We start from the raw sequence: 220,075 nt of genomic DNA on the forward strand, positions 1-220,075 counted from the left end.
AATCGCCTTTCATGTAGTTACACCTTGCAACTGCTCAATGCCAGTTTAACTGTGTGAAATTTGAATTGAATATTGTGTAAATAATTATTTTTTAATGTAGGTTTGTTTGATATTGCAGCCAAGATAGTCCTATGTTGTGTAAATATGTGGCTACTAGCTGGATAAGATGAGAATACAAAGTATGCCTCCTGAGGCTGTTGATGCGAATGTTTGCAGTCGTTCATAACATAAATTACCGCAGTTGTCTGTTTGAAATTCTCATTGACAATATTTCAAATTACCTGCCCAGTGTCAGATTTGAATTAGTTTTGGCTAGCTTAGGCTTACATATTGATAAGTAGCAACATTTCTAATAAATCTTGAAATTAGAGCAAGCAAAACTTGTTGTATATTATATCTTTTTTCAAACAGGCATTCCACCCGCTACTTTATACGTTTATCATTTTGTTTAGTTTCTAAATCAACTCAATCTCGCAGCTTAAACTTGGTGAAAACCTTCTTGACACGATATTGATCCTCATTTCACTTTCTTCCATTCAAGTAATGAAATCATTGAATATTTAAGCACACTAAGTTAATAGAACAAATAAATATAATTAAAGCAGTGTGGCTTTGGTTGTTCTAGCGGTTGAAACCGCTGCCTCTGCTACATGTGAACTGCTGCAGCATGGGTTCAAATGTGGCCCACAGCTCTTTCAGCAAAAACTCTTCCCACACTTGTCAAGTAAAAGACAGGAATATGGTGAAAGAGTGTATTAGCTAAAATAACAGATTCAAAGTCTGGCTGACAACTGGAGCACCACAAGTCATTTTCAGTCATTAATAAATACAACATAAAACACTGGAAACTTATAATAAGTAATATGAAAGTAAATGGTTTATTTTATGACTTAAAATCTTACAGGTAAATATTTACGTTGTAGGTTCTGAGATTTCTTTTGTAAAGGTTTTATTTAATTATTCTATGTGTAGTTTAGTAAGCAAACCAACAGTTCTATAACTTAGGTTATAAAAGTTTTATTTAAAACCAGAGGTCTGGGAGTATAACTAATTTCTATTTTCTTAAATTAAGACAAATGGCAAATACAAGTGTATGCATTTTCATACAATATACTTTGTAAAATTGGGAATAGTGATTTCTAACAAAGCATGTATTAACTCAAAATTATATGGACATAGACAAACCAGATGGGGAGAAGAACAGTATAAGAGTTTCAGAACATTTTATTTTTCTCCAAATAATCCATTGGCCTAGTGAAACCAGCCTGATTGTTTACCATTTGGTTTCGGTTAACGTGCAGAGGAATAGCATAGAGAAAATGTAGCAAATGTGCCCGATTCCACCAGGCTACCAATCCACTGCATCAATGTAGAATCTGTTCTGGGCAAATTCCCAAGGACTTGTAAATCTCTTTCAGAAGTAAAAGGGCAGTGTCCTCTGACTCCCTGGAAGGAAAAAAAACAAAAACATCAAGAAATATCAAATGGCTGGAGACTGAATTATTTGTCAAACTGAATACCTCAACTTAAAATAGACATGCTCAGTAGAAGTGTCTGATGTATTTTAAGCCACTGAGTAGGTCTTAACTTCAGGTTGAAATATTATATTAATCCAGCAACAGACTCAAAATCAATAATAGGTCTCAATTGTCCTGAAATGATATGGCTTAAACGTCCATCATACTGCATTTATAAACAACCACACAGTCATAGGCGGAAATCACGGAGGGGTCACGACCCACCATCCTGGGGCAAACTATGATTTTTCACCCCCAGTATATCACTGTAAACACATGTCATTTCAGTTATATTGATAAGACGCAATTAACTCACTTGATTATATACACCTAATAGCGCGTATTTAAGTTAAAATAAATAACGATCAACCCCGCACTTTGCCTCACAATGGTTTGATCCACTGCCCCCCCCCCCCCCCATCACTCAGCAGTGGCACACCGTGCAGGAACAGTGCATGTGTGGGAATCTGATAGTCGTTGGTGGCTGACTTTCAGTAAGCAGTTCAAACAAAGGATGTTAGACATTTCTTTTCTTGTACCACTCAATACAATAAAACAATTCTATCCGTCACCAGCCTTCATTTTTGTTGCACTGAATTACAGTTCACACTTTGTTAGCTAGCTGTTAACTGAAGTTTGCTAGCAAGCTACAGTATCATCAACCAGCGTTTTCAGAGGTTTGAATTCAAGTCAATGAGACAAGCTTATAATGCAATGTATGTACTGTACTGTTCCTTAGCTGGCAAGGTGACAGTGTTCGTGTCTACCGTCTGAAAAGCCCTCAATGGACGTAGCTAACGTGAGGTTAAACCAGTAAATGTAATTTGTGTTGGTAGGGTTCACATACAACAGCTGAATTAGCAGAGCTATAGCAGCGGGCAAACCGATGGCGCAAACTGAAACAGCAGTGTATTACAGCACTACTTTTGGTGTCCCCCTCAAGAATTGCTCTTGAGAAAATGTCATGTACAGTAATTGTCCCTTCCAAAGTTGTCAGCTTTCCCCCCCTACACACAGTATGACCTCATGATGAGCAGAATCAAATGAGTGGCAAATCAGGCCATGAAATGTATTCAACTGTGCACATTAATCAGTAGTGGCACCAAGTTTTGATTAACCAGCAGAACAGACATATCGTACCAGTAGCACAGGTGACTTTGCAGGGCGAATAGGTACTCGTTGAAGCTCTCGATGGGCTTCTCCTGTAGAACATAATCGATTCGGTTCCCCCCGTTCAGCATTCCTATCTTCACCTGAGGTTCATCTTCGCGAGGCAGCTCAGGGTTTTCTGCTATCCTGTGTTCTGTGACTAACCAAAAGTTATACGTTTAAATAAAGACATTTCCATTGAAAGGCCTTATCCAAATGGAAGCCGGGATATTTTGTACGTTATCTAAATCCCTGTGCTCTCAGACTCACCTCCGCTGTGTTCCTGTTTCTCCTCCTCCTCCTTGATTTGATTGGCCACCATGGCAAGCTGGGCAGCCAGCTGCGCGTTAGAGGTGTGGGCACGGGCAAAGTCATTGAGGGTCTGCCAAGCGCTCTTCAGGGAGCTGATGAAGCCATGCTTTAGGTCCGAACCCATGCGGGACAGACTCTCCTTCAGCTCTGCCACACACACACACACACACACAAAGACACCACAGATCCACCATGATGTAAAACCGATACCATATATAATTTCTATAATAAAGTACACTTAAGAACCCTCATCTTCCAGGAGTGCTTGGTGAAATTTGATTAGGTTAAAAATCTGGCGTCAAGTTCTGAGTTACTGATTTTCGTTTCAGAGAACATGGTCTGGTTGCAGTCATTTTCACAGATCAAAACTCAGGATAAAATAGCCGGTGTTTAATACTGGTCCATACCGAGATGAAGCCTCTTTCTTCCCTTGTGATGTGGAATCAGAACCGGTTTTATGTCCAAATCTGTCAATATCATAGGCTCAATCCTGTATGCAACGGGGTCAAGCTAAAACAAAACAGAACAATTAAACATTAAAATTTTAAACAATTGTAAAACAATTTCAACACACCCTTGCCAGTGAATGAATGAATTTCCTTGACCATGTCCTTGACATTTTAACAAACTGTTGTCTCAAAGATATAGATTATTCTACCTCTTTCAAAGGGGATGTCTTGACTCATTTATTATTTTAATGTTATTAATCTAATCTCCCCTATGAAAACTTTGCTCCCACCTTGTGAAAGTGAGCTGAATTATAGCCACATCGGTTCACATTCAAACTAACTCTCCCTTGTAGCACACTGGCTACACACATTTTCACTTTTGGTTGACCAACTTACAAGAGCTTTAAAAATAAATGTATTGGATGTAAAATTGGGGGCATTGATGGATTTATTTTGGAACACCTGAGGTAATATTTATACTTCCTGCGACATATCTGAAAAAGACTGGCTAACCGGGTGGTAAATGTTGAAGAATCCCTTGCAGGTGGGCAGCTGGTAGTTTTCGTCAATCTTCTCCAGCCCTCGCACTGTGAGGAACATCCCTATGGGAGACCCCAGGGCAAAGAAATTCACGGGTTCAAAGTCCAGAGCGTGATACACCACCGACACCTACGGGTCAGAAGACAAACATCAGAACTTTTGTATAATTTCATTATCTTTTGGTGTTTACATATGTTATGGAAAGACGTTGTTCTGGTGACAATGTATGCCGGAAGCTAACATTATTACTCCAAAAAGATTGAATGTAAACAAAAACGATCACCCGTGTTAGACGAAAACCCAGTTCTCAACACAGTTAAACTAAAGATTTGCGTAATTAATGGGAGATACATCACAGCCTGTCATTTCCAATGAGGGGAAAGGAAGAATTAACAAGCAAAGTGGTGGGCAGAGCCAAGCACAAGTTTGAGATCCTATTGGCATGTATTTACATATTTTTCTTAGTGAACGCATGCTCTGTGAATGGCACATGTGCAATAACTAAATTTGTGCAATAACTTTAAAACAACTACTACAAAATGTACTCCAAGTTTTAGGAACTGAAAACTCAGAGGTAATTGCGTCACACATGATAAAATATCCAGAAAGACTGGCCAGTTCCGTCCCGCTCTAGTCTGAATTACCTGTCCAGTACCGACTTCAAAATAGTTGTAATCCACATGGATTGAGGAGTAGGTTCCACCCACAGGAAGCTGTGTGGTGCTGGGCACAGGGAGGGGCTCACTTGATCGGGCTGGAACGACCTCCTGATTGGCTGCCTTCACTTCAGCCGCCTTCCGTTCCTGTGCTGCCTGTTGGAGGATTAAATAATCACAGTTAAATGCATCGCTTGGTTATCACAAAGGGGACACGATAGCTAAATAGTTTTTCAATAGAAACTCTTATAGTTGGAAAATTCAGGTCATGCCACACACAAAAAAATTGACAAATTAAACATGACATTTGTGTCTGAGAAACCAAGACGACTAAAGAAAGGCTCACCTGCTTGATTGATCTTTCTTTGACAAACTTGGCTATTTTCTTCCTTGGCCCCAATGGAATGCCCATTTCTTTCAGGTCCTCAACTGTGCACATAAGCTGACAGAATATAGTATAAATAAGAACTGAATCGATTGGTCGTTATTTCACTGTGGTTACAGAAATGAACCATTATTACCGCTAACTCTATTAGATGGGCTAAGGAGGCATAGTACTACAATCCCATTTCCATAAAAGTTTTGACGCTGCGTAAAATGTAAAGAAAAACAGAATGCAATGATGTGAAAATCATATAAACTCTACCATCAATAGAAAATAGTAAAATTACAACATATCCAATGTTGAAACTGAGAAATGTTACGGTTTCTTGAAAAATACACCAACCAGCCATAACATTATGACTACCTGCCTAATATTGTGTATGTCCCCCTTTTGCCGCCAAAACAGCCCTGACCGGTCAAGGCATGGAATCAACTAGACCTCTGAACGTGTGCTTTGGTATCTGGGACCAAGACGTTAGCAGCAGATGCTTTAAGTCCTGTAAGTTGCAAGGTTGGGCCTCCATGGATCGGACTTGTTTGTCCAGCATATCCCACAAATGCTCAATTGGATTGAGATCTGAGGGATTTGGAGTTTAAGTCAACGCCTGTATTCCTCAATTCATTCCTGAACCATTTTTGCTTTGTGGCAGGGTGCATTATCCTGCTGAAAGAGGCCAATGCCATCAGAGAAATACCGTTGCCATGAAAGGGCGCATGTGGTCTGCAACAATGCTTAGGTAAGTGGTAAGTGTCAAAGTAACATCCACATGAATGGCAGGACCCAAGGTTTCCCAGCAGAACTTTACCAAAAGCATCAAACTGACCCGGCATGCCTCCTTCCCATAGCGTATCCTGGTGCCATGTGTTCTCCAGGTATGCGACACATACGCACCAGGCCATCCACATGATGTAAAAGGAAACGTGAATCATCAGTCCAGGCCACCTTCTTCCATTGCTTCTTGGTCCAGTTCTGATGCTCATGTGCCCATTGTAGGCGCTTTCGGATGTGATATTGTGGTCAACATGGGCACCCTGAGAGGTCTGCAGCCACGCAGCCCCGATAAACTGTGATGCACTGTGTGATCTGACACCTTTCTATCAGTACCAGCATTAACCTTTTCAGTAATTTGAGCTCCAGTAGCTCGTCTGTTGGATCGGACCACACGGCCTGCCTTCACTCCCCACGTGCATCACTGAACCCTGTCGCCAGTTCACAGCTTTTCCTTCCTTGGACCACTTTTGATAGGTCCTGACCACTGCTGATCGGGAACACCCCACAAGGGCTGCAGCTTTGGAGATGCTCCGACCCAGTCGTCTACAATCACAATTTGTCCCTTGTCAAAGTCACTCAGATCCTTACACTTGCCCATTTTTCCTGCTTCTAATACATCAACTTTGAGGACAGAATGTTCACATGTTGCCAAATATATCCCACCCACTGACAGGTGCCATGTTAACAAGTTTATCAGTGTTATTCACATGTCAGTGGTCATAATGTTATGGCTGATTGGTGTATATGCCCACTTTGAATTTGAAGCCAGCAACACGTAAAAAAAGGTGGGACAGGGGCAACAAAAGACTGGAAAAGTTGTAATGCTAAAAAAGAAACTGGTGGAACATCTCACAACTAATTAGGTGAATTGGGTGAATTGTCAGTAACATGATTGGATATAAAAAGAGCATCCCAGAGAGGATGAGTTTTAGAAGTAAAGATGGGGAGGGGTTCACCACTCTGTGAAAGACTGCGCAGGCAAATAGCACAACAATTCAAGAATAGCATTTCTCAACGTAAAACTGTGAGTGGGGGGGTGGGGGGGGGGGGGGGGTCTCATCATCTATGTTACATAATATCATTAAAAGTTTTAATAGAATCTAGAGAAATCGCTGTAGGCAAGGAACAAAACCAAAAACCAATATTGGATGGACATGATCTTCGGGCCCTCAGGCAGCACTGCTTTAAAAACAGACACGATTCTATAGGGGAAATAATTGCATGGGCTCAGAAACACCAAAAACCAATGTCTGTGAACACAGTAGATCCCTGTATCCACAAATGCAAGTTAAAACTCTACCATGCAAAGAAGAAACCATATATAAACAAGATCCAGAAATGCCACCGCCTCATTAAAGAGCTCATTAAAGATGGACTGTGTTTTTCAGTTTCAAAATTTGATATGTTGTCTTTGTACTATTTTCCATTTCATATAGGGATAAATGATTTGCACATCATTGCATTCTGTTTTTATTTGCATTTTATGCAGTGTCCCAACTTTTTTGGAAACGGGGTTGTACAATAGTATCATTTACTTTTGGGTTTTATTATTGTACTCAAAACTCAAAGTTGTTTTCAGACCTCCCATGTGGTATTTTGTAGTTGTCTGCTGCAGGGTTTCTTTTCTGGGATAATCTAAACAGCTATGGCCACATATATAAAAAATAAATAAAATGCTATTTTTTATTTATTTTTAGTGTGAATTCTGACTCCTTCAGCTTGAAGCCGGATTTATACAACGGATGGCATTACCTTGACAACTGAGATCTGAAAACAACATTTTTATTTGAGCGTTATGTCCCTTTAATAGTGTCCTTTTCTTATGGGAATAATAAGTACTGATATAGAAAGTAACAATCCATAATTGTAGAAATTATTGACATGCAAGAAGGGTTCTCACAAAAGATTCAAGGTCAATCTTCTCCTGTTCTAAGGTGCTCAGGTACTCAGACAGGCCCAGATGTTCCAGTGCTGCAGAAAGATTACCAAACTCCTCCCCCTGCTCCATAGGCACCTCCTCTACTGCGGTGGGCAGGGTGGTGGCAGCAGTAGGGAGTGCCTCCTGTTTTAGGGAGACCAAGGAAACTTCAGGTTATTTCTTTGTACAACTTGCTGGTGTCACCAAATCAATGTAAAACAGTTTTTCGACCACATTACCTGTTTAATTTCGGAGGGGAGGCTCCGATTTGCAGCTGACATGGTTTGCAAAGGTGAGCTATTCTTCTGGTTTGACAGCAAGTCAAAAAGTATGAGGGACCCTGCAAACACACATAGACAGGTTAGGCTAAATCTTTAAACAAGAGTTGATTAAAAAGAACACCTGGGGCAAAATTCCTGGACATGGAAAGAGCTAAGTCCAGGATTAAAAAGCATTTTCAAATGAACAAAAGTGTTGAACCCATATAAGCAATAACTAGGCTTCTTTTGGGTTGGCCAATAGTGGTCTTTGGGTGTCTACAGTGAAATTTGGGTGTTTGTACCTAAACTATGTCCGGACACTGAGACGCTTCCTTTGAAGTCCGGGTTCCGCTTCATGAACAAGGCATAAATTCTGTTGATCTCCAGGGCAACGGTGTCCATGATGGTCTGGCAGTAGGTGGGGCTGTTGTAAAACAACACATCTAGGAGGGTCTCATTAGTAAAGTGCCGCAGACGGCCCGTGCTGGGCAGGGTGATCTTCTTGATCCTCCTAAAACAACAGAAAGAAATTGAGCGAATCAGAATGTCAGAAAACATCACCAGCTTTAAAATCCTTGCTTCAGAAGGTCCAGCAAGCTCCCGTTCCACCACATCCCAAAGATGCTCTATTGGGTTGAGATCTGGTGACTGTGGGGGACATATTAGTACAGGGAACTCATTGTCATGTTCAAGAAACCAATTTGAAATGATTCGAGCTTTGTGACATGGTGCATTATCCTGCTGAAAGTAGCCATCAGAGGATGGGTACATGGTGGTCATAAAGAGATGGACATGGTCAGAAACAATGCTCAGGTAGGCCGTGGCATTTAAACGATGCCCAATTGGCACTAGAGGGCCTTAAGTGTGCCAAGAAAACATCCCCCACACCATTACACCACCACCACCAGTCTGCACAGTGGTAACAAGGCATGATGGATCCATGTTCACGCCAAATTCTGACTCTACCATCTGAATGTCTCAACAGAAATCGAGACTGTTCAGACCAGGCAACATTCTTCCAGTCTTCAACTGTCCAATTTTGGTGAGCTCGTGCAAATTGTAGCCTCTTTTTCCTATTTGAGGTTGTGCGTGTTGTGGCTTCACAAATGCTTTGCTGCATACCTCGGTTGTAACGAGTGGTTATTTCAGTCAAAGTTGCTCTTCTATCAGCTTGAATCAGTCGGCCCATTCTCCTCTGACCTCCAGCATCAACAAGGCATTTTCGTCCACAGGACTGCCGCATACTGGATGTTTTTCCCTTTTCACACCATTCTTTGTAAACCCTAGAAATGGTTGCGCGTGAAAATCCCAGTAACTGAGCAGATTGTGAAATACTCAGACCGGCCCGTCTGGCACCAACAACCATGCCACACTCAAAATTGCTTAAATCACCTTTCTTTCCCATTCTGACATTCAGTTTGGAGTTCAGGAGATTGTCTTGACCAGGACCACACCCCTAAATGCATTGAAGCAACTGCCATGTGATTGGTTGATTAGATAATTGCATTAATGAGAAATCGAACAGGTGTTCCTAATAATCCTTTAGGTGAGTGTATGACGATATACCATCACTTTCTTAAAAAGTACACGTTTTTAAGTAGTTTTCATAACATTCGCTACTTCACACGTGTCTTTTGTTTACAATCGTCAATTAAAACGGTAGTAGTGTGGTGGTGTTCAGTCAGTCAGAATGACGCAAAAGTGGATGAAAGTCAACTAATTCAAGGGAAGATATTCATTTAATTAATGTTACCTCCGGAAAAAATATCTTGCCACAAAATGACACGTAAAGTTCGGTTGAGAAGGCGGTTGAGATTAGAGCTGAAGATCTTTGCCCGAACCTGACAGGACCCGACGGGTCGGGTTTGGTCTTTTTTTCTATCATTTTCCTCTGGCCAAAATTTTACCAGCTGAGAATGTTGTCACACTCAGACAGGAATGCCGTACATGCTCATGCCCGCACTCTTCTGCAAGCCATGGCTGCAGGTGCACCAGATGTGGAGATTCGAGACCTAGAGCTCTCCGGAGTCTAAGCCACTCCTCCGGCAAAAAGGGCGGAAAATGTAAGGCAAGCTGACGGGGAAGATGACTAGGTCACTCGCTACATTGAAACGGCTGTCATGGAAAATGAAATGGATGTTCTTGGCTGGTGGAAGACCAACAAACAATCTTACCCAAAACTTGCAAAACTAGCCAGATCAGTACATTGCACTTTGTCACCAGTAGTTTCAGTATCTCTCGTCTGATATTTTCTCCTGTTTTTACCTCTTCCAAAGGGAACATTGTAGTTGTCAGGGTTTTATTCACCAGTTCCATATCCTCACCTATGAAATGGCATGTGATTGTCAAATAACTAATTTCCCGGGCAGTAGCAGCAGCAGTGAAAGGGTGTTCAGTGAGCGCAGGACCGTACTGAAGCCATCTACAGTGGATTCAATACTTTTTCTCCACAAAAACATGTAGCCTAATCTTGGTGAGTAAAGGTTTTTGAAATTATAACTAAATATTAATTGACTCTTAAATGCATAATGTAGGCTAATGTTGGCATTCTTTTTTATAAAATCTCAGCTGCTGTTCACCGTCGCGTTGAGGCCGGATTTTGTGGAGAGAAGTGGCGAAGCAAATCATGCAGAGCTTTTATCTTAATTTCTTTATAAATACCCATCTTAATTTAGAATTTATGTTGATTTGTTAAGAAAGACTCCTTTTTATAGGCCCATAGGCTTATTTATAGGCTAAGTGAGTAAGTGTGTATGCTTAGGCTTATTTAGAGTGCTGAGATGTTACAATGTTGAAGGACATATTTTATTTCTTTGTTCCAACTTCCAAGTGGCCTATAGCCTACGTTAGTCATGAATAAATTATGTTAAAAATTTATTAATGACTCATTCTTGGCAAAAGAGCACATTTGAATAATGTCGGGCTGTAAACGGGTTTGGGCTTTTAAAAAGCTGTCAATCAAAATGTAGTTGTCGGGCTCGGGCTGAATTCTGTCGGGCTCGGGCCTTGTCGGGCCTAACTTTTAGGGCCGATTACAACTTTAGTTGATATTGCAGAAAACGGTGAGTTAAGCAAATAGCATATAGCTGGATAGCTTAGCTAACTAGATTCTCTAGACTCCTCCATCCAATAAAGTCAATGTCATGTGTTGATAAATATTGTCTTCTAGTTCTGTAGCAGAGTTTTGCGTGTCAAGAGTAAAGATAATATTTGGTGATTTACCACCCCTTGTAATGCTGGAGTCTTGAACTAATTCCTGTGTCTCTTTAACTTATAGCTGTCTCTAGATGTCAGTGATGTGACATAACTCAGGCAAAACCAATTTCAGACAATGCTCATTTAAATAACATTAACATAATATGTAAAAAACGTAAATAATTTGTTCTATTCAGATTAGCGACAATATACTCTGCATTGTAAGTTGCATAACACGAGAGAGCAGCGCTTCATCCAGACCTGGAAGCATACAGTGGGGAGAACAAGTATTTGATACACTGCCGATTTTGCAGGTTTTCTACTTACAAAGCATGTAGAGGTCTGTAATATCTATCATGTACACGTCAACTGTGAGAAACTGAATCTAAAACAGAAATCCAGAAAATCACATTGTATGATTTTAAAATAATTACTTTGCATTTTATTGCATGACATAAGTATTTGATCACATACCAATCAGTAAGAATTCCACCTCTCACAGACCTGTTAGTTTTTCTTTAAGAAGCCCTCCTGTTCTCCACTCATTACCTGTATTAACTGCATCTGTTTGAACTCATTACCTGTATAAAAGCACCTGTCCACACAATCAAACAGATTCCAACCTCTCCACAATGGCCAAGACCAGAGAGCTGTGTAAGGACATCAGGGATAAAATTGTAGACCTGCACAAGGCTGGGATGGGCTACAGGACAATAGGCAAGCAGCTTGGTGAGAAAGCAACAACTGTTGGAAAGCAACAACTTCTTCCATTTTCAATTATTAGAAAATGGAAGAAGTTCAAGATGACAGTCAATCTCCCTCGGTCTAGGGCTCCATGCAAGATCTCACCTCGTGGGGCATCAATGACCATGAGGAAGGTGAGGGATCAGCCCAGAACTACATGGCAGGACCTGGTCAATGACGTGAAGAAAGCTGGGACCACAGTCTCAAAGAAAACCATTAGTAACACACTACGCCATCATGGATTAAAATCCTGCAGCGCACACAAGGTCCCCCTGCTCAAGCCAGCGCATGTCCAGGCCCGTCTGAAGTTTTCCAATGACCATCTGGATGAGCCACAGGAGGAATGGGAGAAGGTCATGTGGTCTGATGAGACAAAAATAGAGCTTTTGGTCTAAACTCCACTCGCCGTGTTGGAGGAAGAAGAAGGATGAGTACAACCCCAAGAACACCATCCCAACCGTGAAGCATTGAGGTGGAAACATCATTCTTTGGGGAAGCTTTTCTGCAAAGGGGACAGGACGACTGCACCGTATTGAGGGGAGGATGGATGGGGCCATGTATCGCGAGATCTTGGCCAACAACCACCTTCCTGCAGTAAGAGCATTGAAGATGGGTCGTGGCTGGGTCTTCCAGCATGACAACGACCCGAAACACACAGTCAGGGCAACTAAGGAGTATCTCAAGGTCCTGGAGTGGCCTAGCCAGTCTCCAGACCTGAACCCAAAAGAAAATCTTTGGAGGGAGCTGAAAGTCCGTATTGCCCAGCGACAGCCCCGAAACCTGAAGGATCTGGAGAAGGTCTGTATAGAGGTGCAGTGTGTGCAAACCTGGTCAAGAACTACAGGAAACGTATGATCTCTGTAATTGCAAACAAAGGTTTCTGTACCAAATATTAAGTTCTGCTTTTCTGATGTATCAAATACTTATGTCATGCAATAAAATACAAAATTTATTATAGAAAAATCATACAACGTGATTTTCTGGATTTTTGTTTTAGATTCCATCACTCACAGTTGAAGTGTACCTAGGTTAAAAATTACAGACTTCTACATGCTTTGTAAGTGTGAAAACCTGCAAAATTGGCAGTGTATCAAATACTTGTTCTCCCCACCGTATAAACTAACAGAAATTTTGTTTACCAGGTAACTAAAATGGAGCTGTGGGTCAAACAAGTGCTGTTGTTGGGGATAGTAGAACTGTTTCAATGACAGTCTGAGATTAAAATGTTTGCTGATTAAATGCAGCTCACATCCCGGCTCATTCCACTCCAACACACACACTGCCACACACACACACTGCCACACACACACACACACTGCCACACACACACACACACTGCCACACACACACACACACACACTGCCACACACACACACACACACACTGCCACACACACACTGCCACACACACACTGCCACACACACACACTGCCACACACACACACTGCCACACACACACACACACACACACACACTGAGTGAGACATCGGCTTTAACTCTCAGCAGCACCAAGGAGGGTATCCATCGGAAAATCTCTGAAACAAATCTGGCAACAAGCCTCGTTGATCAAAATAAAACTATCGTAGTGTAAAAACACTCTTCGCTGTTCGCTCAAAAACCATAGTGTATTCAGATACCGTTGACCATTATAAATGCTACAAGCCTTCAGTGTTATACATTCGAAAGCATACCATTTCCAAGTGGACCTCTCTAGGCATCTACAGATGAAAATGTACAATAAATGTCTGTATTGTACATTTTGTATTCTAATATTTCGAGATACTGGATTTTTTATTTCCATGAGCTGTAAACCATAATCATGAAGACAAACAAAAAAGGCATGAAATGTTTCACTTTGTGTAAATAATCTAGAATATACAAAAGGTGTCACTTTTTTATTTAAATTACAGGAAAAAAATAAATATTCCACAACATACACATTTTTGGAGATGCACCTGTATAAGTTGTCCACTCACCTGTCCACCCCTGTGGCGTCTCCATGCAGGGCCGTGTGCCACTGAACAGGAAGGAACTCCACCCGGCTGATGACACGCTCATCCTGCGCCTTCTTAAAGTGACTCTGAAGAAGCTTGAGTGATACACTCCTGAAGTCATCCACTGTGAACACGACACAAACATTTACAATGAAATGTACCCCTTCCTAAGGGCCAATTATTGCATAGATGAAGACAGATAAATGAGAACATGACAAAACAAGGAAAATAACATACTTTTCATAACAGACCCATAGATCAATAATATATGGCCGTTACCTCATCTCCAGAACAGACAAAAAGGGATATACAGAAATTGCCGTAGGGTACAACTAACAAACACAGGATCTCAAAACTTTAGACGCTATTTTGAATCAATTTCAGTACTTCTAATTTATAATCATTAAATGTTCAGAGTATACTCTATGAAGGACTTTTAATCCTTGTAATATATATTAAAAAATATATCAAAATTAAATTACCATATATGGAGTTAAATATTTGTATTCAGTGATTATGAATGTAGAATTGACCAATATGGAGATGCATTGAGCTATATGAAGATATCACACATACCACACTCCACCATGCTCCGAAACCTCAGGTCACAGACTGGTCCGATGCCATGCACCATAAATACCAGGTGGTCCACCTGAGGGAGCTCCCCATCTGGAATTTCATCATGGTCATCATCGATGCCCCTCTTGACCACTCTGGGTCTGGTCTGTCCATCCTGGGTCGTACCCCACTCGTCCGGCATAGCAGAGGGCTGGAACTGCACGATCACCTGTAAAAAAAAAAATAGAAATATAAGAAATTTGTCCAGTTCTGCCGACAACAAAGTCCACACAAAATTATGTTTTTTTTTCTTCTTAGTGTTCAGTATTCATAACTGGTTAACTATCTGGTACTTAATGGATTCTAGTGGTAAATGCTTTAATGTATTCCAAAGAAAATATGTATTCACAAGTTATGACTTTCAAATGAACATGTTACCATGCAATGCTAAGTAAATTCCTGCTGATTCTGCACAGTAAATTGACATCCTACCAACATACCTTTGGATTGTGCATTACAATAGTTTCCCCAGATGGGAACTCCAGTCGACGATGCCATTGATTAGTCGACACAGCTTTCTTATATTCGGCCTACATGGAATATATAAAAAAATACAGCCAATCAAAGAACGCTTAGGCAAATATTCACCTCAGTTCATGCTCAGGGCTGAATCCCAAAACTGTTCATCTTTATTCTTATCTGGGTAAAAGTAAGACATAAAAATCTGGTTCATGATTAATTTGAGCCCCAGTCAGTGGGAGATCCATTACTTTTTTTTAAATTATAGATGGGACAAACCTCTAGTTTCTCGCTGAACTCCTCTGAGTAGGGGATGAAGCGGCTGTCTGTGTCCCCCTTATAGAACCAGGTGCAGCGCCGCACCTCTGTTGGTTCCTCCTCCCAGAACACAGCAGTGCGGACGCGGTCATAGAGCTGAACGTCGTAGCGGCCCCCATCGGTGCAGACCACCACGCTCTCAGGGTCCGGTTGCACTGGAGGAGAATCATAAAAATAAAACATGTGAAAACAAGCTTTCATGAGACAATTGTTTCATTTGGGCATGCGACAACTTTTCTAAAGATTTTAAAGAAAATGTGACTATAAATCTCATTAATCATCTCACCTGAATTATAAATCTCTTCCAGCTTGAGGGAGTCAAGGATACTGAAGGGAAGCCAGACACTCTTGGACTCTACCTGTTTGCAGAAGAACCAGTGTGGCTGGACAGCCTCGTAAACATTGTAGTTGTATTGCATCATTTGATTTGCAGAAACCACTGCTCCAGCAGTGCTGGACTGATGAGCCATAGAAGGCGGCCCCTGAATCTGTGTCGGAGGGGGCTGGAGATTACATTTATATTAGTCTGACTTTTGTTCTAAATCATTAACCAACCAAACATGGAATAGTGAGAGAAACCAGTGAACGCTAACACCTCATTAGAGGGGAAATCTGTGATTACCTTTGTGAACGTAGAGGGTGGGGATTGGAATGTTGGAGCCGGAGAGTTCATAGTGCACGCATTTTGCTGCAGCTGTGGTTGGGGCAGAGACTGAACCTCTGGAGCTGGCATATAGGGTTTGGCTCGGCTGCTGATGGGTGTGTGGCGGTAGGGATTGTAACTCTGATCGGGGGCTTGTGGAGGTGGAGGGGTCCCCGTGCTAGGGGGCGGAGTGCATCTTCCCATTGGGCCCTGGTACATGCCGCTACCAAACGGTTGTGGAACAGCAGAGTTGATTAGAGGGACAGGGGGTGTCGGGGACGTGCCAGCAACACCAGGGGCAGTTGTTGGTACCGATGTTGCTGGCGCTACCGATAGTGACGCTGGGGGAGGACATGCCGGCAGGTGGCCGATGGAGGCAAAGGGGTCACTGCTGTTTACAGGACTGGAGAAGTAGCTGAACGTGGAAGGGGTTGGGGCATTTCCAGAGGCCTGGCCAAGAAAGCGGTCTTCTTCTCCAACATCTACAGAATCATCTTGGAAACATGACAGCAATATTCAATATTAAGTTCAACCTTTAATCAGTACATTTTCTCTAGCTGCTAGTGTTAATACACCCTTTTTGAGAACATCAAATTTAAATCTACAGAACTGTGGCTAGATAGGTCAACAATGTTGACAAATCAGAACACACCGTCTGTTGATGTGACAGCTCTGTTACCATGACATGATACTGCTGTAGAATTGTACTGAAATGTATTTATCAGGCAACTTGAGTAATTGCCAGAAGAAATGACAAAAGTCTCAGTGATAAATCAGTGTATACATTGTATAAGCTTGATGAGAGTTAAGCAGCTACCAACAGATACCCAGCTATTTCAAATTAATAACATGGATACAGCGATCAAGTTTACAATGACAGTTACAGTAACCAGCTGACATCAGCCCGTACTTAGCAAGCTAGCTAACGTTAACTAGTTGCTGTTAACTGTCATGTTGATTATTTAATTATAGGGGCCCTGTTTTGACCCTAGCCTTTATCTTACCTCCTGATAACACCGCCGGACCACTGGCCTGACTAACAGGTATAAATGGTAGATTAAAGTTAAACTCTGGTGCCGCAGAAAATAGTAAATTTGCGCTGGAAGTGGGCACATTATTGTTTCTTCTATCAGCCATTTTCAACCCAAATTACACGTAGCCAGGCTTACAGCTTACTGCCGGAGCAGCAAAACAACCCGGATTTCCGACCAGGTCCTCAATGGTGGCGTTTGCGCTACTTCACTGATTTGTAATAAACGTGATTAGCTCAAGCATTCTTTGTTGAGTAGGTGCCGGTAGGTTCTGATTGTAAGCAGATCGCCGATGCTTCGCAAGTTCTTTACTGTCTTTATAGACCGGATGGGGGAATAAATATGAGTAAGATTCTGTGCTGCCATCTTTTGCTGTGGCTGAGTTACTGCAATTAAATAGAGTTTACAAACATTTCGATTGACTTACATTTGGTTAGTATGTATATGTACACTAATGAATAAAAAGCAATACATATATATTATTTAAAAATACTTAAGTAAAACGTTTCTTTAATTATCTCCATACCATCACGAGAGAGCATGACGTTTTCATTTCCAGTGACGCAAGTTTCCCGCCACTGTGAACTCAGGCTGAGCTGCTGTGCTCTTGGTATTGATTAAGTAGTTGAATAATCATTATTAATATTATCCGTACTTTTTGTTTTTAAATAGACCCTCCAAAGGGTTTTACCCGTAAACAATGCCTTCATCAAACGATTGGATAAACAACCCACTGGGCGTTGTTGAAGAGATGTTTGGTAAGAAAACACATGCCGTGAATGTGTTGAGAACGAAACCATGCAGAATCGGGAAGTTGGCTAGCTGCTACTATAGTACTAGCTATCAAAAACAATACAATAGTTAGCTAGCAACTTAGCTAACGTTAACTAGCTAAAAGTTGTTAACCAATTAGTTAACTTAATTACCAGACAATTACGTGTTTTGAAAGTGTAAAAAACGAATTAAAGATAATATTATCGGAATAAGTTACTTGCTAAAACTCAGTTAGGACGTTTACAGTACAGAAGTAGCCAGTTTATAAATGCATCTACACGTATATAAAGACGTACGTGTAGTTAATTGCGGATCTGCTCAGTCTTAGTACTGTAAAATGTGTCTTTCTTTAACATTAACATTACTTTCTCCTGATCTACATCCTTCATGTGCATTAATATTAATGTTTTTTTTCTTCTGTTGTCTTGCAGTCCAGAGCAACTCAAACCCAGAATGGGAAGCCAAAGTGTTGGAATATTTCAAAGGGAAGTTGAAAGAAAAGCAGGCTTATAGCTGGGTATGGACAGTTGAAATGTTACTGAAGACTGGTAGTTAGTTACATGTTTATTTTTTTGACCTATTAGTAACACACTAAATGTGTAAATAAATGTTGATCACACTGTTTCTAAAGCTTTTTCTGTGTTTTTATTACAGATTCCATCATTAAATGATGTGCCTTTGCATTATTTGAAGCCCAACAGCCTTGTGAAATTTCGTTGTTTGGTCCAAGACATGTTTGATCCGGAGTTCTACATGGGAGTCTATGAGACCATCGACCCCTCAACAAAAGCCAAAGTAAGACTTTTTCTATTCCTCTGGTACAGAAGCTGCAAAATGCACTTTACTACACTGACACCACTGCCACCAGCTGTCAGTATTGTCCAACCAAACAGTAACTTGCATTAAAATCTGTTGATGAGACTCTGCATTACAGTTGTAGGGAAGACATTACAGTTGTAGTGAAGTATGTCGAAACCTGTGAACATTAAAATGAAATGTAGTTTAAAAAAAAAATCAGAAGCTGGTTGAACAACTTTTTTTAGCTGTAGGAATCCATAGAGATTATCCTAGGGCTGTAACTTATTACTGATTTTATTGTAAAAACACTGTGCTGGTGTAAATACAGATGCATGCACATTAAAGGAAAAACCTGAATATATGAGTGGAGGTTTATTACAAATGCAGACACTTCTATACAGGTGTACTGCATGATGCAATTAAGCAATGAACATCCTATCATGTCTGTGTCATTCCTAAAAATGCTGAGAAGGCCCAGTTGATTTACATTTGTAGAAATTGTGGTCAAAAGCATACGTACTATGATTGTGAGGCTTGTGCATTATTGCATTACGTAAGGAAAAATAGAAGATCAGTCTGTCAGCAAGAACAATTCATTGGGAACTTCACAGAGGGGGATATTTTAGTAATATTGCTGTGCATAAACCCCTTATTACAAAGACAAATGCACATTTGAGTGTTCAGTGGTGCAAAAACCATAGACACTGGTCTACAAAAAAGTGATACTGTAAGATGAGTGATCCTTCACCATATTCTCGACAAGTGGGCGAGTGCATATGTGGCGTGCACCAAGAGAATGGTACAGGCCTGAAATCTTGACCCCTACATTGAGGCAGTCCAGTGGTCTTGTGTGGTGCATTTCCACTTGGTTATGAACATGCAATAGGCTGCACCGAGTGGTATTTTGGTGCAACTCAGGTGTGCCTGTTATGATGTGGAGGGCATTTTCTTGGGATGGTTTGTGTTCACTTGTTGCTTTATAGGGAAGGGTCGCTGCGAAGCCTTACAAAGTTATTCTGCATGATCACCTTTATTCTGTGGTGAAACATTTCTATTTTGATGGGATGGGTCTCTCCCAGGATGATATACAGGGCAGGAGGGGTCAGTGTAGGGTTTAATGAATATGAAAATTATGTATATCATATACTATGGCCTTCGCAGTCACCACAATGTCTTTTGGAAGAGTGGGATTCCATCCCTCCAGCTGAGTTCCACAGACATGTAGAAACTATGCCAAACACCTTACTGAGGCACTATGTTGTTTTTTCTTTTAACTTGTCACCCTTCTGTACTGTATTTACCAATATCAAATGGGCCAAAGCCAGAGTGTGGATTTTGGCATTGATGTGAAGTGCTATGTTGTTGCAAAAATGTTGTCTAGAGAGGACTATAATTTGGCTAATGAAAACATACATTGGTGTTTACTTTTCGGATAAACATAACGTCAACAAATACACAACAAACAAAGCTGACAAACTATTTTTTGGTAAATGTTTTTATTTTTAATTTGAATAATAACATTGTGAATTGCATTGTTCTTTGCGGTAGAAGCTACTTGATTTAATGTTGGAATACCTACTATTAAATTATTTTGAGGTTTTATCTGAAGACCTTTTATCTTTTAATTGTATTGTTCTGAAGTTAATTTGTGACATTTGACTTAATACACAGCATACTAAATGAACTATAAACTGGAAACCAGATATTTTACTCCTAGAAATAAGTAGTTACCATCCTAGGATATTGCACTGCTTTCTAAACATGGGTTTTATTGCAGTTTAAAGTATTGCAATTAAAGGAACTGGACTCCCAGAATGGTGTATGCATGTCTGGTGACTTCGTAATTTATGATTGCATTGATGTGTCCATGTTTGATGTTTTACAATGATTGATAAACACCTTGGACAAGTGTTAGAACAGGTGTGATATGTTTGATGTTTAACAAATGGGTCTTAGCGTTCCAGAATGTTAAAATCCCAGGGATTAAATAAGTGCTATATCAGCAGCAAGATGTTTGGTGTTTAACAAAAGGGCGCCAGGGTTCAGCAATGCTGTAACTCTAACAAGTGCTACAACAAATGCCCTACCACCAGTGGGTGTTAACCTTTTATGTTTTATGGGATGATTGGCGTGGTCTGTGTATTTAAACCACACAGACCCGAGTGATGGTTATTCAGTCTTGCCTGAGTAAACTTACCTAGAAATTACAAACCATGGAGGATTGTGCAGCGATCAACGTTTTGGGTGAAACACCATTGAAAGCTAACAGCTTAACCGCTGCTCAGCAAGTTGGCAAGAGATTACAAATGGACAACAGAGATGCTATCAGCATGCCAGCCCCGAAGAAATCGATTCAGAGTTTAACCCGAATCCATCAACTACACCGGGATATGTTGGCACAGAAGTGGAAGTTGGATCACGAGTGGATCAGTGGACACATTTCCCGCCTTAACACGCGTCATACAGGAACTCCATACGCCACACCGGAAGTCCCACCCAGCAATTTGGAAGTCCTGCTCACCAGGGTCATAAATCACCAAAGTGACAGAATATACTCTACATAAACTATTTGTGTCCCAAATAGAACTAATCAATAATTACACTTATTGCAATCTTGAGAAAAAACTTTTTAAAAGCTTTTCCAATGTTCTATACTCTCCCAGTAATCTTTTCTTTCTAAAAAATTGGCAGGTTTTGAGGTTTGGGAAGTACAAAGACGTCACAGAATGTGGGGTGAGTTCTTCTCTGGTGTTTTACCCTAAAGTCCAGACTTTTTCTGTTTCCGCTGACACGGGCCAGGGCCAGTCGGCCACCATGGCCGAGTGGCCCGGCTCTCACTTGGTGCCAAGCCCCGGACTTTAGGACTTAGGTCGGGGATGGTGGATTGACGTGTGACATGGTGTGAAAACGCTGCATGTTCTAATTGAATGGCTCGTTTACTTTAGGCTACTTGTAATGGTTTTCATCCGATCTAACAAACAGATGTGTTGGAACAACAGAAGGTGGTACGATGCCATTGACTCAATAGAAAACACCCCGTGTTGTGCTATTTGAATAGTGATGTATATAATTTGCTAAGTCTTTAGGCTTCTCGTAATGGTTTTAATCTGATCTAACAAACAGATCCCTGACAAAATAAAGAAAATGTAGCAACAGTACAGGGAAGCCAAGACTCAAACGGCGTATTGTAAAATCACTGAGCATGGCATTATTGTTTATTTTAATTTATCACCTGAAAAATATTGCCTTTTTCGTAACCAGAAAACTAAATCACGTTAGGTTTACTCCTCCCTCCTCCACCTGAACCCATCCTTAAGTCCTTGGTACCAAATGTATAGTGGAAACAAACATCTGGAGCTAACATTGGCATAAATTACCAGTGTAAAGCAAAAGTGGAAACACGGTACAACATCCTCCAAACTTTGCAGTCGTAATGGCATTAATGATGTGTAGATACTATAATATTCAAGGTCAGGGCACCATTTTGACACATTAAACAGAAGTTGTATACATGGAGATTTCCTTTGGAACCCGGCATGTTTGGGTTTTAAGGTTCCAATTCCCATGACTGCTGCCAGTAAGATGTGTTCCTCATCTTCAGGTGGATTTAAACTCTCGAAACACAGTGACTGCTGAGAGACAGACCTTCTACTGTGTCCCTATTCCAGGAGAGACCCTTTGGGCCAAAGAGATATCCTTTTTATCTGCGGTGGATACATTCAACAAGGCATTTTTGGCCAAAAACTTAGAGGCACACCAGCGGAAGGACATGTTGCATTTAAGTCATTTAGCAACTGCATTTATCCAGATACATTTTCTTGTTTTTTGTCAGGCATTGTTATGCTTTATTTGATAGGAAAGTAGGGAAAAGTAGTGGAGAGTTTCTTTTCCCCCTGAGAGCTAGACTGATTCCAACCCACGCTGAAGCAGTACCTGTGAGGCAGCGGCCGCAACCGCTGGACTGCCTTCCAATGCATTTTCATACTTCAAAAAAGTTTTGTACTCGTGCATTTTTAGTTGTTCCCTTAGTTTCCACCTCCAAAGTATGATGCATTCTACAAATATATTTTCACAAATTAGTAGTGGAAATGTTAGTGATTTCATTGTCGAGCTGAGAAACTGTAATAAGGCACTGACTTTTCAATGACCTGTGACCATCACTAACTAAAACGACTGGTTTTAGTTAGTACACCCCTAAGTGAAAATTTCCAAATAGGGCCCAATGTGTCAATATTTTGTGTGGCCACCATTATTTTCTAGCACTACCTTAACCCTCCTGGGCATGGAGTTCACCAGAGCTTCGCAGGTTGCCACTGGAGTCTTCTTCCTCTCCTCCATGATGACATCACAGAGCTGGTGGATGTTAGAGACCTTGCGCTAACCCTAACACTTTCTGTTTGGGGATGCCCCACAGATGCTCAATAGGGTTTAGGTCTGGAAACATGCTTGGCCAATCCATCACCTTTACCCTCAGCTTCTTTAGCAAGGCAGTGGTCATCTTGGTGTGTTTGGGGTCGTTATCATGTTGGAATACTGCCCTGCGGCCCAGTCTCCGAAAGGAGATCAATGTACATGTTGGCATTCATGGTTCCCTCAATGAAATGTAGCTCCCCAGTGCCGGCAGCACTCATGTGCAGCCCCAGACCATGACACTCCCACCACCATGCTTGACTGTAGGCTAGACACACTTGTCTTTGTACTCCTCACCTGGTTGCCGCCACATGCTTGACACCATCTGAACCAAATTAACTTATCTTGGTCTCATCAGACCACAGGACATGGTTCCAGTAATCCATGTCCTTAGTGTGCTTGTCTTCAGCAAACTGTTTGCGGGCTTTCTTGTGCATCATCTTTAGAAGAGGCTTCCTTCTGGGATGACAACCATGCAGACCAATTTGATACAGTGTGCTGCGTATGGTCTGAGCATTGACAGGCTGACCCCCCACCCCTTCAACCTCTGCAGCAATGCTGGCAGCACTCATACATCTATTCCCCAAAGACAACCTCTGGATATGACGCTGAGCACGTGCACTCAACTTCTTTGGTCGACCATGGCGAGGCCTGTTCTGAGTGGAACCTGTCCTGTTAAAACGCTGTATGGTCTTAGCTACCGTGCTGCAGCTCAGTTTCAGGGTCTTGGCAATCTTCTTATTGCCTAGGCCATCTTTATGTATAATTATTTTTTTCAGATCCTCAGAGTGTTCTTTGCCATGAGGTGGCATGTTGAACTTCCAGTGACCAGTATGAGGGAGTGTGAGAGTGATAACACCAAATTGAATACACCTGCTCCCCATTCACACCTGAGACCTTGTAACACTAACAAGTCACATGACACCGGGGAGGGAAAATGGATAATTGGGCCCAATTTGGACATTTTCACTTAGGGGTGTACTCACTTTTGTTGCCAGTGGTTTAGACATTAATGGCTTGTGTTATACAAACTGTACACTCACTACTTTACATTGTAGCAAAGTTTCTTCAGTGTTGTCACATGAAAAGATAATGTGCAAAAATGTGAGGGGTGTACTCACTTTTGTGAGATACTGTATATAAGAAGATGACTGAGCATTGGTATTCCATGTTCTTTGTTTTATAAAGTCAGCATTTTAATGTTTTGTAGAGTTGTAACCTAGATAGACCGAACAACTCGAGGAGGCTTTCTTAAATCATTCACACACCTACGCACGTTCTAGTCAAGCCAGAGTCGTCCCGTCCACCTCCTACATCCCGAGCAGGCAGAAACGCAGCTACGAAGAGGACGACGAAATGGACACGCAACCCCAGAAGCAGAGGGAACCCCACACAGGTGGGTCTCCACGCAGTCCTCAAACAAAGATTAAACTGATTCACAATAAAGGGCTGAGCACAGCAGGCCTGGACACACGTCCACCATATATGCTTTCACCGTTCTCCTAGTCACACAGTTTAGATTAGATTCAACTTTGTCATTGAACAAGTATAGTACAACGAAATGCAGTTAGCATTTAACCAGAAGTGCAAATTGAAGAGTACAGAGAAATATACAATATATTGAAACAATTAACAATATATAAGTGGGACACATACATTTGCAAATGAAGGCAAATGCAAGTACAAATGGCAATACCAAACTTTCAGCTTTTTCTCTTTCTCCAGAGCTCCACGCCAACGGGGACTCCAAGCGGCAGGAGACGGAAGCCCCTTCCGGCCAGACGACCTCACCATCCAACGCTTCCTCCCCCCTTGACCTTAACTTTCCCCTGCCAGGGGAGCGTGGACCAGCCTGTCTGGTGAAGGTGAGTCAAATGAAATCCTCCTTAGTGATGTTTAGCATCTCTGGGTGGTTGCTTCCTTCTGAGAGATTCTGTTTTTTCACTTTTACGTGCAGGTTCTGTCAAAGCACTAGCCTGTTTGTTAGAATATTGGAGTGAACACGCCGTAACTCCCAGGTTCTCTGTTGACAGGTGTATGAGGACCTTGACAGCTTCAAGCTAAACGATATGCTGGAGGTCTATGGGATTCTGTCCGTCAACCCGCTCCTGAGTGTCCTGTGTGAAGAAAAGTAAGGCACTTGTGTTATTATTTTACAGACCAAATTAAGACCTGAAGTCCTCATAAGGACAATAAAACCTGGTTCCCAGTTCGAAAAGGTACATTTCTGTCTGTCAGGTTAGTTTAAGTAAATTCTAGCAATTCAGTGTTGTTAGGGTTAGTGATAAGGGACAGAGGTTAGGTTTGGTCATGAAGGTTAAGTTATTCAGGTTACGGATAAGATAAGCGTAAGAGTAAGGATATAGGTCAAGGTTAGGGAACCTGGATTGATTTGTTTTCTGGTCGTCAACAAAAACAGAAATACAACCTTCTGTGTGTCCATATTGGTAACCGTGTTCTTCACAGAGACCCCTCAGCGTCTCTACTGGACCCCACAGAGAGCATGGAGACCCCGGAGGAGCAGCGAGCCCACGATCCTCCTGCTTCACTGGTGCCCCGCCTCCACATGCTCCACGCCCGCCCACTCCAACACAACAACCCTTTACTGCCTTCTGATAGGGCGGAGGACCAACACGCCTGTAAGACGACATGAAGTTGTATGTTTATTTATGGCAGTGCGAATGGGAGCACTGACATGATCAATATTTTACACAAATGTTTGGTTTGGGCACACTTATGTCAACTCTGAATTTGGATCCGATTATGTTCTTTTCAAATATAATTTTGTCAAAATGTATATGTTAGAGGTGTAGGGAAACTTTACAGAAATATGGAAACAAGAGGGAGTCAGCTCAACTGTTATGTGGGGGGTTTTAACTTCTCTACATCATCTTTTCAGTCGTCTCATCTTTCATGGTTGAAATGGCGTCCGTGAGGGCCGAGTTTCTTGCTTACCTTACTCACATTCTTCTGGGAGACGGACTGGCTGCCGAGTACCTCCTACTGCATCTCATCTCCAGTGTGTATGTATGCACTGCATACACAGGAACGGCTCCAACCCTAGATCGTTCCCCTGCTTTAAACATTCCATGGGCATAATGAATTTATATGGGGCGATGGGTAGCCTAGTAATGTCTCACCCCTGGCTCTTACCTTAAGGAGTTAAGATATGCAAAAAACAACCAACAAACAGGATGAATATAAGCACCCTTATTTACCCTTTTATGTTTTTTTTATAAGGGATAATACTGCCACAGCAGTATTATGTATTCATACGTTTTTATGTTCATACTATGTATCACTATGTAGTGTGTAGTCACGCCCGCTTCAACCTGGTGATTGTGTGGGACTCTGACATCACATCACATGACATTGCAGGTATGCCAGACGGGACGTCTTGCCTCTTGGTAAATTCACCCTCAACCTGAGCGGATGCCCGCCCAACTCCTCATTCACAGAGAGCCTCCATCAGGTCATCCAGGAGCTGGTGCCTTGCGTGAGTTTAATATCATTCTCCACGTCAAATCCACTGGTTTGTTTATTCAATGCCTGAATTGAGGTGTAGCTTACGATACAGCAAGACAGTTTCCTAACGAACGTTGCCCTCCACTTAAGGTCAGTGTAAGAGAAGCGTCCAGTAAAACTGAACGAATGCATGTTTTTAAATATCTAGGATCAGAGAAGGTATATTAAAATCTGAGCAGAGTGACTTAGGAGTTTTTAAGCCTTTGAATGAATATGTATGTCATAGGAAAACTTGGTTGAAGGTTATGCAAGGCTGCATAACCATATAGAAATATACAGTCCCATGCATCAAATACACACCTTTTTTATGTTCAAGCATTTGTTGAAAACATTTTTTGTTTTTTTTAACTGGCAGACTTACCGTCTCAGCATGACCCTCCACAACATGAACAGCCTGCGCCTGGTGCCCAGGAAGGACTACGTGGCCAACCGGCTGGTGAGTGGAGCCCTGCAGCTGGCCAGGAACACCTCCCTGGTCCTGGATGAGACACGGCTGGAGCAGGGTCAACTGGATGCCTCAGGCGAGTTAAGAGTAGGGCTCTGGTCGGTTGCGTTTGTACTGATTGCGACTGTCTTTTGTTGTTGTGAAGTATTAACAAATGACCACGTGTGTTCTAATGTAGGTGTGCAGAACATCACGGCCCTGGGGAACTTGATCTCCTGGCAGAAGGTTGATTATGACTTTAACTACCATCAGATGGAGTTCCCCTGCAATATTAACGTATTCGTCACGTCAGAGGGCCGATCGCTGCTACCGGTAAGAAGGGACACCAGAGGGTGTAAGAAATGGAGGGTCTCTCTGTCTGTTTTTGTCTGTCTGTCATTGTCTGTGTCCCTGCGGGGCTTAGGTTTCAGTCAGACTCATGAGGAAACTGACACGTGTCAAACGCCAGAGGGTTGTATCCAACCGGCGACATCTGTTCGACTACTGGTCGGCCCCAGGCAGAGATACGGTGTGGCTTAAGAACTTGGCCTGGCTATGTGAACAGCCTGAGGAATGCACCCGGTTCTATTCCTGTGTGTTGGTCTAACGGTGTTACCATGGTGGCAGCTGTGCCACCGGGACAGCCCCATCCAGAGGGGTCAGGGATTGGGCTGTCTCATCAGGCCATGCCAGGGAGGAAGGCAGGGCCAACATGTCATAAACAACTGTGAGCACCGAGGGTCACAAGTTCATATTCTTGTCAACACCGAATACGTGTTGTTAAAATTTGCGAATTGAGTGCCCTGTGTAGCTCAGTTGATAGAGCATGGTGCTTTCAGCGCCAGAGGTTGTGGGTTCAATTGAGTGCCCTGTGTAGCTCAGTGGATAGAGCGTGGTGCTTTCAGCGCCAGAGGTTGTGGGTTCAATTCCAACGGGGGACCACATCAGAATTGTATGCACTCACTACTGTGTAAGTCACTCTGGATAAGGGCGTCAGCTAAACGACTAAAATATCAAATGTGAGTGCACGGTTACAGTGCATGGTTACCATTTGAGGAGGCTATCTAGGTTACAACTCTGCAAAACTCAAAATGCTGACTTTATAAAACAAAGAACAAGGAATACCAATGCTCAGTCCATCTTCTTATATACAGTATCTCATGAAAGTGAGGACATCCCTCACACATTTGCAAATATTTGATTATCTTTTCATGTGACAATACTGAAGAAATGACGAGTGTACAACATGAAATACTAGATGCAAATACCTTGTCAAGATGTTTGCCACCCTTAAATTTCCTGGATATTCAGGATCGCATTCCTCAACGTTACAGGTAATAATTGAATGTCGAATCTACCCCCCCCATGCTCCTCATGGAATACCTCCTGTCTTTCTCCTGCAGTCGGACTGCCAAGTGCCACTCCAGCCCCAGGTGACCCCACCAAACCTGGAGGAGTATCTCTCTACTGTCCACAAGGCACAGCTGACATCGCAGATAAACAAATTCCGTGTCTACCTGAGCGTGGCCCAAACCCTTGACTACAGCATCTCAGACGAGGTCACCAAGGTAAAGACCCCCTTGGATCTGATTTCTCAAACCTGGGCCTGAAAGCAATAGTGAATAGTTATTTTTTGCATATGGTTTCAAAACCCAGATGTTAAAATTTTTCACAGCCTCTATTTTTTCCAGACACCACACCTACCTCATTGAGTTAATATGTAATGTTCAGTTGCCTTAATACCATGTTCTGCAGGCAGTGGAAGATGATTTTGTCGACATGCGCAAAGACGACCCCCAAAGTGTCAGCGCAGAGGACTTGCATAGGATGCTTGTCGTAGCGAGGTATGTGCGTGTTATTCATACATTTTGGTCCTGATGTTTGATCTCGACATACCGTCATACCCGTATAACGTTCCTTCCCAAGGTTGCTGTCGTTAAGTCTGGGACAGACAAGCCTTTCCCGGGAAGGATGGATGCGTGCCAAACACATAGACATGCTCCGCAGGACTAGGAGCCAACCACAAACGACCGTTAATGGCAATGAGCCATAATCGCCAACGCACACCCAGTGGGGAAACAATGTTATGTGGAACAAATAGTTCTTTGATTTTGTTACCAGCAGAGCACATTCTTTGAAAGTTCAATTTAATAAAACATTTTCATGTATAAAATGGGTGTCTTAATGACACTAGCATTGGTTTTCCTTTGTAAAGATTAACATTTTATCAATATTCCTTTTTGCAGTTTCTAAGAATATATTAATGTTGGCAACATTTTAACTGCCGGTTGAATTGTATTGAGATGTTCAGTGCTTTGTTTGATACTGCCTTAAACTTTGAGGATTCTGTCCTAGAAACTAATGCTAAATATTAGTAAAGCCAAATACTTTACACCAATGTACATCAACATTTGGATCTGGTATTTACATTTTATTCAACTGTATATTAAATATTATCATGATTTGACATGATCATGAATTTGTGATGTCAACATAAATTCCTGCATATTGGATTAGTTTGTGAATATCTGAAGGTTGCACAGTTATTACAGATTTATACTTTGGTTAACAATGAACCAAAGCCAAAAATCATTTTTGGACCAGTCAAAAAGTTCTGTAGCTTTTTTCAAACAGGAAGTCTTACATTTTTATGTAAGACTTAGCATTTGGCCAGAACACAGAGTTTAAATTGCCATGTAATATATTCAGTAACATTAAAAGTATCAAAGTGCTCATCTGTCACCTACATGTAACAATTCCTCAGGTTGTTGCAGTAAAAGACTGTTCTCAGTCTACCCACCTGTTAAAATAAGGTTACAATATATGAAACCTACTGCAACCTGTTCTGTATAACAGGTAAATATCTTCTGAAAGAAATATTTGCAACAGTAGATTTAAGAATAAATAGGATATTTTAATATTCAATAAAATATAAGTACAACATGACAGAAGTTAGTTATGTAAGAGGTGATGTACAACCACAGATGTTCAGACATGGGATTATTCAGGAAAACTTGCTTAAATTCTGTGCAGTCCGAGGCGTTGCTAGGATCACAATACATTAGGGGCTCAGCCAGCGCCCTGCCTGGGACAGAAAGTACAGGAGGACAATTTCGATGTACACGTTAGCGTCCTACATTGTCATAATGCCCGATTGGAATTATAGATGAATAGATCAGGGGGTATTTTTTTTAATTATTATTTTGGTCAATTTGAGTTCCGCCGCTATTCATAAAAGACCCAGGGCAATAACCCCGGACGCCCAAGCCCAACGACGCCACTGTGTGCAGTCATGTGTTCAGTCTTTTCTATGGGCAGGTTCCTTACTGGGACAGGTAAATTAAGTCAAACATTGATGATAAATAAAAAGGTGATTTCAAAAGCACTTGGTGTAAAAAAAAAAAAAAAAAAAAAAAAAAAAAAAAAGGAAACAAAAAAAAGCCATCCCTCCCCTGATAAATGTAAGGGCTATGCTTATTACATATGAACAAAATACACAATACCAACATTAAAACCCTTAACTCAAAGGAATGTTTACAGTTGAAATATTTTCCTTTTATTTCTCTGTACAGTAGGTACCTATTTCAGGTAAATGGTTTCTGCTCCAATTGAGAACTGCTCCAGTCCAGTGCATGCAATCCTAAGTTCAACCCTTAGCCTTGCTTAAAGCCTCCTATTGCATTGCAGCTATAATATTAATGCAATGGCAGTGCCAGACGATATCAGCAGGCCTGGTAAATGAGGAGACTGCTATTAGGGAGTCAGCCACAATTCCCAGGACAGACAACAGTCAAAATATACAGCAACTTTTAAAACCATTCCCAACTAGGAAATAGCTGATGAGCAAGCTACACCACAAAAATGCTGCATTAAAGAGAGTAAATTATATTAGTACAAAAACTAAAATTATGTTGAACCTGTTTATTTTGGGATATTCCTACCTGAGATCAAATTGAAGAGATGTTCTTTATTCCTTGAAAGAAATTCTATGTAGAAGCAATGCCACCCAAACCATATCTATAAAGAAAGTAGTTTGAGGCCTTGCTAAGTCATTATTCATTTTGTGGTCTAATTCGTTTTTAGAATCATTAACAATGGATCATGCTTATATACTTAATGTAATCATTACTGAAATTAGTGTGCTTGGTCCCAACATGATTTTTATGACGTGGGACAAGGCATGGGTCAAGCCTTAAACCATGACTATTAATCTAGGTCAGAGAAACCAACATATTTGTTTTCCATTACATATATGTAATTTACATCACAAGTCTAAAGAGAATGCAGTGAAATACCAGCACCAGATGACTGGGATGATTTTTGTTACTATTGGGATTAGTGTAGATTGTGTAACTTTTATCCTAAACCTAGACCCTAAACTGAAAAAAAATAAATTCTACCTGTGCAATGGCAAAATCTCCCTAAAAGGTCAAATCTTCCTTGCTTACTTTCCTTGCAGATCCACCAGGACAGTCACTAGGACAACCTAAACTTAATTAAAATATACATACCAAAGGGTGGCATATCCCAAGATAAAGCTGACATAAACCTGAATATGATATCATATACAGTACCTAGATCAAACAAATGTATTGTAACATCAAGACAGAATAAACCAAACTCTAAAGGTAGATATGCAATAAATACCTGAAATACACTATGTCCCACATTTATGACCTCTTTAAGGCTTACGTTTTAGATTCAGGAGTGCATAAAGCATTGAACACTGTTCTTATACATTTGGACGGGCAACATTGCATATACTACTGTACATCATTTTTCAAACGTCACTGACTTCCAACCCCGTCCCCAGATCAATGCGCACAGCGCACATAAACCTTGGGAAATCCAGCGATTCAAAATTGGCCTTGTGGATCTGGAAATGGCCATAGAATCCTATGGGAGTGACCTAACTGAGTAAAGTAATTGTCATAATTACATTTTAGCAAATCACATGACTGAGGTGTAACTCCAAATGGAAGCAATACACTCGGAAGAAATAGCGTTAATGGGAAGGTGCTGTGGAAGACAACTAGTAGACTAAGCTGATAAAGACAATGCCTATGCATCAGGAGTTTCTCCTGGTCTTCCTATTTGGTAATAAAGGGCAAATTTGTGGCTTTGGTCCACCAGACTGTTTGCGTAATATATTCGGGACATTCCAGGAAACAGATTTCCTTAGACTAAAAACACCCATCAACACAAGCTACAAAGATTCATATGAAAATGCCATTAAAATCCCCTCAATGCTTGCTGAATCAAACCAAAATTATTTCAGTAAGCTGTCAGTTGAATGTGAATTTTGGGTATTTTTATCAAAGAAAAATGCCCATTCCCCTTCAGAATCATTTAGCAGCGGTTCATCTAACTCTAGCATCAACATGATCAAAGCCAACGTGTACGGAAATATAGTTCTGTCTAATATGTTGGTCAACGGAAAGGTACTCTGGGAAACAGATATACATACAGTACAATACTTACATATCAGACAGTATACGCTTACCAGTTTTTGTATGTTGATTAGGTCCTACATCAGTACAGATCCTCTATTGATACATATCCATTATCGTTAGGGAAGTCAACAGCACTGATACCCACTCTACTAGGAGCTTGTTTTCATACGAGAGTACTATCTAACATTGAGCTGTGCTTTCTGAAAATCAAGGGAAGGATTTGGTCAGACTACACTACCAATGTTTTGGAAAAAGCTGTGATCTAGGCCTATATGCCAAATGAAAATAGGAGCACTGCATGTGTGGGACCAGAAAAAAAAAGTGATAAATTCAGAGTTTGTCTTTCACCATGCACTGGGTATTACCCTACTCATCTTACCGGGTCATTACCAATAACCTGACATGCAAATATTGCTGGAAAGTCAATTGAATGGAATTGCGATTAGACTAAGGACACTATATACTACACAACACTGGCTGTAAACATGGTCTGATAAACTACCGGAGTAACTGAAATGCTGGGTTTGCCGAGTCAGAGTGGGCCCTTTACAAGCTTATGCTACTGCTAGCTACTGTACTGGAAGTCACATCAATACGGTACGACTAAATGTACAAAAACCTGCTTGAAGGCTACTACTAGGAGAGTCCTAAATCTGGATGATCCTTGTCTGGCACTGTGTAAACATTGCCTTCAGCTCGTTCTCTTGGGTCTCGTTGAGAGTGACCATTTCCGGCTCTGGGCTCTTCTGCACTTTTGCCACGGCAAAGTTGATGCCTTGGGTGAGTCCGGCCTGGGTGAGACTGGCCACCTGGACCATGGAGCTCTTGATCTTTGCAAAAGGGGAAACAACGCGACTCCCATTGCCCTCGGCAGGCGAAGGGCCAAGGCTGCCCTCCAATTGAGAGCCCAGGCTCCTCTGGGAGCCTCCTGAAGCCGCTGAGCTGGGCTTGTGCACGGTCAAGAGATTGGGGCTGGAAGCAACATCTAGCTGGGACGGCCTTGGTGGGAGTTTGAGGTCCTCCTCCAGCACCTGCTGATCCAAATGTTTGTCAGGGGCCAGGGAGCCTTTGGAGTGTGAAGGGATCTGTGGGTTCCGTGTAGCGATGCCACCAGACACCTGCTCCCCGAATACCTCCACAGGTTTGGTCTGCGCATCTTGGATGAACTGGTGGCAATAGGCATCAATGGGCGTTCCAAAGTCTATCAGAATGGCTTCCTCTGCCTCTGAGGTAGCCTCGGAGGACCGGTCATTGGGACTGGCTAAAACTGGAGTCTCCTGCTGCTTACTTTTACTGTCGCAACCAGTGACCCGGATGTTGAGCTCCACACTTCCTCGCCTGCCCAGCCTCGGAGCAGTCGCCACAATCCCGCAGCTAGGCAGCACGTAGTCCACGTTCTCCACGGAGCTAGAGCGTGGGTGTTCATCCGAGTTGTAGGAGTCAGAGTCGGACGACATCTCGGAGTGGTTGTCACAGAGGTCCTTCAGGCCCGGGCCATTGCTGGCCCCATCCGACGTCTCCAAGCTACTGTCAGACTTCCAGAGGGTGACCCCGACGGTGGGCTTCAAGAAGTTCACCTTCACATCTGGCTTGGCCGAGAAAGTGTTGCCAAGCCTCCCCTTGAAGGTTCCCATGTTTACGTTGGACTTCTTCACCCTCTGGTTGAGGGAGGAGAACTTGTTCATGAGAAAGCTCTTGCCCTGAGCCAGACCGGAACTACCCAGGACTTGGTCAGGGTGTCTGCCCTGAATGCCCATGATGTCATCGTGGGGTTTACTGTGCTTCCTGAAACAAACAGATAATTTTTTATTTCCTACAACAGACATAAAGTGCAGTCCATAAGTACTTGGACAGTGACACGTTTAGTTTTTTGGCTCTACTCCAGCACATTAGATTTGAAATAAAACTATGACTAAGATGTTAGTTATTATGACTGTGTGCATTCATTTCAGGGAATTTACACCCATTAACCATGTAGTAATTACATTTATTTTATTCAAAATTTAGGGGACCAAAAGTAATTGGACAAATCAACATATTTCTAAATATATATTTCATACTTGACTAACACACATGCTCAATTGGATTGGGGTCTGACTGACTTAAGTCTAGAACATTCCACTTTTAGGCCCTGAAAAACGAATTGGCTGGTTAAGAAGTATATTTTGGGTCCTGCTGCAAAGTAATTGTGTTGAAAGTGTTGTACAATAGGTTTTGAAATGTTTGGCTGTAGCTGAGCAGGAATTATATTTCTGGAAACCTCAGAATTCATCCATTTGCTGCCAACAGTAGTTAGATTATCAATGAAGATATGAGTCAGCCATAAATGCCCAAAACATACACCTTATTTCACAAATTAGTTGGTATAGCAGTTAATTGTCTTTCCACACTTTCCTCTTGCCAACACTCTGGTGCATCTTCATTTGTCCACGATACCTTTTCCCACAAATACGCAGGCTCTTTTTGGGCTATCCTGTTTTTTAGGCTAAACAAGTGTTTTTGCATCGAGCAGTCCCGCCTCTATACTTCAGCTGATTAAGTCTTTTAAGAATGGTAATGGTGGACATATTCATGCCTACCTCTCTGAGTGTTCCTGATCTGTCAGACGTTTCTTTGTCAGGGTTTTCTTTCTTTATAATGAGCATATTTTGGTCATCCACTGTATCTGTTCCTTGGCCTAGAAAGTTGCCATTGCAGTGCTAACCAGTGCTTGTTCTCAACAATTTATTTGTGGACACCATACAGTTGGGCGATTTCTGAATTACCTGCATCATAATGGCCAGATTAACTTGCAATGAAACTCCTTTCAAATCAAAACCAGACATTGACAGTTCTCTTGTGCATGCACTTAAGATGCAAATAAGAGCCTAATAAGAGACATTTTCCAATTACATGCCGTTATTTATATATGGTTCATTGAATCGGGTGAAAATGACCACATACTGAAGCTGACAGTACTTTTATAACTCTATCGTCATTATATTGTTTCAAATCCAAAGTACAGAGCCAAAACAAATGATCACTGTCCAAATATTTATGGACTCCACTGCATACAGAAAGGGTGTCTATACCCCTTTCAACTTTTGCACATTTTGTCCTCCCTGTCTCTGTTTCATTAATTTAAATAAGATTTCCCATGATATTTCTTCACACAATGTCATAATTTGATATGTCTTCTCCTTCATGCATTAATACTTAGAGTAAGCAGTAATTGGCAGTAATTACAGCTGTGAGTCAGTATAGGTTTCTACCAACTTGCACATCTATATCAGGTCTTATTTGATTCTTCTTTACAAAACAGTTAAAGTTCTGTTAAGTTCCTTGGGAAGCAGCAATGGACAGCAATCGTCAAATGAATAAAGGTCAGAGATCTGACTGGGCCACTTAAATACACTGTCGTTCAAAGGTTTGGGGTCACTTAAAAATGTCCTTGTTTCAAAAGGAGAGCAAATATTGATCAGAAATAGTGTAGTGCCAATTGAAGAAACAATAAAACTGTCCTCCTTTAGACTAGTTGAGTATCTAGTGCCGTGTTTCCCAATCCTGGTCCTCAGGACCCAAAGGGGTGCACGTTTTAGTTTTTGCCCAAGCACTCACACTTGTTTCAAATGTTGCCCTACCACTTACACACTTGATTGACATAATCAACCTATCATCAAATCTTAAATTTGATTCAGGCATATGAGTGCTAGGGCAAAAACAAAAATGTGCACCCCTTTGGGTCCCGAGGACCAGGATTGGGAAACACTGAATTCTAGTGCATCAGCAATTGTGGGTTCGATTACACAGTGGTTCTCAACAATTTCTGGGCCAGCGGCCCCCTATCCATTACCCAGGTCCCTTACCACCCCCTCATCCCTTACCGCCACCCCTCAAATAAAAATAAGATGTAGGCTAATTGTCCTGAATATTAATGATTATTATTACTGTTGTTACTATTGTTATCATCAAAAATCATCAGAAAAGCACATCATTGAATGACAACAGATTTATCCGTTTCCCAGGGAAATAAACAGCAGCCAATCAGAAACAGCTAGCATTTTAATATTGAAATCTTAATTAACCAACAGCTTATGAATTGTTCCAATAGAAACCAAACTGGCACTTAAATGGGGTAAAAGCAGAAGGATTAACTTTCAAAGGAAATAAGTTAAAAACCTTTGAAAGTTAGTGAGAGCCTTGCGCCTGGTTGTATTGCAGTCATGTCAGCAAAGCCCCTTGTATTGACGTGTTTAAATGTGCACTAGATGCTCGACACTAGGTTGCTTTCAGGGGGAGTCCGACAGCGAAATATCCCTCTTGTAAATGTGTAACCACTGCGATAACAAGGTGTTCACGGTGTACCCTCAGAGAAAATTCTTAAGAGAAAAAAAATATTCCACAGTTAATACCAAGAAAGAGAGCATCCATTTTCCACAGATTACACAGTACGCCATGTGGGTCAAATTTTATAGATGATACTCTGACGTCCCGTTCCTGTGAAGGCAGCACGGAGCTGCACCACAAGAAGCTGACAGAAACACTGAAGAGAAGAGTTACAATACACAGTCTCATCCAGTCGCAGTGGCGTAAACTGGCAGGTTTTAATGTTGCAGACCACAGTTTTTTGCAAGCGTTTGAAACTTTAAACTTCGGTGTAATCCCGCCTTGTAAAAATCACCCCCCAAGTGTATCTGAACACCCACCTTTCCAAAAGGAAATGGGGGTGATACTGCTATCTGCCCCCCCGTTGTCCTCTGAATGCCCCCTAGGGGGTGGTACTGCCCCCATTAAGAAACACTAGATTATAGGATCAAAATGGCAAGAAACAAATAACTTTCTTCTGAAACTCGTCAGTCAATTCTTGTTCTGAGAAATTAAGACTATTCCATGCAAGAAATTGCCATGAACACCCAAAATTGCCAAACACAGCTCCAAACTATGCAGTCAGCTGGTATTCTGTCTACACAGTCACCAGATCTCAATTCTCTTGCGCTGTTGTGGGAGCAGCTTGACCGTATGGTACATAAGAGGTGCACATCATGCCAGTCCAACTTGTGGGAGGTGCTTCAGGAACCATGGGGGGAAATCTCTTCAGATTACCTCACCAAACTGACAACTAAAATGTCAAAGATCTGCAAAGCTGTAATTGCTGAAAATGGAGGATTCTTTGACAAATGCACAATTTGAAGGACACAGTTATTTCAATTCAAATTCATTGTTTCTAACCTTGTCAATTATTACATTTCCTATACATTTTGCTATATTTCCTATTCAAACTAATTTCATGTATGTTTTCATGGAAAACAAGGACATCAGTGATGCCAAACTTTTGAACACTAGTATACATTTAACTTTTATTTCCCTAGCCACTCCACCATACTGTAGCTCTTGCTGTTTGCTTTGGATCATTTTCACGCTGAAGCACAGCCGTTTCACTTTTTTGCAAAGGGCATCAGGTTTTAATCAATGGCTCCTGTACATTGCTCCTTTTATTTTACCTACAAAGTATACTATTCCCTAATTATGAGAAACATCCCCATAACATGAGACTGCCACCACCATGCTTCCCAGTATACATTTTGTTCTCTGGGGGATGTGCATTTTTGGGTTTGGATTTTGAATTTATCCTGAAATCAGGTCATATCAATTTAATTTTACAAAGGTCGAGGTCAATGAACTTGGTGTGACTTCAAAGGTGGTTGCAACTAAGCTAATTTAAAATTGCTTTAACAAAAGTGATGGTGACTTTTCAAATTATGATACTTAAAGTGATAGTTTGTCTAAAAATCATATTTATCTAATAATTCCGTTACAAAAACGTAGTCCAGAATGGATATAGAGTCATTTTTTTCCAACCATCCATTATTCACCTCTGTCCCCAGTTGTAATTAGCATTCTTAACATTGTTCAAGGGTCCTTTGCTAAGGGCTGTCAGGTCCCTGTACAACCGAAGCAGGAGCTTGGTCCGCATTGCCGGCAGTAAGTCAGACTTGTTCCCAGTGCATGTTGGACTCCGGCAGGGCTGCCCTTTGTCACCGGTTCTGTTCGTAATTTTTATGGACAGAATTTCTAGGCGCAGCCAGGGGCCGGAGGGTGTCAGGTTTGGGGACCACACAATTTCGTCTCTGCTCTATGCAGATGATGTTGTCGTGTTGGCCCCTTCTAACCAGGACCTTCAGCATGCACTGGGACGGTTTGCAGCCGAGTGTGAAGCGGTGGGGATGAAAATCAGTACCTCCAAATCTGAGGCCATGGTCCTCAGTCGGAAAAGGGTGGCTTGCCCACTTCAGGTTGGTGGAGAGTGCCTGCCTCAAGTGGAGGAGTTTAAGTATCTAGGGGTCTTGTTCACGAGTGAGGGAAGGATGGAACGGGAGATTGACAGACGGATCGGTGCAGCTTCTGCAGTAATGCAGTCGATGTATCGGTCTGTCGTGGTGAAGAAAGAGCTGAGCCGCAAGGCGAAGCTCTCGATTTACCAGTCAATCTACGTTCCTACTCTCACCTATGGTCATGAGCTTTGGGTCATGACCGAAAGGACAAGATCCCGGATACAGGCGGCCGAAATGAGCTTTCTCCGCAGGGTGGCCGGGCGATCCCTTAGAGATAGGGTGAGAAGCTCGGTCACCCGGGAGGAGCTCAGAGTAGAGCCGCTGCTCCTCCACATCGAGAGGGGTCAGCTGAGGTGGCTTGGGCATCTTTTTCGGATGCCTCCGGAACGCCTTCCTGGGAAGGTGTTCCGGTCCCGTCCCACCGGGAAGAGACCCCGGGGAAGACCTAGGACACGCTGGAGGGACTATGTCTCCCGGCTGGCCTGGGAACGCCTCGGTGTCCCCCCGGAAGAGCTAGAGGAAGTGTCTGGGGAGAGGGAAGTCTGGGCATCCCTGCTTAGACTGCTGCCCCCGCGACCCGGCCCCGGATAAGCGGGAGAAGATGGATGGAACATTGTTCAAATTCATGAATGGAAACTAATTGTCCCACTACAGCAAAGTTGCATTGCAAGCAAAAAACTATTCCAAACTAAGATTAGTGGTGTTTTTTAACTCAAAGAACATGACAATGCTATATTCCTCGAAAAAAGTTGTAAATTTCACAATATATTTGTCATTTCAAATAAACGGGTTCTTCCTGTGTTTACCGGTCAGTTTTGAACCTTACTTGTTGGAACCAGAATACACAGAAGATGAATTGACCGAGCTAGAGGGTAGAACAGCAGCTGACAATGGGGGAGATGGTGAACCAGTTAATACCCAACCCTTGCCCAGAATGTCCAGAGGATGATGGTGTAGCTGTGGATCGTGCAATCTAATGCCAATTGAAACTGAATGTTTCTGTTGCAAAGAATGGGAACTATTGATTCCAAAGCTGGAGACCATGAATGACTCAGTCCCTGAAGCTGAACTCGTTCCAAGATGCGTGGTTGATCATCCGGATTTCGCCCCGCTCATAACTCCTGGGGTGTTGGAGACTTTTTTTACATTCCAAAAATTCTCAAAATAGTAAGTAGCTACCTAACATTAGCAAACAAGTGACCATTTATCTGATGAACGTATTTTTGCCAACTATGTTTCTAAGTTTCATAACCTGATTGTTCATCCAAAATGCTATGTTGTACAAAAGATGATGCTTTTGCATCATCTATACTATGATGAGCAATATGCAAAAAGAGTCTCATTTCTATTAATTCAATCATGTGTATCTGAATTAAGCTAATCTGCTAAACCCCTTGAATGTAAACTTACTGTCTGGACCATTGTTTTTGGTGCACAAACGTTGACTCTGAGGCTTTAGCTCAAAGCTAAACTTTTCTATTCAGACACCAAATGTACGATTTAATTTATTTAACCTCTTAAGTAACTTTTACAAGAGTCAATATATCTGTATATCTAATAAAATCCTACGTCAATGGTAGAATTAAGTGATACATGTCTGGATGAAGATATGGCAACAACTGAAACACCAAGTCTCCTCTTCTTGTATCCTTTGTTTGCAAATAAAACAAGTCCACCGACGATATTTACGTTAATGGGCCAGCTAGAGGCTCTCACCTTGCGTAGCTTCTGGAGGCTGAAGTTCACTCCCACCACTCACACAAGCTGTGTGAGTGGCTGTAGGAAATAGTTTGCTAGTGCTGGTTTGGATTGATCAAATTCCGCCGGTTGTTTGGTCAGTGTACAGTCCAAAAAGAAATATCTATGTTACCGCAACAGATTACTAAATGTAGTTTGAAGTGTTTGAGTAGTTTTCCACTTGCAATACAGCTTTGCTGTAGTGGGACGATTAGTTTCAATTTGTGAATTTGGACGATGCTAAGAATGCTAATTACAGCCGGGGACAGAGCTGAATGCATGGTTGGAAAAAACTTTTGGTTAGTAAAATATCAGATAAATATGATTTTGAGACAAACTATCCCTTGAAGTTTTTTTTTTATATATACTGTGCCAAATATTTTCTCCACAGTGTTGTGTTATAGATTTAATTTATAATTGATTATATTTCTTTTCATACCATAAATCTACATAGAAATTTCCATAATGGACAGCTTTAGGAAGAGTCTTCGTGGTTCCAAACTTCTCTCATTTACCCATGATGAAGCCCACTGTAATCCTGGAAAATGTCAATGCTTTAGCAACTATTTTATAACCTTCCCCTTATCTATACCGACATATTTGTATCATTGGAGGTCTACGGAGAGTTCCCTGGACTCAATTGTGTGAAACCTTTTATAGACAGGTGTGCCTTTCTAAATCATATACAATCAACCATTGTCACAGATGGACTGAACTTCAAGACATCTCAAAGATGATCAAAGGACACAGGATGCATCTGAGCTCAATTTGGAGTGTCATGGCAAACGGCCTGAAAACTTAAGTATATGAGATTTTTCAGTTTGAAACTCTGAAGCAATAACATGATAAAATGTGAATCGGTTCAAAGGGGTGACAATATAGGCAGTGTATGTTATTTTACAATTCACACTTATTTGCTGTCCACTTTACGATTATGTTACACAGTAATTACAAGAGCTGAATATTCTGTAGGTCTACAAGAGGTTAATACACTCCAACTCACCTCTCCAGTCGCTTTTCAATCACCTGCAGGTCAAGTCCAATAGCTTGCTTAGTTATGCGAAGCATCTCAGCTATGCACTGCAACGTGTCTGAAATGGAATGAATCATGACAAGACAGGACAAGGATTTCAGGTTCCCATTTTGTGTCAACTCCAGATCTACTTCAGTCTTTTTTATGGATGAAAAGTATTATGCCTACATTTATATCAAATAAATACTCTACCCTTACCTTTACCATCATCCTCAGGATTCCTAGTAACAGCTCTCAGAGTATGGAAGTAACCACTTGTCTCCTCATTCTTGTAGTGCAGACGCATACAGCAGAATTTGGGCTTTCCAAATAAAGTGGGTTCTGGGCCTAGAAAAATACACACAGGATTGTGCTGTGAGCTGTGTAGATGAGATATGATTTTGGTGGTCGATGAAAAAAATGCATTTTTTAGAAAAGTAAAATGAGTACAGTTTAACAACTTGTGAAGGTTGGAATTAAACTTCTGTCTAGATTTTGAAATCTTTACTTGGTTGACAGTATATTCATCTGCAGAAAACACACTTCTCACCTATTTCAATCTTTTCCAAACCCTCCAAGTTCAGGCGCTGGTACTGATTGACCTTGTCAGCTTCCTCATCATAGCTGCAAAATACAATTGTGTAAAAAACTACGATACATGTAATTGTCTCTTTATTACAGTTCTCAAATAAATCCAGACACTTACTAGGCAACGTAATATGCACTGTTGGACAGCAACAGGAGAACATCAACGTCTTTGCTGGTTGCATCCATGAGGCTAATGAGAAGAGAAAGAGCTTTCCATATAAACAATTTGTTGAGGAATAAACTGTTTTTATGGAGCTGATTTTTACATCTCTTTTGCACTGGAAGGGATAAATAAAGTTGTCTGGAATTGATGCTAGCTTACACAAGTGTTTGGAGCGAAAAACAATTAGAGACAACTCTTGGAAGGGATTCAATATATATTTAGGTTAGCATTCTGACTTGGCGGACGGACCCCACACTAACCTCATGTCACAGTCGATGAGGGCCCAGCCCCCGTGGAACTTCTCATCGTCTGGTAATAGCAGCTGCATGTAGGTCTGCAGGAGGAGGCTCACCTGCTCCTGGGTTACCCTCTGGCTCTCCTGCTCCTTCTCCTCATGCTCCTTCTCTTTACTAAAGATGGAGTATAGGTCCTCTGTCACAGGATTGCCCATCATCAGGTCTGGTTAGAGGGGGGGAGGGGATTAGTGGTTTTGAGATCAAACAGGTGAGGGTGGAATCCAGTAGTGATAAGACTTGACAAAGCCTGAGGTTAAAAAGCTCTTTACATTTGCTGCAACTGGGTGCTAGGTGAATTGAAGCAACATATGTTTGCACTGACAACAACTCTCCTTGGTTCCCTGCTTCTAACCTGCACCTGAGCGTTTTATATTCCCTTCCCTCTATCAGCTTTGAAAAGCTGTTAAAACTATTCATTTGTCACTGTTACTCAACCACATATTAATTGAAAATAGAAAAAATTATGTTTAAAAAAAACCAAACAGCTCCTCCATGAACTGCCACCTTAACGTGGTGGAGGGGTTTGAGTACCCGAGTGACCCTAGGAGCTATGTTGTCTGGGGCTATATGCCCCTGGTAGGGTCTCCCAAGGCAAACAGGTCCTAGGCGACGGGTCAGACTAAGAGCGGTTCAAAACACCCCTTAATGATGAATAATTATTTGAGTTCCGTGACGTCGCCCGGTATGGCGCAGCCGGGGCCCCACCCTGGAGCCAGGCCCGGGGTTGGGGCTCGCACGCGAGCGCCTGGTGGCCGGGCCTTTCCCCATGGGGTCCGGCCGGGCATAGCCCGAAGGAGCGACGTGGGGCCGCCTTCCCGTGGGCTCACCACCCACAGGAGGGACCATAAGGGGTCGGTGCGTAGAGGATCGGGCGGCAGTCGAAGGCAGGGGCCTAGGCAACCCGATCCCTGGACACGGAAACTAGCTCTAGGGACGTGGAACGTCACCTCGCTGGCGGGGAAGGAGCCTGAGATAGTGCGTGAGGTTGAGAGGTTCCGACTGGAGGTAGTCGGAATCACCTCTACGCACGGCTTGGGCTCTGGAACCACACTCCTTGAGAGAGGATGGACTCTTCACCACTCTGGAGTTGCCCATGGTGAGAGGCGGCGGGCTGGTGTGGGTTTGCTTATAGCTCCCCAGCTCTGCCGCCATGTGTTGGAGTTTACCCCGGTGAACGAGAGGGTCGTTTCCCTGCGCCTTCGGGTCGGGGATAGGTCTCTCACTGTTGTTTGTGCCTATGGGCCGAACGGCAGTGCAGAGTACCCGACCTTCTTGGAGTCTCTGGGAGGGGTGCTGGAAAGTGCTCCAACTGGGGACTCTATCGTTCTACTGGGGGACTTCAACGCCCACGTGGGCAACGACAGTGACACCTGGAGGGGTGTGATTGGGAGGAACGGCCCCCCTGATCTGAACCCGAGTGGTGTTCAGTTATTGGACTTCTGTGCTAGTCACAGTTTGTCCATAACGAACACCATGTTCAAGCATAAGGGTGTCCATCAGTGCACATGGCACCAGGACACCCTAGGCCGCAGGTCGATGATCGACTTTGTTGTCGTTTCATCTGACCTGCGGCCGTATGTCTTGGACACTCGGGTGAAGAGAGGGGCGGAGCTGTCAACTGATCACCACCTGGTGGTGAGCTGGATCCGATGGCGGGGGAGGAAGCTGGACAGACTCGGCAGGCCCAAGCGCACTGTAAGGGTCTGCTGGGAACGTCTGGCCGAGTCTCCTGTCAGAGAGATCTTTAACTCCCACCTCCGACAGAGCTTCGACTGGATCCCGAGGGAGGCTGGAGATATTGAGTCCGAGTGGACCATGTTCTCCACCGCCATTGTCGAAGCGGCCGTTCGGAGCTGTGGACGTAAGGTCTCCGGTGCCTATCGAGGCGGCAATCCCCGAACCCGGTGGTGGACACCGGAAGTAAGGGATGCCGTCAAGCTGAAGAAGGAGTCCTATCAGGCCTGGTTGGCTTGTGGGACTCCTGAGGCAGCTGACGGGTACCGACAGGCCAAGCGGACTGCAGCCCGGGTGGTTGTGGAGGCAAAAACTCGGGCCTGGGAGGAGTTCGGTGAGGCCATGGAGAAGGACTATCGGCTGGCCTCGAAGAGATTCTGGCAAACCGTCCGGCGCCTCAGGAGAGGGAAACAGTGCCCTACTAACGCTGTTTACAGTAGAGGTGGCCAGCTGTTGACCTCAACTGGGGATGTCGTCGGGCGGTGGAAGGAGTACTTCGAGGATCTCCTCAATCCCGCCGTCACATCTTCCATTGAGGAAGCAGAGGATGAGGGCTCAGAGGTGGACTCGTCCATCACCCGGGCTGAAGTCACTGAGGTGGTCAAGAAACTCCTCGGTGGCAAGGCACCGGGGGTGGATGAGATCCGCCCTGAGTACCTCAAGTCTCTGGATGTTGTGGGGCTGTCTTGGTTGACACGCCTGTGCAACATCGCGTGGCGGTCGGGGACAGTGCCTTTGGGATGGCAGACCGGGGTGGTGGTCCCTCTTTTTAAGAAGGGGGACCGGAGGGTGTGTTCCAACTACAGGGGGATCACACTTCTCAGCCTCCCCGGGAAAGTCTATGCCAGGGTTCTGGAGAGGAGAATACGGCCGATAGTAGAACCTCGGATTCAGGAGGAACAGTGTGGTTTTCGTCCGGGCCGTGGAACACTGGACCAGCTCTATACCCTCTACGGGGTGTTGGAGGGTTCATGGGAGTTTGCCCAACCAATCCACATGTGTTTTGTGGATTTGGAGAAGGCATTCGACTGTGTCCCTCGCGGCATCCTGTGGAGAGTGCTTCGGGAATATGGGGTCCTGGGTCCTTTGCTAAGGGCTGTCAGGTCCCTGTACGACCGAAGCAGGAGCTTGGTCCGCATTGCCGGCAGTAAGTCAGACTTGTTCCCAGTGCATGTTGGACTCCGGCAGGGCTGCCCTTTGTCACCGGTTCTGTTCGTAATTTTTATGGACAGAATTTCTAGGCGCAGCCAGGGGCCGGAGGGTGTCAGGTTTGGGGACCACACGATTTCGTCTCTGCTCTTTGCGGATGATGTTGTCGTGTTGGCCTCTTCAAACCAGGACCTTCAGCATGCGCTGGGACGGTTTGCAGCCGAGTGTGAAGCGGTGGGGATGAGAATCAGTACCTCCAAATCTGAGGCCATGGTCCTCAGTCGGAAAAGGGTGGCTTGCTCACTTCAGGTTGGTGGAGAGTGCCTGCCTCAAGTGGAGGAGTTTAAGTATCTAGGGGTCTTGTTCACGAGTGAGGGAAGGATGGAACGGGAGATTGACAGACGGATCGGTGCAGCTTCTGCAGTAATGCGGTCGATGTATCGGTCTGTCGTGGTGAAGAAAGAGCTGAGCCGCAAGGCGAAGCTCTCGATTTACCGGTCAATCTACGTTCCTACTCTCACCTATGGTCATGAGCTTTGGGTCATGACCGAAAGGACAAGATCCCGGATACAGGCGGCCGAAATGAGCTTTCTCCGCAGGGTGGCTGGGCGTTCCCTTAGAGATAGGGTGAGAAGCTCGGTCACCCGGGAGGAGCTCGGAGTAGAGCCGCTGCTCCTCCACATCGAGAGGGGTCAGCTGAGGTGGCTTGGGCATCTGTTTCGGATGCCTCCGGAACGCCTTCCAGGGAAGGTGTTCCGGTCCTGTCCCACCGGGAGGAGACCCCGGGGAAGACCTAGGACACGCTGGAGGGACTATGTCTCCCGGCTGGCCTGGGAACGCCTCGGTGTCCCCCTGGAAGAGCTGGAGGAAGTGTCTGGGGAGAGGGAAGTCTGGGCATCCCTGCTTAGACTGCTGCCCCCGCGACCCGGCCCCGGATGAAGCGGAAGAAGATGATGATGATGATGAAAACCAAACAGAAATAAACCCTATACAAAGGGAAATAATTGTCAAAGGAGGAAGTTTTTAGGGCAAGCCTGTACAATAGGTGGCAATTGTCAAGGATTGGCAGTATGGTAAGATTTAAAAGGATATACTTGGGTGAAGGATGCCTTATTGCTGAAGACAATTCTGTCTTTTAACATTTCACCTATGGTGGGTGATTTTGGTACTTGATTATAAGTGAGCAGTCAAGCCAAGATATTTCAAAGTGTTTTAGATTGTACAACTCCCTACAGTACGCACGGCTTGTTTTCTCACCTTCATAGAAATGGAGTCAACTCTGTAGGATTTTTGCTACCAGCTGATGACAGTGGTTGGCTGCATGCCCCAGTCTGTCATTGTGGTTTTGCAGATGAAGCCTCTTAGTTATGCTGACAGAACGCCGGCAGCTTTATTACAATAACAATTTGGTCTGAACTGTTTATCAATAGGAAAGCAAAACATCTAATAATCTATATGGGCCCAATTTTTCATATATTTTTATATTGTGAAGTACTTTCACTATTAATGCAAAGAATTGTGAAGAACAGAAGGGTTGAAATTAAGAGACCACTGCAAACTGAATGCTTCTGTTCCTCACTCAAAACTTTTCAAAATTTTTGGAAAGGAAAGAAAAAGGTGCAGTGGCCTCTTCATTTTTTCCGGAGCTGTATTATAATGCAAGAAGAAATATGTATGTAGCTCCTTTTTTACAAGAATGTTTAAAACTTTATATAAGATCCTATAAGTTGGGTTGTATGTCATGTTCTCCTATGTATTTTTTTCAAAAGACTCAAGGTGGCTATTGAATTAGTCAGGACATTTTAAAGGGCTCATACATATACATAGCTGTACTGAATGTATTGTGTGAAGTACTACCCGTCCTTCCTTACCAATGACCGCTTGTCTATAAGCGTCCCTGAAGCGGTTCAGATAGTAGCGGTTGGCTGAGTTCACACCATCTTTCATTACCCCGGCCAGTTTTCTCTCTCCAGTTCTGGTGAAGTCACCCTGTATAATGAATAAGACACAGAGCAAGCTCAAAAACTGAGCAAGTCAGTGGTTTCTGTTCTGATTACATTTATACGCTTGGCCTTGGGCAGTGTATAGTTAACCATGTTATTTTGAACCTTTTTCAGTCTGCACAATAATGTTATTATAAAACAGAACAAATAGCCTTTCACGTTGTACAAACATTGTTTACTGCTATAAGACTGGCCTTTATACAACAGCAAAGGGGACATTTTCATAATACAGAAGAATGTGCTTATCTTTACATTATGCCGTACTATATTCGAATTGAGGCAGAAGAGAAAATGACATTGCACGGTACTTTTCGTCCTTCATATTGCAGCAGCCTCATATAATTGGTAGGTAAACCAAACTGCACAAACATGTTTCAACAGATGATAAACAGAACAACGAAGCAAAGGTTTTTCTGTGGAAAAACAACACTGTACAAAGAGACGCAAACATAACATTGCAAAACTAAGACTAGCTTCAGCTTTACTCAGGCAAATTATATTACCTTGAGGGCTGCCGTGCCAGCGTACTGCCTACTGATTGTGTCACCGTTGTTTGCCCACATGACTTGGTAGATCCGGTAGCACTTGAGTGGCAGGGGCTGCTCTGGGGGCATCACACCCAGTTTCTTCAGCTGAGGGGCGCAGAGACATCCAGTTAACCATCATTTACAATAGCAGTGTACTTAAAGAGGAATATGTAAGCCCTGAGGCCTGGAGACATTAGTTGATATCAGTTGCAGAACATTATGCACTGGTGAAACATCAGGATTAAAATTACATAAGTAGAGGCATGCTCAAAGTCTGGAAGTATCTCACTTGTGCTTCCATTACTGAACGAGCGATGGCGGCCTGGACTACATTGGTCCTGTCCAGGCAGTCCATGCAGTTGACCCGGAAAATTCCCTCCTGGTGGCAGATGACACCTGCCTGGTCCACCCTAACAGAGGAACACACTCTATTCTATATTTTGAACTTCTGAAGTGAATGTGACATCCATTGAGATGGAGCACTAAAAATGCTCTCTTGTTGGGATGGGACGACACCCAATAACGCTTACCAGCCCCATCTCATGTCTGTGATAATGTCAGAGATGGCATCTGTCAGCGTTTGCACGTTCTCAAACTTCATCCCACGACTTAGAAGTAAACAGCAAAAGAACCAATTTAATACACAAAGGGTACGTGTAATTACGTACATATTATATTTTATGCTCTTTATTCCTGAGTATATTAACATATATGATTATTGATACTGTACACGCTGAATGTTTCTGTGCAGCAATCGTCATACCAGTGCTCATGGAAGTCAAAAGAGACATATGTGAGGTTTGGGTTGTTGTATAGAAGGACTTGTTTCAGATATGCGTCACCGATAATCTTCTCACGCCCACCTTGGTCCACTAAGTTAATAATGACCTGTCAAATTAAGGGATAATGTATTAAACTTTCTCATAACGGCAAGTTTAGAGGAGTCTAATGTCTATTTAAACTCACAAGCCTTGGGATAATACAAAATGAATGCAAAACCTGTCTGGTATATGCCTCACCTGCTTCTTGTAAAGTTTGAGCTGTTCATCAAAGTGAGCAGCAAAGAAAGGAACCGTCTCCTTCTCACCTGAAAAATTTAACAGATGATCTAATGAAAACATCTGAAAATTAAACAAACTCAACAAGAAGTTACAGAAAAGCTATATAAAAAGACCTCAAACTTGGCACAGCAGTTTTTGGAAGTACTAAGCTGACCACCAGTCTAGGTTCAAGCTTGTCTGTGCCACTAGCTGAAAAGTAGACAGGAAGGCCCATTGGCTGTAATTTCTCAGGGAGCATGGAGGCAGAAAACTGGGCAATGCGCTAGCTAAAACGAACAAGGTGGTACTACTCCAGGAAGCATTTTTTTGCTGTTAAATGTCCTGCTGACCTTTCTCCAGGCGGGGCCTGGGGTTGTAGCGGTAGCCTGCTTGGCTCCAGAAGACAGGCACAGAGCCGCGACTCTGCACAAAAGACAGCGAGTGGTTGTGTACGCTGATTAGTTGTTCAGTCTCCACGTAGTTAGCCACGTGGCCCTCTGTGTCCACCCCTCTGCGCTTGTACCGCATCCCTTCGGGGGACACACACACAAAGCAAAGATTGTTTCATTCAATAACCTAACTTTTTCCTGCCAACTCAAATAAGTCAGAGAAAATCTACTTTACTAATCTGAGTCACTTTGGATTAGCATGTCTTGTAAATAACTGAAATGTGAAATTACACTATGTCAATTGTGACCTATTCAAAAGCTATGGCCTTCGTGCCGTACCTGCACGGTGGCGACTTCGGCGGGATATGAGGGCCACAGTGAAGCGCGGGTGGATGTCATCCACACAGGTGAGATCCTGCAGTGGCGTGTCGGGGCTGCTCCTCTCCTCATCAGGGCTCTCGTTGTAATTAACCACCAGCTCCTCCACCTGCACAAAGCCCTGGATAATGGGCATCACCCAGAAGTCTGCCTCAGGAACCTGCAACACAGCCAAATGTATACTGAAAATGACAATTACTAATAAAGAGGTGACGCATTCATTTAATATCTACTTAGTTTACTACATATTAAATAAACTAAAATGAGTACAATCGTATCATTTCAGATACTGCAATAATACCAGCCACTAAGTGTTCCCTGACAGAACATTACCCTATTGTTCACAGAGGTTTCAGCTGAAGCGTTTACCGCCACTCACTTTAATATTTATACACATTGATGACAATACCTTCTACATGTTGCTTTCAAAGCAGTCTTGAAATTCATCAGTTTACCTGCAGATCAATTAGCTCCCGGACCATGTGTTTATTCCAAAAGAATCTGTCATCCACCTTTAAGAGAAATATAATGATCAATTACGGAATTTTACCTACTGAAACTCAGTGAAATCACTGAACCTTAAGACAGGAAACTCAGCTGGACGTCTTTTAATGGTTGATGGTGGGCCAAATGCGTCCCATGATCCATTTTCTTGTGGCATGTGGTAGTTTAAGTAAAGGTCTCAGTAAATGCGATCTGTCTGAGTTTATTAATAGTCCCTCACCTGTTTCCACATTGGCAAGTTGGACTTTTCTGTGTCTCCCTGCCGCTGCACCGTGTTGGTGAGGTCATAGGTCATGCTGTAGTAGAAGGAATCAGAGTCCATGAATATCTTGTAGAGCTCATCCAGCAGCCGCCTCTCAAGGCGTTCTCTCTCTTTGTTCTCTTTGACCTGAAAGGCAGGGGAATACTGGGTGGTGTGCATGGCAAAATGAAACGTGAAATGAAAAAAGTCAAATAGAAATGGAAAAAGTCACAAAAACTGAACCACTGTGAAAACAACAAATAAAGTAATGTATGAAATGTATAAAACATTTGTTTTTACAATGCCATGAGGTTTCTGAACACAGCATTACAAAATATATTACCTTTTTCTTGACAGGAGCCCCAACATTGGATTTAATCTGACTAAGAGTTTTCAAGAGGAACTTGGAGTCATCTGGAGACTGTGTAATTTTCTCTGGTTTGTCAATCCCAAAGTGATGCTTCTTACACAGCTGGAAGAAAAGGCCTGATATTGTATCCCACTTTCTATAAAAACAGAGCACTATTGGTACAACAGTGTCATTTTATCCAGTATTGATGTATTGAAATTGATATATAAACTCATAAATATGCTTTTTTGTTTACCTACCACTTTTGAAGGTGCTGCCATTTATTCAGATCAGGTTTGACTAACTGACAACATCAAAGCATTCTGAATTTACCCCAACTCTGCTCTGTTAAATAATTTAACAAATTACATTATCCTAAATCTTGGGAACATACTGGTAACCATTTATTTTAAGTTGATTGACAGCTAATCCCAATGGTTTCTGTGGGTCACATTAAAGCTACCCTCTACCGACAAACAGTCAACAACATCAAAAACTAGTGATATAGAAATCTCTCTTTGAACACAACTTCACAGGGGGTTCTAGATTCCTAACGTAGATGTATGGATATGCCTAATCATTCTGTGGTATGCCCATCTGGGTTTAGGTTCTAAAAACATACCAGAGAAATGATTCCAACATCCCATTCTCTAATATCTCTCACTTACGTCTTCATCATCTGTATCCGTACCATCATCATCACGGCTCACCTGTAAGACTGATATCTAAGCAAAATCCTGATGCTACTAGACAAAATTATCTGGCAAATAAAGCAATGCATAAAGAGAACACTAATGCCCCTTTTACACTGTCAACCCAAATCAAATTTTTGACCCAATTACAGGGCAATTGTAGGGGTGGGGGAACTAGGGAAGATGCAGCTTGGACTCAGATGTCCTTGTTACAAGGTGATTCACTGGAATTTAATCCAAACAGGGCCAGTGAGAAATGATTTACAAGGAACATTGAACTGGAAATTAAGAAATGCAATAATAATCGGAAAATCAGCTATGGCTAGCCCAGAGGACAGCAGCATGCATTGCTTTTTGTTTCATCTCATGATTACTGCATCCTAAAATAAAAAAGGAAAACATCAGTGGCTGCGCTTGGACACTTCTTCAAGGCCAGGTATTACTTCAGTACTTAAAGCTTTGAAAAGTTCCCAGACAAAAAGAGCCTGATCACTTCTCACCTCAAGCTCCAAATCCAGAGGCTCTTCCTCTGACAGGGGAATGACGGCTATCTTGGTGATCTTGTAGACTCTGTGGTCGCCTGGCATCTGGCCAACCAGCGCTTTCTGGCGGATCAGTATGAGACCCAGAGGAAGATCTACCAACAGGAAGAGGAAGGAAATGCGTCATCACAGGCAAAGAACTGAACACATTTCATAAGGTGATAATATAACAGCTGTTCTTGCTCCCGGTGTCTCAGTCTGTGGACACATCACCTTGTTATGCTAACTGACATTTTATACATGAAATCAAAGGTATAATAATTTGCACTAACAGATGGGTGACAAATTAAAAGAAAAACCAACATAATGTGTCTCAGTAAGGTGTTGGGCCAATATGAGCTGTCTAATCAGCTTCAAAGTGCATTGACATAGATTCTACTAGTCTCTGGAACTCTACTAGAGTGATGGATCACAATTCTTCCAAAACATATTCCCTTATTTGGTGTTTTAATGAAGGTGGTGGACAGTATTGTCTTACACATCGGTCTAAGGTTTTCCATAGATATTCAATTGGGTTATTTTCAAATCATTTTCATACTTATCAAACCATTCAGTTCCATCCTTGCCCCAAAAATCAACCCTTTCAAAGTCACTTAGATCATATCCCCTTGCCATCTTGGTCAAAAATTGAGGTCAACTGGGCTTGCTCAGCATTTTTATACATGCATCACAGGATATTATAGGATGTTAGTGGCTTAATTGGATCATGCGGTGCATATGTATGTATGCATGTCTGTATGTATGTACTCATTCAGGTTTTCCTGTTATATGTCATCCATCTATAGCTACATTGCGCCTTCCTACAGAGTCCTCAAAGTAAGAGAGAAACTCACATCAACCACCAACATTATTTGTTAACACTAAGCTTGCTCTGCTATTGGTTTTCCACTGTATTTATTTAGCATTTTTAGAAAGCATCCGTACAACTCTGTACATGCTGGTCCGACCAAACATCCAACATTTCTTTCAGATGGTCTTCAACAATTTATTTTCTGACTCAAAGTCTGACTTATCTTTCACAGACACTGAACAAAGTCCTTAGTACTTTTCACCAATGATTTAGCACAATCAATATTAAGATATAATGAATAAACAAAAGAAGAGGATGAACATAACATAATGCTGTTTATCTATAAAAAAAAAATTAAAAAACATTTTCGAATTCAAACTGTTATCTGTAAACGGACTAGATAAACATAGTAAATATCACAATGTTTCTTTGAGAAGCTAGAATCTTTATAATTACATTGTTATAAAACAATGGAATAAGACCATCTTACTGATAGGTTCTGATTTACTGTTGAAGTTAGCTCATGGAATCATTTTTAGTAATTTATATGATCATAAAATACATAACTAAACCATGAATAATATATACATTATTTAGAAGTCCAAAACTAAATGTTCAAAATGTAGATTGCCAAACAGGTCATATAATATTCCAGTAATACTGAGTGTTTTCATGATGACTTACAAAAGCACATACTGCAACAACTTCACTCCTAATGGCTCAGCCTCAGGCTGACACTCCAGGGCTTTTGTTGTACAGTGCACCATATTTGAGGACCACAGATTTAAAAGCTATTACAAGCTGAAGCTCTTAAACTAATAGTACTTAAAGTGCTAGGCACCCAGACATAGATGTTACCTACCTGTATGAAGTTGTATTTTTCCAATGAGACCCTCCACTCGGCCCAAACACACTGGATTCCAAGCTAACAGCAGGTCTGTAGCTGAAATGAAGGACATCAGAAAATTACAGAAAACAATCACAATCTAAAAGAAACAGTTCAGTGTGATAAGAACAATAAAGCTATTTGATCAAAAGCACATGGATATACTGCAGCAAAGGCCACTTTCCAATTTGAGCACTGAGGTGATGGATTGTAGGATTGTATACCTGGTTGTGCCAGTCCACTGCCATCCCAATAATATTTACATTCCACACATGATTTTGTGCATCTTCCATGCAAGAGATGGACTGAGTTTATGCTGAATGGTTATGCTAAAAAAAATCACCAATATGAAGCATCTAACTCCCAAGTCAAACCTATTTAAGACATTCAGTACTTAAGAAACATTCCAGTAATTTTGGACACTGGTTTTAAAAGTAGCGCTGTGAAGCCAAAAAGTGTCCCAATAAATGTTGTAATGTCATGGATGTGCCGATATGTGCCTTATTTATCATTACAAAAAACATTGAAAACCTGTGGGATGAGCCGAAGAGGACAGTCAACAAGCATGGACCTCAGATTCTGAAGGATCTTTAGAGATTCTCTATGGAGGAATGGTCTCAGATTCCATGCCATGTGTATTCCAACCTTATTATGCATTATAGGAGAAGACTCAGAGCTGTAATCTTGGCAAAGGTAGGCTGCACAAAGTATTACAACACTGTTCAAAAGTTTGGGGTCACTTAAAACTGTCCTTGTTTTCCATGGAAACAAACATGAAATTAGTTTGAACATGAAATATAGCAAAATTAATAGGAAATATAGTAATTGAAAAGATTAGAAATAAAGATTTTCAATTGAAATAATAATGGAGTCCTTCAACCTGGGCTTTCGTCAAAGAATACTCCATTTGCAGCAATTACAGCCTTGCAGAATTTCGGCATTCTAGTTGTCAATTTATTGAGGCAATATGAAGAAATGTCACCCCATACGTCCTGAAGCACCTCCCTCAAGTTGGAGTCACTTGATGGGCACTTCTTACATACCATACAGTCAAGCTGCTCCCATAACAGCTCAAAAGGATTAAGATCCAGTGAATGTTTTGTCCACTCCATTACAAACAGAATACCAGCAAACTGCTTTTTTTCACATTCGCTTCTTCTTGCGATTACAATTTCTTCCCACCTTCATTCAAGTCCTCTTTTCTCAAAACAAAGTTGAGCATCTATGGGCGTGGATGTGGGGCTTTATCTGGGTATTGAATTCTCACAACCGATTTGCCATGAATCACACCATAATAGGGTGGAAATCATAGTCTTTTCACAGGTTGTATCATTTGTCGATACAACCTGTAAATAACAGTTTATTATTCTGTTTAAATGTACACATTTAGCCTAGCTAATACAATTCTTCAACTTCTCTCCACAGACTGTATTGGGAAAGCATAAAAGGCTATGATTTCCACCTTATAACGGTGTGATTCATGGCTAATCGGGTGCGAGAATTCAATGCACAGATAATGCCCTCCTCTACGCCAATAGAGGCTCAAAACGAAAGGTGGGAAGAAATTGTAATCGCAAGAAGAAGCGAACGTGAAAGAAGAGTGTTTGAATGAAGACATTTTAAGATCGAACGCCAAAAAAAAATTTGCATCCACTTTTACCACATTTGAATCTATTATTTTCACATGACTGAAATTAGTTTTTTGATACAATGAAATGTTTTTGTTTACCATGCTTTTATTTTTCTTTTCAAAAAATATTTATTTTCTTACGGTCAATACATAAGAAATACTTAAGAACCAGTTTGTGCTGTTCTGTGAAGGAAGAAGTACACAGCGTTGTATGAGATTCTTGGCAATTGGAATAGCCTTAATTTCTCAGAACAAGAATAGACTGATGAGTTTCTGAAGAAACTTCGTTGTTTCTGGCCATTTTGAGCCTGTCATCGAATACACAACTAGTCTAAAGAAGGCTAGTTTAATTGCTTCTTATATCAGCACAACAGTTTTCAGCTGTGCTAACATAATTGCAAAAGGTGTTTGTAATGATCAGTTAGCCTTTTAAAATTATAAACTTGGATTAGCAAACAACCTGGCATTGGAACACAGGAGCGATGTTTGCTGATATGGTCCTCTGTATACCTATGTAAATATTCCATTGAAAACCAGCCATCCAGCTACAATAACTACATAATTAACAATGTCTACACTTTATTTCTGATCAAATTGATGTTATTTTAATGGTCTAAAAAAAAAATCAGCTTTTCTTTCAAAAACAAGGAAATGTCTAAGTGAATCCAAACTTTTGAACGGTAGTGTATATGAACGGGTGCAAATAATTCTGCCAGATATTTGAGAAAACGTTTTTAAAGGAATTCATTTTTTCTTTCAATTGTTTCATGTGAATTACAGCAAAGTATGTACATTTTACATGCTGTACACTTTTCTGAGAAATCTTGGTGTGCGAGGTTGGTAGAAATCTGTCCCAACGGGGATAACCAATGTTTTAAGTCCCCCCCTGTTTTTTTTCTATTTTCCTCACTTTAAGAAACATTTTTCAACCGAATAAATACACAAAGTTATAGTGGGGCAAATACAGAACCCATTGGTTAATGTTTACAACAAAACCATCATCAATAGAGCTGAAAATTGAATGAAAAAAACTCCCCAGATAGATCCTTTAATTAATGTGACATTATTAATGGTTCTTTATTCGACAAGTGGATGGAAACCTAGCTGGTGTCTGTTTCTGTTCTTAGGATGGTGTAGTAACATGACACACTGAGGCTTGACAAATCTACTGAGAAATGACTGCTTGACTACAGCACAGCTAGCCTAAAAAGAATTGACTGATGCTCCTGTTGCTAACCAAAACAACTTTGGTAGAACAGAAAACTAGATATCAAGGGTGTGTCAAGTAGTAACAGTTGAGTCATGAATGGGTGGAGGCTGGTGAACATCTAGGCAGCGCAGACAATAACTCTTCCTGTTCCTTGGAGCAAGAGAACTCTGTGTACTGGCCTTGGTGTTGGAGCCAAGGCAGGGAAGGTGGAAAAGAGGGGCTGTCCCTACATAACGCTCTCTGTTTTTCCAAAATACTAACCTATTACAATACATTAGGGTGAAATTCAACCATATATTTGATTGAAAGTACAAAATACTGTGGAAATGCCTGTTGGTGCTACTGTCAACAGGAAACGTGCAGTGGAAACCCTGTTCCAATTGAATAATGAAAGAGTGGTGCAACCCAAACCTGTTCAGCCTGGATGCACACTCTCATATCAACCAACCCACAGCATACTCAGTCCCATCCAAACAGTGGCTGCCCCCTCCACTGCCTGCTTTGTAGGCAACACAACGGCACAGTTCTCAGTCTCTGAGACTCAAAAACTATTTACATATATCTAGAATGAGAATGTGTTCCCTTAAAAAAGCAGAACAAGTCAACTGAGGTAGACTGATGTGAAGCAGATACCTAATCAGTGAACGTATAATCTAGAGTAAGGAAATAAAGAAACACAGAAACAGATACTTTGTGGTGACTGATAATCACATGAATCCACCAAAGCAATTTCATGTTAAACGAATGGGTAGAGGGAAGATTTATTAACCTGAAGCTGTTTTGTTTAATACATAAATATTCCAAAAATATAAGAAGACTGGAACAATTACACTATCTGCTAAAATGTAACCTTAGTAAGAATATAATCTACAACTGTTACTTTGCCAATTGTAGATTTTGGCTCTAAATAGCGAAATAATTAGTCAATTATTACACCCCGATTTAGTATGATGCGCTGACCGATCCATTGCTTCCTAGCACCATATAGCTGTCATCAACGTGTCACAGTGTACTGTATCTAACGTTATACTTGGATAACAAACAAACAGGACAATAAAAGTATTGACGTTATGGTTATTTAACTAGCTAGTTGTGGGTTTGTTGTCAGAGATTTCGGATTTAGGTGTGTGTGTATGATTAACTGAGTTAAAAAATTTTGCTTACCTGGTCTGACGTTCATGGTCCCATCAATTCGGCTACACCAAAGAGCATGATCGCCACTCTGAAGAATGTAATGGTCTTTGGCTTGAAAGAGCTCCATTTTGACTCTATGTCAAAACATGTACATATGTGGTCCAAACCGGTTAGCTAGCAGATGAATGTGCTAACTAGCCAACGTTAGTAGCTTCACCACAGTCAATGGTAGCTTTGTACGGCTCTAGCTAGCAAAACTTGCTAGTTATCTAACGACGTATTGACAGTGCGTTGCCTTTCCAAGTTACCTCACGTTTGCTTTAGTTATTTAAACACTTCTAAAAGTAAGCATTGTCAATCAATTGAGAAACTTCTTCAATAAATGAAAATGTCGCTGGCTATTCATTTTCATTTTGAAAACCGACAGGCTGGCGATTTCCTGCAGAAACAATCACACGTGACCCCACTCGTCACCCGATATCTACCACCCATATACATTCAATTGACATATCTATTTTATGCGACTGTTCCACTGAAATGAGCCAAGAGCTAAATCGAACATACATATTTTACAAAAATGCAAATAGCTATTTGTTTCTTTCAAGGTTTACTCTACTCTCTATGGTTGTAAAATGTGTGATGATGAACGCACCAATGGCAGCGTTCTGTGTTATCAGATATTAATCCCCTTGATTTACCAATTAGAATTGTACCCTATGATACTGGCCGCATGAACAAGTTAACAAGTTATCCATTACACAGGTAGGCATCAAACAGATTCTCGGATTGTTCACGTCAACACTCAGGATCCCCAACCTAAGGGCCGCACCTGGACTTCCTCCGGCCTTAGGCCTTACCTAATTTGAGGGGTGTAAAAGAACCATTACAAGTTTCTTTTAAGATAAATCGTTCTCTTGTTTTTTTCAAAGAGGGTGTAATGTGAAAATGCATTCATTACGTTAATGTTATTAATATAATAGCCGTGTTATAAATATCTCATTAACAATGCAAACTTTGTGACAACCCTAATTTGCTCACACCTTGATAAACATTTCAGTTAACATTTCAGTTAACCATGTCTACAATTTTTGTAGACATGGTTAACTGAAAACATGGTTTTCCTTTTGACAAAGATAAATTCTACATTTTAAAATGCGTATTTGTATGCACCCAAAATAATTTGTGGTGAATAAATATTTTTGAGGAATAAATTTGTGGTAAATAAATATCACTCCACTATTACAGCAGATATATTATATACATTTTATTAAATTACAATGAAAAGTTCTACAAAATACCAATTTAAGTGCAAATGTACTAACTTAAATCTCAGTCAGATGTCACAGCTGTCCTACCAACACAACTTAATGTAATGTAAGCCAATGTCAATAGGCCACCCTGGTGGAAAAACCGTCTGGAACCCATGCTTTAGGGCACATATAAGAACTACCTGTATAAATTGCTTTGATGAAACAGTAGCCATATCTCTTTAATTCAGCTTTGTTTTTGGATTGTACATTTGGTGATAGAAGTAGCAAACTGTACACATACAGCTAGAATAGATAACCATAGTGATGTTAAACACACAACCACATAGAAAGATATTAAACTCTCATCAGAATTGCATTAAGTTTTGCAATTTTGCAGAATTGCAATTTTGAGTCCTGTAGATGTTATGATAATTAATTGCAGCATTTCATTTACAAAGATGTAAAAGGTATATCTACATGTGAATAAGTCTGTATTTTAAAATACAGTTATATACAATGGTATTCTAGTAGCTGTTTTTATTACAAGGACTCAAAACCTGCCCATACACTCAATAATAATGTAGTAAATTAAAATATTTAGCTTATTGCTGTCAATTACACTTATTTTATTATGCTAGTAAACCAATCAGAAAGGCCCCCATAGTAAAAATACCATCCATCCATCCATCCATCCATCCATCTTCTTATCCGGGGCCGGGTCGCGGGGGCAGCAGTCTAAGCAGAGATGCCCAGACTTCTCCCAAGAAACTTCCTCTAGCTCTTCTGGAGGGACACCGAGGCGTTCCCAGGCCAGCCGGGAGACATAGTCCCTCCAGCGTGTCCTAGGTCTTCCCCGGGGTCTCCTCCCGGTGGGACGGGCCCGGAACACCTTCCCGGGAAGGCGTTCCGGAGGCATCCGGAACAGATGCCCAAGCCACCTCAGCTGACCCCTCTCGATGTGGAGGAGCAGCGGCTCTACTCTGAGCTCCTCCCGGGTGACCGAGCTTCTCACCCTATCTCTAAGGGATCGCCCAGCCACCCTGCGGAGAAAGCTCATTTCAGCCGCCTGTATCCGGGATCTTGTCATTTCGGTCATGACCCAAAGCTCATGACCATAGGTGAGAGTAGGAACATTGATTGACCGGTAAATCGAGAGCTTCGCCTTGCGACTCAGCTCTTTCTTCACCACGACAGACCGATACATCGACCACATTACTGCAGAAGCTGCACCGATCCGTCTGTCAATCTCCCGTTCCATCCTTTCCTCACTCGTGAACAAGACCCCTAGATACTTAAACTCCTCCACTTGAGGCAGGCACTCTCCACCAACCTGAAGTGGGCAAGCCACCCTTTTCAAACTGAGGACCATGGCCTCGGATTTGGAGGTACTGATTTTCATCCCCACCGCATCAGATATTTGAGCATATTAAAATAATAGAGAATTTTATACAGGTATCCATTACGTTGGAGTTGGTCATGATTACTCATTGTGTTTGGTGGTATGGTCATGCAAAATTGTCCTTTATTAAGACCACGTTGAACTGTTTTGAGGCCATGTTGTAAAAAGGTTTCTGTGCGGTGGTGTTTATTCTTTGATTGCCCTGTATCTATTAATCTTCATTTTAAAAAAATCAGTTGTGTGTGCCATTTGGTGTCTCTCTCCCTGAAATTTCAATTCAGAAACATAGCTGCCCCATAACATGGAATTATTGTCTAAAATCCCTAAATCGTAACATCAAAGGAACAATATGGGTGACTTTAAAAACATAGTGGTAGCTGGTGCTTCTAAAATGAACAGATATTTGTGTCTTGTAAAAAAATAAATATATATATATATATATATATATCAGAACTTCAGTTTTATATCAATGAATACAGGTCATTATTAAATGTAGCTTATGCTGACATTAACATTTAATGATACATTAATGAACATCTAATGATACAGTGGGGAGAAAAAGTATTTGATACACTGCCGATTTTGCAGGTTTTCCTATTTAGAAAGCATGTAGAGGTCTGTAATTTTTATCATAGGTACACTTCAACTGTGAGAGACGGAATCCAAAAATCCAGAAAATCACATTGTCCATCCATCCATCCATCTTCTTCCGCTTATCCGGGGCCGGGTCGCGGGGGCAGCAGTCTAATCACATTGTATGATTTTTAAATAATTAATTGGCATTTTATTGCATGACACAAGTATTTGATCACCTACCAACCAGTATGAATTCTGGCTCTCACAGACCTGTTAGTTTTTCTTTAAGTAGCCCCATGCACCAGTTTAAAATCGTTACCTGTATAAAAGCACCTGTCCACACACTCAAACAAGCAGACTCCAACCTCTCCACAATGGCCAAGACCAGAGAGCTGTGTAAGGACATCAGAGATAAAATTGTAGACCTGCACAAGGCTGGGATGGGCTACAGGACAATAGGCAAGCAGCTTGGTGAGAAGGCAACAACTGTTGGCGCAATTATTAGAAAATGGAAGAAGTTCAAGATGACGGTCAATCTCCCTCGGTCTGGGGCTCCATGCAAGATCTCACCTCGTGGGGCATCAATGATCATGAGAAAAGTGAGGGATCAGCCCAGACCTATACGGCAGGACCTGGTCAATGACCAGAGATGGGACCACATTCTCAAAGGAAACCATTAGTAACACATTACGCCGTCATGGATTAAAATCCTGCAGCGCACACAAGGTCCCCTGCTCAAGCCAGCGAATGTCCAGGCCCATCTGAAGTTTGCCAATGACCATCTGGATGATCCAGAGGAGGAATGGGAGAAGGTCATGTGGTCTGATGAGACAAAAATAGAGCTTTTTGGTCTAAACTCCACTTGCCGTGTTTGGAGGAAGAAGAACGATGAGTACAACCCCAAGAACAACATCCCAACTGTGAAGCATGGAGGTGGAAACATCATTCTTAGGGGATGCTTTTCTGCAAAGGGAACAGGACCACTGCACCGTATTGAGGGGAGGATGGATGGGGCCATGTATCGCGAGACTTTGGCCAACAAAATCCTTCCCTCAGTAAGAGCATTGAAGATGGGTCGTGGCTGGGTCTTCCAGCATGACAACAACCCGACACACACAGCCAGTGCAACTAAGGAGTGGCTCCGTAAGAAGCATCTCAAGGTCCTGGAGTGGCCTAGCCAGTCTCCAGACCTGAACCCAATAGAAAATCTTTGGAGGGAGCTGAAAGTCCGTATTGCCCACCGACAGCCCCGAAACCTGAAGGATCTGGAGAAGGTCTGTTTGAAGGAGTGGGCCAAAATCCCTGCTGCACTGTGTGCAAACCTGGTCAAGAACTGCAGGAAACCTATGATCTCTGTAATTGCAAACAAAGGTTTCTGTACCAAATATTAAGTTCTGCTTTTCTGATGTATCAAATACTAATTAATTACTTAAAAATCATACAATGTGATTTTCTGGATGTTTGTTTTTTGATTTCGTCACTCACAGTTGAAGAGTACCTATGATAAAAATGACAGACTTCTAAGTGGGAAAACCTGCAAAATCGGCAGTGTATCAAATACTTGTTCTCCCCACTGTATGTGATTAAAGGGCATAACTACGCAATAACAAAGGGTGTAACTATGCAATAGCATGATATATACTAACATTGCCATCAGGTAAAATCTTTATTTGGAAAATGTATAGGATGGATTTAAACTGCTGAACTGTTATCTCACATTTCCCATCTGTAAATATATAAACCCTAAAAAAATTTATGTCCCTGACACATCTGCCATTCTAGTGAGCCACAATGGGCAGATTTTCAAGGTCATGGACTATTTGGATAATGAGTATGTATCTAACATTTGGCTATTAGTATTGAATGTTGAAAATAACCATTTGATAAATGTTGAAAGTCAAACATACCAAACTCACTTCCCTGTTATGCAGATTGAATACATGGTTCATTATTTTTACTTACCGTGCCCTTTGTATATATTGGGACTGTAAAATATTTTCTTCCTATAATTTGCTGAAGATTATATCCAAAAACAAATTAAGACTAAAACAAAACAAATTATGACTGAAGATGGCTCAGCACAGGACTGGCAAACCATCACCAGAATATACCTAGTGTCTGGTTAGGTGAATGGATCAGACTTAAGTTATAGCATGCAAAGGATATCTGACCAGATACTAAACATACTACAAGTGCTACATTTCAAGACTATGCATTCTCCTAAACTGCATCCATTTTACTTGGTTCCATGAAAAGTCTACATCTACATCGTGTTGTTTGTCTCAAACAAGACAAAGATTGAATCAAGATGTGAAGGATACTAGTTCAGGTTAAGTAATCCAAGTAGAACTACATATGACAGCAAAACATCCATACCGTACCTTACTATAATTACCTTACTATTAGTCAATTACAGACAATTTCAAAATGATACATTTTATTAGCAACAATGCCAACATTACTTCAAGCTGACAACACTGCAACAGCTTGCATTACACAAGCTGTGATAAACAATGCATTTTTTTTATTGACATTTTGACCATTTAATTTGTTTTTCTTGATTAGCAGCTGGCGCTGATAGTCTCACAACACATGTGAGAATATGCAGCTCACATCAAATATTTCTAAATGTTTTCTTAAATAAAATCGTTCTCTTTAAATAAAATATATGAGTGACATTTGGGTGAAATTACAAGTAAACTTACAAAAATGTACAGTTATTCAAAGAATTTACCAATTTAAGCCTTGCACCATTGCCTTGAATCCAAAGTGAATGGAAAGAATTGTTACATATTACATATCAAAATCCCTTTACAGTCATCATTGAAATACATGCCTATTATAATGAAATAAGTGCCAAGATAGCAAAATAGGCAATGCACTAATGGAGTGAATTAAATGAAATCAAAATAAACCGTATAAATATTTAGGTGGGCATGTCAAATAACATTTTCAACAACAACAAATGCTGTGGAAAAAAGGAAGATTCTTTTCTCAAGTGGCTCCATATCATCTGAGGCACAAAAATCATTTTTTTTACCTGACTGAATACTTTCAACATTCACTAAATATTTGTCCCATATGGAATATGAGGTAAGTGTGGATTCTCAAAGAATTGGATTCAAAGAGGGAAATAGTATACATCTCTTACAAACGCCACAGAAGCCCTTCCTTAAATACAGAGATGTGACCAATCACTAGAAACACCAGTGTTATTTTTATTGAACATGTCTTGAATAACTCTGACCATGCAACAACCAAGTCACATGGTCCGAAGGCAACTACAAGCACATCAAAAAAGATCTAATCAGAAGCTATTTTCATTGAGTTTTGTTATATATGGACAGATCAAGGCCTCGTATCATCTACATGGTCTCGAAAAAGACACTGGCACAGCAAAAGGCAACAAAAACGGCTTAACATCATTGAATACATGTTACACTCGGACACCATCATCGTGTGGTTGGTTGGAAAAGCCAGATGATATCAACACGGTTAATTAAGTTATACATGCATCTCATAGGACATATGTCATAAACTGCAGTACAAAGGGAAGGTTTAAGGAGAGTTGAGCAGCCTTTTTCCACGTCGTCTCTGAATACCTTACTCTCCTTTCTGTATGGATGGAGCTAGGTGGTCATTATGAGATCTCCCTCGCCACCTCCACATCGGCTTGGCTGATCATGCTGGGCTGTTCCCCTTTTAGTGGCAGACTGTCTGCCTCCATTGAGGGCTCGCCAGGAGGCCCGGTTGCTCGCTCGTCCAGCATCTCCAGCGCATCCAGTATGGTCTGGACCCTCCGGACTCCGTCGCGTCGTGCTTGTCGCACATCCACGCGGCCCTCTGGGTCCACCGAATCCAGTGCCAAAAGCTCTTTGGTCAACAGCTCCTCCAGCAGCAGATACCTCTTATCATTCTTCTTCCCGTCAAAGTTCTGCACCTCTTGCTCCAGCTTTGCCACCCTCTCCACTATGTTTTGTACTTTTGCCAAGCCAGGGTGACAATGGGCGTCAGGCTTGCATTCTGAATTTGGCGGTGGGGCGTCCAGTGGAGCTGACGTGGGAGAAGACTCCTGGGCTTCTGGTTTTGGGGGAAGCTGGACGATGACGTTCGCAGTCTCTTGCGGTTGCAGCTGTTCCGGAGGTGGTGGTTGTTGTTGTTCGGGCTGTTGCGGCAGCTGCTGGACTTCCTGTGGTGGTTGGTGCGGTTCCGGATGCTGGTACTGCAGCGGCTGCTCTTGCGGGGCCTGTGAATACTCTAGCGGCTGTTGTTGATAGTGTTTTTGCTGCTGTGGTTGCTGTGGTGCTTGGTACTGCTGCGGCGGAAGTGACATCTGTGGCTGTTGACGCTGCTGCACTTCAGCCTCTCGCTGCGCCGTTTGGGGATACTGAGTGACCTCCTGCTCCATGCCATGGGGGGATTCTCTTTGCGGGACATGCTGGTGGACCTGGACCTAGGGAAGTAAGAAGGGACCGTTCATCGTAAGCAATGCGGGAAATTTGCTTGTCTGGCATTTGTGGGGGTACATAATGTATCCAATTTATTAGAGGAACTGTACTGTGTGACTGGTCATAGGTGTAGTGATTTGTTGTGCGTGGGGGGTACCTGTGGTCTTTCCGTGATGACCTGTGCTCTGATAGGTGACTGGCTCCTCATGTGCGGCGGGATATGGATGGCGGAAGTCTCACGGTGCTGGGGAAGTAGGTTCGGGGAGGGGGAGGAACGCTCCCAGGAAGTAGGCGCTGACCCGTGATGACCGCTCCAGTCCTCTGGCTGCATACGGTGGAAGGAGGGCTGGTCCCCAGAGTAAGCCGGGAAGCGCTGGGAGTAGGGAGAGGGGTTGTAAGGGGCTTGTTGTCCGGTCCTTTCATGGATCACCGGGATGGCAATGTAACCTGCCTGGAGCCCTGTGCTGCCTGGTCGCTGGGGCTGATGTAGGGGGTGGCCCTAAGGGATGTAACACCGGTGTGAATCAGAGGAAGTCAACTTGTTCAATTTAAAATAAGAAATGGCTCTAGAGGAAGCTAGAGGCTTTGTTTGATTTCAACATGAGAGACCTTTGTGTAAGTGAACCGTTCACTGCCAATTCTCCAGTGAAATTATTGGATGGTTTAAAGATGCATTCCACATACACTCACCTAAAGGATTATTAGGAACACCATACTAATAACTGACCCCCTTTCGCCTTCAGAACTGCCTTTATTCTACGTGGCACTGATTCAACAAGGTGCTGAAAGCATTCTTTAGAAATGTTGGCCCATATTGATAGGATAGCATCTTGCAGTTGATGGAGATTTGTGGGATGCACATCCAGGGCACGGAGCTCCCGTTCCACCACATCCCAAAGATGCTCTATTGGGTTGAGAGCTGGTGACTGTGGGGGCCATTTCAGTACAGTCAACTCATTGTCATGTTCAAGAAACCAATTTGAAATGATTCGAGCTTTGTGACATGGTGCATTATCCTGCTGGAAGTAGCCATCAGAGGATGGGTACATGGTGGTTATAAAGGGATGGACATGGTCAGAAACAATGCTCAGGTAGGCCGTGGCATTTAAACGATGCCCAATTGGCACTAAGGGGCCTAAAGTGTGCCAAGAAAACATCCCCCACCCCATTACACCACCACCACCAGCCTGCACAGTGGAAACAAGGCATGATGGATCCATGTTCTCATTCTGTTTACGCCAAATTCTGACTCTACCATCTGAATGTCTCAACAGAATTCGAGACTCATCAGACCAGGCAACATTCTTCCAGTCTTCAACTGTCCAATTTTGGTGAGCTCGTGCAAATTGTAGCCTCTTTTTCCTATTTGTAGTGGAGATGACTGGTACCCGGTGGGGTCTTCTGCTGTTGTAGCCCATCCGCCTCAAGGTTGTGCGTGTTCTGGCTTCACAAATGCTTTGTTGCATACCTCGGTTGTAATGAGTGGTTATTTCAGTCAAAGTTGCTCTTCTATCAGCTTGAATCAGTCGGCCCATTCTCCTCTGACCTCTAGCATCAACAAGGCATTTTCGCCCACAGGACTGCCGCATACTGGATGTTTTTCCCTTTTCACACCATTCTTTGTAAAGCCTAGAAATGGTTGTGCGTGAAAATCCCAGTAACTGAGCAGATTGTGAAATACTCAGACCGGCCCGTCTGGCACCAACAACCATGCCACGCTCAAAATTGCTTAAATCACCTTTCTTTCCCATTCTGACATTCAGTTTGGAGTTCAGGAGATTGTCTTGACCAGGACCACACCCCTAAATGCATTGAAGCAACTGCCATGTGATTGGTTGATTAGATAATTGCATTAATGAGAAATTGAACAGGTGTTCCTAATAATCCTTTAGGTGAGTGTATCTTGGCCATTGGTTGAAAAAGTGGCAAAGACTAGCAAAAACGGGTCCTTGAAAATTGTGTCCTATGTTATGTATGTGCCGAAATTTGTAACATCATCAAAAACACTCAATGTCAAACATGGAATTTCATAGCCAACTGATGAGTATTCCTACTTATAGATTGTGCACCTATGTACAAAATTACACACCCAGCCCAAAACGGAAAGTATAAAAAAAAAGTTTGGTATTTGGACATTTCCCAGAATGTATCTTTAAGCCACAGATATCAAACCAAGTGTTTCTAGGTTTTCACCTCTCCCTTGATTGATCAATTTAGGATGCAGATTAGTTTAACAAACCCCTCACCTGGGTTCCTGTGTCTCAAATGGAGACAAACAAAGAAAATAAAACCAGCAGACCCACAAGCCGTTTTTTTGCCCTCCATAGAATAAGTTTACATCTCGGGTTAAGGAAATGGTAAGAGCTAACGTGTGGTTATCTCATTAACTAAATCAATCTCACCTCAGGTCCTTGTGAACTAGGCGAACACGATATGCAGGGCTCAGGGGTACAGCTCTCAGAGGGACCCTGCAAAGGAGATCTAGGCCTGCAGTGGAGTGTTGGTGTGGGGGAAGGTGTCCGCCCGTCAGCCCCCACATTATGCAGAGCAGTCGGCTGGGCGTAGGAGAAACACGGGTGTTGCTGTTGCTGCTGACGGTAGTCTGTGCCTTCATGACAAACTGGGATTGGGATGTAGCCCTGACGGAGGGTAGGGTGCTTCATGTCCCTCATAAAGGCCTTAGGCGTCTCCTGAGGACTTGGCTCTGGGGAAACACTGGGGCCGTTTTGAGACAACTGGGTGACCTGAACAAAAACAACATTATAAATAATGAGATTAACATTTGTATGTCAATCAAAAAATAAAAAGCTAGCGCCAGAGGCTATCAATTACTACCAATCCCTCATAAAATATTCAGTTAATGTTTTCTACCAGGGAAGGATGTCAAACATTCCAGAAAGATTACCTTGATTTGGCAATTACTACTGAATTGAAAAGGGCTGTTCGTTAGCGGAAACAAATGAGTATGTTCTGGAATCTGCTTGAGTATATGCAAAAATGCATTAGGTACAATGTGAAAAATCTCTGAGAGATGTCAAAAGTATCACCTCCCAGACTAATATGGGAAAATATATGTGGTTATGTTTTGCTCAGTTGGTAAAGTATTGGGCTTGCAATGCCAGGCTTGTGAGTTTGATTCCAATTTGGCACACAAAAAATAAAAAAATAATGAAAATGTGTTACATTCTGGACAAGAATATCAGAAAATTACTTACATTTAAATGTAGGTGTTGAATTTTTGGTTTGCTAGACAGAGTTAAGTTATCACAGAACATAAATCACATGTTGTGTTGACAATAATTTACAGTGAAGACATGATGAAGCCAGAAATTGACAGATTTCACCCGTTGGTATGATGAAAATAATAGAATAAAAAAAATAGAAATGTAAGGACTCCTATTCTGTACCGTTTCTTTGTATTTACCTAATCCTACTGAAATCAGGAAAAACAAGCGCACTCCCCTATAAAAATAATAATAACCAATGATTCTTTGGTGAAATGGTAAGAAAAGTGAGTGTGGGATGCGAGAGGTTTCACAATGTTGGAAAACTAGCATAAAAAAAATGGGTATAATAAAGCATTGCGGAGCTTTCAGAAGTTGCACAAAGCTTTTTGTCAATAATGTCTTTCACTAAATATTACAATTTGGAGGCAGGATGTATCGGTATAGTCTAAAGATACATATTTTTTTGCAGGGGACATTTGTCTTCCAATATGTTTTCCAACTTTTATTTTTGAATACATGCGAAGGCCTGCTGGTTTGGTTGACTGCTGTTCACTGAGACTTTCGGCACATTCCCAACTGTATACCATATGATCCGAGCTACAAAGAACACTAATCTAGAGAAGAAAAAAAAATACATATAAGCCTTTTCCCGATATAGGATTCTAAGTTATACCATTTTTAAAACTTTGGCCAATGTACAGAAATGTATCAACAGTAAGTCTAGAGTGTTAGTCGAGTCCTATAATTTCTTATCCTATAAGTAAATCAGTGAAGTGCTACATTGAAGAGTTGAGTTATACTTCTCCCGGAGCATGGGGAAATGGATTCTGAGAATCTAAATGTAGTTCTATTAGTTCTTTGCTCTGTTGTCTTAAATGTTACTCAAAAAAATCGGCCTTTCCAACCTGAAAATACTTGTGTCAGACCTAATTGAAATAAATCTACAGCCTATAGAGTAAACCACTAAAATCTGTCTTATTATGAGGTTAATAATAATAGCTAATATTATTTTATTAAAATGAATTGTATCAGTAGCAAGCTATTAGTTAGCCTATACAATGGGGAGAACAAGTATTTGATACACTGCCGATTTTGCAGGTTTTCTTACTTAAAAAGCATGTAGAGGTCTGTACCTATGATGGTTTTTATCATATGTACACTTCAACTGTGAGAGACGGAATCTAAAACAAAAATCCAGAAAATCACATTGTATGATTTTTAAATCATGATATGGCATTTTATTGCATGACATAGGTATTTGATCACCTACCAACCAGTAAGAATTCCGGCTCTCACAGACCTGTTAGTTTTTCTTTAAGAAGCCCTCCTGTTCTCCACTCATTACATGTATTAACTGCACCTGTTTGAACTCGTTACCTGTATAAAAGACACCTGTCCACACACTCAATCAAACAGACTCCAACCTCTCCACAATGGCCAAGACCAGAGAGCTGTGTAAGGACATCAGGGATAAAATTGTAGACCTGCACAAGGCTGGGATGGGCTACAGGACAATAGGCAAGCAGCTTGGTGAGAAGGCAACAACTGTTGGCGCAATTATTAGAAAATGGAAGAAGTTCAAGATGACGGTCAATCTCCCTCGGTCTGGGCCTCCATGCAAGATCTCACCTTGTGGGGCATCAGTGATCATGAGGAAAGTGAGGGATCAGCCCAGAACTACACAGTAGGACCTGGTCAATGACCTGAAGAGAGCTGGGACCACATTCTTAAAGAAAACCATTAGTAACACACTACGCCGTCATGGATTAAAATCCTGCAGTGCACGCAAGGTCCCCCTGCTCAAGCCAGCGCATGTCCAGGCCCGTCTGAAGTTTGCCAATGACCATCTGGATGATCCAAAGGAGGAATGGGAGAAGGTCATGTGGTCTGATGAGACAAAAATAGAGCTTTTGGTCTAAACTCAACTCGCTGTGTTTGGAGGAAGAAGAACGATGAGTACAACCCCAAGAACACCATCCCAACCGTGAAGCATGGAGGTGGAAACATCATTCTTTGGGGATGCTTTTCTGCAAAGGGGACAGGAAGACCGCACCGTATTGATAGGAGGATGGATGGGGCCATGTATCGCGAGGTCTTGGCCAACAACCTCCTTCCCTCAGTAAGAGCATTGAAGATGGGTCGAGGCTGAGTCCTCCAGCATGACAACGACCTGAAACACACAGCCAGGGCAACTAAGGAGTGACTCTGTAAGAAGCCTCTCAAGGTCCTGGAGTGGCCTAGCCAGTCTCTAGACCTGAACCCAATAGAAAATCTTTGGAGGGAGCTGAAAGTCTGTATTGCCCAGCAACAGCCCCGAAACCTGAAGGATCTGGAGAAAGTCTGTATGGAGGAGTGGGCCAAAATCCCTGCTGAAGTGTGTGCAAACCTGGTCAAGAACTACAGGAAACATGATCTCTGTTATTGCAAACAAAGGTTTCTGTACCAAATATTAAGTTCTGCTTTTCTGATCTATCAAATACTTGTTCATGCAATAAAATGCAAATAAATTACTTAAAAATCATACAATGTGATTTTCTGAATTTCTTTTTTGTTTTTAGATTCCGTCACTTACAGTTGAAGAGTACCTATGATAAATATTACAGACTTCTACATGCTTTGTAAGTGGGAAAACCTGCAACTGTAAGTTGCAACCTCCCCACTGTAAGTGTTAACAAGATCCAGCCTGCACACAAAAATAGACCCATAGATTTTTTTAGGATATGTTAATAGGCTATAATCTTTAGTGTCTTTTAAACCAATGATTTGTTTGCAAGGTGGGATGTTTCAGATGGATGATCAAGTGACCATTGTTCCCTATCAAGCTGTAAACTCTAAGAGAGAACCCTGGCAGTGACGGTGCAACAGAACCTTACTTACTGCTTTCATATATGATTTGGTAACCCAAGAAAACTATTTAACCATTTCCTACCATTCCAAACAGGCTCTTTTTTTTTTTTTTTAACTCTTGTCGACATTCCCTGTTTAGATAGTAATTACTTTTGCCTGGAAGGATCAAGAGCCATTCACAGATATATTCACAACATTATATGAGCTGGCTACACAAATAAAGACATTATTCACTTCATTAGAGAAATAAGAATAGTGATTTGTCTTCAAAATAACATAATATTCTATATTCTTATTTTGGTCACTAAACACAATAGACACACAAACACTCCCCAGTCCTGATTTTATTTTATAATAAGAATAATACAATGGAATAAGTAAGATGTTTGCATTTATTTATTAGATAAATATAAGAGCCTTTAAATATTTATTATTCAAAGTGCAGAAACATTTAATTTATTAGGATATGTCCTAGGATAAATGCTAATGCATTTCTATAACAATACACAATGAAAAATACTCAAGGACAGAACAAAGTATTTGTGTAAAGCTTATGATACACAAATTTGACGTCAGCCACAGTTATAAAATGTTCCTGATTTAAGCACCCAAAGACAGTTAAATTAAAGGGGACATTTATGCTAACACATTAATCATGTATACTAATTTCTACTAGGCTGGTAGTGGAAAGTCAGAGTACAGTCTTGGTCATTGAGAAAGTGTGTGTGTCTTGAAATAACCAGAATATTTGGAATGTCACTACATTTTACCATGCAAATCTAATTAGAAGCCTAGATTGATTTGACTAATTTATGAATACCTTTTGTGGCATGGAGAGCATAAGATAAACACCTCAGGGGCACATCCTCAACAAAATTCAACGACAGATTGTGCAATGTCCACTAACACAACATTCACTAAACCAAACCTAAAATAGTTAGCAAGGATAATAACTGTTATATTTTCTTGTCTTTCATGCTGATGTTTTATGCATGCAGGGTGTGGTTTCAACTAAAAACAATCTAGAAATATGTCCAAAATGAAAAGCTGAAACAACAAACTGCATTTATGGGGAGTGCATGCCAAAACACCAGACTTGATTATTACATGGGCCCTAACAGCTTTTGACAAGTTGGAGCAACTATGTAGATAATATCATAAGTCCAGAGAGTTCAAATAGTTTGATACAACAACTAGAAAAGTGTGTCCACACCACTATGGTCCAGTTGGACCTACTGTGTTGGAACAGTGCCACATTACTAACACAATAACAGTATATTGCCTTGTAATGAACTACGAACATTAGTTATTTAAAATCAAAAACTTTGTGAGGCATATTGTTTATCTGTTCAATGGCTTTTGTGTGTGGATAACAGTGGTTATGACACAGCCAATAGTTTTGAACGACCCTTTGCCCTCTGCCATTTTGGCAGGGTCCATGAACACTGCAGGCATTGCACCACTTCTATCCCTTGACAGCTGTCTTTCCAGCAGATTCTTAGTGACACTAACTTTGGAGCAGCAAGTGTTGATCTTCTTAATGCAAGATGCCAACTGGCGGTCTAGGGTCTATTTCCCCAAACATTTAACTTAACAGTGACACAAAGTTTAACGCTTGGCAAACAAAAATGTGAGCTGTTACGTTACTGTATTTTAGGTTATTTGGAGTTGTTGTAGGCTATGGGAGTTCAGTGGTGATGAACGCGCCTCAAACCCCTTGTAAGGAAAAGTTTAGCAACGGGGTATACGAACTAACGCAGTCTGCGTGGCCTAATAGTCTTTAAATAAACATTATACCGATGTCCCAACACTCCAATGGATAGCTTTATATATGACTGCAGTGCGTCACCAACAAACCAGCTACGATTAGATCATAACAGAAAAAACAGCCTATTAGCCATTGACCGTTAGTTAACCAGTTAATACATTAGTGTGAGAGTGCTGGAGCCTACAGAGGCAACATTCCATTGCGTTGGCGTAGCCTAAGAGGTCTTGGTCTAAGCAAATGCAATTTCTATAACATGTTTTAATGTAAAGAAAAATAAAATTGCAACTAGCCTACTATTAACATAGTATCCCTACACTGTATTTTCTATAATAAAAGCCAGTGCGTATAGAAGCGGTGACCATAATCGCAGAAGCGTCTGATCGACAACCGCGCCATACATACAAGCGATTCTGTTGTGTCTTCTATGTCAAGTAGACATGACATGACATTTCATTCCAACTTTCCATAGCCCATTGGCCCACCCACGCTAAACATAATTTTAACAATTAGCCTACCTTTTTAACATCGTGTCTTGGGTCATTCCAGCTTGTTGTGCGATTGATGTGATCCACAAAAAAAGGCCATCCTGTCTGTGGGTCAATTTTAATTTCCCATCCTGGGGGTAGAGGTTCGTTGTTATTGGCCATATCTACCATTGGTGACTGTGTCTTCATGCTGCTTATATTCCTTGATGCCTTGTACTGTGCCATTTTATACAGTCAACCGACACTTTAAAGATTCCGGACGGTGACGTGTGGGAAAGGGGGCTGGAAGTTTCTAGAAATAGCACAGTCAATGCTAGGGAAAAGTTACCACTTGTATCTCGAGATTCAGGGAGAAGGTTCTAGTCCGATAGTGAGGCGACTGGCATTTACACCCAGAATCCCGAGCCTTCTGACAATATATACTTCATTTTCTATTAGCAAGATGCCACGAATTGCTCGTCCTTCACACGTGGTGGCACTGGGGGTGTGTGTGTGTGTGTGTGTGTGTGTGTGTGTGTGTGTGTGTGTGTGTGTGTGTGTGTGTGTGTGTGTGTGTGTGTGTGTGTGTGTGTGTGTGTGTGTGTGTGTGTGTGTGTGTGTGTGTGTGTGTGTGTGTGTGTGTGTGTGTGTGTGTGTGTGTGTGTGTGTGTGTGATGATATCCGGCAGTTGATGAAGAGTCGCCTTAATTTATTGTATTTTCATAATAAAAGCCCAACTTATGGTTTACGTTTGACGGATGTTGACACAAAGGAGATTCCTATTTCCTCTATTGACTAGCCATTCTTTATTCATTGACACACGTCATTCAATTATCGGCTAAGGGAAGCTAACTCAAGATATGTTATTAATTTGTTTTTACCGCTGACTACTTTTTCTATGTCCCCTAGCAGAGGCTTCTTACGCATGCGCTTTAGTCTGCTTCCTGGCTCTCCGGTTTGCGCCATTTTCTTCCTCTTACAAAGTCTTAGCTAGCTAGCTAGCTTGGCTATCGTAGAAATAAACGGATTAGCCTATATTCTGTTTCAATTTAGCACACAAAACTAGATAGTAGATATTTATACAAATCCATTTATGAACATGGAAGACGAAAGCCACCCTAAAACCCTGTAAGTAGTCAAAACAACAGTCACGACGTTGTTACTGTACTTAGCTATCTAGCTAAGGTTAGCTTAGCTATCAGGCTATTAAGCCAATCATATAGTTAAATAGCAAATACTAAATCAAGGAACTCTTTGGTATAAATTGTTAACTGCCTATATTCATTTTATTGAAATGTTCCCGAAACGGCTGGGATATTGTTGTTGACTATTAATAAGTAGTTCCTTTCTTGTCAGCACTGTGCACATTCAGTGCTGCATACAGAGGTTGGTAATGACTAAATAGTGAAGTAGTTAGCTGACTACGTTTTCAGTTTAAACGAATTAAACTGCTAGTAGTAATAGTATCAAGACGAGTCAATACATTAAGTAGTTAGCTCGCCAGAGTTACTGTATTTTAGTTGGTCAATAAGGAATACTAAAACGTACATTTAAATTAATTGCAAGAAGATTGATTTGTTAATGACCATTACCTTTTGAAGCTAAGAACGCATTAAAACTAAACATTGTCAGAAGATTCAGAGAGGCTGTGCCATACTGTACCGAATTATGAACTATGGTGTTGAAACTATACAGTACACACCTTTTGTGAGGTGTGCTCTTGTACCTAAATAAGTTCCATAGCATGCACAAGATTCAAAAGGAGTGCCCCAAAAATTTAGAAATGGGGGAAAAAATTATGTCAACAAATGTCTTCATTGGACTGGAGAGGCACACCTCACAAAGATGACCTAAAGTGTATTTGTGTGCCTAAAAGAAAAAGCGCCTTTTAGTTTTACGAGGTATTCAATTAATTACATTAAACACAATCTAGACCTTTGGTGTAATGCCTGTCCTTTACTAATCGGTCATCAATTTCCCAATATCACTAATTTGCCAATTTCTTCCTAGGTATGTTGGTAACCTTTCCAGAGATGTAACAGAAATTTTGATTCTTCAGCTGTTCACTCAAATTGGGCCTTGCAAAAGTTGTAAAATGATAACTGAGGTAAGGTTTTTTTTTTCCTCTGAGGCTATTATTTTGATTATCTTGTTTAATTGTTATATAATAGGTCTACTAATTCAAGTCGGTACACAGGCTACTGCCGCCCTCAACCATTTTGACTGTAACAGCTGTGAGCTGTCATTGGCACATACGACTTTTTCAAATAACCTGGTTCCATTTTGCTGTACAATTTGAAACTGTTGTGTTGGTGAGTCATTATATCACATTAATCTAATTAGGTTTGTATCATGTTGATGAACACACCATTTCATTTGCATAATTGCTGTTACACAGAAGATCAATTATGTCATTTTTATTTTCTTCAAATATAAGATCTTGTAAGGACACTTGAATAATTTGGTGATATAAGCATGAAGCCCATTTAATAACAGGACAGGATGGCACCAGCAGTGGGTGGGACTTTCATTTCAAGAGTTTGTCAACATCTTCAGCTTAACTGGATAAGAGGCTATAGGCTGCACACAGGGTTTGGTGGCTTTTTTTCCCCTCCTGAATGACTTGTTCAGTCAGATTTTCATGGTTTATTCATTTATCTAAATGTGATCTTTTCTGCAAATGTTCTCTACCCTCTAGTAAACGTTTATTCCGAGTTCGGGTGGCACCAATAATAGCGACTGCGATCAAATCAGGGTTTTCAAATTCTGCTTTATATAAAACATTCATTAGGGGAGCCATTGGCACACCTGTCCAAAAGTGATAGGTTAGAGTTATTGAATACCAACATTTAAAAGATGATGGCAATTATTTGAATTGGCTAACCTCTCATTTACATATTGCAACACGATAGTGATCATGTATTTTAGTGCTCACTATTGCCCATGATTGAGTAACATGGCGTCTCTATCAGTACTTGAAATTGTATTTTTTTGGCAATAATATAAATACTATCCCAACTTTTCTTCTCAGCTACCCGATAGCAGGAGGATGAACTCTTCTGTCGGATTTTCTGTTTTGCAGCAATCAAGCAATGACCCATATTGCTTTGTGGAGTTCTTTGAACATAGAGATGCCGCAGCTGCCCTAGCAGCCATGAACGGGAGGAAGATCATGGGAAAGGTAGTTCTTAAACTCTGAAATTAAATACTTTGTATGCCTCGACTGTACCACAAAGCGGAAGAGTGGCTGGGAAGCCCACAGGCGATGCAAATTGGCCAGTCTAGCCCGGGTGGGGGCTGGGGGGTGGGCATCATTATCAGGAATGACCTAGTCTCAACTTGAAGTTTTTAGGTGAGTGAGCGTGCCTTCACGCGTTGACTAACATGATTTCCTGGTGCGAAGTATAGGGTGGACATGACTTGATCTTTGGTCCTGTGAAACCTGCTTGAGAGTTGTTACCCTGAGGCAAGGTCATAATTGCAATTTGAAAATGGGCGTGGAAAAAAAATCTGGATTAAATTCAAAAAGTTCAGGATGTATCCCCATTTGCAGTGGCTTTAATGGATATGGAATTAATGCCTTTGCTGCATTTGACTGTAAAATGTTACATTTTCAGGAAGTCAAAGTAAATTGGGCCACCACTCCAAGTAGCCAGAAGAAAGACACATCGAGTAAGTGTTTACTTTGACTTTTGTCTCTGTTTTATCACTGCAACTACAGTATATCAGAAAATAAGCCTTTTTGTCTTGGTCATTTTAGATCACTTCCATGTTTTTGTGGGTGATTTGAGCCCTGAGATCACCACTGAAGATGTCAAAGCTGCATTTGCACCTTTTGGAAAGATCTCGTAAGTGGCTTTGTGTTTCAAGCTTGTTGGTTTTACTACCTATGTTATGTCTTCTGACTTGACATCCTGTTGAAATTGTTTCAGACTGTTATTTTGTCCGCTAATTTAGTAACTAACCAGGAATGTGTTAAATTTCCAGAAAGTGAATAGATGTAGACCAAATACTGTATATAGGGCCTTATAAAATCTGCTCCATGGAAAGTGACATTCAACAATAATAATGTATTCAACTTAGTAGGTAATCAGTAACATGTATTGATTATTAATTTCCCCATGAGACATGAATGGGAAGCCCTGTGATTAGTCTACAAGAATGCCCGTCTATTGTTGTTAGCAATAGAGCTGATGACAAGTCATCTCATAGATAAAGGCGTTCCCAGAAACCTCCCATATAAATCATATTGATGTAATAACTATTATCAACAATTCAGTGGGTATTTGTTTTGCTGAGATTATCATCCATTTTGTCCTATAGAAGAAAAAGAATCCGCTTCTTGCATTATAATATATTTTAATTAAAGTGTGACTAATTCCAAAAATCTGTATTTTTTTCCAGACCTCAAAAGTTGTCTCCTGATCTGATTTAAGATTTGTTTGGGATTTGGAACATTCATTTTTGTTGTTTTCTATGAAATGTTTGAGATAGCGAACTTCAAAACACTGAAACACTTAACGTTTTAACTTTGAATTGGCTAACAATTAAAACCGTATCAGGCCAAAATTAAAATGGATATTACAGGGCCCTATATATACTTAAGATATATTTACTCTATTACTAATTGTTGTAATTAAATTGAAAGCATGTTACATCCAGTCTACATATATCACACATTGGAGATTAATGAAGTTGCTTTGATCATTTGCAAAGTCCAGATGAGGGAACAAGTGAAACATGCTCTTTTTAATTGTCACATATATATTGTCTGCACTCAATTTCAAAACAATATCCTTCACTACCGACATTGAATGGATCAGCTGTATTCTCCCTTATGCTTTGTGATAGATGTTGGAAATGGTCATTTGTTTGGAATATTATTCAGTATGGCAGTTCAGGCTTTGTGTGTAACTCTGAAAAGCTTTTAGCTTTTCTGGAGCTGTAAGTCTCAATTAAGTAATAGCGCTTTGGTTATTTTACAGAAATGCTCATAGGATTGGACAGGAGCTTGAAGTCTAACAGCAAGGAACTGTGCACACTGGAAACACAGATGTAGACTATTTTTTCTTATCTATTTATTAAATTATTTTCCATTTGTAATTTTTTTATTGTATTTACATGACAGTTTATTATAACTCCAATATATACATAAATAGCAAGGAACTGTGCACACTGGAAACACAGATGTAGACAATTTTCTTCTTATCCATTTAAATTATTTTCCATTTGTATTTTTTTTTTATTGTATTTACATGACAGTTTATAACAACTCCAATATATACATAAATACTTATGATCTGTTTAAAACTGTTGTTTAAATTTGGTTTGCTTAGTATTGTTTATAGTTTTATGCTCCTTTCCTAAAATTCTGAAAATGTCAATTTTTCAAAATTTGCAGCTCCTCAAACTCCATATTGGTGGTAAAGAATTGACCAGGAAAAATAAAGAAATCTGTTAACAGGCCATGTATGCCGTTTAATTCCTTTTTCTATTTCTATATATTGCTATTGGTAGGATGAACTTCAGCACATCTTAGGAATGCATGGTAATCCATAAGAAGTTTTGATTTTTGAGTTTAGAGGATTATTATTGGTGCACTATTTGACAGGGTAACAGAAAATGAATCTGGAGAAAGGACCAGTTAAAAATTTCAGCGTAGGTCGCATGTCTTTGTACTAGTTTGTTTGTTTTCAGTTACTGTTTTTTTATTTTTATTTGTATTACCAGTAATCAGCTAATTTTGAGTAGTTATGAGTATATTGGCATTCTATGATTGATTCGCAGGTGTGTGTGTGTGTGTGTGTGTGTGTGTTTTTTCTTTCCTTCATGTAGTACAGCTACACATTGGTCTGATACTACTGTCTTTTGTCCTTCCAGGGATGCGCGAGTTGTGAAGGACATGACGACAGGGAAATCTAAGGGGTATGGATTTGTGTCCTTCTATAACAAACTGGTAAGGCTCCAGTGCAGGAACACGAGATGAAGGTTATTTCCATTTATGTTTACTATTTTCTACTATTTTTCAGTAGATTCGATCTTTAGACAATTTGTAATTGTAACTTTAAATACACGGTAAATGCACATTTTGTGTTCACAGCTGAGTACAAGTTGTAGTTTTGATAGTAAGATCATTTATTTCTAATGAATGTCTATTCCTAATCCATCTAGTGAGGAAACTAGTTTTAAATGACAATGGCATCTAATTCATGGGAAATGTATAGAATCATTTCAAGCCTGGAGAGGAAACGATGTCTTCTGTTTAAATTGACAGGATGCAGAGAATTCCATTGTGCATATGGGAGGGCAGTGGTTAGGAGGACGGCAGATCAGGACAAACTGGGCAACCCGCAAGCCACCTGCCCCCAAAAATGTGCAAGATAGTAAGTTTAAGTGGCTACTGTGTTGATTTAATCAAGTTGAAATGGGAGTTATGAGTATGAATGCTGAACTGTATTCACTTACATCAGATGGCTCGAAGCAGCTGAGGTTTGAAGATGTAGTCAACCAATCCAGTCCCCAGAACTGTACTGTGTACTGTGGAGGAATCCAGTCAGGACTCTCAGGTAAGATCATTTCAATGTGAAACTCCTTAGAATAGTTATATGCTGCCAAAAAACAAAGTTGACTGGGTTGGCATCCAAGCTCGGTGACTGTTTCAACTCAACTTTTTCCTTTTCAGAGCACCTCATGCGACAGACATTCTCGCCCTTTGGGCAAATCATGGAAATTCGTGTTTTCCCAGAGAAAGGTTACTCTTTCATCAGGTAGCATTTTGTTCTCTGTACAACACCTTATATTGCCTCATTCTGCCTGGTGGTGGCAGTAGAGGTACATGACATGAATGATTTACTACATATTCTAGTAACACTAACCAAAATTCCCAATTTTTTGGTTAAGGTTTATTATACATTGGTAAACCAATTAAATGCCTATGAATCAAATAATGTTTTAATTAGTATGTATTATGCACACTTTGTTAATATGCTAATTTATTGAAGCAAATAAGAGGTGTATTTCCTTATTAATTGTACATAATTATGCATTACTTTCTTAGTTCACATCACTGTGTATCAACCAATACTACTATTTCCTTGTGTGAAATACACATGTAACTTTGGGTTCTTCCACCAGGTTCTCCTCCCATGAAAGCGCTGCCCATGCGATTGTTTCTGTAAATGGAACGTCCATCGAATGTCACATAGTGAAATGTTACTGGGGCAAAGAATCCCCCGACATGGCCAAAAACGTACCACAGGTAGGACCCAAGTATACTACATTTAATCTCTTCATTTGATTTACTTCAGTCTACAATATTACTTCAGTTTATACTTTTTGAAATCTCTATCTTTCTCCAGCCCACATTTTCTATTTTCTCTAGTCACCCTGAAAATATTATATTGCTATTAGTGCTGTAACAGTGTATATCCATACGGTAGGGAGCTTCTTTACGGTTTGCACTTGAATTTGAATGAATAATATATTACATTTTTTATTATTCAAAATAAATGGCTAACTACTGTAATAAATCTGATTGAGAAAATCACACACAAGGCAATTTTATGTAAAATTATAATACTTGTTGGAGTATTGGATTATTATATTACTTGTCCAACTGTTCTTTAGTGAGTCAAACTCAAGGAGTAACTGTTAGTTATACAATGTTGAGTGGTTGTTTTGATAAATCAACTAAAATCCTCCAGCTTTGTTTTAATTTCCAGTTTGGCACCATTTTGGCTTTCCAGTAGACTACAAGGGCTATGGACAGAGTTCTTGAAAAATATAAAGTTGTGCTCATAAGTTTGCATACCCTGGCAGAGATATTGAAATTTTGGCTGATCATGCAAAAAAACTATTTTATTTAAGGATTGGGATCATATGAAGCCATTTATTATCACATAGTTGTTTGGCTCCTTTTGAAATCATAATAACAGAAATCACCCAAATGGCCCTAATCAAAAGTTAACATACCCTTGAATGTTTGGCCTTGTTACACACACACACAGATGGAAATGGCGATTAAAGATGAATTTCCCACACCTGTTGCTTGCAATTAGTGTCTGTGTATAAATTGTCAATGAGTTTGTTAGCTCTCATGTGGATGAACTGAGCTGGCTAGATACTGTTTTGGGGAGCAGAAAATAATTGTCAAAAGACCTGCGTAACAAGGTAATGGAACATTATAAAGATGGAAAAGGATATAAAAAGATATCCAAAGCCTTGCAAATGCCAGTCAGTACTGTTCAATCACATATTAAGAAGTGGCAAATTTGGGGATCTCTTGATACCAAGCCAAGGTCAGGTAGACCAAGAAAGATTTCAACCAAAACTGCCAGAAGAATTGTTCGGGTACAAAGAAAAACCCACAGTTAACCTCTGGAGAAATAAAGGCTGTTCTGGAAAAAGCCTGTGTGGTTGTTTCAAGGAGCACAATACAACAATACTTGTACAAAAATGTGGTCCATGATCGAGTTGCCAGAAAGAAGCCTTTACTGCGCCACTGCTAGAAAAAAGCCCTATATGCTTTACAACACCTTTACACAACTCGCAGCATCTGGCACACTGTAATTAGGAGTGACGAGAACAACATAGAGCTTTATGGTCACAACCATAAGCACTATGTTTAGAGAGGGGTCAACAAGCCCTATAGTGAACAGAATACCATCCCCACTGTGAAGCATGGTGGTGGCTCAATTATGTTTTGGGGGTGTGTGAGCTCTAAAGGCTCAGGAACCTTGTGAAAATGGATGGCAAGATGAATGCAGCATGTTATCAGAAAATCTTCTGCACGAAAGCTGCGCATGGGACGCTCTTGGACTTTCCAGCACGACAATGACCCTGAGCCTAGTTGACCCTCCATTGGTCTCCTGAACCTTAATATCATCGAGCCACTTTGGGGAGATCTCAAACGTGTGGATCATGCAAGATGACCAAAGACTTTGCATGACCTGGAGGCATTTTGCCATGACGAATGGGCAGCTACAGTATACCACCTGCAAGAATTCAGGGCCTCATAGACAACAATTACAAAAGACTGCACGCTGTTATTGATGCTAAAGGCGGCAATACACTTTAGAACTAAGAGTATGCAGACTTTTGATCATTTCTTTCTTTGTTGCCATGTTTTGTTTTATGATTGTGCCATTCTGTTATGACCTGCAGTTGAATGTTAATCCCATAAGAAATAAAAGACAGGGTTTGCATGCTCACTCATTTTTTCTTAACAAATGGTACATGCAGCTCTGGAAAGAAATTAAGAGACCACTGCACCTTTTTCTTTCCTTTCCAAAAAATCGCTAATACAGAAAACATGTTGACAAATCTACACGCAGAGTTGGGGAGTAACGGATACATGTAATGGATTACAAAAAAACAGTAACTCTAATCCGTTACGTTACCAACAAAAATATTGTAATCGGATTACAGATACTTTTGAAAAAAGGTATGATTACTTTTGGATTAATTCAAATGAAAAAGAATAGTTGCCTAAATAATTGACACTTTGCATGTTTGATTTTTTTATGTAATGTTTTAAAAACATTGTTATTTGAACCAAAATAACAATCTCGCGCCTCAGTTGTTGGGTGGGATCATCATGTGCGCAAAACTGGACACGCATAACCAGGTTAGTGACCGAAGAAGCGCTAGTTATATCGGTAAAAACAGAGTGTATCTACGATAATATAAGCCTATCCATATAAAATGTGATTTAGTTATCCACTCGATGCATCTTTCTCAGAACAATGATAGGCGATAGGCCTACCTGGTGTTATATATTTTTCAAGTTGTCAAACGCACCGAACAACACAGCCAGGAAGAGTTTCGAAGATTAGGCAATTATTTGTTCGATAGCTGTAACATGGTGCTACCTTCGAGATAAAACATAAGGAATTTATCACAACATTTGAGGAGGAAATGTGTTGGGAAGCACTTTGCCAAAGGATGATGATTTGCATTTGACGCAGCCACCTCAACTCTGTCCATACAGGTAGGCTGTGATCCTGCTTTTGCTTTGCATCTCATGAAATTGCGGTTATCATTGGCTGCTGACCGCATTGAATTTAAGCTGAGTGCTGGTGTATACTCAGTTTATTTGCGTTTTGAAAATCCATTGCTTGTGGCCCTAACAATCACAGGTTACGTTCACGGGGGTAAAATGTATTTTATGCGGATGTTCACGATTGCAAATGTGTATTTGCGTGCCTGTGGCTTTTGAAATGTTTTGACAACGTTTGTGGTTGTTTTTGGCCAGCTAGTGTACTTAAGTGTATGCAAATTTAGTTTTTGGCCAGCAATGTAAACTCTAACATTGATTGATCCTGCTAAATGTGTTACATTTGTTATAGGCTATTCCTATTTGTTGCCTCTTAATATTGAAGTAATCTAAAAGTAATTCAAAGTTATCGGATTGCGTTACTGAATTTGTGTAATCAAAAAGTTTTGTTACAGATTACAAATGTTGACTTGTAACTGTAACGGATTACATTTAAAAAGTAACCTACCCAACCCTGTCTACACGGAAATCATCCCAGTATAGATATCCCTGGAGCAACAACACAAGAACACAAATAAACAACAAGACAACAAGTCTCCCCAATGTATTCAATCAGCCCTGAGCATCAGTCTGATCTGGCAAAAAATATTACGAGCAATGGGTGTGTAGCAGCAGATGTGCCTGTACTCTGTGGTTTAGGGTTTCAGCACTTTCTAAGGGGCTCGAGTCACGTTAAAAATGTTTGTCATTATTTCAGCAAAATGTTTGTCCCTATTTCAGCAAACCGTTAGTACCCACTCTGTATGATAATGTTGGGTCATGTTTTATTTTAGATTGTGCTCCCAGAAACTGATTTTCTGTAGCTTGTGACAACATGGTTTTTACTCTGCATCAAAACAGTACCAAACAGCGACCTTCAAACTGCAACACATCATAGCGTGGATTAGGCATACCATTGCAGCCCTAATGGCTATCTGTTATGTTTGCTTTTGTCTTTAAACAGGTGGAGTTTGGTCAGGGCCAGTGGGGACAATGGAACCAGATGTATGGAAACCCACAGACCCAGCAGTATGGACAACAGTACATGGCAAACGGATGGCAAGTGCCCTCTTATGGAATGTCTTACGGACAGTCGTGGAATCAGCAAGGATTTGGTGTAGAGTAAGTAGGAATAAATGTATTCCATTTACTGTGAAATGCCCTTAAATTATTTTTTCAATATTTTTTTTCCAAGCTCTTCAATTTGCAGCACTCCTTTAATGCAGAGTGCTGTTCTATTCATCTTCAATTATAGTTGACTGAGAAAATGTCATCAAGTATTCTGGTGTGAATATTACACCAAATCACTGATTGCAAAAAAAAAGTCACATTGCTTTTTATCAGACTGTTTTTGCTTTCAGACCTTTTTTATTTTAATACAGGTATATTTTCTCTTTTAACACAGCCAACATTAGAAAGCTCTTGCAACTAGCACCCTGCAACGTTTCTCAAAAAACTGCACATTTTCTTGTTGCAAGCGTAAACCCACGTCCAGCGTCGTTCTAATTTGGTTTGACTCCGGAGCGGGACACTAAACTATGACATCTTGTTTTTAGGGACACCATTCTGGCCGCGGCAACGCAGAACATTTCAAGGTGACAAAAACCGCCCTTAGTGCTACACAGCCCGAAGCCTTCGCTTGCCAAACCTGGAGCCGTGACCCCTTTTGTTTCTCCTCTCTCCTGCAGGCAGTCACAGTCCCCAGCCTGGGTGGGAGGGTTTGGGTCTCCGGCGCCGCCCCAGCCTGGTCCTGTGATGTCAAACCAGGGAAACTTCAACATGGCTGGCTACCAAACACAGTGAGCAGGCTCTCACCTATGCGCCATCACCAACACAGCTGGAAAATATTGGACTTTTAAATTAGGATGAACGTAAAGAAATTTGCATCGTAATTCTCTGGAGAGAGTGTGTGTTTTGTTAAATGGAGAAGATCAAGAACAATAGCTTACCTCGATATGAGGACCCAAATGCTATTTATAGCCAGGTAGTGCAGGGGGGAATGTTTTTTTGGGGCAATGTTGTGTATAAATAAAATGTCAACAATAAGTTAAAAATAAATGACGTGGACTGAATTTTGAAGCTTTTATATAGGGGATAACTCTGTAAAGATTTTTGTTTTAATTTACCACTTAGACTACTTTAAGTCAGACCTTAAAGGACATTTAAATACCATTGTTTGTCACAGGACATTGCACAGGTTGATAGAAAAACAGTTGTACATTTCTAGAACATAATGCTCTTTAAAGCTTGTTCATACCCATCGACACCCTGATCATGCGTTTTCTAATTAAATCACTTTTTGAATCTTTGACCGAGTAAACACGATTTCAGTCTCCTGCTTGAAGTTTAGTATTTTGGCCCAACAACGCAAGCACTTTTGGGGTTGGCATGTTTGCTGTAAATTTTCCAAATCATACAGATTAGAGTGGCATTGTGTATATTTACATTTCATTTGCTTTCTTCATTCTCTTAATTTTTGACATTGTACTAGCTGAATTTCTGGACAGTTACTGGTATGCTATTGTTTTCTTATACCTGTAAATGTCACTTTAATGGAAAAACATGTATATAACCCCCCCCCCAACTTGATTTGAAATAAGGGTTTGTAAGCATGTACTCTTTAGTAACACAGGAGCTCCACAAATGTGATGCTGTATATAATGTAGATGTTTGTGCTATTCAGGGCTGACATTGAATCTATTCAGTATATTTTACAAAGAAGCCTTAATTTAAATGTCAGTTACTGCACCATGTATTATTCTACTCACTGAAGCCCTGTTAGAAAGCTGAACTCTAGATTTTAGAAATGATGTTTTTACCATTTAAAGTTGTGCCATTTTCAGCTACTGGCAGGAGACAAGTAATGACCCGTTTCCTGGAGACTTTTTGAGGGTGAATTGCACGTTTTTTGAAAATGTATTATCTTGGTTGCTCTAAGTATTGAATGGCAGACTTGTTTTAATGACAAAGTTCAGTAATTGACAACATTCCCTTTTTATTATAAGGGAAGGGTCTCAATAAAAATAATTATTGGAAGAAAACAAGCTTGTCCTAAAGAAATTTCATTTTTAACACTTCTCTGATTAAATATTACATGTGTTATTCTGCATACCATAAATAAATGCAAGATTTAATTAAAGCTGCAAGCAGTATTGAGTGTTTTCGCATTCAGCGACTATTGACCTTACTGCACCACTTGTGTGCTGAGATTTATCCACCATTTTCTTTTCTGTCTGTCAAATAGAGTGACAGGTGTGAGCATGCAAAGTGGTCTGGTTCAACATTGCTCCCTTGTGGTCAATCGATAAATCCAACTCATGCACGACACCAAACGTTCTGCAACTGCTTCTGCACTGGCAGAAGGCGTTACAACTCATTAGTATGCCACACATCCGTTCGTTCAATGTATGTGGAGAATATTTCTCCTTGCGTCCCACACCCCAATCTCCCTCCAAAAACCAATCAAACGAAAAGGCCAGCTGTACCCTCCCTTAAGTCAGACCCCCTTCACCCTTGGTCCCGAGACGCTGTGTTGCGTAATCTACTGTACCTGCTAAAACCTTGCTTATAGATTAAATAATGACAACTTACCAATGTTTTTGCTAAGCTGATCATTAGTGTCGTCACCAGTCTAATAGTGGAATTAACAAAAAACTTTGCACTTGTCCAGTAGAATTTAGGATGTTCTGGAAACAAAGGGAGAGTCCGATGGCATAGTGGATGGGTGCACTTCATAAACAGTCCACTGAATTTTGTATACTTTAGGATGAACTGGACATGAAACAAAATATTTTGCCACAAGTTTGCATTTGGAAAAGAGGAGCAGCAACAGAAAATTCTTCCTAACTTCAGGCAATGATCAAACCCTTTATCCTTAGCTAAGCTCTTCATTCTGCCACCTCTGGTCTCTTGGCTGTCTCACAACCAACAGGAGGGCCGTTCAGCCCAGTCAAAACTTGTTTGCCGTGCACCCAACGATGGAACTAGCTTCCCCTTGGAACTAAGACAGCGAAGTCCATGCTCATTTTCAGAGAACTCGTTCGGTTGAATTACAATCAATCAGAATGATTCAAACTGATGCCTCCCTCCCAGACAAGCTCAACACATTCTATGGTCTCTGTGAACCAAGAAAAAACTTGCTAATCTCGTGTTGCGCTGTTCGCTCAAAGTCATCACCAACACACAGGGAGAAGGCTTCCCATGGTAAACACCACAATCAGTTTGCAAGTGGCAGACCCACCAAAAACGAGTAGCTAGAGCAAGATGTGACAAGGCACAGATGCGCACATTTTCTATTTTCGATGGGAGTGTCCTCCTGACCATGGTTGGCCTGGGTTGTGGTAACAGCTGCACTTTGATGCAATGCATTAGATCACTGTGACACTCAGGAGGCCCTTAAAGTTAGAATGGGTTACATTATACATTATCATAGTGTAACCTTAAAAGTAGGGACATACCAGTGGTCATACATTTTTTTTGTAAGGTTTAGAGATACTGAAGGAAAAGAAATCCAACAATCTGACTAATAATTGCTCAATAAAAACACATACAATGAGCAAAAGCATTTAACTGAGGCCAACTTAACATTAGATATACCTATTACATGATTTAACAATATTCCACATTTAAACAAAGGCCCAGTAGTCAAAATATAGATACATTGTCTTAGTTGTTTTAAGGTAGAAGTACAATAATACATATTAAGTGCAATGGTGAGATGATGGAAGTACTTATGTAGAATAGAATATTGCACATTTAACTTTCATCTTGTATTCAAATTCATAAGTAAATCTTCAGAAAGACCTCAACATCAATTAAGATAAACACATCAATAAACATACAGTCACAAAGCCCAGAACAAATGTATAGACAGTACAAGTAATACAAACTAACATTTGCTGCGCAATTGTATCCTTTCTATAGATTAATAGTAACGTGCCATTTGAAGTTGCACTTTTTTTAACATTTGTATTCATATTGTATTTAATTCCCCAGTATTTTCCTAGGTTGACTAAGGGGAGCAAATAGGGTTAACAGCCTTGCTCAAGGACTTAACAGCACGTTTTACTAAGTATAGTAAATACAATACTTTATTCATGGGATATTGTTTATTTAACAGACATTTTGTAAAATAGCTAGTGTGTCTTTAAATGGGCTTTCACATGTGGCTGTTAACCTTTGGCCAGCCTTTCCCAGAAGAATTGATGGAAGTCCAGGGTGTCATCTCAGCACCTGTCCCCTTGTCCAGATGCACCAGAATATTCTCATCCATAGAGGTTTCATTCTGGGATACAGTAGACAAAGTAATTCAATACCAAAATGCATGACATAGTCGCATGAATAGAAAATGTGCTCAAGCAAAAACTTAAATGAATAATAAACATGTTCAGTACAGAAAACCTGAAATAATACATTTGTTTTTAATAATTAATGAAAAACCCAGCAAGTTGATTGAATAAAAAATATTTGCAAAGAAAGAACATTTGATTAATTACTCAAAATGATTTAAAACACTTGACTAAACACAAGACATACTCAAGACAGCATACATATTTTTATGCAAAATCTTATTTTGCATAAAATCATTTTTCAGACAGAAAAAAATATTTATGCTCATGGCAGAAAACATGACTGACTTTCGACCATTCTCACATTTTCTGGGGTGATGGCACTTACTTCTCCGATTGTCTTCTTCCCCTTAATTCTATTGCTTTCTTGGAGCTCGAGGTTCTCCATGACTATGTCCATCTTGGTTATTATAACAGCTACTGAGTGTTCTAGTTGGAGAACCTGTCTGACCAACCTTTGATGGAATAGAGGGGGGAAAAGCAATTGTGTAAAACGTGAACTAATTCAATGGCTGTGTGGTTTCTGTATGTAGTGCTTCTGAAATGTACTGTAGATCTTGTTTCATAGACTAAAGCCAGACAAATCAATGCATGGACAATATACATTTGTAGCTAGGTATGTATCAGCTGTTGATGTTGCATACGGTATGTTTGTTTTTAGGATATGTTTTTAACAAAGTGGCCATGCCGTCAAGTGAAAAAATAATCAGCTTTCAGCTCTTAGGCTGGGATTTTTTGTGTATTTTCCAATGTTTGTGCAGTGTTGTTGATCACATCCTGGGTGTTTTTTACTTACTATTCACTGTGTATTTGCATGTTTTTTGGAACTGCTTCTTAAAAAATATTTCTGATTAAATTATTTCTTTATGACCAGGAAAGGCATGTCTGAGATGGTTTTGACCAGGTAGTATTGAATATATAGTACCTAAAACAAGTCTTAGAATTAATTTGTTCTTTTGGAAAAAGAGCAACTGCCTAAATATTGCAATTGATTGGAGTCCTCAAAATGTCATCCATATACTCAACACACCTTTGAAAGTCCTGCTCCACCCGAGCGCAACTTGGCTTGTCATGCTCATCTACATCCACAGCTGATTTCTCTACAGGGCCATTCCCGATATTGTTTCCAAGGTGGTCAAGTTCGGCACTAAGAGCATCCTTGAGATATGAGTAAAGACATACATGGAATTGTAATATCCTGTAAATAGCAGAGGTGTTATGTTAAATTACTGGATTAACCAAATTCACCAACCCGTTTTTTCTCCAGCTCCCTCTTCATTCTGTCCTGCTCTTCTTGGTCCAGAATTTGGTTTCCGTCATGATCAAATTTGGAGAAAGCTTTAGTGATCTCATGGTCAGCGTGTCCCAACCTGTATAGTTTACAAGTGAGGAGAGTATAGACTATAACATTTGATTACTACTTTGATGTATTTCTACAGATTTTCTACTGTCTGTAAGGATGTTGTGACCTACTCTTTTAAGGTTTCTCGAAAATCTTTGAATTCAAGATCTTTCGATCCAGATTCAAGGGCTTTCTGAACATCAGATATCTTCTCTTTTTTCAGTTTCAGTTTCATAAACGTATTCATGTAGCTCTGAAACATAAAAATATATAAATGTTTATACATGCCTCATGATGGAAGATTAAATATCCATTTATTCAAATGTTAACCCATTAAACATACAGTATCTCACAAAAGTGAGTACACCCTTCGCATTTTTGCAAATATTTGATTATATCTTTTCATCTGACAACACTGAAGAAATGACACCTTGCTACAATGTGAAGTAGTGAGTGGACAGCTTGTATAACCGTGTAAATTTGCTGTCCCCTCAAAATATCGCCACACACAGCCATTAATGTGTAAACCACTGGCAACAAAAGTGAGTACACCCCTAAGTGAAAAGACCATACAGCGTTTTAACAGGACAGATTCCACTCAGAACAGGCCTCGCCATGGTTGACCAAAGAAGTTGAGTGCACGTGCTCATTGTCATATCCAGAGGTTGTCTATGGGAAATGGACATATGAGTGCTGCCAGCATTGCTGCAGAGGTTGAAGAGGTGGGGGTCAGCCTGTCAATGCTCAGACCATACGCAGCACACTGTATCAAATTGGTCTGCATGGCTATTGTCCCAGAAGGAAGCCTCTTCTAAAGATGATGCACAAGAAAGCCGAAAAACAGTTTGCTGAAGACAAGCAGACTAAGGACATTGATTACTGGAAGCATGTCCTGTGGTCTGATGAGACCAAGATAAACGTATTTGGTTCAGATGGTGTCAAGCGTGTGTGGCGGCAACCAGGTGAGGAGTACAAAGACAAGTGTGTCTTGCCTACAGTCAAGCATGGTGGTGGGAGTTTCATGGTCTGGGGGTGCATGAGTGCTGCCGGCACTGGGGAGCTACAGTTCATTGAGGGAACCATGAATGTCAACATGTACTGTAACATACTGAAGCAGAGCATGATCCCCTCCCTTCGGAGACTGGGCCACAGGGCAGTATTTCAACATGATAACGACCCCAAACACACCTCCAAGATGACCACTGCCTTGCTAAAGAAGCTGAGGGTAAAGGTGATGGACTGGCCAAGCATGTCTCCAGACCTAAACCCTATTGAGCATCTGTGGGGCATCCTCAAACAGAAAGTGGAGGGGCACAAGTCTCTAACATCCACCAGCTCCGTGATGTCATCATGGAGGAGTCGAAGAGGTCTCCAGTGGCAACCTGTGAAGCTCTGGTGAACTCCATGCCCAAGAGGGTTAAGGCAGTGCTGGAAAATAATGGTGGCCACACAAAATATTGACACATTGGGCCCAATTCTGACATTTTCACTTTTGTGAAAACTCACTTTTGTTGCCAGCGGTTTAGACATTAATGGCTGTGTGTTGTTATTTTGAGGGCACAGCAAATTAACATTGTTATACAAGTTCTACACTCACTACTTTACATTGTAGCAAAGTGTCATTTCTTCAGTGTTGTCACAAAGATATCATCTAATATTTGCAAAAGTGTGAGGGGTGTACTCACTTTTGTGAGATACTGTACATAGCACTTTAAGGAACTGTATTCCTTTAATGCATTGCATATAGGCTTATTGTAAATTATGTTTTGAATCAACTCCCACATTGTTATAATAAGCATTACCATTCAAAAGTTTGGGGTCACTTAGAAATGTCCTTGTTTTCAAAATAAATGCTATTTTCTGTCCATTAAATAACATAAAATTGATCAAAAATACAGTGTAGACATTGTTAATGTTGTAAATGGCTATTGTAGCCGGCACATTTTTTATGGAAGATCTACATAGGCATACAGAGGTGCATTATCAGCAACCATCAGTCCTGTGTTACAATGCCACATCATGTTTGCTAATCCAAATCTATAATTTTTAAAGGCCAAGTGATCATTAGAAACCTGTTTTTCAATGATGTTAGCCTAGCTGAAAACAGTTGTGCTGGTTAAAGAAGCAATAAAGCTGGACTTCTTTAGACTACTTGAGTATCTGGAGCATCAGCATTTGTGTGTTTGGTGACAGGCTCAAAATGGCCAGAAACAAAGAAGTTTCTTCTGAATCTCATCAGTCTATTCTTATTCTGAGAAATTAATAAGTAAAAATAAAAATCATTATTTCTTAACTTTTGTTTTCATGAAAAACAAGGACATTTCTAACCCCAAACCTTTGAATGGTGGTGTATATTTTACCTTTTTGATGATATCAGTAATCTGCAGGTCATCTTTTTGGGATGACAACTCTTCTTTGACCTCAGAATATGTGTCATTGATGATGGCAAGAAACATGTTCTAGTGGGGAAACAATCCATGATAATAAGACACTGAAGTTTAGTTAATTATAATAATCTAGCTAAATTAAGATTATTTGGTATTTTGTTGAGTTCAACCTACAAGCAACACAAAGAAGACAAAAAACACATAGGTGACAAAATAGATTGGCCCCAAGATTCTGTTTGCTTGATCAATGGCATCAAAATCGAAATCTCCAAGAATAATCCGGAACTGTGTGAAGCTACAGAGGAAAATAAAGTAGATTAATTGATTAATATTTTTACACAAATTCTTAAACACAGGCCAATTCCTTGCTGTCTTGATATTAGAAAATATGTCTTTTAGAATGGATGGACTCTGTACTCTCTTACATGCATTTGACAAAGGTGCTGAACAATTGGACCTGGGTTCCAAAGAGCAGGTAGCCGAGCTGAGCGTAGGCAAAAAATACAATGAAGAACATAATGGCGAATCCCATTATGTCTTTGGCACAGCGGCCCAGAGTGGAGGACAGCTGAGTCATAGTCTTATTGAAACTGATGTACTTGAAAATCTGCAGAGGCAAAAAACAAGCATAGTCAAGGATTGAGGGCACTGTCAACAAAATAATAAACAAGACACAATGAAGTATTTATACATTAAAAGAAATAAGTATTCTACCTTGATCCAGGCGAAGAACAAGTTTACCGCATTCATGTTGTTGTATTGTGTTTGCCAGAATGCAAGAAATCCAAAATCTGCATAAATGTCAGGTTGTTCTAAAAGTTTGTCTAGTAAATTGTCCACCTTAATGGTGCGAAAAACATTGAAGATGATTGCAACAACCGCAAGCTGTGAAAAAAAAATATAGTTTTTATTTTTACTTATTAATCAACTTCCATCATCATCCTCCTCCTTTTTCATCTATTTTCAAATCTTTCTACTTCAATTTGACCCTGTTTTTTCCCCTCCCCTCTGAAGTTGTGAATCAAATTCATATTTATAACCATGCCCAATCATAGCAACACCTGGTAGGCTCACAATAGTTGAGTTGAAGTTCAAGTCATTTTGCTTTGTATCACACTGTTTGCTCAACGAGAAACTACTTTCCAGCACCTACGTGCTTTCTGGAGCACACATTCTCTGGCCAAAACCACAATTTAGCTTGCAGGCATCCAATCTACCACAGGGAGTCACTAGAACCCAATAAGGCATGGGACTGCCACTGACCTAAACATTGTTTTCCCCATTTGCACAGGCATTGTTGCATGCTCTTTAACTTTGTAGGTTACCAGCCACCTCTGGTTGATATGGAACTGAAGTATCTATTATATTAGAGATTGATGAGATCTAATACTGAGAACTTGATTGAGAATTATGATTGAGCCGGTCCTCTCACCAGTATGACAACCACATCCAGAGTGTTCCAGATGCTGCTGAAGTAGGAGAACCCATGGATTCTGAGTTCAAGCGTCTCTTCTACAATGTAGTAGAGGATGAACAGGCAGAAGACCGACTCACAGCCCATGATAAAGTAGTCCCAGGTGGAGATGTAACGGATTAGCTTTACCGTTCTTATCTGATAGGAGGTTATCGCTCCACCAGTGGCTGGAAATTCAACCAATAATCTGCAGAAAAGAGAGTAACTTTGAAACATTTGTTATTTGTTAATATCTTTTTTATAATTATGCTGAGTGGTCCCATCTGTAGTTTTAATTTCATCATATTTTGCAGCATCCTATTAAACCAAATCAAAAGATGAATTTGTATTATCATCATAGGCACTTTGTTGTCTATAGGAATTGTAAAGGTTTAAACATTTATTGTGTATGAAAAAAGTTCAACGTTAAGTCAGTATCCTCTCAAGGTGGGGTATTAAAAAGGTATTGATTAGAGGATTAAATACAACGTTTTACTCATGCTTGGTAAACAAAATCATATTCTTTGAGCAGTTATACTGAGAGGTCAGTGGTTCCCAGCCAAGGACTGTCTGACCCCTGACTCATGAGACCATAAACTCCACTTGTGGAATGATGGGACAAAATTCATTAGGCGGTTCAGTAACCAAAAAGGGTTTCAAACTGCTGGTTTGGAGTATAGAGGCCGTATTTGTCTTGAAATAATTGCTTCTGTTTCACTTACGTGATGACACAGAACAGATTGATGTTGGCGTTGTAAGTGGAGAAGTCGATGAACACGGCCCTGGTGCCACGGTCCAACCAAAGGTTGTTCATCAACTCGGCCAAGACCGCAGCACTCTGCTCCTTGGTTTTGTTCAGGTCCTGGTAGTAACCTCCGCCGCTGTAGGTGGCAAGCAGACCCCAATATGAAGAGCCTTTCATCTCTTTCTCAGTGTGGTATTGCCACCTGCGGACATGGAGGACATAGGGGGTTTTAGCTGTTCTGATCTAGAGACAGTTCAGTATGTTCTTATTAATGTCTATTTAATTTAAACTGTAGGTGGTCTGAATGGATGGATTTAAACCACTATGCTGACCTAGGTGTGGACTAGGCCACATCAGGACCAACAAATGTTTAGAAGAACAATTGACTCACGCAGTTCCATTGATGAGTCCAAAGTTATTCTCATCCTCCTTTTTCTCATTGTAGACATCATAGCATCCATAGATCTCGTTGTGGAAATCCTTTGCGACAATACAGGAATTGTTCACCACTTTGATTTGTCTTATCCTGGGAACCCCTAGCAACATGTTCTCATAGTAGATGAAGGACTGGTCCCCATTATTCAGAGACTGGTTGTTGTACCATTTGGTCCAATAGAGGCCGTCCAGCAGAGGACCCTGGGCAAACTGTTCAAAGAAGAGGGCAGGTAGGCTAGGTAACAACATAAACAGGTAGAGTCATTTGTGCAACCATTTTGTTACCAATCCATTTCCTTGCATTTAGCATTATTTTCCATCTAATGATAACAGTCATAACATTAGTCCTATTTAGTTCAGTATGCATGTGACGTACAACCGGAGAGAGTACTTACGGTCCAGAAGTCATCCATGCTGCCTATGGACTGAAACTGTACTCCACTGGGGCTGGGCGTGTTCACAAACAGGTCTGTCATGACTGTGGTGTAGTAGTAGGCATTGGAGCTGGTCATGCCATATGTCACTGAAAGACAACACATAGCTGCATTGTCATGTCCAGCCGTTCATTGGTAATACCACGCTTTGCCCAGGGCTCAGTAGGACCATGTTGTTCTTTCAAAAGCCCAGGATAAGGAAAGTCTGAAATAGACACGGGTGCCACAGACGCTCATTCAATATTTGTTGACATATTTGTGACAGTCTCGTCACAAAAATCAAAGGGGCCCGGAATAGGGCAGGTAATTTGTTTGAAGAGAGAGCACACTATGACAAACCAAATAGCCTTGTCAAACAATGTATTTTTTACACAGACAAAGCAACAATGGCTTAGGAGCTGTGCTCTTATCAGTAAAAGGCAGGAGAGCACTGATCATGTTCCTTCAGTAATATCCAGCTCGACAAAGCCTTCCAGCCAGAGAAGGGTCTTTTATCATAGGGCAATAAAACTGATTGAAACTTGTGATGATTAATCAACGCTTTACACATTATGCTTGTCACAGCAAAGAAATCATTTAGAAACTGATTACACAGACAAGACAATTTTATTTGGTTTACTTGTTTTCTAGTAATCTACAGCATTTCTAGATTAATATGCAAAACATGAAGCATACTTTTGCTTAACTAGACATGGTATGCATTTACATGACATATATACATACTTAATATACTCTGATGAAGACTTCTAGTCGAAACACATTTTATTGTGGGCCAGGAATAAACCAAATGCAATGTATGAGTTCTGATTGTTGTCTTATCTTTGGGGTATGCTATCTGTTGGTCTCTTTTGAGTTATTAAAATAATGACAATTCAATCGCATTGCCACCTTTTATAGTCATTTAGCGTCAAATATTGTATTATTATCATATATATATATATTTTTTAGCAAATTACACCAGCCTAAAGGCACTCTATGTCTTATGGAATACAATTAACCACTGAACAACACTGACTGTTCCTGAAATGTACCCCAACAGTAGTTTAGTAAAGGGATCAACTTTTCTAGTCATGATAATGAAGGAATACACTACACTACACTACAAAGGAATACAATGTATGTCTTTTACATTTAAAATGTAGTAATTATTTTGCATATTTAATATGCATTAATAATCACTCAGTAAGCATCAACACGAACAAATGCAGACATGTTGTATGTTGTGTGGATATACTCACGTAGACAGAGATCCACCAGGAACACCATGTAAACCAGTAACTCCCTCAGTGTAGTCTTAATGAACAGTTCCTTGTTGTCAGATGTATTCTCCGTCATCGTGGTGCCCCACAGTCCTACACAAAGACCGTTCCATCGTTTAAATTCAAATGCCATATAATGTTTAAGCACAGGTGAAACATTACAAATGAAACATTACAAATGAAGCACCAAAACAACAACACACTCGTATCCTAATTGATTCCTACCTTTAAAAAACGAGCAGCATCTGCCACGTTTTTTTGGGGCGCTTGTGTCCGGTGGATTGACCTCGGTTGGGAAAGGGCTCAGCGTGGCGAGTTTGCACATGCCGTCAAAGGAGCCTGGGGGGTAAATGGCCTGGGGGTTGTAGACAGTGCTGACGGCCCGGGGTAGGGTCAGAGGGGAGCCACAGTACCCGTGGTTCACCCAAGAGCCCTTCCCCAGGCTATCCAACTCACATTCCACCTCCCCACTGAGGTGACTCTCAGACCGGTTGTTAAAGCGTTGCATTGGTGCCTGTTTGGGATCCCTTGGCTGTACTCCGATATGGGAAATGACTACTGTGAGGATGAGATGTTAGTGTGGAAAGACTTGTTCAGCAACCTTCCATCAGCTGCTGGTCAGATCACTTTAAAGAGGGTTAATGACAAAAGAGGGAGGAGCTGTTCTTTTGTTGTTCACCATTTTACATTGTGACACACCATTTAAAAGACAACATACGCAGAAGCTGTATATTTACAGAACTGTGTTGCTTGCTCTTGTATGTTTTTTGCAGCATAATCAAATTGAATGTTAAACATATTTTTGGAGATAAAATACATTTTATATTATACCATTTGTTCGTTCCCAACTAAGTTTTTTAAAGTCAGAACCTGTTTACCAGTCATTACGAATTAGAGACATGCTGAACAGATTCATTGACCACATGTCAATGACTCTCTGGATATTCCACTGCCAGCTGATGACTGCTTGTGGTAGAACTATTCAGAATATGGTTTGAGTGTGCCTCAGATCTCAAGTCCAAAAACACATAATTTAATTAGGCAAGGCCATCTCATTAGCATATGCATTTTTGACTCTTTCAAGCATTCATATTTGACAGCATTCAGCCAACTGTCAAAAAGCATATTAAGTATGCAAACAACCCACAAAGCATTCATGGCCATCTGTGTAATTCACCTCATCACACGTACACGCACTAATTACTAGATAACTAAGTGTATGTTGAATGCGGTTGAAGGCACTTATACTGTAGGGTACAATTTAATTGAGATTAACTAATAAATGAAATCAAGCCATGTTCACTCTAGCTTGGCTAATTTGTAATGACAACCTCCTCTGAAGACAGTTTGTAGCAGCAAATACGTAAGTCATTTTTCCAAATTCATTAATTTACTTAGATTGAATCAATTTAGGATGGACATACATTTATGTGCATACTAACAGAGTGGGCAACATTATAATTTTTTTTTTTTTACCATGGAGCGTGTTCTGTGATATTTTCCCATAATAGTAAATGGAATGGTAATAATAACTCATTACCATTCCATAACAGAGTGTAACATTACTTTTCTAAACGTAATCGTAAGATACACAGCTAATCTCACGACAGCCAAAACCTAAAACATTTAGTTATATTGACACACCAGTAGCCAATGATGACTTATTTGAAAAGGCTTTGGCTTAAAATTATGATGAACAAATGTACAGACTGTAACGAACATTACTATATGAAGATTATGATGGCAGTTGTTAAATTGATTCAGCATTAAATGTCTTTCTATCACAACATACTTGGACCTCGAGTCCAGCCCTTGGGGCTTACGCCTCAGTGGCCATGAACAGGGGTATTAGGTACAGCCATCGCCCAACAAAGGAGTTTAATTTCTCTTCCTTGGCTGAGGCTTGTGGCAGAGTCTGGCGCACAGGCATACCCAATCAGATGTAGCTTGTGGCAACATTTTAAAATGTAGAATTGTCACTTTTCCATCCCTTAATCCTTGGGATTCAAACGGATGCAGGTTTGTTGTGGTCGTACGTCTGATCCAGCAGTACCTCTGTGACGTTGCGTTAAAGCATCCATTGCTTTTGTGATTTGTAAATTCCCATGGAGTTGATTTATGTGATTCAGTTGGAAGCACTGTTCAGGCTTACATCACCTACTTATTCTTTTTAGAAAATATTGACCAGGCATTTATCAGAAATAATGCACTTAGCCCAATCTCAAGTTAAAATGATTTAACTGTTCTGCATAGCACGACCTTAGTTTAAAAAAGAAATATTGCCTGACTGAGAACTTGATTGATGATGATGATTGAAGGATTTGATTTTGGGTCATGTCTGAACTTGACATGAAGCTCCAACCTAATATCCCAGGTTCTGGGTCCAAAAACAAGGCTCTTATGTTTATTTATGTTTTTGTAGACCATTGACGTATTCCTGTCTTATCTCTAAGAACAGGAGGTCTGAACAAAGAAAGAGCACATTGATTAGTGTGATGCAGGACCAGACTGACCCACCATCACTCTCACTTAAAGCTGACACTTCAATAAAACAGAAATGTTATATTTTTAGGTGCCCTTAAACCCCCTGTTTTCAGAGATAGAGCATGAATGGAATAAGGCAGTAAAGATTTACTGAATATGGATGGATGTGGTTAATGGTTGTTTTGGTTACTGGTTGTACTTTTCCCATTTATTTTTGTCTTTATTACAAACAAATCTATAATGGTTAATTACAAAAAAAGTGATTGTACCTACTGATTTGATGATAGATGAATCATGGCCCAGTTTAAAGGAAATATACTATCATCTGTAGTATTTGTCACTCTGGAAACATTAAGGGAGGAAATGGATGACAACCAAAACCTGCTGACTTCGATTGATGTCAGTTGCTCCTTGAGAGAATCAAATGTTAGCATGTATAGAATAATAAAACTTGACAACTTACAAGGAAATGTGTTAAAATAGCTGGCAACCTTTATTTTACAAAAACTTTTCTTAAACAATATGTAATCACTTGCAAAGTAACATTTACAATTTCCAAAATGTCTAGCTAATTGCTAGAGAACATTATGTTAACTAGACTCAATGACAAAATATCTTACATTTACAAAAATAGATTTCAAATGGTATTCAATTGTCTAATATCTTAAAATGCCACTGTTTGTCTACACAATAACAATAAGGGCAAATTAATAAAATTTTACTAAACCGATCAGCATTCATTAGAAATTGCACAATATAATGCAAGGGCCTCATCTGGCAGATTTGATACAAAGCAATACAATATGTCAGTGTTTACCAGGGAACAAAGTCTTTCTAAAATCAATTGCTGTAAAATCCACTGCAATGCAATTATACTAACTTGCTTTGCTTGGAACAATTTGAAATGTAATTTGTCATTTGTAAATGTATTTAAATAAACATTTGTCATGTCATTAAATATGAACCAACATCAATAAATAGATACATGATAAAAATATAAAAAAATAATAATACAAATGTATTTACTGGCTCTTGGGTTAGAGCAAATGCCTGAATTCTAAAATCAAGCACAGATTGTCAGTCACCTCAAACAGCATGACTTGTTTAGAACGTTTCCAACCCGTTTAGGTTGGAACTTGGAGGCCATCGCACTGGTATAGAAACGACGAATGCATGTACTCCTGTTGATCCGGAGAACCATACCCAGTAGTACTAAAACACTGATAGTTCTCAGGCTGCGCACAGTCAAACTGCAGGTCCAGCCACTGCCTGCTTGGAGCGTTACACCTCTGGGCATCTGTCAGGATCCGGTTGAGAGCCATGATGTAGCTGAGGGCCATCTGCAGGGTCTCGTATTTGGACAGTTGTTTATCCTGACCCCACTGCGGAACCACTTTACGCAGTCGGTCAAAGGCTGTGTTCAGTCCCTGCATTCTCTTCCTCTCACGGGCATTGGCTGCCATCCTCCGCCGTGTAGAACCCTCTGGAGAACCAGTCTTGGAATCCAGACTCTCAGATTCTGACCCCGAGTCAGATCCGGTGAAACTGGGCCGGCGGGACACCATGGTTTAGGTCACAAAAAGAAGACGATTTAGCTCACAGGAACTTCCTCTGGTTTATGTCACGAGTATGTTTCCAGTATCAGCTGAACTTTGGGGATGGAGACTCAATCTAATCCAATAGTGGGTTCTCCACCCGGCATTAGAATCTCAACCACAAGACTATCTGAAGACGTTGTCAGATTGCAATATGTAACCAAACGTTCTGATGTTGTTGTAGCTGTCTGAAGTCCTAAATAATCTATATGTGAATTGAACAATTAGAAATTCAGATACTTGGTCTCCCCTGCAAAGGCTAAGCAAACAAAACAGCTTCCGTGTCTCTGGTCTTGGGGAGACTGAGGAACAAGCTTTTTATATGACTATATGAGGAGATGAACAGGTGGCAGCAGGTGGGGTCCAATCTATCCCCCCTCCTCCCACCATCCAGCCCCAATATTGGTCCTTCCATCCTTAAAATTGCTTGCTGGGATAGACTCCCATGCAGACAAACACACACACACACTCCCAACTATCACACACACACACACAGTTACAAAAAGCACAAACAAAACCTTAATGAAATTCCAATTAAGTTGGCCTGTTCAATTTGGTGATGGCTTCACTTGGTCATGTTGGCTTCCCTCACAGCCATGTGTTGCAAAAACAAAAATCTACCATCTGGCAATGGAACTTATAGAGTAGATGATGCATTCTTATTCCTGTAAAGATAGTAACAAATGAAAGGAACATCGGCAAATGACAATTTGAAGGCTTCTGTTCAAGTGAAATTAGGAAATCAATATATATGAATACTTCTAATGCACAATAGATAAAGGAACAAAAGATGCAAAACAGGTGAACTCTTAATTTGTGAATATATGAGATTGGTTATAGTATAGATAATTAGGACCAGACTTGAAAATAAAAAAATTCTGATTCTGATTTAAAAGTTGAATGAATATGGTTTTTATTTTTTATTATTCACATGAATGTATTGACTATGAATTGCATTGTATAAGTAAATATATATATATTTTTGATACTATCTTATTTTAAAAATAAGTTTGAAAAAATTAAAGTGCATTGTACTACTGAAAGAGTACCACCTATTTTTTTGCTCATTTTAGGATTCCTTGTCTCCAAAGGATAATACTGGTAATCTCTGATAACCTGAGTCAGATTAGCCCCAGGGAAATAAGTGTAAGTGTGGCCACTAACCTCAGAGATTTAAAAAGTCTTCCAAACTTCCAGCACCCTGTGGAGCTGTTCTTTTCATTGGCTGGGATTAGCAAAATTAAAAGCACAAAGAACTAAACACATTTTAGGTCTTGTAAAACTTTAAATTTGATATTTAATTTAGCTTTGGGATTGGGATTTACATGATTAAACACTGATGAATAATATGTTAATGCTATTGTTTATTAGAACTTACTAAAAGACACAATGTTTGGTGGCTATTGCAGGTCTGTAAGCCTGTTTACCAATGCTTTGTTCTTAATCAAGCACAGTATGTGGTATACATTAGTATCCTCAAACACACTGGGGACCATGTGTGAAATAAATAATTGATCTGTCTAGTGGTCCGAGGAAATTAGACAGTCAAAAATGTGTTTGAGTGTCTGTCTTTTCCATCTGGTGCAAATTATTCCAGCAAGTGTTAAATTCAAGCAGGTAAACAACCAATCCCCTCCTTTCCAAATGTAAAAACTGTATACTAGCACACACAGGAAACACAACATAGGCTGATAAAATATTAGACAATTTTATGTCTGAATGATATTAATAGATTTGTATAACATCTGCACAAAATAACAGAAATAATGATTTCAGCAAACCAGCTTTTTTGCTGTCTTCACTTCTTGAAATATAAGAATGCCACACAGACATTTTTACGTGTGGAACTCAAGTGATAATACTTTAGAAAAATAAAACAGAGTGAGGAAGCTCAGTGTATTATGAATCATTAATGATTGTAGATGGCCAATATGATGTCTCGCCTGCTTGATATTGGGTCATGGACACAAGCTCATGCATTTTGAGGATGGACTGGTTTGCTGTGCAATTAGGCATATAATCCCTTCTACCAGTTTGGTTAATTGATTACAGATTGATGTAGTCAGCCAGCTGCTGCTCGTCTTGTTTGCGGATGAGGTCTCAGATGGTCTCCGATATTGCCACGTCTTCCAGCCTTGTTCTTCCCCTCGCTTATATAATTGGCTTGTCTGACGATGGTTGGTGGGTACTGCCTACTACACCTTCTGTCAAAAGCCATATGTCAGAGAACAAGGAGCGACCCCTCTGTTCTGATGGTGCCAAAGATCTTACACAATCCAGATATGTGTAGAAGTACTTGGAGATTAGGATTTAAGGCTTAAGAATAGGGAAAGTGTTACACTGTCAGTATTAGGGGCCCATAGTATGTTTTGCCTGTTTTGCCTAAACAAGGCAAAAGCTTTACAGTATATGCAACATACTTGGTAAAAAAAGGTTGGCTTACATGTTGTTATTAGTCTAGTACAACTAAGACTAAGACAAGATACCTCACAAGATTAGACAGATCTGAACAGTGAAACTAAACTATTATAATCCAACTTTAGAACTAACTAAACTATCCAACTTTAGAAAACCACTGACAGGTGATACTTCTGATTAGTATTAATCTAAAATAAAGATGGCCTAGACTGTGCAGCTGGCTGAAGTGTGGCTTTTGCTCCATGGGTCAAAGCGAATTGGCCAAGTATTGCCCAGTTTCAGGGATGGTATCCTAGGCAGGCCCTTGACTCATTGTGCATTAGCATCTCCCTCAGGCAGAGTGGATGCCTGCAAGGTATTGGGGCCTCGGTAAGAACCAATGATGCACAGTATAAAAAAAGACAGATATTAATTCAAATTATTCAAGATAGTTCAAGACAAACCATTAACAACAGAATTGTGAAATGTGGAGAATCAAACTTATTGTTGAGCAAAGCTTCTGTTGCAGCAGGTTGCCTTAAAATGTGATTTTGAATGAACCCACTGAGATACATTGCTACTTTCTTCTCTACACATTGCACATAAGTTCCAGGTATAAACAATGTGTGTTCTACACCTGCCTATAAATGTGAGCACAATCAGAATATTGACAAGATCAGAACAATAGACACATGTTAGCATCAGGTGTAAACAGGGTTTCTGTCTGGAGTTTCCAACCATACCCATTGCATTACAGACATAGCAGTAAAATAGTTAAATGTCAGGGTCCCATCAAATGACAGAAACATGAGTGTTTTTATCTGGCACCTACATTGGGACAATATACAGTACTACAAAACATCTAAGAGTCTAAGAATCTACTAGATTTAGATGCCAGGTACAGTGTTTAACTGACAGGTGATTCAAATCTGCAATCCACTGGAAGGTGATATATAATCTATACAAACACTTGGACTTTTATGACTTTTTGGACCTGTGTAAAGATTTTACCTCAGATGCAAAGGCATTTAATCTGTTTCACACATTAAGGGAGGAGCAGAGGCCATTCCATATTTTGCTGGTGGAGCATGTTTAGGTGGCTGCAGTGATGGAGGTTTGTTTGATTGCTATTTCGCTCTGAGCAACCGTTGATTAAAGCAGAGATAGGGATGGTGCTTTCTATCTTGAAAGCCAAACAGATGTCTGAGAACACTAACTCCGGCTTGTTGGGGCCTGTCAGGTTTACCCTCGGATTGGGCCACAGGGTCCCAGTCTCAGCCCCGAAGTGTTACACTGCTATATTATTGTGCCGTGGGTGTTGGCTCAGTTTCCCTTTTCCTTTGTAAATCTATGAAATGCCCTCTTTAAATTTTCCTTGTGTCCTGCTCCGTTTAAACTTAGAAGGACATGAGCCCTTGGACCACACCTCAGGACAACCAGGCCTGTTCAAAGTCCTCCTGGTTGTGTTGCATATCAAGTAGATGATATTACCTGACAATTTCAGCTGCCACTCCGATGACCATCCTTAATTGTCCTTGTCCATCAGCTCAAGCTAATTTTTACTCTTAAAATGTTCGCCTGGCACAGGCAGAAGAGGACTGGCCACCCCTCAAAGCTGGGTTCCTCTCTATGTTTCTTTCTAAGTTTTGATCCTTCTAGAAGAACGGCCATCACTAGTTTAGTGTTATATTGCGACAATTTCTGGTGGATTTCCAAATTATGTTTTATGATTTCTTCAGGATAGTCAAACACTTTGCTGGCTACACGATTGTCTCGTCATTTCACTTGACGAATCAGTTATCGTCACCTATATTGATACAGTAGTTATATTATCAATGTCATTCACAAATTCACAAATGGCTAATAAGCTGTTAAAATGACCAGTGCCAAAAGCCATACAGTTAATAGATGCTATTTGTGGTGGAGGTAAACTTAATAATAAACTTTACACAGGGTTGTTCCTGAATTCAAAGCTCAAAGGCAACAGCCTTCCCAAAATCTCACACCGCCTCAGTGTGTTGGCATGGCAAAACATGATTTTGCAGAATACAGTTAATGGTTAATGAAATCTGGCAACCTTGCATGCAGGACCACACAGGTCCAGACATCGCAGAGATGAGTAATGTCGGAAAAACAGGTGATCCTAGTTTTCTTTTACACCCAAGCATTTCATTAAAATGTAATAACCTCAAACAACATCTAATCCGCATAACCTTTTTTTTTTTACTTTTCAGCTGGCTTTTAGTAGCCTAAAATTACAGATTTGTTTTTAAAGAGAGATTGCGAGACAAACGAAGATGACTGGAGGAAAGACCATCAGATTAGGGTATGTACTATCACCAAAAACATTAGGCTATATTTGCAATATATAGTTTTTTACATATTTAAGTTACTAACAATATAAATATACGAACGTGAAGATGCTTGATCAGCAACGGTAGCAGAGCCTAGTAGAGCTGAATGAAGTCGAGGGAGATTAACGATGTAGCAAGGATGAGGATAAAACTTGACAAGGCTGTAATAAATACAGCTCTGTTTCGTTTTTTTATGCAAGTCTATATTAACAAGAACATAGCATAACAAAAATAGAAAACAATAATATTGATTAATTATAAAGCTGATGTTTGATTTCATATTTCTTTTTAAATAAATGTTAAATGTTAATAGTTCTAGGTTATGTTAAGAATAAATATATTGCTTGCATATTTTGGTTGATATTAGGGAGGACATTGTAGCGTGCATTAGCTGCTAAAGTGGACATGGACAACAGGTCAGATTTAACACTATAATAGTATTTTTCAAGTATGTAGCCACTTTATATAAAGTATTTCACAGAGAGGTGTCTGGTAGAGTGGGGTACCACCTTTGCCTAATAGTGACTGAACCAGTGAACACGACAGGCTAAGATGTAGCACACCATAGTCAAAGTTTATCAAATAAAACATAATTCGCCAACAACAAAATGGTGGCAAGTGAAAATGCTGAGTGGCTTGTAACTTTGGAAAACCACAAGCCACAGTGGCTGGTCAGCAGAAAAGTTAATGTTAAGCGCTGTATATACATATATTTTCAGCACAGCTCACAGTCCTATGACATATATTTAAATTCCAAAAGTATTTTAAAAATGATCATATTCAAATTACTATAGGATGAATAAAAGCAATGTGTATACAGGACTACAACAACCATGTACCAAACCTCATAGCATCTTCACTTATCAGACAGGCAGCAGCTGGTCAGATGAGGCAGGAGGCTGTAATTAGGTCAAGTAAGGTGAATGTAATTTCATGCCTATTTGAACTTTTTTCTTGTATAATTGGTCTGATAACCAATGCTTACTTGGTTTAACTTAGCATTGTCACTTGAAATGGCTGTAGCCTTAAGAAGAAAAAAGTAGTATACAAATAAATAATATAAAAAGCCTTTAAAAAGGTTGAAAATAAGATAAAGGGAACAACTGTGTAGAATTATATCTAATTACATTGCATTGTTGTAATATAAAATATAAGGTAAATATGAACTGTGTGGTGATAAAGATTTCCAAAATGTATACTATTCATAACAATGGGTAAATGTATTCAGCTATTGCCATACAAATGATCTACATATGGTTGTGCCATAAAGAAAATCGTAAGAGCCTGCTTGGTAAGGTTAAAGTTAGGGTGAGGTTTAGAATATTGATTAGTGCAAAGTTGAAGTTTATGGTAAGTGGATAGTGTAAAAGTTCTGTTTACAACTTGTCTATTTTAGATACAAAATACAAATAGTGTATTTACATACTTTTTAAGGTCTTGTGCATCAGTGTAGATAATTTTTCTACCAACTCTGGTGAGACTTTTTCCATTTAAAAATACAACAACCTACAGTTTATATCCATAATTACAATTATGTATTGATAATTAACATGACACATGTACAAAAATATATATTTGATTGAATAAATATAACTTTATTTTCAGGGGTGGGGACTATTTTACATGGTGCGACTTTACATTAATTGAATGTGTGCTAAAACACTATCAGTTTTTCAGTGATTAGCTAGAAGAGTGTGTATACATTGTCAACCAATCAAAACATACCTTATTCCACACATACATGTCATTCTCAGTTGAGTTTCCTAAAGCACACGTACCTACCAAGTTTCCCACAGCAATGGAAAAACAACAGTACATTTTTCAAAGTACAACTATAGTGGTATATTGCATAAATTGCTGTCACAATTTAGTTTCTTGATCTTAAATCCAGTTACCTACCTAAAAACAGCTGAAATAGCGGCACACAATTCCTCACCTTAAAAAGACACTTCTGTAAAGGAAACATCATGATATTGTTTGAAATTAAAACTATGAATAAGGCTTCGGGTACTGTTTAAAGTGGTTCCCCAACTTTTCCAGCCACTTTACCAACATCTTAATTTGCCACCCCTTAAGTACTCCCTTAGATGCATTTTACAAGGAGGCCTATGGTCTCATGATTCTTCTCAAGTACCAGTCCAACTATCCCCGGTTGGAAACAACCATTGTAAGCCAAACCATCCATTTATGAGGCAGTGAGAAGAAACAGAGCCATTTTTCACAAGAAATAACAATTCCAATTGGCGGTGCAATTTCATATGAGACTGGGTTGTAAATAGGAGTGCATTTATTTAGCATGTCAGTTACTAAACTTTGGTCAAATAATTGCCTCTTTATGAAAACCACATTGTTAAGGAATTGTTAATTCTCATGAGTTTTGCACTTGCAAAATGCTCTTGCAGTAAGTTAATGTCAGTTCACTTGCTATTCCAACTGCTATACGTATGCACTCACAACACAAAATAAACATGGTGCAAAAGTGCATTTACAGATCAAGTTTCCTTGTGAAATATTCTATGTTAACTACAAATCAAGAAAAATTCATTATGTCAAACCAATTTTAGATATTAAATTGTAGAGACAATAATATAATTTGCAATATATACAGTGGAGTCCCTAAGTATTTGGACAGAGACAAACATTTTGTTGTTTTGATTTTGTACTCCCACACACTGGATTTGAAATTAAACAATAACTAAGGGGTTTTATTTACAGACTGTAAGCTTACATTTTTTACATCGATTAATTGTGAACTGTGTAGCAATTACACCCCCTTTTACACATTGTAGCACCCCCTATTTTTGGGGACCGAAAGGAATTGGAGAAATTAAAATAATCTTAAATAAAGCTGGGTAAATAAGTACTGGGTTGCAAATCCTTTGCATTTGAAGACTGCCTGAAGACGCAGAGTATCTTCTCTGGTGATGCTCTGCCAGGCATGTACTGTAGCCATCAATTGGATTCCGGTTGGTTGATTCAATTGGCCAGTCAACAACATTCCACTCCAGTCAAGAACACACCCTAAAAAATCAGTCTACACTACAACCCCTATGTTGTTGTTTCATTTCAAATCCAAAGAGCTGCAGTACAGAGCCAACACAACTGTTCAAAAACTTATGAACTGCACAGTAAGTGTATTTTTCACTTTGTCTTTCTTTTTGCTTTATATTTAATGTTGGGTTATTCATAAACAACCAATCAACTACAGCTCTGGAAAAAAATAAGAGCCCACTGCACCTTTTTCTTTCCTCTCCACAAAAGTTGAAAAGGAAAGTTTGGAGTGAGGAACAGAAGTGTTCAATTTGCAGTGGTCTCTTAATTCTAACCTTTCTGTCCCTCACTCAAAACCTTACTTTTCGACATTTTTGGAAAGGAAAGAAAAAGGGGCAGTGGTCTCTTAATTTTTTCCGGAGCTGTATATTTTGTATGAACATTAAAATCAACAAATCTTTATTTGACACAAATATATACAGTGGGGAGAACAAGTATTTGATACACTGCTGATTTTGCAGGTTTTCCCCCTTACAAAGCATGTAGAAGTCTGTAATTATTTTATCATAGGTACTCTTCAACTGTGAGGTTTGCACATATTGCAGCAGGGATTTTGGCCCACTCCTCCATACAGACCTTCTCCAGATCCTTCAGGTTTCTGGGCTGTCACTGGGCAATACAGACTTTCAGTTCCCTCCAAAGATTTTCTATTGGGTTCAGGTCTGGAGACTGACTAGGCCACTCCAGGACCTTGATATGCTTCTTACGGAGCCACTCCTTAGTTGCCCTGGCTGTGTGTTTCGGGTCGTTGTCATGCTGGAAGACCCAGCCACGACCCATCTTCAATGCTCTTACTGAGGGAAGGAGGTTGATGGCCAAGATCTCGCGTTGTTGGCCATTCTCCCCTCAATACTGGTTGGTAGGTGATCAAATACTTACGTCATGCAATAAAATGCAAATTAATTATTTAAAAATCATACCATGTGATTCTCTGGATTTTTGTTTTAGATTCCACCTCTCACAGTTGAAGTTCTACCTATGATAACAATTACAGACCTCTACATGCTTTGTAAGTTGGAAAACCTGCAAAATCGGCAGTGTATCAAATACTTGTTCTCCCCACTGTAAGTTTGCAATAAAAACTAAAACAAGCAAAACATAACAAAACCAAAAAAATGCTAAAGATTAGGAGGAAGTTGAAATGTTTGATTATGATCACTATCAACATAGATCAACCTTCTCAATATCAAACTAATCAAAAAGTAGAAAATATTTTACTATAACAAAATCATATTAATTAAAAGATGACTCCTGAATCAGTGGCTTATGTACTAAGACTTTGCAAGATTTTCTGATTTGTGTTAAGAGGCTTTAAATGATATAATTCAATATGAATGGCAGAAAGCACAGCAGTGTGTTGGCAGTTAAAAATGTAAAAGGTTTTTGTCATTCTAATTTGAATATATTACTTCAAATGTTTAACACAAACAAGATTACACAAACCGCTCAGATTATAGTTCTCCCATTGGCCAACACATGTTAGAATAACTAGCAGATTAGTCATCTCAAGGTGTCCGAGAGGACCCAAACTCCACAGACACAAATGTAACTCTTGACCTGAACTAAAAGCCTTTTCAATGGACATTCTCTATTTGGAAATGCATTTTAGTGCAGTATTTGGCTAACTATGTGTTTGGGTAGTTGGCATTAAATTAAGGTAGTTTGAAGGTTCAATGAGCTAAGGGTGAAGTGTGGTGGTAGTGATGGCGGTGGTGGAGTCTAACTCCAAAATATTTCTTAAGCTTTTAACAGGGAATTTCGGAACATCCTGTGCAATATGGGAACATTTACAGACTCATCAAAACCTTTAGATGAAGGGTCCTTACAGGCTTCTCACAGCTCATCGCTCTCCAGGTGGGCCTCCACAGGTGAGCTAGAGAACAGGATGGGACTGTTGTCCGTCGTTGGGAAGGCATACTTGATGTCTAAGCCCTGTCCCGTCAGCGCTGCATATCGACTGCCCTGCCGTGGTGTCTTCTTCAAAGGCAGTGGGACATGCTGATGCCACTGGGCTGTATATGACACAGATGGCTCCAGGAATTGTAGTCAATGTACTGTAATTTATATCTCAATATATGTTCGGTACAATCATTGGTAGTGCTGGCTCTAGCCTTTTGGGGGCCTCAAGCAAAATTTGATTTGGGGAGCCCTCTCCCTTATTGGTCTGAGGCCCCCTAGCGATCTGGGGCCCTGAGCAGCTGCTTATGTCACTTATGTCTAGAACCGGCCCTAATCATCTATTGACATTTCTATGCCTTCAAAATTATTGACAATTCTAATCTACCACTGTGTCAGGTAGGAGAAAGCTATTACAAATATTGATATATTTTTGACATTTTTTATTATCATTACTATTACCCATCCAGATTAAGTATATTTTTAATTGAACATACCATAAATGTCTAGCCTGGCTGTGCATGAAATAATTCCGGCTTCGTTCTTTGCGGAGACGGTGTACCAGCCTGCATCCTCTTTCCTGGTTGGTTGAATCAGAAGGCAAACATATCCAGTGGCATCCTGGTGTAGGCTAGAATCAAATAACATGTATTTCCAATTAAACAACCATACTACATGTATGTATTCACTTGTGTGTGGACGGGGGGCATTAAAATAAAAATATATAAAATGGCCAAATAAGGCATACATGCATATCCGGGCATTTTCTTATGGTAAAAGTTTGGTTTATGAATACTCACTCACCTGACTCTGTCCTTCGTGTGAGGAATGGTGTCGTTGTCTTTTTTCCAGTAGATGAGAGGTGGAGGCATGCCCAGCACCCGACACTCCAGTCGGACAGGTGTGCCCTCTGCGATGCCTGTGTTCTGAAGCTTCTCCACGAAATGGGGAGCTTGCTTCATCTCTTTTTCTGAACCATGCAAGGAATAGTTACTACTACTGAGCAACATTACTACTACTACTTCTTTCTTGTCATGTCAATTCACTGTACTGACACATTCAGGGTTTTGTCCTTGCATCACCAATTAACAACACTGTTTGGCTTTCAATAGATCTAGATTTTAGCAATGAGACACTTTATCTACTTTTCCAGAGGCAGATGAACCTGCAGATACAGTTACTATGCCTCTTCCAGTATCACAGAAGCAGGAGGTCATTTCAAGAGCCTATGCAAACTAACACCAGTGCAATGACTCAAAATCTATGGTATCTGTTTCAGGCATGTGCTAGTAGAGATTTGCCAGTTCCTTACAACTGCATGGAGGAACATTTAAACAGCATCCATGAGTCAATCTGACTACTTAAGTATCCCTTTTTATTCTTTAAAGAAGTCTTACCTACAACCTTTAACTCCAGACTGAAGGAGCTCTGTCCTGCTTTGTTGCTGGCGATGCAGGTGTATGTCCCGGCATCACCCTGTTTCAGAGGGTCAATGAGCAGAGAATGGATGCCGTTCTCCCTCACCAACATTCGATGGTAGTAGTCTGGGTAGATCGGCCTCCCATTGATCAGCCACATCATCTCTGGGTTTGGAAGGCCACTCACCTAGACAACAGAGAAAAGTGAGATGTTCATCTGCAAAAGCCTGTCCTATCAGATTTTTGCACTTAGGCCATGAAATGTTTATATACTTTACATAAAAGTTCCTCAAATTTATACTTTTACCAAATGGATGAAATGCACATTCCAGTAAATCCTTCTTTTCGGCTATTTTACACTCAATGGTTATTTCATTATAAGAGGACAGTTTACTTCATACCTTGCAGTCTAATCTACAGACTTTGCCCTCATGAGCCACCATGTCCCCCGGAGCCTGGAGGAAATGAGGTCTGAAGAAACGTTCCTGGGTTGGTTCACCCTCCTCCACCTCCTGTATGCGGGCCCGCACCCTGCAGGCATGTACGAATGTGCAAAACATCATGATGAATGATGTCTTTGAGTGGTTTATCTTAATGGGTTATGACTGAGCGTTTTAATGGCTTTTTAATAGTAGGTGATATGTGCATTTGGAATTTTACTGTAAGTAGCTTCTAGAAACAACACTAAGAACAGCTGTCATGCTGGCTTACTTCTGCAAATCACAATGGACACTAATTTCTCCTCACCTCTGAGAGCGAATCATATTTGTAGTTCGGTTTCGTAAAGGAGCCGTTTGGATAATCAAATGACCCGAGCAGCTGATACGTCCCTGGAATGAATCCATTAATGAATTAGCAAATCAGACTTTCCAAATTGGGTAAGAAAGGTGTATCAGAGTGATACAATCACAAGAAGTTACCTGAGGGTTTGCTGCCATGACAGTATAGTTGCCGTCATCGTCACTATTTGTGACCTCTATGTGTAGAGCACAGGTGCCGTCCCCCTCCCTTATCTTCTTATAATGGTCATTTTTCCTCAAAATCTGCTTGCCGTCCTTGAACCAGTAAACCTGAAATGGGTTGGAGATTTAACAAACGTTGTGTATATAAAGAGGGGAGAACAAGTATTTGATACACTGCCGATTCTGCAGGTTTTCCCACTTACAAAGCATGTAGAGGTCTGTAATTTGTATCATAGGTACACTTCGAATGTGAGAGACGGAATCTAAAACAAAAATCCAGAAAATCACATTGTATGATTTTTTAATAATTAATTTGCATTTTATTGCATGACATAAGTATTTGATCACCTACCAACCAGTAAGAATTCCGGCTCTCACAGACCTGTTAGTTTTTCTTAAAGAAGCCCTCCTGTTCTCCACTTATTACCTGTATTAACTGCACCTGTTTGAACTCATTACCTGTATAAAAGCACCTGTCCACACACTCAATCAAACAGACTCCAACCTCTCCACAATGGCCAAGACCAGAGAGTTGTGTAAGGACATCAGGGATAAAATTGGAGACCTGCACAAGGCTGGGATGGGCTACAGGATTATAGGCAAGCAGCTTGGTGATAATGCAACAACTGTTGGCGCAATTATTAGAAAATGGAAGAAGTTCAAGATGACGGTGAATCTCCCTCGGTCTGGGGCTCCATGCAAGATCTCACCTCGTGGGGCATCAATGAACATGAGGAAGGTGAGGGATCAGCCCAGAACTACATGGCAGGACCTGGTCAATGACCTGAAGAGAGCTGGGACCAAAGTCTCAAAGGAAACCATTAGTAAAACACTATGCCGTCATGGATTAAAATCCTGCAGCACACGTAAGGTCCCCCTGCTCAAGCCAGTGCATGTCCAGGCCCGTCTGAAGTTTGCCAATGACCATCTGGATGATCCAGAGGAGGAATGGGAGAAGGTCATGTGGTCTGATGAGACAAAAATAGAGCTTTTGGTATAAACTCCACTTGCTGTATTTGGAGGAAGAAGAACGATGAGTACAACCCCAAGAACACCATCCCAACCGTGAAGCATGGAGGTGGAAACATCATTCTTTGGGGATGCTTTTCTGCAAAGGGGACAGGAAGACTGCACCGTATTGAGAGGAGGATGGATGGGGCCATGTATCGCGAGATCTTGCCCAACAACCTCCTTCCCTCAGTAAGAGCATTGAAGATGGGTCGTGGCTGGGTCTTCCAGCATGACAACGGCCCGAAACACACAGCCAGGGCAACTAAAGAGTGGCTCCATAAGAAGCATTTCAAGGTCCTGGAGTGGCCTAGCCAGTCTTCAGACCTGAACCCAATAGAAAATCTTTGGAGGGAGCTGAAAGTCCGTATTGCCCAGCGACAGCCCCGAAACCTGAAGGTCTGTATGGAGGAGTGGGCCAAAATCCCTGCTGCAGTGTGTGCAAACCTGGTCAAGAACTACAGGAAACGTATGATCTCTGTAATTGCAAACAAAGGTTTCTGTACCAAATATTAAGTTCTGCTTTTCTGATGTATCAAACACTTATGTCATGCAATTAAATGCAAATTAATTACTTAAAAATTATACAATGTGATGTTCTGGATTTTTGTTTTAGATTCTGTCACTCAAAGTTGAAGAGTACCTATGATAAAAATGACAGACTTCTACATGCTTTGTAAGTGGGAAAACCTGCAAAATCGGCAGTGTATCAAATACTTGTTCTCCCCACTGTATCAACTCTGCAGTGAAAATAGAGCTGAACTGCCTTTTCAAAGTTCCTGAAACTAGACGACTCTCCGGACTGATACAAAAGAGATGCCCAAACAAACAAAGGCCTCTGTACTTCCTGCCCGAAATTGCTAAGGTAACTTTAAGGTAGTCAGTTAAATAACTGATTCATGTACACATACAAAATATATTTATAATCATTGTATTGTAAATTGGGGACCATAGATTTGGCATACCTTAGGTATAGGGATCCCAACCACTTTACAGGAAAATGTCATTGGCACACCCTCCATTGCTCTGAAGTTCTTCAGCTTCTTGTCAAATATGGGAGCAATGCATTTCCCTGTTGGGATCTCATCGTGATGTACCTCGTCATCAGACTCCTCAACCGGTGTGCGCTCCAGACGGAACTCTATCTCACTCATGAGCCTCTGCTCAAAGTTGGACACTTTGTACTCCTACAATAAAGGAATACTGCTGTGTAAAAGTGATTGCTGGAGCCATGCAAAGAATTACATTTAATGAAGTGTTTTCCTGGTATGGAATAAAATGAAGCAAAACTAAAAAGAGCATTACAGTTATAAAATTATTTCCAGGTGTCATATCATGCTCACAGTATATAATGTAAAGAATTATAAATAAACTTTATAAATAAAATAATAATAATAACAATACTATGGCAGGTATAAGAATAATTTACCTGATTATGGTAGAGACTCCTGACAATAGTTAGAAACATATTTACAAAATATATGTATTATCAAACCTTAAGAAAATAGAATTGAGATTTTTCAGAGCAGCATTTGGGAAATTATTTAAAATAAAGAGGAATCAGACCAAGAACACCATTTCACCATTTAGCAATAGTGATAGGGTTAAGGGCCACATAAGAGTCAATCCTACTTAGATTCAAATGACTCCCTGAATTTAATGTTTACTGCAAAATCTTTTGTGATTTTGGAGTAAACTTCACATTTATCAACCAGTTATCAACATTCTTCCTATCACTCTCCCATGTTATTTTACTGATCCCAGAGAAAAAAAACTGAGAAAAGGACACATCTGGACTTTATAAATCCAACTAAGCACTCTTAACAAAATGATCAGAGCACACAAACTAACAATAGTCATTGAAATGTAATTTTGTTGTTGTTAGTACATAGACATATTCCATTTCTTTACTGTATTTTTATTTCATACATGAGACTATTCATATAATAATTCATTTATTGTTAATACTTTAGGTTATACAATTGATTCGATAATGATTTTGGTAATGACAGTGGCTTGCGAAGTAGTTGTGGAAGCAGTTTGAAATGTAGGTGAACGATAACAGATGTAAGATGTAACATATGTACTGTCATGTAATTTCAATCCTCAGTATAAAAGATGGGAGCAATGGCATCCATTCAAATCTATTAGTTTAAAAGGAATATTGTTAGGCAATTTGTACGCAAGAAAGGTAGGAGGTCGCTCAAAAGTGGGAGTTTGTCCTCTTTTGGACATTACAGGAGTGTTGGTGATACGTATACTTTCAGTTTGGATATATTTAGATAATTCAGGGATAAAAAAATTGCTAACAGATTTGGATATTTGAATATATACCCATACTATTTAAACCCTATTTTGAACATTTACTAACACTTTACATGAAGTTGCTCTTTTATCCGCAGTAATATTTAATTGCAAAATAAGTTTACATTTTTATTGGTTGGAGTTACTTACAATTCCCATATGCAATTACTGAAGTAAAATCTAGTAACATGTTCATCCAATGTTGTTACTGATATAAACCTGGATTTTACACAGATATTAAGAGCAGCTTAACGTAAAGTGTTACTGAATGTTCCAAGCAAAGCAATGCTGTACCTCATCATAGTTAAAGACAGTGGCAGGAATGTTTGGTCCGAGGGCTCTGCTTGCTGTTTTCCCCTCATTAGTAGTCAGCTTCTATGAGAGGATAGGGATGAATGATGAACAATTCAAACAGACCAATGGAAACACACAACTACAGTTAATGTGTGAGTCACGTGTTATTGATATGCATGGTGTTAAATGGGACACATGCATGATTAATTAATATGAAAAAGGATTTGTTTCCAATACTCTGGGTCCAGTTTCTCAAAATGATTTTGTGGGGGGATCCAGATTTTGGCTTGAAAAGTCATTTTAGAATATTTTTTATTTCATGCAATTAATGATTTGTGTATTTCTGTTTCTTTTTTAAATTGAATGCTGTATAGTAACATGAAATGGCTGATGCAAACAACAAGCTATCAATGGAACATCTATGGCTGATTTAAGATAAAAACATCAACTGGGTAATGGTCCACCCTGTTAATTTATAAATGGTTGTGAAGAAAGGATAAAGATCCATCCCACTGCTCTTTCCCCCACTGAAAAAAACCCTTTGGTTGAATGGATGCAGATACAAAGTCCTCCTCAAAATGTGACAATTAATGTGCATGCCATGAAGAGAGTGAATTTATGTTGTTATTAAACAATTGGTTAACGTGATTAAATTATTGCTAATTGATTTTTGGCTGATATATAATGTAATTATTGATGCATAATGTTATAATTGTAATAACATTTTACATTATTGGCAATTATTAAGTTATCCGCATTTGATGTAAATGTTACACTCATTGCATAAGTATCAGTTATTACACATTATCAGTCACTACATAACCTAATAAAAATCAATTAAACTTTGCTTTTCTGTAAGAAAGTTTTTTAAACCTCACCATATTTACATTGGCATTTATTTTTTTGTACAGCCTTTCACCGTTATAAATCTACCCTTCACATATGAGCAAGATATTCCTAATTAATTGACTTAATTCCTGTCCCTATCCAGACTATAAAAAATACATTATTTCAATTTTGAAAAACCCACTTCTTACAGATTCTATCTGACTGGAGAAATATGATCAGATCACTTTTGAAAAACCAGGCCTTTATGATATCTTGGTTTAGATAAAAGCCTTCTCACTGCTTCCAGATTTAATCATGTGGTTTACTCCAATTGCAATCCTTAAGAACTACACCATTGGAATTGAAATTGGAATGCCAAAATAGCAAAAATGATTCCATTTGAATGTTTGAAGGAAATGGTTGAAATGAATCTGTGGAATATGACTTAGTTATTTCAGATCACTCAGTTTCTATGTCGGTTCCATTCCAAGTTAGATTATTACATCAACCAAGTACTCATTCATTTGGTGGAATATTTAGTTATAAGCCCGTCTTCTCCTAAAGAAATGACAGACAGTACAAGGAATATATTCAATACCTGTTGTATACCACGCATAAAATTGTCATTGAGCTGTAGCTTTTTCTCAATATCCTGAAGGAGGTTTTGTTGGCTGCTACGAAGTTCATCATCCGAAATAGGACGAGGGCTTGGAGGCAACTTCTTCAATGAGCCCTGAGGTGGCCTGGGCAACAAAACAAATAAATGATTAAAATGTATTGTTTTCCTGTATAAAACTGGAACCTGATTGAATTGTGAGGTCTTCGAGGTCCAAAGTTCCCTGGGTTTTCCAATATCCCTATTGGAGGATTCCACAATGAAAAATTATTCCATGCTTTTCCCCCCTCCTAATTCCAGTAATCCTTCAACTGGGATTTTCTAGGAAATCCATGAAACTGGGAACGCTTCCTGAAATCAGTAACTGTAGGGTCTTACCCATGGGTGCTCTTGGGTAGGCCCATAGAGTTGGTGGCTTGTGTGGGGTGTAGAGAGGGCAGGACCGAGCTGAGGAAGGCCACATGGTCCTGGATCGGGCTGGAGGTGCTAGACGTCGGGGAGGCTGCCTGCGGGGGTGACTGCTGTGGCAGGGTGAACACAGAGTTAAGGTAGGCAGCAGGCAGCAGTGTCGGGGAGGTTGGGGAGGACATGAAGGAGGGCGGGCTGGTGGGGGACTTGAGGACCCTGGTGGGGAAGAATCTGGGCTGTGGGGAGAACAGGTTGGGACTGGAGGAGTGGAGCTCGGCCGCCAGCTCCTGGAGTAACGGCACAGGTGACTCGGTGGGGGAGGGACTCATGACTGGAGAAAGGGGAGTCCGGGCGGGGATGAACTCCTTTGGCCTGGCATAGTTGAAGCTCTGGGATGTGGGGCTCATGTCGAGGAGGGAGCTGTGGGTTGTTTGAAGTAGGGAGGAGAGGGTGGTATTCTGCACGGTTGTAAAGGGCCTTCCAAAAGCTGCAGGGATGGAAATGAAGGGGGCTGTGTTCGGACGAGGTGAGTTAGGGCTGCTGAACTGGTGTGGTGCGTGAACGGGTTTAGGCAGAGACGAGGGGGCTAAGCTGGGCTGGGATGAATGGGTGGTGTTTTGTTGAGTCATATAGGGTGGGGATGCAGGGCTGGTGTACAGGTGGGGCGAAGGACCAGTGCTCAGTCGAGGGACAGATGGCGAGGTCATATAAGATGCAGCAGGAGACGGCACAGTGCCTACAACAGGCACGGAGGTGGTGGTCATTAGTAGCGCAGAGCTGGTGTTCTGTATTGATGCAGAGGTGGTGTTCTGTAGTGGAGCATTTGTGTAGTTCTGTGGCAGAGCCAAGGTGGTGTTCAGTAGTGGCGCGCAGGTAGTGTTCCGTAGCAGAGCATAGGTGCTGTTTAGTGGCGGTGCAGAGGTGGTGTTCTGTATTGGTGCAGAGGTGGTGTTCTGTACCGGAGCACAGGTGGTGTTCTGTACCGGAGCACAGGTGGTGTTCTGAGGTGGAGCCGAGGTGGTGTTTAGTGGGGGTTCAGCATTTGTGTTAAACAGGGGAGAAGAAGGTAAAGGAGAATAAGAATGTATGGTGTATGGGTTCAGTAGTGGTGCAGAGGCAGTGCTGTGCAGGGGCGCAGGGGTAGTGTTCGTTCTCAGCCTTGGGGTGGAGTTGAGTAAGGGTGTTGGGACTGTGTTCAGTGAGGGTAAGGGGTTGGTGTTCTGCAGGGGCATGGGGGTGGATGAACGGGGCAGGCTTTGCTGGGCCTGGTGCGTTTGTTGGCACTGGGTGGTTCCAGTTGGCTCAATCTGCTGTTGCTCCAGAAGCACCTGGTTGTGCAGAAGCTGTAGCTGAACAGGGTCTCTGAGAACACAGAGATGGAATGTGTTCAAAACATGACAACCTTACAGACCAGGGGAAACAGTAAACATGTCATTGTACGGGGTGACAAAACTAGCGTGGTCCTCAGTCTGTTTGTGTCGTCTTGCCAAGAGGTAATAAACAGTTGGAAAGACAGTATAAACAGATGTAAGACCAGACAAATAAAGACTTAAAGACAGTAAATTATTTAGACAGTACCACATTTGCTTTTGAGCTCTGTATTCCAGTTTCTTACATTTGAAATGTAAAATAACATTTCATTAAATTGTTCACTGTCAGCTTTAATTTGAGGGTAATTTCATCATGTTGACCATTTAGACATTTTTATTCACTTTAGTTTGTACATTTTAATTTACTAAAAGTATTTACACAAATTAACATGATATAAAATAAAGCAGTCATGTTAAATACTTGGTCAGATATCCTTTGTATTCGATGACTGCCTGAAGTTTGACAGACACTGGATATATGAGTAAGTACAAAACATTACTGCTTTATTTCATATAATGTAAATTTGGTCCGTACTGCAGCCATCTTGAGTTTCTGATTGTTTCAGGGCCTTATAGCGTTAAGCATGTGAAAGGCATTCTCAATTGGATTCAGATTGGGTCACTGACTTGGCCAGTCAAGAACTTCCCACTTTTTTGGCTGCAAAAAGCTTTTAAGAAGTAATGGCAGTGTTGGAATTCAGGATCCAGTGTTGGAATACAGAAGCCAAAAAATCTAAAACATCTGAGTGCAGATCCTAAGACACTGTTGATATGCTGTGACTAGGATTTCAATAATTGGCCAATGGAGTAGGCTTCTGTGGATACAAATGTCCCTGAAAGCCATGTTGCCCAGGGTAAAGAACATTAATTGTTGATTAATAACACTATTGCATAAAATAATTGTCCCACAGATCCTTTAGCCACTACTTGTTCAATCCATTGTTGTTATTATTGTTGGCAATTCTTTTTAAAATGTAGATTTAAAAGAAAATGTTTATTTACATTGTTTTTATTTCAATTATCTGTATCTGGTGGCTGACAACCTGAGGTTGCCAGTTTGAAAACTCCTGCTCTTAACATGGTTAAGAGTAGCGCTTATTAAAAAGTAATAAGCGCAGTTCATGAAAGGACAGGTTGAGAAAATAGTCTGCCCTTTTATGGTTTAGTAGCCTGCAAACTCTGAATACGCTCTGCTACTGGAAAAGTCAGGAATGTGCTGTATCATTCTTAGTAGAAGATAAGCTGTCATTGCAATTTGGAACCTTATTGCACTGCAATGATTTTCTAGAATTACATAAAGTTTGGATTACATTCAATATCAGTGACTTTGAAAAAGTGAGAAACAGACATGACTAATGTGAAAAATGCAATGTCAGTGTGCAAAGGTTCCTAACATGCACAAATATATATAATAGCACTTACATTATAAAATGACCATCCTCTGTTTTTTGTAGTTTTAAACTCCACATAGTTAAGCACAGAAATGCATTCGGTGGACTAATAAAAACTGGCACACAGCAGCAGAACAGATAGGGAGCTCAAGAGGAGACCCTCCCACCTCCAATGTTCTAAATGCAGCCGACAACTAAAGATGCTTGCTACACTTCAAAACATATAAAGAGTTATATGACAAAACACAGTTTGTTTTCAGACTGGTTATTCATATTTTCACCACATCGTTTTAAATTGTCGCTGTCTTGGGGTTTACGATTTTCTTTAGAGAGATACCAGTTAGAAGTAAAAAAAAAAAAAAACAGTCAGAATACTCACAGTTTGGGCTTGGCCAGCACTGGAGGTGGGCCCTTATTAGCCAACAGCGACATTTCTTCATATGACATACTACTGTGTGCTTCACTGTCATTGTCCGTTTCGTCCTCGGGCAGTTTAAAGTGCACACGGAGGCCTGCCTTAGAGCCAGACCTGGGCCCGTTTTGGTTCACCAGAACCCCAGGCTTGAGACAGGAGGATATGGGGGGATCAGGGAGGTTAACAGGAGGAGGTTTCTCAGGGTTTTGAGTCCCTTTCACTTTAGGTTTTTGACCAAGACCCAGGTCAGGTAACAGTGAAACTGTACTGGAGTCTTCCTGGACAGTCAAGTGGTTCTCACCACGGCTTTGGACCTCAGGGGTTAGTAGCCCGCTTGAAGTTGTAGCCACGTCTAGGTGAGGGGTGCTCAGGTACAGTGGGTCTAGACGTGATGTGCTGGAGCTACGGGTGCCTATACGAGGGCTGCTGCCCAGGCTCAGAGGTCCAAGGCTGGGCATGCTGGTGCTGACAGTGTCCTGACGCAGCATGCCAGAGCTCAGGGGGTCCAGACGGAGAGTGCTGGTGCTCAGAGGGTCCAGTCGTAACATGCTGGAGCTGAGGGGATCTAGACGGATAGTGTTGGAGTGAGGCTTGACGCTATTGGTGACAGAGGGGAGACTGGGGGGAGAAAGTTTTGAGGAAGAGTGCTCCATCGTTAAAGTGCCTCTGAGGGTTTTTGTGTTGCTGCGGATGGTGTTGTCGTTGCCTATTGTGGTGGAGAGAAATGGATAAGAACATTGAACAACATTAAACACAATCTACAGATGCAATCTAATAACAATCAAGTCTAAACTTTGCATGGCAGTGACGTTACCTTTCACCCTTAGTTTGGCGATACTGGATACAGTTCCATATTTGTTACTTGCGGTGCAAGTGAACGTTCCAGAATCTTCAGGGAAGACTTCAGCAATGACCAAAGTGCATATTTCCTCTAAAGGGAACACAAAATTGGAGAGATGAGGAGAGAACCAGCTTACTGTCATTGAAGGTCAGGCAACTGGACTTTACAGTATTCCATCTGCACATAGCTAACCTACAGCTATGTTAATGTAGGCAGTAAGTTAAAACAGTCAGTAAGCCTTTTTCAAACAACATTTGCTTCCAAATACATGTGCTTCCCTGTGTTTCAGACACTTTGAAAGCTTCTGCGGCGATGATATTTCAACACAGGATTTTAGGATTCCTTATAAGGATGAGTTTTAGATGGAGAAGCAAACTGGCTGTTACTGGCTGGAGTTACAGGAGCAATTGTGTCAGCCTGTAAGATACTGTAAACATCTGAGAAGAGTAATGATGTACATTGTTTTGTGGAAAACATTGCTTAGGCTACAGTAGGACTCTGAGGAAAGCACCCGTCACATATTCAAAACGCTCTATTGTTTCTAAATGCTGATATGTGAGAACGCCATACAAAATACCGAACTGTACATTCTTTAAAATATTCAACATTGTATTTTTAAAGGGGGTCAAATCATGTTTAGTACCACTGATAAGGAGTATCAGATTTCAAAAGGTTCTCATTCCAATTAAAGCTATACAACCAGAATGTTTTTCTTTCTTTACATTTTCATCTCCCAACCCAGCTGAATGGAGAAAAACAAAAGGCCACAATTTTCTGATTTTATGGTTGTATTATTTGTATCATGAAAGTCCCTCCATAAAACATACCTGTTTCTCCCATGGATCGAGGCTCTAAAAAAAGAAAATAAACATTTGATTGAAATCACTGAAGCGTTCTGTTTTTAATGCTGCCTTCTAAAAGAAGCAGCCTTTAGAAGACTTACATTTAAAGATTGTAAAATATACTGCAAAGATTGATCAATTTCAATGAGAATGTGCTAATTAACACATACAAGAATCTATGTAAATCACAGAGAATACCAACAAATGAATGTACATTATTCCAAAACAGTGAAAGAGAGAGGTGGTTAGCCTTACTCTTTTGCAGGATCCTGAAGTCAGGGGAGTCCTCAATGAGGGTACCTTCTCTGTACCAGTCCACCTTGGGAGAAGGAACCCCTTTAACACGACACTCTAGCACCACCAGCTGGCTCTCCGATGCCAACAGATCCTGTAGACTCTGATGGGCCAAGTATAGTGTTTTCAGCATCAGTACATACTATCTGTGCTATATATTTTTTTTTTATTGTTAATAAGTAGAGTGGTACCTTTGTGAAAACCGGGGCAGCCATTAAAGGCCTTCCATCCAGACCTTGAGGATAGACATCGGGACGTAGAGTATTGCTGTCGCCGTTTAGGTTCTGGAAAAAAAGTTATTCCATCAATGAAGTAAAAAATGATAATTTGAAAACAGAGAAAATAAAGTGACACTTTATTATGTTTTGTTCTCTCTGTATTCCAACACTTTAGATTTGAAAAGAGACAATGACTTAGGGGGATGAAGGGCAGACTGCTTTAATTTGAAGGTATTTTCATCCATACTGAATGAACCATTGAGAAATTATGTTTTGTACATTGTCTGTTTTTATGGTACAGATTGTGAAAAAGGTACAAATAATATTTGAACAGATTAACATTATGTCCAATAAAATAGTCAAGTACTTGCATATACTTTAAATGTAATGATTGCCTGACACCCACAGACACTGGTCTGCAACCCACAGACATCAACACACAGAAACAGCTGTGACTTTTCAAAAATGTTGTCCCAAAAAGACCAAGAGAAGCTCATCCATGCTTTTATTTCCAGTAGGGTTGACTACTGTAATGGCCTCTTAACTGGATTCCCCAAAAAGACTGTAAAACAACTGCAGCTCATTCTGAATGCTGCTGCTATGTTAATGTTAACCAGGACAAAGAGAACAGAGCACATCACTCTGATTCTTAAATCTTTGCATTGGCTTCCAGTCAGTTACAGAATAGATTTCTGGAATAAAGAATAAAAACTGGAATAAACTACCAAAAGATCTTAGCCGTGCCCCAAAAGTATACATTTTTTAATCCAGGTTAAAAACACTTACCTTCTCACATGCCTATGACTGAGCACTTAAACTTAACCACACTGTTTAGCCTTATAGCTTCTTTTGTTTTTATCAATTTTTTTATCTTTATAAGTTTTCTTATTGTATTTTTTCTTATTATGACGTATTCATTTGCTTTGATGTTTTCATTTGAGTATTTGTTTTTATCTTATTGTACTTTCATAATTTTTTCTTTGTAAAGCAGATTGAATTGCTTCAATGTATGAATTGTGCTATATAAATAAACTTGCTTTCTTGCTTGCTACAATGTGGGGGACCATGAATAAAATGTGCTGTCATTTCACCTGACATAGGTGAAAATACCCTTAAATTAAAAGTCCACACCGCTGAGTCACGGTATAATTTCTAATTCAAAGTGTTGGAATAGAGAGCCAAAATATACTTATACCAATATGTCACTGTCAAAATACTTTGGAGTACTACACACACACACACACACACACTCACAGGGTTTCAGATATCTTGACTTTCCTTTTTGAGTGTTTCAGGTACACTCAGGTACATGAACGCTGCCATTGGAATATTACCTCAGCCAGAGAAGTCTGTACGGCTGCCACTTGGGCAGGCAGAGTAGAGGAGAAGTGGGTCGGCGGTAGTGCTGTGGCTGAGACGGTCTGTGTTTGTAATGGTGTAGCTGTCCCTGAGACAGGCGATGGCGTTGACAGTGACGATGTTGACACCCCCTGCACTGGCAGGGTTTCTCCAAGTCCTGGACCTTGAGTAGGGACTACTGGGACAGGTGGCGTTGCTGACGACTCCTGGGCAAGGTATGACATAAATTCCACCTGGTTAGGTGATCCGGTTATCAACTCGCTAACCGGTAGGACGGTTGTAACTACCTGGGCAGGTACAGATGCTGCCTGGCTGGAAGGCGGTGAGGTCAGTGAGGCAGCTTCCTGAGGATGTTCTTCAGTGTAAGCAGGTGTGTCTTCCTCGAACACAGACGCTGCACTAACTGCCAGTGGTAAAGATGGGACACCCGGCTGAGATTGGGTCCTCTTGTGCCTTTAGTTTTACATTGGGAACAAGGTACAATGGAGTTGAACATGGCCAACTGGACTATAAACTATAACATGTGTAGGCCTGCTACATCACAGAAAATAAGCCTTTGAAGCTTGCTTTTTTCCCAAAATATAATTTCATTAGAAGAGTGTGGTACTTACTGCACTACATGCTCAAAATGTTGGTCCCCATCAGAATCTGTAGAGGAGGCCCCTGTAAAACATGTGACATAGAGAGTACAGTATTTCTACCATGGTGGACCTTTGTATTATTTTCTGTATTCAAGTTCAAATTAAACATTTGAACCAGAGAAGACAACGGGTTCACAGCCTTAATTATTCAGTCCCCTTAACATTCTCCATATATGATTGTGTTATAGACATCCAAATATGTTGTAATTGAGTAAATCTATTTTGTCTATATAAGGTCCCACACTTCACAGTGCATGGCAAGTAAGCAGGCAAGAAAGCCCTTGGTCAGGGAGGTGACCAAGAACCCAATGGCCACTGTAACAGGTGTCTAAATACATTCTGGCACTGAATATGGTAAGTCTGTATATGATGATGCACTCTACCATATGGGTCTACCTTCGATGTAGATTTCAGCAGATGTTGAGTCAGTGCCGTAGAAGTTGGAGGCAAAGCAAGAGTACCGCCCAGTGTCTTCCTCAAATGCCTCAGCAATGATCAAAGAGTGCAATTCGCCATTGTTGATAATCTGAATGTCAGGACAGTTCTCTAGCTCCTTTCCCTCACAAAACCACCTGAAAATGCATACAGTTGATATATTGTTTTATAGGATTTCAGCTCATTGTGCAAAATCATTGTAAGGGAAAGAAATAAAAACTATGTAAACATTCTACTTCAAGTTACATTTTGTAATTACGTCAACTTAGTAATTCCAGTTGAGTATTTAAAAAGCCTGAAAACTTTTCTGCACTCTTAAATCATAAAGCAATTATGTATGGATTGAGTGTTTACCAGTTCTTTCACAGAATGAATGGTACGTCTGGCTAACTGACAGTAAATACATCCAATAGTCAGGGGACAAAGTTCTGGTGGGCTCTGGGGGCTTTCAGTGTAAAAACCAGAAGCCACCACAGCACCTTATCATGGCACATGAGATCTTTCCACATTACTACAGTGAGTATAGAAAGTCATCACCCCTTTTAAAATGTTCACCCTTTGTTGCCTTAAAGCCTGAAATGAAAACACAGAATATCATACCTTTTTTGAATACGTCTAAACTATCTTTGGAAACCGAGATGATATTTACTCATTCTTCCTTGCAGAACTGTTCAAGCTTAGTCAGATTGCATTGTGACCACTTATGGACTGCACTCGTCAAGTCATTCTGTAAATTCACAGTGGGATTTAGGTCGGGGCTCTGACCATTCACCTTCTTGTCCTCCAGTGTATAAGTATTTTGGGTCATTGTTATGTTGAAAATGTTTTTTTTTTAAATGTTCTTTTATTGCAAAAATCCCACAGATGTCAGACTTCTGGAGCACTAGTGATATTGTGGTCATATGAACACACTGACCAGCCTTTGACATAAAGGCCTGAAGCTCCTTCAAAGTTGCCATTGGCTTCTTAGTAGCCTCTCTGATCAGTCTCTTCCTTGCCTGGTCAACCTGTTTGGAGGGAGGGGCTGATCTATGCAAGGGCTGGGTGGTGCCATATGCCTTCCACCTCTTAACAATGGTCTTAACTCAATTCCAATTGTAGACTAAACCTGTGAAATCTTATTTTATCCATCCTCTGACTTGTGCCTTTCCACAACTTCCACAACTTCATCTTGTAGATCTTTTGAAAACATCTTTCCACCTACAGTGTATATTTCACTTTAAATTCCACTACTACACAGTGGAGTCCTCTATGAACTATTTATTCTGAACTAATCAAAATCCCTAAAAATGATCACAGATGGAAGCCATTTAGCTTAATTTGGGATCTGGAAGTTTGCAATTCTGAGGGGGGATGTTCACTTATCCGAATTGGCTATTTCACTGTTTTAATTGTAATACATTTTCAGACTTTCTACAATTTTTACTTTCACTTCGATATTGTGGGTTACTCTGTGTAAATAAAGTCGTGAAAAGATTGATTCCTATTTGTAGTGGAGATGAGAGGTACCCGGTGGGGTCTTCTGCTGTTGTAGGCCATCCGCCTCATGGTTGTGCATGTTGTGGTTTCACAAATGCTTTGCTGCATACCTTGGTAGTAACAAGTGGTTATTTCAGTCAAAGGTGCTCTTCTATCAGCTTGAATCAGTCGGCCCATTCTCCTCTGACCTCAAGCATCAACAAGGCATTTTCGCCCACAGGAATGCCGCATACTGGATGTTTTTCCCTTTTCACCCCATTCTTTGTAAACCCTAGAAATGGTTGTGCGTGAAAATCCCAGTAACAGAGCAGATTGTGAAATACTCGACCGGCCCGTCTGGCACCAACAACCATGCCATGCTCAAAATAGCTTAAATCACAATTCTTTCCCATTCTGACATTCAGTTTGGAGTTCAGGAGATTGTCTTGACCAGGACCACACCCTTAAATACATTGAAGCAGCTGCCATGTGATTGGTTGATTAGATAATTGCATTAATGAGAAATTGAACAGGTGTTCCTAATAATCCTTTAGGTGAGTGTACATTACCATTCAAATGTTTGGGGTCACTTAGAAATGTCCTTGTTTTTGAAAGAAAAACCAATTTTTAGTCCAATAAAATAACATCAAATTGATCTGAAATATTGTGTAGAAATTGTAGATGTTGTAAATGACTACTGTAGCTGGAAACTGCTGATTTAAAATGGAATATCTGCCTATGTATACAGAGGCCCATTATCAGCAACCATCAGTCCTGTGTTCCAATGGAACATTGTATGTGCTAATCCAAGTTAATCATTTTAAAAGGCTAATTAATCGTTAGAAAACCCTTCTGCAAAAATGTTTGTACTGATTAAAGAAGGAATAAAACTTTAGACTAGTTCAGTATCTTCAGCATCAGTGTTTGTGGGTTTACAAGTTCAAAATGGGCAGAAACAATAAACTTTTTTCTGAATCTCTTCAGTCTATACTTGTTCTGAGAAATGAAGGTTATTCCATGCAAGAAATTGCCAATAAACTGAAGATCTTGTACAACGATGTGTGGTACTCACTTTCACAGGACAGCGCAAATAGGCGCTAACCAGAACAGAAAGAGGAGTGGGAGGCCCTGATGCACAACTGACCAAGAGGACAAATTACATTAGACTGTCTACCTGCAAAACACCAGTCTTAACGTCAATATCAAGATGTGAATCCGGGATGCTGGCCTTCTAGGCAGAGTTGCAAAGAAAAAGCCATATCTCAGATTGGCCAATAAAAGGAAAAGATTAAGATGGGCAAAAGAACATAGACACTGGACAGAGGAAGAACTCTGGAATTGTCACCCTGTAGTTGTCTCTTTACTCTTGGTGTTGAGACTGGTGTACGTAGGCAGTTGTCCACTTTGACTACTTGTACTATTTCTGTAAATACCCCCAAAAGACTTGTAGTATAAGAAGTATAAAAAGGTAATTTTCACATTGTTTTCTTCTAGGATATTTGTGAAAACTGTCTGGTATTTCTACTAAGATACTGGTCTTAACTGACAAGAACGGCAACTTTACAAAGATACTTGATTGATCAGTGAAATTATTAAAAAGGTTAAATCCACAACACTAGCAACCTATTTATGACATCCCACAAAAATCTGCCAAAAAGCTGCTGAAACAATATGATGGTAAAATCAAGGAATCTACTGGCACCTCTTGAGATTGTTATTTTCAAAGTGAATAAATCAACTGCCAGAAAGAGTCTGTAAAGACTTGGCCTCCTCTCAAAGAAATATACAAATGAAAGAATAAGTTCACCAGAAAACACCTGGGTAAAAACAATATACACTAAAACAATGTGCTCTGGATGGTAAAGTCAATGGTCAACTTGTTTGGCTTCTATGCCAGACAATAACACTCAGGCCTGTGTGTACCACTGATTACACCAAGGACAAGTCATAGGTATTTTTTTTTGTTACATGGTGAACAGAAGTGGTGAACTGATAAAAGAATTAAATAGAGCAAATACTTGGTAGAATTCAAGATCCCCGCCTGCTTTTATGATTGCTGTCTGGATTACTTGTGTTTTGGGTAGTGATGCCAGGAAGACATGCAGTGATCTGGGTTTCATCAAATCATTGCACAGAATCTTTGGCAGTGATGCTTGAGTTGATGCAGAGTGGTAGCTGCTGTGCAGGAGTAGCTTTGTAAAGTTAGTCAAAGACTGCCAACAAAGAAGACAATCAAGATAGATATTTAGAGTAATCCCAAATTTGTTATATTATATGAACTGTTAGGGAACAAACTTAATGTTATTCATCTCTAGATATCAAAACTCTTAGGATAGTTTTTCTAAGCTTCTAGCTGGCTTGGTTGTTTGGTTTGCTGGCTAGCTAACACTGAACCCAATTGGCTTAATTGAAAATGTTCTTTTCTTGTCGTTTCATTTCCAAATAATGAAGTGATTAGATAGAATCCTGACTAAAATCCAGGCTAATCAAACTAGGCTAGAGTTCACCATGGCGATTATTTACTTAGTACATTTTAGTGTAGCCAAATTTACATTGATCTTAAATCTATTAAATCTTGAATATAGACTGTATGCTAGATAATTACATGGGTATAAGGAAATATTGCAAAAGACTTCCCTTCACAATAAAGTGATTAAACGCAGAGTTTTTTCCTTGATTGCTACAGAAAATGGAAACAGCCAAGTAGAAATAAACTTCAGTGGAAAGTGAAAGAACCACTAGGTCTAGGCTATCTTTTTGATTTACCTGTAGATACATCCCAAATTGACAGTCTCTTGTAATATCTCTCTATCTTGATTAATTTTTCAATGTTTATCTTGGGAGCATTTTGCATTGATTCAAGGGAGCAAAGACCTGAAATAGTTGTTCTCAAGGCTTAAACAAATCATGAAGGCTGAAAACCATGATAGATCGTGTTTTTTCGAGAGATTACATATCCTACTTACATACTTTTAAACTGACAAGACAAAAAGGCAATACCCTCTGTGCCAAGGGCCTGTCCCTTTCTCTTATCTCCTTGCTGTACACCCCTGCCTGAATTTTGTAAAATTATAAACGTTAAGAAAGTTACATGAGATTTTGTAGAAATGTGTCAGGATGAGCATGTATAGCTATGTAATTAATATCAGTTCTATAAGAATACAAACATAAAAAGAAAAAAGAAATGTTGTGAAAACCCAGGTATATGAGTGTTTCACATATATGCCACACATCTATAAAGCCACAAATTCCCACACTAACTTACCTCTTTAGTAACGCATAAAATCAGTTCCTACCAAACAAGATTATTATATTAGCTAAACCTAGTGGTCCCTTCAGTTTCCACTGATCTTCCTTGACAATATCTGCTATTTCTCTCTCCTCCATTACCTCACATTCTCTTTCTTTTGTTATGCCTCTCCTGTCTCTTGCCTTCCCAAAGTTTGGGCATATCTGTCACAGAACAGCATGGAGGCAGGACAAAGGCACTGAGGGTTTCAAGGCAAATTTAATAAACAGAAAAACACTGCTGTCTACATGAAAACAATAACAGAGAGCTGAAAAACAACAGAACTAAATACAATGCCTAATGAGGAAACAGGACACAGGTGAGTGGAAAACACAGGTAAAACCAATAAACTAAGGGAAGCTAAACAGAAAACAGAAACAGATACACCAGAACAGAAACACACAGAACATAGAAATATAACGACCAGCATGGCACAGGCCGTGACACACCATTACAGTCTCTTTTCATTTTCTTCTGTGTAAGTCAAGAAAGAAACCCCAGGGTCAATCACAGTATTGAAATGAAGGTAATTATTTCATAAAATATCATTCTACCCGTGTAATTGACTAGCATACTGTCAAGATTATAGGAGCAGGAATGTGTTGGGCAAAGAGGTAGGTAAATAAAGGACAACCTTTGTTCTGAAAACTCTGGGACATGACAAATCTTTACAAGAGTTCATGTAAATTTGATTGAGAAATCTGACGCACGGTTTAAATATTGCTTGGACTAAGCATTATCCCTAGAGTGTGAAGACATACACAATCAATTCATTTTCATTGTTTGTTTAAATGATTTTGAGGATGTTAATATGTGTAATTACTCTCACTTTTAAAATGTTGATTAAGTTGTACAGAATAAAAAGAAAAAAGAGCAATTCCATTTATAGCAAGATAAGAAATCTGTAGGAGTGAGTAGATTTTTCTCAGAAACTGGTAAGATGGGACTGGTAAGAAGGTAATTGAATGGAAGATAAATACTTAATATTGGGCAAAATTTCAAACAAACCCTTCTGAAAAACACACCTCAAGCTGAAAATGTTCTGAACACTACATGATCAAGAGTTGATTAAAAAAAAAGCTGGTTACCTAACCTTTAGTAAGCCCCTGTAAAAAAAAAAAAATTCAATAGATATTCCAATAGAGGATATCATTGAGAAAGATGATGCTGAGTGTTTAAATTGGCCCTAATGCAATCAATTACTAACATTTATTTTCTAAATGGTATTTTTACATCAGCAGGTGTCACAAAGTGCTTATACACAACATTTTAAACTATTTGAGTAAATAGTACCTATCTGCTTTGAATACTCAGGTGCAATCTATGTAGTGGAATGGTAACTACTAGAATGTACAGCCTATGTTCCATCCGGCAAAGTGTGTCATTTCTAATGAGTAAGCTTCTAATTTAAACCCATGAGTAGCTGGCTGTCACTGCACAGACTGCCTGGCTGCTGCACCTGTCCAGGCTATTTTCCCTCCAGACTGCAACCCGGGAGAGGAAAGCCCATCCAACCAAGCCCCAAAGCCTTGGGGGTTTATGACTGGTTGTCCCAATCGTATACACACAATGATAAAAATACACTGAGAATATGCTCAATACTATTCCCTGACACACCAGGCCTACTAAACCCTAGGACGTGATACCAAGTAAATAAGTACTGAGATAAAATATGAAACATCAAAAACAGTAGGGGGTGGGATGAAAAAAGTACTGTTGGTAACTCTGGATAAATAACTGTTAAATTACTAGATATTGAAATTTAAATTTAAAAGGAACTGACCAACCTTCAATTGACAGAAAGCAGCTGTGTGCAGTATTAACTTTAGCTAAGCTACATGATACACCACATACAAAATACTCAGTAAAAAAGCAAACACCATTACTATACTGATCAAACTAAAAACATCCAGCATGGGGAGTATGCATAACATAAACGTACACGATACAATGCACTGACCACTTCAAAAACTTTTGACACCCATCATCACAAATTGTTCTGAAAACAGATTTGTAGTTAATAACAGATATGATTAGCATTCCTGGAACATTATCTCGTATAAATAATGCTGAAGCATTTGTATAAATCATTATCATTTGAAGGTAATGTTCAAAATAATAACTGATTTATTGAAATTGACAATTTGTGTGCAATTAATTAGCACAATCTCTCAAAGATTAAATAACATTTATATAAAAAAGGTTGCCGAAATAATTATCATATCTGTTTCTGAAAATGGAAATATTTTAGGAGATTACGTGTGTCATGTCTAGCTGGAATTAAATGGAATGGCCATAATATTTCCATGTTTCTAATAACTAAGGCAACTTCATCCATCTCAGTGAAAGAAATCCTGTCACAAAATCTCAGGGAGTGTCAGTGGGTTGACACTAACTAGTGGGACCTTTGGCTAGCCCGCTTATTCTGACTCCTAAATGTTTATCAATTCAAGCAGGCATGTTTATTCCTCAAACCATGAAAACTGTTTCATCCACTATGTACTATGTAGACTACTTTGTAGACCAATTTGCTAATTCAAATAACAAACCATCTATCAGAGATATTCAGTGTAATCTCTTGACGCTTGACTAAATAATTCTAGAATGTGACATGTATGTGCTTCTTTACAATATTATAGTTGAAGTCTCAACATTTATTTGGTGAGAGAAATTAACCTAGGTAAACAAATGTAGACTTCATTTTTAACATACTGATCCAGCTTAACATGTTTAAAGGGTAAAAAATAGTACCACCTTGCAATTGATATTACCATCTCTATTATTCAAAAAACGACATCATAACTACTAAAAAGACTTATTTGTAGGCAAGAAGACCATATCAGTGTTCAGATTATTATTAGTTACAATTAGTACTATTTCACTGTACTTATCTGCTTGTAAAATCAATTTGTATTTTGAGTGCATTCAAACACTGCAATCAACGTATCCCTAGCCTACCCTACCATTCCACGCACACACATGGGCATGAGCACGGGCATGAGCACGGGCACACACACACGCACACACACACACACACACACACTTTGTGTCAGCTGTTTGCAAGCATCACTTGTCAAACTCCCCACCCTTGATCACTTTGAAGAAAGAAATTAACATTTGTCTTGAATCCCCAACACAAAGCATTTTCAAATTCAATACTTCTGATGATGAACACAATGATATTTTTTTAACCTATTATTGTCTATGCTTACCAATTCTGTGGGTTTAAGTCACTTGTTAACGCTGTACTGAAATTCACTGCTATCAGTATATAAGTACAAGCTCAGTAGCACAGATTTCTGGAGGCACATTTAAATATTTATACATTACAATTTGAATCCTAACAAGCTGATAACTGTATAACTGAAATCATTTCCAAAATCCCTATTTGGCAATGTCAGCAAAACTCTCAATGTCATAAACTATAACACTTTGCATTTAGTTTAACTGCTCACTCACCCTCGATTCCTGCACTCGTCATGTGTCCATTTCGATTGTCATCAAGAGGAAAATAATCCATTTGTACTCAGGTCCTGCTATGTGGTGAGTAATCTCCTGTTTCAAGGCTCACATGGACTTGGTGACCACACTGACTAACTACAGTCTGGATAGACAGCGTTCTCGTGGCATTACATTTCCACGGCTGAATTTAGACAGGCAGACAAATTCAGATTTCAAATTGTTTTATTTCTTACTAAATAATTAAATCCTTAAAAATATATGATATGGAAAGATCTGATGTGATTGTTGAAAAGCCAAATGAGTGAGGAAAAGATCTGAATTGAGCGGCCGGTGTAAACACAGCCAACAAATTTTGAATTGTTTCAGAGACTGCCGGTGATCTGTTCTACCTTCATGGGACAGAGTGGGCAACTAAAAGAGTGCATCACCAGCACCACCTTGTGCATGAAATTGTGTATTAATACCAAATAATTACTCTGAGTTTTAATGATAGGTATTCCCTTTTCCTCTTATCCAGTAAAACATTTATGGACCTAGGATACACTTTCATCAATTGTTTAGAAGCCACTGTTAATTAAGTTGACTTAAGTTACTGAACTTACAATGGCTTAAGTTAGCAGTGGTTATTAAAATGTGTGGCTGATAATTTCTCCTAGCCCCATAAACACCAAAATAGAAGTGTTAAGTGATTATATTCTTTAAATCCTGAAGATAAAGCAATTTTCAACACAAAAACACACACAGCTGGTATAGGTTGGTCAATGAGTTCAGGCAGCCTTACCGGACATCGGGCATCGGGAGTCCTTGAACAATACAGTCCAGCTGAACCTTACTGCCCTCTGGTACTTCCCTGCTTTTGAGTTTTTGGATGAAGTGAGGGGGCTCACAGATAGGATTGGCTGTGTAAACACCAGGGCTGACTTCCACCAGGACAGGGCTCTCAGCCTCATTCCCTTCATCTGCCTCAAGCACCCCAGAATCATCATATTGTGGATCATTGGTCCTGCAGTCTTCTGTGGGCAAATCTGCATGCTTTAAAGCAGGTTCCATGGTCAAACCCATGACTTCTGGAGGCTGATTACTGAAGGGATTATCAGCCCTCAACACCTCCATTTCGAAGTTCTGGAGATTAACTGGACGTTCTCTGTCATCGGTGTTAAGGGGGTAAACACCCCCGTCTGCTTGACCCTTGTTGGCTCTGCTTCGATGGCCTTTACATGAACGAGGCCGTATCCTTTTGGAGCTGTTCGCCTTGAACAGCGACGAGAGCTCCTCGATGAAGTCAGCCGCCTTGTTGAGGAACTCTTTCTTGGACTGAGTCTCTAGGCCATATGCTGGCATGTTTTTCCCCCCGGCTCCAGGTTTCTTATGGTCCTCAAGGGACTCCCTGGCCACCCCGCTGGTCTTCATTGCCCCGTCCTGGATGGTGGACAGGGGACATGTTTGCCCGTCTGCCCTCAATGCGTTGTCCTGGACGGACCGTTGGGATGTCTGATGTACCGATTCGTCTGTTTTAATTGCACTGTCATGTGTGGACAGGAGTTGCGGCAGTCTCTCTGGCAAGAATGTCGGGTGTGTTTGTAAGAGTTCTTTTAGTTTCAGGTCCAGTTGGGTGTCTGAAGAGGTGGAAGGGGCGACGGCGGCCTCAGCCTCTGGCCTCTCTTCACGGGCCTCTCGTCCAATAGCCTGACAGGCCAGGTTGACGCTCTTATCCAGTTCTTCCTGACTCAAGAAAGCTGAGAGGTCTGGGAACTGGGCTTGTGGCTCGTCCTGGCCCGCAGAGTCCTCCTCTTTGCCTTTGAGGGGCCCATAGACCAGGCGCCATGAGGAGTCGAAGCGGCTCATCTCGCTGTGTCTCTGTTGCGTGTGCGCTTCTGCCAAGTAATTCTCTCTCAGGAACTGAGATAAGGATGTCGGCTGCTCGGTGTTCTCTTGCATGCTGCAAGGAAAAAAAGACTGTTTAAAACCTTGACTGTCACTGTTACATTTTTGTGTGCAAAGTGTTGGAAAATTCATAATTCCATCTTGATTTCAATGAGTTGAGTCATTAACATACATTTTACCAGTGAAAAAATCCAAGCATTTATACGAACTGTATATTTTACAGAAAAAATTCACATTTGGAACATTGTCAGTAGTTAAAGCAAGTCTGAAATTATTAAATACAAATATGGGCCCATTGTTGTATTTTTACCTATTCTTTCTCCAGTATTATTTTCCAATATTCCCTCCAATTGCTATGAAAATGGAAAATATAACATCAGTAAATGCCACCGCCACGACTGTTGTCTTTGGAAATGGTTTGTTGGGCTCAACTTAGTTGGGTCATAATTCTTAAAATCAGCATGCAATCACATGGCTTGAAATTAAAGGCACAGCTACATAGTGAGTGAAAACAGCTCAACATGACTTACTGTTCTACTGTCACAGAAAATACTTGGACATATTTATTACCAAAATAAAAATAATCTACAATCTCGTCCAGAGCAACCAATCTCATTTGAACAATAATAAAAACATGCCAATGCAGACACATTTTTCAATCCAGTGCAAACAATGCATTCAATCCTTAAAATAGCGTTCTATTTTCAATTTCAAAACACTTTAAACCTCTTCTGACCCGCGCAAGATTTGTTTTGTGAATTGACGTTGAATCTTGCCCAAATGTGGCCAAGCATAGCTGCTTTCAGTGCTTTTCAGATATTATTTTCATCATGTCCAGCTTTTGAACAGCCTTTTTATCTCAGAGTAGTTATTGAACCCAGAAAGGTGATAGGGTTCACAGATGCTACTGACACTCAAATCTTTGCAATTAAGAGCAGCAGCAATGCCCTTCCAACAGAACTGCAGTTGCAGCTGTTGTGTACATGAATCCTTTGCAAACAGCTTCCAACCCCTCCAAGTCATATCTAATTATAGTTAGGGCTCAGTTTACATAAATAAGAATATTTATAAAGAAAGACACTTCTCCTTGTCTTTGGTACACAACATCGTAACACTGACTCAAAATATAGCAATACAAAGCATTTTATGTGAGTGTGGGGGGTGGGCACGGAACACTTTAGGAAAAACACCACGTCACCCTAGTCATACGCTGAAAATAGATAGACCTCTGGCTAAAGTCAGCAGCACTGGCTATGCAGACCATGGTAGAATCAAACAAACATTGTTATAAGTAACTCCCAACTTCATCATTTTGGTCATCCGCTCATGCTCACCCACTGACGTGAGTCTATGTGAAACATGCTTAATTTACTAATTTACTGTTTCATTGGAGGTTGCTGTATTAATCCATATCAGTCAATAGGACAATGAAAATAACAGAATATAGGGTTTGGGTGTATTACCTTCAGATAAACCCCAGAGGGCCCCGGCTGGAGCTGACGGTGATCCCTGGAGCGCACCTGTGCTCAAAGGTAAGGGGATTCCAGTCTTCCGGTTGCGGACACCCAGGAACAGCTGTCCCGAGCTTCCCAATTTTTTGCACAATTAACCTTGGAGTTAACTTGGAAATATGGAGGCGAGTACCTAGAGCAACCTGTCACCAGTAAAAGTATTAACATTTGTCAGCAAGCTAGTTGCAAGTTATTTTTGGGCTGGCCCGTACCATGTGTCTTGTCGGCATCCCAGCTTATTGGCCGGTGGGGGGTGTTCTGGATAGGGATTCCTCCTCCCGCTGAGCAGCACCAATGGCAGTCTGTCAAAGACGAGCCACTGTACCGAATTAGAAGCCCCTTGTTGAGCCTCACATACACTAATGTTAACACAGCAGATCCCTGCTGTTTATAAACAACAAAGCAAGCACTCTCTTTGAACTGGTTGGTATTATCAGAGACCTGACATCCTCTATTTGACATGAAGGGCATCGGGTCAATTATTTCCTATACTTTTTTTGTCTTAGTGATAAACATATAATTTATTGTTTCTGTTGCCATGAATCTACACACAATACCCCTTAAAATCAAATAAAAAATACATTCATGACAATTTCCTGAAAATAGGAAAACTTGAAGTGCATAAGTATTGAGACCCTTTGCTCCAAACTGAGCTGAGATGCATCCTGTATCTTTTTGAGATGTCTAAAGTATTTGATAGAGTCCACCTGGGTTAGTCATAATTTAGAAAGGCACACACCTGTCTATATAAGGTCCCAAACTTCACAGTGCATATCAGAACAAAAACCAGGCCAAGAAGTCCAAGGAACTCTCCATAGACCTTCAAGTTAAAAATGTGTTGAGGCATAGATCTGGGAAGACTATAAAACAAATGCTACTTTTCTCAAGAACACAGTGGGTTCCATCATTGTGAAAGGGAAGAATGAGTGCAATAATTACCTGCTCTATGAATGTGTTGATTTCTGCTCATTGTGTTCATTCTGCTGCATTGTTTAAGACTGTCAACCAAAAGCTTTTGTTTAAATTTCTAGTCAACCTTTTGGGGCATTTCTATGCCTTTTTATTTTAGAGACAGTGGGGAAAATAGATGATAGTTGAAAGAGTACAGGGATGGATTCAAACCTATGATGCAGCGTGGCACTGGTGTTGGCAGTGGCAATAATCAACATCTGAATACGAATTCTGCCTGGTGTCGTTAGTCCCTCATCTCTCCACCCAACAGGTACCAAAGCAACCACCAATCCCCAGTGATTAAACTTAAAAAAATAAAACATATCCTTTGAAAGATTTGTTTATTGAACTGTACATAAGACAATGAGTGTGCCATCTTCACTTCCTCAAAGGAAAACTTTCACAACCAATCCCAAATATTACATTACACCTAAAACAGTGCAAAGAGATGTATCCGTAAACTGTATACATCAATCATTACAACCCACCTGTGAATCTGTTTACATCATCAGAGAGACTGTAAAGAACACTGGTATTATTCAACCTCTGCCCAAATCATCTGACATCATTATTGTAACCAAATACATATACTATTTTTGTAATCATTGATGCTAATTAATTGGCTCTGCGACTTGGTACAATTGATAGAATATTGCAGCTACAGTAGCAACGTGGGCAGATTAACTATCATATATGGAATCACAATGCAATTTTCCATTTAAAAAAAAAGGGCTATAATCTTTGGCATGGTTGTAAAATACAATCAGGTTTCGACAACAATGCAATTAAACCTAAAATGTTGTTAGAAAAAAGGAAGTTCTTTAATTTCCATAATTCACATACTCCAATGTTTGGTATAATAACGTTTGAACATGCTGAAGTCCAATTGTAACAGAACAAGCATTGTTTGCTAGTTACACTCCTTATGAAAGCATTTGTCCCACCAGACATTTCTTAAAGACCTTCCAGATAAACCATTGGATCTCCAAAGGCTTGTTTAATTTGGACCAAACATTGCACTAGAATCCAGTGCCTACCTAAATGGAATGAACTGCTGTCGAAACGTTCTGATGTCAATAGGAAATGGAAACATTTAAATTGGAAAGCCTTAATGGCGAAACTGGCATGGCCATTTGCGATATCAAAACAACAAAGAGGTTATGGCAAACAAACAATGTTTATTTTGACCGCAAACATCATCAAACACTTGACAGCGGAGCAGCCATACGGCATTTTGGGCCTTGCTTAGTCTTACCAACAAAACAGTAGCACTGGTGCAGCAGATAGTGCGACTCTTTTGTCCTTTTATGGATTCCATTTTGAAGTGTATAATCAAGAAATGGGACATTTGGTTTCGTGTGCCGAGATTTCTGAGAGTAAGATAACTTCTTTTAGGTTAAAAATCACTGGAGAGAATTAAGAGAGGCCTAACTGCTACAATGTGACAAAAGTATTTCCTATCAATCATTAGTAGAGTACTGTCAATATTATTTACACAGACCAGACAAATATAAATCAAGTGTTTAGCAGAACAGATTGTGCAGCAGCAGAAGAAAGTCAGTTATCAGACCAAATCGAGATCAGGATCATGTTCATTACGACCCAAACAGAAAAAACAGACTGAAATAGGGAGGGCATACCTGGATCTGTCCAATAAGAAACCCCCCTTTTCCAATGTATTTCAAAATGTTTTGTTGTTGTTTTTATTCGCAACACAACCTAATGAACACGGCCCATGGTGGACACAGTACACGTGGTCGAAAAGGGCACAGCTATCCACCTGGTAAATGGCATCTGATAGGTATCCTGAATGTTCCAATGAATCAGAGCAGAAGGCACACTTTGATGGAGGAAATAAGAACAAACCCATTCAAATCATATAGACCTATACAATAATGGAGAAGGATTCATTACCAAAAGCTGAAAGAACCAGTATGCACCATTATGAATTCACTGTGCTTTTCAGAAGAGGCAAAGAAATCAGTGCCCACAACGACTCCTATGGTTACAAAAAAAAAAACACCACCCATGCTTATGCTCACCCACTCCACTCAGCACTGGAAAATCTTAGTCATTCACTGTTTTGTGAATTAAGGTTGAGACCTGTAACTTAACGTCCAAGCATCTGCAAACAAAAAACAAGTAATGAGTAAATCATATTTTTGCACGTAATTAGTTTGTACATAATGATTATGAACCACACTGCTAATGAAGTCAAATATTCCTAATTAATAACAAGCCGTGTCTCTCTTACTCTATGCAGACTCCTCGCTGGCTCTCTTACGAGACTGGTCACCTCTGCAAAACAAAAGAAGGATATCCAGGGTTTTGTTCATTGGCTACTTACTAAACTGAAAAAACTATCAAAACGGGGGATGTAATTAGTTATTGTCTAATAACAAAAGATGTGTTCTTATAAAAGAGGATTTTTCTTTTTGCTTTTTTCCCTTAAATGTAGTACTTAAGCATTTCATGTCTAGAATTTTTTTTCAAAAATGATCACACATCAAGACTTGATATTCTGTCATGTACTACACAGAAACATTTTGATAATAAAAATATTAAATGCGTCTGTTGATTTTTTTTTTATTGCATGTCATAATTTTTCGGCCAGAAAACATCAGATACATGCGGATGCATACTTGCTGTTTCAATCATTGGAATGCTTTCTGCTTTCTCCAGTGAAATGGCATCTTAACTCAAATAGTGAACAGAACTGCCCCCTCAAAAGTTCATACTTCTTTTAAATTAAATTACCAATAAAAAAACATTTCAAACATTTGGGCTTGTGCAAGTTCAGATACACACAGGAGGTAATGTGTAAAAAAGTGCCCATTAAGGAAATTTACTTCCAATTTCCAACACATTTGTTCTGGGCAAGCACTGCCGCATCATTACCGTCTTAAATTACCACACTTCTGTCTTTTTCAGTTGCAAAGCACTTATAGTGCCTATAGAAAATCCCCCCTTTGAAATTGTGATCCCCCCTTTTTTGCCTTACAGCCTGAAATCAAATCCCATTAAAAATATATATTTTTTGTTCCAGCTTTATTTACACATTCTGCCTTACAACATTCAAGTAACGTTAAAAGGCAACAGTTTAGAAAAATAAATAAATAAAAGAAAACTAGAACAATGGAAAAGTGATCAGTCTCATGATTTAATACTTCGTAGAGCCACCTTTTGCTTTAACTACAGCCATCAAACTGTTTGGATGTCTCCATTAGCTTAGAAAACCTAGATTGAGTAATATTTGCCCATTCTCCTTTGCAGAATTGTTTGAGGTTAGTCAAATTTCTTGGTGAGTGGCGATTGACTGCTGCCTTTAAGTCCATCAACAGATTTGCGAGTCAACCATCCCCTATCATAGCTAAATTACCTGGAGAGTGAATTAGCCACACATTCACCCAGCGACTAACAATGGTGCTCGTGTCTATTCAACTAACGTTTGTTTTTATAAAGTAAAATGTCAGAAAACCCAAAAGAAGTCAGTGTAAAGTGTCAGTCATTTACAGTGGGGAGAACAAGTATTTGATACACTGCCGATTCTGCAGGTTTTCCTACTTACAAAGCATGTAGAGGTCTGTAATTTGTATCATAGGTACACTTGAACTGTGAGAGACGGAATCTAAAACAAAAATCCAGAAAATCACATTGTATGATTTTTAAATAATTAATTGCATAACATAAGTATGTGATCACCTATCAACCAGTAAGAATTCCGTCTCTCACAGACCTGTTAGTTTTTCTTAAAGAAGCCCTACTGTTCTCCACTTATTACCTGTATTAACTGCACCTGTTTGAACTCGTTACCTGTATAAAAGACACCTGTCTGCACACTCAATCAAACAGACTCCAACCTCTCCACATTGGCCAAGACCAGAGAGCTGTGTAAGGACATCAGGGATAAAATTGTAGACCTGCACAAGGCTGGGATGGGCTACAGGACAATAGGCAAGCAGCTTGGCGCAATTATTAGAAAATGGAGTTCAAGATGACAGTCAATCTCCCTCGGTCTGGGGCTCCATGCAAGATCTCACCTCGTGGGGCATCAATGAACATGAGGAAGATGAGGGATCAGCCCAGAACTACACGGCAGGACCTGGTCAATGACCTTAAGAGAGCTGGGACCACAGTCTCAAAGAAAACCATTAGTAACACACTACGCCGTCATGGATTAAAATCCAGCAGCGCACACAAGGTCCCCCTGCTCAAGCCAGCGCATGTCCAGGCCCGTCTGAAGTTTGCCAACGACCATCTGGATGATCCAAAGGAGGAATGGGAGAAGGTCATATTTTTGTCTAATGAGACAAAAATAGAGCTTTTTGGTCTAAACTCCACTCGCCGTGTTTGGAGGAAGAAGGATGAGTACAACCCCAAGAACACCATCCCAACCGTGAAGCATGGAGGTGGAAACATCATTCTTTGGGGATGCTTTTCTGCAAAGGGGACAGGACGACTGCACCGTATTGAGGGGAGGATGGATGGTGCCATGTAACACGAGACCTTGGCCAACAACCTCATTCCCTCAGTAAGAGCATTGAAGATGGGTCGTGGCTGGGTCTTCCAGCATGACAACGACCCGAAACACAAAGCAAGGGCATTTAAGGAGTGGCTCCGTAAGAAGCATCTCAAGGTCCTGGAGTGGCCTAGTCAGTCTCCAGACTTGAACCCAATAGAAAATCTTTGGAGGGAGCTGAAAGTCTGTATTGCCCAGCGACAGCCCCGAAACCTGAAGGATCTGGAGAAGCTCTATATGGAGGAGTGGGCCAAAATCCCTGCTGCATTGTGTGCAAACCTGGTCAAGAACTACAGGAAACGTATGATCTCTGTAATTGCAAACAAAGGTTTCTGTACCAAATATTAAGTTCTGCTTTTCTGATGTATCAAATACTTATGTCATGCAATAAAATGCTAATTAATTAAAAATCATACAATGTGATGTTCTGGATTTTTGTTTTAGATTCCGTCACTCACAGTTGAAGAGTACCTATGATAAAAATTAGACTTCTACATGCTTTGTAAGTGGGAAAACCTGAAAAATCGGCAGTGTATCAAATAATTATTTTCCCCACTGTGTGTTGCGCTGCATGTGTAATTTATGTAGACAGTAGTAGCTTTCATTTATTGCACAATCATATATATACTGTATAGCTGTACATGCTTATGATAAATAGCATTATTAATGTATGTTTGATTAAAGTGCAAGCAGATTGATTAGTCAGCATTCATTCACAGTGAGTGTCATCACTAGCAAGAGGAAGGGTGGCAGTGACATTCACCAGTTTATTGGGCAGCCTCAGAAAAGTTGAGAGCAGTGAGAAAATGAGTGCCAGTCAGATGACAGAACTACACAGTAGTACAAGAGATGAGTTTATGTTTCTTGATATAATAATCATTACCATTCAGATCAGAAATGGTTAGTAATCCATTCCTGAATCATGGCAAGAAACACCACTTTGACTGATAATATTAATTTAATGTTCACTCTGGTGTGTTCAGGGTAAAAGGAGAGGAGAGAGGGCATGTGGATGCCAACAGGGCAGGGAGAGCAGGTGACATGGAGGTGAGTAAGAAAAGGAGCAAATATTGATGACTCATCTGATATCGCCATGTTGGTATTGTTCCTACAACATCATAATAAATGTTGGCACAACGGAGGTAAGGTTTAGGCACAGGTGCTACTAAGGTTAGGTTTAGGCACAGGTGTCTCTGACGTTGGGGTTAGGGCAAAGGGTGGGGGGCAGGGGAATATTCTGTCTTTGGACTGGGGTAACCAAATAACTACAGGTCAGTTGAAATGATGTTCCTGGAGCAAAATGTATTATGGTGTCTTTGGAACAACATCAACACAGCACTATCAAATTGTGCAAATATTGATGGTTACGAGTCCTTATTTGGAGGAGGACCATTAACCCCCTGGGAGATTTCGTCCCCTCCAATGTTGACTCCATGGCTACGGCCTTGACTAGAACCGCCGGAGATTGCTGTATACCTAAAACCGCCAACGCATGTCAAATTTACCCATGTGTGATTGCATACTGTATTAAGGCATTGTCTTCACAAAATAATGTCTCAAGTCATGAAATGAGTTTGTTTAATCAACACGTGTGTTTTGGTGATTTGTTTTATAATTTAGGTATCTAATCACTAATTTAGTTTAATTTATAATTTACGATGAGTGGAGTGAACATCACCAAAAACCTTGAGGTAACCATTACATTTATTTATAGCATCAAATTGCAGATATATATTCCTGAAAACAGAGTAGGCAAAGTGTAACAATGGTGGTGAAAAGGAGGAACCAGTCGCAGAGGTTACTTATTCGATGTTCGATTTAATTCAAAACACCGAACGCATTAGGCCTACTCAAATACAGATAAACAACGCTGACACGAACAGCGACAATGCACAAAAACAAACTCACCATTTACAAGCAACAACAGGCTATGACAAAGGCAGGGAAAGCAGATGGGAACATACAGCGATGAAGCTAACGATGAGGCTGTGTGAAAAATCAAGAACAAACCATGTGATTCCGGGACGTGTTAAATGAACGTGAGGCTGCACCAGCGGAACAGTGACAGTAGTTATGGCCAAAACAATGACCAAATAGGCAAAAGCCTAAAACAATAAATGCTAACCTGACAAAAAAAAAAGTTATTTTTTACACACAATGAACTTTTGTGAGAATTTTGAACACATGAATAGGCTACTCAAACACACTTGGAACAGACATTCAGCACCTTGAACGTGCATTTCCCACAGACCGCTTTGCCGAACTTCAGACACATGGTGAAGATTTTATTTTGTTTACATTGGGCCTTCACCATGCAAGTGATTCTCCTATGCTCTTCGGTACCAGCGAGTGGCACAGAGACGCTCGGTAATCATCACTCATTTCCATTAGTAACTCTAATACCATTTTGGAATCCATATATCGGTCTCTTATCCATTGTAAATAGCTGTTAGTGTGTGATCTGAGGTAATTCATAACTGTTAGACCATATATATACACACACACATTTATTTTCGCACGGTTAAACAAACATTGAATGCTGTTGCCTAGTTAATTAGAATGTTTAAACAAACTGCGCGAAAATATATATATTTTCTTTATACGGGTAAGATTTACCTCGGGGCGGTTATAGGTATAAATGCCCATATTTTCTGACTATATTTAACAATAGGTAGTGCAACACAACACAATTTTAGGAAAAGTCAAAGGCTGGAGGACTTCAATATTTTAATCAAACGTAGTACTTATGTACAATTGAAAAACGTCTACGGGTAAAATTGACCCTGTGGCGGTTCCAGTGCATCCCGTGGCGGTTCTCAGAGGGATAGTTCAAGCCTTTGAAATATTTTTGTATCCTTCTCCTAACTTGTGCCTTTACACAACTTTTTCACAGAGCCCCTTTGAAAGCACCTTTCCAACCATGGTGTGTTCTTTGCGTTGCTATGAAATACTGGTAATGGAATCATTATGGAACAGCCAGTTTTCTTATGAAGTAATCAAAACCACTACAACTGATGTCAATTTGGGGGCAATTAGCATGGTGTGTGATCTGGGAATTGACTGGCTGTACCTGAGCAAGTTTATAATGGTTACTCTAAGAGGCTGATCACTTATCCAAACCAGGTATTTCAGTAATCAAATTTTAATAATTGTTCAGAATATTTTTTTGTTTAATCTTCAAAAGGCAAGGATTTTGACAGGGTATGATGATTTTCTATAGATCACTACGTGTTTTCTATAGAACCACTCAATAAGTTCACTGCATATTTATGCAAGGATTTAAAATAGAAATGGTAGTACAAAACGAAATAAATCTAAATAAATCCCTAACCCAATTGTGTTTGTGATTCATTTTTATTTTGTAATAACAATGACGCCTGCATAATGTGTACTGGGGGAAACATTTTTGGAAAATAATTTTACCGTAACAGACATTTAAAAATTAACACAACACTGGTAGGAGGTATAAAAAAAAAAAAGGTTCCTAATCACTGACTTATGGAACTCACCTTGGAAAGCCATTCAGAGAGAGTTCCATTTGTAGTTTCTGGTCACGAGCAGCATAGTCAGAGAGCTGGGATTCCACAGTCGGGGGGTTTATTTGAGGAATGAACCCAGAGAACAGAGCTGGGGCTAAATGTGCCCAATCTGAAACAGGCAGCCGATCATCATTGTAACACAGGTCATAATGCATATAGGTCATGTTTTATTATACGTTTAACTCTCCCCCTACAAGTGGGAAAACCTGCTAATTTGTCACAAGACCGAATGGAAAGGACAAGGCTCACCCGGTTTAAGAGTATACAGGCCTTTCACCACACTGGCCATTGTTGAAGGTCTAACTTGAAAAGGCTTGGAATGGGCTTCAATAAGAAGAGCTAAGAAAAGAGAGGAAAGCATCAACAACAACTGTGCAAGATGAGTCCAAAGCTAAAAACCTTCAATAGGTTCTGACTGAAGGGCATTGTCAGTTGACCTCTGAAGGGCGTTGTCCGCTGTACTCACATATTAACAGGTTCACATGATTTCCTGCGACGTTGTCAGTAAATAGCTTCATGAGATCTTCCCGCAAGTCTCGGTTTAGCTTTGTCTCAATGTAGAACTTATTCTGAGAAAAAACGTGTATGAAAGTAGTACATGATTAAGGTCTGCCCTCTGTGTTCAGAAAACGGTCGGGGAAATTATTTTATGAAGGCCTACTAATTAGGATACATACCATGTAGATGAATACAGGCACTATGCATTGAAGGGCATCTATGTACCGAGTTAGAGCAATGTTGAAGTTCTCAATGAAATTCTCTGGTGGACTGATCTGATTGGAGAATAAGGACCACATTAGAGTGAACTGTATTTACACAAATAATTACAATTAATGATTTAATTGTCAATATTGTTACTGTTCTTCAGAAATGGGGTTCGCACATTTGAGGGCCACCTTTCTGGAGCAAATCCAACAATTCACCTCCTCCAAATTATTGGGCTCACCTCTTTCATTTGGCTTAAAACCAAAATGTGCACAGAGCGCTGCAATTGTGCCCAGCTTTTGAACTACCACTAAATCCATGTTGTGGATGAATGATTGCTCTTCACAAAATGCAACCGCCAAGCAATGACAATTAAATTTTCTTGCGCATCATGAGGTGTCACCTCTCGCTCAGCTGCACATAATATTGTAGCATAGTAATTTGAAACAGCTTATTCTAAAACTACTATGTAGGCCTTTCTAATGTATTAAAACATGTTTCAATGCTCAGTTGATTAATTCAGTAACAAATGTGCAAGCATTATTTTTTTTTTGGCCTTGGAGTTAAACACCTCCCTGGGTTAAACACCCCCCCCCCCCCCCCAATTTTAATCCACCAAACCACAAAAGTACAGCAAATTTAATTTCCACACATTCCTTGGTTGCCACTATTCTAGTTAATCTAGAAAACATTGTTGAAGCATCTTACTTGAGCAAGTAATTCCACAAAAACTATTTTGACATAAGTTGATCTTATTTTTTGTCATTTAGAAAACACTGTCATGTGATGAAGTTAGACCTCTAAACGGATTTTTGATATGTCTATAGGAAGGCCTTAGGCTAAGTAATCCACATGTTCAGGGGGGAAAAAATTATAATACCTATTACAGCAATCCTGTTTTTGTTTTTTTATGATCATGTTTGTGGCTAAACGTACTTCTCTTTTAGGGCCAAATGGCCCAGGGGGTATTTTAACCATGAGAATATATTGGTAAAATATAAAAAAAATTACTGATATATAACAAAAGTTAATAAGATATAGCCTAATATAAGTGTTTAGCCTATATATAGTGTTTAGTTTAATAGCTAGTTTACTGAGCATATGTGAACATATAATATAATAGGCCTATCATTAGGACTGATATTGCTAATGAACTGCTCAATATTACTGATTTCATGTTTTTTAAATTAATACTTTCACACTGTTAACAAAACAAAAACAAAAATAGTAATTTCAAGTTATTTGACATTGTAATACACGTTATACATAGCATTTTGTCTTTGGATATTGGAATGAGCAATTTCAGTTACAGTTGGTTGTGTTAACTCACATAAATACTTCTATTAAGACTGAAATATTTTCAGTGCTATAGATTACATTGATAGAATGAGTTTGAGACCTAAATATGGAATAAGTATTAATAATTCGGCAAAAAAAAACCCAGGGGGCATTTTACCCCATAGGGAAGGGCATTTTGCCCCGAAAAAGGGGTAAAATGCCCCATTTACATAATTTGGCATTTGATTAAGTTGCAATAAGTAGAATAATTCTGCCCAATATGTTTTTTTCTAAATGTATTTGTCTGACTATAGTTTATATGTTCATATAGAAATCTGACCAAACATTGCTTTTTGAGTCAGAAAATACAGATTCTCCTTAAGGGGGCGTTTCCCCACCAAGTTACCCTATTTCTATCCATACATTTCAATGCATCTAATTATAAAATATGAATGGAAATTACAAAATTCGACTTCACACACTTGAGTGATTTTTTCCTTTTGTCGATCAGAGCTGATGGGACGAATAGGCGACAAACACATTTGTCTATTAAATAATAGTAATAGAAATTACATAGTTATATTGCAAAACAATTTTGAGCTGGGTTTAAACATACTGAAATTAAGAATCAAAATGACTTTCAATAAATGACCTGCGCATATAACTTTCCACACAGCTGTCAAACATTCTTGTGCACCTCTGGTCTAGACATCTGGTCTAGACATGGAAACTCATGGGATTTGTTGAGACGTTTCTAACATTAGCGTAGAACTCCATTATTCCAAAACATATGATTTTGGAATAAAAATATTGTGCAAAAAGATTGCTCAAACAATCGCAATCAGGCAATAATGTAATAATTGCGAAAGCAGTATATCAGGATATTATTCAAATACAAGCAGTGTAATAGAGACATTTTGGTTACTACGGCAAATTTGGTTTTGTTTTCATGTTTTCATGTTTTCACTTACATCTAAATCAGATGAGACTTGTTGAAGATGGGTAGTTATCTTCAGCATCAAGTCCTTGTACAGCAGGTCAGAGTGCTGCTGACAAACACACTTATACACATAACTGAAAAAGAGAGGAAAAATACATTACACAGGACAATGAATATAACCGTCAATGGATGGGGGAATAATACATTTCTATAGATATCCTGCAGCATTAAACATAATCAGCGTTCAATTCTTACGCATCACTATGTCAGTTCCTTCTTGATTTCTTTCAAAGTTATATGAAAAATAATCAATACAATCTCTCACCTGTAGATCTGCTCATATGAAATTGAGATGTGGTCCATGGGGTTTTGAATCAGCAAGTGGTCAATAGCTTTCTCCAGGTTGGGCCAGTATGTAGTTCTATAGTCCTCTTCCGTCATTACATTCATTACTAAACACACACATTGACAACGATGAGATCACTTTCACAACGCATTAAGCCCTAGCTCATCTAACATCACAAAACAATGAATTCTAAACAGGAACAGTCACAGCTAGGGTACAAAGGTTATAATGTTCCGTAGCCAACTTACCACAGTGGCGTTTAGGACAAAGTTAAGGCAATAGCATACTTATTTAAGATATGTAATATGTTGCAGTTTTCAACTTACGGAACTTCGAGGCCGAGTTCAGGGTCAATTTCCCTGCGATGGAACTCGACAACGGGCTCTCGGTCTCACTGGTGTCACTACTCACGCTGCTCGAGTCTGAATCCATGAACTTTAGACCGCTGTTGGAACAACTTATGTGGTTCCCTTGCGTGGTTACATCTCGTCTGTGCAGAACCGGCGAAAATGTTAGGCGCTGGGGTACATCTGACAGCCCGGTTCTACGACAGTGGACTTGTCCACTTGCACTGTTTTCATAGCAGTTATGGTTGTGGTCGTCATTTAAACCATAACTATCTTCCTCCATGTCCTCCATGCTTTAGCGCTGCAAGTTCGGCGGAAACTCTTCATAAATGTGAATTTAGGTTAGTACATTTTATTTTATACCCACCATTCCTTCGCTCCATGTACACTAGCTGCTGTATGGGGAAGTGAATGGTTTTTCGACACTTTCCAACGTTTGTTATGAAGCAGAGCCTACGGGGCAGCAGGGCAATGTAGTTCCAATTTATGCAATGACTACAAGAAATGGCCCCTTGTTTTTATATAAAGCTTTTCATTATTTTGATAATATTCGGACACATGCAATTTTATCGAATATATTATAATACTTTCTCTCTGTGACTCCTGAGGCCAAAATAGCTTAAAAATTGAGCTATGGATATGCTTTAAATCCAGTAAACAGACCAGAAATGCTCCATCATGTTCCTAGGGAGCAACCGTCCTATATGTTGTCTTCAACACTCTTTAAGCACAACTGATTATAACAATCAGCCAGATAAAAAGCTAAATCAGTTTAGTCCTAACTGGGGTTGGCATGAATACCAACAATTGGCACTCCAAGAAATGGACTGAGCAGCCCTGTCAAATACTCCCAATACATTCAAATAAACCTTAAATGAGATTACCTACTGTTATTGGCCCTATGTTAGTGTATTAGGCCTTACATACATTGTAGATACAATTTGTGAAAAATTTTACTTTCAAATTAAAACTGAGAGCTTAACAAAAACTCATATGCATCAACATTACAAGAGAAACTGTAGATTTAAGAACACAACACAGTTGTGCTGCATGACCTCCATTTACTTACCTTTAAAGTGAGACAAACATCAAATAGCATGGAATTCATGTCTTCCAACAGTATGTTGTTACACCTAGTGATTAATATATATACTTGATGCTTACTGGCCACATTTCTTTTTTTAAACATACCTTGTCAAAAAACATAATTAAGATGCCTGTTATAAAATGTTGAAAATATTAATTCATACATTGATAAATGTCAAAACAAGGAAGATTGAGTAATGCTTTCACAGTGCAATAGTCTCCTGTTTTCAGAACTCATACATATATATACTCTATATGCAGCTCCAAAAATGTGAAATCAACCAGATTGGTCCATGATCTAATTAAATGTATCCTAAAAGGTAAGGGGAAGAGCAATTTGCTCCAATGAAAGCTTAATGAATATGTTTGTAAGGCTTTATGTTCACACAATGTATACAATTTTTCAAATTTGATTTAGAAAACCATCACCTACTCTACTGAGTATGTCTCTGACATGTTACAATGTAGAAAAACAAACAAACAAAAAAAACATTACAAGCTGGGCTGTAAAAAGTAGCTGCCAAATACTGCAAGGAAAACAATGCCACCATTAAGTATACTCTTTGCACTTCAGTGGTGAATACATCCAATTTGAGCTTCTTAAAATTTCATGGGAAAACTGCGTATGTGTCAGAAGTGTTCTTTGGTCTAAGTTTGCTATTCCTATCTTCACCATTAACCTTCTGAAGTGGAATGATTGAGTAGCACTACGGTTTATTCAAATGGTAGTACATAAAACCTGTAATCAAGCCACACGTAGCCCGTAAATGTGACTGGATGCAGAAAGACAGAATGAGCAAAGACAATTTTCAGCACATGCACGCAAGTCTCATCAATGCAATCTAAAGTTTATGAAAAATTAAGAGGGGCTGTGGGGGGAAATATTTTTACAAAACAGATAAAAAAAGACAGCTAGTGCTTTGTCAAGACATGGTCATATATATATTTTTAAAGGTCTGATGTGTTTGGGACAGTCCCATTGGTATGGTCTCTAGGTTTAACACTCAGAGAGCCCTCACAGGCTTGATTGTGTCCCTCTGTGTCTCTGAGGCAGCCCTCGCCCTCTTCTGCTGGTGTGCTTTGGTCTTCTTCAGTGTCACTGTCTTCCTCATCCTCCATCTCCAGACTGGAGTCCTCGCTGTCGCTTCCGCAAGAGCTTGACGTCTCATCTTCTGAGTTGGAGTAAACCTCAGCCCCGTGGAAGATGTAGTGATTTGGTGCTTGGAAAAGGTACTGAGAAGCTGGGGGCGCATAGATTTTAGGGAGAAGTGTACAACAGTATAACACATTCTGTAAATAAATGTCATGAAAATAGCATTAAGTGATTTTATGACATGAAGACACTAACAAAAGGTTGTGAATTAAAAAAAAAAGATTAAGATTAAGTAGAAACTTTTGAGGAAAACATCTTACTCTCAAGGCGCTTGCTGATAGGACTTCGAGTGATTCGACTCATCCAGCATCGTCGCCGAACTTCAAGGTTGATGTTTCGGTCACTTAATCCAGAGACGGCTTCTCTCCGTGTGCCCAATGGAAGAGACTCTAAACTCTCCAGTATACCATTGGGATTCTGAGCTTTGGGGAAGGGTTCAGTTTGTACTCCTACTTCTGGAGTACCTGGGACAATCTGCACTTTTGGCCAAGGCGATGATGGTACAGTTTTCACTTCAAGAGTATTTTTAAAACCAGACTTTGATGGTTCTGCTTCAGCTTCAGGAGCGTATTTTGGAAAAGGCTTGGTTATTAGCATGTCGACTCCTTGAGGGCCTTCGACATTTAGAGTCTTTGGACAGGGTTCTGTCAGTACTCCAGCTTCAGGTGTGTCAGAGACAATCTCTGTGTTGGGACAGGGCTGCGGTGGTACTTCAAGTTCAGATGATTCTGAGACATCCTGATCCTTTGAACAAGGTTGATTTTCTACAGTGTTGCCTTCTGGAGTGTTTGTGTCCATCTTAGTGAACATCTCCTTTGAGACAGTGACTGAAGAGTCTGTGTGAGTGTGCCTCTGTTGTTCTTCTTTTGGCTTATTGTGAGGAGACAAGGCCTCGCAAGGTGGCTGCTCTGTGGAAGTCAGTAACCGTGCAGGTTTTTCTGTGATCTCATTGAGTCTTAAAGAGTTGTAGCAAAGTTGCTCAAAGTCTCCACCCAAACGATGGCAGAGCTCGTTAATAATAACATCACAATCCCCCAGTAGTTCCACGTCAAAGTTAAGGTGAGGAAGCTGCTCCCGGTTGATCAGGACTTGTGGCACTTCATGAGGAATGGAGGCTGGATAGAAAAACAAGTCTGTTATACATGCATGGCTTGAGATAATGTTATGTTGGATGTTAGGAATTACTGCGGACATCTAAAACATTTATTTATTGTACAATTATTTTTAAACATACTTGGGATGAGAGCCACTGGTCGCACTTTCAGTGAGGACCCAATGACGATAAGGAGGTCTACTTCATCCTTATCCTGCTTCATTGCTCTATGAAACAGTTCTGGAAGATTCTCTCCAAAGAAAACAATATCTGGCTTCATTATTGCCAGGGGGATATCTGGACACCGTGGACAGTGAGGGACAACCTAGAACAGATTGTCAAACATTTTCCATATTGAATACCAAAGTCAGCACCATGGGTGCTACCTTAAAATGACTGAAATAACCTAGATATCTGTCCAGGGGTAGGGTGTAATGGTACACGTATCCATACTGTTCGGTACAGGACATTCGGTTTGGTACTTGTTGTGACCCGAATGAATATTGTCTCGTTTTAAACACACACGTTACTTTGTGTGGGAAACTAATATTCTAAACGAGTTTCCCCCCGGAGACAGATTTTGGAGCCGTAACTTAGCAACTGAAGTAGCCTTGAACATGTAACTTTGCTTGCCGGTGGTAGGCAACAGCCAATCTGAAAAGTCATGTCTGGTACACTTTTCCGCTGGTTCCCTTCACAACAGTTCCTACCATACAATCTTTCCGATAGCAAAATGGACAAAATTGGTATGGTTGTTTAGGAATACTACTAATAAGCAGAAAGATTTAATTTGGTATTAAAAAGCTACGTTGTCATCAAATACACAAACAGTAGCTACACAGCCAGTTCCTATGACACTAGTAGCTACAGCAGCTGCTATATCTACTTTAGAGCAATTAAAATGTTCATTAACCTAATCATGATCGGGTATCCTACCTGTGTGGATTGACACCATATTACTACTATGTAGCTGTGCTAGCTAGCTACAGGAGCAAGTAAACGTGAACTCCCGGCATTGATAATGCTGTAATTGTTTTTTACTGAAAGAATCCTACAGTACATAGTGCATGCTTTAAGTGTGTAACGTCATAAATAAAAATAAATGTTATGCTTTACATGTTTTTCCACTGTCCCGAAAACGTACCGAACTAAGACTTAACATTTTCGGTATTTACCAAACCGTGACTTCTGCGTACCGTTACACCCCTATCTAGCACAGCAGTATACAATAATTCAGATTTGACACTGATTAATGAAACCATCTTGCCAATACCTGATTAAAAATGTCTTTTCTTACAGCTTCACAATCAACCTTGTGTTTACAGACAAGACAGGAAGCTGTTGCAAAAGACCCTGAAATTCACAAGAATATGGATACATGACTAATCAAAATCAGAAATTGAATCATGTTCTTCAACTGTAATAAAGCTGATAAATATTACAGTACATACCATGGCACTGGATGATCCTCTTGACCCCCGCCACTTGTTCAAGAGTATCAATATTCTGGGTGTAGTTGCGCAGTAGTTTCCCCTGCTTGTCCAACATAGATATAAATTTGTGACAGGGAGAAGGTTGGAACTGCCCAGGATAGATCTCCTGCAAGCAAACAGAGCAATCAAATTCATTTCTCATATTAAAACAAGTGGTCATTTATAAATATTAATTATCATTAACTCAGATATCACATAGATATGCTTTCAGTCCACAAACCTTAGCAAACTTGAAAAAGGGCCGTGGGTCTCTTCTGAAGTAATCTATATCAAACATTGCTTGAGGGTCTGGAAGATCTGGGAAATCTATTGCAAGCCTTGCATAAATGCCATCTCTGGATCGAAAGTCTGGTATTCCACAAGAAACAGAAACCTGTGCAAGAAAACAGTCAGCCCTAACAAGCCTAATAGGAGATGACACAGTAACACAAAAGGTTTGGGAAACTCTCCACAATACATACCCCAGCGCCAGTAAGCACAATCATCTTTTTGCTTTCATGGAGTAGCCGAACCACATCCTCCAGGGTGTTGACGTCCTTGCGTTTCTTTCTTTTAGGAGGCTCAGAGATGTTGATGATGATCTGCCAGAGCGTCATGTCATCCAAGTCGGGCGGAAGGACAGTCCCAGGAAGTAAGTCTTTTAATATAGTTCTTGGATCTGTTTCTCTCATGATGTGTTGCTGGATAAAACTATAGGAACCTAATGAAAAACACTAGCGTCAACACAGAAAAACTTCACAGTCAGTTAACTTACAATGTGTTCTCCTGATCATTAACTAGGTTGCATTCAATTTTGTGTATTAAAAACGTGACTTATTTGCCATTGTGTACCGATCTGCGGTTGGGGTGTCCAGTCACTAGAACTCGCATGCGAGGATCTGTCATCATCGTCATTGACATCGTCTGTAGAGGCAAACCCATTTGGGTGAAGCTCCTCATCAGGACCAATACACTCTACCAAGACAAAAATACATGATTGTTGGAAGTGTTATAGTTCTGTAAAACGAATTTACTTTGAAGCAGACCAGCTAGTCTCTTCAAAACAAACTCAGGCAATTAATGTGCTTAACAGTACAGTATATTTCATGTAGATGACCTACACAAATTACGTACAAATGTTTGCATTCTCTTGAATTGCATTATTTGAACAAAAACTTTTAACGTGCATTCTAACTGTAAGTTTAACAAAAATCAAGACCAGCCAATGTGGATAGTTATCCGGGTAATCTAACTACTTCAACAACGAGTAGATAAAAATCAGTACTTAAAATATAGTACATACATAGGGAGGATAAAGTCGGATACGTTGCGCAATGGCAAGGGAAGTTTTCTAGTTCTAAACTTTAGACTTAGGCTTACGTGCAGCTGAGTTAGTTAGCAGCACACTAAATAAAGCTGGTTAACGTTACTGTAGTTATCAAGCCAAAACTAAAGACGGGTGTTTACGTGCAAGTACTCTAAAGTCCGCCAAAACTTGACATGCTAGTAAGCTAACGTTAGCTAAATTAGCCTACCTGCAGAATCTACAGCGAGTCCAGACGCCTTGTCTATGTTCACTACTCTTTTCCGAGGTTCGAAAACCAGCAGCCCATTGTCTCCGCCTAGTACTGCTGCTGGGGCCTGTCCTACCGCCATCGCCGGCTCAATATCCTTCTCCTCTGGCCGCGCAGAAATCGCCGCAGCCCAATTCTCACCAGCCTCTGTTTCGTACGTAACCTGCTCAGCCTGAACAATTTTCAACCCACACTCAATAGCCACGGTCATTTTGGGCTTTTTTGAAACGGGTTCTCCCATATTTGAAGCGCTGGAACAGGCTCCAACAAGGATTTTCTCCCCGTCCGCCATCTTCAGCTGATAAAGCCGCTGTGGACTGGTAGAAAAAAAAACCTTCCGCGCCGCGTCCGAGGTCGACAGCTGGTTATTTAAATGGCGCAGCACCAGTTGTTGCGGCCCGAGCGTCACCCCAGTACGTCCATGATTAATGACGTCAACAACAATAATAATGCTGATGATTTACGCTTAGTTCTGAATATTATTTGATATTATTTGAACAAACTGTGCTTTACCAACCAACTAACAGTGCTTGTATTAGATTAATAACAGAGCAATATTCAGAAAAGCCAACCAATACTGCTAGTATTAGTTAAATATTCAGCGACATATAGCGTTTCTGTCCTTGAGACCTGAGATTGCGTAGCTGCGCAGCGCGACTAAACAAAGTCTATCTGGAACGCGCAGTACCACAGAAGACAGAGCAAAACATTCCGGCTCTCAAGCGTTAGCTAAATCCGTTATTTTCAAAGCTTTTAAATAATTTTGATCAGAATGGATTGTATTTTAAATTGCAAGCCAGAAAACCTTGAGGATTATTACGGGTTACTCGGATGTGACGAGTCATCTTCGGTAAATTTGTTTGCCCACTATTCTAGCTGCTAGCTAATTTATATGTATGGACTTGATGACTCTCATACAGTCACTGTGCATTTTCTTGGCAGCTTGAGCTAATTCATGGATTAAACTTTTTTTAATTTATCTTTTAGTCAGAACAGATTGCCAATGAATACAGGGTAAAAGCGTTAGCATGCCATCCAGACAAGCACCCAGATAATCCAAGAGCAGGTACAGTACTGTAAACGATTATTTCTTTATGATGTTGTCGGTTGTGTGTTCCTTGACAGGGACAGTAATGGTGTAATATTTATAAATATCATTGTAGTTGTTATAAAAGTTGTCAAAGTTTAATGTAATAATATTATCCAGGTTAATCATCATAATTTCCAAATGTTGTTGTAGTGGAAGAGTTTCAGAAGTTGCAGGAAGCAAAAGACGTTTTGTGCAATGAAAACAGCAGACGAAACTATGATGTCTGGAGACGGAGTGGAATAACCCTACCATTCCATGCGTGGTTAGCTTTAGGCGACTCTGTCAAAACCGTATGTACATAATCAAACTGCATAGTTATCTTTGTTTTTTAAATGAAAGCTTTTGTAAAGTATAAGTCCATGGACATGGGGATGATTAATCTTAGATTCTGACTCAATACGTAATTGAGTCCGAATCTCAGGATAACAAACCATTTTTTACATTTTACACTGCCTAAATTGAAGAACATATGATGTAATCGAGGCGGCAAAGTAATTCATGATCACCTAAATGTTTTTAAAATGTGTAAAAGCAAATCTTGTTTTTCTTGGGGTGCCAATTGTCTGTCCTCAGTCAATGCATTGGGCGGTGAAGACCAAGAAAGAACCCATGCTGGAGTGCTCTAAAGCAACCTTTCCTGACCAGTGTCAAGACCAAGACTTTAAATCACCAGAGTTACCATCACCAGATACAGTACTATCTTCAAGTGAGCAAATAATATTATCTTTCAGAAATGTTTATGTTTACACACTTCTACAAACATATAATTAGATAATTAATATATGAAATATACTAGACCCACACTATGAGAATATCATTATATTCTTGATGTTCTTTAAGTCTGATGGGAATGTACTGTCTTAGTATACCTTTTTTTAACTAATCTTTTTTATGTCCACATTATCCAGGTGATTACTGCCATCGCCATTTTCGCTGGGCTTCTGACTCCCCATCCAGTCTTCTGCAGAAATTCAGAAATTATCAAATTTAAAGACACAAGTATTATTTGTCAGTTAAATAATGTTACTTGTCAGCTACCATGTGTCACCAATTGGCTTATTTCTGTGTCAGGTGTAACCTATTAGAACGTCTGTAGATGAAAATTGGTGCCAATGAAATTAAAATTGGTGCCAATGAAATGAAAATTGGTGCCTTGGTCGTGAGTATTATTCATATACATTGTATCTCTATTTGTCTGAATGTAGAAAAAATGTAGGCTGTCTTTTTGCTCTATCTTGCCTTACTGTTTAAAATTGTATTGATGTAAGATGCACTGAATTGTATTTTCTGTTAAAAGATAACAAAGGATATGCTTACAAAACGATATCCATATCCCGGGGGGACGGGGTGTTAAGCCCCGACTGTATTATGAACGTAGCAATGCCTCCTGCAACTAAAACCAATAAACATTGCAATATTCAATACACAGAACTGGTGCATAATCATTACAGGGCAATGTAACATGTAAACTAGGCAGAAGTTAATCACTAACGTAGACATGGGATCTCCCAATGTTTTAGCATATACCTGCTTCTCTGTGTTCAGGAACAGTACATTATTGGTCGTTCAACATCCGCAAAATTGTGTAAAAAGATAGGGTACATCAAATCGTTCACCTGCTTGCTGTCCTTTCTCCTACGTGCTCTTACAAATGACTAATTTCATAACGTTACTTGTGAGTGGACGGTTAACTCCGTCAATCAAGTCATAGTTGGAAATGGAATCATTTCAGTACAGCAGATTGTATAGGTCAAGCAGTAAGCGAAAGTGAATTTAACATGGCAGGCAGACTTTTACTCCGTACCTGTACAACCTTGCAATTGACAAGAAACAATGTAGTTGCAAGATCACTACCACGCTCTATGGGGACATTGAAAGGTTTGTGTGTGCATGAATGTCATTTGTGTACGTGACATACATAGAATGTGTATTTTACGCATGTACGATAAATCTCATATCTATCAAATGTCAGCTAATAACTATAGTCGTATAAAGTATTTTACGTTATATAAAGTTATTTTAAGAATTTGCTTTCCAGTTGTAATATTACAAGGACACACTTCGCCTGTCGTCACCGGGTTGTAATGAAGTAAAATATATAAAAACGGAATTAACTTAGATTATGAACACAAAATAACTAGCGTATTTGACAATTATTACGATCGGTATGCTACTGTGTTTAAAACACACCTATTACATTTGTTATTCAATCAAGGTCATTTCGATTTTGACCAGTCGAATTCCCCTTGCTAGACCCACCATCTTTGCCAGACATTCGTTGACTTAGTGCCAGGTCTTAACATGGGTGATGTTATGCGTGAAGCCTACTTGTGGACGAGCAGTTTGACCCATAAATATTGCATGTGCTCTGTTAAAAATGAGATATTAAATTATTGTTAAAATTAACTATTACATTTGAATGGCAAGTTGTTTGTAAAGTTAAAGGTGTCTCTAGTGACAGTTTCATTATAGGGGTTCCAACTGATGAGGAACAGGCCACCGGACTCGAGCGACGTGCCTTGCAAGCTTTAAAGAAAGGACGGGTAATATCTTAATTAAATCATGTTTGTTTCTACTTGCAATATTTAAGTACAAACATTATTGTGTTTATATAAATCAATTGTATGTTTTTTTCTCAGGATCCTTATAGTATCCTGAAACCTAAGCAGTATGCTGGAACAAAAGACGACCCTCACATTGTCCCAGGCATTAATAACAAACGGCTGGTAGGCTGTCTATGTAAGTGCCGTACGGTCATGCTTTTAATGTACTGCGGGAATTATAAGTATAGTCCCATTATTAAAAACATTTTATCGCATTACCATTTGGGATTAAATATATGTAATTTTAGTCATTGATCTAGAATACTTAATAATGTGAAGATACAATTATATAGCTAAAACAGTAAAACTTTCAAAATGGTCCAACACTCGTTTAGGCAAATTTCAGTCGCCAGCTTTTTCATATATATATATATATATATATATATATATATATATTTTTTTTTTTTTTTTAAGCGTTTCCTTGATGGTAGATAGCAATGCCTGAGACAGGTGGCTTTTGGGCAGTTCTGACCTGTGTTAGGAAGTCTTATAAAAAAGGGCAGTCATATTAAAGATAGTTGTCCTTGTGCCCACAGGTAGATTGATCTAAAAACCACAACAACAAAAAACATGTGCAACATGAGAAAAAAACAGACAGGATTGAATTATAATATATTTAGTCTCAAATGTTTATTGAAAACAAATACAATTGCACAATGAGTACTTGCTGTTTCTTAAATACATTGTTGTAAACTCTACCTACATTAGCATAATAATGAGTCGAAACACCTCAAAACAATACATGGTATCAAAAAGATGTTACCTGTGATAGAACACATGGCAGTCTTGTCATTGGTGTTAGCTTTCTGACCATTTAGAATCATAACAGCCTTCTGCCCCATCAATGCACACAAATAAATATGGTGATGTTGTAAGGCAACATCTATTGTTAAAATTGAGGATTTATCTACAACATTGTAGAGACATGTATTCAGTATCCAACAAAGCACTAAGTTAATACTTAAAAATAAAAGTGAAATGCCTTTTTTGCGGCAAATTCAACACAACAAATACTTAGTATATGCTTCCTTACTTTTAAGTATGATAGTGGCTGCATCATGGTATGGGTATAATGATGTGGAAACCTGTTTTAGTCTTCTGCACACCAGACACTGGTCATGGAACTCACCTTTCAGTAGAGCAAAAACCTAAAAAGGAGGCCAAATCTACATGGGAGTATGCAATAAAATGCAAATTAATTAAAGATCATACAATGTGATGTTCTGGATTTTTGTTTTAGATTCCACCACTCACAGTTAAAGAGTACCTATGATAAAAATTACAGACTTCTACATGCTTTAAGTGGGGAAAACCTCAAAAATCAGCAGTGTATCAAATACTGGTTCTCCCCACTGTACATATATAATATGCAAATATTGCACAGTCTAGGTGTGTAAAGCTATTATACAATTGCCAAAATGTGCTTTGTAATATGCATTTGGCCCTAATAATGTTGTCAGTATTATTTTGGTGTAAATTGTTGGACCAAAATCTGCAGGAATCCACAGGTTTATGCTAATATAAAAAAAATGACATGCCTGTTAATTTTACACCATAGGTGAAGAGGACAACACTGCCATTGTGTGGTTCTGGCTCCATGAAGGGGAGCCCCAGCGTTGTCCCGAATGCGGGTCTCACTACCTGTTTGTCCGTCATGAGCTGCCCGATTGAAACAGCCTTGAGCTTCATGCTGACTCAATAATTCATCATCTACCTTGAACAATGTGTGCATTTTCAGTTGATGAATTTATATCATTAAAGTTTTGTGAACCTGAATGTCTGTTTTTTTTAACCTTTTTTACCTGATTATGTTTGAACATATGGGATAAATGGGTATTTTGAGGTCAAATGGGAGCAGCGTTAAAATGTATTCTATATTTAATGAGACCGTCCACACTGCCACTTGATGCCATATGATCTGTAAATCCTTTAAATCAGTGGGATTCCTAGTCTGGGTTGTGACTCAACCACAGTGGTGATGTTAAAATGCATTATTTATTTCAGGAACAATATTGTATGGGACAATACAGAACATTTTTGAGAAGGTGATGGGAGAGATATGAAAAACAAAATGTTAAAGTACATTAGTAATGTCTGTCAGATTAAATATTACAAAAAAAGGTTATTAATGAATGTAAAAATGTACAGATTCTAAAGTTATGTAATTAGTTTTGTGGTTGGGTGGGGGTATGAGAAATTCTGACCCCCAAAATAGTTTTCCCAGAATTTGGCTGAAATTAATGGGGTCCTCACTGAAAAACTTTGAATACCACTGGGTTGTGCAAAATGTTTTATTTAACTACTGTTTGATGTTATATCAGCGAAGTTCTCTAGTGTTATCCCTCAACAAATTAGAAAATACACTCACCTGCCACTACATTAGGTACAATTGCTCATAGCAAATAGCCAAACATGGAATCATGTGGCTGTAATTCAATACAAATACCTTGCAGACATGGTCAAGAGGTTTGACCAAACATTAGAATGGGGAAGATTCAAGCAACTTTTACCATGGTATGATTGTTGATGCCAGACCTGGTTCCAGCCTCTAAGAAACAGCTGACCAGGGATTGTCACACACAACAGTCTCTAGAGTTTACAGAAAATGGTGTGACGAACATACTGTAAAACCTCATTCAGTGGCAGTTCTACGGGCGTAAACACCTTGTTAATGAGAGGTTAGAGGAGAAGGGCTAGATCTGTTGAAGTGGATGAAAAGGCCACAAATATTAAAATAACTACTCTTTAATAAAGGGGTATTAATAAGGGCATCCCTGAAACCATAACGTGTTGAACCTTGAAGCAGATGTTAAAAGAAGGTCCTATCCGGTACAAAACAAGTTAGTGGCCAGTGAGTGTAATTATTGTTATTTTTTGCATTTGATAAACGAGAACTAAACATTTTTTTAAACAAAAATTCAGTTTTAAGTATCAATCTAACAACTGAAGCCTAAACCTCTACACTTTGTCATACAATATGAATGGGTGTTATGTTTTTAATAATATTTTTTTTACATTATATTTATGCGTAGGTTTAGGCTTACAGCCTAGAACATCCACTCAACATCAAACTCACATTCATACCACATTTTACCATGGTAGAAGATTCATTTCTCTTTATGGCAGAAATTGCCATAGTAGATTTAAGTCAGGAACAGTACCATCTTGGAACAGCGGAACTCAAAGATTTTATACTTCTTTACACAGAACTTCAACTTCTTTACACTAGTTTATATCCAAACATGAGTAAAAGCTTATCTACAAGAAAAAGAATCCAAACAATGTTAACTGAATTATCAAAACATAGGTAGACCTTGAAAATTAAATGCTGTTCGGATTTGCTAGTCAGGAAAACAGCGCTCAAGCCTCTTGTAGAACCATCTGGCCCCTATAAATGCAGTGTAGCTTTATTTTTTTCACACCAGTGACAGTTCTTCAGTGTCCAAGCAGGAATTGATTGAGAGATGGCGAGGCAGAGCAGGCGAGGCGAAGTGTGCAAATGACTGATTACCATAAACTGTCTGAGGGTGGAGCTAGGCATTGTCTGTGTGCCATCTATCAGGCCAGGTTGAAACCTTGATTGTGGTCTATGGCCTGGAGAAGTTTGTCCTGGAGAGTCTCTCGGCTGCTGTACTTTGGCAGGTCCAGTAGGTTGAAGCAGGTGTGTGCCACTGGCAGGTAGTGTTCCCCACCTCCCGTAGGCTGGATCACAAGCTTTAGGCTTTTCATCCCCAGGATGGGAATACGGTCACTACCGGTGAGAAACACTATAAAAGACCACACCAATTACCCCACTGTCAAGGTGTTTGAAATAAAAAGCACATTTCATAAGTCTCAAACCTCTCCTAGGGTTTAATGTGTGCTAGCTCTGGAATACTGGAACCTAACACATGCACCAGCTGGGGGTCCCCAAGAGAGGTTTGAGAACCACTGTAATAGATCCTAGCACAGCATTCTAAAAGCCTGGTGGGTTCGAGTCCTGAGGGCCACCCATATGTAAAAACAATTGTCTGGAAGTATTCATATAAATTACTTGGCATGAAAGATTCTGCATATTACTCTATTCAAACAGCCAATAGTTACTGCTAGCATTACATCATAACATGACATAGCCTGATATGACATGACCTTTCCAGGGAAACACTTACAGAGAAACAGCTTCTTCTTCTCCAAAGATAAATCATGGAACACCTCCCAGAAGATCTTGATGGTAGGATGTTCAGCCCAGTACTCTCCTTTGTACTCAGTGCTCTGGTGAAAGATCACTACTATGACCCTGCTATATTTTTTCATCTCTGTGATGCTAACATTAACACTAATGACAACTGCTGTACCTTTTCAAGCTCCTTCCAGTCGTAGTTGGTGTTGCCGATGACCATAGCTTGAAGTTCATTGGGCTGAAACAGCTCCAGAACCTTCCCACCGCACACTTTGTGGAAGCCTGCATGAAAGGCTTCGAAGAGCGGGGCGACGGATCTGTTGAAGATGTAGTCCACATATGCGGCGACAAATTCTGACCTGAGAGAAAACAAAAAAATAAAAGATAAACCATTTACATACAACTAATAAGAAGACCCACTTGTTTAAACAGGTTTTCCACCATCTAAACACTGTTGATGTCCAGCATGATTTACTGGTGAGCTCAGGTGTATTTACAAGGCTTCAGAAAACTACCTGTTGGAATTGTCAACAGAGATATCCAAGCCGTTGGGGACCAGTTCCAGGACTTCTGTGGCACCAAAGTTTTCCACTGTAATCTGAAACAAGACCGAAATCACATTGACAGAAACGCCTGACAAATGTAACAACAAACCACTTATCACAAATTTGTCATCTCTAATCAAGAGATTAAGAAATACTTTAACACAGTCAATTGTTTTGAGACATGTTAAATCTCATTCACATACTGTGAAGTTCAAGCAGAAAATTTCTTCAACATCATCTTCAGTGTAGTCCAGTAACTGCTGCAGATTCCTGGTGTTAGACAAAATAATGGGGGAAGAAAATATAGTGCACACTACAGTAAATAATTCTAAAACATCTATAACCTTAGAGAAAACAATGTTACAAAATCAGCAGATGGAAACAGCAGAAAAATTCCGATATGCATAATGGATATTGAACACGAGCAGACTGCACAGAATAAAACAGAACACTGACATATAGAACGGTAAGAATACATGAAAGTTAAACAAAAAAATTGAAATAAGAAAAAAGTTAGTAAAGGGAAACCTGAGGTTCTTGACCCCTAAGCTGACCTGCCCACATCAGGCATCAGCTCCTTAACATCCTCCAATGTGGGTTTCCTCTTTAGGAGCTTCTTGTAGAGGGCTACCGGGAAGTGGAGCTCCACAATGGTGAGGTTGTAGATAGCCAGCCCACAGATGACCCCAACCAGGTGGAACAGGTCAATGTCCTCAAATGTCTGAAACAGAACAGGAGACATAGTGAGAAAAATATTATTTCCATCTAATGGATGGACCATGAAATTCACAGGACTTTGACAAAGCTTCAACTAATAGCCCTTTAAATGTCGACAAGTGTACCTTGTTCGCAAACCAGATCAACCTGGACTCCTCGTAATATCGGAACATCCCATACTTTGGGTCCAGGAGTTCTCTCATGATCAGTAGGAAGAATTCCTTCCTCACCCCGCCGGCATCGACCGCTTCCTCTCCGACGAATATCACCTGAATATGCAGAAATGCAACCATAAACTCCAGTGTCTAGTTATGGGTATGTCTCAACAGCATGGTGTGACTAATCCAGGACTGTAGTCATTATGCACCAAACAGCAAAATTGGAAAGTAACGCTTGCTGGACTTGACCAACTGACCCCCCTCCCCAGTTGGGCCATAATTAACACAGGCCAGAGGATCTGGCGAAGGGCAAACCTTCAGAGGTTTCTTGTAGTCAACGTTTTTGGACTTTCGGAGGACCTCCATGGTATCGCCAACAATGTTTTCCCTTCGTACGATGAGGATGAGGCAAGGGTTCACTGACTCCACAACCACGGGCAGGAACATGGAGCTGAAGTTCTGCCGCTGCGCCTGGTCTACAGCCATCTAATACGCCACAAAGAAAATTAACATTACTAATGTATTTAACTCCTACATCGCTTTTAGTTCTACAGCAAGAATCTCAATAACAGTAAAAACACACGAGAGGAACTGAGCTCTCAACCTGAATGTCTCTCAAACTGAATTACGAGGACACATCATGGAAATGGTGCCTTGATAAACTCTTTTGTTCGTTATGCAAAACAGAATGAGTAATTTGATTCATCCTCACCTGCATTTGTATAACGGCGTCAGTCTGGAGCAGGGTGGTCTTTGCCTGGGCATCAAACACGAAAGGGTATTTACACAGCGTGACCGCACTGTCGTGAGCCTAAGGGAACAAAGGCATGAGCTTAAAGGAGGACCAGTTACGGTTTGCAAAAAAATAAGGTATTCACAGAGACTGCACTGATTAACAGTGTTCATTCGCAGAGACTGCACGGAAGCTGCTCGACTCACCATTGAGTACATCTGTTGTTGAATCCAAGTGATATAGTCGTTTCGGATGTCTATAAGGTCATCCAACTCATGGATGTAGAATTTGTCGTACTGTATGATATGTCCGTCTCTTTCATTCACCTAGGAGATTCGTAAAATACAGTTAACACTAAGGCATTTGAAAGGAAAGCTGGACAATTGTTTATTTTTATTTTTTTTTCGCAAGAGAGGCTGGTCTCCTACAGCATTGCTTGAACCTGACTCGGTTCTGCCATATAGTGTGAATCAGGCATATGCAATAGGTCTGAGCGCTTACAGCATGTAGCATTTCCAGGAGCTTGAGAGATGTATCCAGGAAGCAGGTGAAAACCCGCTGCTCGGAGTGGGGAATTCCCACCTTATGCATCCTGAGTAGATACACCACCACGTCCTTGTAAAGCTCCACCAGCCTCTGGAAGACTGGGGCCTCAAATTTAGACCACCAGTTACCTAGATGATGGCAGAGAAAAGAGACTTAATACAATTTAGATGCAAAATGTAAACAAAGATTAAATTGACAACTAGTAGAATATGTAAACACACATTTGAAGTAAATGAATATCCTACAAAAAACACTTATATTTTCAGGTAAAGCACATTTGAAGATGTTGATTAATGTTGATCTGGACTTGCTGCTCCAACATCTTAACTGAAAACTTTCAATAGCTACTTACCAAGCACTTTTAGTGGAGCAGCTTTAAGACTGACGAGTGCCTTGGCAAACGGGATGGCCAGAGTTATGTATGTGTTTCGGTCACTGAAGAGAGGGCATTCAGGCAGAGTGAGGTAGAGTCTCAGAGCCTCGATGTCTGGAGGGGAGCTGCTTAGCCTGGGAATCAGGTTCTTCTCTAGACTGGCCGCAATCTGGCAAAGAAGAACACATGACCCATCTCATACACTAAACTCCTTTACATGAATTGTGCTCCCTAATTGTTGGAAGAGTGAAGTGTTTTTTCCTTCTTATTTTGGCTTTATACTCAACAATTGGAATAAAAATCAAACAATTACGTATGGGTTTAACCATTCCAAAATTAAACTTTTTAATAGACCCTTTTCATGCCAGCAAAAGTATTGGGCTAGTTGGCTGGACTGTTTTTTTTAAATGTTTAATTTATTGTGTTCTGTCAACATTTGTTTTAGGCAGAGCTGTCAAAGTCTAGTCTTGATTCTAGGCTTTGTGTTTGTCTTTGGAGGCTGCTATTGGTGTCTGTCAACTTGGGGACCAAAGACGAGACATTGAAAGATCAAAAAAGAATCAGTGCTCTTGAGCTCTGCAACTACATGCAGCATTTGCAAATGTTATTGGTGGCCTAGGTTGGTCCATCAGTCAAAGTTGCATCTTTTGGTGCACATGCACTGCTGCAGAATGGGTTTGAATCCAGCCCCTTACTTTCTCACTCCCTAAAAGATTACCTAATAAAATCCCTGTGAATATATCTTCAAATAAAAAAACAAAGAGGTGAAGTTGTTGACTGGCCAAATGAAAAGCCAATAGAACATCACTTTTATTTGCTCAAAATTACACTTAAAGAATAAATACCTTAAAACTAATAACTGAAGATTGCTGCAGTACAGGCCTGGCACAACATCACGAGAGAGAATATGCAGTATCTTGTGGGGTCAGTGAATCACAGACTTACAAACAGCAATGTATACACTATTTAGAAAACCAGTCATCAAATAACATGACACCATGAGGACTAGTATGTGGTAAACCATAACCCAAAACTGATTTGGTGACGGATGGATTGATTCCTGATAAACACTTACCTGCTGTGTGATTTCTGGATAGTCATGTTGAACAACTCTGTGAAACAGGAGACGCGCCATGTTCATATCAACACCTGAGCATTTACTGCTTGTGTTGTAGTGATCAGGATGGCTGCACAAAACAAATTAATTTCCTTAAGTGGAAAATTTACAAAGACCAAACATTTTAAGGCAAGATAAAATACAAACTGCTCTGTGTGTTTGTGACAAATTAATTAGGCATGTTTTATTATTCCACAGTTGACACGGTTTTAAAATGCAATTGACAAACTAGCAATAGTTTTTACAAGATACAGTATTATTAACTGTTTTCAGACATGCATATAGTATTAACAGGGCAGTAATTAAACTTTGTAATTAAAATTTGTTTAATATACACTTAATATAAAGACAATTGAACATTTTAAATGCTTAAATTTAAACATGAATTTAAGGAAATGCTACTGCTTCAAAAATGAATCCACATACTGACAGATAATAAATTTTAAGTGAAAAACCATTGTACCATTTAAATACTTCAGTGCCATTTTTAAGTAAAGTGGGATTGAAATTTACCTCCCAGCCAGAAAGCTTCCATTGAGGCAACTTGCAGATGAAAACAGCAGATCAATCTCGCTAAAAGAAAGGTCAAGGAAAAATATACTCAAAATTCAAGTTTAGATTCACAAGGTATTATTAGAAAATTCATAATCTAATTCTGACAAAAATTTCCTTTCATTTAATTTCAAAAAACATATTCTGAGCATGTTCTGCAAAAGAGGAATTTTACTTTGAAATCTCTTGCGGGAGTCTTCCGGGTGTATAGTGGTCAAGCCATCTCTGAGCGAGATCAGCCGATAAGGTACATATTTGTCTTCTGGGATCTGGTTCTCTAACATCATTGGGGACCAGAGAATTCTGAAAGAAAAAAAATGTGTGTTGTTCAATACTACCAATTAAACACGCTGTAATTATAAAATAAATCTATATTTAAAAAAATACTTTATTCTAATAAACCAGGCTAAATTATTAGGACAGTTACCTCAGGGGTGTAATAGTGGGCAAAGCTCTGGTCACCTCCAGCATATATCCTCTTCACCCAACAGCCCTGCTCCATGTCTGGAATACAAAGGATTAGATGTCCAGTCTTGACAATATATTTGTAACAGAAGAGCATGAATAATCCTGCAATGTATTCTATATATCAAGTTATTTACTGGAAATATTTTTATTCCAATCAAAGATTAAATCAAAACAAGACAAAAAAAGCTAGGAAAGCCTTACATGACATCACCAAACCAGGGTTAACTGGTTTCGATAACTGAATTCGATATTTTTGGAATGTTTCCAATTATTGGAATCGTTTATTTGTCTGAAATGATTGTCGATTAAATACTTTGTTTAAAACAGACAGGTCAATCATGGTGTGGATGAAGGACCACCAGATCAAGACCCTGTCATGGCCAGCCCAATCTCCAGACCTGAACCCCATTGAAAACCTCTGGAATTTGATCAAGAGGAAGATGGATGGTCACAAGCCATTAAACAAAGCAGAGCTACTCTATTTTTTTGCCAGGAGTGGCATAAAGTCACCAAACAGCAATGTGACAGACTGGTGGAGAGCATACCAAGACGCATGAAAGCTGTGATCAAAATCAGGGTTATTCCAGCAAATATTGATTTCTGAACTCTTCCTAAGTTAAAATATTAGTATTCTGGTATTGAAAAATGAATATGAATGTTTTCTTTGCATTATTTGAGGTCTCAATACAATACATTTTCTTTTGATTACTTTGACCAGTCATTTTCTACAAAAACTCTGACAATATTTTTATTTGGAATTTGGGAGTAATATTGTCAGTAGTTTGTAGAATAAAACAAAACTGTTCATTTTACTATGAATACCTATGAATAGTAAAAGTAGAGAAACTGATAATTTTGCAGTGGTCTCTTAGTTTGTTCCAGAGCTGTATTTGTGGACTATCGTTACTCCACTGAAAATGCCTGAACTAATTATTTGGTGTACTGTTGCCTACTCTCAGAAAAAGAGATATTGGAAAGCGATTTTTCAGGACCCCCGTTTAACAGGGCAAACATCAGTGATAATGCAACCAGACAGCTAACGCTCGTAGCATGGTGACAATTAACCGGGGGTAAATTTGGTTTTATGTTGGATACTTGGAGTTAGATCGTCAATACCTCTTCCAAAACAAATCGTATAAAGACGAAAACTTTGTTTAGCAAAGCCCAAAATTTAGCAAAATGCTGTCAAAGGTCTGTTCAGTAGTTTAGGGACTGTCATGAAAGTGCAATACAGCTAATTCAATGGGACTAAAAAAATATATTGTTGTTAAACCTTATACATTTCATTTTTTAATAGATTCCTATAGAGGTGACATATACACGTACAACCACTTGTATGTTGGTCACTGACCTTTAGATTTGCCCTTTTACATTTTGGTGATTAGATAAATATTAAACCTTCTACACAATGTTTTCAATAGCTCAATATCCATATGAGTTGGAGACCTACAAACAAGTGTGGTCTTTTCTTTTACCGCACTTCTGAAAAGTTTGCCTCTTTTATCTTTTAATATACATTATCTGTATTTCATTTTATAAATGCATTCATTATTACCACTATATTATCTAATTCACATGAACTATTTTTAATAGCTTCCAATCCAGATGACATGGACCTCTAAAACTCCTTGCATTTAGTTTACTGATAGGAAATGGGCATGAGAAACTTAACACAACACAGATGTGCTGACTAACTCTGAAAGAAGAACCATAGATAGGACGTGTTGCCTGTTACTGATGGACCCCACACATCCTGTCCATACATTCTATCCATACCTCCTGTATAGAGTTGCCCATGTGACTGACATAGGCTATATGGACAGGTCCATTGACCATAGGTTAGAACATACCATACAAGGGTCTATTGTAGGATAAACCTTTCTTATTGGAGGGTATTAGAATGTGTAATTGTTGGTTATGACCACTGGCCACCTCCTATGTATTCTGGCATAAAAGACAGTGTTGCCTCTAAATATGAAAGAGATAGAAATGAGAAATGGAAGGTCAACATCATAGACTCATGCTGAATAAAGATGGCTCTCCCCTGACATCTGGTTGCATTTATTTTGTTCATGGCTCAAACTTGGACAGAATCTAAAGTTACTGACCTTCCTTTTCAAAGGTACGCCCCTTAGATTTGCCATTTTGGTTAATTTACAGGAATGTATCTCTCAAAACCGCTCTTTTTTAATAGCTCACTATCCCTATGAGTTAGAGATCTAAAAACAAGTGTGGTGTGCTCCATTACCTCTATTCTGAAAGGTACACTTTCCCCCCCCCCAAATGAATTATCTGTATTTCATTTTACAATTACATGCATTATTACAACTCTATTACATTATTTGCATTAACTATATTTTATAAATCCAGATTACATGGACCTCTAAATCCACTTGCATTTTGTTCACTGACCTTCCTTGTCAAAAGTACGCCCCTTAGATTTGCCATTTCAAACTTCGGTTAATTTACAGGAATATATCTTTCGAAACCACTCTTTATTAATAGCTCATCATCTATAGGAGTTAGAGATTCAACAACAAGTTTGTTGTGTTCCTTTACCTCTGTTCTGAAAGGTACACCTCTTTTTTACAAATTCATAATCTTGATTTTATTCTAGAATGACATGTATTATTACATTTCTATTACCTAATTCACAAACTACCTTAATAGCTTCCAATCCAGATGACCTGTACCTCTAAAACCACTTGCATTTTGCTCCCTGACCTTCCTTGTCAAGAGTATGCCCCTTACATTTGTCATTTGTGATAAATTCCGCTAAATTCTGCAAATTCTCAGGTATTTATCTCTCTAAACAACTCTTTTAAATAGGGGCAAAAAAGTATTTAGTCAGCCACCAATTGTGCAATTTCTCCCACTTAAAAAGATGAGAGAGGCCTGTAATTTTCATCATAGGTACACTTCAACTATGAGAGACAAAATGAGAAAAATTGGTAAATTCCTCGGTAAAATTAGTATTTGGTCACCTACAAACAAGCAAGATTTCTGGCTCTCACAGACCTGTAACTTCTTCTTTAAGAGGCTCCTCTGTCCTCCACTCATTACCTGTATTAATGGCACCTGTTTGAAATTGTTATCAGTATAAAAGACACCTGTCCACAACCTCAAACAGTCACACTCCAAACTCCAATATGGCCAAGACTTAAGAGCTGTCAAAGGACACCAGAAACAAAATTGTAGACCTGCACCAGGCTGGGAAGACTGAATCTGCAATAGGTAAGCAGCATGGTGTGAAGAAATCAACTGTGGGAGCAATTATAAAAAAACGGACCACTGATAATCTCCGAGGCTCCACGCAAGATCTCACCCCAATGGGTCAAAATTATCACAAGAACGGTGAGCAAAAATCCCAGAACCACACGGGGGGACCTAGTGAATGACCTGGAGAGAGCTGGGACCAAAGTAACAAAGGCTACCATCAGTAACACACTAAGCCGCCAGGGAATCAAATCCTGCAGTGCCAGATGTGTCCCCCTGCTTAAGCCAGTACATGTCCAGGACCGTCTGAGGTTTGCTAGAGAGCATTTGGATGGTCCAGAAGAGGATTGGGAGAATGTCATATGGTCATGAAAGCAAAATAACTTTTTGGTAAAAACTCAACTCGTCCTGTTTGGAGAAAGAATGCAGAGTTGCATCCAAAGAACACCATACCTACTGTGAAGCATGGGGGTGTAAACATCATGCATTGGGGCTGTTTTTCTGCAAAGGGACCAGGACAACTGATCCATGTAAAGAAAATAATTAATGGGGCCATGTATCGTGAGATTTTTAGTGAAAACATCCTTCCATCAGCAAGGGCACTGAAGATGAAACGTGGCTGGGTCTTTCAGCATGACAATGATCCCAAACACACCGCCCGAGCAATGAAGGAGTGGCTTTGTAAGAAGCATTTCAAGGTCCTGGAGTGGCCTAGCCAGTCACCAAATCTCAACCCCATAGAAAATCTTTGGAGGAAGTTGAAAATCTGTGTTGCTTAACGACAGCCCCAAAACATCACTGCTCTAGAGGAGATCTGCATGGAGGAATGGACCAAAATACCAGCAAGTGTGTGAAAACCTTGTGAAGACTTACAGAAATGTTTGACCTCTGTCATTGCCAACAAATGGTATATAACAAAGTATTGAGATGAACTTTTGTTATTGACCAAATACTTATTTTTCACCATAATTTACCAATACATTCATTAAAAATCCTACAATATGATTTTCTGGATACTTTTTTAAATTTTGTCTCTCATAGTTGAAGTGTACCTATGATGAAAATTACAGGCCTCTCTCATCTTTTTGAGTGGGAGAACTTGCATTACATTGTATGATTTTTAAATAGTTAATTTGCATTCAATTGCATGAAGTAAGTATTTGATCACCTACCAACCAGAAAGAATTCCGGCTCTCATAGACCTGTTAGTTTTTCTTTGAGAAGCCCTCCTGTTCTCCACTCATTACCTGTATAGAAGACACCTGTCCACACACTCAAAAAGACTCCAACCTCTCCACAATGGCCAAGACCAAAGAGCTGTATAAAGACATCAGGGATAAAATTGTAGACCTGCACAAGGCTGGGATGGGCTACAGGACAATAGGCAAGCAGCTTGGTGAGAAGGCAACAACTGTTGGCGCAATTATTAGAAAATGGAAGAAGTTCAAGATGACGGTGAATCTCCCTCGGTCTGGGGCTCCATGCAAGATCTCACCTCGTGGGGCATCAATGATCATGAGAAAAGTGAGGGATCAGCCCAGACCTATATGGCAGGACCTGGTCAATGACCAGAGATGGGACCACATTCTCAAAGAAAACCATTAGTAACACATTACGCCGTCATGGATTAAAATCCTGCAGCGCACACAAGGTCCCCTGCTCAAGCCAGCGAATGTCCAGGCCCATCTGAAGTTTGCCAATGACCATCTGGATGATCCAGAGGAGGAATCGGAGAAGGTCATGTGGTCTGATGAGACAAAGATAGAGCTTTTTGGTCTAAACTCCACTCGCCGTGTTTGGAGGAAGAAGAAGGATGAGTACAACCCCAAGAACACCATCCCAACCGTGAAGCATGGAGGTGGAAACATCATTCTTTGGGGATGCTTTTCTGCAAAGGGGACAGGACGACTGCACCGTATTGAGAGGAGGATGGATGGGGCCATGTATCGCGAGATCTTGGCCAACAACCTCCTTCCCTCAGTAAGAGCATTGAAGATGGGTCATGGCTGGGTCTTCCAGCATGACAACGACCCAAAACACACAACCAGGGCAACAAATGAGTGGCTCCATAAGAAGCATCTCAAGGTCCTGGAGTGGCCTAGCAAGTCTCCAGACATGAACCCAATAGAAAATGTTTGGAGGGAGCTGAAAGTCTGTATTGCCCAGCGACAGCCCCGAAACCTAAAGGATCTGGAGAAGGTCTGTATGGAGGAGTGGGTCAAAATCCCTGCTTCAGTGTGTGCAAACCTGGTCAAGAACTACAGGAAACTTATGATCTCTGTAATTGCAAACATAGGTTTCTGTACCAAATATTAAGTTCTGCTTTTCTGATGTATCAAATACTTATACTCACCTAAAGGATTATTAGGAACACCTGTTCAATTTCTCATTAATGCAATTATCTAATCAGCAGTTGCTTCAATGCATTTAGGGGTGTGGTCCTGGTCAAGACAATCTCCTGAACCCCAAACTGAACGGGAAAGAAAGGTGATTTAAGCAATTTTGAGCGTGGCATGGTTGTTGGTGCCAGACGGGCCGGTCTGAGTATTTCACAATCTGCTCAGTTACTGGGATTTTCACGCACAACCATTTCTAGGGTTTACAAAGAATGGTGTGAAAAGGGAAAAACATCCAGTATGCGGCAGTCATGTGGGCGAAAATGCCTTGTTGATGCTAGAGGTCAGAGGAGAATGGGTCGACTGATTCAAGCTGATAGAAGAGCAACTTTGACTGAAATAACCACTCATTACAACCGAGGTATGCAGCAAAGCATTTGTGAAGCCACAACACGCACAACCTTGAGGCGGATGGGATACAACAGCAGAAGACCCCACCGGGTACCACTCATCTCCACTACAAATAGGAAAAAGATGCTACAATTTGCATGAGCTCACCAAAATTGGACAGTTGAAGACTGGAAGAATGTTGCCTGGTCTGATGAGTCTCGATTTCTGTTGAGACATTCAGATGGTGGAGTCAGAATTTGGCGTAAACAGAATGAGAACATGGATCCATCGTGCCTTGTTAACACTGTGCAGGCTGGTGGTGGTGGTGTAATGGTGTGGGGGATGTTTTCTTGGCACACTTTAGACCCCTTAGTGCCAATTGGGCATCGTTTAAATGCCACAGCCTACCTGAGCATTGTTTCTGACCATGTCCATCCCATTATGACCACCATGTACCCATCCTCTGACGGTTACTTCCAGCAGGATAATGCACCATGTCACAAAGCTTGAATCATTTCAAATTGGTTTATTGAACATGACAATGAGTTCACTGTACTGAAATGGCCCCCACAGTCACCAGATCTCAACCCAATAGAATCTTTGGTATGTGGTGGAACGGGAGCTTCGTGCCCTGGATGTGCATCCCACAAATCTCCATCAACTGCAAGATGCTACCCTAACAATATGGGCCAACATTTCTAAAGAATGCTTTCAGCACCTTGTTGAATCAATGCCACGTAGAATTAAGGCAGTTCTGAAGGCGAAAGGGGTTCAAACACAGTATTAGTATGGTGTTCCTAATAATCCTTTAGGTGAGTGTATGTCAATCAATAAAATGCAAATTAATTACTTAATCATACAATGGGATTTTCTGGATTTTTGTTTTAGATTCCGTCATTCACAGTTGAAGAGTACCTATGATAAAAATTTGACTTCTACATGCTTTGTAAGCGGGAAAACCTGCAAAATCGGCAGTGTATCAAATTCTTGTTCTATAAAGCATGGAGTAAAACGCATTTATTAGATGGCAAAAGCTGAAGTTTGTATGAACAGTTATGCCGAGTTGGCTACATTTCTGCTTGATAATAAGGTTACATTACATTAGATACCTAATTTAGCTAGTTAGCCAGATAGTCAAGGAAAGCCATGTGTATGTTACTAGATTGATGATGACTGAGAAACAATTATTTGGAGTGGAAAATCATTCAATGTTCTTGTTTATTTTATGTATATGAGCGCAGATAATTTTTAGGAAGGTTTTTGGTTGAGATGATAAGCTAACATTTGCTAGCCAAGTTGTGTCCGAGCAGACACTCCTTGATACCATTTGCTGGAAAATAGTGTTTGATTGATTTAGCTGTTGACTTTATTTATTCCATGTTCCGTAGTTAGGGAAAGGATCCACCAATGTTGTCCCCATATGAAATTAAAAGTCTGCGTTTATTGTTCCAGCATCGATGTTTGGAGGTGACACTGCTTCAGACTGGCCAGTATGCTCAAAGTTAGTAATGATATTGTCAGTCCTAATGGAGTTATAGAACCGATATTCAACTCACTGCCAATATGTGGCGTAAAAACTTGCATAGTGCACCTTTAAAGATATTGTACGTTTACCATTTTTTGCCCCCCAAAGGATGCCTCCAAACACACTCCAGAATGTTTTGAGTTACACGTCCAAAAACAAAACAGAAGCGTACAACATTGAACTTCAATACAAGCTAAAGGGGAGAAAAAAATATGTAATAGCCTAACAATTTCAGGTGCTTGGATGATCGTACAGGCCTATATCAGTAATCTCAGAGGGTGGTGGTTGGGGTCAAGAGTTCTAATTTAGAGGAAGTGTTTGAAGCTGTTCAAAATAGAATGTCATCGGGTCAAAGGTGGAATAAAATTAGTAGGTTGACCCTTGGATTGTATACTTAGGTTTTTCTAATTTTATGAACAGCATCAGATCTTTGAGCCATAGAGAGACTAGGGGAGGATCAACAGATTTCCAGTTTAATAGAATACTTCTGTGGGCTAACAGGGAGGCAAAGGCAATGGCATGCAGCTGGTCAGAGAAGGGTTGTTGTTCGGTACACCAAAGACAGCCCCTTCTGCAGTAGGCTGCAACTTTATATCAAATGCTTTGGAAAGGGTTCTAAATATAGTGGATCAATAATCTGCAAGACAGGGACAGATTCTTGAATTTTTACCACGAATGTACACTACCGTTCAAAAGTTGGGGGTCACCTAGAAATGTCCTTTTCATGAAAACATACATTACATTTTTTTTAATAGGAAATATAGCAAAATGAATAAGAAATAGTCATTGACAAAGTTAGAAATAATAATTTTGTTTTCACTTTCATCAAAGAATCCTTAATTTGCAGCCTTGCAGACCTTTGGTCTAGCTGTCAATTTGTTGAGATAATCTGAAGAGAGTTCATCCAATGCTTCCTAAAGCACCTCCTACTGTAACAGTGAAGGGTAGGCAGGACACGAGGCACAGAGCGAGAGATGGTAGTCATTCCTTTTAATGGTCTAAGTCAGAGACATTCGCTTATCTTGGCCAGGTCCATTTACACATTCCGGGAAAAAATTAGAGTTTACCTGAGGAACCATGTCTGAAGTAACCTGTGCAATCAAGTTTCTGCTAACCTGTACTGGTGGGAGTTGGACCGTTGTAGGCTACCCAGGGCCCTTTGACTGGGGCAGGGCTGTTCCTGTTTGAGGTGGAGCGAGTACCCAGCTGTCCGTTCCCTCCCAGACCAAATGAATCAATCTTCCCGGACGAGGGGATGAAGGCCAAAGTGTGCTGTCTTGAAAAGATCAAACAGCCACAAAAGAGAAAATATAACATCAATCTGTCTCAAGGCGGTCTTTAAAAGGGTAATCCACCCCCAGAAACGCACAAGTCACAAATTCAGTAGATTCAGTGAAAGTCTGTTCCAATAGTGAGTAAAATAACTTCTTTCACCATGATTTAACTTGTAAGTAGTCCATCTGTAAAATTTGAAAATTCTGGATGTAATGTGTTGTAGCTATATATTTTGGAAAATGAAGATACAGGATAACACACTGATATTTCATTATGCTTTTAAAACAATTACCTGAACTTCAGATCGCCATATCAACCAGTAGATGGTATTGACAAACTTGTTTAGATCACATCGATCCTTCTATATTGTCATGACAAAGTGTGTATTTTGTTTACATTTTCTCAAAATATACAGTGCACTGCCAGATAAATATAGTTTTTTCTCCAACTATAATGAAACAAAACAATATTATAGTTTCCTTTGCTGTCTCGCAGCTTCAGTTCTGCCATATCTGCTACATACTTTCCATTGTGCTCAATTTGTTTTACTGAACCAGGTAACCTTGCCCTGCTAACCGCCACAAGTAGTCGATAAACACCAATTTCAGCTCGCAATGCAAAATGTACAATGTTTAGCATGGTATGTAATCACTCAATTGATAGTGCTGTTTGTTTAAGCAATTTCACAAATAGTATATGTAATGTAACTTGTAATATGTATATATTATATGTAATATGGTGATAGTGACTGAATTTGTTGTGCATCTATTTTTTCTAGCTACGTATCCATGAAAGTAAAAATTCCTACCCGGCCTGCTTAGAAATGGCTTTGCAGAGTGGGTTTAGACATCTGGGCTTTACTTAAACTACTAATTGCCCCAAAATGTCTCTAAATATTGTTGATATTTTCATATTATTCATTCATTTTCACATAGAAATATGGGGTTTTGGCAGGATTTTGCCTTCAAGAGGTTTTCCATGAATCAGTGATGGATGTTGTAATGACATGTAAATATCGTTATAATATCACGGCCGATAACTCTTGGATCACTCAGATAATATAGGGTTCAGATATTTTCCTCAAGCTTGAACTTTTGTTCCTTACATTTCTCAGGAGAGACTATAGCTTTGAAATGAACCTGATAAAATTCAGCCCTGTGCTAGTTAAAAACAGAAATTATCCAAGTAATTGATATTTACCGTCCACAAGCAATCTGTGTCACAACATTTCCCATAAGCTCAAACACCTTCCTGGGGTTAATCTCATGGTTTGTAGAGTTGTGTCCAAGCTGGCCATAACCTCCTGCTCCAAATGTAAACACGCCTCCTTCCTATGAAAGACAAAAATGTAATCTAAGCAGTGGAAGAAAATTCAGAATGATTGAACGGTACAGATAGTGTAAGAACAATACTAGCTACATTATCTAAGAGTCTTAGAAGTGGCTGACTATGGTAGTGTTAGTCCCAACATACAATAGTAGTCGAGTGTATCAGATACTGCCCAGGTATTTAAGACACCCTTCTAATTATAATATGACACGTGGAAAATGGGAAAAGCCTCATGAGTACAATTGGAAATAGATAAATTATTCAACTGTTCTAGGCCTGAGAGAATAGTAAGTGAGAAGATGAAAAATATAAATGGTGAGTAAATGGTAAATGAAAAAGTAAAATAAAATAAAAAATATATTTAGCAGGCTTACAGTAGGAAATGATTAAACACTTATATTTAAACTATCCTTTTAAATATTTTACTTATCAAATAACCTTTTACTGACATTTGTCATTCCTGGGATTCCACAGTTCTAGGCATGAGAGCACAGTAAAAGTATGGTGTTGGAAAATATAAAAGGGTGAGTAAACGATAAATGGTTTAGTTGGCTAATAGTAGGCAAAGGAAATTATTAAACACATTTATACTTGTCCTTTTAAATTATTTACTCATCAAATAACCATTTATTAACATTTGTCATTCTTAGGATTCCAAAAAACATAGGATACACAGTTTAAAAACACTAATTTAAAGAGACAAGCTCCTGCAATTTAATGTTTTTTTGCAGTTCACTCCAAGTGGATGGATTCGGGAACTGGAACACTACTGGAATGCAGAACGTATGTGCCTTAGGCAGTCAGCAACATAGTAAGTTGACCTGTTGTCATGTTTGCTGGACAATGTACAGTATGAGCTCATAAATAAACTAGTACAGCATTGTCCCAAGAGTGTGATAAGCTAGCTAATTCTTATATATTGGGTACAGTAATGGGTGAGAGTTTGAGATTACTCAATGCCTCGGGGTACACTTTTTAGTATAAGTCACCTTTGTTAGTGCAGCAGTGTGGTCCTCCCCACAGCAGACATAGATGACCCTCTGTGACCTAAGAGACTTGAGCAGAGCTGGATAATATTGATCTGAAACACAAGTTTGTGGAGTCATATTAGTGCTTCAAATTGCACATTAAGGGACAATGTCAAATTAAAGGGAATCCAATTCATATTATTTTAACATGGGTTAATGAATTGTAGAAGATAATATACTCAAGAATCTGAGTATGGGTGTCTCTACCCTTTGGGCTGGTAAGCATGTTTTTTCTGGGCCTGCCTACCTGCCGCTGTAAATAATAATATTTAGATTGAAAGAGCACATGCCCATGTCTATCAGTCCAGAGGCTGCCACAACTGCTGGCGTACTTAGTGAGACAGGCGAGTGCAAAGGCTATTTGTATAGTGATGGAAACATATGGACAGTCATTGGTTAGGATGTCAAAGACAAAAAGATGTATCAGTAATTTACCAAATGTTTTAGTTATAATAAAAGCAATGTACAGAATAAATGGTCAAATGTTAAGTATTTGACAACCTGCAAAATCGGCAATGTTTCCTACTTACAAAGCATATAGAGGTCTGTAATTTTTATCATAGGTACACTTAACAAAAATCTATAACAAAAATCCAGAAAATCACATTGTATGATTTTTAAATAATTAATTTGCATTTTATTCCATGACATAAGTATTTGATCACCTACCAACCAGTACAAATTCCGGCTCTCACAGACCTGTTAGTTTTTCTTTAAGAAGCCCTCCTGTTCTCCACTCATTACCTGTATTAACTGCACCTGTTTGAACTTGTTACCTGTATAAAAGACACCAGTCCACACACTATCAATCAGACTCCAACCTCTCCACAATGGCCAAGACCAGAGTGCTGTGTAAGGACATCAGGGATAAAATTGTAGACCTGCACAAGGCTGGGATGGGCTACATGACAATAGGCAAGCAGCTTGGTGAGAAGGCAACAACTGTTGGCGCAATTATTAGAAAATGGAAGAAGTTCAAGATGACGGTCAATCTCACTCGGTCTGGGGCTCCATGCAAGATCTCACCTCGTGGGGCATCAATGATCATGAGGAAAGTGAGGGATCAGCCCAAGAACTACACGGCAGGACCTGGTCAATGACCTGAAGAGAGATGGGACCACAGTCTCAAAGAAAACCATTAGTAACACACTACGCCATCATGGATTAAAATCCTGCAGAGCACGCAAAGTCCCCCTGCTCAAGCCAGCGCATGTCCAGGCCCATCTGAAGTTTGCCAATGACCATCTGGATGATCCAGAGGAGGAATGGGAGAAGGTCATGTGGTCTGATGAGACAAAAATAGAGCTTTTTGGTCTAAACTCCACTCGTCGTGTTTGAAAGAAGAACCCCAAGAACACCATCCCAACCGTGAAGCATGGACGACTGCACCGTATTGAGGGGACGATGGATGTGGGGCCATGTATCGCGAGATCTTGGCCAACAACCTCCTTCCCTCTGTAAGAGCATTGAAGATGGGTCATGGCTGGGTCTTCCAGCATGACAACGACCCGAAACACACAGGGCAACTAAGGAGTGGCTCCATAAGAAGCATCTTAAGGTCCTGGAGTGGCCTAGCCAGTCTCTAGACCTGAACCCAATAGAAAATCTTTGGAGGGAGCTGAAAGTCCGTATTGCCCAGTGACAGCCCTGAAACCTGAAGGATCTGGAGAAGTTCCGGATGGAGGAGTGGGACAAAATCCCTGCTGCAGTGCGTGCAAACCTGGTCAAGAACTACAGGAAACATATGATTATTATATCACTGATGTGTTATATCATTGATGTAAGATGTGTGTTGAAACGAATTCACACATTAAAAGTACCCGTAAGATAGTGAACATTGTCGGGTGTCACAAGAATGTTCAAACTGCCCTGTAGTTGTATGGGCAATGGGAATGAAAACAATTTCAGGGACATTTTACTTTAATATTCGCCTCCTCTGACACATTTTTTTTATTTTAAAGTACACAAAAAACGTCAATAAAATAGGCGTTGCTTTTAATCAAATAGCCAGTTTTTAAAAGTAATACCAGCAAAAAGTTAGCAGTGACAATCACAAAGTTATAGAATACCTTATTATTCGTTCGACAGCTTGCTAGACATTTGAGTTCAAACAAATATAATAGCATGTTAATTTATCTTTGCTTACAAATAAATTAACAAGACAGGACATTTAGAACATTAAAGAATAAAATAGGAATTTGATTTCTTAATCAAGTAACTATAGACTAAGACATTGTAAACTGTAGAGAGAATTTGAGGAAAACTAATGTGAAACACGTTGAGCTATGCATGGCAATGCTAGAAAAAATGCCAATTTGAGCAATTTCGAGTTTCCAATTATATTTCTATGCTAGGCCAGATATTCTAATATGCAGTTTATGCTATGTATAAGCAATCAACCTCTCTTGCCCAAGTTCCGACAGTATTCTCAAGAGTAAAAACGAATATCCTAAACCGCACATCCCAAATTTTCGCTTGAGACATATGGTGTAAACATTTTATTCTCAGTCACAATCAAGGATGGGGGTGAAGTAGGCTTATAGAAAAGTCATAGGTATGACTTGCAGCTGTGACACCAGCGCTACTGACCGGCGACTGTAGGGTCAGGTCCCTATACTAGAAGCACCGGAAAGGGATAGATTTGACCCAGAGGTACAAAAAAAATAAAAAATCTGTGGCACTCGATAAACTTACAGAATACTTCTAGATATGCATGCAGTATTTTTTAAATGTAAACATAACCATTGGAAAATGAATTTAAAGCTAGTTTGCCCGAATGGCTATTCGCCATTTTTATTTTATTTTTTTAAGCTGTAAGTCTCCTACTCTGTCACCAGGTGGCACAAAGAAATGTCTTATTTGCCACCAGATGGCGCAACATTTTGGTAATATTGATTAGTGGGCGTGCATGTGCGGGTGTTAGCGATTACATTAGCTGGCAAATGATGGCAGTACACGTGTAGTTGTCCGGCGAATGAAAATATCAACGGCCAAATATATATATATAGTATAGGCTAAAAGTTTGGACACACCTTCTCATTCAATGTGTTTTCTTTATTATCATGACTATTTACATTGTAGATTCTCACTGAAGGCATCAAAACTATGAATGAACACATGGAATTATGTACTTAACAAAAAAAAGTGTGAAATAACTGAAAACATCTTATATTTTAGATTCCTCAAAGTAGCCACCCTTTGCTTTTTTGATAGCGTTGCAAACCCTTGGTGTTATCTCAACGAGCTTCATGAGGTAGTCACCTGAAATGGTTTTCACTTCACAGGTGTACCTTGTCAGGGTTAATTAGTGGAATTTTGTCCCTTATTAATGGGGTTGGGACCATCAGTTGTGTTGTGCAGAAGTCAGGTTGATACACAGCCGACAGCCCTATTGGACGACTGTTAGAATTCATATTATAGCAAGAACCAATCAGCTAAGTAAAGAGAAACGAGTGGCCGTCATTACTTAAACAAATGAAGGTCAGTCAGTCCGGAAAATGGTCTGATGAGTCCAAATTTGAGATATTTGGTTCCAACCGCAGTGTCTTTGTGCGAAGCAGAAAAGGTGAACGGATGGATTCTACATGCCTGGTTCCCACCGTGAAGCATGGAGGAGGAGGAGTGATGGTGTGGGGGTGCTTTGCTGGTGACATTGTTGGGGATTTATTCCAAATTGAAGGCATACTGAACCAGCATGGCTACCACAGCATCCTGCAGCGACATGCCATCCCATCCGGTTTGCGTTTAGTTGGACCATCGTTTATTTTTCAACAGGACAACGACCCCAAACACACCTCCAGGCTGTGTAAGGGCTATTTGACCAAAAAGGAGAGTGATTGAGTGCTGCGCCAGATGACCTGGCCTCCACAGTCACTGGACCTGAATCCAATCGAGATGGTTTGGGGTGAGCTGGACCGCAGAGTGAAGGCAAAAGGGCCAACAAGTGCTAAGCATCTCTGGGAACTCCTTCAAGACTGTTGGAAAACCATTTCAGGTGACTACCTCTTGAAGCTCATCAAGAGAATGCCAAGAGTGTGCAAAGCAGTAATCAGAGCAAAGGGTGGCTACTTTGATGAAACTAGAATATAAGACATGTTTTCAGTTATTTCACACTTTTTTGTTAAGTACACAATTCCACATGTGTTCATTCATAGTTTTGATGCCTTCAGTGAGAATCTACAATGTAAATAGTCATGAAAATAAAGGAAACGCATTGAATGAGAAGGTGTCCAAACTTTTGGCCTGTACTGTATGCCTTCATTCCTGATTAGTGTGAACTAGCCTACAAAACTATCAAATGGCCATTACAAACCTATTTCTATAGGGATTGTGTTAATACAGTGGTTATTAATCAGCGTAGATCAGCCTATTATCTGTGGATTAACTGGTGATGATGGATGGGCTACGTCGACTAAAAACATATGAAAAAATACATGCATAGACTCCACACATCCGCAGCTCCAATTGTTACACATAATGGCTCTGGGTAAAACAACCGGGTGTTTCCACATTAGTCCCGGACCTTTGATCAAGGTCCAAAAAAGATTTGTTTTATAGAGAGGTGAAATTATGCAGTAGGCATATTCTAAAGACAGCAGACTAGAGCTCAGTTTATATAAGCGTGGCGGTATGTTTGTTTTGAATAGCGAAGGGTTGTTAGGCTGACAATTAGTATACTAGCTGCTATTGGTCACAACTAGTGAGCAACGCTTTCTCTTTTTACAACGCAAGAAGTTCAACTTAAGCACTTAAACAAGACTACAACTTGTATTTGTTGTAATGTTGCCTGGATTGAATATTTATTGGACAATCCTGTTTTGAATTACATAAAAAGTTTTATAATTTGATCAAAATGTCATGGCACACTTGATGCATACTCACCTTAAGCCAATGTTCTACTATTCAGCCAATTGCTCACTGTTCTGACTTAATGCTTTGGACTTCAAAGGTTGCCTTGCTTTAGGGTTTCAAATAACTATTAATTAACCTTTATAGGCCCATCACTGGACGAAATCAAAGAACAATGGGCTGTAGCAACCATTACATGGCCTTTTAATGCTGCTGCATAATGAATTTGGCCTAATTAGACATACTTATGATTCTCTTTCGAACTACTTAGTATCTCGTTTGAACAAATTGTTAAGTCTTTCAAACAAGAAATTCTTTTTTTTTTTTTTACTAATTGGGCTTCAGGGCTACTGTATATATTAGAATAGTAGTAAAGACATCAAAACTATGAAAGAATACAGATAAAATCATGCAACAACCAAAAAAGTGTTAAACAGATCAAAATACATTTAATACTGTAGATTGTTCTAATTAGCCACCCTTTGTCACAATGAAAGCTTTGCACACTCTGCATTCTCTCAACCAACTTCATGAGGTAGTCACTTAAGTCACTTTGAACGCATTTAAATGAACAGTTTCTTCAAGTGCAGTCGCAAAATCCATCAAGCACTAAGATTAAACTGAGCTACACAATGGCCACCACAGAAAAGGAAAATCCAGAGTAACCTACACTGCAGAGGATAAGTTCATTAGTTCAGCCTCAGAAACTGGCCACTAACTTCACCAGATTACAACCCAAATAAATGTCTGAAGAGTTCAGACATATCAACATCAACTGTAGAGGACACTGCGTGAATCAGGCCTTCATGGTCGAATTGCTGCAGAAAAAAACACTACTAAAAGATATTAATAAGAGATTTGCCTGGACAAACAAGACAAAATGTTTTACAGGAAAAACACACCACCATTTTATTTGGTATCTGGTAGTGTGGTTAGGATAGAGGTTTTTCGACAGTGTGTAGTTTCTTTAAATAACACTAAACTAAATTGTACTTCTTGTCAATCAAACAAAATGTTCACGTTGTGTTGGTTATGTAATCAAGTAATTTTGAGTGTCAACCCAAGAGAATGAATCAATTCCAAAATTGTAAATTGAGCACAACACTGTTTTTCAGTCTTACCGTTATTGTCATTGAGGCCCAGTTGACCAAAGTTGTTGCGCCCCCAACCAAAGACAGCTCCTGAGAGTGTAAGGGCAAAGCTGTGAGCCCCCCCAGCAGATATCTGAAGGAAGGGAATCCCCTGTAAAGACTGGATGACTTGAGGAGTAGAGACACCTTGTCCTGCTGATCCCAGTCCCAGTTGTCCATATCGGTTTTGTCCCCATGAATAGACTTGGCCTCCTAAATAAAGTAAGACAGAAGTAATAGTAAGTAAAATAAAAGCAAATTGAAAGGATGTCTATCATATCTGTTGTGTACTTCTGTGCCTCAGATCCGTACAGGGATGAGTTGTTCTTTTTTAAGGCAAAGCAAGAGGATAGGGTTTGAAGGATTCTGACTATTTTTGTTCATCCCTCTGATATCAAGAAACTGAAATGTATTCATCCACTTTTTAAACAAATTCCCTAGAATTATAAATTGGTGGCACTTAATTGGTTCATGTAAACATTTTAATACATTTAACTCATTAATTACCACATCCACATAATAACAATCACATCCAACTGAACGCTTTCTTTGTTACTCGTCAAAAATATCCCCGTCACCGCAGGCATTGAAACATTTCTTTGGAAATCAAGGCATATTCAAACATTTCTTACCTCTCGACAGAGCATGGGAGTGCCGATATCCACAGGCTACCTGAACAATTTGTACATCTGATAAGCTCTTGAGGTTTCTGAGTTGAGAAAACAGACACAAGAGTACTGTTATTGATATGCTTTCATTCAAATGTCTACAGTATAGTTGGGTATTGGCACTGATCTACCAATTCAACATTGATATAAAAGGCCACAATTTGATTTGATTCTGACTCAATTTTGATTTCATTTGGATATAGTGATAATTAATATGCCAATATTACTCATAGGAGAGATTCTCTGAGAATGAAGGCTAAGTACTGCATGGGGAATCCGCTAGCCTATATAAAAGTAGATTACCAGAGATGAATGTTAAACATTGATGACCAGGCACAAAATGTGACATGGAATTACATTTGATTCAACAGATAAGTAACCAAAATTATTTTTTTAAATGAACAATATTTAAAATAACAATAATTAAAAATCAAAAGTACCTCATGTATACACTAACATGAAATAATGGCAAATTTGCTAAAGTTCTGACTCATCTTTCAAGATTGCAAGTCATTCTAGAAAAGTGCACTTTAATAGCTATAACTAAATATTTGTATTGCTTATGAACACAGGCATATGTTATATATTTTAAAAGCTATATTGTAGAACTCAGCTCCCAGCCTTTCAAAAAAATTACAAAAATGAATTGAGTCAGTCGTTCATGAGTCGCGGTAACAAACCTCAGAATGTTTTCATATAAAAATGTGTGTATCTTTACAATCAATAATATGCATTTGTTATTGTATCCTGGATCTATTTATCAGTTATAAACATTACTTAATAATGCTGGTGGCTTGACCTTTTTTGATTAGTGAATGTGAAACAAACAGCTATTGGACGCAGCACTGAACTGGAGGACAGTTTTTTAATCTTAGAAGTGACAATGAGTAGGACGCTGCTGCCAGTTTTTGTGAAAAACAAAACCTCTTTATGTTTTCATAAATGTGTGTATCATCAAAAACCATAATCAATTATCTGCATTAATTATTATAACCTGCGTCCAGTTATCAGTTATAAACATGTATTTATAATACTCCCTGGCTTGATCTGTTTCTCTGCAAACATAAACAGCTGTTGTAATTTGGAGCACTTAGCTGGATGACAGCATATGAAGCCAATGATGTTGTAGAAATCACCCTCAAACCATAAGACTGAACTATACAGCTGAATGAGTCATTAGAAAGGACTCATTACTGTCAAGTCAGTAAAATACAATTAAAATAAAAGAAATTGTTGGCAAACTAGTGACAGCAGAGCTGTGAAGATTGCTGGCTGCTGCTAAAACCTTTCTAGGATCTCCAGCACACTATTCGAACCCAGGTCAACAAGTGTAAGGGCAGGACCAGCAATTTCTGATTCTCTTTAACCACATTGCTGGCCATAATGCTACAGGGGAAAAAAGGTTGCAATGTGACTCACCCGGCAAAGAAAAAATGCAATTGCTCTATGTTTGACAGCAGCCTGCAAGGCTAGGTCTTGCATGTGTGAGAAACTTGAAGTAACTCATTCATTGCCAAAACTCTAACATCTCACTCATTTAGCACCTCCAAAGACAAAATACAAAAAGTTATAAAAATCGATGTTTGCATTTTAATAATAAATTTCAGATATTCCTAACAAGATTCCCACATTTTTTACCCAGTCCTAGTCTACATTAGGCACTTCACACTTAAAATTCTTGGAAAAAATATATTGATGACATTTACAACACAGATATTTGATGGTGCCATTTGAAAAAAAGACAAAGTGAATGCTTAATTTGTTTGTTCAGAGAAACAATTACAGCTATTATACCATTCACAAGATAGTACAAACGGTTTTATGTTGACACATGTTAAGCAGAAATAGGAATCCTGAGCCTTTCAAGCATTCTTGTTATATTCACCTGGGCACACGGACACATTCTTCAAAGTTTGAAAGACCCAGCTGTCCATCAGAGGCCAAGCCCCATGCAAACACTTGTCCTTTGTCATTCAAAGCGAGAGTATGGGCCTCCCCACATGATACCGCCACAATGTTCTGTGCATCTAGTGCCACAACCTGCTCTAAAGGGGAAAAAACATGATATGATTTAAAACACTTTCTGATGACATACTCTATGCATTAATCCGTATCACCACTAATTAAATATTTTTTTTGGACCCCAAATAAAGCTCTGGGTTGATCAATACGTGGTTCATTACCTGGTTTCTTCCGAGACTTCTCATGCCCAAGTTGACCAAGGTCATTGCAGCCACATGTGTATACAGTCCCGTCTCCCAGTAGAAATGTAGTGTGCCGTCGGCCACACCCAATATCGCAAATCTGCTTCCCCTGAAAGAAATCACAGTTCCGGGGTTCCACCACAATCTCCTCATCGATCCCACCCAAACCTAGCTGACCGAAGGAAGCATTTCCCCAACACAGCATTTCCGATGGCCCCCTCTGGCCCTGGTCCTGGTGTGAATCAGGTCAACAGTATTATAGTCCCTGTGAACAAATACAGAAATTCTCAAATAAGAGAAAAGACATTGATAAAGTATATTACTGACCACAACATTGTATCAATGAAAAAAAACTTGTGCGGATGTAGCAAGGAAGCCCCAACATCTAGTTGAGTACATTGGGTCACCTGTGACTGGGGAAACTGAAAGCACAGGAACAGTCTTTGGAACAGTCTTGTAAATAATGTCATATTACATTACATATCAAATGACCACATGACTGCATGCCAGTGTACTGTGTTTATGTGAGTGATTCTCTGTGATTAATTAACCCCCTGAATCAGCTACATAGGGCATACATCCATTTTTAACCTAATGTTGAGTAATACCCTGCTAATTCCATAACTCACTCCTGTAATGGCCTGCATTTAGGCTAATACTCAGAAGGAATGCCCCACCCTTTTTAACTGCAAGTATCTGCGAGAAAGGAACCCAGCTACACTACTGAGCAGTTAGATTCCCATCACACGTTTTGGAAGTGTCAGTTGGGTCTCCTGTTTTCTTAAGTATTAGTCCAAGTAGAAATTTGCTAAATTGTCTGATTGATCAGCTAGCTGGCTAACTGGAATGTTTCAAGTGTCAGGTGTGCGTGTTTAGTGTGTTATGGACGACCATTACCAATCCAAAAAACGGGTGTAACGGTATTTTACAATGGTGATTCATTTGATCAGATCATCCAATAAAGTGAAATTCTACAAATATTAATGACTGGGCTTGTCTCAGATCAATACAGTCACACTATTTACAAAATATTATTAGCTAGTGTAACAATTAAGAGAACATCCGACATTGAATACAGAGGTAAAACTACAATGAATTTAAGAGGACACATTTTGAATAATTCAATTATTGTAGTTAGTATGCTTGCATTATTTCACGACACAACAAGGCATCTAACAACAGTATCACATGGAGTTACGCGTTAGCTAGCTATCCATCTAGTTCGCGTAGCTAGCTACAGCTGTCCACTATTCAGATGTCAACATATATAGACAGGACACAGTTACCTCATGCTGATACACTGCTAAGGTCTACAACTAACTTACACAGCTCACTATTTAACCCATTAGTTGCATGATAGTAAAGCACCCCGTCGTGTGTGCCGCAAATTAATTCATTCATCTTACCTGTTGACAGTCTGTAACGCAAATGTTGTCTCAAGAGGTCTCAGATGTTGTTCCTGTATTAGCTAGCTAAGGAAATGTCACTGTCCAGACTCATTTGGAGGGTGTACATATTAGATCGTTTTGACACTGGGTAGCCAACTGTTAGCACCACATACCAAAATAGTTTGCTATGTGCAATCAGGCCTTACACACAGTAGGAAACCACGCGAACATAGTGAAACGTTCTAGAGAGTTTCCAGAAACCGGATGTTACGTCAAAGACACCCTGGAAGATCAAGTCGCGCACATTGATATAAAATGAAGCACAGAGAATTTATAACCGCAGAGAATTTGACAAAAAAATAATTCTTATACGTAAATTTAATCTAAATCGTAATAATTGTGTTTTCTGCAATACTGATGTTGAAACAACGGATCATCTGTTCTTTTACTGTATATACACAGTATTACCCTTTGGAGTGATATGTATGAATAGTTAGATACAAAAATATTTATTTATGTTCATGAAAAACAAATCTTCTGCTGTGAAACTTTGCCAATTAATAGGAGACATTCATTTATATTTGGATGTGTAGACATTATTTGTTTATTAAATGTATTTATTACTTTATTATATTTGTTGTTTTTTGTATTCACGCCAACTATGTTGTGCTCCATTTACTAAAGAATATGTTAGAATGTTCATTATGCCTATTGTTTGTAAATTGTTGCAATAAAAAAAAAGAAAAACAATATATAAAGCATAGATGGGACCATGATCTGTTCTGATGACATCCCAATCTGTCAGCCATCTTACCTGGGCCCAGTAAATAAAAGTCAACAGCACTTCTTGCTTCACAAAAAGTACAAACGACACCAAGGAGGTGGGAAACATTTTCATGCATCAGTGACAGTGTAGAAAATATGATAACATACTTAATTGTATATAGTATTTTAATCAATGAACAAGAAAGCATAACGTGCGTTCACACTACTCACAACATTTTGGAGAGCCAATGCTAGTATCACCAGAGTGTCTCGGGTCCTGACCACTAGGCATTCCAAAGATGAAATTTGGCTACTGAATTGTGAGGCGTCCGTTTGTCAGGCTTGACAATCTAATGTATTTGTCCTCTTGCTTAGTTGTACCCCAGAGCCTCCCAGTCCTCTTCCTATTCTGGTTAGAGCCAGTTTGCAAAGTTTTGTGAAGGGAGTAGTACACAGTGTTGTACGATATGTTCATTTTCTTGGCAATTTCTCGCATGAAATAGCCTTCATTTCTAAGAATGATAATAAACTAAAAAGTTTCAGATGCTGATGCACCAGATACTCAACTAGTCTAAAGAAGGACAGTTTTATCACTTCTTTAATCAGTGCAACAGTTTTCAGCTGCACTAACATAATGTCAAAAGGGTTTTCAAATGATCAACTAGCCTTTCAAAATTATAAACTTCGATTAGCAAACACAACTTGCCATTAACCCTTCCATGAACTGCCACCTTAACGTGGTGAAGGGGTTTGAGTATCCGAGTGACCCTAGGAGCTATGTTGTCTGGGGCTATATGCCCCTGGTAGGGTCTCCCAAGGCAAACAGGTCCTAGGCGACGGGTCGGACTAAGAGCGGTTCAAAACTCTTTAATGATGAGTTACATTTCGAGCACCGTGACGTAACCCGGTATGGCGCTGCCGGGGCCCCACCCTGGAGCCAGGCCCGGGGTTGGAGCTCGTATGCGAGCGCCTACAGGAGGGACCATAAGGGGTCGGTGCGGAGTGGATCGGGCAGCAGTCGAAGGCGGGGGTCTCGACAACCCGATCCATGGATACGGAAACGTCACCTCGCTGGCGGGGAAGGAGCCTGAGATCGTGCGTGAGGTTGAGAGGTTCCGACTAGAGATAGTCGGGATCACCTCTATGCACGGCTTGGGCTCTGGAACCACACTCCTTGAGAGAGGATGGACTCTTCACCACTCTGGAGTTGCCTATGGTGAGAGGCGGCGGGCTGGTGTGGGTTTGCTTATAGCTCCCCAGCTCTGCCGCCATGTGTTGGAGTTTACCCCGGTGAACGAGAGGGTCGTTTCCCTGCTCCTACGGGTCGGGGATAGGTCTCTCACTGTTCTTTGTGCCTACGGGTCGAACGGCAGTGCAGAGTACCCAACCTTCTTGGAGTCTCTGGGAGGGGTGCTGGAAAGTGCTCCGACTGGGGACTCCATCGTTCTACTGGGTGACTTCAACGCCCACGTGGGCAATGACAGTGACATCTGGAGGGGCGTGATTGGGAGGAACGGCCCCCCTGATCTGAACCCGAGCGGTGTTCAGTTATTGGACTTCTGTGCTAGTCACAGTTTGTCCATAACGAACACCATGTTCAGTGCACGTGGCACCAGGACACCCTAGGCCGCAGGTCGATGATCGACTTTGTTGTCGTTTCATCTGACCTGCGGCCACATGTCTTGGACACTCGGGTGAAGAGAGGGGCGGAGCTGTCAACTGATCACCACCTGGTGGTGAGTTGGATCCGATGGTGGGGGAGGAAGCTGGACAGACTCAGCAGACCCATGCGTACTGTAAGGGTCTGCTGGGAACGTCTGGCCGAGTCTCCTGTCAGAGAGATCTTTAACTCCCACCTCCGGCAGAGCCATTGTCGAAGCGGCCGCTCGGAGCTGTGGCCGTAAGGTCTCCGGTGCCTGTCGAGGTGGCAATCCCCAAACTCGGTGGTGGACACCGGAAGTAAGGGATGCCATCAAGCTGAAGAAGGAGTCCTTTCAAGCCTGGTTGGCTTGTGGGACTCCTGAGGCAGCTGACGGGTACTGGCAGGCCAAGCAGACTGCAGCCCGGGTGGTCGTGGAGGCAAAAACACGGGCCTGGGAGGACTATCAGCTGGCCTCGAAGAGATTCTGGCAAACCGTCCGGTGCGTCAGGAGAGGGAAACAGTGCCCTACCAACGCTGTTTACAGTAGAGGTGGGCAGCTGTTGACCTCAACTGGGGATGTTGTCGGGCGGTGGAAGGAGTACTTCGAGGATCTCCTCAATCCCGCCGTCACGTATTCCACTGAGGGAGCAGAGGATGAGGGCTCAGAGGTGGACTCGTCCATCACCGGGCTGAAGTCACAGAGGTAGTCAAGAAACTCCTTGGTGGCAAGGCACCAGGGGGTGGATGAGATCTGCCCTGAGTACCTCAAGTCTCTGGATGTTGTGGGGCTGTCTTGTTTGACACGCCTGTGCAACATCGCGTGGCGGTCGGGGACAGTGCCTCTGGGATGGCAGACCGGGGTGGTGGTCCCTCTTTTTAAGAAGGGGGGCCGGAGGGTGTGTTCCAACTACAGGGGGATCACACTTCTCAGCCTCCCCGGGAAAGTCTATGCCAGGGTTCTGGAGAGGAGAATACGGCCGATAGTAGAACCTCGGATTCAGGAGGAACAGAGTGGTTTTCGTCCAGGCCGTGGAACACTGGACCAGCTCTATACCCTCTACGTGGGGCTGGAGGGTTCATGGGAGTTTGCCCAACCAGTCCACATGTGTTTTGTGGATTTGGAAAAGGCATTCGACTGTGTCCCTCGCTGCATCTTGTGGAGGGTGCTTCGGGAATATGGGGTCCTGGGTCCTTTGCTAAGGGCCGTCAGGTCCCTGTACAACCGAAGCAGGAGCTTGGTCCGCATTGCCGGCAGTAAGTCAGACTTGTTCCCAGTGCATGTTGGACTCCGGCAGGGCTGCCCTTTGCTGCCGGTTCTGTTCGTATTTTTTATGGACAGAATTTCTAGGCGCAGCCAGGGGCCGGAGGGTGTCAGGTTTGGGGACCGCACAATTTCATCTCTGCTCTTTGCGGATGATGTTGTCGTGTTGGCACCTTCAAGCCAGGATCTTCAGCATGCACTGGGACGGTTTGCAGCCGAGTGTGAAGCGGTGGGGATGAGAATCAGTACCTCCAAATCTGAGGCCATGGTCCTCAGTCGGAAAAGGGTTGCTTGCCCACTTCAGGTTGGTGGAGAGTGCCTGCCTCAAGTGGAGGAGTTTAAGTATCTAGGGGTCTTGTTCATGAGTGAGGGAAGGATGGAACGGGAGATTGACAGACGGATCGGTGCAGCTTCTGCAGTAATGCGGTCGATGTATTGGTCTGTCGTGGTGAAGAAAGAGCTGAGCCGCAAGGCGAAGCTCTCGATTTACTGATCAATCTATGTTCCTACTCTCACCTATGGTCATGAGCTTTGGGTCATGACCGAAAGGACAATATCCCGGATACAGGCGGCCGAAATGAGCTTTCTCCGCAGGGTGGCTGGGCGATCCCTTAGAGATAGGGTGAGAAGCTCGGTCACCCGGGAGGAGCTCAGAGTAGAGCCGCTGCTCCTCCACATCGAGAGGGGTCAGCTGAGGTGGCTTGGGCATCTGTTTCGGATGCCTCCGGAACGCCTTCCTGGGAAGGTGTTCCGGTCCCGTCCCACCGGGAGGAGACCCCGGGGAAGACCTAGGACACTCTGGAGGGACTATGTCTCCCGGCTGGCCTGGGAACGCCTCGGTGTCCCCCCGGAAGAGCTGGAGGAAGTGTCTAGGGAGAGGGAAGTCTGGGAATCTCTGCTTAGACTGCTGCCCCCGCGACCCGGCCCCGGATAAGCGGAAGAAGAAGAAAGAAAGAAACTTGCCATTAAAACACAGAACTGATGGTTGCTGATAATGGGCCTCTGTACATACAGTATCTCACAAAAGTGAGTACACCCCTCACATTTTTGCATATATTTGATTATATCTTTTCATGTGACAAAACGGAAGAAATGACACTTTGCTACAATGTAAAGTAGTTAGTGTACAGCTTGTATAACAGTGTAAATTTGCTGTCCCCTCAAAATAACTCAACACACAGCCATTTATGTTTAAACCACTGGAAACAAAAGTGAGTACATCCCTAAGTGAAAATGCCATGGTAGACCAAAGAAGTTGAGTGCACATGCTCAGTGTCATATCCAGAGGTTGTCTTTGGGAAAAAGACATACGAGTGCTGCCAGCATTGCTGCAGAGGTTGAAGGCGTGGGGTCAGTGCTAAGACCATACGCTGCACCCTGCCTCAAATTGGTCTGCATGGCTGTCGTCCCAGAGGGAAGCCTCTTCAAAAGGTGATGCACAAGAAAGCCGGCAAACAATTTGCTGAAGACAAGCAGACTAAGGACATGGATTACTGGAACCATGTCCTGTGGTCTGATGACACCAAGATAAACTAATTTGGTTCAGATGGTCTCAAGCGTGTGTGGCGGCAACCAGGTGAGGAGTACAAAGACAAGTGTGTCTTGCTACAGTCAAGCATGGTGGTGGGAGTGTCATGGTCTGGGGCTGCATAAGTGCTGCCAGCACTGGGTGGCTACAGTTCATTGAGGGAACCATGAATGCCAACATGTACTGTGACATACTGAAGTAGAGCATGATCCCCTCCATTCGGCGACTGGGCCGCAGGGCAGTATTCCAACATCATAACGACACCAAACACACCACCACGACGACCACTTCCTTGCTAAAGAAGCTGAGGGTAAAGGTGATGGACTGGCCAAGTATGTCTCCAGACCTAAACCCTATTGAGCATCTGTGGGGCAACCTCAAAAGGAAGGTGGAGGAGTGCAAGGTCTCTAACATCCACCAGCTCCATGATCATCATGGAGGAATGGAAGAGGACTCCAGTGGCAACCTGTGAAGCTCTGGTGAACTCCATGCCCAAGAGGGTTAAGGCAGTGCTGGAAAATAATGGTGTCCACACAAAATATTGACACTTTGGGCCCAATTTCGACATTGTCACTTAGGGGTGTACTCACTTTTGTTGCCAGTGGTTTAGACATTAATGGCTGTGTGTTGAGTTATTTTGAGGGGACAGCCAATTTAAACTATTATACAAGCTGTGCACTCACTACTTTACATTGTAGCAAGGTGTCATTTCTTCAGTGTTGAAAAGTTATAATCAAATATTTGCAAAAATGTTAGGGGTGTACTCACTTTTGTGAAATACTGTATATCTGTGTAGATATTCCATTAGAAATCAGTCGTTTCCAGCTACAGTAGTCATTTACAACATTAACAATGCCTACACTGTATTTCTGATAAATGTAAAGTTATTTTAAAAATGTCCTTTGAAAACAAGGATTCCAAACCAACTTTATATTAATTTGACACCCACTTACTGACAGTTCCACACAGATGTGCGCATGTGATGTGCGCTGCCAAGGTTAAGCGTCTTTTGTTTTGAGCAGATTATCCTGTGTATGTAAATCATCTGGTATTTTTTTCTTACCTACCAGGGTGCACGGTGTACCTAGGCAGGGTGACCCATGGTTGTTGCTGTTGGCCCCTGACAGTACTTACACTAAAGGTTGAAAATTCTCTGGTACAGTACTGTTGTAACTGTGCCAGCCTTGGGTTCCCTTTCTACAGACAAAGGCTGATGTCCTATGCCGAAAAAATACACAGGTATTTGGGGCTCTATGTGTTTTTTATGCAGAATTAGCACTGGACTGACTCACTAGTATCGTATGCAGTTTTCCCTCTTATTGTAATAAGAGCAGCACTCTGCCGCTGCTAAATTGTGATGTGCTGACACCAAAAAAGAGAATATTTTAATGAAATATGTTTTTTTTTTAAATACCATCAGCGAGGTCAGATTTTATCAAGCTATTATCAAGCTAGAGAGTGTTACTGGTTGTGTCTTCACATGCGCACATCTGTGTGGAACTGTCAGTAAGTGGGTGTCAAATTAATATAAAGTTGGTAGCTATTATCTAAGAGGATACAAAAGGTAAGAAGCTAGCTAGCTAACTGTCACAACAGCAGATTAGCTAGCAGTCAGACTGAATATCCTTTATAGTTACACAGGCCCGGCTGCAGGATGAAATTACTGAGGGGGCATGTTTTATAAATGAGGGGGCGTATTTTATTCATATACCATTTGCAGTGTTTATGGGAAAAGAAATCTCGGGGGGCACAGATTATATTCTTTTAACCCCCTGTGTTGCCGGGCCTGTAACTTCAGTAGATGAGCGTCATGCAGGCAACATTTGAGATTTAGCAGCAGCAACAAGACTTCCATTTATTGTAATTTGCCTTCAGAATAGAAGTCTGTAGTAAAATTCTACATGTATGATATTAATTCATAATTTTTTGCATAGTCTGTATTGAACAATTTCCAAGGAATAACTGTGTGAAAAATATAAACAAATCAGAATAACCATTTAAATAATATTTTACATAAGGTAATGAATATTATAAGGTGGAGCACATTGAGATATGATCAGAGCCTGAATAAAATAATGTAGGGAACATGTCTAATATGTAAAAAACAAAACAAATATTTTTATTATATCATTTTTAATTTGCTGGCGCTCATTGTCTTTGGACAGGGATTGTGTTATAAATCCAACAACACTATATTCTCCACACACACACATAAACAAGGGATACATTTTGCCTAGTGAAAAAACTATCCTGTGCCGCAGTGAATATATTGTACGAAATACTCAGGAAAGTGTGTCCAAAATATATCAAATCAAGGGGCACTGTGTGCTACCTCATGCTAAACTATATTTTCTACACCCTCTTCAACCCCAAATGCAACACACTGTAATGTACTGTACATGGAATACAAATTGCCTCATTAGCTAGTAGCTGGTTGGTACAATAAGACAGGGAGGCGATTTATTAACAGCTTTAGAGAAGGGTTAATTTAGGGGGAGGACATAGGTTATTACTGGGGAATGATGCTAAGAAAGTATTGTGAAGTTGAGAAAATGAAGTTGACAAGCAGGAATGACTTGTGTGCAAGGAGGATGTTTTAGTATTCATTACAATTTGCAAGAGATTTAAAACACCTTAGCAGCATTTAATGTATCCAGAATTTTCTGGCGTTGATGTCGGTTGTATGTGTAATGCAAACACTGGTTGTATGTGTACTGCAATGCAAGAACAATAATGCTTGAGCTGATTGTGTCCAACTTTCCAATGATGTGTATGAGAAAGTATGAGACGATTTTTGGAGGAAAGAGAGAAACCCAGAAAAATCAACAATTGAATGAGTCTAAGTTTTGTAGCGACCAGAGCAGGCACAAACTACTGGTTCCCCGGAGTGCAAAACATATACCAGCACGTCCAGCAGACCAAGGAAGACCAGCAGACCAAGGGTGTCCCTCCAATTCATCATCTACCCCAAGTGCTTCCCAGTGGAGCACTACACACTTGGAACCTCCATGCTTTGTATGGAAAGTCATCAACTGGATACATCGATGGGGACCTATTCAGGAACTGGTTTCAGTACTTTCTACACCATGCAGTGAAGGAGTGCCCTCTCCTTGTGAATTTTGATGGACACAAGAGCCTCATCAACCCAGAGGTGCTGATGGTGGCATAGAGAGAAGGAGTCATACTTCTTTGCCTTCCACCACACTCCACCCATGTCCTGGAGCTGCTGGACGTGGTATACCTTGGGCCTTTGAAAGCAGAGTTCTCCTAGGTAGCTTGGGACATCATCCAATTTGATAACTCCCATATTGAAAATAAATTAGAATTTGCTATCATATTCTGCTGGACCATTTGTTGCTGGTCAGACCACTCCTGACCAATGTGGAACCGTCAGGGGCCTCTTCGCCCTCAGAGAGGATATCTAAGGATAGATACTGTGTACATTTTTATATGTAAAAATTTAGAATTTTGTTTTCATTGATTTAATCTTTTTTGTCTAAATTGTAGTTATCTTCATATTGAATTTAATTTATTCAGTTTGTGTTGGGAAAAAAAGTGTTAATATCCAAGAGAAAAAATATCCAATCCGAATTTTTCTTTCGTAGTTATTTTTTTAATTAATTTGTATTCAGATATTGCAAATACAGACAAACCAAGCACTTTAACATTGTTCTACATTTAAAAAAAACTAACATCTACTGCCTCAGGTTTAACAAGAGCAAAATCAAACACAACAAAAGCCAGAGAGTAACCAAACAAAAAGTAAATACTCAAATAAACAATGACATAAAATGTATAAGTAAATAAATAAAATAACTAGGACTATCTCAAATTAACTTAAAGTTATCTGGCAAAGAAACCAATTTAAGAGCTTTAATCTGATTCAGGGATTTATAACTTGTTCTTCCAATGGGTCAGGTTGGGTTTAGCTTTAAAGTATCTACATTTATGTATAAAGAACTTCCCCAATAACTTTCCTGAACAAAAAAAAAACTTCAACACCTTCACTGTCAAGGGTGACAACTTAATGTCCTTGGACTGTAGCCCGCTCTGCATATTATTCCAGAAGGATTGCACCAATTCACAATAAAAAAAAACATATGTTCCAAACTTCCCAAGCAGGTACTTTAAACTGAAAATGTGTTTGTTGGTTAACTCTCATTGAAAATCTTGAAGCAGAACTTTTACCTAAGGAAGAAGTGGAAATCAAAGATAACTTATTCTTATTTTTCTAACGTCTTGCAATTTTTTTGGTAGTATCTTGGTAGAAATTATCTAGCTGTGCTCAATGCTCACTGGCTACGCCCTCAGGCATATTTTAATAGGTGTGACGATTTTATTACGCCGCAAGGCCCTCTAGATGGCCTAAGTATACTTCACTAATTCCTGCCTGCCAGTTAAAAAGCTTAGTGGTTAGAGACGTGGGCCTAGCTCCAATAGTCATGGTTCGCCACTGCTGATCCATCCATCCATCCATCATCTTCCGCTTACCCGGGGCCGGGTCGCGGGGGCAGCAGTCTAAGCAGGGATGCCCAGACTTCCCTCTCCCCAGACACTTCCTCCAGCTCTTCCGGGGGGACACTGAGGCGTTCCCAGGCCAGCCGGGAGACATAGTCCTTCCAGCGTGTCCTAGGTCTTCCCCGGGGTCTCCTCCCGGTGGGACGGGACCGGAACACCTTCCCAGGAAGGCGTTCCGGAGGCATCCGAAACAGATGCCCAAGCCACCTCAGCTGACCCCTCTCGATGTGGAGGAGCAGCGGCTCTACTCTGAGCTCCTCCCGGGTGACCGAGCTTCTCACCCTATCTCTAAGGGATCGCCCGGCCACACTGCGGAGAAAGCTCATTTCGGCCGCCTGTATCCGGGATCTTGTCCTTTCGGTCATGACCCAAAGCTCATGACCATAGGTGAGAGTAGGAACGTAGATTAACTGGTAAATCGAGAGCTTCGCCTTACGGCTCAGCTCTTTCTTCACCACGACAGACCGATACATCGACTGCATTACTGCAGAAGCTGCACCGATCCGTCTGTCAATCTCCCGTTCCATCCTTCTCTCACTTGTGAACAAGACCCCTAGATACTTAAACTCCTCCACTTGAGGCAGGCACTCTCCACCAACCTGAAGTGGGCAAGCCACCCTTTTCCGACTGAGGACCATGGCCTCGGATTTGGAGGTACTGATTTTCATCCCCACCGCTTCACACTCGGCTGCAAACCGTCCCAGTGCATGCTGAAGGTCCTGGTAAGAAGGGGCCAACATGACAACATCATCTGCAAAGAGCAGAGACGAAATTGTGTGGTCCCCAAACCTGACACCCTCCGGCCCCTGGCTGCGCCTAGAAAATCTGTCCATAAAAATTACGTACAGAACCGGTGACAAAGGGCAGCCCTGCCGGAGTCCAACATGCACTGGGAACAAGTCTGACTTACTGCCGGCAATGCGGACCAAGCTCCTGCTTCGGTTGTACAGGGACCTGACGGCCCTTAGCAAAGGACCCAGGACCCCATATTCCCGAAGCACCCTCCACAAGATGCAGCGAGGGACACAGTTGAATGCCTTTTCCAAATCCACAAAACACATGTGGATTGGTTAGGCAAACTCCCATGAACCATCCAACACCCCGTAGAGGGTATAGAGCTGGTCCAGTGTTCCACGGCCTGGACGAAAACCACACTGTTCCTCCTGAATCCGAGGTTCTACTATCGGCCGTATTCTCCTCTCCAGAACCCTGGCATAGACTTTCCCGGGGAGGCTGAGAAGTGTGATCCACCTGTAGTTGGAACACACCCTCCAGTCCCCCTTCTTAAAAAGAGGGACCACCACCCCGGTCTGCCATCCCAGAGGCACTGTCCCCGACCGCCACGCGATGTTGCACAGGCGTGTCAACCAAGACAGCCCCTCAACATCCAGAGACTTGAGGTACTCAGGGCAGATCTCATCCACCCCCGGTGCCTTGCCACCGAGGAGTTTCTTGACCACCTCTGTGACTTCAGCCTGGGTGATGGACGAGTCCACCTTTGAGCCCTCATCCTCTGCTTCCTCAATGGAAGACGTGACAGCGGGATTGAGGAGATCCTCGAAGTACTCCTTCCACCGCCCGACGACATCCTCAGTTGAGGTCAACAGCTGCCCACCTCTACTGTAAACAGCTTTGGTAGGGCACTGTTTCCCTCTCCTGAGGCGCCGGATGGTTTGCCAGAATCTCTTCGAGGCCAGCCGATAGTCCTTCTCCATGGCCTCACCAAACTCCTCCCAGGCCCGAGTTTTTGCCTCCACAACCACCCGGGCTGCAGCCCGCTTGGCCTGTCAGTACCCGTCAGCTGCCTCAGGAGTCCCACAAGCCAACCAGGCCTGATAGGACTCCTTCTACAGCTTGACGGCATCCCTTACTTCCGGTGTCCACCACCGGGTTCGGGGATTGCCGCCTCGACAGGCATCGGAGACCTTACGGCCACAGCTCCGAGCGGCCACTTCGACAATGGCGGTGGAGAACATGGTCCACTCGGACTCAATATCTCCAGCCTCCCTCGGGATCCAGTCGAAGCTCTGCCGGAGGTGGGAGTTAAAGATCTCTCTGACAGGAGACTCGGCCAGACGTTCCCAGCAGACCCTTACAGTACGCTTGGGCCTGCCGAGTCTGTCCAGCTTCCTCCCCCGCCATCGGATCCAACTCACCACCAGGTGGTGATCAGTTGACAGCTCCGCCCCTCTCTTCACCCGAGTGTCCAAGACATACAGCCGCAGGTCAGATGAACAAAGTCGATCATCGACCTGCGGCCTAGGGTGTCCTGGTGCCACGTGCACTGATGGACACCCTTATGCTTGAACATGGTGTTCGTTATGGACAAACTGTGACTAGCACAGAAGTCCAATAACTGAACATCCACTCGGGTTCAGATCAGGGGGGCCGTTCCTCCCAATCACGCCCCTCCAGGTGTCACTGTCGTTGCCCACGTGAGCTTTGAAGTCCCCCAGTAGAACGATAGAGTCCCCAGTCGGAGCACTTTCCAGCACCCCTCCCAGAGACTCCAAGAAGGTCGGGTACTCTGCACTGCCGTTCGGCCCGTAGGCACAAACAACAGTGAGAGACCTATCCCCGACCCGTAGGCGCAGGGAAACAACCCTCTCGTTCACCGGGGTAAACTCCAACACATGGCGGCAGAGCTGGGGAGCTATAAGCAAACCCACACCAGCCCGCCGCCTCTCACCATGGGCAACTCCAGAGTGGTGAAGAGTCCATCCTCTCTCAAGGAGTGTGGTTCCAGAGTCCAAGCCGTGCGTAGAGGTGATCCCGACTACCTCTAATCGGAACCTTTCAACCTCACGCACTAACTCAGGCTCCTTCCCCGCCAGCGAGGTGACATTCCACGTCCCAAGAGCCAGTTTCCGTGTCCAGAGATCGGGTTGTCTAGGCCCCTGCCTTCGACTGCCGCCCATCCTCTTCGCACCGGCCCCACGTCACCCATTCGGGTTAAGCCCCAATGGGGAAGGCCCGGCCACCAGGCGCTCGCATACGAGCCCCAATCCCGGGCCTGGCTCCAGGGTGGGGCCCCGGCTGCGCCATACCGGGCGACGTCACGGTACTCAAAATCTTATGCATCATTAAGGGGGTTTTGAACCGCTCTTAGTCTGACCCGTCGCCTAAGACCTGTTTGCCTTGGGAGACCCTACCAGGGGCATATCGCCCCAGACAACATAGCTCCTAGGGTCACTCAGGTACTCAAACCCCTCCACCACTTTAAGGTGGCAGTTCTTGGAGGGGCTGATGATAACATACTTAACTTTATATAGCATGATTTTAATCATTGAACAAGAAAGCTAACCCTGCCTAACTGTTGAGCTACCTTACTTTACAGAATCAGAATTCAGTCAGTTTTTTTAATTAAAGGTCTCAGCTAGCTTGCTGCAGTAAATTATGAATCAGTGTTCCAAACAAGTATATGTGAAATGATGCGTTTTTATCAAAAAACCTAATTACTGTATATAATCAGCAGATGGCAATGTTGAGTAGCCTTTGTCCGCAAAAAAGTTACTCCTATTTCTGTCCTCCATTTACCATACTACTGTTAGCATGCCAAATTCTAGCCTAGCTCTCTTGATCCATTAGCGTACTTCTAAAATAGTGATTTGTACATTGACATGAAATAATAATATTTATAGAATACATACATGTATTATAATTTAAAATCACAGTTAATATTTACCTTTGGAAATAAAAAATTTCAAATTGATTTGTTTGTTAATATTCTGAAAAGTGCAGTCATTTTATGCATTATGTTACGCATTACAGTGGTTACATAATGTTAAGGAAATGTAACTGTTATAAGAACTTAAGTGCCACTTCTACCATGTGTTTGTATTGTAGATTGTTTAGGTAAGATGGATGAGCTATGACATCTGGACACTGGAATACCCTTTTTACTTTCAACTTTGTTTATAATCTAAACTGTATTTCGTATACAAACGTTTGTTGAAAAAACGCATTTGAACATATCACTTTTCTCTCAAGTAGCTAGGCTACATGATGCAGGTAATCAAATATTTTCTTATTAGCACTATGACGTCAAAACATCTTTAAAAAATACTAACAACGATTTCAAAATCATAAGTCACATGCCCTGCCTCCTTGGTATCAGCCAACCGGTCTAGACAATGAATGTCTCTTTACATAATAGAACCTTACTGTGATACAAATGAAGTTAAACCTGTATTGCTTGTAATGGGAAGTTTCACAATGTGACATATGACGGTTAATGTGAAACCTCTAAAGACAAAGACTCACCACTTCACAAGAAGGCAAAGAGAGACACATGTTGTACATATTAGGGGTAAGCAAAAAATATTTACTAATATTTCCTTATTTGGTGTACATAAGAATTATTGGGACATGTTGAAATAAATTATGTTGGCCTATATATGTTGGATTCTTCATTATAATGCTTGTCTTCCTTTAAACCTTTGCAGATTACCATTGGCCTTATGTTCATCATAATGTGCCTTTCAAATGGACTGAAAGAGGTGAGTTCTTAATGCGTTTTTCTAACCATAACAAAACTAGTATTATCTTATTTAAAACAGTTTTTAAATCCTAATATTATACGATTCCGTCATAAAATGGTTCAAAATTGGTATTTGTACATCAAATGTCTTCTAAGAGATCGAATCTCAAGAAGACACATTTTCGTGTGCTCCCATTTGGCCGAACGTTTTGAGCCCCATTGTTCACGGGTAAAATGTCAATATTATGTTATTCGCAGTGACAGTTCTGTAATTTTATTCTTTAACTTCACACTTCCTGGATAACCGAGCCCTAATTTAGCCTATCAACCAAGGTTCGAATTACGGGGGGGATTGAATGTCTTTATAGTTTCGGTGTACCTGGTGGTGGGGGACTTTAATTAATGATACTCAAAAGACGCACTAGTGACGTATGCGGCAAAAGTTGGACAGCAGGTAAGATGTTGTGATGCTCTCTCCCTTCAATGGAGTCTTGTTTAAGCTGCCACGTTTAAAAATAATTTATTCTGGCTTATACTGCATGGAAGTGTAACGATAGGAAATTACTAACGTGTTCCTGAGTATTGCCATTGGTTATGGTCGGCAAAAACGGACGTAAATTACTTCTGTCAAATCTGTCGGAGGTTTCCCTCCATTTGAATATTTTTCGACGCTGTGTGCCTATGGCTTGGCATTTCAGCCCAGGAGAGTCAACCCAAACCTCTGTGGTACATTTATTAAGTTACGACTGATTTGATAGAATATTTTACATTAGGCTACTTTGAAGACTGAAACATAACCGGCATAGACCAGCCCAAAATCCTTACCTTAAAAATAGTCAAGGTAAGGACAAATATTAATTATTGGGTGGTCTATGCCAATAATGTAAGTCAGGCAATGGCCTAGATGCTGTATGGTAGTAACAGATGGTGTATCTGCCTACCTCTTTGGCATTTTGATAGTGTCCTTGGTTCTGGTATTGTGTGGGTCTGTTTTTGAGCAGAAATTATGGTTTGCTGGTCTGCAGAAATGTGTGGAGGGGGGCTGACTTGCTGCCAGTTTTGCACTAGGATACTTTTTTGGTGACCCCTGACAACAAAGGTTGTGTGGTTTGTGCCCCATGAGCTTGGGTAGTGGATTGGATTTATCATCATCTGCAGACATTATGTTAAACAAGCAAGATACTGTAAGGATTGTAAGATTTCAGTTCACTGAAGCGCACACCTGCACTCTACTGGGGTTTTCCTTTACGCACTGGAGAAAATATTTTCAGTTGTGGTATGGAAAATGTGTTTCCTTCGCTTAACATGGATGCAGTGTAAGAGTGACCTGTGCATTTTGTATGATATGAACTGTCAAAGCAGTTTAGAAATGATCCACCACTATGAAAGCTCTACAAAATTGCCGAACTGTTTCTCAATTAATTATAGAAAGATGATTTTGTTTCTATCTGCTGCCTTGAAATAGACTCTGACATTAAATGGGATTATTGTTCTCCTACAGCATGCATGCCATAGTGAAGTTTACTGAAACAGTGACGTGTCATAATCGCTTCAGATTAGGTAGGCTGTGTGTTTTGTGTATAATATAATAGTCAATTGTAAACAATTCTCCCCCGACCTCATTTTCATATTAGGTGACCCCACATGTGGTCACAACGCCTAGTTTGGGAACCTCTGCTCTAGTGGAACCTGTGCTCAGCCCAGCACTGTGTATCTCTTTTGGCATTCGCCAGAAAACACCGGAATAGGCAGGTCCACCATTGGCGCCCTGTTCTCTTTACAAATGAAAGCAGTGCAGGACAATGCCTGACCTCATGTGGCCAGAGTTGATGATGAAGGCATCGATGCCATTGACTGGCCCTCATGTTTCCCAGACCTGAATCCAATTGAGAACCTCTGGAGCAGTGTAGCAACAGTTATTCAGTCTTGATTTTGTCCCTTGATTGAAGTCAACAATAGTTCTCATTCAGACAGTATGCTGTTTATTAGGTATTCTTAGGGATTCTTACAGCTAAAGACATGGCACTTCTTACCAGGTCACCATGGGTGACCAAGACCAAATGTAGCCATTCAGCTGCATTGGCTATTTTTGAGCCATACAGATGTCAAAAGAGCTCCCTTAGGATGAACTTTAAATTAACCAAATGGATAGGCCTAACTTTATTCCTGGCACACAACTCCAATGCAGAGAACCATAACAAGAGAGAGAAAAATAAACTTTACTCCCAAAGGGTCCTTGACTAGAACAGTTCACAAGTTCATAAGGCCCATATTCCACCTCCCACAACCGCCATCCTTTTAAACACCCTGGTCAGTGTGGGCACTATGTAGATTTCCACACATGGCTACCCTCCCCTGTGCTAATAAAGCATGCAAATGACAAACTCCACAATCAATATTATGTGGTCTACACTGCACCCAAGCATAAATGGGAAACACTACAAACTATCATAACTGTGAAACAACAAAATTAGTGGTGTTAAGCATAGTATGGGGTCACCCTGAGCCACATTCTATTCTGCCCACCCTTTCAAAGGGTCGCTCTTTAGTTGTGGGAATAACATAGGAGGTAAATGGACAAACAGGACAACATATTCTGAGCACTCCCAGCCTGAGTGTGTGAATGTAATAGGCCAGTTACTTCTAAAAATGTGCAGTCTTTGGAGATATACATGGGTGATCACTATAACCCTGTCCAGAGAACTGTCTCTGGGGCAGGTTTACTGGCATGGCTCCTTGATCCTGAGCAAGAACAACTGGCACACTCCCTGTCTGTTCCAGACATTGTTAAAAATCATGGGCACCTGGGCCCTGCATGCATCCTGGCTGGCCATGGTGATGTCTTTAGAGCAGCAGGAGGCTATACAGGTGGCAACAGTGGGACAGTGCACCAACGCCTTATGGCACACAATGCGGAGTGGGAGGTTGACAGCTAGCAATTGTGGCTATTTGTGGGAGGCGAAACGAACTACTCTCCCTCTGCTAAAAACAGTCCTTGGATCACAGTCGCTAGATCAAGTGTCGTCTGTAAAGTAAGGCACAAACAAATGGTTACTGGAAAGGATGCGCAGTCAGGGCTGGAAAAAAGTAAAAAATGTCTAACTAGCATACTAAAATTATATTAATGGCCTATAGTAATGGTAAAATACACTGATCTTCAGTTTAACTGCACAAATTTAAATAACATCAGTTTTGCAAGGATCTGATGATGATATTTAAAGAGCAGACATAATAAAATGTGGTATTAGTAATTTACAAGGCTGTACAGATGGTATTTGTAGAAACCAAGTTTTACATTATCTTGCACACTGGGGAAATGATGCATAGCAAGACAACTAACATATGCTATCTATTAGCTGTTACTACCCCACCAGAGTTCAAATTATTTTACGGCCTTTAATTGGACTTCTCCACGTGGTGAGACATTAACAAGCACACCGGCAGTAATGCATAGCTAGTTATTAGCTGGCGAAAACTAGCCCATCAGTTGCTTTCTAGTTGTCTAATCGGACTTATCAATGTAGTGAAATGCTAACTAGTGTAACAGGGTAGGACTTATTGCTAACTAGCTTTAATGTTAGGATAGGTTACGGTTAGTGTTAGGTTTTCCAAGACTAACATACATTTTGTACATACATTTTTCAGAATTTACTTCAAATCAAAGAGATTTATTCAGGACATTGAATGCAGACCATAACCAGAGTTGGGGACTAGCGGATTACTTGTAATCACAGTAAAAACAGCAACTGTACTTTTGGAAAAAAAAAATTACTTCAATTGAAAAAATAAATAATTCACATGTTGTATGTTTATTATTTAATGTTATAAAAATATTGTTATTTGAACCAAAATATGAAAAGGTGGACGTGCATAACCATATTAGTGACGGAGGAAGCGCTAGTTTAAATTTCCCGGTTTTGGTTGGTTGGATGGGTAGTAAAAACAGAGTATATCTTCGATAACATTAGCAGAGTCATATAAAATATTATTCAGTTATCTACTCGACACATAATTCTCAGATAAATGATAGGCAATAGGCATACCTGGTGTTATATCTTTTTCTAGTTTCAAGGTTTATTTGTAAATTGCACTGAACAACACAGCCAGGACGGAGTTGCACCGAATAACCTTTACAGGAATTGTTTAATAGATTAGGCAACTATTTGTTAGATAGCTGTAACATGGTGCTGCTTTCAAGATAAAGCATTATATGGAATTTACCATGAAATTTGAGGAGAAAAGGTGTGTGGGGAAGCACTCTGACAAATGTTGATTATTAGCATTTGACGCGGCCACATCAACTTCGTCCATATACGTAAGCCATGTGATTCTGCTTGCTTTGCATCTCTGAAAATTGTGTTCATTGGTTATCATTGGCTGCTGATGTCATTTACTTTAACATCAGAGTCTATCTATTGTCCAGATGATGTAAGACACCTTAGGGGGTTGAAGAGGTTACCCATCTGGGGGAGGGTAGCCTGCTAGTACTGATGATTGTCATGTATTAAGTTAGAGACTCCTCAGATGATTATTCGGTAAGCGTTTGACGTGTGTCTCTATTTGCAAATAAACTGTTATGCCAAGAGAATTTTGTCTCTGTACTTCCTCCTTTAAGAGTTCTGATCGATGAAACTGCCATCACACACACCCTTCATGAGGGAAGTGATTGGAGCTGCTACCTTGCCAAAGCCTCGATTGAACCTCTGGATTTTTTTTTGTAATTTCACATACAGGTCATGCTCCATCAGTCTCTAAAGCACCCTGCGCACTGTGGCAACGTGCTGGTCACTATAGTGGAATGCACCAAGATATCGTTGATTTATACCACCATACCACGTCCCAACATGTCCCAGAAGATCTGGTTCACAAAGGATTGAAAGACTGATGGAGCATTCATGAGACAGTATGGCATCACGAGCTACTCACAATGAACCATGGTGGTGCTAAATGCCGTCTTGTACTTGTGTCCCTCTTGGACACGCAACAAGGGGGTGTGCTGTTGTGTACCAGACCCGTGCCCAGAAGTCAGGTATCCAAGGCACAGAATGGCAGTGGAGGTTAGAGGGAAACTAACAGAATGCGTAATCTATGCGTGAGGTGCCTATCAGTGAAGTTCACGGCAGCACTAGAATCTATCATGGCTGTGAGCGGTTGTGGTGTAACATTATCAGGAAAGGAAATGGGGAGGAACACGTGAACATAACTGGCTGCCTAGGAGGTTTTTTTTGTTTATCAAGCTTTTTTTTTCACAACAGAACATAGACATACAGAAACACTCAGATCATAGTTCCCACCCCAAGTAGTAGATAAATAATAATAGAAACAAATGAACAAATTAGTAGGTCTAAGACAATGCAAAATAATCTTACAAGAAAAAAAATAAAATAAACATTTGAAAAGTACAGTACATACAGAGTGAAATCCAAGCGGGTTATCATCTAAATTGAGTGGAGTCAGCGGCTGTCCAAATTAGATTGTTTCATGCAGCTCTGACTTCCCCTCCACATATCTCAAAAAGGTTTGCCAGATCTCATAAAATTTGCCAGATGAACCTCTAAGTGTATGTCTTATTTTTTCCAATTTCATATAAAATAAAGTACTCCTGATCCATTGTGTGTGGGACGGAGGGATGGAATCTGTCCATTTCAGAAGGACTAGGGGGCAGGCCAGCAATGTACAGAAAGCCAGAAAGTCACACTGAGAGTTGCTCAAACTGTAGACAACAGAAGGTACTCCAAATAGGGCTATGACGGGACAGGGGGCTATAGACACCTCTAGGACCTCCGAAAGTGTTTTAAACATCAAAGTCCAGTAAGTCAACAGCTTGGAGCAGCTCCAAAATGTGTGAAAATATGAGGATGGGGTCGTTGTACAACGATTGCACGCTGGATCGATGTCTGGAAATCTCTCTGATAACTTCTCTTTGGTCCAGTGAGCCTGATGCAATATTTTACACCGCAGTAGCCTGTGTCTTGCACAGATAGAGGAGGTGTGGACTCTTTTTGGTATTGCATTCCAAGTTTCATCATGCATGACCTCACCTATATCCTGCTCCCACCTATGTATAATAGTGGCAAGGGACAGGGCATTTTGGGACGAAAGTGTACTATATAAATTAGATATTATACCTTTAAACGACAGGATAGGTGCCAATAGGAAGGCAATATCAGAGCTTGGGGGAATTTCTGGAATAAATCAGGCTTTCTTTGAGGCTGAACTCATTTAGTTTTTGTGACATTGGACTGGGCCTGGGCCTTTTCTGAGTGGACTGGGATTGAATTTTTTAACTCTATAATAGCCCTTCATGTTGTTATTTATAGACCTTGAAAATTTGTTCTGTTGTCCTAATCACAATTCACCAGTCTTAATTTTAACATGTAACCTTTTTTTCACAGAAACAAGATTTGATTAACAGAAATAAAGAGAGACATAGCAAAGGAGGAAATCTTCAAAATCCTGAAAACAAGGATGCCAACAAGAAAAAGGTGAGAATTTGAACCAGGAAATGTATATTCTGATAACAAACCTATAGAAAACAGGTACATTATATTATTGAGTATAATTAATGTTTATTTTGCAGTTAAATGAACATGATTATCACTTATTGGCCAAAGTCCTATCTGTTGGGTTGGTAGACGCGGACCCTAATTATCTTCAACACCTCAAGGACTACAGGGACCTGCGTGGAAGCACTTCCTGAAGTATCCTCACATCAGAAATGCACCAGGAAATGCAATCGTTATTCCTGAAAACATCCACATTTGGTGCCATGAAAAAATACTAATTCCTGGTGCATTTCTAAGTTCAAGCTATCCAGAAATTGGTATAAAAACATTAATATCTTATGCACTCATGGGCCGGTCCCACAGGTATCACTGTAGCAATCTCCTTCCCAGACATTTCTGCTGTGCAAAATAGCCTGTGGACGAGGTCATGATTTTCAGTGATGCGCTGCCCTATGTATAAATTTTTTATTACTAATTGATGAAATATCTAGGAAAAGATTACTTCCAGCATATTTATATCAGACTTTCTTGTATTTTAATCACATGTTTAATCTTCAAATCAAACATCCAATCTTCTGTTTTGGTTAAAGTAGTCTTGACCCAACCATGATATTTGGGACTATAACATACTGTTCAGGATTTCCACATGTTCTCTGAAACACCTTTGGAAACGGCTTATGGTAGAGAAATGAACATTAAATTAACAGGCAACAGCTCTGGTGGACATTCCACAGTGCAATAATCATGCTGTCTAATCAGCATCTTGATATGCCACACCTGAGAGGTGGATGGATTATCTTAGCAAAGTAGAAGTGCTCACTAACACAGATTTGTGAACAATATTTTTTAGAGAGATAGGCCTTTTGTGTACATAGAGAAAGTCTTAGACCTTTGAGTTCCACTCATGATAAATGGGGGCAAAAACAAGTGTTGCGTTTATAATTTTGTTCAGTGTAATATCACATATACAGTGTTTCTTGAGGTATGTTAGGAACATCTAATTGAAAACAAAGTTTCAGTCCACAGTGGCTTCAACCAGGAAAACAAAGTTTTATTTCCTTTTATTCACTGTCTTGGCTTTTCCTAAAATAAGCAAGAAGGAAAGAAATTAAGAAGACATGTTACCAAAACGTTAGTGTGTAATTTCTGCTCCTGACTTAATGGCTCTAGCCTGCTTAAATCACTCACCCCAAACGCAGTTGTTCAAAGCCCGTCCCAACAGATACGTCATTGTCACCACTGTCATGTTGAAGAAGAATAAACCCAACATGCCAGAAGTACTGAGCAGCCCGAGCAGAGGATATACCCAAAGACCTACTGCCAAATAGATGAACATCACCCTGTGAAACGAGAGAGAGAATGGATGCAATGCATCACCCTTTTTGACAAAATGTGTAGTTGATAACTCAATTATCAAGTTTTTAAAAAAATGTATATTAAAGCTATAAAGAAATGATCATCAATATGTTAATTTGTTTCTGATTAATAAATGACTTGACATACCATCCGAGGTAAGCCAAGCCTATGATTCCCAAGGCAGCCAAGCCGATTCTGGTCTTTGGGTACACATGAGGTTCCAGCAGGATCTCCCCAAGTAAGATAGGCATGACAATAGTGTGCTACAAAGAACAATGTAGATGCTGCTTGTAGTAATAACATTTGAATCGTTTTTAACAAAATTTTGCATTCACAATTAATTAGCTATACTATAAATGTACTGACCATTGCATGGTTCATCCAGAGAGGAAAGAAGGAATCTAGAGATTCTGGGTAGACAAGTTGCCTATCGTAGGCAAAGATAATCCAGAAAAGCAGCACCACAAACTGAGAGATTTCAGAGACAGATTTAAATTAAATACAACCTTAAATTCATTAAGACATACTTTAAGAAGAAAACGTGGCTACTTCTTACCATGCCTACAGGGAAGGCGAGAACAGAGAAAACAAAGTCTTTCCACTTGTTAAGACCTGTGGCTGGGGTTTTCTCAGTTTGAAGATCATTCACCACAGCCATCCCAAAGAAAACCATCTGCAGTAACTTCAATATTGCATACAGTTAATTGTAATTTCCATTGCTATCACTGATGTCCATGTACAGTGAATCAGAATCCTAACCCAATCACTAACCAATATCATCTAGATACCCCCATTCACAAGAACATTTTGCCATTTTGGTTGTATCTTGAACTTAAAATACCATTTAATCCATTAGACCTAACCAAATACATGCCAAATAACCTTACCAGGTTTAGGAATGTAAGGTACTTCCAAGGTCCACCGTATTCAAAGATTCCAGGTGGTAGTTTCTCTCCCTCCTTTGCAGCCATAGACTTAATGACAAAAGCATACCAGCTGAAAGCTGTCATATGATAAACAATTCTTACTTTGCCAATCATAATTATCTTTGATACACTGACACTAGATTGATTTCTATTAATTCTATAATATAAATACTAGAAAACAGGAATAGAAAAAACAACTTGTAATTAGCAAAATATCTAATTTTGTGTAATATGCAAGGAGAAAATTTTGTTCAGAGAAAAGCTCTTTATTACAAGCTTATGGTTCGGCATCGGCTTATTAAGACATTTGGGAGTAAAAGGATTACAAAAGCACATTCCTAGACAAGGGGCCCACTGTTGTCCATGACGTTCTGGGTTTTCTACTTTCATAATCAGTCCAATCTGGAATGTGATTGGACGATGAGTTCTTGCAAAAAATACCATAAAATATATTTAGTTAACCGTGCATCTGGTATTTGTTAGTAATATTTAAAATGTGAGAAACCATATTAGTATACCTCATGTAATAGCCTACAATACAATTACAAATGATGCACAACACCTCTAATTTCTACGGATACAAATATAAAGTGTTTGCTGAATGCTGCACCTAATCAATTTGTTTCACTTTAACCCTTAAACGGTTTCTGTATCTTGGGGGATACAGTCATCTGACAGGCTGTGGGGGGAGGGGCATTATGTGGGTACACTTCATAAGAAACACTGTAGGGGGGATGGGTCAAGTAATCAGGTCATGTGATTTTATGCTGACATTCCAAACATTTGCGTCAAAATCCTAAGTGGGAGCATATGTGGACCAAGACACTGGCCATGAGGTAAGTGTTGTTATTTTTTCATGTTTATTATACTGTGGAGTGATTTTGTTTTAGAGAATGTTGTTTTTTAAAGATGTTTTTTTTATGATGTTCTTCTTGAAAAATAATGAATTACAACAAGCTCATATGGGTTATCCCCCCCCCCCCCCTCCCCTTTGCAACTATAACAGATGCCACTCATCTGGGAAGAGACTGTCAGGCTTTCCACAAGATTTTGGAATGTCTCTGAGAATTTGTGCCCATTCAGTTAAAAGAGCATTTGTGAGGTCAGGCACTGATGCTGGATGAGAAGGCCTGTCTCGCAAACGCTGTTCCAATTCATCCCAAAGGTGTTTTGTTCAATGGGGTTGAAATCAGGGCTCTGTGCAGGCCGCTCTAGTTCCTCTACACCAACCTTGTTAAAATGGACACAGTTTTGTGCACAGGGGCACAGTAATATTTAAGGGGTTAAAATGTAGTCTTCATTGCATGTGAGTAGTATATCAGTGTTTATAGAGCCTCCTAGTGGTTAAAGGCGTCACAGCCCATCTTGTATAATGCAAGGTCATGTCCATGTGTTGCCAGATGGGGTGGCTTCCTGCACAATTGGGCTATTTTAACAGTGTATATAATAGGAATAGCCTATAGCCACTTTAACACCTTTGGGGGGGATCAATTAATTACACAGTTTACATAGCTGGCCAAAAAAAATTGCATTTTACCTTATGGGTTATGTTGGAAAGGGGTTTCTAAACCATTGCTTTCTACTTCAATATGATTGCGCTACATCTCTACAATACACGCTAAATATCTGTCAGATATTCAGTCATTCCAATTAATCCAATAACGTACCCTTGATCTTCCAGAATCAGACTTTTTATCTGAACATAACCAAAAAAAATTATTTTTTTATTTTGTGTTTTATTCATGTTTTAATTGCTTCAAAACATTGTTGAAAAATAAATGGCAATTTCTTGAAAAGGGTATTGACATTATTGTAAATAAAAATATCCATAGCTATCCGCGCATACACAAAATCTGCAGCAGTCTGATGAACCTTGCAGAAACCCCAGGCAAGCGAATGCACGTTAGCAATCATGAACAATTAACACCCGCACACATACATTTTACCAGCGCGAACGTAACCTGCGATTACTAGGGCCACCAGGAATGGACTTTCAAATCAAAGAAACAACCTGATTACACACCTGCACTCTTAGCTTACATTTGATGTTGTCAGTAGCCAATGAAAACCAATGAATGCAATTTTTGAGATGCAAAGCAAGCAGAATCACATGGCCTACCTGTATGGAGTTGAGGTAGCAGCATCAAATACAAATGATCATCCTAACGCCTTGATCAGACCAAGCCCTTTCCATATGGCTACGCATTATTTTTTTGATTTAGGACGCGTCTATAAATGGAGGCTGATATGTGCAGTCGCCATTATCCTGCCCAATTCGATTTGTCAGACGATATTTATAGACATAAATGCTACAAATAATGCATGGAGGAAGATTTAATCCGATATTCGGCTACCAGCTCAGTAACTTTAATTTGTTGGCTATACAAACGTTCTGAATGTTTTGTAAGCAACTGCATGTTTCTCAGCATATGCCTGCCACATGAGGATGACTTGCTAGCTACATACAAACTCAGTTCTACCTACAAGCTGTATAGGCAGTTTGTGTGTGTAGAGCAGTTTGGCAGCTATTTGTTCGTTTTAGACATTAGTTATAAATATGTAGGCCATACATTTTACAAGTTATATTAAATATTTACAAATATCCAACGCATGCAACACCCCAAACGCGATGCATCTGCTTAGGTGATTCGTGCATGTAATAGGCCTAGGGAGGCTGTCTCCGCGTCTATGGTCGTGTATAATGGAACGTCTGAATAACGTGTCGTCTGAACATCGCGTCTATGGTCGTGTATAATGGAACGTCTGAATAACGTGTCGTCTGAACATCGCGTCTATGGTCGTGTATAATGGAACGTCTGAACATCGCGTCTGTGGTCGGCGTCTATGGTCGTTATCCAGACGTTCCATTATACGTGTCGTATTAACTTCGCGTCTATGCGTGGCTAGCAAGTGATGAATCACATCTTGGTTGTTAGCTCTAGCATTGCTGTGAGCTAGCTTCTTTAAAGAGAAAAACGAACTGATAGAATTACTTCAGGAAATGTCGTTATACTATGTAGTAGAGCCCTGCGCGGTACAGTTTTTTTCATCCCGCTCCCGCCGAATTTCTGACCATTACCGCCCGCACCCGCAACGTATGTGTTACACTCCCGCCCGCTTCCGCAATATGTATGTACAATCCCGCCCGCACCCGCAAAACTCTGAGAATTTATTCCCGCACAATAATAGAGATGCATTGAGTTTGTGTCTTTTCCCGTCCGGCAGGATTTGTATTGCTATTATTAAAGAGATTCAATAATAGCAATGGTCCTGGTGAAAATGCACTTGATAAGGTGACGTTCAGGATGTGCGCGTTGCAGTTCAGCCTGGTGTATCCACGCAGGGCAGCGACTATGTTGGCTCCAAGGTCAGTGACAAACACAACACGGCCAGATAGAAGTGACGCATCTATTCCAAATTCACGGAGTTTCTGGAACAGCTGGCTCCTTATATTCTCACCTGTTTTTGATACACCACTCTCAAAGGGAGCCGCGAATAACACCCTGGAAATGAGGTCGAATGTATAATGGATGGTGCCGGATATGAATGAAGTTTTATGGTAATTCTCCGTCCATATATTTGTTGTGATGGCACATCCATATGTTTCAATGATAGGCTTTATCTCCGCTGCCACTGACGCCTGCAGTACTTGGGCTCGCCCCTCGACATGTCTGGATACAGTGGTTGGATGAGGTAAAATATCTTTTACATCAAATTTGCCATATTTAGCGGCGACGTCAACTAAGTTTTGCTATATATCAACAAAGCCTTTCCCGGCGACGAAGTCATACGGCCTTATGTCTAGACAGCACAATTCCACACATTTCTCTGTAGTTTCTTGTTTAATGTGTGTAGGGAGATGTTGTTTATCCTTGAAAACCAGCTTACTTTGACGGGGTAGAACAGAGCAGGTGTGTCGCTTCAACCCAGACGTGCCGGATTTGTGCCCATTGTAGATTAGTATTTTTGCACATTTGTCACAATGAACGAAGTTCAGTTCCTTTCCATCTTTATTACAAACAATTGAGAAACTTCTCCAAACGTCAGACTTGCCCTGTTTAGATTTTGTGCTGTAAATACCTTGTTTGAGGTTCTTTTCCACATAATTTATTGACATCTCCATCATGTCACTATGCAACCGATCACAACTTCCGATCCCGCAGTGTTTTTTTTTTACCGCCCATTCCCGCCCACAGCAAAGTTCAAACCGCCCGCTCCCGCGAGATTTGCGTTGGGTCCCGCGGGACCCGGCGGGACACAATCGCAATGCAGCCCTCTACTATGTAGGTCTATGTGTGAGTTTAGTTTATATTGATTTTGTTCATTTAATGACCAAAATGTCATGATCTGATCATTTGACAAGCCTATGTATCCCCCGTTCGCCCAAGTATAGGAGAAGGAATACTTCAACTGAGAGAGACTGAATCTAAAACAAAAATCCAGAAAATCACATTGTAACTAATTTGCATTTTATTGCATGACATAAGTATTTGATCACCTACCAACCAGTAAGAATTCTGCACCGGTTTGAACTCGTTACCTGTATAAAAGACACCTGTCCACACACTCAATCAAACCTCTCCACAATGGCCAAGACCAGAGAGCTGTGTAAGGACATCAGGAATACAATTGTAGACCTGCACAAAGCTGGGATGGGCTACAGGACAGTAGGCAAGCAGCTTGGTCAGAAGGCAACAACTGTTGGAACAATTATTAGAAAATGGAAGAAGTTCAAGATGACGGTCAGTCTCCCTCGGTCTGGGGTTCCTTGCAAGATCTCACCTCGTGGGGCATCAATGATCATGAGGAAGGTTTCTCGTTTTCAGCGTGTATACTTTTGATAAATGTTGTTTTTCTACTATTTTCAATAAACAGGGATTCAATTATTTACCTTACACTGGTGCACCTGTGGTCTATTCTGCAAGCAGCAATAAACCATAGGCTTGCATTTACAAAGCTAATGGCAAGATAGGGAATTTACCACTTATTTTAGTTTTTCCCCATACATAGAACTCGCTTGTCCTTATACTTGGTACCCTACATTTTAGTTTAACACAATTATGATATAAAATACATATTTTGTATCATTGCTTCATTGCACGGCTTGTAAGTAAACTAACGGCAAAAGGCAAATCTGTTGTATCTTGCACACACAATACAGATTTTACTTAATGAAAAGTAGGTCTTCGTCCCAATTCTGTTGGGAGTTGCTGTGCTGACTGACGTAGGGCCTTAATCATAAATAAAAAATTAAAAATCACAACTTTTGTGAATTTACCTTTTGGGTGGTTTTGTGTTCTTTTGGGTATTTTTTTGAGCTTTTGGGTAGATTCTTGTTCTTTTTGGCAGTTTTGGGTGTAATGAATGCAGTTTTGCAGGAGCAAGGAACCAGGTGCAGGCAGAGGTAGTCGATGTAGTTCTTTTAATTTAAACAAACCGAGCACAAAAACACAATGAAAGAAAAGGGCTGACTAAAGCAGCAAAACGACAGTACACGAATCTCTAAAGAAACTTACGTTTAACAGCCACACATACGAAGACATCCACTGACGACAACAATGATCCGCAGAGGGGAATCATTTAAACACATACAAATGAGTAAATA

At 40.3% G+C, this 220,075-nt stretch overlaps 14 protein-coding genes and 1 long non-coding RNA gene across 28 annotated transcripts; 5 read left to right on the plus strand and 10 right to left on the minus strand.

The window, feature by feature from the left end:
• Positions 1-1,206: 1,206 nt before the first annotated feature.
• On the minus strand, positions 1,207-17,212 carry sec23ip (SEC23 interacting protein). 2 transcript variants are annotated; one of them, XM_010901520.5, is made up of 17 exons: positions 16,932-17,212; positions 15,907-16,421; positions 15,571-15,787; positions 15,246-15,439; positions 14,948-15,037; positions 14,466-14,676; positions 13,872-14,013; positions 8,260-8,468; positions 7,937-8,037; positions 7,680-7,841; positions 4,970-5,065; positions 4,612-4,779; positions 3,941-4,096; positions 3,386-3,488; positions 2,937-3,125; positions 2,658-2,820; positions 1,207-1,446 (listed from the first exon to the last, which is right to left on the minus strand). In XM_010901520.5, the coding sequence occupies exons 1-17, from the start codon at positions 17,062-17,064 to the stop codon at positions 1,365-1,367; spliced, it is 2,931 nt and encodes a 976-aa protein (XP_010899822.1). In that variant the 5' UTR covers positions 17,065-17,212; the 3' UTR covers positions 1,207-1,364. The 2 variants fall into 2 exon arrangements, with proteins under 2 accessions (XP_010899822.1, XP_010899821.1); XM_010901519.5 differs by having other exon boundaries at positions 2,658-2,826; positions 16,932-17,210.
• Positions 17,213-17,509: 297 nt separating this feature from the next.
• On the plus strand, positions 17,510-29,356 carry mcmbp (minichromosome maintenance complex binding protein). The gene is made up of 16 exons (XM_010901518.4): positions 17,510-17,716; positions 18,164-18,249; positions 18,387-18,527; positions 21,222-21,263; positions 22,132-22,221; positions 24,207-24,336; positions 24,666-24,805; positions 24,974-25,071; positions 25,407-25,579; positions 25,840-25,963; positions 26,319-26,436; positions 26,821-26,986; positions 27,089-27,222; positions 28,293-28,457; positions 28,645-28,733; positions 28,816-29,356. The coding sequence occupies exons 1-16, from the start codon at positions 17,659-17,661 to the stop codon at positions 28,940-28,942; spliced, it is 1,881 nt and encodes a 626-aa protein (XP_010899820.2). The 5' UTR covers positions 17,510-17,658; the 3' UTR covers positions 28,943-29,356.
• A 1,592-nt stretch (positions 29,357-30,948) lies between these two features.
• Positions 30,949-58,090, minus strand: inpp5f (inositol polyphosphate-5-phosphatase F). 3 transcript variants are annotated; one of them, XM_034292668.1, is made up of 21 exons: positions 57,678-58,090; positions 53,650-53,730; positions 51,956-52,092; positions 51,432-51,473; positions 50,758-50,886; positions 50,394-50,561; positions 50,125-50,181; positions 49,631-49,829; positions 49,253-49,432; positions 48,882-48,949; positions 48,626-48,750; positions 48,393-48,470; positions 48,152-48,272; positions 47,839-47,967; positions 47,204-47,321; positions 42,414-42,612; positions 42,109-42,180; positions 41,953-42,026; positions 41,622-41,750; positions 41,394-41,481; positions 30,949-34,127 (listed from the first exon to the last, which is right to left on the minus strand). In XM_034292668.1, exons 1-21 carry the CDS (start codon positions 57,772-57,774, stop codon positions 32,990-32,992), a joined length of 3,429 nt encoding a protein of 1,142 aa, XP_034148559.1. In that variant the 5' UTR covers positions 57,775-58,090; the 3' UTR covers positions 30,949-32,989. The 3 variants fall into 3 exon arrangements, with proteins under 3 accessions (XP_034148559.1, XP_034148558.1, XP_010899819.1); XM_034292667.1 differs by having other exon boundaries at positions 51,432-51,488; XM_010901517.4 differs by lacking the exon at positions 51,432-51,473.
• A 5,200-nt stretch (positions 58,091-63,290) lies between these two features.
• On the minus strand, positions 63,291-74,138 carry bag3 (BCL2 associated athanogene 3). Of its 2 annotated transcripts, none has more exons than XM_010901516.4 (4): positions 73,678-74,138; positions 67,723-68,064; positions 65,478-65,693; positions 63,291-65,325 (listed from the first exon to the last, which is right to left on the minus strand). In XM_010901516.4, exons 1-4 carry the CDS (start codon positions 73,870-73,872, stop codon positions 64,513-64,515), a joined length of 1,566 nt encoding a protein of 521 aa, XP_010899818.1. In that variant the 5' UTR covers positions 73,873-74,138; the 3' UTR covers positions 63,291-64,512. The 2 variants fall into 2 exon arrangements, with proteins under 2 accessions (XP_010899818.1, XP_010899817.1); XM_010901515.4 differs by having other exon boundaries at positions 65,478-65,819; positions 73,678-74,137.
• A 402-nt stretch (positions 74,139-74,540) lies between these two features.
• tial1 (TIA1 cytotoxic granule-associated RNA binding protein-like 1) lies at positions 74,541-86,631 on the plus strand. 4 transcript variants are annotated; one of them, XM_020047648.3, is made up of 14 exons: positions 74,541-74,754; positions 75,637-75,733; positions 76,658-76,807; positions 77,244-77,298; positions 77,387-77,474; positions 78,612-78,681; positions 79,507-79,582; positions 79,901-80,009; positions 80,097-80,192; positions 80,309-80,393; positions 80,761-80,884; positions 84,624-84,781; positions 85,216-85,254; positions 85,348-86,631. In XM_020047648.3, exons 5-14 carry the CDS (start codon positions 77,438-77,440, stop codon positions 85,460-85,462), a joined length of 909 nt encoding a protein of 302 aa, XP_019903207.1. In that variant the 5' UTR covers positions 74,541-74,754; positions 75,637-75,733; positions 76,658-76,807; positions 77,244-77,298; positions 77,387-77,437; the 3' UTR covers positions 85,463-86,631. The 4 variants fall into 4 exon arrangements, with proteins under 4 accessions (XP_019903207.1, XP_010899816.1, XP_010899815.1 ...); XM_010901514.5 differs by lacking the exon at positions 78,612-78,681 and having other exon boundaries at positions 74,543-74,754; positions 76,709-76,807; XM_010901513.5 differs by lacking the exon at positions 78,612-78,681 and having other exon boundaries at positions 74,544-74,754.
• A 1,036-nt stretch (positions 86,632-87,667) lies between these two features.
• pkd2l1 (polycystic kidney disease 2-like 1) lies at positions 87,668-97,645 on the minus strand. Of its 2 annotated transcripts, none has more exons than XM_020047195.2 (15): positions 97,288-97,645; positions 97,042-97,155; positions 95,765-95,892; positions 95,326-95,579; positions 94,912-95,070; positions 94,169-94,397; positions 93,451-93,621; positions 93,162-93,343; positions 92,911-93,031; positions 92,710-92,808; positions 90,481-90,602; positions 90,260-90,377; positions 90,038-90,165; positions 89,336-89,462; positions 87,668-88,943 (listed from the first exon to the last, which is right to left on the minus strand). In XM_020047195.2, the coding sequence occupies exons 1-15, from the start codon at positions 97,568-97,570 to the stop codon at positions 88,818-88,820; spliced, it is 2,361 nt and encodes a 786-aa protein (XP_019902754.1). In that variant the 5' UTR covers positions 97,571-97,645; the 3' UTR covers positions 87,668-88,817. The 2 variants fall into 2 exon arrangements, with proteins under 2 accessions (XP_019902754.1, XP_010899842.1); XM_010901540.3 differs by having other exon boundaries at positions 94,912-95,136.
• A 2,481-nt stretch (positions 97,646-100,126) lies between these two features.
• atoh7 (atonal bHLH transcription factor 7) lies at positions 100,127-101,418 on the minus strand. Its single transcript, XM_010901539.3, has one exon. The coding sequence runs from the start codon at positions 101,109-101,111 to the stop codon at positions 100,671-100,673; it is 441 nt and encodes a 146-aa protein (XP_010899841.1). The 5' UTR covers positions 101,112-101,418; the 3' UTR covers positions 100,127-100,670.
• An 8,574-nt stretch (positions 101,419-109,992) lies between these two features.
• On the minus strand, positions 109,993-138,274 carry mypn (myopalladin). 4 transcript variants are annotated; one of them, XM_010901509.4, is made up of 22 exons: positions 138,040-138,274; positions 135,474-136,631; positions 126,445-126,620; positions 126,019-126,070; positions 125,695-125,860; positions 125,383-125,613; positions 124,022-124,114; positions 123,792-123,933; positions 123,522-123,545; positions 122,668-122,784; positions 121,818-122,559; positions 118,648-120,039; positions 118,252-118,396; positions 116,826-116,906; positions 115,193-115,414; positions 113,178-113,327; positions 113,005-113,087; positions 112,659-112,788; positions 112,237-112,444; positions 111,644-111,809; positions 111,337-111,470; positions 109,993-110,955 (listed from the first exon to the last, which is right to left on the minus strand). In XM_010901509.4, exons 2-22 carry the CDS (start codon positions 136,628-136,630, stop codon positions 110,777-110,779), a joined length of 5,790 nt encoding a protein of 1,929 aa, XP_010899811.2. In that variant the 5' UTR covers position 136,631; positions 138,040-138,274; the 3' UTR covers positions 109,993-110,776. The 4 variants fall into 4 exon arrangements, with proteins under 4 accessions (XP_010899811.2, XP_012987596.2, XP_019903243.2 ...); XM_013132142.4 differs by having other exon boundaries at positions 125,692-125,860; XM_020047684.3 differs by lacking the exon at positions 116,826-116,906 and having other exon boundaries at positions 125,692-125,860.
• A 1,088-nt stretch (positions 138,275-139,362) lies between these two features.
• On the minus strand, positions 139,363-151,159 carry cacul1 (CDK2 associated cullin domain 1). The gene is made up of 9 exons (XM_010901508.5): positions 150,692-151,159; positions 150,345-150,471; positions 150,051-150,153; positions 147,774-147,869; positions 147,563-147,665; positions 147,346-147,435; positions 147,067-147,205; positions 141,293-141,336; positions 139,363-141,163 (listed from the first exon to the last, which is right to left on the minus strand). Exons 1-8 carry the CDS (start codon positions 151,002-151,004, stop codon positions 141,294-141,296), a joined length of 1,014 nt encoding a protein of 337 aa, XP_010899810.1. The 5' UTR covers positions 151,005-151,159; the 3' UTR covers positions 139,363-141,163; position 141,293.
• A 1,336-nt stretch (positions 151,160-152,495) lies between these two features.
• Positions 152,496-157,448, minus strand: sirt1 (sirtuin 1). The gene is made up of 9 exons (XM_010901506.4): positions 157,052-157,448; positions 156,369-156,491; positions 155,999-156,237; positions 155,758-155,910; positions 155,496-155,643; positions 155,318-155,397; positions 154,186-154,369; positions 153,212-154,066; positions 152,496-153,039 (listed from the first exon to the last, which is right to left on the minus strand). Exons 1-9 carry the CDS (start codon positions 157,380-157,382, stop codon positions 152,747-152,749), a joined length of 2,406 nt encoding a protein of 801 aa, XP_010899808.1. The 5' UTR covers positions 157,383-157,448; the 3' UTR covers positions 152,496-152,746.
• Positions 157,449-157,758: 310 nt separating this feature from the next.
• dnajc12 (DnaJ (Hsp40) homolog, subfamily C, member 12) lies at positions 157,759-159,607 on the plus strand. Its single transcript, NM_001303708.1, is given in 5 exon segments — positions 157,759-157,940; positions 158,078-158,156; positions 158,331-158,470; positions 158,754-158,886; positions 159,089-159,607. Coding segments are annotated over 5 exon segments (513 nt in total). The 5' UTR covers positions 157,759-157,862; the 3' UTR covers positions 159,172-159,607.
• Positions 159,608-159,861: 254 nt separating this feature from the next.
• On the plus strand, positions 159,862-162,555 carry cox5b (cytochrome c oxidase subunit Vb). Its single transcript, NM_001303702.1, has 4 exons — positions 159,862-160,058; positions 160,653-160,723; positions 160,820-160,919; positions 162,342-162,555. Exons 1-4 carry the CDS (start codon positions 159,959-159,961, stop codon positions 162,452-162,454), a joined length of 384 nt encoding a protein of 127 aa, NP_001290631.1. The 5' UTR covers positions 159,862-159,958; the 3' UTR covers positions 162,455-162,555.
• Positions 162,541-191,765, minus strand: herc4 (HECT and RLD domain containing E3 ubiquitin protein ligase 4). 3 transcript variants are annotated; one of them, XM_013132134.4, is made up of 24 exons: positions 191,507-191,762; positions 190,080-190,365; positions 189,782-189,941; positions 187,861-187,937; positions 187,220-187,441; positions 181,212-181,303; positions 180,094-180,224; positions 178,734-178,894; positions 170,111-170,187; positions 169,859-169,986; positions 169,645-169,704; positions 169,090-169,201; positions 167,994-168,183; positions 167,597-167,769; positions 167,302-167,421; positions 167,075-167,173; positions 166,678-166,848; positions 166,330-166,473; positions 166,042-166,208; positions 165,691-165,757; positions 165,458-165,540; positions 165,118-165,301; positions 164,932-165,034; positions 162,541-164,550 (listed from the first exon to the last, which is right to left on the minus strand). In XM_013132134.4, exons 2-24 carry the CDS (start codon positions 190,303-190,305, stop codon positions 164,342-164,344), a joined length of 3,156 nt encoding a protein of 1,051 aa, XP_012987588.1. In that variant the 5' UTR covers positions 190,306-190,365; positions 191,507-191,762; the 3' UTR covers positions 162,541-164,341. The 3 variants fall into 3 exon arrangements, 2 of the variants coding, with proteins under 2 accessions (XP_012987588.1, XP_034148443.1); XM_034292552.1 differs by lacking the exon at positions 191,507-191,762 and having other exon boundaries at positions 162,541-164,534; positions 190,080-190,305; XR_003781870.2 differs by lacking the exons at positions 162,541-164,550; positions 164,932-165,034; positions 165,118-165,301; ... (6 more) ...; positions 167,302-167,421; positions 167,597-167,769 and adding an exon at positions 168,860-168,954 and having other exon boundaries at positions 168,104-168,183; positions 191,507-191,765.
• A 13,617-nt stretch (positions 191,766-205,382) lies between these two features.
• LOC106023888 lies at positions 205,383-212,910 on the plus strand. Its single transcript, XR_001197981.4, has 4 exons — positions 205,383-205,511; positions 205,648-205,701; positions 212,078-212,167; positions 212,263-212,910. It is a non-coding gene; the product is annotated as an uncharacterized LOC106023888 (long non-coding RNA).
• A 312-nt stretch (positions 212,911-213,222) lies between these two features.
• LOC105008808 (androgen-dependent TFPI-regulating protein) lies at positions 213,223-216,162 on the minus strand. The gene is made up of 6 exons (XM_010868171.5): positions 216,138-216,162; positions 214,432-214,518; positions 214,101-214,226; positions 213,911-214,012; positions 213,692-213,807; positions 213,223-213,528 (listed from the first exon to the last, which is right to left on the minus strand). Exons 2-6 carry the CDS (start codon positions 214,513-214,515, stop codon positions 213,369-213,371), a joined length of 588 nt encoding a protein of 195 aa, XP_010866473.2. The 5' UTR covers positions 214,516-214,518; positions 216,138-216,162; the 3' UTR covers positions 213,223-213,368.
• Between the last annotated feature and the right edge of the window lie 3,913 nt (positions 216,163-220,075).

This window comes from Esox lucius, chromosome 6, assembly GCF_011004845.1.
Source record: "Esox lucius isolate fEsoLuc1 chromosome 6, fEsoLuc1.pri, whole genome shotgun sequence".
NCBI lineage: Eukaryota > Metazoa > Chordata > Actinopteri > Esociformes > Esocidae > Esox > Esox lucius.

Excerpts from the sequence above, each read along its gene's own strand:
- mcmbp (XM_010901518.4), top strand. The coding sequence starts at position 17,659 with ATGCCTTCATCAAACGATTGGATAAACAACCCACTGGGCGTTGTTGAA. Across the intron at positions 18,528-21,221 it reads ACCCCTCAACAAAAGCCAAA|GTTTTGAGGTTTGGGAAGTA; the intron begins GTAAGACTTTTT and ends AAAAATTGGCAG. Across the intron at positions 22,222-24,206 it reads AGACCCTTTGGGCCAAAGAG|ACCTACGCACGTTCTAGTCA; the intron begins ATATCCTTTTTA and ends AATCATTCACAC.
- atoh7 (XM_010901539.3), bottom strand. The coding sequence starts at position 101,111 with ATGGTGTCCCGCCGGCCCAGTTTCACCGGATCTGACTCGGGGTCAGAA.
- inpp5f (XM_034292667.1), bottom strand. The coding sequence starts at position 57,774 with ATGGAGCTCTTTCAAGCCAAAGACCATTACATTCTTCAGAGTGGCGAT. Across the intron at positions 49,830-50,124 it reads GGGAGCTAATTGATCTGCAG|GTTCCTGAGGCAGACTTCTG; the intron begins GTAAACTGATGA and ends GCTGTGTTGCAG. Across the intron at positions 49,433-49,630 it reads CCGAAGTCGCCACCGTGCAG|GGATGCGGTACAAGCGCAGA; the intron begins GTACGGCACGAA and ends TGTCCCCCGAAG.
- cox5b (NM_001303702.1), top strand. The coding sequence starts at position 159,959 with ATGGCAGGCAGACTTTTACTCCGTACCTGTACAACCTTGCAATTGACA. Across the intron at positions 160,059-160,652 it reads CTCTATGGGGACATTGAAAG|GGGTTCCAACTGATGAGGAA; the intron begins GTTTGTGTGTGC and ends GTTTCATTATAG. Across the intron at positions 160,724-160,819 it reads AAGCTTTAAAGAAAGGACGG|GATCCTTATAGTATCCTGAA; the intron begins GTAATATCTTAA and ends TTTTTTTCTCAG.
- pkd2l1 (XM_010901540.3), bottom strand. The coding sequence starts at position 97,570 with ATGCAACGCTTTAACAACCGGTCTGAGAGTCACCTCAGTGGGGAGGTG. Across the intron at positions 93,344-93,450 it reads TGTTCTTCGCCTGGATCAAG|ATTTTCAAGTACATCAGTTT; the intron begins GTAGAATACTTA and ends TTGCCTCTGCAG. Across the intron at positions 92,809-92,910 it reads TTGTCTTCTTTGTGTTGCTT|AACATGTTTCTTGCCATCAT; the intron begins GTAGGTTGAACT and ends TTTCCCCACTAG.
- sec23ip (XM_010901519.5), bottom strand. The coding sequence starts at position 17,064 with ATGGCTGATAGAAGAAACAATAATGTGCCCACTTCCAGCGCAAATTTA. Across the intron at positions 15,788-15,906 it reads CACCCTCTACGTTCACAAAG|CCCCCTCCGACACAGATTCA; the intron begins GTAATCACAGAT and ends TGTAATCTCCAG. Across the intron at positions 14,014-14,465 it reads TCGGAGCATGGTGGAGTGTG|TGGATGACTTCAGGAGTGTA; the intron begins GTATGTGTGATA and ends TCGTGTTCACAG.
- bag3 (XM_010901515.4), bottom strand. The coding sequence starts at position 73,872 with ATGGCACAGTACAAGGCATCAAGGAATATAAGCAGCATGAAGACACAG. Across the intron at positions 68,065-73,677 it reads CAAGACACGATGTTAAAAAG|GTCACCCAGTTGTCTCAAAA; the intron begins GTAGGCTAATTG and ends GTTTTTGTTCAG. Across the intron at positions 65,326-65,477 it reads TCATCACGGAAAGACCACAG|GTCCAGGTCCACCAGCATGT; the intron begins GTACCCCCCACG and ends TTACTTCCCTAG.
- LOC105008808 (XM_010868171.5), bottom strand. The coding sequence starts at position 214,515 with ATGGCTGCAAAGGAGGGAGAGAAACTACCACCTGGAATCTTTGAATAC. Across the intron at positions 214,227-214,431 it reads ACCTTACATTCCTAAACCTG|TTACTGCAGATGGTTTTCTT; the intron begins GTAAGGTTATTT and ends GCAATATTGAAG. Across the intron at positions 214,013-214,100 it reads TCGCCTTCCCTGTAGGCATG|TTTGTGGTGCTGCTTTTCTG; the intron begins GTAAGAAGTAGC and ends GAAATCTCTCAG.
- herc4 (XM_013132134.4), bottom strand. The coding sequence starts at position 190,305 with ATGCTGTGTTGGGGAAATGCTTCCTTCGGTCAGCTAGGTTTGGGTGGG. Across the intron at positions 189,942-190,079 it reads GAAGTCTCGGAAGAAACCAG|AGCAGGTTGTGGCACTAGAT; the intron begins GTAATGAACCAC and ends TTTCCCCTTTAG. Across the intron at positions 170,188-178,733 it reads TCCAACTCCCACCAGTACAG|ACATGGAGCAGGGCTGTTGG; the intron begins GTTAGCAGAAAC and ends TTTGTATTCCAG.
- mypn (XM_013132142.4), bottom strand. The coding sequence starts at position 136,630 with ATGCAAGAGAACACCGAGCAGCCGACATCCTTATCTCAGTTCCTGAGA. Across the intron at positions 122,560-122,667 it reads CGCCAAACTAAGGGTGAAAG|GCAACGACAACACCATCCGC; the intron begins GTAACGTCACTG and ends CCACCACAATAG. Across the intron at positions 111,471-111,643 it reads CACACGAAGGACAGAGTCAG|CCTACACCAGGATGCCACTG; the intron begins GTGAGTGAGTAT and ends ATTTGATTCTAG.
- cacul1 (XM_010901508.5), bottom strand. The coding sequence starts at position 151,004 with ATGGAGGACATGGAGGAAGATAGTTATGGTTTAAATGACGACCACAAC. Across the intron at positions 150,472-150,691 it reads GAACTCGGCCTCGAAGTTCC|TAATGAATGTAATGACGGAA; the intron begins GTAAGTTGAAAA and ends GTGTGTGTTTAG. Across the intron at positions 147,436-147,562 it reads TCATGTGAACCTGTTAATAT|CTCTTCTTATTGAAGCCCAT; the intron begins GTGAGTACAGCG and ends CTCTTTTCTTAG.
- tial1 (XM_010901513.5), top strand. The coding sequence starts at position 74,720 with ATGAACATGGAAGACGAAAGCCACCCTAAAACCCT. Across the intron at positions 79,583-79,900 it reads TGTCCTTCTATAACAAACTG|GATGCAGAGAATTCCATTGT; the intron begins GTAAGGCTCCAG and ends TTAAATTGACAG. Across the intron at positions 80,885-84,623 it reads TGGCCAAAAACGTACCACAG|GTGGAGTTTGGTCAGGGCCA; the intron begins GTAGGACCCAAG and ends GTCTTTAAACAG.
- sirt1 (XM_010901506.4), bottom strand. The coding sequence starts at position 157,382 with ATGGCGGACGGGGAGAAAATCCTTGTTGGAGCCTGTTCCAGCGCTTCA. Across the intron at positions 155,644-155,757 it reads CCTTTTTCAAGTTTGCTAAG|GAGATCTATCCTGGGCAGTT; the intron begins GTTTGTGGACTG and ends GTTTGCTTGCAG. Across the intron at positions 154,370-155,317 it reads GAAAAGACATTTTTAATCAG|GTTGTCCCTCACTGTCCACG; the intron begins GTATTGGCAAGA and ends AATCTGTTCTAG.